This window comes from Microcebus murinus, chromosome 13 (genome assembly GCF_040939455.1).
Source record: "Microcebus murinus isolate Inina chromosome 13, M.murinus_Inina_mat1.0, whole genome shotgun sequence".
In the NCBI taxonomy this organism is placed as follows: domain Eukaryota; kingdom Metazoa; phylum Chordata; class Mammalia; order Primates; family Cheirogaleidae; genus Microcebus; species Microcebus murinus.
In genome coordinates, this window is record NC_134116.1 from 17,569,049 (window position 1) to 17,795,102 (window position 226,054).

Here is a 226,054-nt window from a genome sequence, read left to right on the forward strand (position 1 = left end):
CAAACAGGAAAGCAGTAGCTATCCACAGGGACAAAAGGACCATAACAAACGGATGCCCCAAGACCAAGAGTCACAGTGCAAACCTATTCTTACAAATGTTAAGACAGTTGTTTAGGATGAGAGCTCTCTAAAAATTTTTTATTTATTCCAAAAGGAGATTCAAAGGAATAAGGCCTTTTCATGGAAAGACCCAGAGGTAACTTCCCAGGTTTGATACCATGGATGCAAGTGGCATTCTCAAAGTGGTCACAAGAGACTCGGCCCCCCGATCCAAAACGTTCACTCCCAGGAATAGACTAAGAAGGCAAAGACCTTCATTGCTGCAGGCAGTTAAGGACAGTGTTTGTGTAAAGGGTGTCTCTAGTCTCCCATGAAACGTGGGACGCTTCCAGCCACAGATCTGCTAATCTGTGGCACTGCGCCAGCAATACTGGGACAGGCGTTTCCCAACCCTAATCCAAGCAACAAAAGCCCATGGACTGGGACGTCTTATAAGACACCCTCCTGTGGGAGCTGGCATTGTGGGACGCAAGGAATGTCAGGCTCCCAGCTCTCAGCCGGCTGCCAACACTCGCCCCTCCTCCCGCCCCCAGCCCGGCTGGCAGAGACCAGAGAGGATGTTCTCACTGTCACAAAGCCAAACTTTCAGGACACAGAACAAGATGAAAGGAGACTTCATCTAGGTTTTGTCTTAGGGACCTACAGCGGAGTTTACCTAAACAGATGGGGTGTGGTGAGAACTGGTACTCACCAGTGTGTGAGGTTGGCTCAGACAATGGGGACTTATGGCAGGTCCTCATGAGGACCTATGACAGTATTCTTGCCCCACAATTCCTCCTGATGACAAAGAAACAGGACACAGAGATGAAAGAAAACAGAGACCATCTCTGGGAGGGAAGGCATCAGAAAACAAGAACACTCATACCAAAAATAATAATACTAATAAAAATCACCAGCATTGTTCCACCCAAGAACCAGTCCATACAAATGATCTACTGCTGCTCAGCTGAATCTCAGAAGGAAGGAATAAGGAGCAATTTTTACCTTCCATTCTTTTTTTTTTTTTGAGACAGAGTCTCACTTTGTGCCCAGGCTAGAGTGAGTGCTGTGGCATAAGCCTAGCTCACAGCAACCTCAGACTCCTGGGCTCCAGCAATCCTCCTGCCTCAGCCTCCTGAGTAGCTGGGACTACAGGCATGCGCCACCATGCCTGGTTAATTTTTCCTATATATATTAGTTAGTCAATTAATTTCTTTCTATTTTTATAGTAGAGACAGGGTCTCGCTCAGGCTGGTTTTGAACTCCTAACCTCGAGCAATCCGTTCGCCTCAGCCTCCCAGAGTGCTAGGATTACAGGCTTGAGCCACCACGCCTGGCCTACCCTCCATTCTTGACCGGATACTACAGACAGTGATCTGGGAGAGCTGACCCTGGTAAAAAGTTCTTTTACATTTTCTTTTCTGGCCTCTTTTCAGTCATCCCAGGGTCTCACCTGCAGGCCCCGGAGCAAGTCAGGGGTCTCAGCTGCCCCACGTTGGGTGCCAGAAACTGTGGGGCTGGGAAAGTGGGACCCTCTCCTTCCCATCAGGAAGGTCACAGCCGCTCCTGTGGCTATGACAAGACAGGTTAATGGGAGGAAAACATAACAGATTTATTTAATCAGGTTTACGTGACATGGCACCTTCAGAAATGCAGACCTAAGACCCAGGGGAAACTGTTTTTATGCTTAGGTTTGATGAAGAGTGGACAGCCATGTAGAAATGTGGCTGGACACAAGGGCGTGCGCTGACGCAACACACTGGGATGGGGGGACCAGCGAGGCCCGGGTGTCCAGATCCTTCTTGGAGGCCTCTCCTCTCCATGTGGCATTCCTTCCTCCCGGGGCTGGGGCAGGACACTTCTGGAATGAGGGTCTTCAAGGGAGAAGGGAGAGGAGAGAAGGGAGAGAGTGACCTTTCTAGATTTTATGGCTTCCTTTAGGGGGGAGGTCTCTAGTTTCTCTGGCCTGCCTTGGGGAAGAGGAATTCTGGTTTCTGTGACTTGCTTTGGGGTAGAAGGAGAGGGCAGGAGACAAGAGGGCAGGAGAAGGACACAGAGAGACTCTGTTTCTGAGGCCTTTGGATCTCCTCCATCTCAAAGCGCTCAGCACACCAAAGCGCCAGACTTCGGCATGTCGTTCTCTGGGCCCCGGCACCAACTTCCTTTAGGGTTTGCAGTTGGCATTTGCAGTCAAATCCATCTAAGCTCAAAGTATGCTATACAGGTGCCATGCCGTTTGGCGAGGAGGTGGCCCTGCTCTATGTAGAGCGTTGAGGTTTGGGGACTATTGCCCCCCTGTGTCCTGAGCCACAGGGGGTACATAAGGACCGAGTCACAGGCCTGGGACTCTTAGGAGACTTTGCTAAGTTGTTAATTCAGAGGTGCTGCCTATCAAGATAAAGGCAAGTTCCCAATCTCAAAAGAATTAGGCAGGACTCACCTATTACTGCATTTTCCTCCTTCTCTGATCCTGTTCTTCCAGAAAAGTCAGGCAGAAGGCTGTGAGTTTGCTTCTGTGGAGGGCCATGGGCTGTTGAGTAGAAGGGAGAAAGAGAAGGATAAAGAATATTCTGCCTTCAAACTGGCCTCCAGGTTAAAATAGTTGTGTACAACAGGCCGTTGAACAGCCTACCACCTGGTTCTTTCAGATAACTTGACAAATATCAGAGTGATCAGACTCTCTCAGAAAATGCAATTTGAAAGTGTTTCTCTTGCAAAGAAAAAAAGGCCTGCGGTACATTATACGCTAAAGAAGCCGCTGGGTAGTGCTGTATTTGGGGTGGCCCTTCTCAAACTGCCATTATCACTACACCATCTGGTATTTTGTGTATATTTGTAACATGGTCAGGCTATTCTCTTTATATTATTTTCCACTTTATGCTCATTTCATGCTCTCATATTAGGACATAGAAATGACAAAGTAATTCCAGCTATAAGACACAGCTTGATATATAACTTCGGCACCTACTGGTTTTATAAGCATTTAAAAAATGGTAAGGAAATTTTAAGTCAACAAATACATAGGAAAGCAGGCCTGAAAGTATTTACACATTCTTATCACAGTGCATACAATATTAATATTCTAAAAATAATATGAATTTAAAGGACATTTCTGTATCTGCAACAGAGGGCGATTTCGTAAAATGTACAGTATTAATGTCTATGAAACTTTGCCTAGGTGCTCTAGTGCCCTCTTCTGGACATATTGTTGTACTGCAGCTCAGGATGAACGTTGGACTCCCTTGGCATTCCGGGGAAGCCTGTGGATTCCCTCCCAGAATAATGTTTTTACATGCACAGAATAAAATAAAGAGAATAATAAGGAAAATAGTTATATTGAAGTATAATTATGGCAACATCAAAACATTTTAAAAACAAATTTATAAGTTATTTATTACCTCATTAAATAAAAAGATCTAGCTTTGGGTCTATTATAATTTTCAAATAGTGATGAGCTTGAACAATGTTTTCAGATATCTGTAGTAACCATAATCTTGCATGAAAATACCTGAGATTTCTATTGGCGACACAGTTATAGACAGTGGGCCTATGAGTTTCCTAAGGCTACTGTAACGGGGTGGCTTAAAATAACAGAAATTTATTTTATCACAGTTCTGGAAGCTGAAGTCTGAACTCAAGGTGTCAGCAGTGCCATTTTTCCTCAGAAGCTTCCAGAGGAGGCTAGAAGCTAGCCTTCTGGCTAGTGGTGGCTCCAGGCATTCCTTGGCTTGAGGCTGCATCATTCCAATCTCTTGTCTTCCCACGATCAGCTTCTCTCTGTGTCTGCATGTCTCTTTTTATAAGGACACTAGCAATCAGATAATATAACAATATAATATAAACTATAATACAACACATATAAAATAATTCAGGACACCCCGAATTCTATCCATGGAACATAGATTCAGAACCTCTGGAGATGATTTCAAGTTCATGAGTATGTGTCATGTTCATACTTTGCTCCCAGGAGAACCTTAAGTGGTGTGAAGGATACGAAAGACACCCTTGACCAGGCGCGGTGAAAGTGACCTTATTTGGGAGGAAGGCCTTTGCAGATGTGATTAAGGCTCTTCAGATGAGGAGATGGGCCCTAACTGTCATCACAGTGTCCTTTTAAGAGAGAGGCAGAGAGAGATTCAATAGACTCAGAGGAGCAGCCAGGTGAAGACGAGGCTGAGGTCAGAGTGGCGCGGCCACAGCCCAGGCATTGGGAGTAGGCCACGAAGGATTCTCCCCTGGAACCCCGGGCAGAAGCAGAGCCCCAGGGAAACTGGTGTTGGCTTCTGGCCTCCAGAAGTATGAGAGAACACATTGCCGCTGTTCAAGACACCTGGTTTGTGACAATTTGCTGCATGGCTGCAGGAGAAGGAGCAGTGTGCCCCACGGCTTCTCAGAGCCCGAAGCCAGTGTGTGTGGGGGGTTAATGGGCCAAGAGGGGAGGCTTTCCTGTTCCCCCAGGGCAGGCAGGTGGCCCTGAGGTCATTGTGCACTCGATGCAGAAGGCCCTGGCGGTCACCCTGACTGACTCTCAAAGAGCTCTCTCTCCTTTCTTAGTGTCTCTCTCCCAGTCCCCATGTACGGCCCCCGTGGGCCTCTTCCCGAGCCCTCTCTGCCTCTCCAAGGCTCAGAGCCAAGTGCCATGCAAGAGAAGACTTAGGAAATTTTTAAAAAATTATTTTAAAATTGACAAAAGTTGTATATATTTATCATGTAGGACATGATGCTTTGAAATATGTATACTTTGTGGAATGGCTCAATTGAGCTAATTAACATATGCGTCACCTCACATCCTTATCTGTATTTGTGGTGAGGACACAAAATCTACTCTCAGCAATTTTCAAGAATACAGTTTTCAAGAATACAACACATAGTTATGAACTATAGTCACCATGTTGTAAATAGATCTCTTGATCTTTTCCTCTTCTCTAACTGAAATTTTGTATCGTTTGACCAACATTTCCCCAAACCCAGCGCCTGGGACCCCCATTCTACTTCCTGTTTCTGTGAGTTCTTTTCAGATTCCACGTAGAAGTGAGGTCATATGGTACTTGTCTTTCTGTGTCTGGCTTATTTCACTTAACATAATGTCCTCCAGGTTCATCCATGATGTCACAAATGCCAGGATTTCTTTTTTTTTTTTAAGGTTAAATATTAATAACATTCCATTGTGTGTATGTACCACATTTTCTTTATCCATTCATCCATTGAGGGACTTAGGTTGATTCGTGTCTGGGCTGTTGTGAATAGTGCTGCAATGAACATGGGAATGCCGACATCTCTTCAAGATACTGATTTCACTTCCTTTGGATTTATATCCAGTAGTGAGATTGTTAGGGACCGGCTTCCTGCACCCCGCCAGGCAGACGAACAAAGACACAAAGGATGCAATCACTCAAGAGGAGCTTTATTTTCTGGCTAGCCAGGGTCCAGGCCCTAGAGTGCCAGCGCAGTGGCCGCTCTTACAGGCAAGGACCCTGACCAAAGCTGGGGCTCCCCTTTTATCCCCCCTCCCTCTTGAACACCCGCGCTGCACAAGCTGATTGTGCGTGTTAGTCTTTAAAATGATTGGTGGACTGGTATCCCGCCAGCGGCAAAGGGGGCTTTCTCCCTTATCTGGCACCGTACCTATGCGTCCAGCTGCAAGCAAGCGATTCTCAGAAGCAGAAATATGCGTTTAGCCGATAGCTCTACCTTTGGGCCCCAAGCTAGCAGTTTCCAGGAGCCGATTACTCCTCCCCTGGGCCCATTTTCTGTTATCCGGGCTCGCACAAGTGAGCCAGCAGCTTTGGGGTGCAATCAGGCCCTTACAAGATTGCTGGATTATATCAGTTTTATTTTTAATGTTTTGAGGAACCTCCATATTGTTTTCCATAATGGCTGGGCTAATTTACATTCCCACCTCCCACCAAGAGTATGCAAGGGTTCCTTTTTATTCCACAACCTTACTAACACTTATCTTTTCAGTAATAGCCATTCTAACAGGTGTGAGGTGATAGCTCATTGTGCTTTTGATTTGCATTTCCCTTATGATGAGTGACACCAAACATCTTCCATATGCCTGTTGGCCATTTTTATGTATTCTTTTGAGAAATGTCTGTTCAGGTCCTTTGTCCATTTTCAAATCAGGTTATTTGTTTTCTTCCTATTAACTTGTTTGAGTCTCTTATATATATTGGATATTAGCCCCTATCAGATATATGGTTTGCACATATTTTTTCCCATTCTGTAGGGTGTCTTTTTACTCAGTTGATTGTGTTCTCTGTGCAGAAGCTTTTTAGTTTGATGAAATTTCATTTGTCTATTTTTACTTTTGTTGCCTGTGCTTTTGGCATCATGTCCAAGAAATCATTGCCTGACCACTGTCATGGAGCTTTTCCCCTATTTTTTTTCCTAGTACTCTTATAGTTTCCATGTCTTACGTTTAAGTGTTTAATCCATTTTGAGTTGATTTTTGTATATGGTGTGAGATAAGGGTCTGATTTCATTCTTCTGCATGTAGATATTTGGGGAACTTTAAAAAATAGAATATGAAAGGGCCAGCCAACTAGAAACACAATTATGATCATTATTAACTGGATAAAGTGATACCAATAGCTTTGTTATTTTAAAAAAATTATTTAATTTTATTAGAGATGGGGCCTCACTCTGTCATCCAGGCAAGAGTGCAGTGGTGTGATCATAGCTTACTACAGCTTCAAACTCCTGGGCTCAATAGCTTCATTCTTTACTGACAATCTAGACTAGTACTTATCAGACTGGGATCAATTAAAAATGCCTGGCAGAGTTCATGGAAGAAGGTGATGCCTTGTCACATGCCCCTTGAGAATTAAATTTAGTTAGGTTTTCATTTCGGCAATAATCCCCAAAAATGAATAGTTTTATTATGGGCCAACTGAGGGGTGCTCTCTAGTGAAGCCCCGGCCTCCTTGCAGGGCCTCCTTTTTGATGGTGTGACATACCTGGGGATCTCCTGCCCTTACAGTATTTTACTTTTAATGCAGTTTCTCAAACTCAAATCTCCTTTTTTTTTGATCCACAAGAAATGATTTTCTTTTAAAGAGGCCTGCACGGAGTGATTAAGACCCACACTACTCTAACCATGCCCCCGCGGGACAGTGGGTAAGCGGTTAAGAGCACGGGGGTGGGGGTCTGGGGTGAAGTCCTAGACCCATTTCCTCAGAATTGTGTGACTCTGGGTAGGTTACTCAACCCCTCTGAGCTGTAGCTTCCTGCTCTAAAAATGGCAATGTTGACGGTAATTACCCAATAGGGTTGTCATAAATATTTCATGAGATAAGGTTGTAAAGGACTTCCTTAGCACAGTGCCAGGATATATGGCTAATAGTATATTAACTTCGTGAGAAATAGCCAGCCACTAGAAAGTGCGGTGGTAACCACATCAACAACACTAGGGATAACTGACTCGCGCACCAAGGAAATACGGCGCCACGAGCCAGTCACCCTGTCGTGCTGCTCTTTCACCACGAGGGGGCGCTCATGAGCCGAAGCAGATTTACGAGAAGGCGTTTTCCTCTTTGGGGGTGCAGCGTTTGCACACAAAGGCAGCTGCTCTCCTGGGTGTCGCAGGGTCTACCCTCCTGGAGCCCCCAGTTTTGTTCACACTGGATTAGAAAGGCCAGACTCTCATCTGAAGCAACAATATTAAAAATAGCTGTAACTTAACTGCATACCTGCTGGGCCCTGAGCGAAGCTCTGTGTGTGTGTGTACATACATACACACATATGTACACACACCCATATAAATATATTCTAGGTATTTAGTATATTTCAGGGTGAAGGGCAGAGTATAAAAACTGAGAAGAAAATTTGCATAGAGAAGCAGATTTTCTTAGGACCAAAATATTTTTAAAAGTTAGACGGAGGCAAAAGAAATTGTGTAAGTCTCAGATTGGAGTGCTTCCCTCTCCCTTCCTTTATACACACGCGCACACACACTCACACATATTACACCCATATACAGACACACACCTACACACCCTCTGAATATTTCTGCAAGGCAGTGGAGCTCATCGGCACAGAGGTGGAGGGGCACAATTGTCACGGGGAGATTTCGGGACTCAAAAGGCACCCACCGTGTGACACGAAGCTGCAGCCGTAGGTAGGGGAACCGCCCACCAGAGCTGTGGCTTCGTTGACACTTCTGGTGTGAAAATTGTAGACACGCCCCCAAATCAGAAAAGGTGCCCTCTAGCCCTGCTGGGCTCCATACCCGTCTTATACTTGATCAAAACAATCTTTGCATTGCTATTTTCTAAAAATGCTTGGGGCCAGGTTGATTTGCCCAGCCTTGCAACCCACTTAACCCCCTGGCTGGGCGCCAACGGGGCAAAAGAGGGAATGGGGAGCCACCGGACTGCAAGGCGCCTGGGTGTCTGGCACAGACGGGCTGCCCTTAGATTTCCTCTGTGGAACCTTGATGCATGGAACAGACCCAGCTTATATTACTACATTTCTTTTTTTCCCTTTTAAAAAAATGTCGATAGATTTAGAGGGTACAAGTTGAATTCCATTATGTGTGTGCATTGTATAGTGGTGAAGTCTGTACATTGTACCCCTCCGGAAATTTTTCATCCACCCTCCCCAAGACTTCCCCCGTTTGAGTCTCCCATGTCCATTATAACAAGCGTGCCCATGTGTACCCATAGTTTAGCTCCCACTTACAAATGAGAACATGTGGCATTATTTTCCTAAAGCCAGTATTACTATATTTCTTCATCCAAATAGCAGAGTATAGAACAAGATGTCAAGAAATCCAGAGAAATTTTTTTCTCTGAATTATTTACCTGGGTGAAACAGCTACTCATTACCAACTGAGAAGCCTGAAGTATGCAGGCAGCTTTGTCAATTGTGTTTTTAATACAGGAGGAGATTTTCACTATCTGCAAGGCGGGAGCAGAGACAGGACCTGGCCTAGACAGGTACTTCACCTACTGAGAGAAAAGGCTATTACACGTAGCTCTGTTATAACGAAGATCTTTTTTTTCCTGGAGGCCTCAGAAGCTGAATGATCCAGCTGCTCTGGGGCAAGGAATGCTCAGGCAGTTGAGTAAAACAGAGTTGGGTCCACATATTAACCAATGATTATCTCTGGATGTTGGGATTGGCTATAATATTTATGTCCCGCTTTATGCTTTCATAAAGTCCCAGCTGAGACAGCTCCAGATGAGTGACGGGGACCAGGTGAGCCCAGGGAATCAGTCTATCAGCACGTTTCCATCCAGATCTCAGCGTGCGCGCAGCAGGATCTCGGTGTTGGGGACAAGAGGGGGGAAGGGAAGAAAGGGAGGGAACCTTTAGTATTTACTGTGCCCCAGGCACAGTCCATACCTACGTTACTCTCCTAATTCCCACAGAGGTCCAGCGAGGGGACTGTTACTATTACCCTCATCTCACAGAGGAGGAAACTGAAGCCCAGAAACAGAAGAAGCTTGGCTGGGTGACAGCAAAGCCTGTACCTCCTGATATCTCTGCCCTGCCCTGCCCGGCTCAGGCCCACGAAGAGTTAATGAACAAGGCAGGTGGTGTGGACAGCCGTGGGTGGTGTACCCCAACAGCAAGGATTCGGGTTCTAACCAGCATAAGTTCATAAGGCGTTCTGGCCATCAGTCATTCTTCTTTCTTTTTTTGTTTTTTTTGAGACAGAGTCTCACTTTGTTGCCCAGGCTAGAGTGAGTGCCGTGGCATCAGCCTAGCTCACAGCAACCTCAAACTCCTGGGCTCAAGCGATCCTCCTGCCTCAGCCTCCCAAGGACCTGGGACTACAGGCATGCGCCACCATGTCCAGCTAATTTTTTCTCTATATATATATTTTTAGTTGGTCAATTAATTTCTTTCTATTTTTAGTAGAGACAGGGTCTCACTCAGGCTGGTTTTGAAGTCCTGACCTCAAGCAATCCGCCTGCCTCGGCCTCCCAGAGTGCTAGGATTACAGGCGTGAGCCACCGCCCGGCCTCCATCAGTCATTCTTCTTTTGGAAATCAACAAATTGCCAGGTCTTTCTCCAGAGGCTGAGGGAGGTGGGACTTAGGGAAGTGGGGCCCAGCGGGGAGCAGTTCTTCACAGCAATGAAGGCAGAGCCAGCAGAGGGAGGGGACAGAGGGAGTTGGGGGTCTCTCTGCAAGTGTGGCCGGAGTCCTCTGAGGCATTCCCAGTTAATAAGTAAAATGCATTTAAAATTTAAAGACTGGCTGCCAAGGACCTTATGAAACTTCAAAGTTGGACTGACTTTTATTATTCTCTTTGTGCCATAAGGTCATTTCTAATAAGCCTGGTGAAAGACGAAGGCATGGCATGAGAGGGTTTTTTTTAAACATCAAAACCTCACGAACCTTCCTGCAGACACCAGCCATTTCACCTGACTCGGGGCCTGTGGTTCTCCGTAGGTCAAATCTACGTTAGCAAACATCTGCTTCTTGCAACCGGGCCTCCGACGACGTCAGTGAGCAGAGGTCGTGCTGCTGGGAAAGTCAAGCTCGGAGACCTGTTTTGTTTTTTTTAATTGAGTAAGCAGAAGGGCCAAACGAGTAACCAACCAGCCGTCCTTGAGTCACGAGGCCTTTCTGACCTATGAGTGTTTGGAGGTCGTCTCTGTTTATTTCTTCTTTGTGGTGAGAGAATGTGGGTGTCATTAATACCTCAGGGAGCCCACTGAAAAAGTTCATTGAGTGCAAATGGCTTGTAGGAGCTGCTGGGGCTGCCGTGACAAAGTAAGCAGACAGAGGGGGCTTGGACAACAGACGCGTGGCTCCCTCTCAGTCCTGGAGGCTGGGAGTCCCCGGTCAAAGTGTCAGAGGGGTTGGTTTCTTCTGAGGCTCCCTGGCCTCCCCTCTGTGGGTGTCTGTGTCTTCCTCTCCTCTGCTTAGAGGGACACTAGTCATAGTGGATTAGGGCCACACATATGACTTTGTTTACCTTTTTTTTTTTTTTTTGAGACAGAGTCTCACTCTGTTGCCCAGGCTAGAGTGCCATGGCATCAGCCTAGCTCACAGCAACCTCAAACTCCTGGGCTCAAGCGATCCTCCTGCCTCAGCCTCCCAAGTAGCTGGGACTACAGGCATGCGCCACCATCCCCGGCTGATTTTTTCTATATATTTTAGTTGTCCAGCTAATTTCTTTCTTTCTTTTTTTTTTTTTTTGGTAGAGACAGGGGGGAGGGGTCTTTCTCCTGCTCAGGCTGGTCTTGAACTTGTGAGCTCAAACGATCCACCTGCCTCAGTCGCCCAGGGTGCTAGATTACAGGCATGAACCACCACACCCGGCCAACTTTGTTTACCTTTAATCACCTCTTTAAAGGTCCTAACTCTGAATACAACCACCTTCTGAGGTACTGGGGGTTAGGTTTCAACATATAAATTTTGGGGAGACACAGTTCAGCCCATAACTTTGCTGGCAATAACAGAGGTGATGCTGTAGAAATATTCTCCCTTACTCCTCACTGAGCAGGGACCATCCCCACCCACCGGGAGCTGGAGGTTCCCAAGGGGGATGGTCCCCGCCCTCCACCCCCAGTCACCTGGGACTCATCCTTCCTGCTCAGATCACACTCTGAGGAAAGGGACCCCTAATTCCAGGCAGCACAGACACCTGCTAGGATCCTCCAGATCCGTATGACGACAGCTTGCGATCTTGGGAGGGAGCAGAATCACTCACACCTGAATAGCCCAGGTGTTGGCCACGACACCTGCTTGGTGCTGTGAAGCAGTTCTGTGTCTACTGGAATTGAGGGCGTTGGGGGCGGGGATCTTTCCAGGTCGCCTAGAATGCAGGACACCATGGCAATTTGGAGATAAAAATGCCACGAGCAGAGAGACAGAGCCACGGCCTGTCCTATCCCGCTGTCCCTATCAATATCGGAAGGATCCGGTTGCGTTTGTTCATCCACTTAACACATATTTGCAGGAGGCAAATTCGTGCCAGGCACAGGTGCTTGGGATTGGTTAGCAAACAGAACAGACAATAAGCCACGAGCTCCTGGAGCTTCCATTCCAATGGGGAGGGGGCGCAGAGCCTCCCTGCGACAGGGACCACAGTGTAGTGTCCTGGAGCCGGGAATCCCCGCGGGGCCCTGCAGGGGCTCCCGGGTGGTTTCCTGTTTCGGCCCCACAGCCAGGGGAAGTTTCTGCCGTTGCTGCTCTGAACTCTAAGCCGAGATGCGCACACTCTTGACGAGGGATTTTCTGGTTAAAGGAAAGTCCTGTGTCCTTCGGCACACTTTCGAAAGTGTGAAAAAGCCACTTCAAATGTCACTTCCCGTGAGAAACCCTGTCGGGCCCTCCAGGCCTGGGTGTGCTCCCGGCATGAATCACACGGCATTGCCTTGTCTCGCCCAGCTGCTCCCCATTCCCTGCGGACCCCCCAGCTGCGGTCTCTGCCCTGTTTGTCCCTGGACCTGCCCTAGGGCCACCGATGTCCAGCACAGAGACAGTGCTCGGCAAATGTTTGTTGGATTGAATGACAAAACTAAAGGCCCGTGGGACATCTGCACCCCGCCTTCAGCCTGTCATAAGGGTCCAGCACGGCCACGCTCCCCCCCACACACGCGGCAGGAGGGGTCTCTGATCACAGCACTTCGAAGCAGCAACGATCATAAACAATACTTTGAGATATTGGCAACGATTAAAGTGTGGAATGAGAATTTGTTACTTTTGCTGGCTAATCCTAAGTGATGTAGCCTCTGTTCATAACGCAAGGAACTGCTCGATTTCAATTAGAGGGTATTCAAAGTAGATGTAATATTTTCCTCTTTAAGTTCACGAACCCCTGGAGTTCTATTCACTGTTCTCTGGAGGGTCCACTCAAGCTCCATTTAGAGCCTCTGAACTAGACTGGTCCTCTCCCAGTTTAGCCTGTCATCTTTCAACCCCGGGTGACTCAGGTGTAAGGGGCTTCAGGTTACACCTTAGCCTTGGTGTAACCTCAAGTCAGGTGCCCTCAGCTCCTCCCCTCTGCCTGCCCAGAGTCCTCCCTCCTGAGACAGAACTGGGAACTTTCTACTGTTCCCCCAGGGACCCTGTGCACAAGCAACAGCAAGCAGGGAGTTGGTGGCACAGACCAGAGCAAGTGACCCACAGCCTGCGGAGTCTTCCCATTGTCCCCAGGGGCCCTCCTTGGCAGCCCGATACCCGTGTTTGTTTCTCTTCTTTTTCTTCTTTCTCCCTTCTCCCAAACACTGCCAGCCTCTCTGGCTTTCCGCCTTCCTCCTTCCCTCCCTCTCCTGCTCGCTGCACAGACAACCGGGCCCTGCCAGCTCCTCCCGTTCACAGCCTTGGGCAGCCAGCTCAGTCATTTCAAGCTATTTTTCAAAGCATTTCTTCCAGACACACCCAGAACTCTCCTCAAGGTTAATTGTGATGAATACAATTTTCTCCATCTTATTACAACAGGTCAATGGTTCTTTGAAGAATCTTGCTCCTTTGCAACTTTTCCCCACTGATGTGCCCTCTTTGGGGGCAAGGAACAGGATCCATATCTGTCACTATCTACTCTTGTTCCTCAATCATTGGCTACCTGTTTATTTGGGGCAATCCGGTGCAGCCCAGAGTCCCTGTGGGGTCCTTATCTCATCTGGACTCTGGGCTGGACACAAGTACTTCGTGACAAGTAGGTTTATCCAGCAAATGCAAGAACAAGTTATCATTACAGAATCTATCAATGTAATTCACTGTATGGAGCTGTAGTCATAGCAATAGACACCTAAAAAAAGCATTTGACAGAGTTGAATCTTGTTGATAAAACTCCTAGCAATGCAGGCACAGAAAGCCACATTTCTAACCTGGTAAGAGGGACCACAAAGACTTACCCAAACCATGGGTATAATTGTAAAACATAAGAGCAGGGATACCTGACATCACTGCTGCTCACCCACCTTGTAAGGTGAGTCCTGGCCAATATAGTAAAATAAGAAAAAAAAAAATGGCATGGATACTAAAGTGAGAAAAGACAAAATTGTCACTATGGCAGATGATGTGATGATATACCTAGAAAATCCAAGACATCAAATGAAAACCTAATGTGAGAGTTTGTTAGGTGGCTGGATACAAGATTAACATAAAAATCAATGGCTTTCACACCCTTTAGGATTGCTATTACAAAACAAAACAAAAACCAGAAAAGATGTGGAGAAATTGGAACCCTTGAACATTGTCGGTGGGAATGCAAAATGGTACAGCCACTGTGGAAAACAGTATGGTGGCTCCTCAGAAACTTAAACAGAGAATTACCATATGATCCAGCAATCCCACATCAAAAGAACTGAAAGCAAGGACTTGAAGAGATATTTGTATACATGTTTGTAGTGGCATTATTCATAACAGCCAAAGGTGGAAGCAACCCAAGTGTTCATTGACAGATAAATGGATAAGCAAAGTGTGGCATATACATAGAACAAAATATTATTCAAGGCCGGGCGCGGTGGCTCACGCCTGTAATCCTAGCACTCTGGGAGGCCGAGGCGGGCGGATTGCTCAAGGTCAGGAGTTCAAAACCAGCCTGAGCGAGACCCCGTCTCTACCATAAAAATAGAAAGAAATTAATTGGCCAACTAATATATATATATATAAAAATCAGCCGGGCATGGTGGCTTGTGCCTGTAGTCCCAGCTACTCGGGAGGCTGAGGCAGGAGGATCGCTTGAGGCCAGGAGTTTGAGGTTGCTGTGAGCTAGGCTGACGCCACCGCACTCACTCTAGCCTAGGCAAGAAAGCGAGACTCTGTCTCAAAAAAATATATATATATATTATTCAGCAAGCATTTAAAAAGAAAGAAATCTGGCTGGGCATGTGGCTTACACCTGTAATCCTAGCACTTTGGGAGGCCAAGGCCAGAGGATCACTGGAGCCCAGGAGTTTGAGGTTGCAGTGAGCTATGATGATGCCACTGCACTCTAGTCTGGGCAACAGAGCAAGACTCTATCTTTAAAAAGACAAGGTGGTGGGGAGGAAATCGTGTCATATGCTACAATGGGATGAACTTTCAGGACATTATACTAAGTGAAATAAGCCATTATGAAAGGACAAATACTGTATGATTCCACTTACATGAAATAACTAGAGCTGTCAAATTCATAGAGAAAGTAGAATGGTGGTTGCCAGGGACCAGGGGAGAAGGGAAATGAGGAGTTGTTTGATGAGTACAGTTTCCGTTTAGGAAGATGAAAAAGTTCTGGAGATGGCTGGTGGTGATGGTTACACAATTGTGTAAATGTACTTAGTGATATTTAATCATTTTAAAATGGTAAAATTTATGTCATGAGTATTTTACCACAATAAAAAAAGAAATCAATGTTTTTTTTTTTTTAAATCTACTACTTAGAAAATATAAGGGGAAAAGGAAGCTATTCACAAGAGTAATAAAGTCAATAATATAACCAAGAATGAAACCAGACTATAGCATTTTAGTGATTATAACAGACCCAGGAGCAAGCAAATAAATCAACAAAGCTGAATGCAGGGTCCAGAAATCTCAGCCATCCACTTCTAAGAATCAACTCTATTGAAAAAAAAAAATGGACATGTGCACCAATGTGTATATACAAGGAGGCTCATAGAAATATTTACAAGAACAAAAAATGTGAGATCAACGTTTTCATCAGTAGGTGAACGGTTAAATGAATAACGTTACAGCACATTTTGCAGTTGTCTAAGGAAGGAAGCAGAGCTGTGAGTTCTGACATGGAGTGATCTTGGTTATACATAGAAAAGCAAGTTCTGACAGACTTCCTCAAGCATTTATTTATAAACAAAACAAAACTGTATGTCGGTATATATACATATAGAGGTAAATGCATAGAAAAATATCTAGAAGTGTACACATCAAACCGTTATTGTGATTAGCTCTGAGGGACATTTTAAAACATGATTTCCTGTGAGAATGTTTTCTTGTAGTACTGTTACCCCCCAAATGCAAGGGTTCGTTCACTTGGCAGGTATCAGCCAAGTTGGGTATAAAAAGGGGGTTTTACTACTTGGTACAAGTAGGGAGCATCCTGGAGATAGTTCCCAAAGCAGCGTGTCCCAGAACAAGGGGGTCCGGCTAGTTTTCCAGTCACAGGATAACAAGGTGTGATCTGACAGGGTCTTTAGTTGGGTTGATGCTAGGGACCATAGTCTGACTGGATCCTGGGACGAGGTGACACAAGGGCTCAATATGACCGGGTCCCGGATCCTGCCATGCAATGTCCGCTTCTTAATTTAGTCCCCACTCCTCAGTCTAAGCACTTAGGTTCCGCCTGTGGTTGCACACTTGGTTCATCTGGGCACACCAGGTTACATGCCAATCTGGGGGTCCATGGCAACTGAAAAGCAGCTCACAATTTTGTTACATAAACGTTGGGTCAGATCAGTCTGGTGAGGTTACAGTGGTTGTCAATTATTTTCTTTTTAAATGAAATAAAAAGACCCAGGCTTCTTAGTGCTGTGACAAGCGGGCTTTGTCTATGTCTCCATCAGGGAAGGTGTGGTTGGTGGCTCAGGGCCTTGGGTGGGGCAGCACCATGGTGTTTGCTCCAGCCCTTCTCCATGGGATCCGTGTTGGGGCGAGGGACAATAGCTGTGACCTCCCAGGTGACCTTCTGGAACAGAAGTATGCATGGGGCTGTTGGGGGAGGACCAGAGATTCCACTCCTCAAAAATGAAGGCACAGGATCTCTCTCTTGGTACAGCCCAGTCAGTTACTGTGGGTGTCTTGTAAACATTTGGGGCAGTCGTCCCAGACTTTGACCTTGGCTGCACACTGGAATCTCACCTGCTAGGATTGAAAACTGTTAATGTTTAATCTGCTTGGGGAGATTCTCATTTATTTGTTCCAGGGGTGGCCCTGGCATTGGAATTCTTAAAAGTTCCCTGGGTGATGCTGTCGCATAGCCCTAAGGACATGTCTCCTGAATTCAGGCTCTTCTGTTGCTTCATCGCACATCCCAAACTGCTGTCCAGTCTAGCCACTCCCAACTCATGCGAATGATATTTGAAACCAATTAAGAGGATTTTTTTACATATTTGACCGTTTCTGCTCATCATTCTATCCTGTTGAGATCTTTTTGAACTTTTGCCATCCAGTGTGTTCGGGCTCGCACAGAACGCTTTCTGATGTAGTTCCCCATCTGCTTCGAGGCACCATCTCTCTGCCTCCAGTCACAGAAGCCTCGCCTGGGGCCAACCTCCCATTCTGCCCTGTCCTTGAAGGAAGAGATGGTTTCTGTATGACTAAAACTACTTTCCCCTTCTGTTGACGAAAAGGCCTGGGAATACTATTGGGCAATAAGAAGAAATGAACTACTGACACACGCATGCTACAAAATGAACCTTGAAAACATTATGCTCAGTGAAAGAAGCCAGACACCAAGGACTACATACTGGATGATTCCATGCACATGAAATGCCCCAAAGGGCAAATGTATAGAGAAGGTGGATCAGAGGTTGGCTGGGGCTGGGATGGAACAGGGAGTAACTCAAGTGGACACAAGGGATCTTTCTGGGGTGACTGGAAATGTTCTAGAATTGGATTGTGGTGATGGTGCACAACTCTACATTGACTAGAAATCCTTGAATCATACTTGGAAAGGGTGACTGCTATGTATGTAAATTATACTTCCATAAAGCGCACCAGTATGTAAATTATACCACCATAAAGCGCACCAGGCAGGCTAGGACTGGGCCCTCTGTCAGATATTCTTTGAGAATGTTAGAAAAGTGGGGTTGAATGCTGCTTGGGTGAAGGCGAAGGGTGCAGTTGATGGTCTCAAACAACTCAGCTTTGGTCCCCAAACTGCACATTCCGCTCAGCAGAACCAAAGCCCAGGGTCAGTAGGATCCCCACCCCTCATGTATTTACATTCGGGCTGGGTGTTCCTCTGCACCCATCACCTCGGCAGGGGCTCCTCACCTGGACAGGATGCTGCCTGAGGCGTCCACCTCCCCCACGGCTGCGCAGGCGAGGGCTGGCTGTGGAGCCTGTGACACTCGCTGCAGGGAGCCTGAGGCACACCACTCGCTGGCTCCCTGCTGCCTAGGAGAAGAAGGGGCGAGCACTAGAAGGAAGCCCGGGATCTCAGATCTCACTAAAGCAACTACTTGAAGGGATAGAACAGGGGAAAGCTCTGAAACCAGCTCCCGAGAGTGATGGGAAGGGAGGGAGCAGCTCCATCCCTGCTAACTGGCTCCCCCACCCTCCTCTTCTCCCTTCTCCCCTGCATGCCCCTTCTCTCCTCCCTTCCCTCCCTGCTGGTGACGGGCTGTGCACCCTCCCAGCAGACAGGGATTTTGGAAGGTGGGTGGACCGCAGGGAGCAGAACCAACTTGGACCTGCCTTCAGAGTTCGCATCGGGTTGGGGGAGACAGCTATTATCTTAGTAAACACACAAGCAAAACCTAACTGGAGGCACAGGAGGTGTGACATGTAACGGGGGTTCTAATTTGGGTGGGGTCCTTGGACCCCTCTCGGCCAAGGTGATAGTGAGGTGGATCCTTGGAGGTGTGAGGAGCCACCAAGTGAGGAGAAGAGACAGGGGCAGGGAGACGGCAGCGGAGCCACGAAGGGCCCCCCACGAGGGGTGCTCAGCGCTCCGTGAGGAGGGTGGGGGGCGAGGGGAACGGGGCGGGGGCCCTGGCCCCTTCCCCGCAGCGTCCACGGCCGTTGCTCCTGGTCCCACGGAAGCCGGACCCAGTGGAACGTGCGCTCCCGGTGGGACCGGTGGGCTCCGAGTGGGCAGGTGACGGTGGGCGGGGCGGCCGGGCTGTCACTCTCGGGCGCTGACCCGGCTCGGGCAGTCCCCGGCGTTGGCGGCGGGGCGCGGCCCGGGGCGCGTGGGCAGGCGAGGTCGCCTGCGGTGCCCGTGGGCGGACGTGGGACCGGCCCGAGGCCCGGGGTCCGAGCAGAGCCTGGGAAAGCTGGGGCCGGGCTGCGGCGGGATCGCGCGGGAACTGGGCCCTCCAGCCCCGCAGGTGTCGCCCGCCCCGCCCCGCCCCGCCCCCACCCGCTGCTATTTACGGCGCTGCCTCCCCGCGCCAGCCCCGAGACGCACGCGGAGAGCGGCTTCCGAGATGTCAAACCACAGGTCCTTTCCCCGCTCTGCTTTTCAGTCTCTAGGTTAGTGCAGTTCCTGGTTGACCCCAAGGCATGCAAGGTCAACCGGTGCCCTCGGTGTCGTGTCGCAGCGCGGGGGGGAAAGAGCTGCCGGTTCCGAGTCCCCTCTGCCGCCCGTGGGGACCAACTCGGCCGGGAGAGGAGACCCTCGGTCACCCATGAAGACTTGCAACCGCAGCCTGTCCGCGTGACGAGGTCAACAGCAAAGGCAGTGGGACGGGAGATGGGAACTGCCCTGCCCTGAATTCGAAGCCGGATGCCACGTTCTAGCTCGGGCTGTGTGTGGGAACTCCACCTGTCTCTGAGTGTGTCCCACTCTGTGAGTTAAGAGCTGGACTAGACCGGTGCTTTGCAAGCGTTTTTAACCCAGAGCACACACAGCTGAAACAAAAGTTCCATAAAACAGTATTTGTGCGTGTTGCCATTCTGTCTCACTGTCCATTCTATTTCATTAAAAAATTCTGATCATAACCCACTAAAATGATCTCACAACCCGCCATAAATGGTTAAAATGGTACATTTCGTTATGTATATTTTACCACAATAAAAATTGTTTTAATAAAACCAACTCATTGTGGGTTTCAACACAAAGGTGGAAAAAAAATGCTGGACTTACACATACTTAAGCTCTCCTCCAATTAATTTTAAAAAATTGTTCAATCACGGAGGAAAAGTACCTCTTTGACAAATCATTAAGTTTACATTTTATTTTCAGTTTTTGAAAAAATGTTTTCTCTCTTTCTCTTCCTTTGTCGTTTAAAAATGAACCAAGGGCAGTATCAACCAAAGATGAACCTGAGCTTACCCTGTGGCCCAGCAATCCCCGCTCTGGGCACGTCCCAGTGAAAATGAGTATGTAGGTTCACCAAATGCGAAGTTCTCTGTGTCTTGTGTCTTCAGAGCTGTTCCTAGCAGCACTATTTGTAATAACCTGGGTGAGATACAGCTCAGATGCTCATCAAGAGGAGAATGGATAAATAAGTGCTGCTGCATCCAAACAGGTGTCTGTTATATAGCGGTGAGAGCAAATGGACCATAATTGTTAACAATATGGACCAGTTGCACCCGTCGGGCCTCAGGGCCCCATATCCCCAAAATATAGCACCTTGGCAGTGGAGAAAACCACAGAAGCAAGAAGGTCACTCTCATCTTCCCCCTGCCTTTCTGTGTGACAGTGGCCATAAAGGAATCCTCTGGCCTACCTCCCCTGAAAGTAGTCATAAAACCCTCATTCCAGAGGGGTCCTGCCCTATACCCAAAGGCCAAGAAGAATCTGGACATGCCTTGCTGGGTTTCCCCATACTCACCCAGTTTATCACCACGAGATCATCACACGTTTTCTGTACAATCGCACTTCTACGCACCGTCTATTCTTCATCAAACCTAAGCAAAACAATACAGTTTTCCCTATAGTTTCGGGTCACATAAAACTTTGATTAAATACATTTGTCATGTTTTTCTGTTGTTAACCTGTCTTTCATTATAGAGATGTCAGCTGTGATCCTTTCTACAGCTGAGGAAAAGGTGTTACTTTTTCTCTCCTCAGTAATAATGTTAAGCAATAATGTTGCGCAATGATGTCGAGCAGAAGAAGCCAGAGTTGGAAGAACATGCCCTGAGTGACTCCATTTATTTAAAGTTCAAACCCAGGCAAGACTCATCTGTGTTGGCCTTGGGATAGAGACGGAAAGGACTTCTAGGTGCACAAAATGTTCTGCTTTTTGATTAGTGTGCTAGTTACATGGGTAGGTCTACTTTCTGAAAATTCATCATGTTCATAATTTGTGCCTGTCTTAGTCTGTTTTCAGTTGCTTATAACAATACTTGAAGCTGGGTAATTTATTTTATTTTATTTTATTTTATTTTATTTTATTTTATTTTATTTTGAGACAGAGTCTCACTCTGTTGCCTGGGCTAGAGTGCCAATGGCATCAGCCTAGCTCACAGCAACCTCAAACTCCTGGGCTCGAGCAATCCTCCTGCCTCAGCCTCCCGAGTAGCTGGGACTACAGGCATGTGCCACCATGCCCGGCTAATTTTTTCTATATATTTTTAGTTGGCCAATTAATTTCTTTCTAGTTTTAGTAGAGACAGGGTCTTGCTCTTGCTCAGGCTGATCTCAAACTCCTGACCTTGAGCGATCCACCCACCTCGGCCTCCCAGAGTGCTAGGATTACAGGCATGAGCCACCGCCTGGCCGAAACTGGGTCACCTATGAAGAAAAGGAATTTAATTCTTATGAAGGCTGGAAAGTCCAACATCGAGGGGCCACATCTAGTGAGAGTCTTCTTGCTGGTGGGGATTCTCTGCAGAGTCCCGAGGTGGCACCGAGCATCACATGGTGAGGGGTGAGTGTGCTAACACGCCTGCTTGGGTGGCTCTTCCTCTTCTTATAAAGCCACCAGTTTCATTCCCAAGACAACCCATTAATCCATGAATGGATTAATGCATTCAATCCAACCAGCTCTTTAAGGCCCCACCTCTCCATACTGCCACACTGGAGATGAAGTGTCAACGTGAGGTTTGGAGGGAACAGTCAAACCACGTTAGTGCTCTTTCCATAAATATTGTTGGGGCTCAGAACACGATTCTCCAGAATACACCCCTTGGCATATTGAGTAATTTATGCTGAAGGAAACTGAGAAAAGCAGAAGCAAGGTCACTTTCGGGTCTTCTCCCTCGTTTCTCCCCTAAAGCGTGTCCAGAAAGGAATTCTCCGACTTGCCTCCCCCGGAAGTAGGTGGTGAGACCCTCGTTCCGGAGCCAGCCTGCCCTGTGCCTGGAGGCCAAGAAGAACCTGGACAGACAGACTGCTCCTCTGCATCGAAACGGAGCTTGAAAATACATGGTTGTCCCTGTCTCTCTGGGGCTTTGTTTCCGAAGGCTCCAGTATCATGTAAAACTCAACATTAAATAAGTTTGTTGTGCTTTTCTCTTGTTAATCTGTCTTTAGTTATGAGGGTGTCTGTGTGAACTTTTTAATGGGTGAGGGAAAGATGTTTCTTTTTCTCCCCCGCAGTATGTTACACTTCAATAAAAAAAACTTGCCAAAAGAGCAACTACGGGTTAAGGAGACACTCGCAGGGGAAAAGAGCATCTTTCCTCATCCTTTCCTGGGCTCATGGCTGAGGCTCCTGTAACAAAAGACGATTAACAAGGGAAAAGCGTGCAAATGCGGTTAATATAAGTTTGTGTGACACAGGAATCTTCATAAGGAAATGAAGACCCAGAGAAACAAGGAAACCTGTGTATTTTTGTGCTTGGTTTGATGCGGAGTGGATGGTCTGGAGCAACATGATTGGAGCATAAAGGGTCTGATCTGAGAGCAATAAACGGGGGGAACTTAGCAAGGCCTGTTCGCTCACGTTCCTCTCTGTGTCCCTGTGTCTTCAGAGACAAGGCTGTTCCTTTCCTCTGGGTACAGGGAGGGCACCTCTCAAATGGGGGTTTTATGATCTGCTTCAGGGGTGAAGGGACGAGGAGAAGGTGAGAGTGACCTTCCTGCTTCGGCTGTTTTCCAAATGCCAAGGCGCTGTATTTTGGGGTAGCGTGGCCTGAACCCCGTCATACGCTCCTCTGGGCTTGACCCCTGGCAGTGGGAAAACTTTACAGAGAAGGGTGGGTGTGTTCATCCCATATGCCTGGTGACTGAGTCGGGTGCCGAGTGAGCCCTGGGGAAGGACAGTGTCCCCTTCCTGCTGGAGGAGCGTGGGCCTCACGGAGAGTCTGGCCCGGCGGTGACCATTGCATCTGATTTCACCAATTCTGCACCTTTCAGGGCTGTGGGCGCAGCATCTGCAGTGGCACCTCGCAGCGGGATGGCGGGCCAGGCGGGACCAGGGCTGGGCCGGGCCCTGGGCGCTCCCCAGCTGCTGTTCTGACTAAGTCTCTCCTTGGGGCCTTTTCTTGTGAAATTTTCGCCAGCTGTCCTCATGGCCTGAACCCCACCTCTGGCATTTCCCTCGAATTCTTGCTTAATGATGGGTATGTCGTCTTGTCCCCACAGCCCAAAGCCAGGGTGGGTTTTTCTCTGGGATCGTCAGCCGGCGCCCGGCAGGTGCCTTGAACATGAGCGGTGCTTAAGTCCCAGTTACGACTGAAAGAGAGGGAGAAGACACGACTCAGTTAAACCGCAACTCTCTCTTGAAGGAAGAAAGAAAACGGTTGGCCGTAGCTATTCAGAGGCTGCCCCACGCTCTCCGCGTGCCGTGCGGACGGGGGAGGCGTCCACGTCTTCTTTTTCTTGAAGAGCATTCGCGAGGTCTTGGGCTGCTCCGGGTTTCGGTGATGTTGGGAGCCACGTGGGTGACGGCGGTGACTCCTTTCCCCCGCTGGGCCTCAGCTTCCTCATCTGCAACACGGGAGGGCTGGACAGGCGCCTTGGGCCACTTCCTCTCTGCGGTGACTCCGGGAGACCAGGGGCAGACGAGAGGCTCGGATCCTCACGCCCAGCTGTCGTCAGCATGGAGGCACCGCGGGGTGCTGGTGACTTGGGGGTCTCCCGACTTCCTCCTTGTAGGCCGTGGGTGTGTCTTAGACCTCATCATATCATGTCCCTCCTGCTGGGCTAGCACAGGTCACGAAGCAGACGTTGATGGACCTGGCAGGAGGGTGGCTCCGGATGAGGTGGGCAGACAGGCCGGTAGGAGGGGTGGAAGGCGGGTGTGGGGCAGCAGCCATCCCTGCTCCTGCTTTCCGTGCTCAGTCCCCAGGCACCTCCCAGACCGCGCCCTGCGCCGGCCCTGGGAGACGGAGATGAGTGAGACCCTGTCACTTCCCCAAATGGCTCCTACGCTGACAGACCCTGGTCACGTACAGTGCACACTACCACAGAGAAGTGTAAGGAATCTAAATTAGGTGGGGGGGGGGGGGCGGCCAGGAAGACTGCCTGGAGGAGGGCTGAGTCCAGAGTAAGGGGGAGGTAAGCAGAGCTGATCGGGCTTCACAGGAAGATGCATTCCAGGCAGAGAGAGCGGCAAGCGCCGGGTCATGGAATTAGGGTCTCGTCCTAAAGAAGACTTAGGGCTATTGAAGGATTTTAGGTAGCAAATAACACGAGCAGATGTGCATTGAGCAGACTCAGTTTGCAATGCTTGGTGCAATGTAGAATGAAAGCTTGGTGGGAGAGTCAAGATTGGGGACACTGGGAAGCCAGAAGCCAGGGCTATCCCTCTGGACTAAGGCCACAGGCACAGACTGCAGCAGGGAGATGGATGGGAACACAAAACCGAGGTGACGAAGGGGCAGGGGGAATGAAGCACTGAGGGGGAAGAGGGAGGTGGGGATAGGACAGGTTAGTCCAGGAGGTGCAGAGGGCTCTGGGAGAGGGAGGGAGGATGCCACAGCCGGGGTTGAACGTGCTGATCTGATCCCAGCATGTCCAGCGAGACCCGTGTCCTGGGCTGGAGAGAGACACCATTGGTAGTGTGGCCACTGGCTGGTGTTCCAGTGTCTGCCCAGCACGTGGCAGGATTCCACCTCTTGCAGTTGGGTGTGGCCACGTGGCTTGTGTTGGTCAATGAAATATGAGAGAAAGTGTCGTGGACACTTCTGGAGGGCAGATAAAGATCTAGTTCACCACTGTCTCTCTCCATCTGCTTCGGTCGCTGGAAATGTTTGGCAAATTGTCTCATCCTCATGCTTGATCTCTGGGGAGCCTCCCTGACTGCCCAGGCCCTGGAAGAGTCTCCTCCTGTGTGTCCCTGAGCACCCCAAAGTCACTGTCTGTGCTGCGTGCCTGTCTCTCCACAGAGGTCTCACCTGCCTGCTCACCACAAGGAAGGGCTTGTCGCTGGCTGGTTCTGAAAGCTCAGCACAGCACAGACACTTGGAGAGTGTTCAATGGGTGAGCGAATAAGGATGCTAGTCATGTGCTCAGAAGTCCTATCAATGATTAAATGGGGAAAAAAGAGAAACAAATACATCAGTGCCCACATCCCATCCCCTTCCCCCTCATCATTAAAAAAGAAAGAAAGAAAACACAAAAGCTAGGAAAACCTTTCCTAGCCTTGCAGGACAGCGGCTCTGCCCTGACCCCACCATGTCCCCGTGCTGCTCTGCTCCCGCGCGGGGCCAGAGAAGCTCACGGAACACAGACGAGCAAGCCACACAGATGAGATAGAGCTGCCGTCTCTGCTTTTCTGGGGCTGGCAGAGATCCGGTCAGAAATCAGTGCCTTGTGAAGCTGCTGCAGGTGCAACAGCCTGGGGTGGGCCGGGCTCAGACATTGCCAGCTGCGTACACCGTCAGCACAAGTGGGGGCTCCACCTGGCCCCAGGACCAGCGGCACAGAGCCTTCGTGCCTTTCAGATCTGGGAGAGAGACTATTTCTTGGCCACCTGCCTACCTGTAGCCCCAGCTGCTACCTCGTTGTAATTGAACCCATCAGAAGAACCTGGATCTTTGATGGTCTTGGTGGTCTTGGATGAATCACTTAACTTCTCTGAGCCTCATTTTACTCATCTATAAAATGGGGACATTAATGCCTCCTTGTGGAGGAAGTGAGTGCAAGTAAGTATAGGTAGGAGTGTGTGACACAGAGCAGGTCCTCAGTTACGGCGGCATTATTGTTACTGTCATTGCTACCGGTTTCTTGGGCCTGAGTGACGAGGGAACCTTTGGGCGCTGCTGACACTTTTTCAGGGCCAAGGGGAAGATGGCAGAAGGACCGAGACGATGGAGGCTTCTGAAGCCACCAGGAGAGGAGTCAGCACTGTCAGTGGGTCAGGAAGTCACACGCTGGCCAAATCCCAGTGTTTGGGGAACAGTATTTGCCTTGTCACCGTGAGGCCAGTCCTGTGGGGAGGGGCACTGGGGGCCGCCGATGCCCGGGGAGCCCTGAAGTGCAGGAGAGTTTCAGGCAGCCAAGCCTCCCGTTCTGTCTGATGGATAAGCTGGGAGCCTTTGGGAAACATCTTGTGCCTCAGTTTCCCCATTTGTAAGACAAAAATTTTAAACTAGGTCAATGATCCTTCACATTCTCTTGTGCCACAGACACCTCAGCTGAAACCTGTGGACCCCCTCCCAGAGTAATGGCTTTTAAATGCACAAAGTAAAACACAAAAGACAACCAGAAAACCTCTCCTATTGCGGTTATTAAAATGTCAAAAAGCAGATTTTTGCCATAACATTCTATTTGCTTCTTTATCCACTGCTGACATGTCTAATAACTATAATTTCTAACAACTATATGTCACTGACTAGATGTCACATGTCTAATGACCATAATTTCAAAGTGGCGACCAGCGTGAGTAACACGCGCACCTGTGTCACCTGCGATGGGCTGTGAAGAGGTTTGTGGTTTCCAACAGCGTCAAAGTCACGGGGACTCTCCGCACCACTGTGGCCGGCTGCCCTCGCCCTTCCGTAATTGAGATGTCGCGTTTTGGTTGGAGCCCAGTGGAAAGAAAGGTGGCATTGTTTTCCCATCCCCCCCACCCCCACGGTCTGGCGACTCTCTCCGATCCCTTCCACCCCTGCAGCCCACCCCATCTACACGAACCTGCTGCAGTTCCTACCCCTGCAGAACTCACCACCCGGGTGAAACAAACCGTCTCTGCACAGAACAAGTAGAGAATAACCCAAGACAACAGGCGACGGGCACAGGATGAGGGACACAACGGAGTGGCCGGGGGAGCTCTGAGCTTGGGGCAGGGGCTTGCTCTGCCGACGTTGGCTCAGCCCGTGGGGGCTGCGGCCTCATCTAAGTGACACAGTTACTGACGGCGACTTGTTGTGGGTCAGGGCAGATGTCCAGCCATCTCGTGGGTAGGGATCCACCTGTGCACACGCCAGTCGCTTGCACGCACGGGGACTTGGGGACTCGGAGTGCATGGCCGGCTCAGCGAGTACGTATTGAATGACTCAGGGATGAGCATGGTGTGGGAGGAGCCTCTATAATTACTTGCCCTTTGGAGGCCTTCTAGATCTCCCCTGTTAACAGGAGAATCCTAAATGTCTCAAGGACATGCAGGACATTTCTTCTGGGGCTTGTGGTCTGCGGGTAACCAGGCTCTCCTGGGAATGGCGTCAGCTCTTCCTTCTGGGGGCGGCAGGAGGGGAAGTTCATGGTAAAGTTCATGGTAAGACAGGGCTTTTTATCTAAGTTATCTCCAACAGACCTGGAGTTTTGGGGGCCCAATTTACATACAGGAAAAATTGAGTCCCGTAGCCCGTGTCAGCGGGAGCCCAGGTGGGCGAGGGTGGTGACCACATTCCGGCTGGGGAAGCCCGATGACCGTGGGACGACATGCCAGAGACACAGGGCACTGTGGGCGGGTGTTTCCACCGGGCTGGACAGCGGGTGCTGACTGAAGTGGGGCTCAGAGAAAGTCTCAGGAAAAACAGGCACATTTGCCCTTCCAATGACGGCCACTTAGCGATGGATGGCATGGTCTTAGCCAAAGGACGTGTCTGATGCCTCATTTACCAGCAGGCGGGTGCGGTAGGGACAACCATTCTCTGGGGAGTGAAGGAGGAAAAGAGCAGTGGCCAGGGGTGGCCTCAGCCCCCGGCCCGTCTCTGCTGGGGGCCAGCCGGGTTTAACCTCGGGAGCGGGCACGGAGCAGGAGCGCCGCCTGTCTGGGCTGCAACGCGCCTCTCAGGCTCCGTTAAGTCACCTTGTGCAGATTACACAACCCGGGAGACTCAGGGCCAGGGCAAGTCTCCCCTCCACCTCCGTGCAGGGAGCTGAGCACGTCTAGGTCCCCAGGTGGCACTTCATGCTTCGCCCAGCTCAGCGCACCCAGCTGGAGAAAGAATGGTGGCCACTTTTGAATGTCCTACTCCGGTGGGGGCTTGGCTGTCACATCCCTGGTCTGAGTCCCGGCCTGTGGGGGGCCCAGAAATGGAGCTGGCAGGAAACTGGCCTCCTGGAGTGGCTCTCCCGCTCCTCCCCTCAGTGGGGGCCGTGGGGGCTGCCACATATGGGCAGCCTGTGTCGGGGAGATCACCTCGGCTGATACCCCGGGGTGTGTTTGTTTTGAGCAGGTGGTAAAGGGAGGAAGAGCGTTAGTGCTGTGAACGATCCAGCTTCTGCAGGGGACAGCTGATGCTCAGCGCTGGGGCGCTGGAAGGCAGCTGGCTGCTCACAGGCCTCTTCCCTGGGGGAGCCTCTCGGGGCCTGGGGACAGCTCAGGTTGCAGCTGCCCTTGCCCTGCTGCTCTGCTCCTGCTGTGGGGTGGGGAGAGCCCCCAGGCTCCTCCAGGACCCCAGCCATTCCTGCCTGGGCAGAAGGACCAAAGCCAAGAGTCATCCTCCAGTCCCTGGGAGGACCGGGCTGGCATCGCGGGGTCATCTCCGGGGGAGCAAATTCCAGAAGCAAAGGGGTGGGCCATAGCAGCTGGGAGGGTGGGTGGCCCAGGTGCAAGGTGTGAGAGCTCAAGGGCCCAAGGGCTGGACCCTCTCCCAGCAGCTCCTGTCTGGGTCCTTGTGGCTGTCCAACCCACGCTGACCTCCCTAGACACACAGCCGCTGTGACAGCACCTGCCACTCCCTTCAGGTATGGATGTGACTTTTTTGTGGCTTCCGGCAGGGCACGATGTCCTAAGCATTTGCTTTGTGCCAACGACCAAGGAAGAGGCCTTGGGGGCCATCGTTTGCTGAGGACACAGAGGTGTGACCGGCATGTGCGTCACTGTGCTGCCAGTCCCAAGCGCTCAGCAAGTGCCAAGGGGGAGGGGCTCACAGTTGCTGCAGAGGCCGGGGCCCTTAGCTGGGCCCCGAGGGTGCAGTGTGCGGCAGTGCAGGGCTGCCAGGCGCCATGGGCCGAGGAGGCCAGCGACGTGCAGAGCGAGCCCCAAGCTCGGCGTTCCCGAGGCCCCGGTAGAGCTGAGGCTGGGAGGTGATTCGTTCTGGAATTCAGGAAGGGGGACTATTGTCAAGGGCTGGGGGTGCTTTAGGTGCCAATCCCATCCCTTTGCCGGTGAGTCCTGAACAAATTGAGAAACAGACAAGCAACTTTCTAACAGGTGCCTGATAGTGGCTCTGTGACCGGCCAAGTTGGTTCTAGAAGGTGCGTTGACCTGGGCTGGAACCCTACTGAGCTAACCTTGTCCCTTGAGGCCGTTCTCCTCGCTCTGCTCAGCCCTGAAGCCCCTTCCCCACAGTCCCCAGCCTTGCTCGGCCACCACGTTGTTCAGGGGAGGAAGGGAAGAGAAGAGCCTCTGTCTGGGTTCGGAGCTGGTGCAACTCTCTTCCTCGGAAGAGCTTCCCCCAAAGGGCGGTCACTTTCACGGGCTCCAAGTTCACATCTGCACATCTGTCTGTGTGTGTGTGTGTGTGTGTGTGAGAGAGAGAGAGAGAGAGAGAGAGAGAGAGAGAGAGAGAGAGAGAGAGAGAGAAATTGAGAGAGAGAGAGATTGAAGTGTGGGGCCGGCCCAGATGGAGGATCGAGCCGGCCCGTGCCCACCTTCCTTCACCCGCCCCTTCCATCTGCAGGCTGGGCCAGTGGTGGGAGCAGCCACTTCTGTCAGCAAGGCCCTAAGACATCAAAGCATTAGGACATGGCAACTAGGCTTGTTGTGGTGGCTCACACCTGTAATCCCAGCACTTTTGAGAGGCCAAGGTGGAAGGATCATTTGAGGCCAGGAGTTCGAGACCAGCCTGAGCAACACAGTGAGATCCTGCCTCTCCAAAAAAATTTGAAAAATAACCAGGCATGGTGGCACTCCCAGCTACTCAGGAGACTGAGGTGGTAGGATTGCTTGAGCCCAGGAGTTCAAGGCTGCAGTAAGCTATGATTGAGCCACTGCACTCCAGCTTGGGTGACAGAGTGTGACCCTGTCTCTAACAACAACAACAACAACAACAAAATACAGAAAATAAAAGACATGGTTAATACATGAGGCTTCTGTCTTGCTGGCCAGGACGCTTTCCTTTGGTGCCTCACGCTGCCACGTAAGAAGCCTAAATACTCAGAGGCAGCCACTCGGGGAGGAAGCCGTGAGCACGTGCTCCAGTCACCAGCCCCAGCCGAGGTTCCAGCTGGCCGTTGGAATCAAGCACCACACGTGTGGGTGAAATCCACACTTCCAGATGATTCCAACCTCCAGCCCCTGCTCTGGGGTAACCCCGGCTGTCAGTTCCTCCCTGCTGAGGCCCCTGCTGAGGCAAAGCCATTCCCACTTGCCCTCTTCCATATCCGGACCCACGGAATCCACACACATAATCAAATAAGTTTTAAGTTGCTACATTTTGGGGTAATTTGTTACACAGCAATAGTAATGGAAATAGTATGTTCTACTTCAACAAAAAGCTCGCTTTTTAAAAGAGGGATGGTTTTCCTGTGCATGTTGCCTCAGCAACGTTATTAATTATTACCATTGCAGAATGTAACCCCAAAACACTTTTGTGTTTTGTCTCCCCTCGGGCCTGTGTGAGATGGCGTCTGGCTCAGCTGGCCCAAGCAGCCCCCCACAACACCAGCTCCCGCCCCCCACACCTCCTGAGGCCCTCCTGGTCTGCAACGCCCTGGGGAACAGCCTCGCCCTTTGCCTCACCTGTCAAAGGGGCAGGGAGATGCACTAAACGGATGTCTACCTGGTCCACCTGGCTGCGTCCCACCTGCTGTTCACCTTGGCCTTGCCTGCAAGCATCGTCTACTATGCGCTGGACTCCAGCTGGCCTTTCGGGGAGGGCGTCTGCCGGCTGACGGCGCTCAGGTTCATGGTCTGCGCCCACCGGGGCCCCCAGCCCCGCAGCGCTGGCCAAGCATGGCTGGTCTGCGCCCCGTCTGGCCCCTGGCGCTGCTGCAGACGGCGCCCTTGCTCTGGGCCCCCAAGGCCATGGCCACGGCGGGCAGGGTGACCTGCATAGAGCACATCAGCGTCCAGCACATCCGTGCGCTGCCCCTTGTGGGCCTGTGCCATGAGCTTCTGTGGCCTGTGGGGACCATACTGTTTTGCTACGTGCAGGTCAGCCTGAAGCTGTGCCGGCCGGCCCGGGAAAACCCTCTGACGGGCGGGAAAGGTCGTCACTGGAAGGCCTGCCTGCTGGCGGTGCTGGTGGCCGTGTGGCCCCTACCAGCTCAGCCTCATCAGCGCATGGCGAGAGAGAGATGCTCCGCCGGCCGTCCTGCCCGAGCAGAGGGCTTTCGAGCTGTCCCTTAAGGTTGAGCTGTCCCTCATGAACATGAACTGTGGTACTGACCCCGTCATTTACTTCCTCGAGTCCACGTGTTACAGGAAATGGCTCCTCAGCATTTTAAAACCCAGAGTCGCCTCTTCCTCCTCCTCCCAGGAAGAGCTTCCTCGGAAACGCCAAGTATCAACCAGGCCAGGATCTGTGTCCGCGGTGGAGAATGCGGTCTAGTGTGTCACCTGCCTCGCGACTGTATCAGGGAGGGGCCGGCGTGGGGCGCCTGAAGCTTGCACAGTCGGGGATGCGGGCTCTCCAAGGACAAGCGTACAGACTGGGGAACACACAGCTAGTCACAGGGGCTCGGGAGGGCCGGGGGAGCCAGGGCTTTGTTGGCGTCGTTACCAAGCACCTCTGATGTTTCATGACAAATTGCAGCGGTGCTCCTCGGCCTCGGAAGGGGCATGTGGTGTTTTTTTTCTAGGAAAAGAATATTTTCCGGTGACTGCAGACAAGCCTGAAAGAATTGGCTGAACACTAGACCAACAATTTAGAGTGTTTCAAATTTGGGGAGGCGAAATGTTGTCTCTCTCTCTCTCTGCCCAAATAACTTGTGAATTCTTAGAGTTAACATTGGCTAAAATGCCAGGGTTTCTCTGAAAAGGTCAGACACGTGGGGAGTGCGCACACAGAACTAGTGCCCTGATACCCCTGGAGAGGCCATGACAGTGGCGGGAAGGGCCGTCGTGTGGCCCCTGGAGTAGCTGGGACTACAGGCTCTAGCCACCACATCTGGCTAATGTTTTCTATTTTTAGTAGAGACGTGGTCTCGCTCTTGCTCAGGCTGATCTCGAACTCCTGACCTTGAGTAATCCTCCCACCTCGGCCTCCCAGAGTGCTGGAACTTCTTGAGACTGAAGCAATTTATGGAGCATTTTCACTTGGTGATTTTGTGTTTTGTGAAATAACATGTGTGCCTCCCCCATGAAAGAGCAGGAGGGCACCCTGGCCGGTGCCGATATCTTTCTCAGCCACTTGCCCCAACCCTCCAGCGGGGCGTCCTTTTCTCTGGACATCCCTCACTCTTCCCTCTGACTTCCCTGTCCACTGTCCACAGTGACCTCCTTCTGGTCCTGGTCCCAGTCCTGATGGTCTGCTTCTTGCATCTCGAAATTTCTGGCTGCATTTAGGACACTTGATTCTCTGCAGGGTAAAATTCCACAGTACATGTTTGGTCTTTGTCCCTGGCCATGGCATAGAGCTCCTAAACCCTTGGGAATCTCTGTGCGACAGGGGGAGAGGAGCAGCTATTGGTATTCATCATAAGCCCTTCCAGCCACACCTGAGTTTATGCCAACGAGGTGACTCTTGCCAGGACCTTGGAGGAGGACCCAGCCCTGTGATGAGAGGGTTAGGACTTTTGGCCCGGCTCCCTGACTTCTGGGGAGGGGTGATGGGCTGAGGACAGAGTTCGGTCACTGGTGGCCAATGATTTGATCAGTCATGCCTCCATGACGGAATCCCCACGAGAACCCTAAATGATGTAGTTCCAAAGGCTTCTGGATCGGTGACATCTATGTGCCTGGGGGACGGCACACCCCAAACTCCATGGGGACAGAAGCCCCTGTGATCGGGACCCTTCCAGACCTGCCTGCCTCTTCATCTTGTTGTTCCTCTGCATCCTTTATGATGTCCCTTATACAAATTGGACACAGGAAGTAAAGTGTTCTCTGAGCTCTGTGAGCTGTGACAGCAAATCATCAGACCCCCTAGAGGGGGGATGATGGGAACCCTCGGTGTGTAGCCACTTAGGACAGAAGTCGTGGGCAACCGGGGGACCCGTCTGAGTGGGGACAGTTAGACCCCCAACCCTGTGGAGTCTGTGTAACTCTCAGTAGTTAGTGTGGGAATTGAATTAAATTACAGGACGCCCAGTAATGTCCAAAACAGAATTGGTTGTTGGTGTATAGAAAACACAGTCTTTTCCGTTTACATCCCGACAGCTAGACTGCAAGTTCTAAAGGGAGCGTCTGTGGCCGCTGCCTCTTCTTGACCCCCGTGGGCAGCTCGCACTTCTCAGGCAGGGAGTTGCTGCTCCGGCTGACCCCGTTGGTTCGAACAGATGGGGCCGGTTTCTCCCATGAAGTCGGATTTGCCGCATCCTATGGAAAACCCTCAGGAGCTCGCACTGAGGTCTGGGCACCCTTCTCTGCCATTCTGCCTCTGGTCTCTGGCTTCACTGGGCTCAGAGTGAGAGAGGACACGCAGCCTCAAAGTCACCTACAAGACCCCATGGCCGTCATGGGTCCCTGTGGTCGGACAGGTCCTAGCCTTGAACTGCGATGAGCAGAGCCCACTGGGGCGGCGCTTCCAGCTTGGAGGTGAGGGGTGGAAGGTTCAAAGAATTTGGAACCCTGCTTTGGGGGCCCTGTGAATTCAAGTGTGAAGGAGCTCAGCTGGAAGGTCCCTGTGGCGGCCACGTTGAGCAAATCTTACAGGTGCCCAACAGTTGGTCTCCACACCTGGCCGGGGTGAAAGGCCAAGCTCACGCTCCTAACACACGGGCACTAACCGAGCACTTGCGAAGGGCAGGGAGGCACGAGGAGGGGTCGGGGCGGCCAGCAGTGATGGTGAGGAGGAGGGGCCCAGAGGCTGCCGTCCCAGCCAGGGCCACCAGCAGGGCCACCAGCTCTGGCTGCCTCGGGATGTTACAGACCCTTCTGGGCCAACCTCTCCAGAGGTTCTCACAGACCCCAGCACCTAAGCTGCTGGGCTGTGCGTTCTGAGGTGAGGAAGCAGGAAGGAGGGGGACGTATCCGGATGGCATCAGGGAACAACACGGGAGCAGGAAGGAGGCCTGAGAGCCGAGGTCTGGCAGGAAGAGAGGGCACAGCCCAGGCTTAGGGGGAGGAGGGGCGGGGGGAGGGGGAAGGAAGGGGGGTTCGGCTTTCCTGTCAGGCCTGCAGGGAGGGCAGGCAGGTCCAGGACGCCCACCCGTCAGGCAGGCTCTGAGCGAGGACATGGGGCTCAGGGGGCCGGGAGGGACATCCGGCTCACTGGGGACTCGCACCCACGCCCGTGCCTCACTTTCCTTATCTGCGAAAGGAAACAACTTTATCTGTACAGGGGACCATCACGCTGACCTCATGGAATTATTGTGGTGATGCCGTGAAGCACCGTGTGTGGCACGAATCATTTATAACTACAGAAAAAACAGGCCACGGCCACGGATGCTTCCAGGGAGCTGCCCCCCTCACACCATGGGAGATCCGTACGCTGGTTTTATTACTAGGGCCAAAAGGTGCCAAAGCTCAGGCCACACCCAGGGCTGGGGCAGTGGTTCTCACAGTGCGGTCTGGGGGCTTGTGAGGAGCAGGGACTTTGGGGCCCTCCCAGGCCTGCTCAGCCAGCCGGCCGGGGCTCTGGCAAGGCCTCTGCACGACCCTGCTCCTGCTTAGGTTTGAGAGCCACTGGCGGAGGCTGACTCCATCAGAGTCTCTAGGAGCGGGATTCCGGCACAGGCATCTTTGGAAGCTCCTCACAGATTCCCGCAGAGAGCCGAGGCCTGCGGGGCCAGCAGTGGGGCTGGGGTGGAGGTCTGAGAAGGTCTCGGGGAGGCTGAGGTGTGCAGAGGGGGTGCTGGCTGGGTTGGGGCCTGAGGGCCGCGTCTCTCTGCCGGAAGCCGGAGGGTTTGGGGGAGTCACTGGGGAGCAGGGAGAGAGGCTGGAACCAGTTGGCAGAAATGGCAAAGAGGCGAATTGTAGCTTCTCCTCGAATGAGGTGGCTGTGCCCCCTCCTGCTGTCACCCCTAAATCTTCCCTGTAAGTTCACAGCCCTGGAGAGGGGCTCAGTGCCCGGCCCCATCACGGAAGGGGCTGGTCGGTGCGGGTGGGGCGGGGTGGCCCTGGGCAGGTCCCGGGCCCCTGGCTGTGCTCGCACAGGGCTGGCTGCTGCTGCTGGGCCGGGTCAGCAGGAGGGGTCTCCCAGTCACTCTGGGTGGACTTCAAGGCCTGAGTGGACATGGAAGGAGGGAAGAGCTGGACACCAGTGAGGTTTGGGTTTTGTGGACTTTGGCCAGGTGTGTGTGGGGTTCCGCTTCAACTGTGGGAGGGAGCAGGGTTGAGACAGAGGAGGTGAAGGCAGATGAGGAGGAGCCAGGAGAGATGTCGTGGAGAGGAGGAGGTCACAGACTCATGCCCGGACTCACCCCAACCTCCCGCCGGGGCTCCACCAGCCCAGTGGACCTCGGACCAGAACGCTGCCACTCCAGCCCTGCCCGGCAGGCTGGTCGCCCAGATTCAGACCCTCCCGCCCGGGCCATCATCGGTGCCTCCACCGCAGACGAGGTTCCTGATCCTGACACTCTTTGAGATTAGGAGGTGAGGTCAACCAGCCCTGTTCTAAGGACCAACCGAGGTCTGCAGCCATAGAAGATCTGAGTAGAAGATTCCGAGGGCAGGATGCACCAAAGCAACAATTGCAGCAGACGATATTAAACAGGCAGGGAGACTTTATCCGGGGCTGTTGCAACAAGGCAGAGGGGCCGGAACTCAGCGGGAACTCACTTCTGCAGAAGCAGGTGGAGGGTCTCTCAGTGCTGCGAGTAAGCCAGTGGGAATGTCCTGGATGATGGGAGGGAAGGCCGAGTCCATCTGTGTTTGCCAACTGGCGAAATGAACTTCCCATATCTTTATGACATGAGGTAGTTCTGCAACGTGGAGCCAGGTGCCTGCCCTGCTGCAGGGGCTGGGATTTTGGGGTGCTGCCTTCCGTGCTGAGTACATTTCAAAGGGGTGGCTCCCAGGTGCTTGAGAAGGACACCCCTATTTTGTACAACTGGCAGGAAGCTGGGAGAAGATTTAGGTCTCCAAATGGCAAAGAAAGAATTAAAATTGCAGGTTTCCCAAAGGAAATGTGTTAAGAAAAGGGGGGGTGTCCATTCTACTAAGTGAAGTATCTCAAGAATGGAAAAACCAGCACCATATGTACTCACCAGCAAATTGGTATTAAGGGATCAACACCTAAGTGGACATATAGGAGTAACATTTATCGGGTGTCGGGAGAGTGGGAGGGGGGAGAAGGGAGGAGGGGATGGGTGTATACAACCGAACGAGTAAGATGTGCAACATTTGGGGGGTGGATACGCTTGAAGCTCTTACTCAAAGGGGCAGGGGAGCATGGGCAATATATGTAACCTTAACACTTGTACTCCCATAATACACTAAAATAAAAAAAAAAGGGGGGGGAGAGTGTCAAATGTTTATGGCAGCACAATTCACTATTGCAAGATCATGGAAACAACCCAAGTGTCCTTCAATTCATGAGTGGATAATTAAAATTTGGTATATGCTCACAATGGAATACTACTTAATTGTAAGAAATGACAGTGAGCTAGCACTGTTTATGCTATCCTGCGTTAAGCTTAAGCCCGTTATCCAAAGTGAGGCGACACAAGATCAAGAAAACTGGCTCCACATCTACTCACCATCAAATTGGTACTGACTGATTAAAACTATGGCGCTCAAATGGTGATAGTGCCCACCAGGGTTTGGGGGAGGGGGAGATACACATCCTAGGGTCGTGGTGAACATGGGGTGGGGAAGGGAATACCTCTAACCCTTCCAAGGGAAAGGCAAAGATATACAATGTAACCCAAAGGTCAAAAAAAGGGAAAAAAAACCCTTTTATCGGGTGGTGGGCAGATGGGAGAGGGGAGGAGGGGAAGGATATATACTTACAAAATAGATGCGATGTGCACCACCTGGGGGTAGGACACCCTTGATGTTTTGGTAAGGCGAGGGTGGGGGAGGAATGGCAGGGGCAACATATGTAACCCTAACAATATTTGTACCCCCATAATATGATGAAATAAAAGGAAAAATAAAATAAAAGAAAGAAAGAAAGAAAAGAGGGGTGAGGGCCGAGAGTCAGGGCTACGCCTGTCTGAAGCTTCGTCCAGCTGAGGGGAACGTTTGGCTGAACTGAGCCCGTCAGGACGTCCCGATGCCCCTGTCTGTGGAGCCCCTGCTACGTGCCGGGTGGTGCGGTTCCGCTGCTGCGGCTGGGGACAGCACCCCCGTTTACTGAGCGCTTTCGATGTTCCAGGCCCCTTGCTAAGCCACTCACAGGAACACCTTTCTGTGCGTCTCGTGTGTGGGCACCGCTATTATCGCCACTCAACAGGTGATGAAACTGAGACAGCAAGGTCACCCCGTGAGGAGACAGCAGAGCCGGGCAGCGTGACCAGGGTCAGCCCACTCACTGCCCCCTGGTTTCCACAGAGCTCGCTCACCTTGGGCCTGTGTCATTCGGGGTGCGCCCTTGGAAAGTTTCTCGGCTGTCATGTGCACACGCAGGCACCTCCTGGGCTGTGGTAAGAAGCAGAGTCTACTCCAGTCCGTCTGGGAGGGGGCCTGAGAGTCTGCATTTGTAACCCGAGACAGGGGTGCCGACGCCGCTGGCCCCTGGCCCGGAGCCAGGCTGTGGGAAACACGAAGGCCAGGTGCGGCAGGCTCGAGTCCTTCTTGGCGTCATCGCCACCTTTGGGCCTTGACTTTGGCTGTATATTGGACCCATCTGGGGAACTTTCTAAAATCCCAACGCCTGCCTAGGCCGAATCCTAGCGGTTCGGATGTAATTGGCCTGTGGTGTGGCCAGGGCGTGGGGATTTCCCAAAGGTCCCCAGTGATTCTGATGTGCAGCACATGTTGAGAAACTTAACGCTAAAAGAAGGAGGAGATCTGAGATATTTTCTAGAGAAAATAATGGCTGGAGTGCAGTGGTGTCATCATGGCTCACTGCAACCTCCAACTCCTGGGCTCAAGTGCTCCTCCTGCCTCAGCCTCCCGAGTAGTTGGGACTACAGGCGTGTGCCAGGACACCTGGTTAATTTTTCTATTTTTAGTAGAGATGGGGTCTCGCTGTGTTGCTCAGGCTGGTCTTGAACTCCTGACCTCCTGTGATCTTCCTGCTTAGGCCTCCCAAAGTGTTGGGATTACAGGCCTGAGCCACCATACCTGGGCTTGAGAGACATTTTGAAGGTGAAATCAAGAGTTGTGGGGTTTTATAGGAAAACTAAAGTGAGGGATTATACCCAGCACTGGATAGTGACCACGTTAATAACACTGGCAAAGCTCTCTGGAAACCCCGGGCAGGATTTCCATGTTGCAGGCTTGCAGCAGGATTGATTCTTCTTCTCGAAACCTCAGTCTTTGTTCTTAAGGCCTAAATTAACTGATGGGATGAAGGCCCCCTTTCCCACTTATGGAGAGTCCTCTACTCAAAGGCTACTGATCTAAATGTCACCCTCATCTAAAGAACACCCTCACCATGACGTCTACACTGGTGCCTGACCAAACAACTGGGCACCACAGCCCAGGCACGTTGGCATATAAAATTCCTCATCACAGATGACTTCAAGGTCAGCCGTCTACGGGAACATGGACAGAAATAGGAATTATCAGCAGGGAAGTGGGTTCGGGCAGACTGTCACTGAGCTTGGTTTTGGAGGCTGGGCAGTCGGGAAGATTAACGAGAACAGTGTGGCGTGGGGTGGTGAGTTTTCCTTTGCTCACTTCAAACATTCATCGTGTCTCACCTAATCACTCAAATTAACTAGTTATCTGCATGCTTCCTTGAAAAATTACTTTTTAATGAGATCGTTTTTGTTTGTAGATCATAGTAACCTAAGAGTAGGATCGGCACAGAGTAACTAAAACTGGTCATTCGTTTATGAAAAACACACCCCTCTTTCCAGCCACCCTCTGCTCTGAGTCTCTTCTGGTCCCGGACCAACCTCCAAGCCCCTGCACTGCCTCGGGCCCACTGCAAAAGTGAGGCTTGGAAGAGGAGTAAGAGAGGGTGTTTTGAACATTACCTGGTTTGAAAAAAGTTTAACTGCATGGTTTGCTTTTCAGGCCCAATAAAAATAATCCCACGTCCAAATGGAGGCATCAAAATGATCACTTCTAAGGGTCTGCTCATCCTGCCTGTGCGAGCTCAGTGCAGAGAAAGGTGGAGGCCAAGGGGGGCCCCCGAGGGGCAGGGCCCCCCAGCAATGAGCCCTGAATCCCATTCCCTGGGGTGCACAATGGTGTCTGACCAGCAGAGGTACCCGGGGTTTTGCTTGGCTGGAGGGTCGCGTCATGACGTCTAAGAATTTTAATGACTTGATATTTTAAGGAGGAAGAACAGAGAGTTTCATAAATCAAGTTCACAGTCACACAGATGTTCCTACAGGCTCTTGGCTTTCTTCAGAAAGCTCGTTTCCACCGAGAGTCGCCGTTTCCTGGACACTGCTGGAAACCACGGGTAACCACTGTCCAGCTTTCACCACAGTTATCTTTCTCACTTCACCAGGTGACTGCATGTGGGACAGGCACAGAGACCAAGAAGTTCCTCTGGCGTGTGATGGCCGTGGGCAGCCAGGCTGGGGGACAGGCACCCTCAGGCACCCCATGTGCATGGGTCAGGTCACGCCAATACCTCCTGACCTGGACACCCTGGTTCCTCTGTGATTGTTGAAATCTGGAAAGTTCCACTTCCTAATGCCAAAGGCCTACCACACCTTCAGGGGCTCAGATCCCTTGATCACATGGTGCCCTAGCATATGCCCTGTTGCCTCTTGTAGCCCTGCGAGGGGACAAGCACCAGGGGTGGGTGGTCCTAGGGGAACGAGGAGCCCTGTGCGTGTGCGTGTTCGTGTGTGTGTGTGTGTTTGCCGGTGCCTGACACGATTCCCGTTGGTAGGTCGCACATAAGGTGTAAAATGCTTGAAACTGATGAGGCAGGACATGGCGTCCCAGCCCCACTGGTCAGCTCAGTCCCACGTGCACAGGGCTGCTCCCCCTGAAACAGGCGGTAGCTCAGAGACAGGACACACGCGGAAAGGGCGGTCCAGGGACACTCCTTGTCTCCAGTAACTTACAATTTTGTCTCTAGGCCAATCCTCACCCTCCACACGCATGCCTACCTTCTCCAGGTGTGGTCCTGGGTGCAGGGGATATGGCGGGAGTCAGGCAGGCACCCTCTGTAGCCTTGTGGCTCACGTGCACCAGTGAGGGACACACAGAATTATAATCAGACAGTCACGACGTACCGTGCAATGGTGTAAGTGCCTAGTGGCGACCGACTGACGTAGGAGAAGAGGTTAGGGAAAATCTAGGGTGGGTCCCCTCCCAGTGTGGGGCTGGGTGGCTGGATTGATGGTGTCATTTCCTGAGATAGGAAATACAGGTCAGATGCAGTCTGGGGGTGGAAGGAGTGGGCTTGGTGCCCCTGGGACAGGCGTGTGGAGGTGTCCAGTGTAACGCAGGACACATGAGACTGGATGCCTAGAAGAGGGATTGGGGGTACAGATGGGAGAGCCCTGAGGTGATGGCTTTCCTGGGGAGAGGTGAGGGAGGCTGTTTGGAGATGAAGGCTTTAAGGCAGGTTGTTACTCACAGTTCCCAAGAGGAGGGGTCATGCCACCCCACACGGCCACCAGGGGGCGCCAGGGCCCGGCCGAATGGGGGCCTTTGCTGTGGTTTCTGTGGGAGAGAACCAGCTGGGCCGGGCGCAGGCCTGCGGTTGGCTAGTTTGGGTCATCTCGGCAGGTCTGGCACACGGGGGCTGCCCCCGATCATCTGGGACCTGGCCCTGGGTGACTTTTCCTATCTGGAGGAATTGGCTAAAACCCTGGGGTTGAGCGGCGGTCTCTCCAAGGTCAGCATGGCCCCAAGATGGCAACGCATTGGAGCACAGAAGATAGGAAGGCCTGGATCACACAGGTGCCTGGGTGGGACCCTTGAGTCCCACCAACATTTAAGCGGCAGGAAGAGGCTGAGAAACCCCCGCCAGGAGAGGCTGAGGAGTGGCAGGACACCCAGGACAGGCTCTGCTGCGACAGCCACGGGGGCCGAGGGCGTGGCCAGCAGCCCCAAGTGGGCAAAGGGGTCATCGAGGACCAGGGCCAGGCGCCAGGCGCCAGGGAGCCAGGAGGCCAGGGACAGCAAGGGTCAGAACTCGTTTCTCGAAATTCGTCTTTAAAGAGGAATCAGAGGGGAGGCTGGAGCGGGGCCTTTGCTTGTTTGTTTCACTAGGAGAAACTGTGACGGTTTAGAGCCCGAAGGGAAGGGTGAGTGAAGAGGGCGGAGGTGAGGATTGGGAAGAGGACGGAGGCAGGTCTCTCGTGAGCACCCCTTTTAAAAACGAACATTTTTTCAGGGGGAGGACAGCAGGAGGCGTGTGTGCCCAGCACCCCTGTCCTACCTGACGCTTCCCCAGTGAGGTGGGAGCGTTTCCTAAGGCCACACAGCGCAGCTGCACAGTGACAATATTTTGAAATCTTTAGTATTCATTTTCAAAGTCACATCATGGGTTGGCTGTTCAATAGTATTAAGACTGTGTGGGCTGGGCGCCGTGGCTCACGCCTGTAATCCTAGCACTTTGGGAGGTCCAGGCAGGAGGATCATCTCCTGCTCAGCCCGGAGAAGCCTTGTCAGCAGGGGCACTACACAGTGTGGGCAAGACAGAAGCCAGACTGAAGAGAGTTCCCCACGGCCTGGGCCGAGTGGGATTCTGGGGTTTCTCTCCAGTTTCACTGACTGTGGGTCACATAATACATTTGCTGTTTCTTTCATTTTGCAGTGGCCAGAGACCCTGGGGGGTCTGGGTCTGGCCATTCAGGGACAGCCTCCCAGGGTCCCTAAGGTCCTTCTGCGTTTGGGTGGGGACCAGAGTGGATCTGCAGGTAAGCAGATGTGCTGGCCTTGGCCTGGGTAGAGTTCTATTGAAGATCTCTCTCCCTCACTCCTCCCCTAGCGACCTGGGTTTCTCTTTCTCCCCTCCCACTCCAAGCCTACTCAAACTCCCAGGTTAGCTCAGATAGAACATTCTAGAAAAGTCACAGAACCACTGGCTTCTCTTGAAGTTGTAGGCTGGCCTGAGAACACCACGAGGGACCTGTGTGCTCCAGCTATTAATAGGTTTTTGGGACTAATTCTTATCTAAGCCTTTGGGACCTCTGACATCCCTGAGACAGAGCAGGGACCCCTCTTAGGGCCCTGCCAGGCACCGGCATCCCCAAGCATGGAAATAATGGAAACATCTTGAGTCTCTTCAAGGGAAACTGCAGTACCTAGCTCGCCTTGAAACAGTGAGTGAGCAACCTGATGGGCAGAAGACGGCAGTAACTTAAATCAATTGTCTCCCAAGCAAGCCGGAGTCATAGGTGTTTTGGTTCCCTACAGAAACTAGAAGATAACATCTTAACATATGCTCTGGAATTGTATTTCAGAAACCCAGACCCCCACCTGATGGAAAATGCCAACCACTATCATGTAGGCCTCAGATAGGAGGAACTGAGGACTGAACTCTGACCACCATTCTTTGTTCTAAATTTCTTCCCAACGGCCTGGAGAGTCCTGCCCACAGGCCAAACCTTAACATGCCTTTCTGCTGACCTCAAGTTTTTAGGCCAGGCCTGGCTTCCATAACCAACTGCTAACCAAAGAATCTCTTAATCTACCTTTGACCTCTAAGCCCCTGCTTCAATATATCCCACCTTTTTGGGTCAAACCAATGTATAACCTCCACACACTAATTTATGATTTTGCCTGTAACTTCTGCTTTCCTGAAATATACCCCTGAATTAAAAAACCCTGGCTTCTAAGCCACTGGGGAGTTCGGGTCTTAAGCATTAGCTGCTGGCTGTCCTTGCTTGGTTCCATGCAATAAATGCCTTTCTCTCTCTTGCTGCAAATCCTGGGGCCAGTGCTTGGCTTTGCGGAGCTGGGCAAGCGAGCCCCAGTTCAGTTCAGTGTCATTCCTTCTGGGCAGAGGCTCGGCAGACCACAGTACTGCAGCCAAAGCCTTGTTTCTGGCCCATATAGATCCCTTGTGTCTTCCTCTTGTTTGGAGACCTTCATCCACACTCCCCGAGTTCCCAAGCATACCTGGGCCCCTCCTCCTTCCTTCTCTAGTAAGAAGCTGGAAACTCTAAGCCATGAGCTTATTCCTCTTCACTCCTATTTCACCCTCATCTTCTCCTTCCTCTAGTTCTAGAAGACTGAATTGTTAACCCCTCTTCTGGACCCCTTTCCGGGCCTGGGTCTCAGGCTGTCCTGGGCACTGCTCTTCCTCCCACCCCTGCTTCCTCGGTGGGCCTCATGTTCCAGCTCTTGTCCCCTCGAGCCCCACAGCACCCACGCCGGCCTCCTGCGCACCCTCCCGCATCTCCCGCTCCGCGCTGCCTTTCTCCACCTGATGCTGCAATTCCACAAGCTTCCACAGTTAGCCCTCCTCTCTCCTCCGTCCACATTCCCAGTCATCCGACTTTCTCTGTTATCACATAGCAGGGCCCCCAACCTGGCTGTCTGACCCCTGCGTCTGTTCAGTGATTTGCAATACCTAGTGACACCTCCCCTACCACCCCTGTCTGCCTGACATCCCAACTGTATTAGTGGCCCCATCAAAATCCAGCCATTAGGGTTGTTTCTCCGCGAGACAGGGCTGTATCAAGCAGGTTAGTAAATTCGTAGAATTGTGGCAGTTTTTCTCACATGTAAGATTTGAGTTTCAGAAACGAAATTTTAGTCTGAGCCAGAAAGCCGATTTTTGTCTTTTTGGCCCATTCCTTTATGAAAACACACTGTCAGTTAGGGGAACCGTGAAGAAAATAACCTTCTTCTGATTCTTACAAGTTAAATATCACAAACTGTCTGGTTAAGATAAAACTCAAGTTTATAGTTTTAGATACTTCCTTTTCCATTCAAGAACAATTGTAGGAACATAAACTCAGTGACCCAGAAAACATTCTAAGTGACAGTGGAATGCATTCATAATTTTGTGCTCAATTTCCCTAAAACTTTTAGCTTTCTAATCCCAAACTCAGCCTAGGTTTATGAATCAGGACTTTGAAGGCAGGTTTTCCTTAGTTTCAGAAGGAGGGTTCGCTATAGACAATTTTTCCATCTTTTCTCATTTCACAACCCAGAATTCCGCTTGCTTGAAAATTAAGTCCAATCTGTTACCGCTTGCACAAAATCAAAAGCCTGAAAGATCTTTTCTGAACCTTAGGAAACCAAACCAAATGGCTCACTGATGCCCTCCTCTGGCACGAGTCACCACGCACGGGCCTCGGTCTGGGGTGGCCTCCGTCCAGGGTGCTGTCAGCCTCAAACAGTTCCTGCGTCTTGACAGGTGTGACTGTTCTCAGACACTCCAAAGTCCTGCGGTGGATGGCTGCAGCTGCGTCAGTGTTTGCAGGAAGCATGACTGGGTCAGCGATGGGAACGCCAGCAAGGCAAGGGACACGTGGCGGGAGCGAGGGCATACTGTGTGTGACACGGTCCAGAGGGTGGTTATGAAAGCAGAGAAGGGTGGAAAATCTCGGGCCACCAATGGGAAGGTGAGGACTTGGCAGCTGTGAGGAACTGGGAAAGAGGCTGCAAGGACTCAGACAACACCTGTGGGTGTCTCCCAGCTTTGCCACTATTTAGGGCCTCCATCCTCTCCTCTCTACACTGCAGGACTGAACCAGAGGGTCACTAAGCTTCCTGTGGGCAGGACAAAGATCTACGAAACATAACCACACTCAGGAGGGAATCCTGATTAGCAAACAAACAAGAACTGCTGGGCTTAATAATTCTGAATGGAGGCCTGTAATTACTAACAGGGCATTTGCCCCGCGCCCCTCCCGTGAGAACTTTCCCTCTGGTTTGGTTGTACCTTGCTGGGTGCTGTCTGAAGGTGAGAAGAAAGACAGGAGATGGTGTCTTTTTTGGATACAAGTTGTTCTGTGCCTGTCTTTGCACAGGGGAGTACTGAGGGTGGATTTCCACTTGCCTCATGGCCTAGACACCCTGGACACCCATGTCCTCAAGCAGCAGGCTCTTAGGCTGTCTTGACTGTGCCTTGCTCAGTGAATGAGGTTGGGGACGTCTGTGCTACTGTCAACTCTTCCTGTGACCTGACCCGGGACAACTCAGATTCAAGTAGGGGCCTGTGCTTGGGACCAGCTGGGCTCCCGGAAAGTCACACCAACCCCCCTTGCCAGCAGCCCGATGGCCCTCACCAGCCTAAGAACAGGGCCTCAGTGAAGCCAAGGTTCCAGGGTTTTGCATGTGATGCCACTGACCTGGGGTGTTCCGTGGGCGGTCCCACTTACAGGAACAAAAGTGCTTCACTCACTTCAAAAAAAAAGCACTCAAGTCTTCTGAAGAACGATGAGCAGTATGGCAAAAAAAATTTTTTTGTGGTAAATATACAGTCTAGAACAAAAATTTTGTTCAGATTAAGTCCAGTGAAAAATACCAAAAAGTAAAACACATTAAAAACTTTATTAAGTATCGCACATCTAAATCTGCATCAATTTGATACACTGCTGCTCATTTTGCAGAACATAACAGTCGCACAATTTCCTCACATCCTAACAGTCAACTTGCTTCGGATCTTCTCGTGCTCATGGTGGTCCACCCACCCTCCGTGGTCTGCTCTGCCTCCTCCATGTGGGGTCAAGCAAGGCCCAGGGCTCGGGGAGAAGCTGCTGCCAGAGGGACTGGCTGTGAGTCCTGCAGCGTGGACGGGGCGAGCAAGGGACTGTCGCTCTTCTAGGGCTGAGCCCACACTGTGCTCCGTAGCCAGCCGCATGGCTCCAGAAGCATGCTGCTCCTTCTCGTTGTCCCATTTCACCTCTCCCTGAGTGGCTAACTGGATATTCTGAGCAAATTAACCTCAGTTAATTTTCATGGAGAATTCCAGAACCTCAAATCAGTACTTGATTATCATTTTTCAATAGGTGTGGGGAGAAGGAACTGGGACAAGTGCCCTGGGCCAGAGCAGCCTGGAGTGGGAGTTAGCTCCCTGTTCCTGCCTCAGCCCCTGAAGTGTGGACACTGACCAGCCACTGGGATTGGAAAACACGTTTGAGGAAAAGAAAGAGATGAACAAAGTCCACCAAGAATGATCTGACATGTCCTTTCCGAAGTAACATCCTGCTCCCCCCGTCTTGATGATGATGACCAGGTGGTGCGCAGGACGGCGCGTGGCAGTAAGGAGACTGCCACAGCAGCAATGCCCCGTCGGGAGTGCCGCTCCACCGCTGGCAGGAATCTGCAATTGTAATGCATTCTCAACACATTAGGAATGAGTGGTGATCCTCCAAACTAGGGAAAATGCCCAATAAAAAAATAAAGATAGAAAATACATGCTAATTTAAAGGCAAACTTATTTTGATACTATAACAGTAACGATCTTGGAGTGAAGGGCAGGGGTGGACCACCCTCTCCCCATGAGCACATCAGTGCCGGAGGTGCCTGGTCCTCCAGGCTGATTTGGTGGCAGGGCCATGCCCCTGTCATTCAGCAGCTGGGCTGGTCCCAGTGTTGGCCTCAGACCATCAGTGCTGCAGCAGGAAGTTGGTGGCCACGTTGAGGTCATTATTTGAAGCTCTCAGGGCTTCCAAAGCATCACCTCTGGAAAACCCCATCTCCATGAGCCGGGCAACCTGCAAGCAGACAGAGCAGACACCTAAGAAGGCTGACGACATTGCCGTTTACCCGCCGGGTAAGACTGTATTTTATCTGACTTTTGTGGCAAAGGTCAAACTTATTAGAAAACAAACACTCCCCCCTCCTTAGTTTTCATTTCAGTGTGAAATGTGATGTTTAACAATTATCACAGGTGCAAATTTTCAACACTTACTGTATGTAACCGATACGTATGCACTATCTCATGCAATCTTTATTTTTTTTTGAGACAGAGTCTCACTTTGTTGCCCAGACTAGAGTGAGTGCCATGGTGTCAGCCTAGCTCACAGCAACCTCAACCTCCTGGGCTCAAGCAATCCTTCTGCCTCAGCCTCCCAAGTAGCTGGGACTACAGGCATGCACCACCATGCCCGGCTAATGTTTTTTCCTCTATATATTTGTTGACCAATTAATTTCTATTTTATAGTAGAGACGGGGTCTCGCTCTTGCTCAGGCTGGTTTAGAACTCCTGACCTTGAGCGATCCGCCCGCCTCAGCCTCCCAGAGTGCTAGGATTACAGGTGTGAGCCATTGCGCCCGGCCCGCAACCTTTATTTTATAGACAAGGAAATAAGGCTGCTGCAGGTCAAGTGACCTGTTGGGACCAGGGCTCAGAGCAGACAGCACAAGGAGCCCGGAGCTTGCGGCCGGGCCACACTCCTTAGTCAAGTCTGATTCCCGAGGAAACTCAGGAAAGTCCTGTTTCCATGTGCACATGCACAGCTGCACTCTGCAAGTCTTACGCCCGAGGGTGACAGTGCACTTTCAGCCCTTGGCATCACACAGCCGGGACATGTGCTCCGACCCTTCTGACAGCTGCTGCGTTCGCTGAGCACCGTCGCAGCCCGGGCTTCTGCAGCAGGTACAGCCAGGTGCAAAGGGGCTAAGCCTGGGCTAGCAGCCCAGGGAGGCAGGGAAAGCCACCAGGGCTAGGGAGAGGCACGCTTACATTTTTTGGACCACAAATCCTGATTCTGTGAATAGAGAGGTTTCCTGTAATTCTTTGTACCGGCACTGTCCAATGGTGAAATAGGCAGTGTTACTGAAGTGTGTTTGTACCTATTTTCCTGATTAAGACTGTATTATAAAAATATTTACGGTTCTAGGCCAGCCACAGGAATCTATTTTTTCTGCTTATATTAAAATATACTGTACTTACAATAACATAGTAGAAGATGATACTCTTGTAAATGTTGAGATTTTCAGCAATGTGAGCACCAAAGAGGCTTTTATAGGCTGACCTGAAGACCTAGTCATGGTTTCTAATTTTTCTTTCTGATAGAAAGCAAAGTACTTGGTGCTACGTGGTGGAAAGAGAAGAGGCCCAATACTGCCTCTCTTCAGGGGACCCCACGGGGTGCGTGGGAGTGGGGGTGAGACGTGGCGATGCCTGGTGTGGGGGCAGCCATGGGCGGGGCCTAGGTGATTAAGAAAGGTGCAGAGCGAAGTGACCAGAGGCTGGACACTCAGACCCCTCCTTCCCCAAAGAGCCTTAGGGAAGAGTTGAGAGGAAACAGGGACATGGAGGGAACACTTCTCAGAAGCTGAGTTCCAGCCAGTGTTTTTTCACACAGAGGACAACATCCATCTCGTTAATGGATTAAGACTAGGATTAAAAATTGCACCTAGTAAGGGTGTTCCTTCTGGAAACTTCCATTTCAGCTCTCAGTACGTGATTGCACGCAGTGGGCTCACTGTGGCTGTGATCAGAAAGCGCCGACAGGTGCCCTCTAACGGACCAGCCTGCACCCTGGGAAGGGCTGCTCCTGGGGGAGCAAGAGGGAGGCGGTGGCCCAGCACGTGTGACCTACGGTGCCCACAGGTGACTCACACTCAGCTGCCCTGGGCTGACGGGCAGCACGGAGAGAACGCAGACACCTTCCAGTTTCTTTTCCCACCCAGGCAAGACCCACATTTCTAGAACACCAGTCGCAGCTGAGCTCTCTGTCCTCACTGCCAGGTGGGTGCGGGGCACGAGGGCTGCTCTGCCGTCCAGACGGAAAGTCACTCCTCACACGGAGCCTGGTCTGCCTCTCATGAGCTGCCACCCGGGGTGGCGTGGGTCCTAATTTTGAACTAGGTGAAAGCAACCCTAGCCCCCTTTCCTAGGTGAAGCACTCTGAGGGTGACGGCCACTCCCCCACCTCCTCGATTCATTTGCTTCTCTGGGCCAATGCCGTGTGTGTGTGTGTGTGTGTGTGTGTGTGTGTGTGTGTGCGTGCCCACGTGCGCCATCTCAAAACAACGGTGCCCAGGACCGAGTGCAGCACCAAGCGCTTGGTCTGACCAGCTCGAGGGGCAGGGAGGCAGTGACCCCCCCCCCCCCAATCTCAACCCTTAGCTTTGACGATCACAGGGGAGCAAGATTTACTGGGTGCACACGTTGTGTGGACAAGCGTGTGCACGCTCCTGTGTAGTGCGCTGTGTCATCCTGGTGTGGCCAGTCAAGCAGGGATCTGCTAAAGCACTCAGGAATTCTCACAAAAAGTGCTCTCAAGCCAGGTTTCTTAAATCCTACCTTGATTTTTCTATAGGACTATACACATCCCTGCTAAATTCCATCTGTTTTCTAGCCAATCAAAACGAATTATTCAATTTTAATTTTGTTGTCTACTATGTTAATCATCTCCCTCAAACTTTTATCATGACCAAATTTGATTAACAAATCTCTACGACTTCATTTAAGTTAGTATTGATGAAAAGGTCAAACAGGCCAGATCAAAGATAGAGCCAGGAACTCACGAGAGGCCTCCCTCCATGTTCAAGTGGTCACTCAACAGTTCGACCAGTTTCAAACCCCATTCATATCATCATTCTACATGTCAACAACACATTACACATAACTATACATAAACAACACATCTCTTAAGGGGATGAGATGTTGTCAAATGTCTTGGTGACATCCTGTGTCAACAGGATTAGTTTGGTGTCCTTATACCACAGCAATCTTGTGATCGTTTGCAAGTCATCTGTTGGGTAATCTGTCTGGGCTTCTGCCAGACATGAAACAGCAATTCTGCCATTCGATTCTCAGAATTCACATTCCTCCTCTCCGTAGGAGCACTCTGCAGGGAGTGTTACTCCCCTGCTTTCTTGAGCTCCCGTCAGGCCTTGTAGGGAGAGGGGCTGGGGCACAGGGTTGGACACGTGTCAGGAGGAAGGAAAAACCTGTCTGACGTAGGCAGTGTCTCCATTCTTCGGTTGAAGCAACCTTTTATTATGTTTATTCCATCGTTGCCATTTACGGAACACTGGCATTGGGGGAGATGACTTAGGACATCAGGAGTTGGTGGTTTTACCCTCCTGTCTGTTATCCACCACCGTGATGCCATGGCCGATCTCAATGACTTTAAACGGATGGAAAAGGCCACCTTTACTATCACCTTTCTGTCGCCTTTAGTACTACAAGCCCAGCTGAGGACTGGCTGTGTCTTTGCACCTAGCCAGCAGGAACAAACCTATCTGCTGTCCACATTTGGCAACTTGAGGATTTCATAAATCATGACTCAAAATCTGGAGCTGATGGAGCGTGAATCTAGGCTAGGTGGGAGTGTCAGGCCACAGCCTGAGGTTTCCTTCCATGGGCTATGAATTTGGTTTGGAATCCAGAAGACGCGGATTGATGGGCCACCCACCAAAGCCAGCGAGGCTGAGCAGTGACTTGGACCGTATGCCCCTGGGGTGGGACCAGTCCTTCAGGTCTGGGATGGCTGGGCTATGTCCTAAGTCACATAAGCGATGTCCTGGCGTGAGAACGAACGCTTTCTCTGGGTGTGAGACTTCCTTTCCAGTTCATTCTGTCTCAGTCTTGATCAAGCACACATGCCTCGGCGCTGGTTTTGACAGTCGAGCCCAGCTTTTCACAGGTCCTGGCAGATGGGTGTCTGCTGCTACAGGCTCGCAGCAGCTGGCTCTTCGCCCTCTGAGGGTCACCTACCACGCCTGTTTGTTTGCCAAAGCTTCAGAGTTTATGTACTTTTGGGGGGTGAGAAGGTAAGTGTGATTAGAGAATTTTCACTGCTGACTGACTTGGCATTTTTACCAGATTAAAAAAAATTACTAAGTAGCAATGGTGTTATGCTAGCACAGTTCTTCTTTGAAAAAAAGAACAATTACGCTAGGAAAGGGTGTCTGAGTTTCCTCCAGCATCCAAAACAAAACACCCATGGACACACGGAACTGAATGCTTGGGCTGGGGCAGGAGGTTGATAACCGGCCAGTGAATAGGAAGAGGGAAGGGACGCGGCACCCACAGCCCTACAAGTAGGCCGAGTGTCCCCTGCTGTCCTTTCTTCAGGAAGTTTCAGTGGTTCACAGTTAAGATGATAAGAACTGGAGCAAAACCCAGCAACACAGACAACACATGGCTGCAGCTCTCTTTGGTGGACACTAAACTTTGATATTTATCTGCCCAGAGAGGCCCAACTCACCCAACCCCAGTGAATTTCGCTACTGTCTCTCGAGTGAAAGGCTTATTAGTATGTGAAGCATCAACCTCTGTGCTCAAGTGGCAGAAAGATAAAATCGAGGCTTGCATACACCTGTAGTCAGACAAGCAAAATACAGGTTCAACATCCCAATCCAAAATCCTTCAAAATCTGAAACTTTCTGAGTGCTGATGTGACACCACAAGTGGAAAATTCCACACCTGACCATCTGTGACAGGTGGCAGTCAAATGCAGATGTACTACACACAGATTACTCGGTGTCTCCAAGGGAAAAAAGACCCTCTCAGCCCCTTTTAATTGCAATATATTCTTTCCAGGAACACCCAGATTCCCCTGTGCAAACCCAGCAGGGTGACAAAATGGCACGTGTGCAGGCCGCACACAACAGGTATGCTCACGTGCTACTGTAGGTTCCCCAAGGTGCCCCACACAGGGCCAAGACCTATGTGCACCACTCGCTGTTTTGCTTATTCTCTGCTCTGTGGTATACAGATACTGTTGAAAATGTCAAAAATGCCAGCAGATCTCTCTATGGGTAACAGTGATAAGAAAAAGAGGAAGCATCTATGTTTCTCCATCACACAGAAACCCACGTGGCTGGAGATCCTGGGCAACAACGCAAGCGTGAAACGTCTTATCCAAGACTGTGGTGTTGCCATGGCCACAACACGAGACCTGAAGAAACAGAAGGATAAACTGTTGACATTCTATGCTGAAGGTGATGAACAGAAGTTAATGACAAATAGGAAAACACTGCATAGAGTTAAAAATGAAGATTCGCTGGATCTGTCAGTGTCGCCGTGAACACGTGACACTGAATGGCAGGCTGATCATGAAACAAGCAAAGATCTGTCATGATAAACTGAAAATCGAAGGGAACTGGGAATATTCAACAGGCTGGTTGCAGGAATTTAAGAAAAAAACCATGGCATTAAATTTGTAAAGATGTGTAGTGATGAAGCATCCGCTGATCACAAAGCAGCAGAGAAGTTCATTGAGAGTATACCAAGCTCATCACTGATGAAAATCTGATGCCGGGACAAGTCTATGATGCTGACGACACATCACTGTTTTGGTGTCATCGCCCCAGAAATGACTGGCTACTGCATCCTGCACAGGAACGAAGGACGCCAAGGCCAAGATGACTGCTGGGACGTGCTCATGCAGCAGGCATGCGCGAGTGTGAGCAAAAGCTTGTGTCCTCGCTGCTTTCAAGGAGCAGATTTCTTACCGCTCCATTATTTTGCTAGCAAAAGGCGGATCACCAGGACATCTTTCCCGAGTGCAGGCATTTTGTGCCAGCGGCTTGTGCTCGCCACAGGGAGGCAGGACTGGAAGACAACTGCAAGATTTTGTTGCTTCTTGACAACTGTTCTGCTCATCTCCAGTTGAGATTCTCATCAAAAATATTGTTTATACCATGTACTTTCCCCCAGTGTGACTTCATTAATTCAGCGGTGTTACCAGGGTATTCTTAGATCAATGAAGAGTAAAGATAAAAACGTTTACTTGAACGGCACGCTAGCAGCAGTGAGCGGAGGTGTGGGTGTGGAAGGGTTTCAGAAGGAGTTAGCGTGAAGGATGCCACATGTGCTGTTGCCAAGCTGGGAACACAGTGACTAAACACACAGTCACGTACGTCTGGTACAACCCGCTGCCTTGGGCTGTGTTCAGTGGTGGTGATGAACGCGGTAGTGACTTTGAAGGATTCTGTATGTCAAGTGAGAATAGAATGATATCTGACTTTTTTACATAGGCAAAAAAACCACTGTCAGAGTGCAGCAGTAAACTGGAACAAGTGCATATCGAAGAAGCTTTTCACATCGATAATGAGGCGCCAGTTGTTCATTCATTGATCGATGGTGAAAAGGCTGAAACGGATTTTGAAATATTTGGATTTTGAAATATTTGCATATATATAGTGAGATATCTTGGGGATGGGACCCAAGTCTAAACACAGAATTCATTTATGTTTCATACACACCTTATACACATGGCCTGAAGGTAGTTTGATACATTATTATAAATAATATTGTGCATGAAACAAAGTTTGTGTACAATAAAGCCTCAGAGAGCTGTAGGAAAGCGCCTATGGGCAACATGGTGAAAATGTGTGATGGGCTTACTGAAGGACTAGAGTGGTCAGTGTGCATTCACATAGTGGAACAAGAACTCATGTCAGTTTATAAAATCTAAGAGAGACTTCTAAGACAAGGAACACTGTTAATGAGGCAGACAACTCTGGAGGAATCATTTTAAAAAGGCATCTAACAGAATGCCTCCTCATCCCTGAGAACCTACCTCCTGATCCCTCAACTGCTTCTGAGGTTTCTTCTCACCTAAGGAAAAAATATAATGCACAGTAGCCTCTTAATCAAAACACAACATTGTGGGTGGAGACTGAGCACCTGCAATCCTTTCTTGTTGCTATTGTCTAACAGCTGAGACAGGTACGCAGGCGATGCTACGGGCTGCTTAGTTACCCCAAACACATTTTTTCACTGTATTAATGGTGTATCATATTTTTTACTGTTAAGTACTTTACATGTGAATAAGTTTAAGAATATGATTGCTGTTGATAACACAGGAATCACGGTGACGCCAAACAACCACAGAATGGGTGGCTGAGGTAGTGACATCTTTGCTTTATGAGGCTTTAGTGTACACAAACTTTGTTCCATGCTCAAAATTATTTATAATAGTGTATAAAACTACCTTCAGGCTATGTGTATAAGGTGTGTATGAAACATAAATGAATTTTGTGTTTAGACTTGGGTTCCATCCCCAAGATATTTCACTATGTATATGCAAATATTTCAAAATCCAAACAAATCCACAATTCGAAACACTTTTAGTCCCAAGCATTTCGGATAAGGGATACTCAGTCTGTATAGACAGAAAACCAGAAGTTCATGTTTCCTTAAAACAAAGATTCAGGGGAGGCTGGCAGCCCCCTCAGTCTGAATGCAGTGCAGGAGAACCAGCCCAGCCATCGGGGGCAGAGCCTGGAGTCAGCCCCGTGTGACCTTAGGCAGGGACCAAAGCTCCGGCTCTCAGTTTTTGCAGTTTTTGGGCAAAGGGGCATGCATGAGAGAGGCCCAGGACAGTGGCTGGCATACAACGGGTGGTCAATAAACACCACCTCTTATGGTAGTCATCATCCCACGGTAGAGCAACTGGGCCAGGGGTGTGACCATCCCTCCCTCTGAACTCCTCAGGCCTCAGTTCGCAGACGTTACAATGTGACAAAACCATCCCTAGCTTTTGCTTTCCGCATTCCCTTTAATATGCTTCTGCTTTACCAGCTGTATATCCTTCGCTGGTCAAGAATGCTAAGTCTTTAAAGACACACACAGGCTCAGCGCCGGCTGGAGAAGGCTCACTGTGAAAGTGGGTATGTTCAGCTATGTATCTGGGGGGCGAAAAGGACCAACAAGCATCTGGAGGACAAGATGGGAAAGCTGGGAAAACACAGAACTCTGCAAAAGAACATGCTCCAGCAGGTACTTTTTCTGATTTGAGCAGAGCTAACATTAGAGTGAGGCACGCTTTGTGTCTTGATAGTGCTGGGTTGCCTGTGTTTGCAGTCGTCTGGAAAATTTTAAAAAATGCCCCTTAGGAACTTCCTAAAAAGTCTTTCAACATTCCCTCTCCATTTCAGAGCACACTAAGTATCTTCCTCCTCCTGCTCGGGCATCACAGGAAGTTTCTGCCTAAAAATCCTCACCAGAAAACATCAGATTAAAGTGTAGTTTGGTTCCTAGCCCCCAAATCTAAATGATCCTTTCCTCTAACTTCATTTAGAAACCAGCTATAGTTGGGTTAATCTCCAAACAGGGTGCTACATGTTCGTGTCTTCCACATCTCCTTATTCACAGACACTAAAGTTCCCCAAATGCAACATCCAAGGCCTGACTTCTGCAACTGAAAACTTGACTTCCCAGAGGTAAGGATCAAAGACAATGTGATTTAAAGGCTGCCAAGAAGCCACTGGTACTACAGCAACAGTAAATTCTAGCTCTGCCTGCTCTCTGGGATGAAAACCCCCTTCTGACACGTTGAGGGTGCCCCGCCGGAGCAAAGCACGACACTGTCAGCTGCTTGGCGTCAGTGGCCCTTGCAGGCCCCGGAGTGACACAGCCCGACCAGACAGGGGAAGAAGGCAGGAAGGAACCACAAGAGCACTGTCACTGTCACCTGACAATGTTCCACAAGAGAGCAATGAAGAATATATTTTTCCTACGACATGCTTTTCAAAGACAGACTGCACTGAATGAGGAAGAAACCCTCCAGAGATGGAGAAGGATCTATACCCGTTTTCCTTTCCTTTAAAAATTTTTTTTATTTTTATGCATTTTCTGTGATTGAGATATGTGTTCCTAATATCTCAAGATAATTCTTACTCAAGAAAATGAGCAGTTTAACACCTCTTTGACACCAGCAAAATGGGGCGTTCGTTCCAATAAGATCTCTAACAACTCCCCTCAGTGGGCTACACCTCTGCCTGGCTTGTTTCAATACAACTGTGGTTTTCTCTAACTTCCCTTTAGCTAAGGGTGTCAAAAACAAATGGTTTTTTTGGTTCTTACTTCCCAAATTCTGACAGTTGCAGAGAGCAATGCCCACCTGAAGGCGGCCCCCACCCAATGCTGACCTCAAGCTGTGTGCAGGGTGGCACGCACACCCCGCTGAGAAGCCAGGCGTGCTGCCCCTGCGCTCGCGTCATAACCAGCACCTGTCCCTGTTGACACCAGCTGCCCCTCCCTCACACTGCAAGCTCCCTGTGGGGCAGTCCGGTTTCTCCTTCCCTGTCATCTGACATCTCTCTTCCTTCTCTGAACTGCTGAATCCCCTTCTCACACCTATTAGCTGAATGGCAGTTCCTAATTATTTTATGTCCCCGTCTGGGCTCTGGGCTGCCTGTGGCTCGGCATCTTTGCAGTTCTGCTGCATGGTCAGGGTCTGGTTCATAGCAGGTCCTCAATGAGGTCTGCATGAGCTCCTTTGCATACATCTTTTAGGGTACTCAGAAGAATGAGGCACCCACAAAAGTTGGCTGGTTATTCCACTGTCACCCAGTGTTTCACTGTAACAAATCTAACTTTGGTAGCTTATTAGAAAACTCAATTCTAATCTAGTAGAGTTAGCAATGGAAAGATCTGACGTAGAACCACTCCCTCTTTTATTAAATTTCAGAATATTATGGGAGTACAAACATTTTGGTTCCGTAAATTGCTTTTGTATCGTTTAAGTCAAAGTTGTAAGTGTGCCCATCCCCCACATAGTGTGCATTGTGCATGTTAGGTATGAATTTACCCATCCCCTCCTCCCCCTCCCACCTGCTTGATTTCTGGTGAATGCTATTTCCACTATGTGCACATAAGTGTTGATCGATTAGTTCCAATTTAATGGTGAGTGTGGTGTTTGTTTTTCCACTCCTATGATACTTTACTTAGAAGAATGGTCTTCAGTTTCATCCAGGATAATACAAGAGGTGCTAGATCATTATTGTTTTTGGTGGCTGAGTAATACTTCATGGTATGCATATACCACATTTTATTAATCAACTCATGTATTGATGGGCACTTAGGTTGTTTCCACATCTTTGCAATTGTGAATTGTGCTGTTATAAACATTCGAGTACAGCTGTCTTTTTTATAGAATATCTTTTTTTCCTTTGGGTAAATATCCAATAGTGGGATTGCTGGATCAAATGGTAACTTTTAGCTCTTTGAGGTATCTCTATACTACTTTCCAGAGAGGTTGTATGAGTTTGCAGTCCCATCAGCAATGCATGAGTGTTCTTATCTCTCTGCATCCACGCCAACATTTGTTGTTTGGGTACTTTTTGATATAAGTCATTGTCACTGGAGTTAAGCGATATCTTATTGTGGTTTTGATTTGCATTTCCCTGATGATTAGAGATATTGAGCATTTTTTCATATGTTTGTTGACCATTAGTCTATCTTCTTTTGAACAGTTTCTGTTCACGTATTTGCCCACTTTTCAATGGGGTTGTTTGATATTTTATTGCTGATTTGCTTGAGTTCTTTACAGATTCTTGTTATCAGCCCTTTATTGGATGTACAGCATGCAAATATTTTCTCCCATTCTCTAAGTTACCTATTCGCTCTACTGACTGTTTCCTTGGCTGTGCATTTTCAAGTAAAAACAATAGTTCTAAAAGGGAAGTTCACTGGCCACACCTTCATCTTCAGCCCTTTTCTAACCAGTGCTAGAATACCTGTGTATGCCAGGCTCAATGAGGGATGGGGAAAAACCCAGGCCTGGTCTCAGCCCTCAGGGAGCTCACCATCCACAGGGAAACCTGACCTCGCATGAGGCACTAAACCAACACTCAGCGTGCTGCAATGACAACATTTCAATGCAGAAGTAGGTGTGCCTTGAAACAAATATTAGCGAGGGACAGCTTTGAGAAGGTGCGTATTTTGGAGTTTAGGTGTGTTTTTTTGGAGATGGTGGTAAGGCCTGAGATGAGAAGAGAGGAGAGAACCTCATTAAGATTTGGATTCTCTAATACTAAATACATTTTGGTATTTATCAGTTAAGATTGGAAGTTTCTTGTAGGTTTAAAGCCATTCTCTCTCTACTTGGGTTAATGAAAATCTCAGAGGATGTAAACGGAATCCACATGATGTGTGTCATGTGCGCTAAACAAAAATTATGGGAGCCACTGTTTTGGACTGAGCTCCTGCACTAGGCCCCAACAGACCAGACCAAACCAAAATGCAGTCACTTGTGCTAAATGCCTCATTATCCAACTGAACCTTTAAGGAAGCAAACAGATCTCCGAACAAGCAGCCAACAGGAGATTCCGGTCTTCCTGAGTCAGCGTAAGTAGTCCCCTCTGCTTTAACCCTTAAAAAAAGCAATCTGAAGTACCTTGATGTTAACCAATTAGTTATGTTTCTATTGCTCAGTTTCCTTGTTCCCACCTTACAAACCCCACTGTTCTGCTACTGCTCAGTAGGAGCTCTCATTCCATTTTCTAGAATGGAAATCAGGGAGATTGCCCTGATTCATACATTGTGAATAAAAACCAATTAGTTCTATCACCAAATTTGCTGTAACTGTGGCTGTTGACATGTGTTATAAAAGTGTTATTCATGTGCTAAGCAGTAACATCTCTTGTCTGGGCCAGAGTCTTCTAAGCACTCAGCTGCGCCGTGTTTCCTGGGCAGGGATGGAGGAAATCACATCTGTGCTTACGATTCTAATCCCCCGCTTCCTCCATGTCTAGCCGTCCTCCAGGGAAACGTGGTGATGCCGTTTCCTGCATAAGATCCTTCATGGTTCCTCAGTGCCTAGAGCATAACAGAGGAAGTCCACCCAGCTTACGTCAGGCCTGTCTGGCCTCCTTCCCCCTCAGTTTCTAGAATACCCAGGCAGTGCTCCTGGCCTGCCAGTCTCCTCCACTCTAGTGTGCCTGCCTGTGGCTTCCCACCTCCCATGTCCTCGTCCCCAGACCCCTTCTCTGCAATGTCATCCTGCTGACAGCCCTTTCTCAGCTTCAGCAGCACCTGAACACCTCCACAGGGCTGTTCCCCTGCCTGTCTCCCTGCCCGAGGCTTGGGACTCCTCGCGGGCAGGACACTCTGCCTCATCTATCTCAGTATTTCTAGAACCTAGCAGTGTTTGGCCCCATACAGAACAGGCAGCTGGTAGTTGTTGGCTGACTAACAGGAAGGAAAGACATGAATGGGAGAGAGGAAGTGGAAATTTGTTCATCTTCCTTTTGTTAAGTCCTAGCTTTGGTTTAGTTTTATTTAACTTCCTTGTCTGATGTCACCTGAATGGCTATTTTCTAAGCTTGAGGGGGGTTCAAAAGAGAGACACTTCATTAATTCCCCCCACCCCTTTGGTTTTAAAAAAATCTGAAGAATACATGACAAAAATGTCATTTGTTAATTCGGAGTATGGGTATAGTATAAAAATACCTTGTTAAAAAAAGAGAGAGAGAAATAGATAATTTTTTTTTTTTGAGACAGAGTCTCACTTTGTTGTCCAGGCTAGAGTGAGTGCCGTGGCGTCAGCCTAGCTCACAGCAACCTCAAACTCCTGGGCTCGAGTGATCCTTCTGCCTCAGCCTCCCGAGTAGCTGGGACTACAGGCATGCGCCACTATGCCCGGCTAATTTTTTTTATATATATATATCAGTTGGCCAATTAATTCCTTTCTGTTTATAGTAGAGACGGGGTCTCGCTCTTGCTCAGGCTGGTTTTGAACTCCTGACCTTGAGCAATCCGCCCGCCTCGGCCTCCCAAGAGCTAGGATTACAGGCGTGAGCCACAGCGCCCAGCCAAAAATAGATAATTTTTATGACAGTAGATATTTGAGCACATTTGATTACTAAAAAGGATTTATTGAGTGGGCCCTGGTTTTGGCATGTTCTTCTTTCTCACTGATACATAAACAGTTTATTATTCCTCTTCCTCTTCCACCTTTTTCTGGGCAACTCTGGCAGGACCCTTCGTCCCTTGAGACCTGGTGATACTTGCTCGTCCTTCCCTGGCAGCTTCCTTGCCTTGCTGTCTGTGGTAAGGCTGCTTCTGTCACTTGTCACCCCACAGCTCCCCTGGCTTGCCTGCTGTGTCTCCAACAGTGATGCCAGGGTCTGTGGATTTCTGAACACCAGGGTGGAATTGTGAACAACCTGAAAGAATCCAAATGGTTGTCTTTGGGGGACATTAGGGTCCTTCTTGCCTCCCGGAGCTGGTCCATCATCCTTTATTTCCCCACCAGAGCACCTCGGTCATTTCATCAAATTTAGACTTCTCTTTCCCAGATACTGTCTTCTCCCTCTCAGAGCACTTCTTGGAAAGTCCTGCAAAACTGACAGTGACCTCTGGTTTTTTTCTTATGTTCCTCCCCACACGTCTGCACGAAGAAGGCACAAGCAGACATTCTGCCCTTTGGTTTCCAGGGTCGCCTTCAGCTGTCCTGTTGTGGGTTCGATAGTCCAGGCAGTGCTCTCTGGCCCTGTGCGAGCTGCCTCCGCCACAACCTCCTTTTCAGCACGTTCTTAAAAGGGGCTGGCTAAGAAGGCATCGCCAAGGAGTGATGAACTGGGAAAGGTGCTGCAGGTCTACTTACCAAACAAAAGGAATGGATTTTGAAGAACTAAACATCCAGAATCTTAATGACAGAAAAAGTAGAAAAGGTGGCAAAATTTTTTTCTATGGCTGTATTTTAAATTATTGGATTTATTAAAGGATGCACACTCTCAGAATATTTTGTTTTCAAAGTACATGCTATGCATTTCCCATCTACTAGGTTTTCTTGAAGAACTGTCACTAAAATTCCTAATGTGTTTGTTTACAGCAGAAAAAAATCATTTCTATTTTTCTTGATTTAGAAAATTACTAAGCTTATTAATGCATTAAATTATATGACTCTGATATTTAAATGAAGAAAATACAAACATTTAATTGAAAAATTAAAGCTAAAAAGGTTTTGTTAATTTTAAGTTATTTTAACATGTTATTAACAAGCAATATTTTATATAGTGGCTGGCACTGACAAACTAACCAAGGGATCACAAATTAACACATAAATGTCTAAACTTTTTAAAAACATCTTGAGGGCAAGAACAATACCTTTTTTAATCTTTTATAATCTCTATAGCACCTACCACAAGAAATACCAAGAACCTGCAGAATAAATAATGCCAGTGAGAACCTTGTGTCTTTAATGCAATGATGTCTGTAACAGTCATTTTTGGGATAATCAAGGAACACAAAAAATAAGATTTGGAAAATCAACAAATAAGAAAGTATATGTTAAAAACAACCTCTCAATCCTAGCACTCTGGGAGGCCAAGGCGGGCAGATTGCTCGAGGTCAGGAGTTTGAAAGCAGCCTGAGCAAGAGCAAGACCCCATCTCTACTATAAATAGAAAGAAATTAATTGGCCAACTAATATATATAGAAAAAATCAGCCGGGCATGGTGGCGCATGCCTGTAGTCCCAGCTACTTGGCAGGATGAGGCAGTAGGATTGCTTGAGCCCAGGAGTTTGAGGTTGCTGTGAGCTAGGCTGACGCCATGGCACTCACTCTAGCCTGGGCAACAAAGCAAGACTCTGTCTCTAAAAAAAAAGAAAATAAAAAACCTCTCATGTATTTAAAACTTCTCATAACACAGAACAAGGAAGAATTAAATGCTGTTTTAAACTGATAGCAATAACATGTTAACCTCACTGAGTCATTCTGGGAGAATCAAGGAAAAATGATTCATTTAAACAAAAAAACCTTAAAGACTTCAATCACACACATTCTTCTCGTGCTCCTTTTTTTGACACTTTCTTTTTTCAAAGTGCCAAACTAAGAATTATCTCACCTTTAAATACCTCATATCCTTAACGGCTGCCCTGTGAGGAATGTGACTCACTGTCATATCAAACAGTAGTATAACAGAATTTTGATATCTCTTTTCACCTGAATTTGAGAGTAGTATCTTGTTTTTTTAACTTGTTAATATAAAGATTTTACAAATGCTGAGTTATTGGGCTTTATTTTCTTATCCACAGGGCTAACATCTGTCTGGAATTCTCTACCGGAGGTGGAAGAGAATGACTGTGGCTGCAGAACCCACCTGTCAACCCTAAGGGTTGCTGAAATGATCAGTCTGAGTCAAGAAGCTACAAGAGGGAGGGGCTGGATCAACTAATCCAGCATATTCAGTTGGTTTCTCTGAAAAACACTTTTTGTGGCCTAACCAGAGGTGGCAGTGGGCACCCCGCCCAGGGGCACCTTCTGAGGTCCAGAAAAAGTCAGGACTCAGTTTTGCTGCAGAGGTTGGGTACCCTGGGTCTGACTGGAGTTGTTTACACTGGGGACAAGGGAGGGGGAGGTGATGGCCTGGATGGTGTGACCAACTGTGAAATGCTGACCTGGACTTGTTTTGTTTGCTGAGAAGAAAATAACACAGGCAGAAAGAAATTTCAATGTGTTATTATGGCAATGCTCTAAACCTTTACAGAGTTTTAAAAAACTTTCTAATTTGAAATAATTTAAAACTTAGAAAAGTTTCAAGAATAGGACCAAGAACCCCTGCTTCCTCTTCACCCAGATTCACCAACTGTTATTTTGCTGTGGTTGCATTCTTTGTACACCTACACACACACACACATGCAAACACACATGCATATGCACACACATGTTCACATGTATTGTCCTGAGCCATTTAAGAGTGGCTACACATAATGTCACTTTTCTCCTTAATGCTTCAGTGTATATTTACTTAGAGCAAGAATATTCTCTTTCTTAACCACAGTCAGCATATACCAAATCCTGGAAATTTAAAATAATTAATACTAATGTCTAATCTACAGTCCAATTTCATTAATTGATCCTAAAATGGCCTTTCACTAAAAAAATTTGTTTCCAGTGCAGAATCCAGTCCAGGATTACCTACTACATTAGGTAGTATGCCTCCCTTGTCTCCTTTAATCCGGAAGTTTGTGACACTGGTATTTTTGAAGAATACAGGTCAGGTATCCTATAGAACAGTGGTTTCCAACCCCCAGTCTACAGCCTGGTCTGTGGCCTATTAGGAACTGGGCCACGTTTCACTGCCTGAGGTCCCGCCATCCCCTGTGGAAAAGCTGTCTTTCATGACACTTAGGAACTGGGCTGCACAGCAGCAAGAGAGTGGCGGGTGACCAAGTGAAGCGTCACCTGTATTTATAGCCGCTCCCATCGCTCACATCACCGTCTGAGCTATGCCTTCCTCCCCCCACATCTGTGGAAAAACTGTCTTCTATGAAACTGTCCCTGGTGCCAAAAAGGTTGGGGACCGATGCTATAGAATGTCCCTCAAATTGGGTCTGTCAGATTTTCCTTCACGATCAAAGTTATGCACGTTGACTGTAACACACAACTGATGTATCTTTTTCAGGATATAAACACAATGACTCTTTGTTCCATTATCCGTTAATTTTGATAAGCTGGTTAGGTGGTATCCAATATCTCCTCTGCACAGTTACTATTTTCCTTTTGTATCAATAAGTAACTTGTGGGGAGATAATCTGAAAGTACAGATGCTCCCCAACTTAGGACGGGGTTACCTTATGTTACATCACAATAAATGCACTGGAAGTTGAAAACAGTGTAAGTCGAAAATGCACTTAATGCTCTTAACCTACAGAACATTACAGCTTAACCTAGCCTACCTTATGCGTGCTCAGAATACTTACATTAGCCTTCAGTTGGGCAAATCATCTAACACAAATCTGATTTTATAATAGAGTATTGAATATCTCATGTAATTTATTAAATACTGTACTGAAAGTAAGAAACAGAAGGGCTTGCTGCAGCTGCCCAGCACCGCAAGAGCATCATGGCCACCTTCTGTTAGCCCGGGAAAAGATCAAAATTAAAAATTCTAAGTATGGCTTCTCCTGAATGCGTATTGCTTTTTCACCATTGTAAAGTTGAAAGTTAAACTGCCATAAGTTGTGACGTCAGTATATAAATAGCTTAGTCTTTTTTTTTTTTTTTTTTTTTGAGGCAGAGTCTTGTGCTGTTGTCCAGGCTACAGTGCAGTGGCGTCATCGTAGCTCACTGCAACCTCCAACTTCTGGGCTCAAGCAATCCCGATTCTTGCCTCAGCCTCTCGAGTAGTTGGGACTACAGGCATATGCCACAATGCCCGGCTAATTTTTCTTAAATGGCTTAGTCTTCATATATTGATGATAATTCCCTGAATTGATTTCTACTATGATGGCTGCAAAATTGTAATTTTCCAATGCCACCATTCTTTGTATATTTATTACTTGACATTCTACTTAGGAAAAGTACTTCTTTCCCCCCATGCCTGTGTTATATAAATATCTACCACCCAATATTAGTATCATCTTGCATTCCTCCACCCCATGAGCCATATTATGCTACTGTCCTCATTTGTTTTGATGCTCAAAGCTGATGTCCCAGATGTGGCCAGTGGGACCCCTTAGCTGGCTCCAGAGTCATTCTGACATGCCCCACCAACTGCTATGCATTTCCTTATTTCCTGGCACAAGATGTTCCAGAGTTATCTTGTACATTCCCTACTGTGGGCCTGGGATCCACCATTTCTCTAAAGAGACCTGGTTCCATTCAGCGGGGAAAAGTGTTTAGAAACCAGATCTGGGGACTAGGTGGGCTCATTGCTACTGGGATGCCACTTGGCCTTTGAGCCCTTCCAGTCAGGGTGAGGTTTGTGTGCACACACACAGACTCGTCAAATCACGAGTTTATACTGATACCAATACTTCGTTTCCAACCCCAAAGAGTTCCTCTTTGCCTTCCCTGGTTCCAAATTTGTATTTTCCTTCTTCTGCAGTAAGATCAACAAATTTCCTCATTTGCTCAAACCTATAATACACACAACATAATTTTGGAATTGGTGTACTCATACCATTATGAAAAATAAACCTACAAAGAACAGTTCAAGATTTGTTTGCAGTTCTTTTTCTTCTTCTACTTTAGACTGAAAGTATATTATGTTTAAAAGTTACTGAAATTACTTTCCTCTCCTTCAATGTGACTATATCATTCCTTTGAAATATAGTTGGATCATCTGCTTGTTTCTTTTCAGTTTTACATTTGTCCCTGTCCTTGTTGATTTGCTTTTTGAATATGTAAAACATTAATATGATTCAAAGCCACGCAAAAGTCAAACCACATCAGAGGTGTACTCAGAGAAGTGCCACCTCCTCCTCATCCTTCCACCTCCTTCCCTGCCACCCTTTGTAGGGAACCGACTTCATTATTTCTCACACAGTATATATAAAGTATAAGAGATTTTAAAATAAGTTCCCAATACATTCTGTTTTCAAATCATGTCTTCTTCAAACTCATAAGACCCACAGCAGCCAATAAAAGCCTAAAGTCTCTACCACTGGTAGCAGCTGAACTGCTATTGAAATCTTTGCATTTACATGCTTGATTACAAGTCTGTTGACAAAACCGCTGGCAGTTTGAGGCATGGATTTAGGATAAGCCCTAATCAGGTGTTACTGATTACCTGCTCCTCAGAAACCTCTAGAGGAGGGGAGGCTGCTTGTTCAGACCGCCGACCATCCTGGTAGTTTATATTTCGTCTCTGACGTAAAGGAGGGAAAAGACGATTCCAATTGATCATTCCTCCCTAGAAAGAGATCAACACACGATTATCAGACACAGAAGGAGCAGAAGCATCATGATGCCTGGAAGAGCTTTCTCTCGGTGCAGTCACATCTGCAGACTGGGAAGTGAATTGTCACATTGATCTGTTCTAGGCAAGCAATTCAAAGTATCCTGAAGTATTATAACAGCCTGCAATCCACAGGATAAAATTGGCAGCCTGTGGTAGGTGCACAGGAGAAAAGAAGGTAACAGGCAGTGTAAATGTTGTTTGTGCAATTTGGCTCTGGAAGGCAGTGGGAGGCACATTCGGACATTCCTAATCTCAGCCCCGCTGTTCCCACTGACACTGCCCAGCTCCAGTTGACCCGTAGGAGCTGCGTTTTGCAGGGTGTGACAAGAAGGAAGCTACTGGAGAGGAAGCTAATTCACTGCAGGCAACCAGAATGCTGGAGTTTTCCTCAGCAGCTCTTTAAAATGCTCCTTCCCCTCCCTCCTCTCCTCTTCTCGCCTTCTTCTTTTATTTAAGTGAATTCTGAGTGTGCATAGTGGAGGGAGACTGTAGGCTGTGATAAAACCTAGGTTCACTGATAGGTTAGAGAATGCAAAGGGAAATCTTACCAACAGGGCAAAAAGTTCCGAAGTCAGGATTGGCAGCCATCCTCCTGAGGGTGGCTCTATGGATACTGAAGACTGATGGCTACGCCACTCCTTACTCAGTCTATGTTAACCATGTGAAAAAAGATGCATCACATGATGCTCTTAACAGAATCTATGTTTTGTTTTAGCTTTGTGCCAATCTTTGAATGTATTAATTTAAATCTCTATTTTTAGATTTCTAGTTCTGAAAAAATGATAGACTAAGATAACCTAAAAATTGTCCTAAAGATTTAACAATGCTAGATAAAATATTTTAAAATATCTTACATGCATAGCTGAACATAAGAAAAGAAAAGGAGGCCCCAGGGTGCCAGGAACAAGTGGGCTGGGAAGCAGAGCAGTGAGCGAGTGAGCTGCCAAGGGTGGGCTGAAGGGTGAACCCAGGTCCTGCTAACCCAGAACCACTTGGCTTTTTTCAACTATTTGGGTTGACGCCTTGGGTTTGAAAGAGGTAGTAATTTTGAGCTCAATTATCTGCCTAAAGATATAACTTTCAAATGGCAGCACCCTCGGTGAAAGAGAAGTTGAGAAAAATCAAACCGAAAGAAAGTCTATCTTCCCCAGGGAGGGACCAGGAATCTTGGTCCTGCCCGAGAATTGAGAATTGCAGGCAAATTTGGGGTTCAAATTATACTACATATGTGGCCTTAGAACCCATCAAAAAATTACATCAAAATTGGTTCTGGGATGGAGATGGATATATCTAAGGAGCCAGGCAAAAGCAAATGCAAAATTACCCTGGAGAGATACTCTCTTACCCTGGCATTATGTGGGATTTATAGATAAAGTTCCCATAGGGAAAGACCTAGAATCCAAAATTATAAAATCAATGAGGAAACAACCCATCATAAGCAAGAGTCAGCATGCAGAGCAAATAGTATGACTACATCCCCAAGGATGTAAGTACAGAATATGAAAATGATTTTAAACTTTAAAAAGACTAAGATATTAAAAGATGACTTAAAAAAAAGAAAAGAATAAGGTATTATAGGAAAAAAACAGGTAGATTTGAAAAAAGTTAGGGAAATCAAAGCCACTCCCACTTTCCTCCCCCCAAAAGACAAATCTACAATATAGACATAGACAAGTTTGATGTAAAGAGAGAGAAAAAGAAATAACAGAGAAAAACTAACCAAAGAAAGCTAATATTGCTATAGTCATGTCAAATAAATAGGCCTCAAGGGCAAAAAGACATTAGGGATAAAATTGCTAGAATATAGCAACATATTTACATAAAACATGATAGCATTAAAGTATAGAAAGCAAAAGTTATTAGAATTACAAGAGAAGTGGAAACATCCAGACACATATTTAATTTTCGGTATATAACTCAGTAATTGACAGATCAAGAAGACAAAAAATGATATAGAAAATAAATAGCAAGTTTGTCTAAATGGACATATATAAAGACACTGCACATGATATTGAGAATATACATTCCTTTCCATTTTACACGAGACATTTACAAAAAGTGACTGTGCACTAGGTCCTATATGAAATGTCTACAAATACTGAAACAAACATTATGCAGATTTCTGTTACTTTAAACAATTTGCCTAACTTGTGCTAATAACACACTAATTACTACAGTTTAGTAGAGAAATCTTTTCCTATTATACTCCTTCAAAATACTCATGCTTAGTTTGGGGCCTAACTTCAATAAGTCTAGTCCCACCAAAATACATATGCATGCACACACTTTTGAATTTTGAGTATACAGCAGTTAGGAATTGGTTTAGCTCCAAATTACAGATAATACAAAATATTAATAACAGAAACTTAAAACAGGGTAGAAGATGGTGCCTTTCTCATGCAGACGTCTAGACGCAGGCTGGTGGGACAGTGTTCTGAAGGCCTCAGCCCTCGGCTCCTCTGTCCTGCTGCTGCTCCTCAGCACAGGGCTTCCACCTTGTCCTCCAAGAAGGGTGCCCTGCCTAAAAGACTCTTCCTGGAAGTCCCGCATGCCTTTCTGCTTACATGCCACCGGCAGAACCCAGTCTTTGCGGTGGGAAGTTGAGAAATGTAGTAGCTGTGTGTCATAAGGGGAAGAAAATAAACCCAATTTTTAAAGCAAAGGGAAATTGGATATGGGAGTCAGCCAGCCGTCTCTGCTACACACTAGAACTGGCAACGTGTAGAGAGATCATAATACTGCATCTCACAAGGCTCAGTTCAGGAATGTGCTACATCTTTCCATTTATTCAGAGATCTTGCAGATTTTATATTAGATTTAATTCCTAAGTACCTTAAAGTTCTTAGTGCTGTTTGTAAATAGTAATTTTTTGTACTTGTATTTTCTAAACGATTTCAGTAGAGGGAATGTTACTGAGACTTTTTTCATTTTATGATTTCTTATTCGTTTTCATGCTTTGTAGACACTCTTGGATTTTCTAGGTAGATGGTCATCATCTGCAATAATGACAGTTTTGTTTTTCCCATTCATCCTTACGTGGGGTTTTTGTTTTGGTTTGGTTTTTGTTCTCATTATGCTATGACTGGTGTTGAATGAAAGAACTGGTAATAGGCATTCCTATCTGTTTATGAATGGGTACTGAATTTTATCAAATTGTTTTCATATCTATTGAGGTGAGCATTTGGGTTTTTCTCTTTTAATCTGCTAATGCATGGATTATTTTATAATATTTTATAAGATTCCTGAGATAAATCCTAATGTAGTACATCATACTAGATGTTTATTTTTTAAATACTGTTGAGTTTAAATTTCCTAATATTTTATTTAGGATTATTATATCTATCCATCAGTGAAAAACAAATTGTTCTGTAAGTTTTCTTTCTCATCATGGCCTTGCCTACTTTTGGAAACATTATATGAGCCTCAAAAAACTAGATGGGAAGCTCTCCTTCATTTTCTGTTCTCTAGAAAAGTTTGTAAAAGATAGAAGTCTTTAAAGATTTCACAGACTTCACCTATAGATTTTTGGCAGGTAGATTTCAAAGTACTGTTTTGATTAAAGTATAACATATACACAGAAAAGAACACATTATATAATAGCCATACGAATGCACTTTTGTGTTTTATTTACTTTGTTCAACATTGTATTTGAGAGATTCATTCATATTTGTTACATGTAATTATAGTTCATTCACTCTGATTTATGGTTCTTACATCATTATATGAATATGCTATAATTTATCCATTCTATAACTAGTAGGCTTTTGGGTAGTTCTAGTTTTTGACTATTACAAATAATGCTATTGAGAACATTCCAGTCTGTGTCTTGTGGTGGACATGTGTTTGCCTTTCTGTTGTCCAAGAGTGGAACTGCTGGGCTCAGCTTTAGTAGTTGTTTTGGAACAATTTTCAAAAGTGTTTACCAATTTCTATTTCTTCTTAAGTTTTACTAAGTTATATTTTTCTAGACAATTGTCTATTTTACCAAAGTTATGTGTATGAATAATGTAGTCTTATGATTTTTAAAAATCTGCCATTAGATATCTTGTATTATTCCTAGTATTATTTGTGCTTCTTTCTTTTTTCTCATCAAGGTTGCCAGGTTCACCTATTTGACTTTTTACCAGCCAATATGGGGTTTTATTGATTCCTTCCATTGTGTCTTTGTTTCCACTTTGTTCATCTGTTTATTTAGAGACAGGGCCTTGCTCTGTGGCCCATGCTGGAGTGTATGGCATCATCATAGTTCACTGAAACCTCAAACTCCTGGGCTCAAGCGATCCTCTCACCTTGGCCTCCAAAAGTGTTAGGATCACAGGCATGAGCCACTGCGCCCAGCCTGTTTTCCACTTTATTAACATTTGCTCTCAACTTTCATTCTTTCTCATTTCTTTAGATTGTTATTACTTTCTCTAACTTCCTAAATTGAGTATGCTTCACTCTTTAATTTTCGGTCTCGTTTTCTTTAAGCTTGATATTTTAAAATTACGTCAACTGCTTAAATTATGTTCCACAAGCTTTGATGGTAATAGTTTTATTTTATTCACTCTTAGATATCTTTTAATTTCCATTATGATTTCTTTCCTTGATACCCAAATGTGTGAATTTTTGTTTTGTTTTAGTTATCATTTTGATACTGATTTCTTTTTTTTTTTTTTTTTTTTTTTTGAGACAGAGTCTCACTTTGTTGTCCAGGCTAGAGTGAGTGCCGTGGCGTCAGCCTAGCTCACAGCAACCTCAAACTCCTGGGCTCAAGCGATCCTCCTGCCTCAGCCTCCCGAGTAGCTGGGACTACAGGCATGCGCCACCATGCCCGGCTTATTTTTATATATATATATATATCAGTTGGCCAATTAATTTCTTTCTATTTATAGTAGAGACGGGGTCTCGCTCTTGCTCAGGCTGGTTTTGAACTCCTGACCTTGAGCAATCCGCCCGCCTCGGCCTCCCAAGAGCTAGGATTACAGGCGTGAGCCACAGCGCCCGGCCATGATACTGATTTCTAATTTAATTACACGATGATCAGAGGAGTCATTACAAGTCAGTGGGAAAAAGACAGACCATTAAATAAACAGTACTGAGACAACTGGTTATAGAGAAAGGAAAAGATAAAATTAGACCTTTATTTCACACCACACATAAAAATAACTCAACAGATTAAAGATTTAAATGTGGAAAAGCTAAACTGTTAAAACTTTTAGAAGAAATAAGAATATTTTTATGTCAGAGATAGGAAAGGATTTTTAAAACAAAAATATAAAAAGCATAAATCATTATGAAAAAGATGGCTAAAAATTACATTACCAGTAAGAACTTTTGTATTAAAAATTTAATTGTTGTTGATTAAAAAACCCAAAAATTAGAAGACAAACTACAGATTAAGGGAAAATGTCACATCATATATAACCAACAAAGAACAGTATTCAGAATATATAAAGAACACTAATAAATCAATGAGAAAAAATAAAGGACTCAAGAGAAAAGTAGATAATGTGTATGAATAGGCAATTTACAGAAGAGAAACCCTGAGCTCATAAACATATAAAAGGATGTTGAATCTCACTAGTATTAGGGAAATGCAAATGAAAGCAACAATAAGTTATTATACACCCATAAGATCGGCAAAAATAAAAAGCCTAACAATACCAAGTGTGGGGATGATATGAAGGAAATGGGAACTCTATAAATTCTTGATGTGAGTATAAATTGGCACATGCTTTTTGGAGAGCAACTTGTCAAAATCTAGTGAACTCATTCTAGTCTACGACCCAGCAACTTCATCTCCATGGAGTCACAAGTGCTGAAAGAGCTGTGTATGAGGATGTTCTGGGAACACTGATTATAACATTAAGAAAATGTAAAAAATTCAATTGTTCCAAGCAGGGAAATAATAAGTAGTTCTATCATATAAAAAACTATTACATGAACAGCTGGAATAAATAAACTAGGTCTACATGGGTAAATCTCAAAAATACAATGTTGAATGAATAAAGTTGTATAAGAATATGCATATGTAATACCATGTATATAAATTTTAAGAATACTCAGACCAACAGTATACTATTTTAACTTTTTCATGGGTCTATAACAGTGGTGACTTAGCCCTCCAGGGATATCTGGCAATAAATGGAGACAGTTTGCTTGTCATGTGAGGGGGGTGGGGATCAGGATGATGGTGCTACTAGCATCTAGTGGGTAGAGGCCAGGGCAGCCCCTCCTATGAAAGAATGGCCTGGATCATAACGTCAATAGTGTCTAGGTTAAGAAACTCTGATATATATATATATATATCATATGGAGTAAAGATACAAAAACATACATACGCATTATACACAACACACCAGCTACCAACAGCAGGAAGGGGACGAGCTTTTAGCTGCATCCTTTACATTTCATTTCTTAAAAGAGAGTGAGAGTGAAAGAGTGGGCAAAGCAAAACAAAACCCCAATCTCTCTACTCCTGTGATGGTGAAAAAGTGCTTAAAAAGCAGAAAGTTACAGGAGCTCTAGGTTCTAGGATGTTTTGACACTAATCTGCTCTTTATGTACGGTTACACATGAGCCTCTACAAACAGGAAACGTTTCCTTCACCTTGGCTTCTTCAAAAGCAATAACCACATATTTTAAAAAGGAAGAAGGAAACAGCTTGCATTTTGAACAGACATTTAATGAAATATTTATTATTAGTTTGTAAAGAGATTTTCAAATGAACTAAAAATTCTTGTGAAAATAAATAAATAAATTATGAATTTTCCAACTGAGGAGCAGTAACAGTTTCTACGTTTTATGCAGCAGAAGTTACATGGAACAGAAGCCCATGTTCTACAGGTTTGGGAGGTTTCTTAAAGGGATGGTCAGGCAGCGGCTACATGAGAGGAGCCACAAGAGCTCACTGGGGTTTTCCTTGGGCATTCGCAGCTCTCACGGCATAGTACGGGCCAGGCATGGGGCTCTCCACTGCCATTTTATTAATTTAAACATATTTACTAACTCATTAACAATCACAAACCTATTACTTGCTAACATAAAATATTTTTATAACAAGTAACCATGTGTTCCAAAACAGAAGAAGAATTAAGGTGAAGAGTGGCATTGTTTTCCCTATTTGCAAAACTCTTTAGTGTCTGACTTAATAGGAGACAGCTGGGGTCTGCATCTGCTTCTGCACTTAACTCTGTTCTAGTACTTTGACTTTTGAAGTATACGAAGAAAATCCAGCCACACACAGATACATAGTTAGAAAAATAAGAGAGAGTACATTAAGAGCCTTTCAGGTAACTGTAGAGAGCCTTCTTTGATGCCACTCAACAAGTCCCTACTGCTCTCAGGACACAATTGAAATTTCTTCCCGTAGCTCAGGCGTCCTCAAACTACGGCCCACGGGCCACATGCGGGCCGCCTAGCACATTTATCTGGCCCTCTGGGTGTTTTTGCCACCGCTGCCTGTCCTGCTTAGCAGCCGACTCGTCCCGGGCCTACAGTGTGCACTCTCCGACTGTCTGAGGAACAGTGAACTGGTCCCCTGTTTAAAAAGTTTGAGGATCCCTGCTATAGTTTCTCAGCCTCCTGTCTGCCATTCAAGTTGCCTTTCTCATTACCCACCTTACATTCCCCACCACCTTTGGGGAGCCTGTGCTCCTCCCCGAGCCTGGGGTTAGATGCTACTCTACATGCTCTGATATATCCCACTGTCCCTTACCAGAGTGGCCCTCAGCACATCCTATTTCAACAGCATGGAGACTGGCATGACTCATCCTGTTGGAGACCCATCCTAGTGTATGACCTGGCATATGTAGGAACTCAAGAAATAGCTGCTGAATGGATAAATGGATGGTCACAGACACAGTGAAGCATACTGCTGAGTCTTATGTGGTTCTCCTAGCAAAGACCTCGTGGTTAGTTGGAATATGAAGACTCAGGTGGCAGGAGTCTTGCAAAACACATGACTGATGCATACAATCTTCGTGGACATGGCAAAACCCCCCTCCCCAACATAAGAACCAGGAGTTACAAAGAGCCAGTGCTAGGAGATTGTGAAACCACAGTGGCAACTCCTCATATAAAACGGCTACTGGTAATTGTGCTGTTCCCAAGTGCTCTGAGGAAGCTGCAACTTTTGGTGGAAGTATGAACATGCTTAGGTTAGCTTTATTCATTTGCCTTCTATGTGCAGTGCACTGTCCTAGGGCCAGGTGAAAAGAGCTGTGACACAGAGAAATGACTAATTTCCCACGGCCCTCAAAGAGTTTAGTTGAACTGACAAAACAAAAGCACATGAGAAACTAAACAAGAGGCACTTAGACTGAGTGAGAGGCATCTTACTAGACACAGAACCATAGTTATGTGTCATTTAATGACGGGGATACATTATGAGAAGTGTGTCCTGCTGAGATTTCGTCCTTGTGCAAACATCATACAGAATGTTCCTATGCAAACCTAGATGGTGTTGTCTAATACACATCCAGGCTGTAAACCTGCACAGCCTATTGCTCCTAGGCTATAAACCTGCACAGCCTGTATCTGCACTGAATACTGTAGGCAACTGTAACACAGTGCGAATCTAAACATATCTAAACACAGAAAAGGTAGAGTAAAAATAGAGCACTAGAATCTTACGGGACCACTGCTATATGTGTGGTCCAATGTTGACAAAAATGTCATTATATGTTACGTGACTATAATAGTAAGTGCAACTAACATAGAGGAAAGAGATATTACTGTAGGCTGCTGTCATCAGCAAAAGCTTTGTTACAAAACTGGGAAAAAACAAAACAAAAATCCAAACAAAGCTCACTATCACCACCACACAAACTAGCAATATATTCATCATTTAGGTAAGAGATGGGAGGGTAATACCGGGCTCAGAATGAACTCTATTGCATATTTGAAAAACTTGATTCATTGTTAATGCCTTAAAAATGTGAACCTTAGACAAACTCAGATGACTGAATCTAACTATGTGATGTACCTTTGTACTAAATGCTATAAAAATGGTATGTTGTACCGTTCTGCACTGCTTAGCAGCACTCTTAGCAGGTATTGGAGAAAACAACAAACTAGAGGGAACGTAGATGATCGCTTGAACAAAATTCTAGGCTAGTTTTATAGTGCTCAGTTTCACTTTTTATTTGTGGTTTATTGTACTGATCAGTTTTGGGGGCTAAGATACCTCAAATTGTACCACTCTTCTCAGCACAATAGAAGGCAGTTTCCCCAGTAGTAAGATCAGGAGATACATTACAACCTGTTGCTCAATTTTGAGAGCCCTTTGGCTTGGGAGATGTAAGTTTCCGATGATATGGCTGTCATCAGCCGTATCACTTCTTCCTCTTTGTGGCTCTAGTCTGCTGGAGTTCCAAAGGCCACAGGCGGTGTTCTAGGGACTGACTGGGGGTGGCAGTGAGGAGAGGTGGGTATGAAGACGTCTACAGCATATATTCAGGAAGCTATGCGAGAGCCTAATATGTGACACAACAGTCCCTGCAGGGGACACTTCAATTGGCATATAAGTCAACAGACATATGTCCAGGGTCTTGTTTAACGACATTTCTCTTGAGAGGGCTGACCCCTAACACAGTGATTTCATGTCTCCTGAGACATGGGTGCAGTTTTAACAATAGGTTAAATTAGTTTCAGCATCAGCTGCAAACTCAAGACACACGTGCATTTTCCCTTTGTTTCAACAAAGTATGGCATCTGGTAAATTCCGTCTGGGAGCCACAGCGGTGCTGGGACAGCAGTCTGGAGGAAGAGCAGTGGGATTCAAGGGTGGCTTGGCCACTCACCTTGGCAGCAGGATCTGGGCGAGGGATGCTGCCCCTGCCCTCCCGGCTCTGTTGGCGCAGACTGGGGTGACTGTCACAGGAGGCTGCGAGGAGGGAGCGTGGCACCGGGGTTGCTGCCGGCTGAGTAATCTGTCCAGTGTCCTGGCTTTTGTTTGCTTTTTAAAGAGCTGACTGACCAACCTCACTCCCCGAACGGGGATCCTTTCCTCCAGGGACATCAGGATCAAAGATGTCCTAACTCTTTTTTTTTTTTTGGGGGGGGGGGTGTGGTTTTCATTTTGATAGAGAATGAGAATGCTCAATCCTTTTCCGGAGGAGGAGGAGGTGGTGCAGGGGTGGTGTGGGGGCTCCGGCGTAGGAAGAGCACGCCGAGGCCTTGTTTTACAGCTTCTCTACTCTCTATTCAATTCCCAAGCTCGTGAACTCTGAACACAAGTTAGAGTAAGGACGGCACGGGTAAGGGCGTGAGACAGCCACACTGAAGAAATGTGAAAGAGCATCTTTCAGTATATAGATTACCGATTCCTGCATAAATCTTTTGCTTCCCTCTTCCTTCATTCGTTCCTTCGTCTGCCAAGTTTGTGGTCACTTTTTTTTCCTTCCTAATTGTGGTTCTACACAAAAATCATTAAATAAAAGTCAAAATTAAAATTTGTTCTGATGCTTGCTACCAGTAAATGTTTTGACAGAACAGGTGAAACTCTTTATTAAAAATGAGATTGGGGATTACTCAAGATTTCCCCTCCTTTTACGTTTCCTCCCTCAGAGAGTTCACCTATTTTTATGTCTTCAGAGACTGCCTCTCATTCCCGTACTCGTCCTCAGCAGGTGCCGTGCCAGGGCAGGCTTCAGGCTCGTGTCAGGCTGGCACTGCCCAGAACCCTGTGGTGCTTTTGGACTCAGCTTTCTCCTCTCTATCAAATCCAGCCAACTCTCAAGGACCTTTCATTCCTTTCAATGGGGTCTGCCGTTTAGGTCCTTGTTGCACTCTGAGATTATGCCAACAGCTTCTTGGATGACATGACTGCCACTACCACTTCCCAATCCAACCTGCACACCATGGCACATGAATCTGCATTGTAAGCCCTCTCACAATGCCACCGCCGCAACCAAAAATCTTAAGGCATCATGTCTAAATTATTCTGTCCTGTTTTGAAGCAAAACCAGGCTCGTCCTAAATTACTTCTCACCTCCCCTCAGCATGCTCTTTCTACTCTCTGTGTCCTCCACTGATGGCAGCTATGTCTGCTCACATTGTCCCTGTCACTAAAACGCCCTTTCCAGTTCCCTTTGACTGTGTATATGGGGCCCAGCTCATTACATATCTGTAGTTGGCGTCTTTGTCTACAATCCAAACCCTTCCTGCTCTCCTGTCTGCTGAACGTCCACAGAACTCAGTTATACTACCATTTCCAGACAGAATAAAACACTGAGTCTGGGTCCTCATCCGTAAATGGAAAGCTAGACTAGATGATCCTTATGCTAGTTATTAATTGCCTCTTCCTAATCAGTCAACTAAAGAGTATCCTGAAAGCCAAGCAGTCCTCTCTCAAAAAGAGATCATCACTGCTCCAGCAGGAGCCTGAGGGCCACGTGCCAGAGCGGATGCAGGCGGGGCCCTGGGCTGACGCCCATATGACCGTCTCCACCGTATACTCTCCTATACTCTCACGAATGCCACCTGTGTTGAACGCAAGTCTCCAACAAGACGTGAGCGCCATGGGCAGCCGCCCTCCCAGAACCATAGCAGCTGACCATGTCCACATGAGGGGGGCAGATGCAGAGGAGTGAAGTGGAATGAAGTGGGGTGCAGCCACCTCCCCGATCCTAAGCCCATACCCGGCCCACCTCCCCTGTGAACGGGCACAGCGTGCCTGTGTATACTTCTCTATCGCTTACATACATGATCTTACCAAATCTCGGTATGGTTGGTCTGCACTCTAATGTGCCTGCGTATACCTCTCTATCACTTACATACATGATCTTACCAAATCTCAGTATGGCTGTTCTGCGCTCTAATCTTGGATGGGAGCTCATGACTCACGACTCTGGAAATTCCTGGCCCTGGCTGATTTATTCACAAAACCATGTCTGTCACCCACAGCACAGGGCTGCGGGCTCTGAACTCTGGGGGGCAGAGGATGGGGTGGGTTCCATGAAATCCAAGCCTTCTCCAGATGAGCAGAAGAATTTTTCCTGAGATGCTCATGGGTACCCCAGTGGTTTGTTTGGCACTGCAAGCATTCTTTGGTTTTGAAGTCCCATAGAGATAGCTTTTGTGGGAGAAAAACTGCACAAAATGATTATAAGAATGATTTTTCTAATATAACCCAGTTAAACATTATGCTGCTTCATAGTATATTTCTAAACTCATTCATGGTTTTAAAAAGGAACCAAAAAGTGATAAAAGGAAAAAACGAGCAAAATTATTAGCATTACCTATAACTTTTATATCTCAAAAATGCCAAGTAACTCAACCATCATGAGATTCTACCACATTCTTCTTTCTCATGAAGACACCAAGGCAGATGGAAAATAGAAATGATTTTCTCAAGGTCACTTAATGAGTCAATCTTGGAGAAGGATTAGAATTTAGACTGATCCTATCTTTCTGTTCTGAATTTCACCAAAAAGGTCAGTATGATTGACTACAGAAGCACCAAAAACATAACAGTAATTTCTGCAAGGAGGTGGAGATTGAGATAAACAGCTTAGTTTTAACTTCACTTGAAAATTTTCACTTAATTTGCAGATTTTTATCAACTAAGCACCAGTAACTCACTCCACATTTGATACTATACACTTATAAACTCATGAAACAAGAAAAGTCATAAAAAAACCCTGCCTCTAACTGATTAGATTGCTTTGTTGACAAAGAAGCACCCCAACTTGACAAGAATGGCTTTCAAATCAAACTGCCTAAAAAGTGAAAGAGCATAACTAAAAAGGAAAAGTGCCGAGAAGTGTGGCACGTGCTGTCTCTGAGTTGCTGTCTCTGAGGGTGCTTTGGTTCATCTAAGCTTGGGACACATGCGAATGCTGGCTGGACTTCTCTGCAACACAGGGGCACCCCCCCACCCCCAGAGGTGGAGAAACATACGGAGTTCTCAGGTGGCACTTCCTCCAGACACTATTTCTCAACTCTCCCTGTCTTGGCCAGGCGCTTCTCCCAGAACAGCGCTCATGGCGTTTTACTGCCCTGTAACTGCCTCTTCCCCTCTGAGCTCAGGGAGAGGGAGGATCGTGCTGCCTAGTTCACTGGGGGACAACCCAGAGCCTGGCCTGCACACGGTGGGCATTGAGTGTATCCCATGGAATAGATGTAATGAAAATGGGAGTGTTGGTGAGGCCAAGAGCAACTGGAAGCTTACTCAGGAGCTCTCCAGACGAAGGGGCAGTGACAGAAACCGGTTCAGCTGGATGGCACTGACACGCATGCTGTGACGGGGGGAACCTCGGAAACAAGATGCTAAGCGAGGAAAGCCAGTCATAAAGACCGGCTGGTGTACGTTTCCATTTATATGAAATGTCCAGAACAGGCAAATCTATAGAGACAGAAAGTAGATTAGTGTTTGCCTAGGGCTGGGCAGATGGGAGGATTGGGGAGTGACTGCTTAATGGGTACAGAGTTCCTTTTCAGGGTGGCAAGAAGGTTCTAAAATTGATTGTAGTGATATTTGCACAATTTTGTGCATATATTAAAAATCATTCATCTGTATACTTTAACTGGGCGACTTATATGGTATGTGAATTCTATCTCGATAGAGTTGTTGAAGATTTAAAAAAATCTCAAGGACCTGAGAGCGCTTCTAAGACACCAAAAATATTTTATTCAATTAAAAATATGACAGAATAACGACAGAAACTCTCGTGATTTACAGGCAGATTTGACTCATGATAGCACCTAACAACTGTTGCTGGGAGTGGATAAAGAGAGAAACAATTTTCACAGCCACAAGACGTTGCTAAGGGAGGGTGTCTAGCTAACTCACTTCAATCAAACACCGCGAACAAAGCTGAACAGCACGTGTGAATAACAGAGAGATGCTCTAGGCTCAGCATCCTCTTTCTTTGCAGGTGATGATCAAGCAGGAGACAATGGACAGCCTGATGATATGAACAGGTATTGAAAAAAGGAGCACCGATGACTCCATCGCTTTGTTGGCAAATGTCCCACGAGGCTTATACCAAGCATGATTCATTCACAGTGGGCTTTACCTTAATTCTGCTTCCAAAATAAATGGAAATTTTACAGAAATACCTTATGGAAAGTCTTATCCCCCCGTTTATGTTGTGGCATTATCAGCATCAGCCAACAGAGAAAATGGTGGTTCACACAAATAATATATGACCAAAACTCAGACAGAATTCAGATTTCCCAGAAAAAAAGTTGCTTGAAAGCTGCTGACTACATAATCTTCTAAAGAAGAGCCTGGAAAATTTTTTTCTGTAAAGGGCCAGATATTAAATGTTTTAGGCTTTGAAGACCAAGAGGTAAAATCAAATCAAGGATATTATGTAGATACTTATACAACCACTTAAAATGTAGAAACCATTCTCTGCATCTCTAGGACTAGTGCAAAAACTAGTGGTTTGGGCCATGAGCCACATCCTACTGACCCTTGTGCTAAAGGTTACAAGCTTTTAAGAGTAATAACTACCAGGTTAGCTCCCAAATCAGAACTATCTCTCAAACTACCTGAGGGCCACAAACGGATGCCCAATGCTATGATAATAACTAACATTTAATAGATCCTTCTGGCATGGAATTTTATATAATTTTTTATCCTCATAACAATGGTATTATATAGATTACATAATCAATCCCAGATTGATCTCCCTGTCAACCTGGGATTCCCTAACTGCAAACCCCTTGTTCTTGTCATTACATGCTACTTTATATTTCGTGTGCATTTCTTTAGAAAAACAATAAACAGATCTTTCAATCAATCAGCCAGGACATGCAGACAAATCCTCACAGTGGTATTGGGAGCTGAAGGAGCCAAAACTCTTCCCAGAAAGAAGACACCACACACACTCTGAGGATTCTGGATTATTTTTTAACCTACTCTTTCCATCATCCCGACCAGGCAGTTCCCCTTGACGTAATAATGGTAAGAGTAATGGGCAGGGAGTCTGGAAACCTGGAGCTAGTTCCAGCTTTGCTACTCTTAAGTCATATTTATAGGTTTTTCTGAGGTCAAAATAGGACCCCAGCTACTTTAAAATGATGTGCTGTACTTTTTATAAACCACTCTCCCACGATACATTATTAGTTGATTATAAATAAAGTTTACGTCTTGGGGGAGAAAAAAGAAAAACAATGAACCGTTTTTTTTCATTTCTACTCTCACATACTACTCAACACAACACTCGACACCAGATATGTTGGGGGATTTTCTCCAGCAGACACCGACTGGGTGTCCTACAACTTAACTCCACTCTCACTATCTACCTGGAGGTAGCACCAGATCCCACAGATTGATCCCAGTCCTACAAGACTGCCACCCACTTCAGATGCCATGACAAGCCCCAGGTTGTGACTTGTGCTTCTGACAAAGTGGCTATAAAATAGGGTTCCCACACTCCCATTCTTGGAGTAATTTGCTAGGACCACTCGCAGAACTCAGAGAAACATTTTACTTATGTTTTCCCATTTATTAGAAAGACTATCACAAAGGATACAGATGAACAGACACATGGAGAGATATATACGGCAAGGTATGGGGGAGGGTGCCGCAGAGCTCCCATGTGCCCTCTGGACACCTCCACATAGCCAGCCATCTAGCAGCTCTCTGAGCCCTGTCCTTTTGGGTTTTTATGGCGGCTTCATTACATAGGCATGACTGATCACATCACTGGGCAGCGGTAATCAACTCAACCTTCAGCCCCTCTCCTCTCCACAGAGGCTCGGGGGTGGGTGGGGCTGAAAGTGCCAACCCTCTCATCACACAGTTGGTTCCCCTGGAAGCCAGACCTCATCCCAAGGCCTCCCAGGGTCCCCCAGCCTTCTCTGTAGCATAAAAGGTGTTTATTTATCACTGTGGAGATTCCAGGGGATTTAGGTCCTGCCTGCTAAGAACCAGAGGCAGAGAACAGATATTTATTTTATTATAGCACATAGGATTTCTTCCATTATGGCCAACAAAATGAGGGAAACAGGCAATGAGAAACTGTGGAGATTCGTGTAGCACCTCCACTGTTCAGATGTTTGTGGTTTTCTTTCTTTTTCTTTTCTTTTTTCTTTTTCTTTTTTTTTTTTTTTTGAGAGACAGGGTTTTGCTCTGCTGCCTGGGCTGGAGTACAGTGGCATTATCATAGCTCACTGCAGCCTTAAACTCCCAGGCTCAAACAATCCTCTAGCCCTAGTCCCCTTAGTAGTTGGGGCTACAGGCACTAACCACCATGCTCAGCTAATTTTTTTAGTTTCTGTACAGATGGGATCTTGTTCTTGCTCAGGCTGGTCTCGAACTCCTACCCTCAAGTGATCCTCCCACCTCAGCCTCCCAGAATGCTAGGACTACAGGTGTGAGCCACTGTGCCCCACCAGATGTTTGTTATTATAGGAGAGTCCAATGATTGCTCTGGAGGTTTGAATGCAGAGAGGCTCTGCAAGGCTTGACTTGGTCAATTACTATGATTCATTAAGCAACCTCCATCTCATCACCACAAACAATATCCTGAATCCATAGAGAATCTTTGTCATCTCCCAGCTGGTCATCTTCCTCTAATATCACCTTTTCAATCAACATTCATATTACAGCCACAGCAATCTTTTTTAAAAACAAATCTTACTTTCCTGGTTAAAAGGACTCAACGACCTCCCACAAAAACATTCTTAGTTTAGTCTAAGCGTCCCTATGTCCTGGCTGCTGCTCTCTTCCCAGCCTCGTTATTCCCTGCCTCTGCCTTACGGCAACTGCGATCTTAGGCAAATGCATTCCTTGCTGTCTCACAGCTGTTCTGAGCACCTGTGCCTTTTCTCACGAGGTCCCCTGTGACTGAAATGCCTACCCAGTGTTGGCTTTTTTCAGAATCCCCTAAAACCTTTGCTGAACCCCTTGGGGAGACCTGGCCACCACCACATTCTGGCCTCAGGGCTGCACTCCCACAGAAACCCAGCGCTTAGCATGACCTCGGCCATCCTCCCCTGGCTGGCCAAAAACGTCTTGCAGGCCCAGGTGGTGTCTCAGTTACTCTCCCAGGGCGGCACACTACATTTGAGCCAAAAAAGACAAGAATAAGTAAAACAGTTCTTGCCCCTCAAGAGTTCACATAACTACTGAGGATGAATAAAACACAAATGCATGAAAAGTTATGTAATGGCCCTGACAGTGGAAAAACGATCCACAGCTGCAAGTAGCAAAATGACTCTGAGATGTCACCCGCTTTGAAGCTGGCAACTCTGCTGGCGGAGAGGAGTGAGTCAGAGGGCAAGGACTGCTGAGAGCAGAGTTAACGTGCATCTAACGCGTTGTTCCCACATGAATGTACAGAAGAAGGGGGCACTATGGGTGTGGAGGGAGACGAGGAAGGGGACACACAGAGGACAGTGATATTCTATGCCACAGGCCCACAAGGCGCTCACAGAGGCTCTGGATGGTAACTACTAGTGGAAGTGCCCAGAAAGATCTGTAAGAGGGGAAGGCTCATCTGGCAACGGTATCACACTACTGAGCTTGGTGACGAATGTGGGACAACTGCACCCTGACCCTGTCAGCACTTGGGTCTCGAGCTCCAATGTAGCAAGGTCCACAGAGCTGCCACACGGTCACTGTCCTTCAGAGCTACAGAGTCTGTACATACCCACAGTGGATTATAAGTGCTTTTGGTAGGTAAGGTCATATTTACTTTAAGGCAGTAAAAGTTACTTTTCAGAGTGCAGGCGTGATGACCGATGGCCCAGAACAAGGCCAGCTGACTGGAAGAGAAGTGATGTTTATCTTCCCCCATCCCTAGCTCACGTGCTTCTCCATCGTTACCAAGTGAGCCCGCCAGCCCACCTTGCCACTGAAGCTCCTTTCAAAAATGAACTTGTGGCTGGGCATGGGGCTCATGCCTGTAATCCCAGCACTCCGGGAGGCCGAGACAGGAGGATCACTTGAGCTCAGGAGTTAGAGACCAACCTGAGCAAGAGTGAGACCCCATCTCTTCAAAAAATAGGACTTGTATATGGGCTGTAGAAAGGAGATAGGGGTAAAAAGCAGGCTGGGGCCTTGTGTTTTAACCAGCTTGAAAGCTACAGAGAGGCACTGAGGGATTAGAGTAGGAGCGACACGGTCAGATGTGTGTTTTCACATATGGAGGAGATCACTGGTGGAGGCTGACTTGTGGGGTGCAGTGGGGGGAGGCAGGCAGTTGGCGACAGAGATAGCAGGGAAGAGGTTGCTACAGAAATCCAGCAAACGACGGGGGCAGCCTGACTCTGGGAGTGGGGATCAATGATGGGCTCACACCGGGGAAAGACTCTACGGGACTTAACGAGGGGAGGACACTCGGGGTAGGGAGGCATAAGTGGGAGATGTCTAGGGTAAAGCCAGAGGCTTGGGCCTTTGGGTAAATGATGGAGCTTTTCATCAAAGTAGGGAGTGAGAAGAAGCAAATTTAGCAGAGAAATGGCATGTTTCAAGAGCCTGTGGCACCCAGTTTAGGTCAGAGCCCTGAGAGAGGGCAGTCCATGGAACTAAAGCCAGGAGCCAAGAGCGACACAGTGGTGGAGCCAGGGACTGGGGAGGTCCCCGCTGAGCGCCGGGGTGAGCACCTCAGCAGGCGCAGGGCTGAGCCTCAGGAAACCCTCTATTTAGGGATAATAGAGAAGGAGGGGTAAAGAGATGGGCATCCTCCCTGCCTAGGCATCCCTCCACCTGCGAGTTGGAGTTTCAAAATCACCTTTTATTTTTCTCCTCCTCTATTGGCCCTCTACTGGTCTCCCCTTTCTCCTATCTGTCTACATGGTGAAATAAAGCAAAGTTTTCTCAGATAAATGTCCTACATTTGTTACTGAATAAACCACTTTTCACAGCTTCCGATGTCCAAACCAAAATCTGCTGCTGGGTTTAAAAATACCTCCCTCCACTATCAGTTGCTGTATCAGTTCCCATTTCTCGCCACATCTCCTCCCACCTTTCAATCAAACAGGGCTCCTGGAGGCCTTTCCCTTCCAGTGTCTCATTATCACCTCCATCATCGCCTCCACGCTTCCCTACTGGAGTGACCTGCCCAGTGCCTTCTACCCACTCAAGTCCTGCCCATCCATGGGACCGTCTTCTGCAGCGCCAGTCCATGCTCATGGCTCCCCTCGGATTCTTACTGCCATGGGTTCTTTAGTGGATATTTCATAGTTCTTAGACACTCATCTATTTCAAGTGTACTTGCCTGAGCCCCCCAAACTCACCAAGGGAAATCACACGTTCTTTACTTCTCTTGTGCCCACAGAGCACAGGCAGGGCTGGTGGGGAGCGGCCAGGCAGCTGCCGGACGGTGAGATGAACAGAAGCAGAGCTGGACAGAAATGGGCAAGAGCAATCAAAAGAACAAATCGAAGCGGGACTTGAGTGTTATTTCGGAATGCTTGAGATTAAAAACTGCAGACAGATCATTTTGAATGTATAGTAATGTATACATTTACTATACATTTTGAATGTATAGTAATTATTAACTGAATGATTTTCTGACCACATAAACTCCAAGTTCTACGAAAAATATCTGAAAACTAACAGTTTTTAAACAAATATTAGATTTATTTTAAATGTAGTAATACAATATGAGGTTGCCTACAATAAAAGATATAGGGGCATTAAAACAAACAAATATTTTTGAAACAGACAGAAGAAGATAGAAGCAAAAGTTCTAACTCTGGGTTAGAACTTTGATTAAACATGAAGGCACTGAGTTTCCTGCCGGCTAATGATAAAAGGTGGAAAGAAATCACCAAGGACTCTCAGTGGGGAGGGGCATGACGTAGGGATCAGGAGCAGAGGCCCTGGAGTCAGACACAGCTGGGTCCCAACCCTGGTACCCATCAGCAGCTGCGTGTCCCCAGGCAAGGAAGTGTTCCTCTGAGCCTCAGGGGTCATGAAGGAAAACCTGCATCTCTCAAGGCTGACACCAGCAAAAAGTGTGAGATAACATAGGCAAAGTACTTAGTATATTGACTGGCACAAAACAGGATCGTGGTCTTCTTACTGATAAAGAGTGAAACACAGTAACTCAGCAAGAGACAGGACCTAAGCTCCATCAAGAAGAGGACTGGGCCATCTTTTCCATAGTGGCATCCACAGCATATAAGCACTAAGTATTTACTTGTTGAAAATGAGGGAATATAAACTTCCCCTCATGTAAATTCCAATATACCTGTACCATATATAGTTCTCATGCATGCACGCAAACACAGTAGATAATTTCTTCAGTGGTGGTTTAATGGAAGAGTTCTCTATGTGGTGATTTATCATATGCATATGAATAAAACCTAAAGACAAATGATTTAACAGAGCCTAGTGAAGACATTTAGCAGGAGGCTAAGCCAATGAGATTTAGGTATATAAATGTCTGGATACTAAGAGAGAATCCAGTAAGCTTAGGAATAAATAAGTAAAATGCCCCCTGCTACCCAGCAGACCACTTAACATAAAGGCTCCGGAAAGAGCTGTGGGACTGGTGTCCTGCTCTGGACTCCAGACTATACGTGGGAAACCAACCTATGAAAATGGAGGAGTTTGGTGAGACATGGGGACAGCCACAAATAAGGTTTGTGTCATTTCACAGGTGCCTGGCAGGAATGCACACTCCAGGCAGGAAAGCAGGGCTTTGGGTCTGTTTTATTCACTGTGCAACATGGCAGACCCTGTAGTGCTCCAAGTATCTGGGATGGGGGAAGACACGGTTTATAGCAAGCCACAAAAGGAGAACCACAAGGCAGGTCCCTAGGGTCCCTGAGCAAGGGCACGCACACACAGCCGAGAATTAGACACTTGCACAAAACTGAGGCTGGAACAAGGAGTGCCCATCCATGTGCTAGAAAAGGAGTGTGTAGTCTGCAGTGGAGACCCATCAAGTTATCAGGCCAAGTGGGCCCAAAAGAAACCCATGGTCAGAGGGACATGGGCATGTGGGATCAGCGCTGGCAGGGCCAGAGGGCACAGGTGAGCCGCCGCAGCAGGCACGCCAGACCACCCTGCTGGTCTCTGCCGTACCACAACCTCTCCTCGCTCACACCCATGTGAGGGTGGGCCCCTCATGACCAAGTGACAGAGGGGGAAACAGTTAAATGTGGTTCATGGATAGGCTGGCTTGGGAGACAAGTGACAGCTGAAGGACCATGGCTGTACTATGGCTCTACCCTGGGTAACCCTGAAAGCTGGTGATGAGGGGACCCCCAATGGGCAGAGCTGGGTGGTGCACTCCGCTGTCAACTCTGTGGAAAGAGAAGTGGCCAGAGGCAATAACACGTATAGACTCCCTGGGCATGGCAGGTGCCTTGGCTGGTCGGTCAGGGAACTGGGAGGATGGGGACAAGGAGACCGAAGCAGGAGATGAGTGGACACAGACAGGAATACGCATCGAGTATTTAGGGAGGAAATTAATGTTAAATGAGGTCATAAGGGTGGGACTTATCCAACAGGACAGGTGTCCAGATAAGAAGAGGCACCAGGAGCACGCACGTAGAGGAAAGGCCACGTGAGGACACGGTGAGAAGGCAGCCATCTGCAAGGCAAAGAGGGAGGCCTCACTAGAAACCAAACCTGCTGGCATCTTCATCTTGAATTTCCGGCATTTAAAACCATGAGAAAGTAAGTTTCTATTGTTTAAGCCACCAGCCTATGGTGGTTTCTTATGGCAGCTCTAGCAAACTAAGGCAGGCAGCAGTTCATCTTAACTGGAATCGACACATACTCCAGTTATAGGTCTCTCTGCCTCTTTTGTTAGCCAGCACCACTGTTTGAGGGCTTACAGAATGCTTGATTTATTGACTGGGTTCCCAAATAACATCACATCAGACCAAAAGACCCCCTTACAGCAAAGGGGGAACAGCAGTGGCAAGACCATAGGGCATATGGATCATCACACACACCACAAGACCCAGGAGCTGCTGGCCTGCCAGACCAATCACAGACAGGTGAGGGTGCAGGTGAAATACCAGCTTGGAGACAACATCCTGCAAGGATGGCACTCAATGCTCTAGGTCACAGTTTAGCCCTAAATCAACAGCCATTATGTGGGTGCTGTGTCCCTACAGGTAGAGCACAGGGGCCTTGACAATAAGTGACCCTGATTACCTTCCCTCCTGGCAACCTACCTGGGCAACTGGGCTTCCTGTCCCTGCAACTCTAGGTTTCACAAGAGCATGGCTCACAGGTGGGGACACTTCCACCAGGAGACACAGCAAGAATCCCATTACATTTTAAGTAACAGCTGTTCCCTGGTCACTGTGGGCTTCTTAGTGCAGAAGACTAGCAGCCAAGAGTGGAGCCATGATCCTGGCAGCAGTAATCAGCCCCAGCCCTCAGGAACAAGCAAAACTACTGGCAAAACAAGGGGCAAGGAAGAATGCGTCTGTCATCCAGGATATCCACTGGGCTATCTCTTGGTGTTCCCTTGCCCAATTTTCATGGCGAATGGACACATGTGGCAGACACAACCCAAGAAGGGTCTGGAGACCAGAGACTGAGACCACAAGGGATGACGGTCTGCAGCACTTTAGCAAGTAAGCCTTCCAGATGACAGTGCAGGGACTCCAGGGCGGACAGCAGAGGAAGGAGAAGATGGTCTTGAGACCAGTGTCAGCAGAAGGGGTGTAGTTCATCCTGCTAACCATCTTCTTGAAGGTTTCTCCCTTCAAGGCAGAGAGTCCCACTGGAGCCCTGGAGGAGCTGCCCTGAGGACGCAGTAAAACAAGAAGCCCCCAGCAGCACAGGGCCAGAGCGTGGATGCTCTAACGCTGCCTAGATCCTCCCCCCCTTCAGGACGGAAGAGCCCAGTCTTCCAGCTGCTAGGGGAGTTGGCACCTGAGGTTGTAAACTGAGGCTCTCTTGGTGGATAGCATGCATCTGGGAGAGCCGATCATGCAGCTGGGAGAGCTGATCTGCTCGGGTTCTGCCACCTGCCCCCAACGGCTGGCTGTGAGAGGTTTAATACTTTAGCCCCCTGCCCCCAATTTGGGACAACTCACAAGGGCTCTTGCAGCCACAGCACTCTGTAAGATGAGCTGAAGCCTCTGTTGTGACTGCAGTTCAACTTCTGCCTCTGTCCAGTCTTGTTTTCTTCACCAGCCCTGCCCCAAAGATGCTGATGCTGACAGTGTTCTGTAATAAACTCCATGCATGACAATCTTCCTGGGGAAGCCAACCTGAGACACCCAGCTTCTCTGGTGTGCTCATGAGCACAGATCCATAGCCCTCTAATGGGGAACCTATTCCCAGGTATTCCCCAGGTACCTCAGGTAACACCTTTCCCCCACATCTGCTCTTCTGATATTGGTGAGATAGAACTACCATCCACCTGTCCTGTTATCTTAGCCAGAAACCTCAGAGTCATGCCCTGCTTTTTTCTCTCCCTCACAAGCTCTGCCCCTTCTACTTGGAAAATATTTACACTCCCCACTTCTCAGTTTCCTGACACTGATCATTTTGAGTTCTCATACCTTCCCTTCCTCCTTCAGTTTCCCTGCAGGATCCGCCTCCTGCTAAATACAAGGCTACATCTATAGTCTATGTTCATCTTGGATGTAGTCCTCTTCCGACAGAACTCACCTAGTTCCCTGCCTCCTGCTCCCATCCCTGCACAGGTGATCCCATCACCTGCACCCCCAGCTTCCACCTCTCTGAGAGACATGCCCGTCCCGTCCTCTATCTTCAAATACATACCATACATCTTCATGGTATGTTCTGGACTCACCTCAAATTCAAACACATCTTTAGGAAACAACTGTTGCTTCTTTCTCTTGTAGACTCCACTCCATTCCTCTCTGGGACCCGTGTCTCCAATGGGACACTAACTACTTCAGACTGGATTCCACTTTTCCAAACCACTGTGAGACCTGTGGACCTAACTCTCGCACCCAATGCTGGTAGGAGACAGGGAGATGGCACGAGAGAGTAGCACCATCTCCTCCTACCCCAGAGGGTAAAGAAGATGGATGCAAGAAATGAAGAGCCCAGTGCTCTGGATCACAGAAGTGTCCAAGAAAGATCGGGCCTGAGGTTTCAGCCTGACATACAGTAACCCTCTTTCTCTTGCCTCCCTTCAAAGACAAGTTGTTTGGATCAGATTGTTTGGATACAATAGTATCTGTAGATAAATGTGCAATGGTTCCTGATTATTGGTAACAAGGTTAAGAAAACACAGTATTTATTTGATTTGCTCTTTGGTTGTTCTTTTGAAAATTTTCTTATCTTCGTATTGTCTTCATTTGAATTAAGGAAAATCAAGATGTTTTACATTTGTTCTTCATTCCACAGCACATAATTAGCATTTTAACAGGAAGACACTGTGGCTTTTACAAGATTATAAAAACAGATAAATAGCCCATCTTGTTAACTAGGTTGGTGTTTCTCTAAGAAATAATGCTTATCTAATATAAGTGGAACAAGAATGTCCAGTTTGACCAATCTTTCAGCTGCAGTTTATTTTTGCAACTTTTTAAAAAACTAACAATAGCCACTAACAGAGACTTACATTCTATTTGGAAACATGTCAACATCCACATCGTAATGCACAAGAATAAAATGTAGGCTCTACCACACACGCAATCAGAGGGGAAAGTTTACCTGGGCCAAGGAATATTTTTAAATTTGTAGTGATTGTTATCAGCTTTACCTGTGGCTGCCTTTGCTGCCTCCCCTGTGCAAACTGAGAGAACATCAGCTGCCGGTCGAGCAGCTCCATCCTCTGCTGTCTCTGGATGTCCACCGTGGCTCCCATCCCAATCCTGGCTTCACTGGTGGGTTCTGAAGATGAGAAGATGGGCTCCAGCGTCCAGGAAAAGAACTTTGCCATCCAGCTGGGGACGCAGAGCACCTGATGAACTTGGAACATTTTGCTATCATAGCACAAACCGGAAATCTAAAAGAAAAGAGTCCAACTGGGTTGTTTAAATGGAATACCATTTTAAAGAATATATTTAACACAAAAATCAACAGCCACAAAACATTTCAGATGTTTTTTTTTTAAATTTACTTTTAGTAGTGCTAGATGATAACCAAAAATCTCTACCAAATTGCAGAATACTAAGCAGTACAAATCAAGAAAAAACTAATATAATCAGTAAACAAATTTGTGCTTTTATTGAATTAGAAGAGCTAGCAAAATAGTGATCATTTAACTCTCAAAAGTACTGGTAAAATATTTTAAAAACATTGTCTTCATCTTGTAAAAAAGCCATAAAAGATCTGATTATCAAAACACTTTCACACTGTACTAACTCTGTGGTTACCCTTATTGGCAGATGGCCATTGGAGAGAGAAAATAGCAGAAGATGACTGTGATGTTTAATCTGATCCAATCACATAATACATTTATTAGAAAAGATAATCTAAAATCTTATTTTTAATTAACATAGTATTTAATCAATTTTTCAAGTATTGATTTTTCTAGATTTTTAAATTCCTCACCAATATTAGTTAGCAATTAACAATTCCATTTACAAATCAATCACCTTTAAGGTCATTTATATGGTAAGAGATGTCTCAAGAGTCTCCATGGTTTTCTAGGTAAAAATGACTATGGCTATTCCTTTGTAAAAAAACTTTATGTGAATTTGGAAGAGAAGTTATTCATACCAAATTATAGTATATTTGACAACTTTCTATCTAATATGAGAAAAGTACATGCCAATGTATTATTAATAAAATTTAAATTAATTAATTAGGGAAACATTTCTTGAGAATCTGCTACACACCAGGCACTGTTCTAGGCACTTAGAATACAGCAGAGAACAAGTTAAGTGAGGCCCCGCTCTTACAGAGGTTACAGTGGTCAATATGGAGAACACACAGTAAACAAGCCTACAGGTAAAACAGCTTCAGACAAGTTCTGTGAAGGAAAGAAAATAAATCTGGAACTCAAGGAGAAAGTAAAGCAGAGAGAAGGATTTGGGAGCCACTGGATATTCTATGGCATTTAAGGCAATGGGACTAGACAAGATAATATGGGGGTGGGAAGAGAGAACAAGACTAAGCATTGAACTCAGTAGCACACTAGTATTTTGTAGATGGATGGAACAGGAGATGCCAATAAAGAAATCTGAGAGGGACCTGCCAGTGAACAGAAGGGAAATTTGGAGAGTTTAGTACCGTGTTTCTCCGAAAATAAGACAGGGTCTTATATTTATTTTTCCTCAAGAAGACACCCTAAGGCTTATTTTCAGGGGATGTGTTATTTTTTTAAGTACGGTACAACAATCTACATTTATTCAAATATAGTTAAGTCGTCTTCTTCCGGAACATCATGATAATTCTCCAAACCCCGAATTCTATCCTGAATTTCTTGTGACTCTATTTCCTTTAGAACTATTGGCCCCAATCTCTCATGTCGAGCAATAGAGCTCTCATGGGGCAGATGAGAAGGGCTGCTGTCTTCTTTACTGCTCCTCGACAAAACGCATGGGTTGTGCAGATACGTTGTGTAGCCACGCCCATCACTAGGTCTTATTTTCGGGGTTGGGCTTCTATTATGCAAATGCTTAGAAATCCTGCTAGGGCTTATTTTATGAGTAGGTCTGATTTTCGGGAAAACACGGTAGCACTGAAGCTAAGAGTAGAGAGTTTTAACATGGGAATTGTCAACTATGTCTAATGCAGCTAACAGTTCGGTAAGCTAGAACTGGCCACTCAATGTGGCAAACAAAGGCATTTGATGAACAAGGCATTTATAAGAACAGTTTTGGTGCAAAAGAAGGCTGTAGTTGGCTGAGAGTGAATTGTGTAAGACTTAGTTTCAAATAATTTCCGTGCCCCTTCTCTCAAAATAGAACAAAACAACAAAGAAAATGAAAACAGAAAAATCTCCATGGTCAGTAAAAAGAGAAAGCATCTGTAATCCTGAACCACACTAACAAAATGGAAAGCATATTGAGTAATCCTAAATTGCTCAGCATATAAGCAGTGTAAATTCAAATGCCTGCAGAGGGTCGCGTGGGACTCTGACAGGTTCAAGGATTGAAGGCACCAAGCAGTGTGGAAGGCAGCAGCGAAGCAGGTTACTTAAGTCTGTGTGAGAAGCATCCGATTCCTCCCACACCCAGCACAGCCGCCTACCCGCCCTCTCCCCGCCACAGCGCACAGGTCTGAGCTCTGCTGGGCATGCACCATGAGGGTCCATGTGGGTGGGGAAGGCCTGGGGCTCTGCACAGGGCAATCAACACAGATCGGAGCCATGAGTGTATGTCTTATGGTGGGTTCCAGAAGTGGATGACAGAGGGAATAATGGGAGAAAGGAGATATTTAGTGACAACAGCTGAGAGTTTTCTAGAATTAATAAAGAATATAAATCCTCAGATTGAAAATGCAAGAGTCCTTAAAAGGGTACTAAAACGAAACTGATGCCTAGATTCACTGTAGTGAAACAAAAGAAAGAAATCCTTAAAAACAACCAGAGATAAAACACAGACTGTCATAAAGGAAAAAAAATTAACTAGCAGGTAACAGCAATAAAAACTGCAAGATACTTGGGAATAAATCCAATTAAAAATGTATAAGGCCTTGAAAGAGAAAATCAAAAAGGTATAATAAGGGATATTTTTTAGGAAATCAACCCTAGTAAAAATTACAGATAACACATCTATGACCAGGAAGACACAAAATTGTTAAGATAACCAATTTTCATCAAATGAAATACATAAATTCAATATAATACAAAATAAAATCTTAACAGGGTGTTTTGTTGTAACATAAATGTAAATCCTAAAAATTCACATGGAATATTTAAGGTTTAGATTTTAAAATTATCATGTCGGGAGAAAGAAGCCAGACACAAAAGATTACAAACATTATTGTTCAATTTCTGTGGATGGATAAATCTAAACCATACAGTAAAACAATAAAGCAAAGCATAAAGATGATGACCACGTGTGTCAGGAGGGGTCTCAGGAGCAGGATGGGAGGGAGAGAGGAGGAAAGGGGCGCCGTGGGCTGTGGGGCTGGCCAATCGCGGTCTCTACCTGTGTGGTGGTTTTATCGTTGTGTTTACATTGATCTGTACAGCGTCATCACAGTTATGGTTTATGCATATTTTGGTATATGTTATATATCACAATAAAAAGAGCTAAAAAATAATGACATAAAGGATCCAGAGTAGCCAAGGTAATTTTAAAGACACAGTGTGCCACAAGTTACCACAAGTGAAGTGAAAAGATAAGAACAAGACTGGTAGAACATACTTAGAATTCATACAAAGAAACCCTGGACATTTATAAGAAAGACAATCAACCCAATCTAAGAAGCAAAAGAAAAGGAGATTTCAGAAGAGGAAATTGAAATGGCTAAAAAATTGATGAAAAGATGTTTATTCTCTTGTTTTTAGGGAACTGAAATCTAAAAATGAGCAATGTGAAGCACAATAACAATTGGCACAGATTTAAGAATCTGAGCTCATCCAGTTCTGGTGAGGATGAGGGGAACTGAGAACTCTCACACAGTCCTAAGGGTGGGTAAAGTTAACAAACCTTCTGGGAAGCAATTTGATAATATCTAGTAGAGCTGAAGCGTGCTTTCAGGAATATTCAATCACAGAGCTGTACGCAGTAATGAGGAAAGAGAAACAATGTATCTTCAGTAGAGGAACAGCTAAAGAGTGGGTTATTCATACAACAGAATACATGCACATCTAGTTCATTTGAAAGGCCATACAGTTCAAATGAACTCCATGTACATATATTAATGTATTTAGGGTTGAATGAAAAATATACATGACATTTTACATATTTAATATACATATGATATTTTATTCACCTTTTTGCAAAATTTCAAAACACAAAATAATAGCTTATACTATTTATAAACTATTTATGGACACATCCATCTGTAGTAAGAATCATGAAAAGTACCTTCTTTTGCAGCAGGGCTATGAGGAATGGGAGCTCTGAGGGGTAGTATTATCTGTAGCAATTTTTTTTTAAACAAAGAGAGCTATATGAAGTAAATATAGCAGTAATAATAAAAAAGGCAATGAACTGGAGGCAAGAAAGTAGAAATCCCTTTTCTGAAGATCTAGTAGGAAGGAAAACAGAAAATGGGGTATATACAGCATAGTAATACTGATTTAACTAAAGATGGGAAAATGTTATTATAAATAACAAAATATGAAAAATATAGATCAAATTAGAGCTGTGAGATTTGAATTAAGTAAAAAAAATTAAACACTTTATTTTTTAGTCTTAAAATATCCAACTGCAATTGTGGATTTGTCCATTTCTCCCATTAGCTCTACTTTAACTTCATGTATTTGGAAGCTGTTCGTGTATGCGGAAGATGTTTTTAGGCACACATGCAATTACAATGGACCCTTTCATCATAACAAAGTACCCTGATGTGCTTTCAGAAATGCTCATAGAAATGTCTATTTTGTCTGATATGAATATGGTCATTTCTGCTTTCTTACGCTGTTTCCATGATATATCTTCTTTGTCCTTTTACTTTTAATCTTTTTTGTGTGTTTGTATTTAAAATGTGTCTTACACATAGCTTTTTAGCAGTTTCTTGCCTTTAAATCAGCCTTACAATCTCTGTTTTGACTAGAGTATTTAGCCATTCACACGTTAATGTATTTGTCTTGATATAGTTGGATTTTGCTATTTGTTTTCTATTTGTTTTATCTGTATTTTTATTCTTTGTTTCTCCTTTCCTATGTTCTTTTGTGTTAATCAAATATTATTTAGTATTTCATTTTAATTCTTTTAATTTTTTAGCTACATTTCATTGCATTTTTTCCCTCAAGTTTACCCTCAGGATTACAATATACACTTTTAACTTACCACAATGTGCTTAGAATTATTACTGAATTACTTCAAGTAAAATATGGGAACCTTGTAAGAGTATACAGTAAGTCTTCATTTAATGTTGTAAATAGCTTCTTGGAAACTGCAGATTTTAGTGAAACAACATTTTGTTTTTTTTAAGTCAACATTATAATGAAATGACACCGAATGAAATGATGTTATTTGAAGGTTATTTTGCTTTAAGTCCTAGTTTCCAAGAACTTATTAACAATGTTAAGTGGGGACTTACTGTAGTTGTATGTAACACCTCTCCCACCCACTGTGCTACTTCTGTCTTACATATTACACTTATATACTGTATAAACTCAATAATACAGCATTGGTTTTCATTTTAAAAATAACTTATTTTAAAGAATATAATGAAAATGCAGATCTTTGCCTATATTTATTGAAGAGTTCACAATTTAGCAGGGGCTCTTAATTTTATGGGGGGAGACAAAGATTCCCCAAAGAAACTGATGAAGGTTAAAGATCTTCATTCTCATGTCCATGTCTGTCCCTGCCCCCACAATCGCGTATACACTTATCAAATTGTGTATTCAATTTCATCAGGACAATCCAATGAAGAATTAGGATGTCCTACCCAGTAATAAACAAATACACGACCACAAATTCTGGCAGGGAAATAGGGTTTTTGTGCTCATTTGCTTACATTTCCATCCCATCTACTTAAATGAAAACTCTGAGAGGGAAAGATTTTGGTTGGTTTTAATCACTACTTGGCCTCTGTAACTAAAAGGCTACCTGGTACATAGTAGGTACTCTTTAAGTACCTGCTGGAGGAATGGTGAATACATGAATGCTCCACAAAAATAAATACATGACCTCAGATCATCTTAAGGGAAATTGGAAAGTTGCAAGTAGACACATTCTTTTCAGTCCTAAGTTTATACTTTCCCATATGACAAAAAGGTGAAGAATTCACTTGTCCATGCCCCTGGCACACCAGCATGACCTCAAGTTGCTAAATAAAGCACTACTGCCAAATGTTTTAGATACTCGCAAAGGATAAAAACATAAAGAGGTTAAAAGTTTAGTTTCCTATTGATAATGACACCACCCTATTTATGACAAGATGAGATAAAAATTATTGCATTACATTTCAACTAATCACTACCAAAAGCTTTGAGACAGTATTGCTTATTATACTACCTTACATTTACACATTACTTTTAACTTTAATTTTCATTCTCTCGTAAACTTTACTTGTACTGGGTTTTCTGAGAGAGTTTTCTTGAAACCCACAGACCTTGCGAAAAAACAGACTTTAAAAAAAGACCACATGCTTGGATTTGCTTCTCAGCAGGCCAGGGGACTCTAAGAAGGGGGTCCGGCAGGGTTCAGTGCCAGGGAAGCCAAAGGTCAATGGAGGGGCCACTGTCAGGAAGACAGCAGTAGCAGGGGCTCCGGCAGGCAAGGAGTCCATCCAGGCTGACCAAATAAAGCAAAAAGGAACAGATGGTGTGTACTCGGGAAGACGAGCTAGAGGAATTGGAGCACTTGGGTAGCATGAATCAGGAACACTGGCTAGGAAAAGGGACAGAGATCAGACAAACAGAGAATGTCCGGCCCATGTCCAGCTGAAAGCCATGGCTCTGGGTTAGAGGTAGGAACTCTCCATAAGCCAACAGTGGAAGCTATTACCTCAAAAGTCTGAGAATGAAACAACAGGAAGTCATTTTCTTTTAGGCCCCCAATAAACGTGGACATTAATTAAACACTTATACATAGTTTTCAGATTATTAGTCCTTTTAGAAAGGGAATTACAAAATAACGCTCATTAGGCAAATAAAGAATTTAATTTGTTGGGTGGAAAATATGCAAAACACTCTTGATCATAGAGAGTAAATTTCAACTGTCCTCTGGTCTTGTTTAGTATTAGCCTGAAACCACAGCAGGCAGACGTGAGAAACCATGACCTGGCAGTGATACCCAGGTGTTGATCTCTTTCTCCAGCCAACTGTGACTGAACAAAAACCCACAGCCAAGCTGCACTGCCCGGGTCCCTGTGAGCGACGGTATCCACGTCCAAGAAACCTACCATCTAATGGGCAATAGAGAAACACTAGTGGTGCTTTCCCAGGGGAATGACACTGCCTTTGCATGACAGTGGTGAGCCAAGGGAACAGACATCCCCTTGCACCTGGGCCTCGGCACAAAACTTCATATGTACTAAGGTCCACTGAGGCCTCATTTATTCATTCAACAAATATTTACTGAAAGCTAATACGTGCCAGGCTGTGTTTTTTTTTTTTTTTTTTTTTCTTACTTCATTTCATTATTAAACGTGAATAGGCTGTGTTTTTAACATTGGAACACAGTAGGGAGCAAAATGGAAAAATCCCTGCTATAATTGATCTTATTTCTATTTTTCTATTCCTTCTTTTGCACTGAAAATGCTAAAGAAAGAATGAAGGAACTTTGTAAATTCTCTAATTTATTACCCAGAGAATCTGTATGCAAATTAGGGATACTGAAAGTTATTTCTGCCATTTATGACAAAACTTGAAAAGATTGTTCGTTTCATGACAGACAAAACCATGTGCCCTTGGCAGTTACTGTAAGAGTCTTGCTGTGTTACTCTTTAAGTGCAGAAATGATTCAGATTGAACTCTCTATAGCTCTCTTTGCTCTTTCATATGAGGGAAGAAGAAGGATATTAACCTAAAAGATATCAAAGTGTTCAATTAAAACATTGGATATCCTTTTGATTCTTGGGAAATTGAACTGGAACAGAGACAAAATTAATTTGATCAGAGATTATTTCTCACAAATTGTTTGAGAAAGCTGCTCTAAGCTTTTCCTTTTAGAAAATCATGCATCAGGGAGATTAGGTCAACTCTGCAAAGTAGAAAACTTGAAACTACAGTGCCTAAAATACAACAGTTTATTTCTTCATCATGTTAAAAAAGCTCCAACTATATATATATATATATTTATTTTTGAGACACTTGACCTTGCTTTGCTGCCCCAGGTAGAGTGTGGTGGCACCATCATAGGTCACTGCAACCTCAAACTCCTGGGCTCAAGCCATCCTCTTGCCTCAGCCTCCTGAGTAGCTGGGACTACAGATGTGTACCACCATGCCTGGCTAATTTTTCTAATATTTTAGTAGAGATGGGGTCTTACTCTTGCTCAGGCTAGTCTCCAACTCCTGAGCTCAAACAATCCTCCCACCTTGGCCTCCCGGAATGCTAGGATTACAGATGTGAGCCACTTTGCCCAGCCAAAAAGCTCCAACTATCTTAATTGTATTCCAGGCAGCAAGAAAAAATAAAAACAAAAAGGACAAAATGCTACTTTAAGGAGCCTTCCCAGAAGTCTCACCAATATGTATGTTTATAGCTTACTGGCCAGGATGCCAGTACTTAGTCAAATGGTCACACCTAGATGCAAAGGAGACTGGGCAATGTGATCTTTCAGTTGGAGCCACTGCTGTCCCAAATAAAATGATGCTTCTGTTTTAAGAAAAAAGTACATTAGGAGGCAGCTAGAGTCTTTAGCACATGGAGAAAGCTTATATATAAACAAATACCTTCTAATCCTCTTTTAACAAGGAGACTATCCACCTATAAAGTTATGTCTATTTTTTATAAACTGATTCAACAAACTAAAAATTAAGGGGAAAATGGGCTTATGATGATTGTTTCTCACACTGGACTAAAAATAAACTGAAAGTGAATGTGAAGACCTAGAAAGATTTGTGGATTTACAGATATAGACTCAATGGTGAGAAATTCAATGCTTTCAATCTAACATCAACAAGAAGGCAAGAATGTCCATTTACCACTTTTATTTAACATTGTACTAGAGGTCTTAGCTAGTGTAGTAAGGCAAGAAAAATAAAAGGCACAGATTGGAAAAATAGTAAAACATAAAAACATATAAAACTTATTTCCTGATGACATGATCATGTATAGAAAACCCTAAGGAATCTACAGAAAAGTTACCAGAAATAATATACAAATTCAGCAAAGTGCAGGTTATAAGAACAATATACAGATACCAACTGTATTTCTATATGCTAGCAATAAACAATTGGGAAAAAGTATAAAAACTCCATTTATAATAGCATCAAAACCCAGAATTACTTAGGAATACATTTAATGAACGTACATTTAACATACTTTTCAAAGTACAAGGTCTGTACTTTGAAAATTTAAAAATTACAAGGAGGAATTCAAGAAGAGCTAAATAAATATAGATACACATAATGTTCATGAATTGGAAGATTCAATATTGTTAAAATGGTTGCATTTGCTGTTGATTACTAACCAACAAATTACCTAAAACTCAGTGGTTTTAAACAACAGGCATTTATTATCTACACAGTTTCTGTGGGTCAAGAATGTGGGAGTAGCTTAGTTGAGTGGTTATGGCTCAAGGTCTCCCATGAGGCTGCAGTCAAGCTGTCAGCCTACCTGTACTCATCTGAAGACTTGTCTGGGGCTGGAGGATGACCTTCCAAGGTGGCTCAAATACACACCTGGCATGTTAGTGCTGATTGGCAGGAAGCCAGAATTGTTGGTCATGGGGAACTCTTCATAGCCCTGCTTCAGTGTCCTCATGACATGGTATATGGCATCCCCAAGAGCAAATTACCCAAGAGGGAGCAAGATTGAAGCAACTCTGTCTTTTATGACCTGCCCTTGGGAGTCACATTCCATCATTTTTGCCACATTCTACTCATTGTAAGTTTGTCACTAAGTACAGCCCATACTCTAGGGGAGGGGAAATAAGTTCATCTCTTAAAGTATAAAAGAATTTGTGGACATATTTTAAAACTATCACAATGGCAATTCTTCCCAAGTTTATCTACAGTTTCAATGCAATCCCAAGCAAAACCTTAACTTTTCCCCTACTTTTCTAAAGAAATTACAAACTAATCTTATAATGCATATTAAAAGTCAATGTTCCTAAAATAAGTAAATCAGTTTTGAAAAAGAGGAACAAAGCTGGAACACTTATACTGCCTGATTTCAAGACCAACCATAAAGCTGTAGTGCTCAAGACAGTGTAGTATTGACACAAGATAGACATACAGATAACTGGGATAGAAAAGAGAGTCGATAAATGGACCCACAGTGGTCAACTGCATTTTGACAATGGTGCCAAGGTAATACAACGGAGAAGAGTCTTTTCAATAACTGGTGATGGAACAACTGGATATCTGTGTTGGAAAAACATCTCAACCCTCACCTCATAAGGATTACACTCAACCTGGATCACAGACCAAAATTTAGCAAAAACTACTAAATTCTAGAAGAAAATACAGGAGAAAATCTTTGTGACATTGGATTAGCAAAGATTTCTTAAATAAGACATCCAAAGCACAAGCTATTTTAAAAATTGGTAATAATGAATTAATCAAGATTTTAAAATTTTGCTCTTTGAAAGACATCGTTAAAGAACAGACAGGCAAGGCCAGGCGCAGTGGCTCATGCCTGTAATCCTAGCACTGCAGGAACCCAAGGCAGGAGGATAGCTTTAGGTCAGAAGTTTGAGATCAGCCTGAGCAAGAGCGAGACCCTGTATCTACTAAAAAAATAGAAAGAAATTAGCTGGACAACTTAAAAAACATATGGAAAAAATTAGCCAGGCATGGTGATGTGTACCTATAATCCCAGCTACTAGGGAGACTGAGGCAGAAGGATCGCCTGAGCCCAGGAGTTTGAGGTTGCTGTGAGCTAGGCTGACGCCACAGCACTCTAGCCCGGGCAACAGAGTGAAATTCTGTCTCAAAGAAAAGAAAAAAAGAACACACAGGCAAGCCACATATTGGGATAAAATGTTTACAAAACATGCCCAACAAAGGGCTTATATTTAGAATATATCAAGAATTCTTTTAACTCAATTAGAAGTCAAATAACCCAATGAAAACAAATGGTAAAAAATTTGCACAGATACCTCACAAAAGATAGGCAAATGGCCACTAAGCACATGAAAAGATGCTCAATATCACTAATCACTGGAGAAATACAAATTAAAACTACAAGATACCACCACACATCCACTAGAGTGCCTAAAGGCAAAACGACTGACAATACCAAATGTTGACAAGAATGTGGAGCATTTGGAACTTCTATGCATTGATGGTGGAAATGAAAAATGCAAGAACAATATACAAAGTGGTATAGCCACTTTGTAAAATAATGTACATACACACTTATTACATGACCCAGAGATTCCACTCCAAAAGAAGTGAAAACATGTCTACACACAAATGTGTACACAGATGTTCACAGTAGCATTATTCATAATAATGCAAATCTGGAAGCAACACAAATGTCCATCAACTAACTGGTGAATGAATAAACAAATTGTGGTGCAGCTATACTATAGATTCATACTTACATAAGAAATATAATATTAATAAATGAATCTCAAAAGAAATTCATAGATGAATCTCAAAAAATCTTGTTAAATGAAAGAAAACACAGAAGACTTCATAGTATATGATACCAAGTATATGAAATTCTAGAAAAGGCAAAAGTATAATGAGATGAAGATCAGTGGTAACCTGAGGCTGGCAGTTGAAAGTGGGGATAGGAGAGCAAAAGGACATACCTGAAGAAAGTTTTCAAGGTGATGAGACTGTTTTCTATCTTGATTGTGGTAGTGGGCACACAACTATATTCAACTACCAAAGTTCAACAAATTGTACACTTAAAATTTAATTCCATTGTATGTAAATAACATCTTAATAAAACAACAAAAAAAGAATTTTTCATAAAAGTGAATGTGATGATCTAGAAAGATCTAAATATATGTAGACACAAATTTTCTTTTAAATTTTATAAGAGGTGGGATTTTAGCAGAATAAAAACAATTTTTTAACAAAAAACTTCTGATACCTTAAAAACATTCCAAGTTATCCACACAAACTAATATAAAACTTTTGATAACATGCTATGCTGTTGTATATAAATAATGAATAAATTCAAAACAACATGTATTGATTTTACCACAGACCTTTCCCAGAGGTTATCATCAAGATAGAAGAGATATATCAACACCCTCAGCCCCAAAGAGAAAGGAACACTGAATAGTTCTGTTTAAAAAAAAAAGAAAAGACAGTTTAAAGAGATAATCAAAACTGATTGAAGACATTCAGTCTTGTCATAGGAAGACAATGTGAAGGCCCATGGGAAAACGCTCTGTGCTGCAACTGACAGGACCATCTACCGGTAATCTCTACAAGTAAAAACACGTGTTTCTTGGTCACCTCTTCCTTATCTCTATTTTTTCTTCCTTTAATCAGCATCACTAATAATCAGCCTAATATATTTTAAATTATCATTTAAGTTTTCTCTAAACCATTCTTTACTTAAGATTCTTGTACATGACAATGCAAGAAATGCAAGACGATGAGCATGTTGAAGATGAGCTTTGAGTTGCACTTTTAACCAAGCATAGAGAAAGGACCAGTTAAATATCTTGATGATCTTAGAGGAGAAAGCATAGCTACAGGCCAGATTCTTCCTATCAGAAAGAAAAGAAAGACTGCCAATGAGATAAAATTCTTGAATATTTTTTCAGCCCACAGAATTCATAACGAAGGCTGCAGAAAGTTGCTGATTATGAGTTTCGGTGCTTCTGGGAACTTTGAAAACAACTTCATATCCAAGATTGCCCTTGGGAATCATGTCTCCATTGATGATAAATGGGGCCTTATCTTAGTGGTATGGTTAAGGGGAGATCTGTGAACAGCTCATGTAAGCTTCTTGTGGTTGGAACAGACATGGAGAGGCTTGAAATGCACGGTGGAAGGCACTGGACTCACTGGTCCTAGAGCAGAACTCTTGCCTTTGTCTGGCTGTATCACATGGCAGTCACACAATCAGAACCTCAGCCTCCCTGTGTTTAAAATGGGAAGCCCAGGTACTCTACCACTAGGGAGAGCATGTCCAAAACCTACTAAGGTAGTATGCTTTGAAAACATCCTGATAATCACATGGTTTTATAGTGTGTTATTCGGTATTTATTCTTTTGATTATACTGAATTTTAAAACTCAACTATTATTTACAGAATGTATATCAAATGTTAAACATTGTACTAGGCACTGGAGATTATAAAGAATACTACATAATTCCTACAAACTGGAAGACAAAGTCCCTTACAGTTCAATGGTAAAAACAAAAAAACAAAGAACTAATAACCTGATTTTAAAAATGGGCTAAGGAGTAGAATAGACATTTCTCCAAAGACAACATACCAACAACCAACAAGTATATGAAAAAATGCTCCACATCACTAATCATCAGGGAAATGCAAATCAAAACCACAATGAGATATCACCTCACACCTGTTAGGATGGCTATTATCAAAAAAAAAAGAAAAGAAAAGGAAAGGAAAGAAAAAAAAACCCCAAAAGATAAGTACTGGTGAGGCTCTGGATAAACTGGAACCCTTGTGAACTGTTGGGGGAAATGCAAATGGTACAATAGCTATGGAAAATGGCATGGAGGTTCCTTAAAATGTTAAAAATAGAACTATCATATGACCTAGTAATCCCACTATTAGGTATACATCCAAAAGAACGGAATCAGGATGTCAAAGAGATATTCACACTCCCATGTTCACTGCAGCATTATTCACAATAGTCAAGATGTGAAAACAATCTAGTGTCCATTGAGAGATAACTGGATGAAGATAATGGGTTACATGCACACAGTGGAATACTATTCAACCTTAAAAAGGAAGGAAATTCTGCAATATGCAACAGCATGGATTAGCACCTTACACTAAGTGAAACAAGCCATCACAGAAAGACAAATATTGCATGATTCCACTTATATGAGGTATCTAAGTTAGTCAAACTCAGAGAATTAGAGAGTGGAGTGGTGGTTGCCAAGGGCTGGGGGGAGCGGGAAAAGGGGAATTACTAATCAACTGGCATAAAGTTTCAGTCAAGATGAATAAGATGTAGAGATCTGCAGTGTAACACTGTACCTATCGTAAACAATAACATATTGTACACTGAAAATTTTGTTAAGAGTGTAGATCTTGTTAAGTATTCTCACTATGAGAAATGAGCCCTTGGGAATTTTGTCATTGTGCGAACATCACAGAGTGTACTTACAATAAACCTAGATGGTATATTTTCATTCATATGTATATTTTTTAATATGGAAAACCAAATGTGCCAGCACCATTCCTGAACATCAATCATTCCCCTACTTTGATCTGCAATGCCAATATCAAATGCCACATATCAGGTTTCTACATATGCTCCATTATAATCCATGGAGCCACCATCATATATGTAGTCCATCGTTTACCGAAACATTGTAGTGCATGACTATACTTAATTTCTGTGTCTCAGTTTCTTCATCTACAAAATAGAATAGTTCCTAGTTCATCAGGTTTCTTATGAGAACTAATTAATATAATATTTGTAAAGTGCTTAGAAAAGAGCTCTATTAGTTTTTCTCTAGGTTATACTATGGGAACAAATTATCCCGAATTTCAGTACCTTATAACAAAGATTTACTTGTTCATGTTACATGTTGGCTATGGCTTGCTCCATGGGTCTATTTCATTCTGCGTTCTTAAGGAGCATCCTCTCTCTTTGACCTGTGTTTTCCTCACAGCAAAGGGGACATGGCAATGGTGGAACCACACAATGGTTCTCCAAGCTTCTGGTTGGATAAAGCATTTGTCACTTTTGCTCATATTTCAATGGCTAATATAAGTCACAGAACAAACCCTGAAGTCAACAGGCCACATGGAGCCCTTTATAGGGAGAGGCCAAGTAGAGAGGGGCAGAAAATATTTTAAACAAATGTATATGAACAAAAATATTATAACAAATAATATTATCTACCACAAGTGTCTGGTACACAGTAAATACCACGTGTGTGCTAAAGAAAAATAAGAGATTGCACAGTGGCACAGAATCCTGAGAATGGATGAGATGTCTGGGAACAAACATTCAGTGTCGAAGTATATGGTACACAGGGGTGAGAGTGGTATGTGAGGAGAGCAAATTTCAAAAGGCTTTGAAAGAAAGTTAGGTTTTTACCTATGGGTAGAAGATACATTGCAATAATAAAAAAATTTTTACAGCTATTTTAAATAAATTTTATGGGGCACTTCTGTCTGCCAGCTTTATTGAAGCATTGGCATAATTTCATTTATTCTGCATGGAGAATTTAAAAATCACATGTCTACTAGTCACTGCCTCCCTGTGTAATACCTGTCAGCCTGGGACTGAGATGCAATTGCCATAACAAGGAAGAATATATGGAAGGTTTCTTCCAGGTGGCTCAGGCTCCCTGAGGTCAGGATAGGGGAAGGTGGCATAGAACGGGAGGGAGGAAAGAGAGAAGAAGAGAGAGGGTATGGATGGATCGCTTCAAGTGTGATTGTGAGTGTGTGTGATGTACAACAGACTACAAGGACTTAATTCAGTGCTGGCTTCACACTTGCTATTTTAATTATAAAAGGGTGAAAGCACCCTCCCAGTATGGATGTTTCCTAAGGACCTGCTGGCTGTCTTCTATTATATTATACTTCTACATGTGGTCCTTTCACAAGTCTCACCACCCTCATGGCTTTAGTCAATCTCAATTTCTCTTTGCAGCTTCTGTCCTCATTTTCAATGCACTGCTAGAAAATAATCTAAATTGCTAAAATTTAACTGGAAGTCTTGAGCATCAGATGAATTATCTGACCTGCTACCCTCTACCCCTCTTTGGTAAATCTGGAGAAGAAATCTAAGGGGAGAAAGGTTTACATAGGAAAAAGGGCAGCAGGGAGAGAAGGGGAAGAGGTGCACAAGCAGGGAGAGGCACAGGGGACCCCACACACCATCATCATTCACCAGGGAGCAGGCCAGGGCCTGAAAACACACTTCAAGGAGTTTACGCTTCCACAGAAGATTATGTTATTTCCATTTCTTCATAGTTACTATAAGAGAGTGCTTTAGTTTTTCGTCTTTAAAAATATTGTGGGGGGGGGGGGGAAAGAAAGGCAAATCAGAGCCCACAAATAAACTGTCCCAGCTCCTTACAGATGACTCATTTTCCCTTCCCCTTCTATGATTTACAAACTCTCATAAGACTTCTATAATCTTGCACCATCGCTAAGTGTTTTTTGTTCAAAAAGCATTAAAGATCCCACTGCTTACAGACAACAATCCAAACTCAGACCACATTCAAAGTCCTAAATAATCTGTTGTCAATCTAAATTCAAACCTTATTATTGAGTGGAACAGATTTTTTTTCACACTAAGGTTGTCTGATCGCAAGATAATCACAGTCTTACACATGGTAGGGAACAAGTAACAGCTGCAGGAAATGGGTACTGTGAAGGGCTGTGTTGAAGGGAGAAGCCTGGAGCCTGAGGCCTGTCTATTAATTCACTCTCAAAACAGCTTAAAAGAGGACCAAATAATGATAAATGTGTGAAGTATAAAAGTAGAAAATTGGCAAAAGCAGGCTCTTTCTATTTTAATCATGCCGGAATCAGATCAGGCCTGAGACCTCAGCTTCTGAGAATTAGGGTACATCCCAGTGGTAATGACTCATTATTATGATTCATAAAACTGCAGAAAATGAAGAAGTACTAGGATATAGATGCCTCCATGGCTCTCTGCAGAACCACAAAAAAAGAATTTAAATAAAGTTCAATAAGTGAGCAATGCTTTCTTTAAGGAAAAGAAAGTACTGATGTGTAAAAAGACTACTGGAATTGTGAATATTTAAAGAGTGGCCTAAATTTTTGAAGGTCTCTCATAAGACATTAAGAACAGTTGAGCACAGTGGTGCTAATATGATGGAAGCAGGTATTTACTTGCATTTCATGCTAAAACTTTTGATGTACTCCTTAAACTGAAATATTGTAGCCAACTGAAACATGTGAGTTGGCTACAAAAACCAAGCTTTCCACTGACAATTTTGCAACTTTTCATAAAGTCATTTTTTTAAATATTAAATGTTTTTATTAAAAATCAGTGCTGTCAAAGGAGGGACAAGGCAACAAAAAAACACATTTATCAAAAGTACATGCGAGTAATCTCAAAGCAATCTTCAAGCACAACTGAATGTCCCTCACCTTTGTTGGGCAGAAGCTGGATTCTCTGCTGGATCATGGACATGAAGAATGATAGCTGTTCTAGACAAATTAACTTATTGCTCCTGGTAAGCTAAAAACTATGTTTTCCCTCAACTCAGAAAAATAATTTAGTCCTCATTCTTTTCTGTGATCATCACTGAAGACAGAAAGTGGGCTCTAAGCTAGTAAAATACTCTTGTGATGTAAGTTATCAACCTCTGCCTTTAAACAGTGGAATATTTCAAAATTACTCAGAGACATCCATAATTAAGCAAGAATGAGGGACAAAAGAAGAGATAAAAACCAGCTTAACCAAAGTAAATCAACCAATAACTAACTAAATAAAATAAACTCAATCCAAAGTTGGCAGCTTTCCAGAAAAGCATGAGTAAAGTTTTGGTTTCTATGACAGCAGATAATAAATGACTTGTGTCTTACACAAGTTATCTTTGTGAAAAGAGCTCTTTCTCTTAAAAAAAAAATTAATTGTCAGATTGAAATAAAATTCCTTAACACAAGTAGTAATTAGGTGAACAATTGGTTTCAATTCTAAAAGGTGAAATTTCATCAATAAGTTTTGTAACATTCCCCCAAAACACTGAATATCCATGTATGCATTTCTTTGGGGTAGTAAGAATTTTATTTATTTTTTTGGTATTTTATTTAATTTAGCATAAAAACAAACAAACAAAAAAGGGGAGTCACTTGATCTATACAGAAAGAGAAGTCATGTTGCACAAGAGACATCTGGAATAGGCATACTGTGGCTTTGTGAATCTCAGACTTGGATCCTACAGTCAATGGTGTGTATTATTCACAAATAATTTTGATATCATCCTTATCTAAAGTATACCATATAATACTAAATATTTCATAATAAAAATGTAGATTTTCTAGACAAAGTCAGAAAGAAAATATTAAGTTTGAAACAAGCACCAACATTTACAGTATAGTAAGTATGAAGACTATGACTACCATTGATATTATTTTAAATAAACATGGTTAGTGTCATTCAATTAGAAGATTTATCAGATTTTTGAACGTGGTAGGAGGTCAATAACTTTGGCTTAATCAATACTGTAAAAGGCGAAAAATTCAGCTGGCTCAGAGATGTTTATTATTAGGAGGATTCTTTAAAATTCTTTTTTTTTTTTTTTTTTGAGACAGAGTCTCGGTCTGTCTCCCAGGGTGGACTGCTGTGGTGTCAGCCTAGCTCACACCAACCTCAAACTCCTGGGCTCAAGCGATCCTCCTGCCTCAGACTCCTGAGTAGTTGGGACTACAGGTGTGCACCACTATACCTGGCTAATTTTTTCTATTTTTTGTAGAGACAGAGTCTCGCTCTTGCTCAGGCTGGTCTCGAACTTCCAACCTCAAGTGATCCTCCCGCCTTGGCCTCCCAGAGTGCTAGGATTACAGGTGTGAGCTACCATGCTCGGCCAGTAGGGATCTTTAAAATTCTAAATTATCCTGTAATTATATTCCGAACACAGTGCAATTCTATTCACTCTTCTGAAAGAAGGGATTTTTATGGTAAAAATTCTCATTTAAACTTCTAGTTCCTTTTAAAAAGTTAAAACAAGCACCTACTACCTGTTAAACATGTGTACTAAAAAAGACTATGACCATAATATCATATTTTAGATTTTAAAAAGACTACAAAGAGGTGAAAAATGCCACCAATTCTAGAGCACTGAAGTATCACGAAATGAAACTTTCTGAGGTAATAGCAAGCACTTAATTTAAAACCAGGAGTCTAAAAACAGAATCAATAAAGAAAATGGAATGTTTTAAAATAAATGAGTCACATAATGAGTTACTAAAGAAGGGTATGAATATTGAGAGCAATTCAATTACTATTGAATTAATAGTAAACCAACACAAAGAAATAGCATACAATAAGGTACTTTAATATTTGAATGCTTTAGGAAAGTATTTTAAAAAGGACTCAAAACCATCACTGCTAAGTGAAATAAAATATACCATGGAAGAAATAGTAAATTTTCATACAGCTGTCATTTGTCATAGATAACAATGAGCTCCCTAGTTGTTGTCCTCAGGCTGGTTAAGCTACCCTCAATCAAGCTGGCAGTTCAAGTGGGGACCAGCCTACCAGAGAGAACCTGGCAACTGTACCCCAGGCTGACCCCAGGATGTCCCTGAGCTACCACAAGTCTTAAGAATACCAGACGAATGGCCAGATACTTTGAAGGCCTCACAGTAGGGTTCAGTTCTGTAGTACCAAAGCAAATCAGGTATTTGGATAGGTAAGAAAATAGAGAGGGGAAGACAAAGTGACTTTGAGCCCCAGAACCATTTGGCCAGAAGCACATCAGCTGTGGTGAATTAAGGCTCAAGTTCTATATGAAAAGAATGAACACAGAAAAGGAATAAAATAGCTTAAAGGAAGGAGAGAGGTAAACACACATAAAGAATGACACATTGGCCCAAAACACCCGTTATTCACCTAAGAAACAAGGATAACTTACTTGAAATGTCTGCAGTGGAATGCATAGTTGTTTCCAGAGAGTTTCCCTTTGATGCTATACATATTACTATGAATCCATTCTGCAATTTTCTTAGTCTTTTCCAAGAAAGAAATTAAAACTATACTCTATACACACTAGTTATGAATTTATTTTTCTACATCTGGAGGTTCAAATTTAAGTCAGGGATGAAGAATAAAGCTCAACTTTATGCTCTAAATTTCTTTTTCAATACTTCATAAAGGGTTTAAGATAAATGCTTATGGTTAAAATAAAATAGCACAGGGAGGAACGAGATGAAAAAATTCCAGCACAGAACGAGGACTCCCCAAATGCTTTGGTTCATTCCTTCTGCAGCGATGAGTCTTCTGTCAGGTCCAATGCACCTGACTTTCCAGTTAGCCCTATTTTTTCCCTTGCATGATAATGTCTCCTTAAAACACAAGCAGAACCTCCCCTTATTTTTAGTAACTCCAACTTCTTCATTTTTGATCATTTTTTTCTTACTATGAATTAGACTACTAATGTCATTTAAAAGCAACACTGACAAAAAATTCAGTTTAAACTTTTATCAATATTACCTTGAAAACTGAGATAACTGGCCTCCTTTGTCTTAATTTTCCATGTGATTGCCCCTTTTTAATCACTAAGGAAAGTAGCACTGAGCCAGACCTGACATGGTTAAAACAATGTTGGAGACAGTTGAATATGATCCCCAATCTAAATATGACTTTTTCCCTAATGTTTTTTCAGAAGAGAGTGGGAATTGGGAGCAAGGAAAAATCACACTTACAAGTCCACTTATGGCTACAATCCAGATGTAGGAACCAGAGGTGAAAAGCTATAAAAGAAAAAAAAAAAAGGCAACTAAAAATGAAATTCAACTGCCAGTCATAGCATACTTACTTTTACATAACTATAGTCATGACCATTTATATTAAGTATTAAATATATATGCCATAATATAGATAAGCAAATAAAAATTAATAACAATTCTATTATTTAAAAGAAAACATTACTATTATTATTATTTTTTTTTTTTTTAAATCAAGACCTCAGACTTTGTATAGCTTAAAACAGATTGGTTTGACCTGGCCCACTTCCAAACAAAGAAAAGTAAGTGAAAAATTCAAGCATATTCTTATTTATAAATGGGCATCAACTGACTTAAACAAAGTAAAATACTACACATTAAAAAATTATTAGAATTAACAATATAGAAAATATGTGGTCACCATCCCATGCTTGGTGTTAGGTATGATATTTATTTACATAATTTTCTCATTTTAACTTCTTATCATTGTTACTCTAAATTTAGATGGGAAGAATTCTGTCAGCCAATAGGTCCATGTCCAATGCCTACCCTTCTTAAATACTGATATGCTCATTATAGCTCACCCAAGGAAGAGCAAACTAAGGAACGATAACAAAGTTAATGAATGGCAAAAGTAGTTATAGATCTCATGAAATCTTTTTCAAATTATTTATATCTGAGAATTGTGCTCAGGGTTTTAAAAAAAACAAAACATAAGGCATTTCAAAGTGTCCCTGGTGTCCCTGCAGGGAAGAAATGATTTGTGGCCTATTGATTGGGAGTTTAAGTACTTCTGAGGCAGAGGAAGAAGTGGGACATTCAGGCAGATACCCAGGTTCACGGTAGATGCTGTGCTAGATGAAAATCTCAAAGTTCTGCACACTTACCAAGGATACACAGAAAGAAGACAGACATAGAGATTAAGAGTTGACAACATACAGATAAAAAAGAGGCTGGCCAGCTTTAGTCCTAAGCTCATCTAGAAATGAGCACTGGCTGCAACTTTAAATTTGATCCTCTGATCTAGCGTGGATGCTTGTTTAGCATAAATGACTCACAATAACAAGGATGAGAATGGTGTAGACAAATATTTTGCTGTAGTTTTTTTTTTGTAAAAAAAAAAAAAAAAAAAGAATAATAAACTAGCTAACACTTTCTATGTGCCCAGCATTGCCCTCAAGGCTTTTCATGCACTGAACTCACTGAATCCTCCTCACCTGACTAGGGAAGTTTACTTGATTTTACCAAGAGAAAACCTAGCAGTTAAGTAATCTGCCGGGGTCAACAGCTAGGAGGTGGGGCTGGGAGTGTATCCAGGCAGTCTGGCTCCACAGCCCACGCTCCCCACTCCTCTATGTCTTATACACAAGTAAAAAGAGCATATCATTTTGCAAGTTAAAAAAAAAATGATTTCCTCTGCACTCCTAAGCCCCTTATCTTATCTTGTTTGGCCCCAATTGCGTCTGCTTTAGTTCTGACAGTGTGTGTTTTCTCACCACTGGGCTCCCTGGGGACAGGTGCCAAGTCTCATACTGCATTTCATCCTCCATAGCCCCAGCACAGCACATGACAGGACTGGCTCTCAAGCCATTTGATATGTCAGTGACTCTTAACAAGCATTTTGACTTTCTGATTATCATTAAAGTCATTAACTCATTAATTCATTCACTCAACAATGTGCTTGGCTTCCAGTAGCTGTGGTGGGGAGGGAAAAAGGCCCAGGAACCTGCGAAGGCCCAGAGGGGAAGGGGGCAGGAGAGGATGGACGTTTCAGGAGTGAGGAGCTCAGCCATACTCGTGGGTATGGCAGGGAGGGAGCTGGGCAGGGCAGGGAGTTGGTACTGGACAGGCAAGAAGAACCCCGGCTGCCTTCTGCTGAGGACTTGAGTTTTCAAGAAGCCAGTGAGGCTTCTCCACCTCTACTTTCTGATATCAACTTGTATCTTACAAAGTTATTGGAAATATTATGAAAATATTAGAAATTTATATTATTGTGAAAAAATACTTGTGGTAGTTGCATCCGCATTTCTGCCTTTGGTGTGGCTAACAGGACACTTCCACTGTGAGCCACATGATACTGCTGAAATAGCACTAAACACACGGGCTGCCGTGACGGAGGCTATGCCACGCCTCTGTCCAACTAGGACCCTTTTTCTCTAAGAGATGAAACATGCTACTCATTTTGCTTTATGGGAAAAAATAAAAAAGCAACAAAAAATACATCCACAATCTCAGAAAAATAACTGGTGGTAGCTATGGAAACACAAATTATTAATTAATAATTGAAGCCAATTGATTTAGCTCTTTTAATCTGTTCAGATTGCACTGAACACTTAATACTATTACCTCTACTCCTTAAAATACCCCTGTAAGGTAGATAGTATCACCACTGTACAGATGGGGACACGGGGGCTCAGAAAAGGTAAGTGACAAAGCCAATAATTATCAGACCAAGTCATCAAACCAAAGTCCATGTGGCTCCAAAGACTTTCTACAATGCCACGCTGAGTTCCTACTCCATAATTAATAAAACAATGCTTTTCATCTGCAAAGATTCTACCTAACTTTAGAGTTGGAAGGAACTACAGTCAACATGAGGCTCAGAGGGGTTCCATGACTTCCCTGACTTGACCCAAGTCTCATGGCTAGCCAGAGCCACAGTAGGACTAGAACTTGGGTCTCCTGAGCCAGGTCCAAGATGATCTCCTGCCATTCCACACTGCCTCTGACATAAGACTTTAAAAAGTTAAATCTGCTACAGCAAATCCAAATCACAAGAACTACAGAAACGGACCATTTGGCTATACAAATATTAGGTGGCATAAGGGGGCGTGTAACGAAATGGCGGTTGACAGATGAAAAACAGATTTCATGAGAAACGGTCATAAAAAGTAGTAAGGAAACACCCGCCCCAGATGAGCCATTGATAGTACCTGACAGCAGACTGGAGCAGTGAGAGGAAATGCTAAAGGTTAAAAGGGGAGGGAGGAGGGCATTTTGAAGTGACACTAGTATCCGGTTTGCTATGTGTGGGATAAAGAATGTTATAAGTATTAATCGGTGGATCAAAAGGCCAGGCTACACATGGTAGCACAGGAAGCCGTAGAAATAAAACTACATCAAAAGCTGTGAGAGTAAAAGAAAAGTGACAAGTAGTATAAGGAGAAAACTGAAAATCGTGTGTGTATTCTACCACAGGGCCTAGAACTCAGCAGGGAGCAATCAATATCCACTGAATATTGCTGAAGATAACTTAAGTCAGACAGTAAGTCTCTAATGGGCTTCATAGCAAACCATGTAGCAAATGGTGATACTACTATCAAGTCCACACAGACACAGAAATAATAAAGTTGGAAATGCTTCTCAAAAACCCCCAAAGCTCAGGATGGTAAAGCATACTGAGTTTCTTCTCCTGAGATTCATTTGTGATACGGTATTCAATAAATTAATTTCATGTTGATTTTCCACCTTCTACCTTTTGATTGTTTCCACTTCATACTATGATTTTTTTAAAGTACTTACATGCAATTGTATAATAAAATGAAAATATTTTCCACTGATACAAATTACAGTGAAAGCTCTTATCAGATTTCTAAAGACTATGAAAGTGTATTCTAGTACCTTCTATACCTTGATGCTCTTGTTCTGTAACACTTCCTTTGAACATTTGATATAGATCATAAGCCAAACTTATGGGGAAAAAAACCCCATTGTTTTCAAGGAGATCAAATGAGAAAAAGACCAAAAAAAAAAAAAAAAAAAAAAAAAAAAGATCTGGTTAAAGAAATGTGAACATAAAAATGCATACTGTACCTGTAGTCCCAATATATAAATCAATGTCTTGTTTGTGATGGACAACGGGCCCAGAATTTGTGCCACTTGGACTCTTGGTATGGAGCAGTAAAATGGTACAAACAGAGCAAACACAGGTGCCAGGCTATGCAAACAAATAAAAAAAAGATCACTCTAGTATAAACAATGAATTTAAAATACCAATGGCAGATGTATATTTGAAGTAACACTGTTTATAATTTTACTTCAGTTTGAAAGCATGGTCTTAGATACACAAGAGTTGGTTTCCAAACATGCATCATGGCCAAAATAATTTATACTTACATAAAACACTTTATGAAAACTTTAATTACCCTATCCTATGAACCCTCCCCAAACCACTGCAAAGTGGTTTAGCATCTATTAATTAATTGTGAGGCACTGTGAGAAAATTTAAAGTGGATGCCACATTTTCTTCCCATGTATGACTAAAACTCTAGTGAAAGAGACTAGATAAACCAAAAGCAAGAAACATTAGAATTCTTCATGGTCAAATCCAAAAAGCCTCATCTCAGGCCTTGTCCAGTGATGTGTTCCCATAGCACTGACACTGTTCACCTCCTGCCCTCCCTCCCTCAGATTCCTCCCTCCTTTTGTCTGAAACCTGTTTTTCACTGGTTTACCAATGATTCCTCACACTACTCTCCTGCCCTCTCCAGAGTTCCATTCATTATAGTTTGTTCTTGCTCCAGTCTCTGCCTGTTAATACAATCCCAACCCATTCTATGGCTTTAACTAAGAAAATGAAGTGAGTCCTAAAACTGCCTGCCCACCCCCCAACCTGGCTCTGAAATTCAATTTGACATCTTTCACCTGACAGGTCCAAAAGTCACATGTGTCTTGCTACTTAAAGTCTTGCTTCTCTCTAATCTATCTCTAAACATATTCTCCTCCCAAAACACAATGCTGATCGTATTACTTGCTTGCTCAAAACCCTTCCTTTCACAGGCTGCCAGGATCCAAAGATGGATAGCACAGCAAAGCTCTGCAGTTCTTTCTTATTACTGCAGATTCCCACAACTGCTCTCTCTCTGTCTCCCGCACCTGGTCCATCACACACAAAACTCCCTCTCTTGCACACGTACACACATGTGCACACACACACGGCTGCTCTTTGGGCATGTCAGGGTCCTTCAAGTATACACTAACACAGGCTATTCTTTTGACCTAAAACGTCCTTTCCACTTTCCTGCTTAAGAAACCCATTTTGTATGACACTGCTCAGCTCTTCTCAGAAGACTTCTTGGACTCCTCCTGGTGGTTGGTAGCTGTCCTCTTGCTTGCAAAGCTACGCCAGTTCCACTGTTTCAGTGAATCAATGAATCAACTTGGCTCTGACCAGGTCAAGGTGGGATGCTCAGCACAGGAACTGTACCTGCACCTATGAGTAAGAAGCAGTCCCTAACCTCAAGGAACTCATTTCAGGATTGCAAACTCACATTCCTACAGGGGCTAGGCAGGGAACATGAATGATCACAGGGGTTTGGGCATATACTTGCACCCATTTTTCATTAAACACTTGGCTTAATTACTCAGTCTATCTTTTATTTTCCCATTTTTTTAAGGAATGGCATCGGTATAAAGAATTATTTCATTACGATAAAAAAAAATGTAAGAACTGTTTTTCACTTCTAACAAAGAGACATCTTTGCTGCCATTATCAGGGAAACACAGGACTCTCCTGGCCTCTTGTGCATTTTCTCATCCTTGATGGAGACTATGTTATAAAAAACATCATTCATTGCCCTCTCAATTCTACTATTAAAAACAAAACAAAACGAACACACACACACACACAGAGCAAATGTGATCAACTGCAGCCACATCAATAGGTATTGACAAGAATGCAGCAAATGCCAGAACAGGGAAAACCCCAACCAGTAAAGGTCTAAGTGCAGGCACTGGGGTTACAGAGATGCATAAGATACACCTGGCCGGCCATCTAGTGAGGAGGACGGCAGGGTCAGGGTAGCAGAGGGACATACACAGCAGGCTCTTAACATACTCATCAGTCTTGAATTCCACCCTCCTCTGGCCACCCCCCCAGGCTGAGCACACCCCAGGGCAGGGAAGAAATTGTAGCCCTGGTTCTCCCAGCACAGGGTTTGGCACAGCTTAGGAGCTCGTTAAATCCAGGACAATGAAATAATCCTTATTCTTGAACAATTGGATGACCCTATTTTAATTAACTATACAGGGTTTTCAAAAATCTCCCACTAGATTATTAATTATGAGAGAAAGCACCATATTTTATTGAGCTTTGACCCTCCCTAGTGCCTATTTAGCAGACTCTTACACATAATCCAATTCAATATTTGTTGGATTAAAAAAAATTTAACAAAGTAATTTCTAAATACTACACAAAAGAACTGCTTCTGTCCAATTCTAAACCTAATTAAAACAAGTGTGCCTTCTTTTCATTGAAAAGTACAAGTTAATCACCCCTGGACTTAAGATCCTTGACTCCCCTCCTTAGAGTAAAGGCCAAGGTCATGACAAAGACCTACGAGGCCCTGCATCCTGTGCCTCTCCCAGCTCTGCTCTGTGGAGCAGCACCTTCTCAGAGAAGCCCCCTGACCACCACACTTCCAACTACAACCCCCCACAACCCCACCCACTCTACATCCTCTATTCCTTTCCTATCTTTCCCCATAGCACATACAGCCTTCTAATCTACTGCATGATTTATTTATTTATCATCTATTTCCCTGACTAGAATGGAAGTTTCACAGGACAGGGACTGTGGTCTGGTTTTTTTTTTTTTTTTTTTTTTTTTGCTGCTTTATCCCCACAGTCTAGTATTGTTCCTGGTACACAGTAGGTGCTCAATAAATATTTGCAGGAAAAATGAATTTTCCTTCAAAACAGTAAAATCATACAGCAGAATTTGCCTTTTCTTTTAAAAAAATAAAACAACAAAAACTCCTTTCTTTGTTAATGGATTTAAAACATATGGTTTTGGCTGAGCACAGTGGCTCATGCCTATAATCCTAGCAGTTTGAGAGGCTGAGATGGGAGGATCACTTCAGGCCAGGAGTTTGAGATCTGTCTCATTAAAAAAATAGAAAATTTAGCCAGGTGTGGTGGTGTGTGCCTGTGGTCCCAGCTAGCTGCTTGGGAGGCTGAGGCAGGAGGACCACTTGAGCCCAGGAGTTTGAGGTTACAGTGAGCTGTGATGACACCATCACACTCTATCCCGGGCAACAGAACGAGACCCTGTCTCAAAAGAAAAAAATATATATATAAGGTTTTATATATATGCTCAAAATATCTCCTATTGGTCTCTTGGTAATAACAAAATCCTACTGGGGCTAGCCAATTGTACTGGAGCTTTCACCACAGAACATGTCCTTTGAGGTACTTAATTCATAGTTATTCCATTTATATCTGGCAATAAAGTGTAAATAATATTGTTATAATTAAATAACCTGAAGTAGAGTTCTTGTTTGAGGTTCTATTTCAATGTAAACTAAAAACGACTGATAGGAATTTTAGTGACCACAGTTTACATCTTGTATGCCAATAGAAGAAGTTTAAAAATTCCTTAAAAGTTATGAATCACTGTATAATTTTAAATGATGACTAAATACTAGACCACATACACGTATAATATTAACACAAAAGCACATAGTTCAGATCAGAATTATATGGGTTGTTCTGTAGAAATTTTCCATTGCTATTTCTATACACATAGACTTCACAAAATACCATAATGTTATTAGTCATTGACCAGTTTTTCTCTTTTCCTTATTTTATGAAAACATCTGTTCTTCATATTGCCAATAATACTTCAGTTTGACCTTTTTCATATTGTGAATAACTAACTTCTGGAAGCCCTCTCTGGCTTAAGCATATGAGGCTAGAAGTACAGAAAAAGAGGAAATAGATTTTAAAGAATTCATTCATCCTTTAACTAATATTGCTAATATTTACTGAGCAGCTACCATTATATAGACATGATGGTACTTGATAGAACAAATGAAACAGAGACCCAGTTCAAGTTGCAAATGTCCATTTCACCTCTTTTACAGAAAAGGACATCAACTCCACTTTTATAATGCAATCACAGCTCAAGAAACCAAGGTAACTTTCAACGATGATAAAAGTAAGGTTTGTGAACTCATGAAATTATCTCACATGCAGCTTTAATAACATCTCACAGGACAATTACCCTGTCGCCTCTTCTTCATATGCTTAACCACTAATACCAAAAACAACAAAAAACAAAAAGGATAGACCCAGTTTGCAAGATGAATTACTTTAACTAGTTGAATCCTTCACTATATAAGAATGTTTCACTTAATAATAACTACTTCAAAAATTAAAAGCTAAAAAACTCCATGAGGACGAGGATGGCCTTTCAACAAATCAAAAAATTTCTCAGCAATGTCTTAAGTATTCTGTAGTCCAAGTTTTAAATGAACTAGTTCTGGAGTACTACGTCATTTTTATTCACTAAGTCACAAAATCTCTCTATTATCCCCTCATAGAATTTTTGTACTAGGAATGATTTTGGAGAACAGTGAGTTCAATGCCTTTATTTTATAGACAGTGAAGTGGAGGCCCAAAGAATTCAGCTGACTTATTCTTTCTTCTGTTTAACGATGTTCCTCTGTAGACCCTATGCACTTTAGAGATTAGGGGAACCTAATGACACCACTGGGAGGGCAAAGCCACTCGGCTATTTTTATAGAATCCTGGGGTGGAAAGGCCTCTGAGGTCATAGCATTACAAATTCCCACCAAGTGATTTTCAGCAGTCCCCAACCTTTTTGGCACCAGAGACCAGTTTCACGGAAGACAAATTTTCCACGGACTGGGCTGGGGTTGGGGGAGGTGGTTTGGGGATGATTCAAGTGCATTACATTTATTGTGCACTTTATTTCTATTATTATTACATTGTAATATATAATAATTATATAACTCACCATAATGCAGAAAGTAATGCCACCACTGATCTGACAGGAGGCGGAGCTCAGGTGGTGATGCCAGTGATGGGGAGCAGCTGTAAACAGAGATGAAGCTTCTTCACTAGCTCACCTGCTGCTTACCTGCTACCCTACGGCCTGGTTCCTAAATAAACAGTACTGGTCCAAGGCCTGGAGGTTGGGGACCACAGCTCTACATCATCCCTCAAAATCATCATTCAGTTTACAGAAGCATCCAAATAAGAAATGGCATTTTCCACTTTTTTTTTATGATTCCACCTTTTAGGAAGGACTCTCACCTTTTGATCTGAAAGCTATCTCAGGTAACTTCCTCTTACAGGCCCCTCTTCTAGTCTCTGGAGTCAGGAAGACTGACATAAGCAATTCAAACTATTTTCTATGAGACAGTTTCCAAATGTATGAGAATAATGATCGTATCCCTGCAAAGCCTAAACATTCCCACCTTATTCAATCATTTCTCTTCAGACCTGCTACCCAGGCTCCCACCACCCCAGCCACAATCTAAGTCATCTACACCCTTCATAAAATGCAGCATCCACAACTGGCAGAGAATGGCCAGATCAGTCCTGGGTAAATGTAAACAACACACCTACCTTGGTCTGAGCACTATATTTCCAGTAATTTAGCCTCCAAAGAAACTGCATTTTGATAGCCATGTTACACTGTTGGTTTAAATGGAGCCCAATGGACACTATAGGGTGGCAGAGTAGGTCTCTTTCATCTGGCACATGATAGGCTGCATTTTACCTACAATGTGCCTCACTTTGACATTTTCCTTGTTACTCATGTGTCCACGCAGTCACTGATTCAGCTGGCCTCTTGTCTGGAAACTACTAATCCTGTCCACAGCTAAAATTGTGTTGTTCTCCCACTCACCACAGAAACCTGTTTCTTTCGCATGAGCTGTTGATAAGACAAAGTATGGGCAAACCACTCCCTGATACCAAGTTTCCAGGTAGTCAAGAACAGTCAAAGTTGACATTTTTGTCCTTAAAACATTTAAAAACCCATACTGTTACACAGAATATCAATATAAAACCATCAGTAACTATGAAACTTTTTTTTTTTTGGTTAAGGTTTATTGCTAAGGTTTCTTTCAAAGAATTTTTTGATAAACTTTTATAGAAAAGTTTATAAAGTTCCATAGATGTCTATAATTCATAAATTCCAAGGGGCTTTTGGATAGTTGTTTTTTTTAAAAAATACAAATCACTCTAAAAAATTTTCACTTCCCATTTAAAAAAAAAAGTACACTCACATAACGAGGCTAACTGATCATTATATGCTCAGTCACAGGGTGACAGGAAAAAAAAGTCACCACCATAAAAGGATGTCTGCCTAGTCTCTCTTAAAACAACATGCCACGGTTAACTTAGTTCAGTCTGGGCAAAAACTGACTGCTACTACACGGAGACCTGAATAAGTCACTGAAATGTAAGTACCAGATATTTTGCTTTTTCAACAACGTCTTCTGAGTTAACAAATTCTTTGAAGGCCTAAGTTTTAAGGTAAAAGGCAAAAGAAAAGAATCTATTTAATAACCAGCTACCAACAATTCTAACAAAATTATGTTAATAATATAGTTTAGATTCTCTGGTGACTGGCAGTTCTAATTAGCTTTTATTAAGCTAGGTGAAAGCAATGGGTCATGCCAGAAACATCTTTGCCAAAAAACAGGGCTTACTTTGTTTACTTCTATGTGAACTTGCAATGACAAAAAGATAGTTATCAAGTACAAATCAGCAAATATTGTCAATACTTCAGGATACTTTAATATGAAGGAAAAGGAACTGAATTATTTTCAAATGGAGTATTCCTGCACAAATGTATTATATATAAAATTTAACAAGTTATTCAACACAATTTAAAAGAGTCCTTACATTTTAATATTTGATCACATATCTATGTATACAATGTTTTTGCTGTACTTAAGATTATTTCTTAGGATAGAATCCTGGTAGTAAAATTCCTGGGGCAAAGGGTATACTTTTTAAAGCCTTAGATATAAAATGGTACTTTTGGTTTACAAAAACATTTTACCTATTTACTCTCCTACCAGCAAATAGTAACAATCTGGGCTTTACTGTCAGCCAATATGGATGTTTTAATTCTAAACATAAACTATTAATTAGATAAGTGAAAAAAAATCTCGACTGTTTGGTTTATAGTTATTTGATGATCAGCAGGCCAAACATATCTACATATATTTTTCTAGAACTTCTACATGCCTGGAAAAAAAAATCACAATGAATTACATGCAGTGATTTGCCAATGTTCATGTCCAGGTAGGGAACAGAGGTAACAGAAACTCTTGGCAAAATATAAGCTGTGAAGAGTCTTCTTCTAAGGAGGGTGTGAGTTGTTTTGTTTTTTTTTTTTTTGTGAGAGTTTCGGGTTTTTGGGTCACTCTAAGTACATTATATAGTGCAATGGATGAGAGCAAGGACTCTGGAATCAGGCTCAAACCTAGGATCCATTATTTATAAGCTGTGTGTCCTCCTCCAAGTTACCTAATTATCTTCAATTGCTTCATTTGTAAACTAGGGAGTAACAGTACTGTCATGTCCCTACAACACTGCCTCTCATAGTAAATGCTAAAAAAGCCATCATTTTTCTCCCATGTCTTTGCCCATTAAAAGACCAAAAGATGAGCATAACAAAGTTTACTCGCCCTACCATATCTGTGAGACTTATTTTTCTTGAACTTATCTACATGCAGATCTTTATTTTATAGGGCATTTTACATAAAGACTGAGTCTATGAATGACCATACATCTTGCTATGCTTATTATTAGGACTCCATATTTGTTAGTAGTTTAGTGTATGTTTTCTCTCTGGGGGCTCATCGTACTTTTTGGACATAAAACTGCAAAGCGCATACTGCTCCAAAAAGCATTCTCACTCGCATGCTCATGTATTATGTGGGTGGCTGTGGTGATAATCCCTTTTATAAGTTGCTTTCATCTCGCTTCCCAGAGCTTATTAATACTGTGACCAGTCGTTTAATGGAATAAACATTAACTCAGGTCACTATATGACTTTTATCCATTTATTCCATGGATATTTACTAGATATCTATTGTAGGGTGATTCTGCAACACTTCATGGGATAAAATGATGGAGGAGATTAAGTCATCATCTTTAAGTTTACATTTATAAAAGAGCTTACCACCTAATACAGTAGTTTACAAGGGATCCTTCTCTCTCTGCTAGGTTAAGGCCTGCTGGAGTTGTTAAAAGGCCCTGAGTGTGGCATGTGCTAAGGACATGTAGTATCCTCCAGTCTGGGTAGTTTATTAGCTTCCTGAGAAGTCTGTAAAATATTGGGCATCAATACAAAATGAGATAATGCATGTGAAAATCCTCTGAAAACTGTGGCAGTAATACAGATTCTTATGGTATTTTGGAAGCCCAAAGAGAAAAATAAAAATATTTTGTTAAATATCTGTAAATACCTAAAAGTATTTGTAAAAGTAATGTAAAACTAAATTAATGGGTACAATGAACATTATTCGGGTGACAGGCACACCAAAAGCCCTGATTTAAGCATTATACAAGGTACTCTCCTCTTCACCCTTGTTCAGACAGGTATGAGTTAGTATGTGTTAAAGTTGTGAGATGTCTTCCCATTTTATGTTCTATCCAGAACACCAGATCACATTGGAAACAGGAACTAGGGATGGCATGTATTGTACTGAGTGTGATTTCTGTCTGGGTTTGAATCCTGTCACTTAACAGCTGTGTCTTTAGGCAGCTCACTTAAGTGCTCTGTGCCTCAGTTTCACCATCGGTAAAGGAACTTCTGGATGTTTTGTGAGGATTTAATGAGTGAATATGTGTAGTAAGCCCAGGGCAGTATCTGGAACACAGTTTGTGCTTAGTAATATTGGTTTTTATTACTCATTAGGGTCTTACTGTAGTCTAATAAAGAACCTTTCACTGAGGATCAAGAAAGCTGGGATTTTGCTATTCTTTAACCAGTGGGTATTTATTAAATATCAATCATGGGTTGGTCTGAGATAGAAGAAATTAACATCACCACACATCTCCACTCACAAGAGGCTTGCGGGAGGCAGCAAAAAGATCACCACTGCAGACACTATTACAGAGCACAGTGCTCTAGCAAGGCCACCCCACACTGCCTTGTGGGGTAGGGGTCCAGGATGGTGGAAATCAGGAAGGCTTCCAGGACACTTGGAACTCAGTCTTGAAGGAAAGGAGGAGTGGAGGACACAGGACAGGGGAAGGGGCACCAGACAGAGGGAAGAGTGCTGTTGGCACAGAACTGTGAGGGAATATGGGACATGCAAAGATTGCAAGTTATTCAATATGGCTGGAGCCAGCACACAATCAGAGCAAGGCCAGGCTGAAGAGGGAGCAGGGTCTAGTCATGAAGAAAACTAAGTCATGGTCTGCCCAGGATTCCATGGCCTCATGTGAAGGGCCTGGAGACAGGCAGCTCTAGTGGCTCCAGAGAAACGGGCGGGTGGCTGAAGGCAGGCAGAGGACAGCACACAGATAGGCAGAGGGACAGACAAGGATGTGTGGGGCAGAGCAGAGGCCCCGTGCAGAAAGGGGCCAGGAGGCTGAGGTGCAGGCACTGCTAGTTAACTCCAGGGAGCAGATGAGGGAGGACATGGAGTCCTTTCTGGAGGACTGGAGCCTGACATCTCCATGACCCTTGCCTTGGCACCCTCAAGGAGACCCTGAGCAAATGACCTAATGGATCTGGAATTCAGTTTATGCATAAATTAAGGATATTTAATGTTCTTGCCTAACTTCCATGAAATAGTAGAGAAAAAAACAAAACTTCAAACTCCTTCGAACTTAAAGGTAAAAAGGTACATATTATTTCTAGAAACATTTTGTACTCAGAAGGGAAATATCGTAAAGACAGAGCTTCACTATAAACAACCTTTTGGTAGCATGCAGTTATCCCACGTATAGGATCCTACAAATCACACCACATGGAAACATAGAGTATCTTTCTTATAGTGAAATGAGCACTACAGTGGGATTCTTTAGTTTCTTCCAGTTTCCTAAACATTATGTCATCTTCATCTTCAATGACTTCCATACCTTCCTAGTCAGTATTAAAGCCGCCAAAAGCCACACAAGGAATAAATGATCGGTGAAAGAAAAATAGGTAAAATATGTGAAACCCCAAATGTACAAGTGGGTGTTTGGCCAAAGAACTCCACGCTCAGGAAACTTCCACTTTCCCTCATTTCCAATGGATGTGCTCGTGAAGTTGAAAGAAGTTGGTCTTCACGGAGTGCATACTGGGTTCAGGACACCACATGAGGCACAAAGAGGAAACTACAGACTGGTACACACTGTTTTGTTCTGTCTTGAAAAAGTTCTCTGTCCTTTGCTCTGTAAATGGCCTTCTGCAGACACACTGTGAGATGGCCTGAAGTGGGTATGACAAGGGGGGACCAGCCGGGTCACAGGGCTAAGGGCTCCTTGGGAAGGCTGTCCACCGAGCCCCTCACTTTGCCACACTCCCATGGACCAGAGAAAGCGAGCTCCCCAGGAGGCAGGGGAGGTCCCGTCAAATAGACTGACCACAGTCAACTCTCCTCTGAATATCATTACTCTGCTATGTGTGATTTTTGGGAAGGATATAGGGATCATTGCCTCAATTCTTCTAAAAAATGAATCATGGAAATAGACATAGCTACCAAGTTAGGGCTCAAAGCTGGCTGGGGAAAAAATCACCTTAAGGTGTAAAAAGAAGCACTTAATAAGGTTATAGGGCGTGTGCTGACTATCCAGGTAGTCAGTTAGCAGAGTGCTGGAAGGGGCAGTGAAGTGACAGGAGGCCATGACTGTGCTGGTCATAGCTCCATAACCAGGAATTCATGTTTCCCACCTGTCCGTTTTACAGGCAAAGGGCACACACAACAGCTCAGGTGATGGTTGTTTAGCTAAAAGGAGGTGAGAAAATTGTTGGCTGAGTGCTCAGATCCAGCATGTGTGACACTGGACGAAACTCAGGTGTCCCTGTTTGAACAGCAATAGGAGGCTTTTTCAAATAACTAAGAAACACTTATAAAACTAGGTAAGCAGAAGAAGTAAAGAATGATTTCTTTCTTCCACGGAGCATGTTCATTCTCAAGAGAACTGAAACAGCCTTAGCATACAGTCCTGATACATCTGTGCTTGTCTTATTTCCTCAGCAGAACCACATGCTAGTGACTCCAATTAGCCTGGAACCTTGATCTTCCCCCTCCTTTCCCAATGATTTTATTTTTCCCTATTCCAGAAATTTCTCCTTGATCTTAACTTTTCCTCAAGAAAAAAAAACAAAGGACAGTGTAGCAACAGAAATCAGAGAAAGAACTGGATCACATAACACTTATCATTTAACAATATACAAATGTAATTAATATCTTGGAGGATCTGCTGGTTGTTTCTGAAAGTGTGCTCCTGGAATTTCCTCTTCGGTACACTCACTGTGGGCACTTTGAGTCAGATCGTCTCTCTGTAGAAGCTGGGTCAAGGGCAGATTTGACCCTACAGAGAAGCCACCTCCAAATGGTATCATTTCAGCATGACTTGACCCATTCAAGTCATTGCACAAGCCTGAATTTAAACAGAATTCCTAGAAAGTTAGCCCCTTTTCACTTAAGGTGTTGATGATTGTAAAAATAAATAAGTATTCTGGGGTAAAGGTGACATTTCAGGAATTGTACAGCAAAAATCGAACGCTGTTAATCTGGCACTAGCTAAGTCCTTGAGTAAGTGAAGGCTCTATACTGTTTCTGTCATGAATAAAAGCTAAGAAAACACTTTAATTATCCAGTAAAGTAAATTAGGATCACAGAAGGCATATGTACCCTGTGGAAAAAAACAGAAATGCCTCCAAGTTGGTATCCAAGGTAAATATTTCCTGAGTACAAATTACATTAAAGCTTAGACAATTTTCTTAAATAGCAATAAATGAGTTTTTTAGAGGCCTTTTATTTTTTTTCCTTTTGTGGCTAGAAGGAACCTGTCAGTTCATGTCAACATGTCCGGTTATGCAAAAATGAGATGATAATATCTTAAGAAATGTTAGCAACTCTATTAGCAATGAAATAAATTCTAGAGAAAAACACACATAGACCCACTTCCAAAAACATAAGTAAAAATACTTTGGAAGATATTTTGCTGAGGAAGAAACTTAATGTTTTACATGTTAGGATAACAGTAACATTAAAAGGATCAAAAAGCATAGACACAAAACAGGGATTGTCTCCTCTGTGTACCAGTAGAAACAAGAGAATGGTATAGATGGTTTCCAGGGTGGCTGCCATGTGGTTAATTTTCAGGAAGAATGGTGTTTTGAAGGCCAATAGTGCCCGTTCCTCAGGTGCAACCTGAATAAGGATTCACCCTTCATGCAACCCAGTCGCTATCTGTGCTCTCAGGGCAAAGGCTACCCGTCCTGACTCCTGCCCCTCAGTGTGTAGAGATGAAGTATAGCTTAGGGAACACTAATCTCATTTCATTAAAAAGTTATAATTCTTTAGCCAGAATGGTGGCGCATGCCTGTAGTCCCAGCTACTTGAGAGGCTGAGACAGGAGGATCGCTCTAGCCCAGGAGTCTGAGGTTGCTGTGAGCTATGACAACGCACTGCATTCCAGCCCATGCAGCAGAGCGAGATTCTGTCACCAAAAAAGGAAAAAGTTAATTCTGATATTAGTGTTCTAAGAAAAAAGATTTAGAACACAGATTTCTTTGGGCTTTTCCCTGGGCAAAACAATGACAAGTGACAGTATTTTTAAGTTTAACTCTGTGTGTGTGTGTATCTCCTAAATAACAAGTCAGAAGCTGCTGCTTAATAATAATACTTAAAATATCTTCCATAATTTAAAGTTATACCTAAAAAATGATTAAAAGAGGAATTTATAATCCAAAGGCTGATATAGGTGTACTATAACGCAAAGAACTAGAAGAATCCTGGTATGTATGAGAAAAAACACAGTAAAGAATTGTGAGAGAACACGTCACTCAGATAACTGCACATTCCCAACATTATACATTTATCCTTCACTTCTAGACCCTCTAATATAAAAATATATCACTTCTGTAGTCTCAGAATCTAGCACATGGAGGCATTAAGAACAATTTTTGCTGAATAAAAGAATGGAGTTAATTCAAGTGTCAGGAAAGTAATTCATAAGATGACTGAAGGAGGGTATAAAGTAATATCTCTGAGAAAGAGTATCATAAGTTGGGATTGGTTAAGAATGGAGTAACAATACTCAAGTACATGAAAGGATTTTCTCCTCAATTTGGAGATCATAAAATTGGCTAAAACTACAGCATTAGAACATTACAGCATTAATAACACTGGACAGATATAAGCAAGAGCTAAAGTGACATACTAGAGTTATCTAGTGGAATCAACCTTCAAGAGGTTACTAAATATCCAAAATGAGCATATTTCAAAACAACCTCGAGTTCCTTTACCTAAGATCATCTCCGAGTCACCCCAGTTACATGTCCACATTCTGCAAGTGCCCTTCTTTGGCCAACTCCAGCACAACGGTGGTCAGTAAGAGGGCCTCTCAACAGGCCTCCCCTCAGGGTACTATGATGTGTGGCCACGGGTGGCTTCCCACTTGGGAAGGCACCTCTCCTGGAAGTGGGCAGCCCCTGCTCTTGGGAAGAGTTGCCCCTCTGCTCTGGAGCAGCTGGGCCATGGTGTGCCTGTGCTGTCTATATTTAATGGCCCTTAAGGCCTGGACCACTTTGAAACCACAAACTCTCAGTGCTTCAAGGGCAGCATGAAACAGCTGCTCCTGCAAAGGACTTAACAGAGGAGCAGACCTGATACTGGGTCATCACAAAGAAGGATCCAGCATAATCTTTAACCTCTCAGACCCTCAGTTTCCTCACCTGGAAAGTAGGTAGGGGATAGCAAGTCTTGGGCTGCTGTGAGACTTCTATATGACTGATTTAAAGGTAGGCACCCAATAAGTTAATGCATAAACCTGAATTAAGAACACTGAAGAGCAACCTTTGAAAAGTATGTTAGATGACAAGGTTTTTGCAAGAAGAGCTGAATTAAAATTCTTTTCCACAGACTTAAAAAATTTTTACTATTTATTCATTTCAGTCAATTCATGTTCAGTATTAAAAATTTAGGATAGGCCGTGCATGGTGGCTCATACCTATAATCCTAGCACTCTGGGAGGCTGAGGCAGGAGGATTGCTTGAACTCAGGCATTCAAGACAACCCTAAGCAAGAATGAGACACCCATCTCACTAAAAATAGAAAAATGAGCCCAGTGCAGTGGCATGTACCTGTAGTTCCAGCTACTGAGGAGGCTGAGACAGGAGGATTGAGCCCAGAAGTTTGAGATTGCAGTGAGCTATGATGATACCACTGCACTCTTTAACCTACTTTAACAGAGTGGGACCCTATCACCAAAACAAAAAACAAACAAAAAAATTAGGACATATGAATAAAGCCCCCAAATCACTTATACAATATTATGTTTTGGCATATATATTCATGCAGGCATCTTTCTGTGTGTGTGTGTATATATATGTGTGTGTGCGTGTATTTGCTTTTTCCCCCAAAAAAGTGGCAAGTTATATAATCTGCTTTCCCTACTTAACATAATTCCCTGTCAAGGAATAAACATCTGTGTTTCCATTTTCGGTGGCTGCATTAAATTCCACTGTATGGCTCAATCATAAAATATTTAAACTATCTCCTAATGAGATATGGGAACGGTTTGCAATCAACACTATAATTATATAGTTAATACTGTGTTCAACATTCTTAAACTATTCTGAAACCCTGGCCATTTCTGGCTCTACTGAATGTGGTATCTCATTCAGTGAAGCAGTCAGACATGTATTTATAAACTGGCACCTTCTTCACTGAGTCTTACATTCGTGTCACTTTCCTAATCTCTACAATAATAATTATTCATATGGAAGATTCTCAGACTCCACAGTAAAGTTTTTTTTTAACTGCCATGTATTGTAAAGGCAATTCCCATGAAATTGCTTTGAAATACTCCTCAAAACATACGTTGATATATTTTTCAGAAAAAAAGAAACATGTTCACAGAGATTAGAAAAATATTAATAAAAGAATTTCTTGATGCCAGTTCCTAAACTGCAACCCTTGCCTGGAATTTTCACCTCTCCACTAGACTTGTGTCTAGTCTCACTTCCTGAAAAGCTGCTTCTCACATGAAGCCTTTCCCAACCAAATGGAAAAAATGTTTTCTTATATTCCACAATGTAATCTTCATGATTTCCTATTAAGAACCACTCCATTTTTTCCCTGCACAAAATATGAAATTTATATTTATTGTCTTTTGTTTTCTATTTCATTAATTCCTGCAATTATCTTTATTATTTCTATTTTCTTTGGACAAATTGTTCTTTTCTAGCTTCTTGAGCTATATATTTAACTTACTTATTTTCAATCTTTTTTTAAGAAATGCTTTCAAGGCTTTGCATCTACCGCAGATTAATGCCTCAACTATATCCTACAGTTTTTGTGGATAGTATTATATTTTTGTTGTTTAGTTCTAAGCATTTCAAAATTTTCACTGTGATTTCTTCTTTAACCCATGAGTTCCTTAGAAACATATTTTTTAGTTTCCAAATTTATCCTTTGTCTTTTCATCACTGATTTCTAATTTGCTGCACTGTAGTCAATGTGGTCTGCTGAATAATGATTTTCTGACTTCTCTAATGACCTACCATGTGGTCAAATTTGCAGATATGCTCGTATGCCTTCAGCACAAATTCTGTTAGCTTTCAAATCATGATGTGTAAATCTTCTAAGTCTTTAATCTCTTTGTCTGGTATATTCCAATAGAAATGTATATGATCTCAATGGTTGTGGATTTGCCAGTTTCTCTTTCAAATGTTGTCAAGTTTTGCTGTTACCTGCATATTTAATCATCATTTTTGTGCTCTTTGTGTACTGTTCTTTAACTTTTATAGTGACCGTCTTTATTCCTATTAATATTGAATTTGCCTTGAATTCTATTTTTTCTGATATCAACATTGCTATTCTTATCTTTTTATTGGTCAGAATTTGTCTGGTATATGTTTTTCCATTTCTTTTCAACCTATCTGAATCACTTTGGGTTATATCTAAGCAGCATAAAGAAGGATTTTTTTAAAAATTTAAACTGCTTGGGACCAGCCTGGTCAATAGAGCGAGACCTCGTCTCTACAAACAATCTTTTTTAAAAATTAGTTGGGTGTGGTGGTGCATGCCTGTAGTCCTAGCTACTGCAGTCCCAGCTACTTTGAAAGCTGAGGTGGGAGGAGCACTTGAGCTCCAGGGTTTGGGGCTGCAGTAAGCTATAACTGCATCACTGCACTCCAGCCTGACCAACAGAGTGAGACCCCATCTCTTAAAAAAAAAAAAATCTAAACTGACAGTCTCTTTTAATTCACAAGTTCAACCCATTTAAGTTTGTTGTGACACATTCCTACCCTCTTATTTGTGTTTCCTACTTACCATCCTAATTCTTTGTTTTTTCTCATAGTCTCCTTTCTGGTCTTCCCTTGAGTAATAAAATGTTCTATTTCAATCTCTGCTATCTTTTACTTTAGGTTGTATTTCCAAACCGTAATGGCTAACATCTAAACACCGTATGTAATGTACACCTCTAACAGAAGTATATTCCCCTGATAACCTTAGTGCCTGTGACCATCACTGACTTAAGGTTATTAGAATAAAGTTACAGAGACCCAATGCATTTAACACAGTAGATAGAGAAGTAGATTTGTAGACAGTGCTTTTTGTCATGGTAAAGATAGTCTTTTTCCTTTAATATAGAGCAGCAGCATCACATCTGTTGAAAATTTCCCTTAATTTTGGTGACGTCTAGATGAGATTTATGCACAGACAGTTCTATGAGAGAAATTATTTTTCATCTAAAAATAACCATTCAGGATTTATTGTTCTTCCTGCTTTTATCAAAGTTCCCACTCACATATGGAGCTTTGCTGTAGTAGTTTTCAATTTTTCAATTTAGGACTTGAAATTTCTGTCTTAACATTATCCATAACAAGAAAAGAACTGGAAAGGATCCAAGTGTTCATGAAGGCAGTAGGTAGGCAAATCATGTATGAACACACTGGAATACTGTAGAACACCTATCAAATGTCTACATAAAATCTATACATGACAAATATAAAGATTACACTAATATGAAGATGTTAAGTGACTAAATCAGGGCACAAAATACCATGTGTGTGATGCTTGCTACTATATGCAAACATATGAATATAAACTGCAAGCATCCATAGAGTACCAACAGAGTTTAGAAATTTAAAAATTTGCCTTGAAGTAGCTTAAGTCTTTTTTCTCTCATTTTCTTTTTTATCCTTTTGTCATTTTAGTCATGGTTGTCGTGGTCGTCTTCTTCTCTTTTTTAAAAGAAAACCTAACTTTCAGTTCCTAACATGGCCTAAGCTTATTTCTCATACATTTAGGTTAACACAAATCAGATCACTTGTGGTAAGTTCATATTTCACTACATAAATGTATGACTGATTTCATTTCCTGGCAGTGATATACACTTGGCCAAAAAAAAAAAAAAAAAAAAAAAAAAAAAAAAAAGTCCAACTGAAATTCAATTTAAAAGTAAAGTTTAGCGCCCATATGAAATGTGGGGTGCTTTACATAATTTTATTCTTAACCAGACAATGATTCAGAAAAGGAAAGGGAATTTCTGCCTAAAAAGTTATTACATTCTTTTTTCACAAAAAATGCAATTGCCCTACTTAGATGGTTAGATTTCCTTTGCTGGGGCTTTGCCGAAGCCACCAAATCATGACAGTAAAACCATACATTTTATTCTCTGTTCTTCCTGTTATCACTTGTGCAACTATATTATATATTATAGATTTTTAAAAATTATATAAATCTTATAACTAGAAATTATGTGTCTCTCATGAGACACTTTATATTGCTTTGAGTTAAATGTGCTTTTTCTTTAACTGATGGGTAATGAAACTGGCTGAATATGCTTTTAATTAAATGGCCTTTTTGGTTTTTTTCTAGAGTGCCTGACCACCACCAATGGATATAAAAATGGCTGACAATTTTACTACACCCTCTACAACCACCCAGGGCGATGACTGTGATCTCTACGCACACCACAACACAGCAAGGATATTAATGCCTCTGCATTACAGCCTTGTCTTCATCATTGGGCTTGTGGGAAACTTGTTGGCCTTGGTTGTCATTGTTCAAAACAGGAAAAAAATCAACTCTACCACCCTCTATTCAACAAATTTGGTGATTTCCGATATACTTTTTACCACTGCGTTGCCTACGCGGATAGCCTACTATGCCATGGGTTTTGACTGGAAAATCGGTGATGCTTTGTGCAGGATAACTGCTCTGGTGTTTTACATCAACACGTATGCAGGTGTGAACTTTATGACCTGCCTGAGCATTGATCGCTTCTTTGCTGTGGTGCACCCTCTACGATACAACAAGATGAAAAGGATTGAACACGCAAAGGGCGTGTGCATATTTGTCTGGATTCTAGTATTTGCACAGACACTCCCACTCCTCATCAACCCTATGTCAAAACAGGAGGCTGAACGGATTACATGCATGGAATATCCAAACTTTGAAGGAACAAAATCTCTTCCCTGGATTCTGCTTGGTGCATGTTTCATAGGATATGTGATTCCACTGTTAATCATTCTCATCTGCTACTCTCAAATCTGCTGCAAACTCTTTAAAACTGCCAAACAAAACCCACTAGCTGAGAAGTCTGGTGTAAACAAAAAGGCTCTCAACACAATTATTTTTATCATTGTTGTGTTTGTTCTCTGTTTCACACCTTACCATGTTGCAATTATTCAACATATGATTAAAAAGCTTCGCTTTCCTGACGTGGTATGCAGCCAAAGACATTCATTCCAGATTTCTCTGCACTTTACAGTATGCCTGATGAACTTCAATTGCTGCATGGACCCTTTTATATATTTCTTTGCATGTAAAGGGTATAAGAGAAAGGTTATGAAGATGCTGAAACGTCAAGTCAGTGTATCAATTTCCAGTGCTGTGAAGTCAGCCCCTGAAGAAAACTCACGTGAAATGACAGAAACACAGATGATGATACATTCCAAGTCTTTAAATGGAAAGTAAAAAGTATAAATCTATCTTGGATTTATAGCAAAGTAAACTGAATGACAAATTTTGTAGGACTTTTCTTATAAGGCAAAATGATTGTTCAACTTGAATTAAGATTCTTTTAAATCCCTTTTATTGGGCACTTTCCACCTCCAACTTGGAAATAAGCTCAAGAGAACAATATAAAGCAAAGTTCTATTTGTAAGTGAAATAATATGTCATAGGGAGACTATCTTAATAACTCTCAATGTAAAAAGCAAAATTTTATTTTAATAAAAAACTTAATCATTAATATTTCCTGCCAATAGTTTGGCAAAAGAAAAAAGACTGATTAGATTGTATATTGCCAGTGTAAAAATGTTAATATTGTAACATATCTTTTTTGTAACATATTTCTTAAATCAATGTTTCTTTCACTCTTCCATTTTATCCTTTTGGTAACACCAATTTTTTGTTTTGTTCTGAGTCATAAAACTGTTTCAGAGAACTCTTTTGGAATAAAGACCAGGATGCTACAAAATTATGAGTATGTTGTTACTCAATGTTGTCAACTACCAGCAGGAGTTACAGGGAGAATATAATTAGCAATAGATAGATCTGATAGATTAGCAATGTTATAAATGATGATGACTGAGGCAATGAAAGCATCGAGCTTTCTCCCTAAGAGCCAGCATAGTCTTTCAGGGCCACTGCTTATGAACATCACGGGGACTATATATGGAGGTATCTCACTGGACGGAGGGTTTACTTGCTAAATTCTTCCTGGGAATAAAAACATGCATATATGCTCGTTTTCTTTGGATCGCTAGGGCATCATTTTCTCTTTTTCCCTTCAAGTTGGTAGCACCCTGTATCTGTATTTCAATAGTCTGTGTCGGGGGTGCTCAAACTACGGCCCATGGGCCACATGCAGCCCGAGGAGGAGGACATTTATCCGGCCCACCGGGTGTTTTTGCCGCCGCTGCCTGTCCTGCTTAGCAGCTGACTTGTCCTGGGCCCACAGTGTGCATGTGTGGAATGTGCGCCGCACTCTCCAATGGTCTTCCAATGGTCTGAGGGACAGTGAACTGGCGGCCCCCTGTTTAAAAAGTTTGAGGACCCCTGGTCTGTGTTCTCAGAAACTTTTTGGGGGATGTGGGGGGTGATTAGCAGGGAGGGATATAATTGGTACTTGCCTAAATAAGATATGGAACAAAATGCAAAATTACAAACTTAGGAGTCCTCAGGATTCTTTACAACATTGTATACTTGCTCAAATGAGTAGCTTAGTATGAGTAGCTTACCTTTATAAGCAGTCAACCTGTCTGCCAGCTCAAATTTGTTTTACTCCCAAAACTACCCCAGTACAGAATTTCCGTTGGCAATGATACTAATTTTGGTAATGGGAGACAAAGAAATAAAATGATATATCACTGAGTCCTATTTTGAATTTTTCTTAGACTTTATGCCCTGGATTTATTTTCTTTTAAATTCTTATCTTACTCATTTTCAACTTTCACCCTGTAAGAAAATTAATCATAATAGTTGATTCAACATCATTTACTTGTTTTTGTAACACCTTATAGAGACAGGTGAGACCACATAGATGAAAGCCAGAATCTAATGCCTTTCCTTCACTCTATCTACAAACTTTTCCAGGTGAAGGAGAAGAAAGAACAAAACACTAAATTTTATGCAAGGTGGCACTTGGGCAGTCATTTGAGTTGAATTTCTAAAGAAAAACCATTGTGAAGGCTACTAAATGAAAACCAGAAACAAAGCTTTCTTAATTTCAGAGCCTCTTCATGGTGCCCTAGTTCTATGACTAGCTTGGAGCACGGGCTCTTTATGGGATGTGTGAGCCAACATGCTGCCTCATAGCAGATGAGTCTTCTCTGTGTGAATGGGGTCAACTCTAAGGATCCTTCGAACAAGAAAGTAAATACTCATAGCATTTGATAAAGGGTTAACATTCTTTCATCTGTTCAGTTTTCTGCCTCTTCCTTCTACTATATTACAAATCCACAGAAATGATTTTATCTAGCCATCAGTAGCCATACTGCCTAAAACGTAAACTCTAAATCTATCTCTAATATTTTTTTTAAAAACTCTCTACTCCAGTCAAACTCATCAAATCATTCTCCTTCAAAGGCCTCTGCTGTGCATTTCACTGACTATTCAGTGATAGTACAGAATAGTAAATGTCAGGTGTTAGAAATGGCAGCAGGTATATTTGGAGATCTCAATAATTTACAAAATAGTCTATGTTATACAATGTCTTCCCTTTCACAAAACAGGATGAGCAGGCAGTATCACCTGCAGTTTGTAAAGAAACCTAAGTTCATAATAGGCACCTGGTAAATTAACAGCATCATCAGGAATGTAACCCTAACTTGGTATCCTAGCCATAATGAACACAGAACTGAATCATGTGGACCCTGAAAAAGTATTGGAAGGTTTAACTGCTTTATTATATGCTAACAGGCCATATAATCCTTAAGTAGGACAAATAACCCAACAACAGGTCAGTTATAAACTCAGCCAGGCTGTAAACACCATGAGGATGAGGACCTCATCTGTTACATACACAACACCTGGCACACAGCCTGGCACATAGCAGGTTCTCAAATATCCATTTAACTGAACAGCACATGCTTTGTACTGTTACTAACAAAATTCTAAACCCCTACTATCTGTGAAGTTTTTAAATTCTCAGTGAAATAAAAAATACCCTAAATGCTTAACTACATATGCTAGAACACATGAGTAACTGAAGACAGGTATGTAATGTAGACTATATGCTCTTGAAGACCCTACAATTTAGACATTCTGAAGGAGAGAGCTAATTAGTTAACAAGCCCATTTAACAGAAATACAGAAATAATTCTGTATTTCAAGAGGCAAGCACAGTGGGTCCTCCAAGTCACTATAAGGGGGCATGCAATTTTAAAAGCGGAAGCACTGATCTTAAACTAGCCCTTAAAATTGTCTATTTTGGTGACTTTTCAACCCATTATAACTTGTTATTCTCTACAAAGCTAAAAATATTTGTTCATTGACTATTTGGGTGAAGAACAAGAAAATGAAAAGAATGGAGATTAAAAGTGACCCAGTGACAAGGCCCATTCTTTTTAACTCAGGGCAGACTACACAACTAGACTCCTTCCTGTAGACTACTGTCAATGGAAAATTTACATTGAACTCAGAAAACTGCTTAAAAGACAATTCCCCAAATCTACTCAATTAAAGCCTTAATGATGACCGGGTGGGGTGGCCCACGCCTGTAATCCTAGCACTCTGAGAGGCCGAGGTGGGAGGATCGCTCGAGGTCAGGAGTTCGAAACCAGCCTGAGCAAGAACGAGACCATGTCTCTACTAAAAATAGAAAGAAATTAACTGGCCAACTAAAAATATATAGAAAAAATTAGCCAGGCACGGTGGCGCATGCCTGTAGTCCCAGCTACTTGGGAGACTGAGGCAGGAGGATCCCCTGAGCCCAGGAGTTTGAGCTTGCTGTGAGCTAGGTTGACACCACGGCCTGCTAGCCTGGACAACAGAGTGAGACTCTGTTTCAAAATAAAAAGGCTTAATGAGCTAAAAATGAACATGCTTGATCATTTACTACATGCTACTTTCCAAGCACTGCACAGGCATTATTATCCTCCAATCCTCATTATCTTAAGAAAGGGTACGATTGTCATATTATCATCCCCATTTTGCAGATGAGGAAACTAGAGCACCAAGGCCACAAGGAAGGCTAGAGCTGGGATTGAAATTCAAACCATTCAGATGCCACCACTTACTCAAACCTGCTCAGGGCTGGCTCCGTTCTTCCCTTACCCATGGCCACCTCTGCCTCAGACAACTCCCCCAAAACACATGTGAACTTCAGCTCATCATCTTTCTCTGTTCGGTGCACCCTAATTTCTCTACAAACTCTACTTGTATTCCCTGTCACTCATACCTAGCCATCCTCTCCTAATCCATGGCATTTGGATGGTGAACAAATCTGTGCTTGGGTTTTTTCCTCTTGCACACTCTCTTGCCCACCTTTTCTTTGTCCAATTTCATCATCCTAGTCTAGACCTTGGCCATGGCACACCTAAATGACTACAACCTCTTTCCCTATGAGGCCCTTAACTAGAGTCGGAAACTTTACCCTTCCTTTAGGATACTGATACTGTACCAGAAGTCAGCAGATTAAAGTTATAACAACAATAATAAATACTTGCTAACAATTACATAGCATAGTGGTCTATGTGCTACAAACAAGAAACACACATATTAAGTCACTGACTGTAATTTCAGGCTTAATTTGTAGCTGTAACACAAGCTAGGCTATTCTGATTAATACAGTGTTTAACCTACTTGGAATAAAAAGACCAATACACAGAATGTAAGAAAAGAAAAATGCATACACTATCCAGTTCTCTCGGCAAACAAACATAATCTTCCTTAATCCCACTTTCATGGTGTCATTTCATGCTCAAGGATTGAGAATAGTTCCCGGTGATCTACCACATCAAGTCCAAGTTCCTCTCCCACACTTTCAGGTCCCTCCAGCCTAATTTCCCTCCATTGCCCAACATGGAGGGAAATTGCTCAAGTTCATCTGGTTGGTTTTATCTCTGTCCCACAGATAAAACAAGTATTTGGTTCTCATGGGCTGGATTATTTTGCTTCCTCTGCTATTGTTTACATTTACATCTAATCATGTCTCCTCCTATTCTTCTTTGGCATTAAAAGCTGCCACCTTCCTTTCCTAAAGCTTATTTGGCTGTTATAGTCTATGCCACATGGTTTTAACTTAGGTGTATAGTTATTACCTAACAAAGGAAGAAAAGAAACACACTGGCCTGGAGACCTGTGGCCTGGCTCTGGTCAGATGGCTAGGGAGCTCTATCTCACTTTGTCCACTCTTTGAGTCTTTCTAGACTAGACTTCAATTTTCTTGTCCATAAAATAAGTGTTAGATAACATGTAAGCTCTTTGCCAGCCATCATACTGCCTCGGGTCTATCATCTCATTGCATTATTTTCGTATCCCTCAAGTGAAACAAACTCTACCAGGGCTGAGATATTGGTTTTTACTTCTTTCTATTCTGGGTGGCTCTGAGAACAGCATCTTGAACGTAGACAATGCTCCAACAAACGTATATTGACTACAGGTCATCAAATATTAGTCAAGGATACTATGATTTGTATTATTAAAGTCTGCTGAGTAAGAGGTTGATATTACTGCATGTTATAACTTGTTAGGTAGCAATAGATAACTAATACATGCTTGGTATTAAAATATTAATCATGGAAAATGCATTAAATTGGAAACCAGAATGGCATTTAAATCAGGCAAGATTTTTTTTTCCAAAAAGAGAGTTTTCTGCTATAAGTATAGGAGGAGCACCACTAGTTTTTCCACTTCCTTCTGCATACAAAAAAGCAATGTATGACTACTTATACTTCTTTATCTCTGAAAATACGTATTCAAACTTAGAATTTTCTGCAAACTTAGAAATTTCTGCAACACTGTAGTTGTTAGAAACTGTTTAAGGGGATAACATACATGGGAAATACAATATATGACTTAAGTTTTTGTTTCAATAGTTTATTTTCCTCACAATTTAATGCATTCCTTCTCATAGTTAATGCTTTTTAGATGTCTTGTTTACTTAACTAAACTGCAAGCCACTCATGGGCAGGAGCCACGTTACTTTTTGTCCCATGCGACACCTACCGTAATAGACACAAAACAAGAGCTCAAATACCTTTTTGATTGGCTTTTATCAGTTTTCTCAGACAGTGAGAACATTTATTTCTGGTTTCTGTGTCTTTTAAGAATAATTTTTCCCAGGCAAGTTTTGAGAAGGAAAAAAGTGTGTCAGAATGAAACTACTCAGAGGCTATAAAAGGTCTGATACCTAATCTTAAAAAAGTAACATTTTGATGCATTCTTAACGCTTGAGTTCCACAATTTCCCCTGCGAGTTCTATAGTGAAATGTCTGCTTTTTTTTTTCTGCATAGTGAAAACATATAGGGTTATTGCCTATATTAAGGTGTAAAGAGATAAATGCAAACTATATTATGTTTTAGCCTATCATATATTTCCAGAGAGTAATAAAGGTATTTGCGAGGGCCATTTCATGTATTATTGCTTATTTTTTCCCATTGAAAGGTGAGGGCAAGGAAAAGGTCATGAAGTTGAATGTTATTGGTCTTGTTAAAGGAATAGCAGTTAAGAGGAAGACATCATCAAAACAGACCAACAGACCTGACACCCACATGACAAGAAATCAAAGCAGTCCTGATTTTTAGTCCCAATAATATCTTACAAACTTTACCTGAAACCTGGAACCTGCCTGTGCTACCTACACCCATGCACTCAGGCCTTGGGATAGATCCCAAGAGGGACTGGCAAATCTGAGGTAGGCTGTGGCTATGCAGAGTTTAGGAACCAAATGGTAAAATGAAAAATGGGGGAAAAAGTATCCTATTAAGGATCCAGTTGCCAAATTATTTGAAGTTTGTGTGGCTGACAAAATGATTGTAAGGTACATGGTACATGGTAGTCATTATATACCATTCTTTTGGTGTTGGTATATATTTGAAATTTTCTGTGATAAATTTTCTAAATGGTAAGTACAGTCCCTAGCACATTCTCATACTCTTTGTTATATCAGGAGGTAGAAACAGAAATTCAGGGACAGATTCAGAAAGAACTGAGACACAAGTCTCAATCTCTAATCAGTTAACTGCAGTAACCCAAATCATAGAAGGGACACACAGTGGCCACGTTCTAAGGTCACATATGAGGGAAGTCTCAACAGACCTTCAAGCCCTAGTGAGAGACAACTGGTGGGGACAAAGTCACCAGCAAAGAACCAGTTATATCAGGAACCCACATGAAAAGATCAGAAAGGTTTCATAAATCCACACAAGTACACACATAATTCTCTTTGAGGAACTTGACCCCCTAACACAAAGGACCACAATGAAAAACCATGTCCCAGTTCAAATCTAAATGTTTCAGATTTGGGTATATTGCTTTGTATATATACATTTGAAGTCAAATATAAAAGTTACATTCTTTTGATTATCAGTTCTGTCAACCAAGGTTCAGTTATAGATAATAGAAACCTCTTAAGCTATTTTGGGCAGAAAAAGATTTAGTACATAGAATTCAGTGCTTATAAAGTTGTCGAAAGGTCTAAAAGGGCAGACCCAGGCCATGCCTTTAGGAATAGACTCCTAGAACAACATAAGAACTGGTCTCCCAGGAGAACTGCTTCCTTTGCCACACTGAGGATGCTGGGAAATCAGGAAGCCAACCTCCAGGGTCAAACCAATCCAGCAGAGTCTAGGGATCAGGAAGTTGGGACTGTGAACTCCAGAGCCCTGCTGGGTCTGTAGAACTGCACCAGCAAAATGGGCATCTCATCTGTCACTGTCCCAGCTCACATTGGATGCAAAGCCACATAAGTTGTTCTGACTGGTGCAGCCTAAATCATATCCAGAACTCTGGATGCAAGGGAGTTTAAGAAATAGAGCATTCAGCTTTCTACCGTATGCTTTACGGTAAAGGACACTAGAAGGCACTGGAGCAAGCCCATCTAATGCGTCCACCAAACCATTCTAATAAAGTACTGAAATACTCTACCAAAGGGAGGAAGGAGTGTCTAATCAGAAGCAGCAACAGCTGCAGGTGCTGTTGCTTAAGAGATACCACAAGCAAATAAAACAAAACCAAATGTAAAAGGACATTTCCAAAGATAATAGGAGAAATGTCAATATGGTAGTTTTGGCAATATATATTATTAATGAATTAGAAATAATTTTGTTAGGTAAGGTAATATTATAGTTATGTAAGAAACATAATTTTTTAGAACTTACTGAAATATGAGATAAAATATTATGATAGCTGGAAATTGCTTCAAAATGCTTCAACTAAAAATACTGGCGAATAGAGAAGGAAAGATGGCAAGAATGTAATTACTGAATCCGGGCAACAGGGCTCATTTCATTATTCTCTCTGCTATGTGACTGAAATTTTTTGTAATAAAAATCTTTAAAAGGTTACACCAAGAGAAGTATGGAATATATAAATATTCATCTACTGCTTCACCTTCAAAAACTTTAATTTTGCCACAGCATTAAAATAAGTTATAAGGACTAGCACACAGAAAAAAAAAAAATAAATAAGTACCATCTTCTATATGTACCAGCTTACTTCCTTCCTTCAAAAATGCCAAGGTCACACACTGAGGAACATCCCAGATTAAAGAGTAAAGGGACATAACTAAATGCAAGATGTAATCCTAGCTTGGCCCATGGAAGAGAAGTTTTTTTTCCTTTTTGCTATAAAGGACATTATTTGGACAATTCCCAAATACGAATAAAGTAATACATAACTAACATATTTAGGAGTAAAGGGACATTATGCCTAAAAGTTGTTTTCAAATGATTCCATGTGTATGTAGAGAGAAAATACCATGTGTATGTAGAGAGAAAATGTAGCAATGTAGAAAATATAGAAAGCAAATGTAGAAAATGTAAATAACTGAGGCATCTCAGTTTAGGGTACAAGGGTTCTTTGTCCTATTCTTACAACTTTTCTATAAGCCTGAACTATATTAAAATTTCAAAAAAAGTATAAAACGTAAGAGCAGCATTTCAGCACTACTGAAGAGAAACAGCACAGTTTCTTCAATTTATTAAAATAAAAGTAATAGCTTAACAAGTGGAGTGCTTCTTCAGATCCTATTCTCAAGGGCATTTCCCCCTCGATCTGAAACTTTTCTGCAGCATGTGTTTATATTGTACTTCTCATTTTAGCAGCAAAATTTGAAAACAATAACAGTTGTCTCTGGAGTCTAACATTTATGTCTACAAATATTTGCATCATTGCAGTTGAAAATACACACAGGGCCAGGTACAGCATCACATGCCTGGAGTCCCAGCTACTTGGGAGGCTCAGGCAGGAGGATCCCTTGAGCCCAAGAGGTCAAGGCTGCAGTGGGATACGGTCGTGCCACTGCACTCCAGCCTAGGTGACAGACAAGACCTTGTCTCCAAAAAAATAAAAAATAAAAATATATATACATAGGAGGCCTCAGTTCAGTAAGTTTATACACTCAAATTACTTTCTAGTATAGTGACTAGATGATCACTTACTAGACTTTTTTATCTTAAAAAATAAAAAAGAAAGTGGCATTAGGCATATTGCATAGAGGGAAGCATCTGAGCTAAAAGTCAGATTGGCATGAATTTCCATCCAGGATGGCCACTTAAACAGCTGCCACCCAGTGACTAAGTCCGCAGACCCTCAGCTTTTCCACATAGAACAAAGCAACACCCACACTAACTTTGCGAAACTGTTGTGGGTATTAATTTAAATCAGGAACGTACATAAAATAAGACTCTATGGTACAAAATAGTTCACTATATATTTAAGATTTCTTAAGCTAAAGGGTAAATTCTGCTGTCAGAAAAAAGAAAATTCCAAATGGAACATATATTACTTGATATTTTTTCTCCATGTTGTTACTGACATTAACGAACATATCCTTGGTCTAGTTATTTGTATATACAACCAATAGTAAGTTCTTCTATGAGCCAGGTGCTACTCTATACATTCAGATAGTAACTGAAAACTACATAGACCAAGTTGCCCTCTGAATCTCATGTCCTAGAAGCCAATATTTAGCATTATGTAAGTAAATAATATAATTTTAGGGGAGAGGAGAATTTTGAGTGTTGATTCTAGTTTTAGTGCATCCAAGACTGGTTCTTTGCCCTCCCAAATATTCTCTGAGCTACTATAATAATACATTCCCTTTCTGCTGAATCAGCCACAGTTCATTCTATTACTTCAACTAACAATACAGCCAAAACAGACATGACTATGCTCTTATAACTGACAAAGCTTTTTTCTCTGAGTTCAGATAACAAAAGCACATTAGATGTTTCAGAACTCAACATATATAATATATATAATACAGAAAAATTCAACTCTAAGATGTGTATGAGATTATTCTTATGTGTTGTATATTTTGCTATAGTTACCAAGATGTGGTTAGCATTTTTAACTTTTTTCTTAGAATAATACAACGATCTGAATCTAAAATCTTTTATAACGTGCAACTTACCAATGACAAACAAGAACAGGAAGTGAATCTTGAATACAACCAAACTTCAGGTTCCCTTTACTATTAAATTATCTACTTTGCTGTCACCTGAATCTGACTTAACCAACATTAAACTTCCCATCATTCCATCCTAACAGTTATTAACATTTTTATTTCCGTTTGACCAAAGCTATTTCCTATTTGTCTAGAAATTTTTATATACTTAAATATTGTAAGTCCTAAGAGGGAGACAACTAAAATAAAGGAATTGAGTAGCAAAGCAACTTAGAAAAGCAGAAATGAAAACAGATGTTAAACTTCTTTGAAACAAATTTTTACTTACAGCCTCAACCAAAGCTATTTCAGTCAACTACTAGAAATATTCTCAACAAGCTTCATAGGTCATGGGCTCCTTAAGGGTGTGGGCTAACGCTTTCCAAGGTTCTATGTACCACCCAACACCACGCATGTTATGATCCTTCATCAAGGGCGATTTTGCCCCTAAGTGTCATTTGACAATATCTGGAGGCATTTTTAGTTGTCATTACTGGGGGATGAGGGTTTTGCTACTGGCATTTACTGGGCTGAGGACAGGGACACTGCTAACCATCCTAAAATGCACAGGACAGCCCCCCACGACAAAGGATTATGTGGCCAAAATGTCAAAAGTACGGAGGCTGAGAGAACTCTACTTCAGGTCAAGTATGTCACTGACAAATTGAAATAAGAAATCAATGAGGCTACATGTAGCCTTCTGGTGATAGCTTACAGACTCTTTTAAAAACAGGATATATTAAACCTGTCCCCTAAAAGGACACTCTGGCCTTTGAGACTGTCACTTCTGAAATCTCTGCAGTGTTAAAAGCGTGAGTCTCCTTTCATAATTAGCCAGCAATCTCTAAGTGTAACTGTGCATGCCACTTTGATTCGGAGACACAGGCTTCCATGTTACGAATACCCCAACTAAACGGATTGATCAGCAATCTCATTTCCTAATCATTCCTCAGGCAATGTCAAATGCATAAATGAGGCAAGAAAAGCCACTTCCTCTAGTAACACATCTCCTAACATCATGATTTTTCAGTTTACAGAAAATGGTGCTGAAGGTTTCTGAGCCTGTTTCTACAAAAATTGATAGGGCTCCCACATTTCCAGGGTACTTCCGAGCACTGAGAGTGGCACATCAATGGGCATACCCACAGAGTGCCGGGACAGGTGTGGTGAGTGCTCACTCACTGCTAAGGTGTAACACGGTGCCATGCACAATGCTAGACACGTGGTATCCAACATCCAAATACTGAACTGAATTTAAAGTCTGAGGACTTTCTGGTTGAGAGATATCGTGAAAATGTAAGAATAAATGGAATATATGTTTCTTTCCAGGTAAGATCCTAGAGATGATTTTATAAATTCACAACATTTCAATCCTTTAAAAATATCATTGAACCCAAATTTGAAATTCATTTTTTGTATTTTTCTCATAAGTAGTAGATTTGAGAAAGCCTACAAAGGAAGAGAGGGAGAGAAGGATAGAAAGAAAAAAGGGTATTAGTGTTAGTGCAAAAAAATAACTGAAGCAACTAGCATGTGGCAGACCAATCACAGATCTCTGGTATGAAAGAACACTCTTTCCACTACTCCATTCTGAGAGAGCAATAAAAGAGAGTAAGATCTTACTCTTTTAAACATATCAAGTTGAGAAAGTGGTCAATTAGGTAAATAATTACAATCCCAAATAGTAAATGTTCTATATAACATGCAAGTGCAAGGTCACCTGTGAGCACAACGGAAGGAGTGGTTAATTGTAGCTGGGGCAGGGCTTCATGAGGCAGAGACGTCCAAGGGAAGCCTTGAAGTTATCCTTGTTTGCTTGGCAGAAGTTTGCCAAGCGAAGAGGAGAAAGGGTTCTGTAACTAGAACTGGCCGCATGAATGAATCCAGACAGATCTGAAATGGCACACGAGTGACAGGCAGTGGTGAGTAATGCAAGGTAGCTGGTGTGCCAAGTACCAGAAGGAATGGCAGGAAATGAGGCTGGGATGGTTGGCTGGAGCTTAACTCTGAGGTGCCTCACTAATAAGTTAAACTTTAAAAAAACAGCATGAGGAAGCCATAGGAGGATTCTCAAGGTGTAAAAAAATAAGAGCAGGGCTCCTTTGGAGCTAAAATTAGTGGATTGGGGTGGTGCAAATGATGGTACTGAGATAGTGACTGGGAGAATAGTAAAAATAGGCTACTGCAATAGTCCAAACAAAAGGAGATAAAATGGAAAAGACCAATTACTTTTCATTCACTTATTTACTCTAAAAATCCATCTACCATCCATCCAACATATGTGCCTACTACATGGGAGCCTCTACACTAACCAAGTGTTATCAGCTGAAGGTTTGTGTTTCCCACAAATTCCTATGTTGAAATCCTAACCCCCAATGTGATGGCATTAGGAGGCGGGGCCTTTGGAAAGTGATTAGATCACAAGGGTGGAGTCTTCATGAATAGGATTAGTGCTCTTATAAAAGTGACTCCAGAGAACGCTCTCATGCCTTCTGCCATGTGAGGACACAGTGAGGACATCTATGAACCAGGAAGTGGGCCTTCACCAACACCAATTGCCAGTGCCCAGATCTTATACTTCCCAGCCTCCGGAACAGTGAAGAATAAATTTCTGTTGCTTATATGCCACCCAGTCTAAGGTATTTCGTTATAGTGGCCTAAACAGACTAAGACACTGAGACAAATATGGTCTTCGGCTTGCAAATAGTTTGTATTCTAGTGAAGGTGGCAGATAGCAAACCATTTGTTACATCTTATTTAATTTCTATGGTGATAAGTGCTTTGAGAAAGAAAAATGTTCTAAGACAGTATATCACAGGAGACTGTGACCTAGTCTGAGGGTGGAAGTGGTCAAGGAAAGCTTCTGCAAGAAGTGGCCTTTAAGCTTTACCTGAAACCCTGGAATGGTGGCTATTTATTATCTCACACCTGTCACTCTAAATAAAAATTCTGAGAAACTTACTTTTCATTAGTCAGCTTTACTCTGTGCAATCACATTCAAGTATTTATTTACTAAAAACCCTGATACAATGAACCGAACCAGTGGGTAATGTTGGGAGGGAAAGAGGAGTGGGGCTAAGTGGAAAAGGGGCAGAGGAAGAGGAAGGGGTAAAGAGGTAGGAGAGGTAGAGAAGGGAAGACAAACAGAGCCCCAAGTCCAAAGGCTTCAACCACACAACAGTAGACTTATACTGAGCGACTCACTGAGGATAGAAAGTCTAAACACCTGTTGTGATCAATACTCAGAAACACAATCCTCTGGAAACTGATAAACAAGATGAACCATAAGTCTGCCAACTTCTACTGCTTTATCTTGACTTGGAGGCACTGTGGTTTTAACGACGAGTAATCTAAGTTAAAATCCCAACTCTGTCAACCGAGTTACATGTTTCTCAGCAGATTTCTAAGTCTAAGAATCAGTTTTCTTACCAGTAAAATAGATAAAAACCACACCAACTTAACAAAAAAAATTAAAAAATAAAGGGATTAAAGGAGAGAAGATATCTAAAATATTATTAGTTCAACTTTTCTATTCTATTATTCTAAACACATTAATGTGATCACTTCAAATTTGGAGGTTCTAGTGGTTCCATCTTTATTTTGAGAAACATCACTTCACTTGTAAAGACACTGTTCTTCTTTCAGTGATGATGATTACTTCTACGTTGAATATTTGGCCCAAGTTCAAACCAGAGAGACAAATAATTTAGAAAGCTAACTGTCGCTTATTGCTAACATTGCCCACAATACCCACTTCCCTCAAAAATATTCCAACGGTTGGCATTCAAGATGACCACAGACAATTGTAGGTGTGCTGCTATTCTCTAATCGTGGCCCAATTCCTTTTAGCACAGGGGTCCTCAAACTTTTTAAACAGGGAGACAGTGCACTGCCCCTCAGACTGTTGGAGGGCCGGACTATAGTTTAAAAAAAACTATGGACAAATTCCTATGTACACTGCATATATCTTATTTTGAAGTAAAAAAACAAATGGGCAAAAACACCCGCATGTGGCCCGAGGGCCGTAATTTGAGGACTCCTGCTTAGCACATTGGCGATAGTAAACACCACTACTTGGTACCAACTGTGTTACCACATGTAAAACTGTAGCCCACTAAAAGCCAAACACAAGGCTAGAAAATTTAAGAACGAACTACATAAAATATCTATGGTTCTTTTAAATAGGGCTAAAACCAAATTAGTCCACAGAATAATTTGGTAGCCCCCTAATAGTTGTTTCTTAGCCCCCTGAATTTGAAAATTTAGATAAAGATCTATGTCAAACATGTAATCTGTTCATTAATAGGAAAGATCCCTTTATGGTGAGACTATCAAGATATTTATCCTGCTGGAAGCTGGGTATTTGCAGAAATGAGAAGAACATTAAGTTGTTAAAGACAGCTTGTGAGATCACACAAGCTCCCTCCAGCTCTCTTTACAACCCCACCCCCAGTTATAGGGAACAGTGCATAATGAATAAGCCTTGAAGAGATGCTAGTGGCGGGTGGGACTGGAGATGAGAGAAAACCGACTGCAATACTAAGAGACCCAGGTAATATGCTCATGAAGTAAGACAATACAGAATAGTGATCATAAAGTCTAGTTGGAGTAAAAAAGTACTATTTGAGAATGACATAATGTAAAATGACCTTAATAAAATTTTTGAATAATTGTAGAGGTAACCTAATATAATCAATGGAGAAAAAATAATTTGATTTGATAATTGCAAGTATTCTTAAAACACACACAACTGAGCTTGGTGGCTCAAGCCTATAATATCAGCTATTCACGAGGCTGAGGCAGAAGGATCACTTGAGGCCAGGAGTTTGAGGTTGTAGTGAGCTATGATCATGCCACTGCACTCCTGCCTGGGTGACACAGTAAGATGCTGTCTCTTAAAAACAAATAAAGTAAATAAATAAAATGATTTTTTTAAAGGCACAAACCCACAAAGATAAAGAAGAGTTGATGATCATAAAATTTTTTCTAATAGGAAAACAGAAGCACAGTACAATGGTAACTAACTTGGCAAATCTGAGCAAGCCAGATACTGAACCAGCAATGGTGAAATCTAAGAAGCAACCTGATTAACATTCAAATTTCCCAAGGGCTGCAGTATCAGGATTTTCTGACACCAGTAAGAGATAGTCAGAGCACCGATCTCCTCCCAACACTCTATCCACCTGTAGTCTGACTGTGGTGTAATACAAAAATATACCTGGCACAGAGCTCTTAAAACTTTTGGCATTTCCTGAGTGATCGAAGTACATTTTCTTATTGCTGCTTTCAACCACATCTGAACTTACACTACTTGGGTTACTTAGGGTAGGGACCCTACAGCCTCGGATGGAGCTGGTCACCAGAAAGACCAAGTGATTAGATGGTTGGAACTTCCAGCTTCACACAATGAATTCCAGGAAGGGGTATGGAAGGCTAGAGACTGAGCTCTATGGAAACTCTTGAACAATGAGATTCAGAGAGCTTCTGGGTTGGTGAATACAAGGCAGTGCTGGGAGGGTCACGTGCCCGGAGGGCATGGGTGCTCCATGCACTCCCCCCCCCATAACGTGATCTATGCATCTTTTCCATTTGGATGTTCTTGAGTTGTATCCTTTGTAATAAATGAATAAACGTAAGTAAAGTACTTTTCTGAGTTTTGTGAATTGTTCTAGCAAATTATCCAACCTGGGGGGGAGCCCCAATTTATACCTGGTCAGTAAGAAGTACAGGTGGCCTGGGAATTGTGGTATCTGAGGGGAGGACTGGCATCTGAGGTAGGGACAGTCTTGTGAGGCTGAGTTCTTTGACTTGTGTGATGTGACACTAACTCCAGGTACAGTGTTGGAATTTAACTGAATTGCTGGACATCCAGCTGGTGTTTGAAGAACTGGAGAACTGGTTGCTGGTATTGGAAAACACCCTTCATTGCCTCTCCCCTTCCTGGCATATGACTGGAGGGTTATTATTGGAAGTGGTAAAATGGATGGTCTTGAGATTGGGGGACAGGGAGGAAATAAGACTTTCATGCACAGTTGAGAGTGCAAATATGACACTAAAACCCAACATTTATACACTCAGCGAAAGTTTATATACTAAATGTTCAGGCCCCCAGGCTTATACCCTAAAGGCATTAGACTGGAGAGTATGATCTGGGGAATCTGACCAAACCATAGCAGGGTGAGGGAGACATTACAGACCCTGACATTGGCATTCCCAGTGAAACATCCCAGCCCCGGACTCTATAGTGAAGCCCATGGTCATCAGCCCCTCACACAGGGACCTGAATCAGCTTTTTAAAAAGCTGGATCTTAAATATAAACAGATAGTCAAAGGCTTAGAGATATTTAAGGGAAACTCCTAATCAAAGGCAGAAAACAAGGAGGTAAAAGGAACTATGCAGAGAAATAAAGGCCTGAGGGGAGAGGGGAGAAACTATTCAGGAAAAATCAATATTCAGAAAAATTTTAAAAGAGCTATTAAAAATTAAAAATAGGATAACAGAAATATTTTTTGAGAAACCAAAGCAACAAACCAATAGATGGCAAGGTCAATCTCATTAGTCATCAAGGAAATGTGAACTAAAACCATAATAACACATCACTATACATCCACTAGAATGAATGAAATTAAAAGGACTGCTAATGCTCTCGGATCACCCACCCTGGGGGAACTTGCTGTTGTGTTAGGAGGATGCTCAAGCAGCTCTACAGGGAGGAACTGAGGCTTCCTGCCAACAACCGTGTGAGTGAACATTTGAAAGCGGGTCTTCCAGTCCCAGTAAAGCCTTCACATGGCTGTGGTCCCTCACATTCTGACTACAACCATATGAGAGCCTCCAGGCCAGAATCACCCAGCTAAGCTGCTCCTGAATTCCTGACCCACAGGAAAACTGGCAATATCTTCTAAAGCTAAACATATGTATACCCTGTGATTCAGCTTTTAATTCCTCAGTCGGTATATATATCCAACAGCAGTGTGCACATATATGCAGCAAAAGACATGTTCAAGGATATTCACAGCAATAGTATTTGTAATAGCCCCAAATTCTAAACACTTCCAATGCCCATTAACAGTAGAATGGATAAACAGTGGTATATTCACACCACCACTACAGCTATGTGCAGCCACACGGATGAAACTGAGCATAATATTGAAAGAAAGATGCTAGACACAGAAAAATCTACATTTCCACTTATACAAAGTTTAAAAACAGAACTAAACCAGGGTGTTAAAAGTCAATATAGACTTGGGAGGAAGGAGTAACTGAGAAGCAGCAAGAGCGGGTCTTTTATTTTTCACCTGGATGGTGTTTAGAAGGGAGTCACTTTGTAAAAGTTCAGTGAGCTCTGGGCTCATGATACATACATTTTCCCATATACATGATTTACTTCAATAAAAGTTTATTTAAAATGTTAACTAGAAGAGTTGGAGTAAGCAAATCTCCTAGCAAGGAGAGGAAAAACAAAGACAAAGAAAACAGGAGGGAAAAAAAAAAGATTAAAACTAGACCTGTCCAGGAGGCTAAACATCTAGATAACAGGATTTCCAGAAAAAGAAAGCCAAGAAAATTGCAGGGGAGATGATCAAAATAATTCAGGAAAAGTTCAAAAAGAGAAATATCAGTCTCCTGATTGGCAAGGCCCACACCAACGGTACAACCCAAACAGATGAAAACAGAGTCACTCCAAAGCATCTCATCACAAACTATCACAAAGCATTAATAAGCAGACCCAATAAATTATCAACAGCCATACTATAAGGTCTGTATTAGAGACAAGAGATAGCATTCTCTCACCCATTTTCTTGCTTTAAATCCTTCCTCTTCTTCACTACATACAAATTACCATATAAAAAAGCTGCTGCTTCTCAATACTGCTTACTTCTAAGCATTTAAAAGTGAATCCTCCATTAGCCTCAGAAACCTCAGCAAACAGGAGGGTAACAAAGGTTCTGTGGTGACTGTGGGTTCTCTACCCTGGGGCTCATTTCCCCTCTTACCTGGTCTGACATTTCCAGCAGGTTAATACCCCTCAGGGGAGCATGAGTTCAGAGGCCCAAATCACTAGACAACCTTACAACACAATCACAATGAAAGAGAAACAAACTGAACGGTATTACTAACGAAAGTGAAAATTTTAGAACAGATGAACCCCAAGTTATAAAATGTATTAATAGCTATACTAATAAAGGAAATAACAGAAAAGTTTTAAAATATGAACTTAGACTATGTGGGAGTATTAAGTATGAAAAACACAACAAATAGGAAAAACAGCAGGATAAATACAAGTGAAGAACAAATTAGCAAGCCAGAAATACAATAGACGACAACAGTATTTTCTCAGAGTCAGAATAAAAGGCTGAATGGGTAGGGAGGGAGGGGGTGAAGAGAACATATTTAAAGAAATGATAAGTCATTTAACAAATACAAAAAATATTTCAACGAAAAGTCTCTTAGCAAAACAGTTTAGATAAATATAATCTATACCTAAACACATTCTGGTGAGATGGTAAGACAAGAAATCCTATAAAAGCTTCCAAAGGCAAAGAATAAACAAACTACAAAGAAACAAGAATCATAGCACTCTGGGAGGCCAAGGCAGGCAGATTGCTCGAGGTCAGGAGTTGAAAACCAGCCTGAGCAAGAGCGAGACCCCGTCTCTACTATAAATACAAAGAAATTAATTGGCCAACTAATATATATAGAAAAAATTAGCCAGGCATGGTGGCGCATGCCTGTAGTCCCAGCTACTTGGGAGGCTGAGGCAGGAGGATCGCTTGAGTCCAGGAATTTGAGGTTGCTGTGCACTAGGCTGACGCCACAGCACTCGCTCTAGCCTGGGCAACAAAGCGAGACTGTCTCAAAAAAAAGAAACAAGAATCAGATCAACATCACATTTCTCAAAAGATACAGAGAATTCAACAGGATAATGGAGTAACACCATGAAAATACTGATGAAAAAGAACTTCAACCTGGAATTTTTATCTACCAAAATTACTGCTTAAAATTGATGACAAACAAAAATTACCTTCAGGTATACCAGGACTCAGAGCTTTGCCATACACAGAGACTCAAGATGGAGATCCATCTTGAGTTCTGGAATTCCATCAAAAGTTCTGGAGATCCGTTGCACAACAGTGTGAATATAGTTAACACTACTTAAGTGTACACTTAAAAATGGTTAAGATGGTAAATATTAGGTTAGTAACTTACAGATAACAGTGTTACTGTTTTTGTTTGTTTATCTGAACAGCCAGGGTCTTGCTGTCACCTAGGCTGGAGTGCAGTGGCATGATCATAGCTCATTCCAGTCTCAAATTCCTGGGTTCAAGTGATCCTCCCATCTCAGCCTCCCACGTAGCTAGGATTACAGGCATGAGCCACCATGCGTGGCTAATTTTTAAATTTTTTGTAGAGACAGGGTTTCACTATGTTGCTCAGGCTGGTCTCAAATTCCTGGCCTCGAGGGATCTTCCCACCTTGACCTCCCAAAGTGTAGAACTGTGGGCATGAGCCACTGTGCGCCTGGCTTTTTTTTTAACCACAATTAAAAATAATTAAAAAAAAAAGCAATAGGAAATCATATTTGTGTTTTAAGCATGGGCATGATTTGATTATATCTGAATTATAAAATGGTTACTTTTGCTGCTTTAACCAACTGATGGATGTAATGAAATACATGATATATGCTAATAGACTTCTTTATATTAAACTATATCAGCATTCTTAGAGCAAGCCCTACATGAAAATAAATCAATTGTATTTCTATGTACAGGTTGTGTATCCCTTATCCAAAATGTTTAGGACCAGAAGTGTTTCAGGTTTCAATTTTTTTTTCAGATTTTGGAATATTTGCATTATACTTACCAGTTGAACATGTCTAACCTGAAAATCCCAAATCCAAAATGCTCCAATGAGCATCAAGTCAGCGCTCAAACAGCTTCTGATTTAGGATTTTTGGATTAGAAATACTCAACCTGTACTAGCAAGCAACCACTGGAAATTTTTAAAGATTTGAATATCACTTGCCATACCACCAAAAACCATAAAATACTTAGGTATGAATGTAACAAAATATGTGCAAAATTTATATGCTGAAGACTATAAAACACTGATGACATTTTTTAGAAGGCCTAAATAAATGGAAACATGCCATGTTTATGGTTTAGAACACTCAATATTGTTTAAATGTCAATTTTCCTTGAGCTGATCAACACAGTCAATGCAATCCCAATGAATTCCCATCAGGCTTTTTTTGGTGGAAATTAGAAAACTGATTCTAAAATTCATAATGAAAAGCAAAAGAACTAGATTAGCCAAAGTAATTTTGAAAAACAAAAAAGTCTGAAGGCTCCCAGTACCTTTTTTCAAGACTTAGAATAGTCAAACAAGGTAGTGTGCTACTGAGAAAAAACTAAACGTCTCAATGAGACTGACTGGACTGTCCAGAAATAGATCTGTATGTACATGGCCAAGTGATTTTTGACAAAGGTTTCAAGGCAATTCTATTAAAAAAGATGCTATTTTCAATAACAGACCAGAATAACTGGTTATCCACATACAAACAAATGATCCCCAGTGTATACTTTGCACCATATACAAAAATTAACTCAAAAAGGATCATATACCTAAATGTAAAACCTAAAATTATAAAACTTCTAGAAGAATAAAATCTTTATAACCTTGGGTTAGGCAAAGATTTCTTAAACAGCACATAATAAATATGAGCTATAAAAAAAGCCTGATAATTTAGATTTTCTCAAAATGTATAACTATGCTCTTCAAAGGTCACTGTTAAGAAAATGGAAAAACAAGCCAGACTAGGAGAAAATATTTGCAAAATACACATCTGATAAAGAACTGATGTCCAGAATATAAAGAACTCTCAAAGCTCAACAAGAAAAAACAATCCAATTAAAAACAGGAAAAGAGTAAGAGAATTGAAAGATGAACAAATAGCAAATATGCACATGAAGAGATGGTCAACACATCACTAGTCATTAGAGAAATGCAAATAAAAAAGACTGAGTACCACTAACACCAATTAGAATGAACAAAAACATTTTTAATTGATAATACAACATAATCCTGAGGATGCAGAATAACTGGAATACTGCTGATCAGAATGCAAAATGTTACAGACACTTCCGAGAACACCTTGGTAATTTCTTAAAAAGTTAAACATACACTTACTATGCCACTTAGAAAAACTAACAGAATCAAGAAGCAGGAGAGTTCAATACGGCTGTCAAATGTGAGATCAACTTACAAAAACCAATAGTATTTCAACAGTACTTTAGCAATAAGATACTACATTTAGGAAACATAATAAATAAATATCATTCACCATTAAAAAACTATATGGTATCTAGAAACACAAAAGACATATATAAGAAAATTTTAAAATCTAATATACATACATACATACATAGAGATATATTTCATGCTCTTGGGTGGGAAAACTGATCACAAAGGTATCAATTCTTCCCCAAATCAATTTATAAATCTCAAATTTCAGCTGTATTTTTAAAAGTAATTAACTCACTCTAAAATTTATATGGAAGAATAATAGGGCATGAATAGTTAGGCTAATCTTGAAAGAGATGAACAATAAAAGAGTAATCTGTTCTACTAGATATTAATACATACTACAAAGCAAAATAGTTAAAAAATATTAACACATGAACAGATAAATGGACCATGGAATAGGGAGTGAAGAAGCAGACACACATATACATAATGTATACACATACATACACACACACACACTGCTATGGATTGAATTTTGTCTCTCCTTTCACCACTAAATTCATACATTGAAACCTTAACTCCCAATGTGATAGTATTTGGAGGTGGACTTTGGAGAGGTAATTAATTTTAGATGAGGTCATGAGGGTGGGCCCCCATAATAGGATTGGTGTCCTTATAATAACAGAAAGAGAAATCTGAGCATGTGAGCTCACTCTCGCTCTCTCTCTCAGTCATGTGAGGACACAGTGAGAGGTGGCCATTTGCAAGGTAGGAAGTGGGCCCTTGCCAGAACTTGACCTTGCTGGCATCCTGATCTTAGACTTTCTGCCTCCAAAACTGTAACAAAATACATTTCTATTGTATAAGCCACCCAGTCTATGGTATTTTGTTATGGTACCCTGAGCTAAGACACTCTCATTTCTATGCCCCCACATTTCTGCTCCTGAGTTTATATGCCAAAAGGAGTTTATCACAGTTTATCACATAAGAGTGAGTAAGGATACAGATAAAACAAGGTGGCCATGAATTGATCACTGTTGAAGCTTGATGATGTTGAAACATGAGGCTCATTATAGCAATCTCTCCACTCTTCACGTGCTGAAAAGTTTCGGTAACAAACCCAGATATCAGAAACAAAGATAGAAATCAAAACACAGGCTGCTTCAGTGACCCACAAGGGACTTGACCTAGATACAAGCTCCTGGAGCTGTGGGCTGAGATTTTTTAGGCCCACCAGAGATAGAAGATGGCCTCAAGCTGCTCAAGGAGGGAGTGCTGGGACTGAACCCAGACCATCAAAGTTCTGTGTCTTTTACAGACAAGGCTAAAAATATTCCATTCTCAGTCTGCTGAAGCTGCAAAGAAACTTAGCTTACATTAATAGGCTTGGGAAAGAAAAAGAACAAACAGTCCTAGTACAAAATTAAACTCTAAGGCCTATACCATACCTGACTTTGTGGCCTAGATTTACCTCTACTTAACTGGTATGAAAGCTCTAAGGTAAGAAAATTACATAAAAGCTAATCCAGGACAAAAAAATAAAAAAAATCCCTCAGGACCCAGCGGCGGTAAACACAAAGTTACTCTTTAGAGATACTTCATTAGCTAGGGCACATGGGGACTCCAACAGCAAACAAAATCCACCGAAAATGAATTCAGAATAAAAAATTATACATCACAAGAGACAACAGATTACCCAGAGGGAGAATCTGATAATCTGAGAAGTAAAAGTAAAAAACAATTTGAAAACTATAAATAAGTATGAATAAAATGATCATTGTTTTCTAAAGAAAGGGAATCATAAAGATAAACTAGCATAGGCCAACATGCCTCCATCTCCCAATTAACCATGCAATGGCTCTCCAACATCCTCTAAGTAAAGACCAAAGTTAGCACAATGGCCTCTACGGCCCACGACTGCTCTTACCTGCCCAGCCTCATGTCCTCCTGCCCCCATCCTCTGCTCTAGCCACCCAGCTGCCTGAGGTCATACCTCCAATGGACTGAGGGGTGGCCCAGGCAGCACCTTCTTCTGGAACACTTTCCCCGAGATCAACACATGGCTCATTCCTTGGCTCCTTCAGGTCTCTGTTCAAAGGTTACCTGATCTCAGAAGCCCTTCCTACAACCCTCCTCACACCTTGGCAGTCCCTGCCCTAGTTTGTTTTTGTACAACATAAATCATCATCTAACATGCTATATTTTATACTTTTTTATGTTGTTTACTGCCTTTCACCCTCAATTATAATGTAAAGTTGATGAGACAAAGATTTTGTCTGTTTTGATCAGTGCAAGATCCTTAGTCCCCAGAACAGTACCTATCATAAAAGCAGGTACTCAGTAAATATTTGATGAGGAAAAAAGTGAATAAAAACAGAGATGGGGAAATAAGGGAGCTGATCGCTCCTATAAAATATGAGGTAGAATTCTCATTCATTCATGCATGCATGCATGCATGCTCAAACATTTACTAAGCAGCTACTCTCAACAAGGAAGTGTCATAGTATTCCTTTCCTTGCTTTGCAAATTTTATTCTTCTCCTAAAACATGATTAAAACTGACTTTTCAATGAACAATTTGCCATAAAACATTAGTACATTTTCTAAGTTATTAAAAGTGCACAGTGTAGTAAAAATCACCTTTTACAGTTCAGCTTCCTGTTCCTTATTTTTATCCTTCCTTAGAACTCATGTGCATATGCACTACATCAACCATCAATTTCTATACAGCTATGTTTCTGAGTACAAACTCTCTTTCCCTGCTTACTCACTTTCTGGGTTTTGAAAATTTTCTACTTATTGTTGATACCAATATACTCATGGATAATGATATAGAAAATACAAAAAGTAAATATTAAAATCTAACACTTAGTCTGTGCCCAAGAATTAGCTAAAGTACATTATTTGGGAAGACAATAGCTGATGTTTTTAACATGGAATTACAATATCCACCTCTGCTAAACTCCAATTGTTTTCTTATTAATGTTTACATACATGTGCATTCTGGTGAAACAGAGCTTGGGGCTTATATAAGACTTCAAAGAGACACAAAGTGTCAAACAATATTATTATATCCCCTTGATAAAAATCTCTGCTTGGGATTCTCTTTAGTTAGTCTAATAATTTTCAGATAATGGTGAGTACTTTTTTCCTTAAGGTTACTCTTAGGGCCAAGTAACTCACCACCTCACCCTACATATGTAAAATTTGTAATTGTGCTGTGTTGAGCCCATGGACAATCAGAAGTTAAAATTATTCTTAGTATTACATCACAGGAGTTTCACAATTTTTATACCATTGGTGTTGAAATACTTTATTATGTACTTTAGGAAAAAATAAACACATACGTAATACCAGTTTTTAATTCTAACTACAGTATACATATTGCTAAAATAGTCACAAGGTAACCTTAAAGGTGTTTGTATAAACTATAATACCATTCTCTTATTTATTTCATTACAGAAACATTTCACCATTTGAGCCCCATTTAATAACTTTTAGAGGAAGGTTAGTTTTTAATCAAGTTCTACCTAACACTGCCATCTTGTGGTATGGAATGTGACTGCAGACAAAGCCTATTAAACTGCTGGTCATGCTCTTCAGAAAGAGCAAAACAGCTGTTAACAAAGCTTATGTAGACCACATCAAAGTTCTGAAAGAATTGTTAGTAATATACTAAAAATATATTTTATTTTATAAATGCTTCAAATATGTCACCCCACCAACTCACTATTCAGCTCTTAATGGTGTCAGCATTTTCTCCTTCTGTTCTACTTTAAGTATATATAAAGAATTTCTGGAAGCATATACTTCAAATAAAAATACTCTTTGCTTATAAGAAAGCAAATAAATCATGTGGATTATACAGAAAAAATATCAAACTGCTTTGCTTTACAAATAGCTTACTGCACTAATGTAATAACTCTACGTTGCAATGAATTACGTCCTGGAAGAAGTTCTGCTCTACTAGTTCCAGGCTGCACAGAACTTCCTGGGAAACACTGTCCCATTGCTGGACTCCGATTAATTTCTCTAGTTCTCTAAGCCTACCTGTGACTCTCACAACAAAAAAGAAGCCAGAGTCAGAAATACTCATGGTTTAAAGGGATGTCACAGGTACTCTGTGTTACCTACCAATGAGTGGATTTCCTGCAACATCCCTGCCTAGTGCTTTCCTAGCCACTGCCTGAGTATCTTCTGGTCAAATTCAGCACCTCCCAAGGGAGTTCACTTCATCTGGAGACGGGGAGTGTTGCAAAGTTACTCCTTATACTAAGCCAAAAGCTATATCCTTGTATCCTCTCCCTGTGGTCTTAATTTGCCCTAGACCATGCCCCCTGCCCTCGTGTTTAACTCCTTTCACTAGGCAGCCGTTTCAATAGCTGAAGACAGTTCTCTTGCCCCAGCTTCTCCTCTCCAGGATGAGTACTATCTGTCCTCCATCCATTTCTCCCATGGCAGGTCTGCATGCCCACCCCATCCTGACACCAATCAGGACCACCAGAGACACGCCTATTTCCCTGTAATCCCACAAATGGCATCTGTGGGCACATCAGTGTCAACTGGTAGTCACACCATGAAGCCATTTCACAAGCCAAACAACTCTGCCATTTAGTTCTTCTACAGGTAATTTTTTTTTAGACTCAAGAGAAAGACCTCCAAGGCAACTGAGAAAAGGTAATTCCTTATTCGGCTTGTCCCTTAATCCCCCCATGCCAGCTGAAAATAAGAACAATGGCACCAACTTCAAGGGTACATGTTGGGAAAGGCAGAGCTGCCCGACCAGTTCAAGCCCTTAATGACTTTTTAAGACAGAGCCTATCCACCAGGATGATCACAAAAGAGAACTAGACATCTGTGTTCTTTGAGCCACTGTGTTTGCAGTTTCTTTGTTACAGGAGCTTAGACTCTGCCGTTACTAAAATATCCTCCCAGCTTCTGTAATTTGCAAATTTGATGAGCAAACACATGATATTTTTGTATTAATCACTGATAAAAATATTAATCAGAACAGAGCAGGGAATGAGAATGCTATAAGAAGGTAAATGTTGACTGGAAGAAAATGGCAGAGTAGAGGTGACCTCCTGGCTCTCTCTGCTCCTACATACAAGTGGATGGCTCCCCCACCCAAGAATAGTGTTGTAAAACTGCAAAGAAACAGTGTGGGACACTCAACCCAGAAAAAACAAAACAAAACAAAAAGGTGAATGGGAAATACGATCACAAAGTCTAGAGACTGTGAGATAAACAACAGAGAATAGAGCGTGGGATGGCTACTCCTGCCTGGCCATCAAGTGCAGGGGTATCTGACCCACAGGAGGAGACTCTACTCTCTCACTGACCTTCACACCCACTCAGACAGGGACGCACCTGAAGTTGGTGCAAAGTTGTGGCAAGGGACAGCAAGCTCTGTGGAGAGGGGACAATAGCAGGAAACATTTTTAACTCCCGGGTGCTCTGTGCTAGGACTGGACTGGGCAGGGGAGGGACCGGTCTGAGTGATCACTTCCTGCAACCACGGGAAGGAGTTCGTAGACAGGCAACTCACCTCTGGAGGTCAGCGGGGCCAGAACAAAGGAGGTGAATGCTGAAAAGGGGGCTCTGCCCCTGGAGACTGCTGACGATTAGCCCAACTCAAAGCAGGACAGAAAGAGTAAGACCCCCTACCAGACCGTCGTGAAATTGCACGACTGTGATGCATAAGGCACAGTAGGTGTCCTGTTGATTCAGCCCACTGAACTGGCATCTGTGGACTTTGGAGTGGTAGCCCCTAGCGTTAGCTCTCCGTGGATGGGCAGCCGCCAGTTTAGGAGTCCATTCTGCTGTGTGCTATGGTTTTGGGGAGCAACCCTCCCTCAGCCTGGGAACTTTTGGGCTGGGCATGGTGGGCTAGCCGGGCCTGTGTTGGTGGGTGAATCTTGAGTGCTTCCCCACAATGCTCATTCCCCAGCGGTAGGAGGCTGCCATCTGTGGGATTCCCTGATGCTGGGGCGCTGGGCAGTCTTGGGCAAGACCCCTTCCCTAGCGCAGAGACTTTAGTGCCAGGGATGGCGGGCTCTGCCCCTGGAGGTGGGGAGAAATGAGAAAAGCCGCTTTCCCTGTGCTACTGGTGTGAATCTGTGGGGCCTTAGTGCTGAACAATAATTGAGAGCCCATTGATTCGGCCCACCAGACCAGCTTAGGTCATCTAATAAGAACATAACTCTAGGGCTTGCTATTTGCATCCAGGTGGCTGCCAACAGTGAGATTTGTGGAAAGGGAAGAAAAATCCTGACCAGAGGCTCCAGCAGGTGCACCAATTGACCCCTCCCATCAGGAGCAGCCTCCCAAGCACGGTGGAAGAACCCTAAATAACATACTAGTGGCTCCTTCTAGGATCAAGCAACCATAGAAGCACACACATCCAGGTTTGCAGGCATCAGCTGTGATCTGCCTTGCCCTTACCCCCACTTTAAAGGAGGATAGGTAACACGTAACCCTCGGGAGTGGCAAGACCATTCCTAATGATGAGGCATTCATATTCCCCATCGGGGAACCAGAGACATCAGATTACCTTGATAACTGGCTCTTCCATGCAATCTACAACCAATGACAGAAAGGGTAACCCCATAGCTTAACACAGTGCCCTCCATCTCATGGTATTACAGAGCAGTGGAGTTATACACACAAGTGCAATCTACCACCTGGGAGCTTAAGCTGAGGGACCAAACTCACTAATCTCCACTGGCAAGAGGTAAGGACAACTGGTCAGAGATATAGTCCAACTTGCTAAAACACCTCTAAGGCAATACAAAACTAGCATGCCTCTTCCCACCACCTTCAAGGAACATCCCTTGGGGATGTGAAGTTAGGGGCAAAAACCAGGCCTAGCACTCCCAGTTCTTGACTAAGTAGCCTGATGAGAAAGAACACAGGAAACATGAAAGATCAGAGACAAAAGTCATCCCCCAAAGAAATCATTAGATCCTTAACAATGGATACGAGTTTAAATTGTTAACAGAGGAAGAACTGCAAATATAAATTGTAAGAAAACTCAATGGAATTGAAGAGAAAATAACCTAACACAAAGAAGCCATGAGAACAATATAGGAAATGAATGAAAAATTCTCTAAATAAACTGAAATATTATGAAAGAACAAAACAAATACTGGAAATGAAAGAGGCATTCAAGGAACTTCAAAACACAGTGGAAAGCCTTAAGAATAGAATGGATCATGCAGAGGAAAGAATCTTAGAGCTTGAAGATAATGTCTATGTGCTAAACAAATCAGATGAAGAAAAAGAATACAGAAGAGACAAGAAAAAAACATACAAGAAATGTAAGGTTATGTAAAGAAACCAAATATAGAATTATAGGCATTCCAGAGAGACAAAAAGAAAATACACAAGGACTGGAAAATCTATTTCTTGGAATAGTGGAGGTAAATATGCCTAGCCTGGCCACAAATCTAGATATCCAGATACAAGAAGCACACAGAATTCCTGGGAGACTAAAGATGAAAAGGCAATCACCACGTCACATAATTATTAGACTGACCAAAGTAAACACAAAAGAGGCGATCTTCAACCAGTAAGACAAAAACAGCAGATAACCTACAAAAGAAAACCTATCAGACTAACTGCAGGCTTCTCAGCTGAAACCCTACAAGCCAGAAAGGATTGTGGACCCATCCTCAATCTTCTAAAACAGAATAATGGCCAAGCCAGAACTCTCCTGGCAAAACTAAGCTTCAGGCCGGGCGGGGTGGCTCACGCCTGTAATCCTAGCTCTTGGGAGGCCGAGGCGGGCGGATTGCTCAAGGTCAGGAGTTCAAAACCAGCCTGAGCAAGAGCGAGACCCCGTCTCTACTATAAATAGAAAGAAATTAATTGGCCAACTGATATATATATAAAAAAAATTAGCCGGGCATGGTGGCGCATGCCTGTAGCCCCAGCTACTCGGGAGGCTGAGGCAGAAGGATTGCTCGAGCCCAGGAGTTTGAGGTTGCTGTGAGCCAGGCTGACGCCACGGCACTCACTCTAGCCTGGACAACAAAGCGAGACTCTGTCTCAAAAAAAAAAAAAAAAACTAAGCTTCATCTATGACAGAGAAATAAAGACTGTCCCAGACAAGCAATCACTGATGGAATCTGTGAAGATCAGACCTGCCCTGCAGGAAGTACTCAGACCTGCATTATACACTGAACAGCGTAATAGACACTCACCAAAGTAAAATCACTCAAGAGTTAAAGTCTAGAACTTGGATTCCACAATGCCTCAAAAGGTAAAACAAAACAATAAGGACTTACTCAACAACATGAACAGAAATCTACCCCAAATATCTATCCTCTCAATATATGTGAATGGCTTAAACTGCCCTCTGAAGAGACATAGCCTGGCTGAGTGGATAAAAAATTATAAGCCAAGTATTTGTTGTCTCCAGGAAATGCATCTAACCCATAAAGATGCTTTCAGACTCAAGGTCAAGGGATGGAAAACAAAATTCCAGGCAAACAGAAGCAAAAAGAAAGCGGGGGGTAGCGATTCTTCTTTCAGATAACCACAAACTTTAAAATAGCCAAAATAAAGACAAAGATGGTCACTATATAATGGTGAAAGGAAAAATCCAACAAGAAGACTTAACAATTCTTAATATTTATGCACTCAATATAGGAGCACCCAGATACATAAAGCAAACTTGGTTTGATCTAAATAGCATGATAAACAGTAATGCCATAGTAGCTGGGTATTTCAACATGCCACTGACTGAATCGGACAGATCCTCCAAACAGAAAATAAGCAAAGAAACAATGGACTTAAACAGAGCTCTAGAACAAATGGGTCTAACAGACATCTACTGAACATTCCATCCAAATAAAGCCAAATATACATTATTCTCATCAGCTCATGGAACTTTCTCCAAAATCAATCACATCCTAGGCCACAAATCAGACCTCAACAAATTTAAAAAAACAGCAATGGTACCATGTATCTTCTCAGACCATAGTGGTATAAAATTAGAGATCAATTCCAACAGAAACACTCACCACTTCACAAAGCCACGGAAATTAAACAATCTATTGCTGAAAGACTAGTGGGTCAAGGAGGAGATCCAGATGTAAATCAAAAGACTCTTCAAACCAAATGATAACAGGGACACAAGTTATCAAAATCTGTGGGATACGGCAAAAGCATTCCTAAGAGGAAAACTAATAGCATTGAAGGCTCAAATCCAAAAGAAAGTAAGTTCACAAATCAACAAACTAATAAATCATCTCAAAGAACTGGAAAAGGAAGAGCAAATTCTAAACATAGCAGAAGAAAAGAAATAATTAAGATCAGAGCAGAACTAAATGGAATTGAGAACAAAAGAACTATACAGAAGATCAATAAAACCAAAAGTTGGTTTTTCAAAAAGATAAACAAAACTGATAGCCCTTTTGCTAGATTGGCAAGAACTAGAAAGGAAAGGACTTTAATAAACTCAATCAAAAATGAAAATGGAGAGGTCACTATAGATATCACGGAAATGCAAAACATTATCTTTGAATACTATAAAAATCTATATTCCCCAAAACTACAAAATGTAGAGGAAATGGACAAATTCTTGGAAACACACAACCTCCCTAAGCTCAATCAGGAGCATATAGAATTCCTGAACAGACCAATATCAAGCACAGAAATTGGAGCAGTAATTAAAAATCTTCTAAAAAAAAAGTCCTAGACTAGATGGTTTCACCTCTGAATTTTACCAAACCTATAAAGAAGAACTAACGCTTATACTGCAGAAATTATTCCAAAACGTTGAGAAGGATGTAAGCTCCTCAATTCATTCTACAAAGCCGATTATAACCTTGATACCAAAGCCAGGAAAGACACAACAAAAAAAGCAAACTACAGATCAGTATCCCTCATGAATATAGATGCAAAAATCCTCAACAAAATCTTAGCAAATCAAATTCAACAGCACATCAAAAAAATAATTCATCATAAGCAGGTGGGCTTTATCTCAGAGATGCAAGGCTTGTTCAACATACACAAATCTATAAGTGTAATTCACCACACAAAAAAGCAAGAACAAAGACCATATGATTCTCTCAATAGATGCAGAAAAAGCATTTGACAAAATCAAGCACACTTTTATGATAAAAACTCTTAACAAAATAGGCATAGATGGGACATTCCTTAAAATTATTAAGGCCATATATGAGAAACCCACAGCCAATATCACAATGAATGGGGAAAAATTGAAAGCATTCCCATTTAGAACAGGAACCAGACAAGGTTGCCCACTATCTCTACTTCTATTCAACATAGTGCTGGAAGTCCTTGCCAGAGCAATCAGACAAAAGAGAGGAATTAAGAGTGTCCAAATGGGGGCAGAAGAGGTCAAACTCTCATTCTTTGCTGATGATATGCTATTATATCTAGAAAATCCCATGGATTCAACCAAGAAACTCATATAATTGATAAATGAATTCAGTGAAGCCTCAGGATACAAAATTAATGCACACAAATCAGTGCCATTCATATACACCAATAACAGTCAAGCCAAAAATCAAAGATGCAACAATAGCACGGAAGAAAATTAAATATTTAGGAATATGCTTAATGAAGGAGGTGAGAGATTTATAGGGAGAACTACAGAAGACTGAGAAAAAAAATTGTAGAAGATGTAAACAGATGGAAATTCCTATTGTGCTCATGGATTGGTAGAATCAATATTGCTAAAATGTCCGTGCTACCTAAAGTGATCAACAGAATTAATGCAATCCCTATCAAAATACCATCATCATTCTTTACAGATTTAGAAAAAATAATTCTATGCTTCATCTGGAACCAGAGAAGACCTCGTATAGCCAAAACAATCTTAGGCAAAAAGAACAAATTGGGGGGCATCAGTCTTCCAGACTTCAAACTTTACTAAAAGGCTATAGTAACCAAAACAGCATGGTACTCACACAAAAACAGAGATATAGACCTTTGGAATAGGATAGAGATCCCAGATATAAAAACATCCTCATATTGTCATCTAATTGTCATCAAAACAGATAAATATATACACTGGGGAAAAGAATCTCTATTCAGTAAATGGTGCTGAGAAAACTGGATATCCACATGCAGAAGACTGAAACTGGATCCCCACCTCTCACCTCTCACAAAAATCAACTCACGATGGGTAACAGACTTAAACCTAAGGCATGAAATCTTAAGAATTCTAGAAGAAAATGTTGGGAAGACTCTTTCAGACATTGGCTTAGGCAAAATGTTTACGAAGAAGACCCCCAAAGCAATCACAACAGCAATAAAAATAAACAAGTGGGACCTGATCAAATTAAAAAGCTTCTGTACCGCCAAGGAAACTATCATTAGAGTGAATAGACAACCACAGAATAGGAGAAAATATTTGCTTTCTACACATCCGATAAACAGCTGATAACAAGAATCTATATAGAACTTAAGAAAATCAATAAGAAAAAAATCAAACAACTCCATCAATAAATGGGCAAAGGACATGAACAGAAATTTTTCAAAAGAAGACAGACTAATAGCTAGCAAACATATAAAAAGTGCTGAACATCTCTAATCATTTGGGAAATGCAAATCAAAACTATAATGAGATATCACCTAACTCCAGTGAGAATAGGCCTTATCAAAAAGTCCCAAAACAACAAATGCTGGCATGGATGTGGAAAGTTAGGAACATTCTTACACTGCTGGTGGAACTGCAAATTAGTACAACCCCTAATGTGGAAAGTAATTTGGAGATACCTCAAAGGGCTAAAAATAGAAATACCATTTGATCCAGCAATACCACTATTAAGCATTTACCCAAAACAAAAAAAGACATTCTATAATAAAGACATCTGCACTCAAATGTATATAGCAACACGATTCACAACTGCAAAGATGTAGAAACAACCAAAGTGCCCATCAATACATGAGTGGATTAATAAAATGTGGTATCCCATGGAGTACTACTCAACTACAAAAAACAATAGTGAACTAGCACCTCTTATATTACCCTACATAGAGATTGAGCCCATCCTTTGAAGTGAGGTATCACAAGGATGGAAAAACATGCACCACATGTATTCACCATTAAATTGGTACTAACTTTTCAACACTAAGGTAAGCACATGTTAGTAATACTCACTGGATGCTGGTCAGATAGGGGGGTGGATGGGAGGGTAACCCACAACAATGGAAGTGCAGCGAACTGTATGGGGGAAGGACATGCTTGTAACCCTGGCTTGGGCAAGGCAAACACATTACATGTAACCAAAATGTTTGTACCCTGATAATATCCTAAACTTTAAAAAATAATAACAAAATAAAAAAATATAAAACTTCTTACTGAATCCTAAAAGAAGACAAGTAAAAATACATTATGGTTAAAAAAAAAAAAAAAGTCAGCTATACAATATGTGTATTATCCCAGGTTGAACAAAGTACATAAAACAAACAAAAAAAAGGTAAATATTATTCTTGTTGTTCTTTCATTTTCTTTTTATTGTAATATTAACAATAAAGGCAGATAGGCTTCAAAGCAAAAGAAAGCAGCACTAGCAAGTGGAAAGCTCTGAAATGAGCTAATTCTGGAACAGAGCTTGTTTCTTCCTGCCCTATTTTACACCCTCCTGGATGAAGCAAGGGTGTTGAGGACTACAGAGTAATGCTGCTTCAAATTAAGTCATGGGGAAAGGTCCTGAAACGAACCACTGATTTTACTCAGGAAAACCTACCATACCCTTACCACTTAAAAATCTTTTTAAAAGCTTTTAAATTCATTCTTATCATCAGAATATGATAAATGGGTGGACCTAAAACTATGTCCGAAAACTGTGCATCAAAGGACACAATCAACAGAGTAAGAGAAAATATTTGCAAATCATATATCTGATAAGGGGTTAATATCTAGAATATATAAAGAACTCCTACAACTCAACTAAAAAATGGGCAAAGGACTAGAATAGACATTTCTCCAAACAAGACATACAAATGGCCAAAAAGCATATGAAGAGATGCTCAGCATTACAAATAATCAGGGAAATGGAAATCAAAACCATACTGGGAAGGAAATGAGAGGGAGAGAGGGAGAGGAAAGAGAAAGAAAGAAAATAACAAGTGTGGGCCAGGATAGGAAAAATTGGAACACTTGTGCGCCGCTGGTGGGAAGGTAAAATGGTACAGTCACTAAGAAAAATAATATGGCAGGCCCTCAAAAAATTAAAAATAGAAATACCACATGATCCTGAAATTTCATTTCTGGAGATACACCCAAAAGAACTGAAAGCAGGGTCTCAAAGAAATATTTGTACACTTATGATCAAAGCAGCATCATTCACAACAGCCAAAAGGTGGAAACAATCCAAGTGTTCATTGACAGATGAATAGATAAATAAACTGTTGTATAGCCACACAATACAATATTATTCAGCCTTAAAAAGGAAGGAAATTCTGACACACACTACAACACAGATGAACCTTGTGGACATTATGCTAAGTGAAATAAGCCAATCACAAAAAGACAAATACTGTATGATTCCACTTATGTGAGGTACCTAGAGTAGTCAAATTTATAGTGATGGTGAATAGATTGGGGGTCGTCAGGGATAAGGGAAGGGGCAATGGAGAGTTATTGTTTAATGGGGTCAGAGTTTCAATTTAAGAAGATGAAGTTCTAGAGATTGGCTTCACAACAATGTGAATGGACCTGACACTACTAAACTATATACTTAAAATGATTAAGATGATAAATTTTACATTATATATATATGTAAACATGCCAAATTTGTTCCAAGGCCACCTTGATGTTCAATATCTTAATATCAATATCAGACACAAATAATATTAAAAATGGAATCTTCTCAAGACCCTAGCCCAGGAATACATAGAAAAGATAGGATGCTTCCAATGAAGGCAGAAACAGTATACACGCCAAATAGTTCTAGAGGAATGAGGACATGTCTATTTATATAATACTATATAATACAGAAATATTCATAACTTAACATTAAAATATTTTATAACCTTCCACCAATTAACAGCTCCTTAAAATTTTTATTTTTATTTCAACAAGACTTCAAATCAGGTAAAAGAGAAGAGCTCCAAGACCCTCTGATCATCTGTAGGTGGCAGTAACAGCACAGTATTTCTGTCAAAGCAGCCTTGAAATAGCAATCAGCACGGAAAACGGGAGAACACACACAAGAAATCTACAACTATTTCATGCTCAATTAACTATGTAAGTACTCCTACAGTAAATAAATTGCAATTAACTTCTCTGATACAATCCTTTCACCTTAAGGCCTCTACACAGACAATCCCAATCTACCTATTTCTTTTTTTTCTCCTTCTTTTATTGGATATGTCTTTGTGATCATATGTACCTAGAAACATTAGTCATTCATTTGTTGATACATGGCACAATTTCTTACATAAAAACATAAGCACTAGTCAACAATAAGCCTATTGAGGGTCTGCTGTGTGAAGCACTACATAAAAAGTACACTGAAATGTCCGAAGATGTGTGCGCCAGGTCCTTTTTCACAAGACAAAATGAAGAGAAGACGATGACAAGGGATGACAGTGGCCACAAAAGAGAGATGTGTAACAGATGCCTCGAACTCCAACTCTAAAACCTATGATTACTGACCCTAAGTTAAAGTTAGAAGTACAAACCCTACACCAGAGGAGGGAGGAAGTAACCCAAAAGTTTGTGCCGCTCCCTCCAAAGCAGCACACCAGTAGCTGCCTGGTGGGTGTCTCGGGGTGCTCCTACCCACCTACTTCTTTCCCTTTCTGTTTAAGATTCTCTTGAGACTGTGTGGCTTGCTAGGGCAAGAGGCTGTAGGAGTCAAAAATCATGAACATCTCATAAAGCATATCCATACTAAAAGTTTTAACAATAAGATGATAACCTGCTGCAAAAATTCAACTGAATTGGGTGCTAGATTTATTTTATAAGCATAACTGGGAGTATTCTGGTAAATAGCTCTTCTAAGTAACCCAGCTCAATGCAGTTTTATTACCAAGGGGGAAAAAACACGCACAACAGTTTTGTTGTCCTCTGTAGGCTGACTATAATGTCTGCAAGAGATTGACTTAAAAATAAATTTAAAATAAAGTAAAAACACACACACTAAAGAACACTAAAAGATGAACAATGAAAGGAAGGCAAAGGCTAGGAACTAATGTGACCCCCCATCAGGGCACTGGGTGCTTTGAGTTTAGAGTAGCTCCCAACCCCCAGCAGACACATTCTTGGCTTTCCAACCTGAGATGAGGTTTTATGAAATGAATCCCAGACACATTCAGGTTCCCATGCAGAGATCCCCAGCTCCTAACCTGCCGGCTTTCATCTGTAGTCCAGCAGCTATTCAGAAGGACACCAAAGGTAAAACACTCACTGCAACGGGAAGAGTTGGGGAGAGGCATCCCTTCAAATTATACAAGGCCAGAAGTGGAGGAGAGAAGAGAAGGAGAGAAGGCCTGCAGAGGAGGCCTTGCCCAACTTCCCCTTTCCTCCATCAGAGAAATTTGCTAATGTGTTTAAAACACAGTCTGGCCTCCTACAGCCCTCCAGGCCCAGTCTCAAGACAGGGAAAATTTAAATATACCAAAGAAAAAAAGGGGGACATTTCAGATAAGAGAGACCAAGATAACTAGTATACGAAGTCCATAGCAAGCACTTATAAAGATGCCTCGAGCTATGAGGCAATTCACAGATAAGAACCTAGACTCAAGGTGGTAAAAAATATATATTATCCATAGAAACAGCTTATAAGATGTAGAAACGCACTCAAACTCAGTTTTTGCCAACTTTAGAGCTTAAGCTTTCTTTAAAAAGCCTTTTTGAATATGGGCTGGGCACACACCTGTAGTCCCAGCTATTTCGAGGCTGAGGTGGGAGGATCACTTGAGTCCAAGAGTTCACAGCCTGCCTGGGCAACACAGCAAGTCTCAGTTTCTTTTAAAAAAAGAGACAGAAATAAAACATGCATACAGAAAAGTGCAGCATGCTGGAAAATCTACTTGCTTCTTTTCCCTTCTCCAGTCTGCTCTCTGTCCCAGTGGCTGATGGGGACAGATTCCGTTAGCACAGAGCATCCTGCTAACGGGAGGGAGCCTCACAGGAGTCTGAGGTCAGGGTATTTATTACCCTGGTTCCTTCATGCAAGGGAACCCCAGGTTACTGTCTCTCAACAGAAAATCACTACTCTGCTCAAGGCAGCCAACTCCACAAGGGTCTCTCCTTCCAGTATCTAGTAACCTCTCCCTCCCTGTACCTCCCTATCTTGGCCTAAGGATGGAGAGGAACAAAGCAATAGTGCCAGGGTCCTGCTGTGCAGATGAGGGGCTTCCTCACTATTACATGCTCCCACACTCCACCAAAAGGTTTTACCACCTAAGAACAAACTCCTAAACATTTTCTTTTCACTTGGCCTGCTCGAGATGTCGTCACGCTACTCACAATGGCACACAACTGAAAACTTATGAATTGTTTATTTCTGCAATTTTCCATTTAATATTTTTGGACCGTGGTTGACTGAGGATAACTGAAACCTGGGAAAGCGAAACCACAGATAAAGGGCAACTAAAAGAAACCACAGACAAAGGGCAACTATTGTATACTCATCTCCACAGGCACCTCCTGAACTGTGAGATAAGAATTTGCAGTAGGAGGTCAGGTACATCACAATAACCATGGAGTTCTACTCAGTCAGTTGCCTTGATGACTTTGATCTCTTGGTTCCCTTAGTGAAATGTCACATTTCAAACTCTTGGCCTGGGCCCTATAGGACTTCAGTGGCTCCAGGACTGATTTCACTGCCATGTTTTCTTGGTGACAGAATCTTTAATATCTTTAGGGAATTCTACTTTCATTTTTGCTGATTTAGATCTATTTTAACTAGAATTATCTCTCACTTATCTATGGTTATATTCAGGTTCAATTTGTTTGCTGTGAGGTAAGTGTCTGAATGTCTATATGTCTATAAAACTTTAAAACTGCACAAAAATTGTGAAATAACAGGAATTTGGGAATACTAAATTTATAATACAATTTAGGAAACCAAACGAAAAGGAGGTTTACAACTTGGCTGTAAGATTATAGCTGTAAATTGTTGAAACTTAAAAAAAAACAAACACATTGAGCCAAATAGCTTCTCAGTCTACTTTATTCAGAAACTTCTATTCAACATATCTCCCTGACATCCACCCCCAGGGAAGAGCAGTCAGTTTAGACACAAGTTTGAGAAACAGAGGGGGAGGGGACAAAGGTTGCACAATATCAAAGATGGAGAATGTCAGGGCCAAATGATAAGATTCTCTCCCTAGTTCAGAGCTCTGTTTACCTCACAGCCTCTGCCTGGGCACTGGCTTTTACCAACCTCTCAGGCTTGGTGTGCTGACTGTCCCGTGTTGGGACACACAAACAGTAACAACAGCGTTGCCTGCTCACTGGGAAGCAGGAAGGATAAGCCACCCTCATGCTAGCTATGGTAAAGGAACTATGTTAAGAACAGAAAATATTTCATCTGTGGCACAGACAAATCTATAATATAGGAGCATGTTTTATAATGGGGATTTGCTGTATGAATGTATTACCTACATCATTTCTAATAATTTAAAAACTGGCTTGCCTGAATTATATCATACTCACCCAAAAAACGAGTTCTAGTGCTAAAATCAAAATTCACTTAGGGCTTTTAACATCTAAACCAAAACCCAAAACTGGAGCTAAAACAGATTATTTCATAAAGCAAAAGGAACCCTGCAGTCTCTGGGAATATGTGAAATCCCTCTTTTGCAAGGAGAAAAATTTCTCTTTCACTGATAGTCCAAAGTAAGTTAGGAAATTAAAGCTGCATGAATGGCCCTTTAATAAGTTCCTCTGTTTGAACAGAACATTCATTAGGTGCAAGTATTTAAAAAGCAAACTAGATACTATAAAAGTTTAATCCTTGTCCCACTGTTTGTTTGCTGTCAAATGGTTTGGGGCAATTCTCTCCACTATAATTCTCTTTCAACATAGCATTGCTGGGAAGAGCCAGGAACACAGAGAATGGTGTCAAATGCTGCCGAGTCATGGGGAAGGCCACTGCCCTCGGGCCCTTGCCTAAGACTCCACATCTCACAGCTGGTCAAAGTGTCCCTGCTGCTGACTCTGGGCTCATTCATATGTCCATGCCTCCCCCAAACCCTCCATTTCTTCACCTCCTTGTTCAGTCATCCATGCAACCAATATTAGATGCCTCTTATACACATAGAACACACGCCAACTCTCAAGGAACACAATTTAGTGGAGAATAGCGGGCAAATTAATATACAATCAACAATGCAGACATGTGCCACCATGGGGGTTAAGTACCGAGTGCTAAAGGACCTTACAGGGCTGAGCAGCCCAACTTTGGAGGGCAGAGAAAATTTCTTGGAAAAGGCAGCATCAGGGACAAATAGCAGCTGGCAAAGGAATGTTACAGTGGGTGGAACAGCATGAGAATGGCAGGAAGAGTTAATATGAAAGGTCCCAGAGGACTGAAATAGACAGCAAGATGGGCAAAGAGGGAGACCTGATCCTAACATGAAGCCAGGTCTATGGGGTCCTAATCTGCCCTGATGCCTCTCTCTGACAGACTGGCAATTCAGAAATAAGAATGCCCCTGTGTACAGTAAAGGACTCAAATCTTAATGAGAGAATTCTTCTAGATACATGCCATCACTGTATCTTGTTGACTTTAACAGCATGAGGGAAGCTAATCCATATCTAACTTTAGAAAACTTGTCACAAGCTATGTGAAATACCGCAATCAGGTCTGCAGACAAAGACATTTCTTTTTCTTTCTTTCTTTTTTTTTTTGAGACAGAGTCTCTCTTTGTTGCCCAGGCTAGAGTGAGTGCTATGGTGTCAGCTTAGCTCACAGCAACCTCAATCTCCTGGGCTCAAGCAATCCTGCTGCCTCAGCCTCCCGAGTAGCTGGGACTACAGGCATGCACCACCATGCCTGGCTAATTTTTGTATACATATTTTTAGTTAGTCAATTAATTTCTTTCTATTTTTAGTAGAGATGGGGTCTTGCTCTTGCTCAGGCTGATTTCAAACTCCTGACCTTGAGTGATCCGCCCGCCTCGGCCTCCCAGAGTGCTAGGATTACAGACGTGAGCCACTGCACCCGGCCATAAAGAGGTTTCTATCCAACTGAAATACCAAACTCCTGTGTGGTGTATGAAATATAGCTCCATGTATAAAAAATTCATTAATGTAATTCAGCAATGAAGAAATTATGTCTAGTGAATAAATCAATGTAATGACTTCATAAGAAGTTACTGCAGTAAGTATCTAGGGACAAAGAGAAGGACATTGCACAGCTGAAGAAGCCGGACATGGCCGTCACCCTGAGTTCATAGGCAAGTCACTGGTCCTCTCTGGCCTTCCATTTCCTCATCCCCACAAGAAATAGTTGCTATAGTTATTTACAATGCTTCTAAAACCCATCATTCTGGCAGATTATCACAATCAAAAGTATTTTATCACCAAAGGCAAAGATCTAAATAACTTTTTTCCCCAGCATATTATGGGGGTACAAATGTTAAGGTTACATATATTGCCCTTTCTCCCCCTTCCCCCTCCCATCTGCCTGACACTCAATAAATGTTATTCCTATATGTCCACTTTGGTGGTGATCAGTTAATACCAATTTGCTGGTGACCACACATGGTGCTTGTTTTTCCATTCTTAGGATACTTCACTTAGTAGAATGGGTTCCAGCTCTATCCAGGAAAATACAAGGGTGCTATATCACCATTGTTTCTTATAGCTAAATAGTATTCCATGGTATACATATACCACATTTTATTCTAAATAACTTTCATAAGTCACAGACTTGCTATAGTTTTGTCTGAGAAAAAAAAAGTATGGGTCCTCAAACTGTCTTAAATTCAAAAAACAAGTATAGTTAAGTTTATATACCTTTAAAAAACTGACAAACCATGCATAACCAAATATAAAGATAATTAAAATTTTAGGACAAGCAAATGAGATGATTTTTTTTTCAAGAAAAGAGAAAGTAAAAAAAATATAACTAGGCAGGCAATGATTCAGGTTTGCTCACTTCCCTTTCTGTTAGTTTCATTTCCCTTTTTAGGTTAAAACACTCCTAATATGTAAATTAGTTCACTAAAGACTTCCAGAGTCCTTTCTGCTAAGATGTGCAGGAATATTTATGCAAAAGAAATTATTTCTAGACTTTTATGTAATAGAAAAGAGGTCTTATAAAAAAAAAAAACGAGCAAACTAAAGTGGGTAAATGTGTACGGCAAAGCAGAAGCAAATAATCGAGGATCCTAATTTTAAACATTTGGAAATATTTAGATAGTAAAAAATGGATATTATTTGATTTTAGGAACTTGATCATAAAGAGTTATATTCTGTTTAGGAGTACCAACTAAGTGCCAGGTACTATGTTAAACACTTAGGATTATTCTGGTTTAGGGTCTTTACAATCCTATCAGATGGTATTATCTCTATTTAACTGTATAGAAACTAAGTAGGAACAAAATCAGAGTGGTTAACTAGACAAAGTCACACAGCTTAGAAAGGAAAGAAGCTAGACTTTAAACCCCATTCTATCCTATGTCAAATCTCCTTCTATTTCCAGATATGCATATTTTAAGCATCAAAGTAAATGTATCAAAAATATACTGCCCTTTTTATATGATTCTCTTAAATATATGCCATCATCTCAAGGGGACCTTATGCTAAGTATGATTTCATAAACAAATCATTTGTAAAAGAGAAAAACCACATCCAGGGTAAAGTCATAAGGTGAAAAAAATCTATCTCAGAGAGAACTTCCTGAAAGAGCAAAGCAGTGACTGCAGCCGACGAAGTACCAACTCCCATACCAAGCTTTCTAGTTGAAACAACTTTTAAAACAACAAAAGCTCTGAAAACAAAAGAAATATAGCATCTCTTAAACACATCGTTTCCAGAAAGAGATATTTTAACAGAAACAACTCAAAGATATCTTTTTTACAGCACCGGGTGTACTGAAAAATGTTCGTCTCTAATACAGCCTTTTGATGGACAGGAGGTAAGCAGCATTTAACTAACTTTATCGTAGATTGTTATCAGAAGTCATGCTTTACTTAACTAACTTTCAAAATCATTTTAATAACACATTTCTGAAACTATGTTAGTGAGGGATCTTGCAATAGGTTCTGTAATCACCTTTCCACATTATTAATATAGTTTTGCATTTATTTTCAATAAATAGTAAATGTAATTTTTTTAATTTAAGGGAAAACAGTGATATGAGAAATCACAGGTATATTTAGGTATCTTCATCATATGGTTTCAATTACATTGTTTCATGAAATATACTTAATGGTTTTTAAGAAAAGAAAAGCTACAGATAATCTCTAAAGAACCTCTAAAGCATTTAAAAAGCTGACTTGAAAGCCAATCACTTTTCAATATTTATCCAAAAATTTCTCTGTGTTTGCAGAGCACAACCTATACTGTAATGCCTTCAAAACACAAGCATCATTGTACTGCATTTTTTTCAAACTTAAGCAAATTAATACAAGTATTGGTGACAAAAAAGCTACATAAAAAGAGTTGAGCACAGTGAAGGAAGTTATGTGACAAAGTTAGAGGATGATGATGGGAGAAGGGAGCCTATGGCAATATTAAAAGAGAAAAAAAACCCACAAAATTTTATTTATATTATAATTACCACTATTTAAAAATTCATTCAGGGTTAAAAATAAGATTTAAGCCTCCAAAATTATTCTCCTTCATATGAAACTAGAGATGTAATTTTTCTATGTAGTACTTCCTCATTTGATAGAAATTAATACTCTACTCACACCAATATTTAGAAAATTTAACACAGGGTTTTAAATATCTAGAATTCTACTTCAAAATCATATTTAACCTAAATATTTAAAAAGCCAGTTTAGGAAGGAAGGAAGGAGAAAAACAAAAATTCTGTCTTGTGCTTGTCCACAGCAATTGCTCAAATTAATTCTTAATCATCAACAATGCCACTGACCAGACTGCAGATCTCCCCCACAGTTTTCAGTAAAGAGAGATTCAGGGCTGAATGTGAGACAGCCCCACTCTGGGAAGTGACATTTTTGAAGAAAACTTTTCATCTACCTCCATATCTCAAGGGATGCCACAAGGTTCCATCTTGTTGCAGCAAGTCTATTTTTAAAGTTTCTGTCATTGGTGCTGCATCATGGGTGAGAGAAGTTTCACACTGGGGTCAATGATACTTACAGTCACAACTAATCTCCTTTCCATTTGGAATGGACAGATTTTGCTGGTCATGGGAATTTGTTAGTTGATACATACACATCAAGTTACTGAATGACTTCTTATTAATTAATATCTACTTGTCTCAGATATTCCTTCTTTAAATTTAATTTAAAAATGTAAATAATATTTAAGCTTCTGTATCTAGGTAGAGTGAGGATATGAAAGTTACTACTGGCAATAGCTTATTTTCAAAGTGTTGCTTTCTGTGTAGCATTGCAGCAGAGCAGCTGGAATCAACTTCTAGGACACTGGTAAACAAGACCTGAAGATGCAGGGTCAGGGGCTCCCAACTATGCCTTAGAAAAATAGCTCATCTGTGTTCTAAGAGTCAAGTTCTTGATCTGCAGGCCATGGCACAAAACATTGCTGTTTGTAGACCTGTGACAATTTAAAGAGAACATAAGGTAATACTATGAAGAAGTGTTTGCCACTTTTAAAAAGTAGGCTTAATAGCCAAACATGCAAGTCTTCATTGGCAAACTAGAGAAAAGCTGCTGTAGGTCATCTCTGCAGAGGTTCCTCCCTTTATTTATCCATCGATTCAGTAAACAATTACTGATTGAGTACTACTACATGGTCACTAGGCTGTGGTGGGGATACAGCTGTAAAAAAGGAAAAGTTCCTACTCTCTCTCAAATGAGAATTACTGTGAATATTCAGTAATTAACCAGTTGTATGGTTCCTTTATTAGTTTTCTATATCTATTTCTATATTTTGTATATTAAAATTATATTTAATGAGTAGAAATACATTATTTGGACATTACTAATCTGGGTTACAAAATATTTAAACAGAATGAAGATAAAAAGTGGCAAACAATTTTATAATAGTAACAATTCGGAATGGCCTTTCCCCAATTAGTCAAATCAAATCAAAGAAAGAATGTTTATTACAGAAACAACTGCTACCCAATTTCACACGATAGGGAAAAATCATAAAGAAACAGTTATTATTTGGGGAAGAAGGGAAGTGAGCAGGGAGAGAGAAAATGAATGAACTTGCCAGTACATTTTGACACCCAGGACCATTTTAATAGATTAGTACAAATTAGTAATCATCCCTAAGGAATGTATTCCTTAAAAAATACTAATACACATATATGGAGTCTACGACATAAAATGCTCTCTGATAACCATGTTGAGTTTAAGAATGTTAGCACTTATTTTTCAACCAAGGGTTTTATTCCTTTTGTTTTTTTTTTAACTATTTTTACAGTTTCTAAGTATCATGCTGCCTCCTGACAAGCTATAAGATGACCACCCTAAACAGTCAAGATCAACCTGTGCCTTCCAACAACTCACATCCAGAAGAATACAAAATTGCGGCCCTTGTCTTTTATAGCTGTATCTTCGTAATTGGATTATTTGTTAATGTCACTGCATTATGGGTTTTCAGTTGTACCACCAAGAAGAGGACCACTGTAACCATCTATATGATGAATGTGGCATTACTGGACTTAATATTTATAATGAGTTTACCTTTTCGAATGTTTTATTACGCAAAAGGTGAATGGCCATTTGGAGAATACGTCTGTCAGATTCTTGGAGCTCTCACAGTATTTTATCCAAGTATTGCTCTATGGCTTCTTGCTTTTATTAGTGCTGACAGATACATGGCCATCGTACAGCCAAAGTATGCCAAAGAACTTAAAAAGACATGCAAAGCCGTGCTGGCATGTGTGGGAGTCTGGATAATGACCCTGACAACCACCATCCCTCTGCTACTACTCTATGAAGACCCAGATAAAGCCTCCTCCCCCGCCACCTGCCTAAAGATTTCTGACATCATCCACCTGAAAGCTGTTAACATGCTGAACTTCACTCGACTGATATTTTTTTTCTTGGTTCCTTTGTTCATTATGATTGGATGCTACTTGGTCATTATTCACAGTCTCCTTCATGGTAGGACATCTAAACTGAAACCAAAAGTCAAGGAGAAGTCTATAAGGATCATCATCACACTCCTGGTGCAGGTGCTCATCTGCTTTATGCCTTTCCACATCTGTTTTGTTTTCCTGATGCTGGCCGGGGAAGAGAATAGTTATAACCCCTGGGGAGCCTTTACCACCTTCCTCATGAACCTCAGCACATGTCTGGATGTGATTCTCTACTACATTGTTTCAAAACAATTTCAGGCTCGAGTCATTAGTGTCATGCTATACCGCAATTACCTTCGGAGTGTGCGCAGAAAGAGTTTCCGATCTGCTAGTTTACGGTCACTAAGCAACATAAATAGTGAAATGTTATGAATATTAGAAAGTTTTTTTTCCTTCAGTCTTTTTAAAATTCACTTTACTAACTACTCTACGGTGAGCAGATAGTCTGTATAATATTATCAAGTATGTTTTCTCCTGAAAAAAAAAAAATAAACTTTATAAGCTTTTTTGTGGGATCTTATTATAGTAACAATATTCTGAGTATTCTAATAAGTTCATTATTTTTATTTTTAAAATTAGTGTAAAACATGTTTGTGAAATATTTGGAGAAAAACACCCAATTTGTGTTTCATAGATAATTGACTTAACTTTTTTGGATTTATTTCTATGTGTAAGTGACTCACATATGTTAATCGAGTCAATAGGAGGGAAAAGTCCAGTCACTGTACAAAATACTTTGATTAAATTATTTTATACCTAGATACTCCCTTAGGTTTAACTTGCACTTATAATTTGAGTTCTAAATCCAGCATTTTATGTTCTAAATACCCAGCTTCCAGGATTCCTACATAAGAAACTATGTTTAATTCATTACTGTTATTTGCTGCAAAGCAAAATAAATAGAAGCAAGAATCCAAAGGGCCTGTTGAGGCCATACTCACCAGCCCTCCCCTCCCTGAATTCATTCTTTTGAAAACAGACTAGAGTCATTCAACAAACACTGAGAGTCTATTATGCAGGAAGCTCTACTTAAGACTAATGATGGAATCCTAACTTGAGATCCTATTTTTACCCAATAATCCAAGTTCATGCCTATTACATGAGGTTTCTACTATATGGTGAAATATCATTCTCCAATACAAATACTTTGCTCTTCTTATATGATTAAATATCCCATTACAAAAGAGGTTAAATCATTTTTTTCCAGGCCATATTTTCATAATATACTTGTAAATAGCACTGGTCAGGGACCTTGGATTCTTATCCTAGACTTGCCATTTAATTTCTAATAGAGTAACAAATCAAGTAACTCCTTCATCTAAAAGAAAAGAAATTGAACCATAATCTATAAATTCCCTATTATTCTTAATATTATGGAAGTAAAATAAATGATTCAACTATAACTTCCTCTCTGCTAAATCACCTTTATTACTCTCAACATGATCATCTCCTAATAGGACTTAGAACCAAATATATGTATTGGTTATAAATGGATTTCTAGAATTAACATGTATAAATTCACATTATTTTAAAAGAGGAAAAAAGCAAAAAACACAAAGGAGACTAATCATAAAATAGCATTTTTGCCTAAAAGTTCCCTTATGATCTTCTAGTCCAATTCTTCTGTTTGAAATATAAAGAAACTGAGATATAAAGAGGTATGTGACTTGCTCAGCTGAAGAACCAGAACTAAAAACCAAATTCAGTTCTCCTTTTATGTCAAACACCAATTTGTCAATAATAGAAAACAAACATGTTAACAAGAATGTAAACATTCTCAGAACTACATCAGGTAAAGGAGTCAAGATGCTACTGAGATGCAGTTTCTCAACAAAGAGAAAAACACTTAAAGTTTTTAGTTTGAATAGTTGAGTAAGGTACTTTACATCTTTAACAAATAACTATTTCTAAAACGAGAAATAACGTCTATATTTGATACATAGATTTATGATACACATAAATACAGTCAGAGCCTACTCTCAACTGTACAGATGAATCTACTCTTAAACTTATTAGATGGTAAGTTCTCTACAATAGCTTTTCTTGATAAGAAGAGTTTAGTCTAAGAGTACAACAAAAGACTGTTGACACAAAATCAACAAAATGAAATTAAGTCATGGTTTTCATAATAAAAATATAATCTAAATTATCTAATTTAATTGTAGATAGTTAAAAAGTTAAAAATAATTTAGCATTATAATCAAAAACATTTTAACAAGATATGTACAATTTCAATATCCCATTGTATTCTGCAGGGGTTTGATTCTGGAGCACAATGTGAAGAAATCTACACATAAATACTAACAATTAAAAAATAATAGATTTATGACAGATGTGTGACAGGCATATCTTATTAGAAATGCTTAAAACACATAACTTTTAATAATGAAGTTATCTTTAACTTTCAAAACCTAATGGCTACATTTTCTGAATGTAAATACTCATGAGCATCTATCATATGTCAGGTACAATTTCTATGCAAAGCACTAGAAAAAGACATGAATAGGACTATGGTTCAGTGGCCTTCCCTTACAGTCTGATTGGGGATACACAGTAAACAAGATTAACCCTTCAACATTATTAGTGTAAGGCAATAAGTACATAAAGTGAAACTTCGTTCTCCCTCAAAGAGCTAGCAGGCAGCATAGAAAGCACAAATAATGACCATGAAATGTATTAATAATAAATACTAACAGGAATATTAACAAATTTGTTATAGTGCATATAGAAGGGCCAAAGAGTAAGAGGGAGCAGAAAGCAAGCCAAATAGGCATGAGAATACAAATACATAACATGTTAAGAAAGGTGAATGACTGATGGGTGGTGGTCAGATGACGAGGGCTTTGAAGGGAAAAAAGAGCCAGGTCTGGTGGTAGTCCTTGTAATCTCAGTTATTGGGAGGCTGAGGTGGGAGGGATTGCTCAAGCCCAGGAGTTCATGGCCAGCCTGGGCAACATAGTGAATTTCCAGATCATTTATAGATAGATAGATAGACAATAAAGGGAAAGAACACTAACACATGGAAGGGGTATGTGCTCACTGCTAGGAGCTTAGGAAACAGAACTTAAGAGAAATAACTTGCTCAAGATTTCATATAACTACTGAGTAGAAGAGCTGTTATCTCAAATCTGGTCAGTCTGATGACAAAGACCATGCCATTCCCACTATTCCCAGACTGCCTTGATGGCATCTTGGAGAAGTCTGATCTTTATTCTGATGGAAATGAGAATTTTAAGGTTTTTAAAAGGAGAACTGTCATGGTCAAGCCTATATTTTAGAAAGATAACTTCTCACAGATTGCATGGAATGCTTTGGAATTGATAGGGAGACTACTTACGAGAATCACTGTAAAAAAAAACTAGGCAAGAAAAGATTAGATTGGGATAATGATAGCAGAAGTAGAGAAGAAAAGATGAATGAATGAGTTACTCAGGATTTCAAGTTCATACCAGTTTCATTACCCAGTGCCCTTCCCCATTGACAAGAAAAGGGAAAGATTTTGAGCTTGGATGACTGAGTAGATAGAAATGACATTAAGTTAAAAATCAGGAGTACAGAGGAGAAGAGGAAGAGAGTAGAGAGAGAGGAGAACAGAGTAGATGAGACCTTCCAAACATAAGGAATTTTCTTTGAGTCTAGAAATCATTAGGAAATAAGACTCTAGAAAGATCAGGAGAGAGTAGTATGGATTGCAAACAGAGCTGGGAAACAACAGATGCAAGCTGTGGTTCAAGTCATGACAGCCCAAAGAAACCACTTGAGAAAAAGGCTGCACATAGTAACTAAGGTCAAAAAGGACCAGCAGAGAACAGTGTGCTGAGACTCAAGAGCAGGCTGTTTCATGAAATAAGGAGAGGCCAAAAGCCTTTAATGGGCCACTGAAAGTAAACAGGATGATCAATGTAGAAATTAGGTGGTTACTGGTGACCTTTACAAGAGAAGTCTCAATAGTGGTGGGGTTAAATAAAAGAGAGAGAGAGAGAGAGAGAGAGAATTAAATGGGAAGTAAGAACTGCAGAATGTGCAGATAAATTTGGCATTGATGGGAAAGAAAAAGATAAAAAGATGTCATATTAAAAACAATGTGGGAGGAAGATCAAGATGGCAGACGAGAAACACCGCCAGAAAGAGTGTCTCTGCAGAAAAGACAGACTCTAGCAGAAATTAGAAAAAAGAAGCAAGAAGGCGAGCATACAGCAGATGAGGGCCAGAAAGAGGGGTACCTGAGACCCCGGGAGACTCCAAGGGAGGAGGCTGTGGAGGAGAACTGGAAGCTGAGACCGCCGGAGCAGCCCGGAGACCAGCGGGAAGGGTAGGTGGATAAACCACCATTCACCTCCCCTGCATTTGGGACTGCTGGTGGGCTCCACAGTGGGTGGAGAGACCTGCGGACACCAGCTCAGAGAGGGCCTCCGCCAGATAGCGTTGAGCCTGTAGCGGACGCAGCACCAGACTCCCAACTCGGGGCACCTCCGTGTGCACAGACCCGAGCCGCGCAGCAGGCGCCATATTGCCTCCTTCTCCCCTCCTCGGACCCTACCTGCAGCTGCCCAGAGAGACAATACAGCCACCAGCCGGAGGCACCTCCAGGGAACGGGACCTTCCCTTTTGGGACCCTACAGCTGACTAAGGGGAACTCGGACTGTGAGCTCCCTACCCGCCAGCCCTCCCAGGTGCTGCTGCCACGGTGTTCCCAGGAGAACGGTGCCAACTCAGAGGCTGAGAGACACAGACACAGCTTGGGCTCCCTGTGGGTGAATTGGGACCGGAACTCCTCTCCCTGGTGGGGATACAGTTTGAACTCTGGGACCCAGAGGTCAGACCTGCAGACCAGATCCCGTGCACCGAGGTCTAGCATTGCCCGGGGCACAGAAGGGATATTTGTGAACAGCCTGCTGAGGGGTGTGTGCCTCCAGGGGCAGATCAGCGTCCTAGAGGGCAACCCTCCCACCAAAGGGAGGCCTTGCACCCAGCCCAGGCAGCATTTCTGCGCAGGGAACCTCCCCGCCGGCATCACAATCCAGGGAGGCCTGGTGACGTGTGGTCTGGCTTGCTGGCAGAGGCCCAGGAGTACCTGCGGAGTTGGGGAGGGTGGAAAGAAGCGAGGCCTGCTCCAGACTGGAGGTCTCAGACAGCCCCACCCCCACAAGCAGACTTTCTGGCTGAGCGGGACCATTCCAGCCCCGCCCTGACAGCTTTTCCTGGAAGCAGAGAACAGAACTTTGACCCCTGCTAACGGCATTGGGCATTGGTGGTGCCTGAGGGCAGGCTTACCCAACCCAGCTCCGCCCAGAACAAGAGCTGATAACAGGACACAAAAACAACAGCATAGCCTGTTCCTCCAGGCAAGCGCCACCTACTGACAGGGACGGCATCCTGCAGAGCCTTTTCATGGCACCCACTGACTCATTATACAGGGAGTGGTCGAATCTCACCCACAGATACCACCTAACGGCTCAGAAACTAAACAAGGGGTATGAATATCCAAACAAAAACCTAAAGGAAAGAAACAACAACTGATCACCATGGGAAGAAATCAGCGAAGGAACTCAGGAAATATGAAGAACCAAACGGAAAACACACCCCCAAAGAGGAGCACCAGCCCCCTAGAAACGGACACCAACCCAAATCAGGCAACCAAAATGACAGAAGAGGAATTTCGTATGTGGATCATAAGAACACTCACCGAGCTGCAACAACAACTCAACAACCAACACAAAGAAACCACAAAAAGCCTCCAGGACCTAGAACAAAAGTTCACTAAAGAAATAGACACAATGAAGAAAAGTGTAACCGAACTCCTGGAAATGAAGAATCAATTCAGGGAACTACAAAATACAGTGGAAAGTCTCAAGAACAGGGTAGATCAAACAGAATAAAGAATCTCAGAGCTTGAAGATAACACCCTCCAACTAAATAAAACCATCACAGAGATAGAGCAGAGAAACAAGAGAAAAGAGCAAAGCCTACAAGAGATATGGGATTATGTGAAGAAACCTAATGTGAGGGTCATAGGGTTACCAGAAGGGGAAGAGGACAATACCCAAGGGTTGGACAAGCTATTTGAAGATATAATAGAGGAAAATTTCCCAGGCCTTGCTCAAAATCTCCATATACAATTTCAAGAAGCTCAGAGGACCCCTGGGAGATTCAATGCAAACAGGAAGACGTCACGACATGCAGTCATCAGACTGACCAAAATATCAATTAAAGAGGCCCTTCTAAGAGCTGTAAGATGAAAGAAGCAAGTGACATACGAGGGAAAGCCAATTCGAATAACACCAGACTTCTCTAATAAGACTTTACTGGGGCCCCATTTTCACTCTTCTGAAACAAAACAATGCCCACCCCAGAATCTTTTCCCCTGCAAAACTAAGCTTCATATATGAAGGAGAAATAAAGACATTCTCAGACAAGCAAAGTCTCAGAGAATTCACCAAGACAAGACCAGCCCTACAAGAAGTACTCAAAACAGTGTTACGCAGGGAACACCATGATAAAAACTCATGAATATAAAAACAACCAAAACCCAAAGATTAAAGGCCAGATAATACAATGGCTCAAGAGAGAAATCAAAGCAACAACATCCAACTCAACAGAATGAACAGTAATCTACCTTACCTATCAATAAATGTGAATGGCTTAAACTCTCCACTCAAGAGACATAGACTGGCTGAATGGATAAGAAAATACAGGCCTACTATATGCTGTCTTCAGGAAACACATCTAACCTGCAAGGATGCATATAGACTAAAAGTAAAAGGGTAGAGATCAGTATTCTAGGCAAGTGGAAGCCAAAAGAAGGCTGGCATGGCAGTTCTAATTTCAGACGATTTAGTTTTTAAACCAACAAAAGTAGTGAAAGACAAAGAGGGTCATTATATAATGGTGAAGGGCACACTTCAACAAGAAGAGATAACAATTTTAAATATATATGCACCCAACTTAGGTGCACCCAGTTTCATAAAGCAAACCTTACTGGATCTAAGCAAATGGATTAATAGCAACTCCATAATCACCGGAGACTTCAACACCCCACTGACGGCACAAGACAGATCCTCCAAACAGAAAATTAATAAAGAAATAATGGACTTAAACAAAACCTTGGAACAACTGGGTTTGACTGACATCTACAGGACATTCTACCCAAAATCCACTGAATATACGTTCTTCTCATCAGCTCACGGGACATTCTCTAAGATTGACCATATCCTAGGACACAAAGTAAATCTCAAGAAATTTAGTCGGCCGGGCGCGGTGGCTCACGCCTGTAATCCTAGCTCTCTGGGAGGCCGAGGCGGGCGGATTGCTCGAGGTCAGGAGTTCGAAACCAGCCTGAGCAAGAGCGAGATCCCGTCTCTACTATAAATAGAAAGAAATTAATTGGCCAACTAATATATATATATACAAAAAATTAGCCAGGCATGGTGGCGAATGCCTGTAGTCCCAGCTACTTGGGAGGCTGAGGCAGTAGGATTGCTTGAGCCAGGAGTTTGAGGTTGCTGTGAGCTAGACTGACACCACGGCACTCACTCTAGCCTGGGCAACAAAGTGAGACTCTGTCTCAAAAAAAAAAAAAAAAAAAAAAAGAAATTTAAAAAAATAGAAATCATACCATGTACCTTCTCAGATCACAGTGGAATAAAAGTAGAAATCAACCCTAACAGAAACTCACATTTCTACACAAAAACGTGGAAATTAAACAACCTCCTACTAAATGATTACTTCATAAATGAAGAAATCAAGATGGAAATAAAAAAATTCTATACTCCTACACTGCTGGTGGGACTGCAAATTAGTTCAACCTCTGTGGAAAGCAATAGGGAGATACCTTAAAGCGATACAAGTGAATCTACCATTTGATCCAGCAATCCCATTGCTGGGCATCTACCCAAAGGTCCAATGACACTCTACAAAAAAGACACCTGCACTCAAATGTTTATAGGAGCACAATTCATAATTGCAAGGCTGTGGAAACAGCCCAAGTGCCCATCAATCCAAGAATGGATTAATAAAATGTGGTATATGTATACCATGGAGTACTATTCAGCTCTAAGAAACAATGGTGATATAGCATATCTTATATTTTCCTGGTTAGAGCTGGAACCCATACTATTAAGTGAAGTTTCCCAAGAATGGAAAAACAAGCACCACATATACTTACCAGCAAATTGGTATTAACTGAACAGCACCTAAGTGGTCACATAGGTACTGCAGTAATAGGGTATTGGGCAGGGGGGAGGGGGGCGGGTATATACATATATAATGAGTGAGATGTGCACCATCTGGGAGATGGTCATGCTGGAGACTCAGACTTGTGGGGGGCGGGGGAATGGGCATTTATTGAAACCTTAAAATCTGTACCCCCATAATATGCCGAGAAAAAAACCCAAAAAACAAAAAAAAAATGTTGCTGGGTGTGGTGACTCACACCTGTAATCCTAGCACTTTAGGAGCCTGAGATGGGGAGAATCACTTGAGTCCAGGAGTTTGAGACTGGCCGGGTCAATAGTAAGAACCCATGTCTACAAAAAATTTTTAAAAAATTTAGCCAGGCATAGAGGTGTGCATCTATAGTCCCAGCTTCTCAGGAGTCTGAGGCAGGAGGATTGCTTGAGCCCTGGAGTTTGAGGTTACAGTGAGCTATGATGACATCACTGTATTCTAGCCCTGGCAAAACAGCGAGACCCTGAAAAACAACAAAAAAACCCAAAAAACATTGCTAGTTGTAAAGCGCACTGATTTAAAAAAGAGAATAGTTTCTATTTGTTCTGTTGATTATTTCCTTGGTTGTGCAGAAGCTTTATAATTTAATCAAGTCCCAGGTATTTATTTTTGTTGTTGCTGTGATTGACACTGGGGTCTTCCTCATAAATTCTTTGCTTAGGCTGATATCTAGACAAGTTTTTCCAATATTTCTTGTAGAATTCTTATGGTTTCATGCTTTACATTTAAGTCCTTTACCCACCTTGATTTAATTTTGTGAGTGGGGAGAGGTATGGATCCTGTTTCATTCTTCTGCATATGGCTATCCAGTTTTCCCAGCACCACTTATTGAATAGGAATTCTTTTCCCCAGTGTATACTGTTGTCTGCTTTGTCAAAGATCAGTTGCTGTATATGGATGGTTTTCTATCTGGGTTTTCTGTTTTGTTCCACTGGTCTATGTCTCTATTTTTGTGCTAACATCATGCTGTTTTAGTTACTACAGCCTTGCAGTATAGCTTGAGGTCTCATAACGTGATGCCTCCAGATTTGTTTTTTTTGCTTAAGATTGCTTTGGTTATTTGGGCTCTTTTCTTGTGCCAAAGGAAGTATAGAATTATTTTTTCTAGATCTGTGAAATATGACATTGGTATTTTGATGGGGATGGCACTGAATCTGTAAATCACTTTGGGTAGTATGAAAATTTGATGTTGATTCTACTGATCCATGAGCATTGATATTTCTTTGCATTTTTTGTATCATCTGCAATTTCTTTCCTTAGTGTTTCATAGTTCTCTTTGTAGAGATCTTTCACCTCCTTGGTTAAGGATATTCCTAGGTATTTTATTTCCTTTAGTAATAATTGTGAATGGTATTGAGTATCTGATTTGACTCTCAGCTTGACTGTCATTAGTGTATAGGAATGCTACTGATTTGTGTACACTGATTTTGTGGCCTGAGACTTTGTCAAATTTGTTTATCAACTCCAAGAGTCTCTTGGTGGAATCTTTGGGATTTTCTAGATGTAAGATCATATTGTCTGCAAACAGCCATGGTTTGACCTCTTCTTTCCCGATTTAGATACCCTTAATCTACCTACAGAATGGGAGAAAATATTTGCAAGCTATACATCCTATAAAGGGCAAATAAAAGAATCTACAAAGAACTCATGCAAATGAGCAAGCAACAAACAACCCCATTAAAAAGTAAGCAAAAGATATGAACAGAAGCTTCATATAGATATAAGATCATATTGTCTGCAAAAGACAATAGATATAAGATCATATTGTCTACAAAAAGCCATAGTTTGACCTCTTATTTCCTGATTTAGATACCCTTAATCTATCTACAGAATGGGAGAAAATATTTGCAAGCTATACATCCTATAAAGGACAAATAACCAGAATCTACAAAGAAGTCATGCAAATAAGTAAGCAACAAACAACCCCATTAAAAAGTAAGCAAAAGACATGAACAGAAGCTTCTCAAAAGAAGATAGGCAAATGACCAATAAACATATGAAAAAATGCTCAGTGTCACTAATCATCAGGGACATGCAAATTAAAACCACAATCCGATATCACCTTACCCCAGTCAGAATGGCTTTTATTAAAAATTCCAAAAACAACAGATGCAGGCATGGATGCAGAGAGAAAGGAACGCTTACACACTATTGGTGGGACTACAAATTAATACAACCTCTATGGAAAACAGTTTGGAGATTCCTCAAAGAATTAAGTCATCCAACCAGTTGATCTAACAATCCCACTACTGGGTATTTACCCAAAGGAAAAGAAATGGTTTTATCAAAAAGACACTTGCATTTGAATGTTTAATGCAGCACAATTCACAATTGCAAAGATGCCCATCAATTCATGAATGGATTAACAAAATGTGGTATATGTATATCATGGAATCCTACTCAGCCACGAAGAAGGATGACTTAATGCCTTTTGCAACAACTTGGACAGAACTGGAGACCATTATCCTAAGTGAAGTATCTAAAGAATGAAAAAACAAACACCACATATAATCACTATTAAATTGTAACTAACTGTGAAGAAGAAGTAGATTAAAAATAAATAAATAAATCTTAACTGATGAGCACACATGTGCATAGAGGGAAGTAAAACTTAATGGAAACCAAGCGGGGGTGAGGTAGGGAGTGAGGATGACAGCAAAAAACTACCTAATGGGTACAGTGTACATTATCTGGGTGACAGGCACACTTTTAACTCTGATTCAAGCATTACAAAAATGATTCATGTAACCAAAAACATTTGTAACCCTATAATACTTTGAAACTTAAGTAAAAATTTGTATCAACCCAACAATAAAAAAAAAAGAGAGAGAGAATAGTTTCTTCTCTTTCTTCAGTTTTTGAAGCTTTGCTTTCATCAATAAAATATACATTTACAAAATACAAAGTCTACTTGTTGAAGATTTATGTTCCAAGAAGTCATATTTGAGAAAGCATCAAGATTTTAAAAAGTCATACTGCATACTATAATGTTCTGTGACGTAAGGAAGAGAAATATATTCTTGTTCAGGAGATGCCTGAATTAACATTCATATTGTCTTTCAAAAGAGATACTCTAACTTTTGAATTTATTCAAGTTTGCAACTCTCACTACAAACTGAGATTTAAATAGTTAAATGACTTCCTTCTCTTAAGAATAAGTAAAAATACTCCTATCAACTTCAAAATTGAATCAATCTTCTTTTTATATACCAGGTATTAGGAATCCATAATGAAATAATTGAAGATTCTGCTGTCATTCAACTCTATGTGCATCAGAGTATCATAAGATGAAAGGACAATATAAATAAGAATTAAAGTTATGTTACTGTCCATCCCCAAAAGTTATTCAAACACAAACACACATGACCCACACATACCTTCCATAACTCAGTAGGCCTTACAGTGAACCAGAAAGTACTGGCCCGGATGAGAAATGTTTTGGGAAAAACCGATAATGTAGCAACGCTGCTTCTTTTCTCAATTAATGTGGAATCATACCTGATGGCTATACTATGTATTTTCCACAATAATAGAATAGTCCACTTAAACTTCTCAGTGTAATTACAGTTACCACCTGCGACACTCAACAAAAACTGCATGATCGTTATGACACAGAACTTTACTTATCTCCATTCAAATATTATTCAAAATCATACATTATTAAAACTGCTAAAGGTTGACATTCATGGATGTTCAGGCCACTTATAATACAGTAAATCTCACAAAGGACAGCTACACTGTAAACATGAACAATGTAAGTGTGAAAGCTATCAGAACACCAATTATATTTTTTAAATAGAGATCCAAAGTGAATTTGAATCAAGATACATACAATAGCCTAATCGTTCTCAAAAACACATTTAAAGTTAAAACAAGACTGGAAGTTAGTCCACACAGAATTTTAAATATCCAGTATCTGTATTTCACATTATCTCATATCCCAAATATAGTCCCAGATACTTAATTGAGAGACACTTTTAAGGTCATTTATATATGCTAATAAATCTGTTCCTAATACTAGTTATTTGATACACTAATAAATAGTTATTGGTTGTTTTTTTTAAAAAAAGATCAACACCACAATATGAAACTATAAACACTCAGAGTGAGGTTGGCCATTATAGATTGTCTACAAAGTTATCACCTATACATTGACTTTGTTTTATGTTTGGTGGACATATACAAGCAGTATCACCTTTAAAAAAAAAACAAAACACCTTAACAGAAGCTTAACTTCAAATAAATTTGTTTCCTAATTTAATTAAATTTATATTTTTTCTGTTCAATTAGATCATAAAATTGCACAAATTTCACTACAAAAACATTTAAAACTAATTCTATCTTTAAGGACAGAATAGAAAAATTTATTAAAAATTCTCTAAAACATGGAATTTCAAAGCTAAAAAAAACTTGATTCTGTTTAAAGAACATAATGAAAATATCGGCATACATTGGCTTTTTCCATATAAAATCAATTTTACTATATATAAAAGTTTAAAATAGTCTTACTGAGTTTTGTGCATAAAAACACTTTAAATAGGATTTAAATATTTCTAAATGAAGTCAATCTTTAACAGTTACTTACAATCCAGAAGGCAAATTACTGGCTGCAGTGATTCCGAATGAATACTGCATCACTTCAACAAGGATAAAGTCAAACAAGGCTGACAAAACCCAGGAACCCAGCAAAAAGGACTAAAAAAAAAAGCAGGGAAAAAAATTATAGAGATGAGTCTCCTAAAAATAAACTAACATCTACTCAGTTAGAACCAGCTCATGTATATACATATTTTAAAAGTTATTTGTTTCTATTAAAACAGACTTTTCAAAATTAAGGAGTAAATCCATATTGTTCATATGCATTTAACTTCCATAATTTCTAAGTATGTTAAAGAAATAATATTTATAGCAAGATATATTTTTAACAAGTAATATACAAATGACTAAGCAAAATAAGTGATTATAATTTTACTAAAGTGAAAGTCCTAATTAAAATTTTTATTATCTATTCACACCTAATATTATCTATTATTATTTTGTTATGCTAATGGATTAAATTTAAAAATTTCCTTTGGTTATGTGCATGCTTCAAATCATATACAGGATCATATAAATAAAAAAATAATTATAAATAATAACACCATGTTTAACAAAATAAAACCTAATTAACAAACTTTTTTCTATAACCTCAGTAGCAAAAGCAGAATACATAAAGACTTACTGCAAATTTTCTGCTTCCATATCTTCTTTCAAATATCCTAAAATTATAAATAAGCAGACTACTGCAGAAAGTATCTTTCAAATCAAGGCAAATTATTCTTCCACATATCAACCTCCAAATCTAGATGGGGATTTAAAAAAGAACAATAAATAAGAGTAAGATTTGTTCAGGTCTCTTCCTTAGCAAATTTATTATGTTCACTTTATATTGCCTATTTTTAATACTCTAAGCAAAAGCATAATGAACACACAAAAGGAAAACTAAAAGGTGTGTTCACTAAGAAATGAGCTCAACTTTCTCATATTAAAAAGTCCTTCCAACAATGGCACAAAGGGTACTTAAAATAGTTTTGCTTACTATAAGAAAATACACTCTCATTAAAATAACAGAAAACTTCTTGTAAAAAATTTTAGGACTATTTTTAGTGAGATAAAAAATTATATACATAAGCTGGAATGAAAAGCTAATAAATGTTCATTTTTATGCTACTGAATAAAACAGCTGTAACTGAAAAACAATTTAGGTATAAACTCAAAAATATATATTTCTGAGTAATTTTAATGATCAACCTACTTCATGGCAACTATGTACAAGGTAATTTATGGCAATTGCTGCTACATATGTCTAGGTTTGAAATATTAATTTATTTAAATCATTATTTTACCCATGTTTGGTTGGGTGAAAAACATATACGGAAATGCACAACGAATAAAGAGCTACTCAAAGGTCTATTGTGAGTCTTCTTAAACATTTTTCAGATTTTTAAAGATAATCTTAATGACATTTGCAAAACATTCTGATCTTTCCCCTTTACAATTACCTTATGAGATAGGTAAAACATATTAATCCTATCTTTTCTATGTATTTTTGTGCAGTAAAATAGACATAAGATAAACTTTACTATTTTACTATTTTAAGTGTACAACTCAGAGGTATTAAAGAACATTGACAATGTTGTACAAGCATCACCACTATCCATTTCCAGAATTTTTTCATTATCCTGGACAGAAACTTTGTACCCATTAAACACTAACTTCCCATTTCCTTCACCCTCAGTCCCCAGTAAACACTATTCTACTTTATGTCTCTATGAATTTGCTTACTCTAGATACATTATATAAGTGGAATCACATAATATTTGTCTTTGTGTCTGGCTTATTTCACTTGCATAATGTTTTCAAGATTCATGCATGTAGCAATCTCATTTTCTTTTATGGCTGAATAATATTCCATGGTGTACATATACCATATTTTGTTTATCTATTTATCTGTAGATTGACATTTGAGTTGTTTCCACCTTTTGGCTATTGTGAATAATGCTGCTGTGAACATTGGTAATATTAACCCTAACTTAAGACAAGAAAAAAGAGGCACAGAGAAAGTATTTTATTTGTCTAAAGTGATACAACCTGTGCTCTTGTCATCAGCAATAATAACAAGTGAGAAAACTGACTATACTCAACTGTCTCTACTTTAAGCAAGACATCAAGCAGCATCTTCGTCATGAGTGTACTCCAAAATATGAGGGCACTGGACTGATTCAGGCATGGCCACTGGAGTTCATTTCCCCTACCAACCTAGCTGAACTGAGGTGGCTGCCTGCAAGCCTGTGTTGAGGCCACAGCTTGGTTCAGAGAAGCAGCACCATGATTAGTTAGGAATGATCAACATGGGCACACTTGTGTCTCACAGGTGGCATCTCCAAACTAACTCTCTTTCCTCCCTCAGAAATTCCATGACTGTGCAGCAGAGTCACGCTAAAACTTTAGGTTGCATTTACTACCATCGACATGATCAAACAATAAAGTATACACAAACCTAGGAAATTGTCAAGTACTTTACAAATGTAAGTAAATGATGATGACTATTATCTTTGCAGAATAGCAGATTCAAAAACAATGAAAGGCAGCCCCAAGTCCCCACATTTACTATTGAAATGAAAATGCTCAGGGACAAGTCCTGACAGCACTAGGAAAATGTGGGGATTAAGAAAATTAAGACTTTATGATTACTAAAATGTAACAAATTGCATTTATGGAACTCCATTTGGTTTTTGGTTTTTGTTTTTTCAGTTAATGACAAAACTGGTAGCTATAGTTTTAAATAATTTGTGTGTTATAACTATGCTCAAGGACACAAAGACCCAATAAAAGAATAAACAATGATTGTATTATAGCAAGTGAAATAATACAGAAGCTACACTATATTCTGACAGAAAGCAGTAATAGGGATAAAAAACTGAAAGCCCTTCATAAGGACTTGGTGAAGCCGATCTGAGCAATGGGGTTAATTACATCAATATCAAGAAAAGGTGCCAGTGCTCAAGAAATGGATTATTAAGCTTAAAATGGCTAATCAAGTGTTCAGCAAAGAAAGGGCGGCATGTCGTACACCAGAATTTATTTGCACTAACACTCCAACTCACTGACAAGACCCCAGCACCAGCATTTTCAATGACATTAGTCCAGAAACCTTGAAAGCCACAGAGTTCTGCTCTTTCCTGTACCAAAAACTCAAGAGAAATTTCCTACTTGGTTTAACCACCACTGTAGAAGTGATCATAAATTTACAATCTGTTATAGCTGAAAAAGCTGAGATCCTCTAATCAAATATTCAAACTAAGACAAGTTTTTGCAAACTGAGCATTTAAAAAAGATTTAACGGTCTTTTTAATTCCCTTAAAGTTATAAATGGCATTTCCATGAGTAAAAAGTGAAACTGAAAACAGATGTGCCTAATAGGGGGCAATACTGCAATTATTTCATTATAAATCTGGTTTGCTGAAAACATCAATAAACACAAACAGAAAATCTACTTATTAACAGAATATTAATAAACAGTATTTCTTACAAATTTAGGAGTTTCAAGGGACTAATAGCAGGAAGAAAAGGCAAATCTAGAAAAAAATCTGCCTTCTCTCTTCCCAGGGGCCAACGCTGCAGAGCTCACCTGGAAGTCATGCTTGACCGCGTGAAGGTCATACACAAAGAACTTCTGACAGTGAGGCAGGAGGAGGGCCAGCAGGAGGGACAGGGCACTGGGGACCAGCAGAAGGCTCTTCGACAGAGGTGCCTTGTCTGGAGGGAAAGAGGAACCCACTTTCAGAACGACTGTTCCTAGGACTTAAAAAACCACATGGGTGAAAAGCGGGAGAATTAACTTCTTTTAAATAAGAATGAAGACAAAGTCCAGAAAATCTGAAATTTAGTTTTACCTAACATATATTTTCAAAACATCTATCTGAAGAAGTGATCAAAGGATCAGGATCAGAGGACAACGGAAAACATGTGGGATTCACTGGCGGGGGCTTGTCAGTTGGCTCTTAAATAAGACTGAACCAAGTTTCTCGCCAGTGACTTCTATAGAATACCTTTCAGAAAATGGTTATCCAGCAGTGTAAAGACAGACAGAAGTATGTTTTCTATCAAATTGACCAGTTAGCTCTTGAGTGCATGAGATTCATATCCATAAAGACATTTGGTTTTTTAAATTTATTTTTATTGATACATACTACATATTACACACATATTACATGTACACATATTACATGTACATGTAATAATTTGATACATTCGTATAATCACATCAGGGTAGCTGGGATATCCATTACCTTAAATATCTATCTTTTCTTTATGCTAGAAACATTCTAATTATTCTCTTCTAGCTATTTTGAAATGTACAACTGATTAGTGTTAACTATAGTCACCCTACTGATCTACTGAACACCAGGTCTTATTTTTTCTAAGTATTAAATATACTTAGTATTAAATATTAATACTAAGTAATAAATATTAATACTAAGTAATATATATACAAATGTATGTTTATATATATTTATATACATTTGTACCCATTAATCAGGTCCTCTTCATTCCCCCCTCCCTCCCACCATTCCCAGCCTCTTGTAACCACCAATCTACTCTCTATCTTCATGAGATCCACTTTTTCAGCTCCCACTTACAAATGAGAACATGCAACATTTGTCTTTCAATGCTTGGCTTTTTCACTTAATATAACGATCTCTACTTCCATCCATGTTGCTGGAAATGACAGGATTCTTTTGTATGGATGAATAATATTCCATTGTGTGTGTGTATACACACATACACATTTTCTTTACACATTCATCCACTGATGGACACTTAAGTTGATTCCATATTTTGTCTAATGTGAATAGTGTTGGAATGAACATGGGAATGCAGATATCTCTTCAATATATTGATTTCCTTCATTTTGGATATATACTCAGTAGTGGGATTACTGGATCATATGGTAGTGCTATTTTTTGTTTTCTGAGGAGCCTCCATACTGCTCTTCATAGTGGCAGTATGGAGGCCACTATGAAGCATAACTGACATTGCCACCAAAAGCGTAAGAGGGTTCTCCTTTCTCTACATCCTCATCAACATCTGTTATCCCTTTTTGATAAAAGCCATTCTGATGGGGGTGAGATAATATCTCATTGTGGCTTTGATTTGCATTTCTCTGATGATCAGTGATGTTGAGCATTTTCCCTTATTCTTTTTGGTCATTGGTATGTCTTCTTTTGAGAAATGTCTATTCAGATTTTTTGCCCATTTTTAATTGAATGATTTCTTTTTATGCTATTGAGTTGTTTGAGCTCCTTACAAATTCTGGTTATTAATCCCTTATCAGATGGATAGATGACAAATATTTTCTCCTATTCTGTGGGTTGTCTCTCCACTTTGTTGATTGTTTCCTCTGGTGTGCAGAAGCTTTTTAGCTTGATGTAGTCCAATCTGTCAATTTTTGCTTTGGCTGCCTGTGCTTTTGAGGTCTCATACAAAAAATCTTTGCCCAGACCAATGGCCTGGAGTATTTCCCCGACATTTTCTTCTAGTATTTCCATAGTTTCAGGTCTTAGATCTAAGTCCTTTAATCCATTTTGATTTGACTTTTGTATAGGGTAAGAGGTAGGGGTCTAGTTTAACTCTATTGCATATGGTTATCTAGTTTTCTCAGCACCATTTATTGAAGAGACTGTCTTTTCCCCATTGTATGTTCTTGGCACCCTTGTCAAAAATGAGTTGGCTTTCAATGCATGAATTTATATCTGGGTCCTCCATTCAGTTCCACTGGTTTGTGCATCTGTTTTTATGCCAGTACCAAGCTAATTTGGTTACTATAACTTTGTAGTATATTTTGAAATCAGGTAGTATGATGCCTCCAGCTTTGTTCTTTTTGATCAGGATTACTTTGGCTATTTTGGGTCTTTTGTGGTTCCATATAAATTCTAGGATTGTTTTTTCTATTTCTGTCAGTAACACCATGGTATTTTGACAGGGATAAAACTGAATCTGTAAATTCCTTTAACAATATTAATTCTTTCAATCTATGAGCATGGAATATCCTTTCATTTTCTTGTGTCCTCTTCAATTTCCTTCATCAGTGTTTTATAGTTTTCCTTGTATAGATCATTCACATCTTTGGTTAAATTGATTCCTAGATATATTATATATATAAAAAAAAAACTCAAAAGAGGTTAGAAGTGTTACAGCTGTAAGCAGTAAACTTCTAAAATTTCCCACTATTAGTACAATTGGAGCTGATGTCAGTTTTCCAGGAGAGCCTGCCTTGTACCCAAAATACTCTTATTGCTCAATAATACTCTTATTGCTCATTGATCTACACTTATATGTAAGTATGACACAATTATACCATCAAGGATATTTGGGATATTTTAAAAATGGTATAAACCTCTTCTCTCTTCATTCTGATATGAGAGAAAGAAAAGAAGTAAATTATGTTTTCTTCCAGCTCTTCATTTTTATTCCCAACAGAGAAAATGTCAGCTTTCCCTACTTGGGAACATCTCTTCCAATTATGTCATTCAATCAAAACTACATTCTTGTGAGATATCTAGGTGGCCTCTCCCCTCCCTCCTGGTCTTCCTCAGTTCTACCTTTGTGTTTTCATGCCTTCCTTTCTCATAGACACTGAAAACAAGACCCTGCAGCTATGTGCTAAGCTAACCCATGGGGCAGGACAAGGGCTGAGGGTGGGGGAAGGCCTTGGAGCCCATAAGACATAGGTTTGAGCCTTTATTTTGACACTTACTCATGCTTGTCCTTGGATACAGAATCTGACCTAATTCTCAGGGCTATGTTAAGAAGAAGATGAGGTAAATAAGGCATGCAGAAATGGCTAGCACAATGCACAGCCCATAATGGGAGCTCAAAAAAACAAAGTGACTCTAAATCTAGGAAAACCGCTGAAATACCATGCTTTCCTTGGAAATAACTGCTTTATATTCATGTAGCGAATGACTACTATTGAGAATTCAAGTGATACCAGCAGGTTTGATTACAAAAGCATGGCTGAGATTTCCATAAAAGAATGAAACACTCAAGCTTAATCTAAACCTAAAATACTTTTTTTTCTCTTTAATGTCACTATTTTCTCCCATCCTTTTATTATGAAAAATTTTACACATAAAGAAAAGCACAGTTTTAACTTTCACTGATGATCTTTGGCTAAATCAAAACTTACACTGGGGGGTTACATAATGGTAACTTTAATAATACTATCATTACTTTTATACTTATTAGCTGGCATTCTTCATGTAAAAAATTTCTTGTGTTCTTTCTCCTTTTATTTGGGTATTACTTTATACTCATGGATTTTTACTTATTTAATATGTTACAATCAGTTACAGTTGTCATCTTCCTTCTTTTTTTTTTTTTTTATAATGCTCAAACTGTCACCGTGGGAGCCCTTGAACAACCTAAGCCCTTAAATAACCTTGACCCTGTACCTCCTGCTCTGGACACCCTACCTACCCATTCAGCTTTGAGCACTTCCTGGCTCTTAGGCTCATCTGTACTTTTTCTGTTCCAGACCTAGAATTTCTCTAAGGAGTCCTGTTAGAGACTGTTAGGAAATGGTCTTTAGAAACCAAATCTGGGCAGTAGATGTGCTCAGTGTAATTTTGGGTGTCATTGCTTCTATCTCTCTTGGCAGTCAGAGCTAGAAAACATTTTGTGAAATCACAATTCATGATGATATTTCCAATTCAAATCAAAAAATTTAACACTACAAGACTTTTTGTTAAGCTCTTTGCATTTTTGTCTTTTTTCTCATAAATATTAATATTTACCTGTTTGCTTTATCCTAGATTATACATAATTTTAATATTATAATATTAATATCATCACAAACAATTAACTGATTATTAAGTCCACTGAGCAAAGTTTAAGATATCTTTGTATCTTTGAAAGTGTTTTTTTCCCTTTTGTCTTTAGAAAATGTATATATATCTCCACTAAGGATGGACAGAGTTTTGTGTTAAAAAGCTACTTGAAATAATTTTCTCTGTGTCATTATGACACACAGATTTGTTTATTTCGGTTTACATTCAATGTTAGTGCTTGCTTTTTTTCCCCTTTTTAATTTTTTGAATATGTAAAATACTTACATTGTTCAAAACCCAAAACTAAGAAAAACAAAGGTTTTCTTTCACTTCAGTTTCTTACCCCCTCTATACCATTCCTCCTACCCCACCCAAGCAGATACATACATTTCTGTTAGTTTCTAGTTTATCTCCCAGTTTTCTTTTTGAAAAACTTAGTAACACATATTAACACATATAAATACACATGAAGACACAGTACAAAAATACATATACAGGCAGCTCCTCATTTCCACACAGCTCGGATATGTAAGACTTCAGTTACCATGATTTAGTAAAACATCACCAGTCTCCCAACAACATGGTTCAAATTTCAGTTATCACAGTATGTGAACTATGAATAACTGCATAAAGTACAAACTTTGCTGCTAGCTCTGCAGTACATAAATCACTATGTCAATAAGACGTGCACATGATCAGCGACCAATCAAGTTACTTCTTTCAAAGTCTGTCAGTAACTGGTCAATTCATGCACAGACAGCAAGGTCCTTGTCTCCCAGTGATAAATCCACATGACATTTTACAAAAATAGATCAAAAAAAGGAACTAGTCAATAAAGATAAAAGTACAGCAAAGAAATGCAAGGTAATGCTGGAAGTGAAATGTGACTCAAATGTAACAGGGTTATAGAAGACATAAAGAATCACAGGAATGCTAACACTGCCACCATTCAAGAGACTCCAGAGGTACAGCCAGAGAAACTTAGGGAAGCCAAACTTACCAACTGAAATAAGGAAAGTGGTTGTGGTAGATAAGATACTGACCCCCAAAGATGTCCACATCCTAATCCCCAGAACCTGTGATTATGTTAGGTTCCACGGCAAAGGAGAGTTAAGGTTGCAGATGGAATTGAGGCTGCTAATCAGATGTCCTTGAGATGAAGACATTATCCAGGATATCCAGCTAGATCCAATGTAATCGCAAGGGTCCTTATGAGTGAAAGCGGAGACAGGAGAGTGAGTTTCAGAGTGATACTACATAAGAGAGAGTCCACCAGTAACCCCTGGCTTTGAAGATGGAGCTGGGCTGGCCATGAACCAAGAAATGTGAGCAGCCTCAAAAAGCTGGAAAAGACAAGGAAACAGATTCCTCCAGAAGAAACGCAGCCCTACCTTGATCTTATTACATGGAGATCCACTTTGGACTTATGGCCTCCAGAACAGATAATAAATTTGTGTTGTTTTAAACCATCTAATTTGTGATAATTTGTTACAGCAGCAACAGAAGACTAAAACAATGACTGTGATGTCCCAGAGGAAGCGACGCAAAAATCTACACATTAAGGAAACTCTCAGAAATACTGGAAAGGTATATGGCAAGTCACAAGGTATAAAAAAGATACTCCCCATATCATAAGTTATACAAGAAGAAGGCAAATCCTATTCAAACTACTCTTTTTTTTTTTTTTTTTTGAGACAGAGTCTCACTCTATTGCCTGGGCTAGAGTGCTGTGGCATCAGCCTAGCTCACAGCAACCTCACACTCCAGGGCTTAAGCAATCCTTCTGCTTCAGCTTCCTGAGTAGCTGGGATTACAGGCATGCATCACCATGCCCAGCTAATTTCTTCTAGATATTTTTAGTTGGTTAATTAATTTCTTTCTATGTTTAGTAGAGATGGGGTCTCACTCTTGCTCAGGCTGGTCTTGAACTCCTGACCTTGAGTGATCCTCCGGCCTCGGCCTCCTAGGGTACTAGGATTACAGGCGTGAACCACTGTGCCCAGCCTCAAACTACTCTTGATAAGGTTTTTACAAAGAAATAAAACCTAATTCTCAATGTATCTAATGTCTCTATCTAATTACAGCATACTAAATGTTAGTTTTACTATTTTTTTGTGTCCCTATACATTTAGAACTAGATATTTAAGAGAATTTTTAATGTTTTAACAAAACATTATTTCAACAAAGATTTTTAAAGGTCACAGAACGATCCAAATTTTCCCCACTGATTATTAAAATAGCTTGGCCTGGTTTCAGCTTGCACATTTTTATGGTCCTACATTACCTTGCAAAGCAAAAACTACGTGTGTGTGTGTGTGTGTGTGTGTGCTCTGCTTTCCTAAAACAATGCTTCAAGTTGTCACTTTTCTATGACCTCCAAGCTCAAATGACAACTCCTAGGCCTTGTATCTCCAGACCTCCACATTCTGGGCCTCCTGACTCCCCAGCAAGACCTCTCACTATTCTGTTCTCACGATCCTTTGCTCCAACCAAACCATATACCTCATTACCTCCTGAACACAGTGGTTTCTGTTCCAGTGCTTTGGGAAAAATCTTTCCAGATTTAAACCCCCAAATATCATCAATATCTTCCTTAGGAGCAGATCTCAATCCTCCTTATCTAAATCTTACACAGCCTTCAAATTACAGCTCAGTTTCTACTTTCTTCCGTCAGCCTGAGCAAACCATTTCAACTTACAGGGCTTCTCCCTCACCCTGCACCCTTGTTCCCACACTCTACTGCCAACAGTCAGGGTTCTGTACAGTTCTGCCTTCCAACTTCCCTAAAGGTTCCTGAAGGGAGGCCACATGCCTTACTCTTCTCTAAACCCACCATCAAGCCGAGCACAGCCACGTGCACAGAGGAAATGCTCAGATCATCCACAGGCAAGACCACAGAAAGGTAGCACTGACGGGGACATTCTCAGGTTCTGTGAGGCACATGTTAATCTTATTCACAAGAAATTCCCTGGGGGCGAATTTACCAGTTACAGTTGATATTGTGGTTACTGTGTTTGTTCAAGCATATAAAAATAGCCCAACTATTTCCTCTCTGGTAGGGTCCTGCAAGCACCTAAACTGGAACCATTGGTAGAGTGGTTGCACACTCTCTTCCTGACCAGAATGCAATTAAGGCTCCACGGAATCTAAGACCTCACAGAGCTCCCCACCGCCCAGTCCCTCAGAAGCAGAAGAGAGCACCATGGCTATGAACTTGAGCAATCTAAATTCTATCTTGAACAATTTAAGCCTCAGTTTTCCTCATCTGTAAAATGGGGGTGAAAGCCCACCTTGAAAGTGTTCTGAGAAGAAAATGAAATAAAGAATGTAGGGAAAACTGTTCCTACCACCAGCACCTACTGCAATACCCCAGCAGAGTGGGCTTCCCTCATTAAAGGCAAACTCCCTATTATTCTGACAGGACCGAAGATGGAGCAGGGCTGATGCAGGTGCACCTTGAAGGGGCAGCTCAAATCACGTTTCCTTCTTTCAACTTGGGTTTCCACCAGTCCTTGTGCAAGGGCCCCATCATTCCTGTCTCTTCCTTGCCAGCTCCTGAGCAACTTAACATTGCTGGAGAAATCACACAGCTGAGCTTCAAGACTTCACTGTCAATGCATGGTCTCAGGGCTCAAACTGACCAGCTACTCCATTGACCAGCTACTCCATTGCTTTCTCTAGGAAGTCTGCTCTCCAACTCCCTATCTCATACCATCTCCTCCTCTCTCCTCAAACATCCCCACTTCACACTCCCAGCTTGGATACTTGTCACCAAATGAGTAAGTAAATGATTTGCTTCATATTCCCCAATCCCTCTCTAAATAGTAATAGCACCTACAATGTACCATGCATTTTTCTAGGCCCTGCAGTACAGCAGTAAATGATCGACAAAGTACCCTATCCTTTGTGGTGTTTACGGTCTAGACAGGAGAAAAAAGAAAATAAACAAAACAAGATATATATACACAATATGTCAGCTAGAAATAAATGTTACAGTAAAATTTAGGAGGCAAAGAAAGCCTGTGGCTGTGTTACCACCACATATTTCTTGTTCTCTTCCCAGACACACGGTAGGTAGGATTGCTACCCACCCCCCATCCCCAACTGAAGTTAGGTATGGCAAAGTGACTTGCTTTGGCTGAGCAAATGAAAGATGTCACTTTCAGGCAGGTACTTTAAGAGCCAGTGAATCATTCTTGCTCTTTACAATTGCCAGTGCACAAGATGGTGGCTACCCTATCCCCCAGAGCTGAAGACAATGTGGAACAGACCCCTCCTAGGTAACTTGCAATGGAGATGGAACAGGAACAAGAAGCAAACCGTGTTATTTTAGGCTCCTGATATCTCGGAGCTGTTTACTACTGTGGCATAACTGAGTCCATCCTGGCCACAGGGTAGAAAGGAGTGCTGGTGGTGAAGGCGGGATGCCATCTCATCTAGGGTGGTTAGGGAAGAACCTTCTGATAAGGTGAGATTGGCGCAGAGACATGAGGATGTGGTTGCAGTTATCCAGCGGAAGAGAGTTCCTGGCAGAGGAAAGTGCAAGTACCAATAGTTTGAGAAAGGAACATGCTCGATATGATTAAGACATGGTAAGAGGCCCGGTGAGGTGGCTCACGCCTATAATCCTAGCACTCCGGGAGGCCAAGGCAGGTGGACCTCCTCAAGGTCAGGAGTTCAAAACCAGCTCTGAGCAAGAGCAAGACCCTGCCTCAATTAAAAAAAAAAAAAATAGAAAGAAATTAATTGGCCAACTAAAAATATATAGAAAAAAAAAAAGAAGACATAGTAAGGCTGCCAATACAGCTAAAAGCAGAATGTGCACAAGACAAACAAGTGGGATATAGGGTAAAGAAGTGAGGGAGCAAATAGCGTAGGGCCCTCTAGGCCTCTAAAAGGACTTTAACCTCTCTTAAGTGTGACAGACACTTTGGGGCTTTAAGTAGACAAATAACATGATCCAACATGTTTTTAAATGATCGCTTTGGCTGCTAAATGGAGAAGAGGTCACAGGAAGGAAAGAGTAGAAGAGGGAACACCACTGAGGAGTCTGTAGGATAACACAGCCAAGACATGATGATGCTTGACCAGGGAGGTTTGGTTGAAGAGGATGAGGGACATCAGAATTGGGATATGGTGGTGAAGGTCCAAGAGGCAGGATTTGCTGACTGAGTGTAAAATATGGGCAAATGGAGACATCAAGATGGCACCAAGTCTTGTTCTGAGCAACTAGAAGAACCGTTGCCAGTTACTGAGATAGCCCTTACTGAGATGTCATACTGAGATTTTTGTGACAAATGTGAATCAACACACTGCCTCCTTCAGAGATGAAGTCCCTGAAAATATATGAAAAAATATCATGTGAACTAAACATGTGCTCTGCACAAAATATCACCTCATCCTCTGTCCTGAATTATTTTTCTCATAGCACTTAACAGCAGACTGAATAATGATTCATTAAATTCATCAAATCAGATTCAAACTGATTATATAATACACCTTATTTTCAGTGCCACTAAAAAAGAAACACTGCCAAATATAATTCTAAGATGTCAACAATTATAAGGCACACTTAAATTTTAAAAAATCATAGAACAAAGGCATTTTGGTATCAAGGGAATAAGTTTCTTTGTGTATTGTCAGCCCGCCACCTTCAGTCTCCATTAGAATGTAAGCTTCGTGGCTGGGCGCAGTGGCTCACGCCTGTAATCCTAGCACTCTGGGAGGCCGAGGTGGGCGGATCATTTGAGCTCAGGAGCTCGAGACCAGCCTGAGCAAGAGCGAGACCTGTCTCTACCAAAAATAGAAAGAAGTTAATTGGACAGCTAAAAATATATAGAAAAAATTAGCCGGGCATGGTGGCGCATGCCTGTAGTCCCAGCTACTTGGGAGGCTGAGGCAGAAGGATTGCTTGAGCCCAGGAGTTTGAGGTTGCTGTGAGCTAGGCTGGCTCCACGGCACTCTAGCCCAGGCAACAGAGTGAGACTCTGTCTCAAAAAAAAAAAAAAGGAATATAAGCTTTATAAGGCCAGCACCTTTGTCCAGTATGCTCACTATTGTAGTATCCCTTAGGCCTATAAGAGGACCTAGCTCATAAAATGCAGGCAAGAAGTGTTTGTTAAATGAAAGGTGACTGATGTATATAAAAGTTACTCAAATACTTACTAGTGAGAGCAGCCCAAGTGTCCATTGGCAGATGAATGGATAAAGGGGTAAGCAAAATGTGGTATATACATAAACCGAATTTAATCCAGTCTTAAAAAGGAAGGAAATTCTGACACACGCAACAACATGAATGAACACTGAGGACATTAGGCTAAGTGAAATAAGCCAGTCACAAAAAGACAAATATATGATTCCACTTACATGAGGTACCTACCTAGAGTAGTGAAACACATAGAAAGTAGAATGATGGTAGAGGCAGGAGTGAAGAAGGAATGAAAAGTTGTTTAATGGGTACAGTTTCAACTTTGAAGATGAAAAGAGTTCTGGAGATCAGTTGCACAATAATATGAATGTACTTAATACTACTGAAATGTACATTTAAAAATAGTTAATACTGTAAATTTTTTTTTTTTTTGAGACAGAGTCTCGCTTTGTTGTCCAGGCTAGAGTGAGTGCCGTGGCGTCAGCCTAGCTCACAGCAACCTCAAACTCCTGGGCTTGAGCGATCCTTCTGCCTCAGCCTCCCGAGTAGCTGGGACTACAGGCATGAGCCACCATGCCCGGCTAATTTTTTATATATATATATCAGTTGGCCAATTAATTTCTTTCTATTTATAGTAGAGACGGGGTCTCGCTCTTGCTCAGGCTGGTTTTGAACTCCTGACCTTGAGCAATCCGCCCGCCTCGGCCTCCCAAGAGCTAGGATTACAGGCGTGAGCCACCGCGCCCGGCCTAATACTGTAAATTTTATATTAGGTATATTTTACAATTAAAAATTAAAACTAAAAAATAAATAAGTACTTAATGAATTAATAACTGATCCTATTTATACAATCATTTAAATCCTGTCCAGGACTAAACAAACCCCTAAAAATATAGATCTGATAACTTAAATCTGATAACTCTGCCATTAAGTCCTCCTCTTAAGATGAACAAAAATCAGATCCCAAAAACCTATGTGAAAAGCAGTAAGACAATGCATAAATATGCAAGTACCACATCACAGGATAAATATACAGTGTTATTACAAACAGCAAAACTCACAGATCAACTCAAGATTCATGCATTTCACTACATAAAAAGTTTACCTAAAAAACTAACTTTAAACAATTATTAAATTCTACTTAATAACATACACACTTAAGTATTTAAGGAAAGTGTGACTAGAAAGAATAAGATGCATTGATCAAATAAATAGAGGAATGGATATTTAATCAAGGATACAGTAAAATGTTAATTGTAGAATCTAGGTGATGGGTATATAGGTGTTAACTGCACTACTCTTTCAACTTTCTGGCATGTTTGGAAATTTTTATAATTAAAACATGGGAGGGGCACAGTGAATCATAGAATTTGAGAGCTGAGAAAAGACTTCAAAATATATGAAGCAAAAATTGATAGAATTGAAATGAGAAACAGATAAATCCAAAAATACAGGTAGAGTCTTCAGCACACTTCTAACAGTAATGGATATCACTGTTACAGACTGAATGTGTCCCCTTAAAATTCACATGTTGAAGCCCTATGTGACTATATTTGGAGACAGAGGTAAGTAAGATTAAATGAGGTCACAAGGGTAGGCCCCTAATCCGATATGACTGATGCTCTTCTAAGAGGAGGAAGAGATACCAGGGATGCTTACACACACAGAGGAAAGACCATCGAGAGGACACAGTGAGAAGACAGCAGTCTGCAAACCAAGGAGAACGGCCTCAGGAGAAATCAAACCTGCTGACACCTTAATCTTGGACTTCTAGCTTCCAGAACTTGAAGAAAATTAATTTCTATTGCTTTAGGCACCCAATCTATAGTATTTTGTTATGGTGGCCCAAACTGACTACTATAATCAGTAAGGATAGAGAAGACCTGAAAAACACTATCAACCAGTTTGACCTGACATTTTTAGAACACTCCACCCAATAACAGCTAGTTACACATTTTTTCAAGTGCATATGGAACATTCATCAAAATAGACCATATTCTGGGCTGTAAAAGATAGCTCAACAAATTTAAAGGAACTAAAATCATGCAAAGTATGTTCCCTGACCACAACAAAATTAAATTAGAAACAACAGAAAGACAGAAAATCCCCCCAATATGTGAAAACTCAACAACACATTTTTAAATATGTGGGTCGAAGAGAAAGTTGCAAGGGAAATTAGAATATATTTAAAATAGAAAAATTAAAGTACAACCAAACAAAATTTGCGAGTTGCAACTAAAGCAGTGCTTAGAGGGAAATTTACAATAGTAAATGCTTACATTTGGAAAAGGTTTCAAATAATAATGTAGATTATAATCTTTGAAAAACTAGGAAAAGAAGAGCAAATTAAATCCTAAGAAAGCAGATGGAAAGAAATAATTATGAGCAAAAATCAATGAAATAGAAAAACCAAACTATAATGGAGAAAAATCAATAAAATTAAAAGCTGGTTCTTTTGAGAGGATCAGTAAAATTGATAAACTTCAAGCAGAACTGATCAGGCAAAAAAGAGAGAAGACACAATTTACCAATATCAAGAATGAAGGAGAGGACATCACTACAGATACCAGAGACACTAAAAGGATAATAAGAGGCTGCACAACAATATGAATGTATTTAATACTACTTAACTATGTACTTAAAAATAGTTAAATGCTACATTTTATATTACATATTTATCACAACTAAATTTAAAAAAAAGAATAAAAAGGGAATATTAGGAAATATTTTATGCCCATAAATTTAATAACTTAGCCCATACATAGACAAATTCCTTGGAAGACACAATCTACCAAAGCTCATCAAGAAGAAATAGATCATTTAAATAGTCCTACAGATATTACAAAATTGAATTCATAGTTAAAAGTCTTCCAACAACGAAAACTCCAAGCCTAATGGCTTCACTGGAGAGTTATAATAATTTAAGAGAAAAAGAATACCAATTCTACACAAATTCTTTTACAACATATAAAAGGAAGAAACACTTCCCAATTAAAGTTATGAAACCAACATCACACTGACACCAAAACCTGACAAAAATATTACAAGGAAAAAAAGACTGATAACCTTTATGAACATAGATACAAAATTCTCAACAAAACATTAGTAAGTCAAATCTAGCAATATATAAAAAGAATAATACATCATAACCAAATGAAGCTTATCCTGGATATACAAAGCAAATCAACCAATATAATTTGCTATATTAACAGACTAAAGAAAAACGTACTATGGAACCCTATTCTCATCCTGCCCAATTATCTGCTTATTCTATGAAACCAATTTTTTGTCAATTTATAAGGCTCAACTGGCCACTTATTGCTGTGCAGTTAATGATAGGCTATCCCTCTGATCTAATCTCAGCTACTACTACTACTAATACTAACCAACTAGTCACTACTAAACCAACCAGCATTTATTGAGCACTTACGAAATGCAAAGTACTAAGCACAGCGCTTTACATGCACTACCTTGCTCCTGATGCTCACAGCCACCACAGGGCCTATCCACCTGCTATTCCCACTACCCAAAATGCTCTTCCCACGTCCAGCTTATTCTCATCATTCAGTCCTCATTTCAAATAGCATGTGCTCAGAGTGGCCTTCCATCATGACTTTATTGCTCTTGAGTAAAACATTCTGCATTATTTATTTCATAGCATTTTTTCACTACTTGAAATTCTTCTTTATTTGTTTACTTCTTTGTCTCCTTCATCAGAATGTAAACTCTAAAGGCAGGGTCCTTGTTCATCTCACTCGCTGCTATATCCCCATACCCAGAACACCACTTGGCACATAGTGGCCCTTCAATAAGTATGTGATAAATGAATGAATTTTATGGTTTAATCCTCAAAATAACTCTATGAGGTAGACACTATCCTCCTCAAATTTATATATGAGAAAACTGTGACTTACAGAGTATGTCACCTATCCATAACCACAAAATATCTTAGCCTAGGATCTCCCAAGAATAAAGGACGAGACAAAGGCTTACACAGGCAGGTAGTTTATTTTGGAATGTAATCCCAGAGAGCAGGAGTTAAGGACATAGAGAGGGAAACAGGAAGGGAGAGTCCATACGAGGGTACATTGTCAAGTGGGTGATAACCATGAGTGACAGATGTTTGTGATGGGTACTGGATCCTGCAGGACTTTTCTAAAAAGCCTTGTAAATGTGTCTCAGAATTATCACCCAGGGAAGAAACAGGAAATGTATTTTTATACATTTTTTAGCTTCAGTCCTTAAGAGTCTAGGGTAGCCATAGAAAGAAAGCTCCAAGGGAGAAACAGAGAAGTAAGCGTAACCAAACCAGATCAGCTTACACCAACAAATGGGACTCTAGAAACAGAAGGAAAGGTAAGGCTGAGCACACAGAAACAGTGCACAAAAAGGTGTCCGATATAATGGCTAGAGAGTCAGAGGAACCAGGATTCGAACCTTGATAATCTGACTATAAACACAACTGTGTCCTATGCTGCATTTCACATAGCTCCACTGCCAAAGATATTTTCACCTTCATGGTGGATTTTCAGTGAAAGACACAGTCATAAACAGCACTAACAAAAATCAAATCTTTTAACAAAAGTAAAGGTAATTGTGAAAGGAGATACAAAAAGACTGCAGTCAGGGGAGGATGCAGCACAGAGTGGTGGGTACATATCAAATGCCAAACTTACCAAAAGTTTCAAGTACATATTAATATAAACCTTCTGATCTAAGAAATTTATTTCTAGGAACTTAGCCCAAAGTAACTATTAATATCACAGACATGCACAAAGATTTTGCTACAAAGATACTCATCATCACAGCACTGTTTATAATAATGAAAAGACCATAGGCAACATGAACATCCAATAGGAAAATGAGTAAATTATGTTCTATCCATAAAATGAAATAATATTCAACATTAAGAAATAGGCTACGGAAAATACTTCATACCTTGGAAAAAATGTTCCTAAATAGTAAGTACAAAATATTTCTAGTGGTATCATCATATAAAAAATACACAATACATAATTATATATAAAAATAATACATAAATACGTGGCTGTTTTAAAGTATCTATCGAAATATTAACAGTGGCAATCTCTACTCTGTTTATGAAAGATTTTAATTTTTTACAAAAATTTATTTTAATAATTTGAAAAAATAATTATTAAATAGTTATTAATTCAGGAAAAAGGTCAATATGGTATATCTTTATGCACTGAGATGGGACAAGTCACTAGTTATCTTCTGGCCTGTGAGCGGAGCCAGGAAGTGGTCCATACACACAGAAACCCAAGCAGTGATCAAACAGAAGGTTTAAAAAAATAGTCACTACTCTACAAGAGGTCTTTCCACTTTTGGAAATAGGGATGCTACAAATTTTGAGAATAAAAGACAATGCATTCATCTAAAAGTAAAAATGCAAAATATCTACGGCAAAGGTAATATAAAACACCATGGCCAGGAGCGGTGGCTCATGCCTATAATTCTAGCACCTTGGAAGGCAGGAGGATCACCTGAACCCAAGAGTCTGAGGTTACACTGAGCTGCACTCTAGCTCAGGCAACACAGAGAGACAACTGCCCCTCCCCCCCCAAACAAAAGATAATATTAAACACCAAAGTTTAATATTTCCTTTTGGGTCATTTACCTCCTCTTATTTCTCTTTGGTATGACCAAAGTACACAGCCATTTCTTTATGACAATGAATACCAACTAGGCTTAGGTGACTATGTATTATCCTAAAATAATAATCATAGTATATGTGGATTACTTTATGCCAGGCACTGTGCTAATAAAAGCACTTTCCATATAATACCATCTCAGTGAATTCTTACAGTAATCCTGACACAGGAATTATCTGAATGCTCTAGGTTAAGAAATAGACCAAGAAAGGTTAAATGACTTGCTGAAAGTTAAAGCTAGTTAGTAGAGGGACTGGGATTTGAACCTAGTTCTGCTTGACTGTAAAGAAACAACTTTTTTTCGAATATATAACAGGAAAATAACTTTATATGCTTACTTTTTTTATACTTAAAATGGATCTTTTTGGTTCATCAAAACATCAAACAGAATTACTACATGATCCAGCAATTTCACTCCTAGGAATATACCCAAGCAAACTGAAACAGGTATTAAACAAAAAGCTACATATAAAATGTCACAGCAGCATTATAACAATAGAAAAAAAGTGGAAACAATTCGATGTCCATCAACAGATGGATGAATAAACGAAATGTGATATATTCATACAATGGAATATTGTTCAGCCATAAAAGGAATGGATCCAGATACATGCTACAACATGGCTGAATCTCAAAAACATTACGCAAAGTGAAAAAAGACAGTCACAAAAAGCCACAGATTGCATGATTCCATTTATATGAAATGTCCAGAATTTAAAAATCCATAGAGATAGAAAGCAGATTAGCATTTGTCACGGACAGAAGGAGAAGAAAGAGAATGGGGAGTGACTGCTTAATGTGTACTGGGTTTCTTTTGACATGATGAAATGTTCTGGAATTGGAATATGGTCAGTATTAATTGTAAAACAATGTAAAATGTTTTGGAAACCAACAACTGCACATTTAAAAGTGGTTAAAATGGTGAATTTTATGTTATATGAACTTTACCTGAATAAAAATACATTATCTTTGGGGTATTAAAGACACTAACCACAGGTCTTGCAAAGCTCAGCCATGTGGGCTGCTGCAGAAGCACTCTAGCTGAAGGCAGACCGAAGGGGAGCCGCCCAGCAGCTCTGCCTGCTCGCACGAGGCAGGCGTGTAAAAATACACACGTCAAAAAGCCCTGTGTGGTTCACACCCTCTAAAGAAGGGGCCGCCATATCCTACCACAATACTGGTTTTCCCATTTCTGACTACTGAACTATTTGGTAAACTTCTCAAGGTTCCCACAAGAATGGAGTGATCTGTGTCTCATGAGGTAACTTTCTTAAAAGTTTTCCATCGGAAAAGGGCTAAGCCAAAAATAAAGGTGGAAATCCACAAAAGTGCAGGAAGCCATGCATTGCAAGGACACCTTCTGCTTCCACCATGATTTATTCTTCAGATCTCTGAGCTTCCTAGAAGAAAACTTAATGAAACTTTCTTCAGTGACCAAGTTAGGGAGGAATGAGTCCCTCCTGTGACCATCTCAACAAACCCTGACCGGGGATCAAAAGGTCTCAGATTTATTTTTGTTACACCTGTTTCCCTAGTATATTTGGAAGTAAAACGCTGACAGCCATCCATGAATCAGCTCCTGTCCCTAACACACCAGGGAGAATGCAGTGACACTGGATGCCTTCCACACTGACTGCTCCTCACGCAGGTCCCCAAGCAACTGGAGTGCCTCGCTCAAGACAGCAGCCAAGAAACACTTATTACTGCATAGATGGTTACAAAGTTTATCAGGAAAATAAACAAGAGAAAGTGCTAAGAAGTTTCCAGGAAAAAAAAAAAGGAGAATGACTTGCCCCCTGGATAAAAAATGTGCTCTACATCTAAAATATTTAGACAGTGTGAATTAGGGTTAGAAAAAAGAATGAGCAGTAAAATTTTAAAAAGAAAGTTGTAAAACAGCATAAAACATAGAGACTTGCATGCCAGAGAAAAAAGTGTCAAATCTGCAAGTCACCAACAATGGCATTAGACCCTGCCACTGTGCAGAGCACTAGTCGGGTTTATACTTCTTAGAGAAATTTTATACAAATATTAACCTTTTCATTAAATATAAAAAGCAGTAATTGTTAAATGCACCAGTTAGACAAGAAATACAATTATAATGAAATAATAATTTTAAAAGCCAAAAGGGATTCACAAAATTATGAATGAATATTACACAAAACTATGAGATAAATCATTCAACAGTAGAAACAACTCTGAAAAAAGTGAATTAGGAAGCTTGTAAAAAGTTTTGGACCCACATAATCAACTGTAAGAGAAGAGGAAAAATAATTTTTAAATGCGGAAATGTGTGGTTAGTGGCAAGAAAACGTCTTATAAATTCAAGTGCCTAAGGAGGCTGGGCAAGCAGGGAAATAGGGGAAGTCGATGGCGAGAAGGCAAGCACATGCTCAGTTGCTGTCACCTGCCAGCTCAGGCCTGATGCTGCCGGGTCGTCTACCTCGGAAGATAACAAATCTGGACTTTGGGCTGAAATACCAATTTTAAAATGGTGGCAAGTAACTCTCCTCTTCCTCTCCTCACCACCTCAGATAGCAAAGGAAACTCACCTGTATGGCCTGTTTCCAAGCATGGCCCACAGAAGCACCCATAAGATTGTGTCTATTGGTACAATGCTAAGTCACAAAATGGCAAAAAGTAATCAAGCTGAGTGTGAGAAAGTGCTGCAGTTGACAGCTGGGTGACAAGCCAAGGCTGGTTCCCTGTGTTCGAAGACCCAATGGATCAGAATCATCCAAAGGAGGCAGCAGCAAGGATGTCAGAGCTACACAGACAGGCTCTAGAACAGCCTTAAGGATGAACAGGAGGGCATACTTGCTTCAGCAGGTTTTTAATGTGGACTAATTTGGCCTGTTTTGGGAACAGATGGCAAACAAAACACACATCTGCAAGGTGGAGAGACCTGAGTCTGATTTTAAAGCTTCTGGTGATCCAACGGACCCCTCCCACTCCTAACTGGTACAACAGCATAAGAGAACCAAGCTGAAAATCCTTGGCAGTTTGAACTTCTACACGGCCTTTTCTATGTGGCCTAACGTGCTTGTGAGATGAGGTACTAGAAGCTGCTAACATCTCCAGCCACTGGTGTTGAGAAAACTGCCTAGTTGAAGGGGAAAAGCAGCCCCACTTAAACCCCAAACACTAAAATTAATCCTAAAAGGAGCCAAAAAAATAATAATAATAATGAAATAAAAAAGATAGCTAGATAAAATTCCCATTTGAGATAGCAGACTCAGGATATTGGTCTACTTTTCCTCCCTTGCAAAGTTTATCCTGAAATAAAAGAACCCTCAAAACACCAGAGAAATGTGTCCTTTCAAAGGAGTCCAGAAAACTAATCAATAAATACCAGGCCCTGAGGAGGAACATAGGTAATTATCAGAAGAAGTTACAGCATTTCTCAAAGTTCAGCCATTCCCACTACAGCACAATTTCTGCCATGCCCCAGTATTACCTATTCTATTATTTAATATTTTTAAGTCGCCTTACTACGACTTAACGTAAGAAACACATTTCAAAGGTAACTTCCTATCACTACAGTAAATGGAAAACAAGTGTCACATTGTCATCAGTAGGTGCTAACTATAAAAATAAACACACTAATAACAAAACAAAGTTATTAAATTCTAACTAAAACTGTTGCTGATGGAAAGGTCTGGGCAGGTCCCCTGTCTTCCTTGTTACAGTGGGAAACTAGCCACTATGAGAGGTCTTTCAGACTACTACCAAATCAAGATTGTCTCTCTGATTGATACAGTCAGGACTGACCAGACTGAAAAGGGAGTCATTGTCTTATTTCTGTTTCAACGGTATCTACACACACCAACTAGTCATCCCCAGGAGTGTAGGTGCCACCAACTAGGTGTGACAGCCAGGCCTCAAAACCCATCCCCAAACCCACTCTCTCACATACTTTCTCATAGCCATTCACTCTACCACCCTAGCTGGAAAGAAGGCTTGGCTCCCAAAATAAAACCCGAAAAACTCTCTCCAAAAGAGAGCAATGTGCTTACGGAGGACACTGAGGAGGTTGAAGGTCTGAGAAAAAGTAGGAGAGAGCTTTGGGTAACTTCAAACCTCCAAAGATCACAGCCTGGCGTGACAGGGAATAGAAAAGGATGGAAATAAGAAGGGCAGCTCTGCTGAGGAGTAAAATTCTCAGAAGGGCCAAGCCCACATAACTTCGACAGCTGCAGGGGGTTCTTGCAGTCCTCACCCACTGCCACCTGCTCTCCACCGCTGCATCTGTATGGAAACCAGCCTAGTCATTTGTCCTGCAAATTTGAACGGAGCCTACAGTCAGCCCTGCCATTTAAGGTTTGGGCCTCTTCAGGGAAAAGGTCTACCCACGAACAAAGAGAAAACCCCCACCAAGGTACTTAAGAATCCAGTCATTCAGTACTGCACAAGAATGGCCAAGTAAGGATACAGAGAGTTCTCCATCCATGTCCTTCTATGAAATACGTTTACTCCAGGAGGGATGCCAGGAAAAACAAAAACAAAGAAGATACCAAGAATGATGCAAGATTCAATAAATAGCAGTAGTGGAATGTAAACTTAAAGTAGTGAAAACATATCAAAGAGACTCTTTGAAGCAGCAGAGGTTTTCTAAGCTAGGGCTCTATTTCCTTCCATGACTCCAACCACAAGCCGTGATTCTGTAGTAAATATACAATCATAATAAAGTTAGTATAGTTATTGGTTTTAACTAGCTATATAAAATCAACCTATCGACAAAGCATGGAAGGCTTAATTACCAATACAGAACAGACTGTAAACACACCAGCATACATATAACACATAAATTAGCAAGTATAGAAGAGGTATACACGTTCCTGGACTAATTCCTTATTTTCACAGAATTCACATGCCAAAAACTGATACATCAAAAACTAAGCATTTTGTCCATTATTTAAAATTATTAATATAAACATAATCACTACAAGTGGTAACCAAACCAAAACTGAAAGACGAATGGCTAATAAACACAAAAGAGAAAGAAAGTTCACTTTCCCAGGCATTCAAGGAAATGCAAACATTATTTTTTAATCTCTCAGTTTACAAAAATTATTTTAAATCATCATGCTCAATTGTTATGAGAGTTTGCTGAAGAAGATACATTCCTCAACTGCTGAAAAGCATAAAATGATACATCCTTTCTAGAAGGATTTGGCAAAATAGATCAAAAACTTCAAGATACTCCCACTCTTTAACCCTGTAATTCCACATTTGGAATAATTTAAAAATTATTTAATAATTATTAAATTTAACAATTTTGTAAAATAATTTAGAAGAATGAGCACTAAATTATCAACAATGGTTATTTGGGTGGAGGAGTAATTATGTGGGCCTAGTACTTTGTACATTATGTATAATATTTGTGTAATTTTTTAGTTTTTTCAGCAAGCATATTTCAGTTTTATAAGGTAAAACAAAAATAATGTTAAAAGTCAGAGCTTTGAAGATTATTAATGACATGGGGTAAATTCATCTAAGAAGATTAAATGAATAAAGCAGAATACAAAACTGTGTCTAGCCCCAACTTTGCTTTTAAAAATGTTTATAAACATACACACATAGAGGAAAAAATTTACACAGCAGCAACATGTAAATAAGATCAAGTCCAGGTAGTATAACGAAATGGAATTTTATGTTTCTTCTTCTAACTTATCCCCCAATAAGTCTTAGAAACAGAGAGTTAATAGAGTTAAACAGATTTCTTTGTTGCAAGGCTGCTATGGGTCTTTGAAGTGTTAATTTGCACTGCCAATGTTAAACAATATAGCCAACAACATTGTTGACCTACTTGGCTAGAGAATCCTTTCCAAATATTAGTGCCAGGTGCTTTCCACTGTATCATGCTACACTGAAGGGACCAAATTGAGTGGGAAATGACTGAGAGCAATGGCAATATAACTTAAAAATTATCAGGGAAAACATCTGGGAAAAAGAATCATGATTTAAGAAAGGGTTACATTCCAATGTAATTATAATTCTCATCTATACTTATAATTTAAATAAGGGTTAAAACTTCAGGAGCCCTTCATAGGACCAGTGTTTCATGAAGCACATCACAAAAATGCTAAATTATTTATGAAATATGCTTTATCAAGTTTCACTTATTAAAATTCTATGGAAATGCATTTTTAAAGTAGCTTCATGTAAGGTAGGTTCTCCTTTCATTACTAAAACTGATATTAAGACAAGTTGAAAATGGGAAAACTTGGAGAAGGAATATAACTTGATGAGGGGTGGGGAGGAATAAAAAATAATTATAAGATAAAAATAAAAGAAAAATAATTATAGAGCACTAGCTACTACAAAAAGATCCTAATTAGGTCATAAAACATCTCTACTAAAAGCAAACTGGACCTTGGTTCTGATATGGGAAGAAAGAGGGAGACTTGTGGATTGAAGGCCATCAGAAGGAACACGCAGAGCACACGAATAGGCAGCTGCCACAGTCCCAAGGGGAGGGATGAAAAGCAACTTGCCAGAGCACAATAATATTGCGTCCCACAATACTGGGACACAGCTCTATTGCCAACCTGAGCTACTCCTTTCATCATGGGCCTATGAGAGATACCTATGAGAGATAAACTTCTTTCCAGCTGAGAAGCAGCAGTGTGCAACACAGAATATGGGGCCAGGGTGTCTGGGTTTAAATTCTAGTCCTGCTCCTCACTAGCTATGTGACCTTGGCAAAGTTACTAAAATGTGTGTCTCAACTTCCTCATTTGCAAATTGGGAATAATAACCATACCTATCTCACAGGGCTGTTCTGAGAATTAAATGAGTTAACTTATGTAAACTGCTTAGAACAGTGCCTAGCACATACTGTTTTATACTAATAACACACACTTATTAGTTATTGACTGGAAAAGTGTAAGAAAGTGCACAAATATGTAGAACTTTCATTTAAATTGTTTCTTTTTCCCAGATGTTCATCCTAAGGCTTACAAGATATATTGCTACTGCCAGTTTCCATTAAAGGGACTAAACTTATGTCAATTTAGTCCCCTTAATGTGGTGTGATACAGTAGAAAGCGTACAGGCTTTGAAAGCAGGCAAATCTGGGTCAAATCTCAGCTCTTCCATGTACAACTAGCTAGGTGATCTTGGACAAATTATTTTTTGAGCCTTAATATACTTATTTGTGGGAGCTGGGGGGAAGCATAACAATACCTGTCCTCCTAGGGGCTGCTGTGGAAATCAACATAATAACTTAAGTAAAGCAATCTTTTCTCCCTTTAAATGCTGGTAGAGTTTTAAATTGGTACCACCCTCTGAGTTGGAATTTGGCAATACGCACCAAAAGTTATAATACACTTTAACTTTCTTTTACTTCTAGGAATATCTGAAAATTAAGATGCTCATTATTACTATAATAGAAAAAAAAAAAGGAGAGGAGAAATAACCTAATTCTGTAAGAACATCATACTAGGGAAATGCTTATGACAAAGGAAAAAAAACAGAATACAAAAAGAATACATACATAGTCATTATGATTACATTTTAAAAGATTCTGTTGAGTGAAATAAAAGTTACAAAATAGTATTTAGTGATAAATTTATTTTTACTTATTCATTTGGTTATTCATTTTTGCAGTAAAAAACAGTATAAACTCTAAAATGTTAATAAATGCCATTTTATTTCTTCCTAGTGTTTTTCTGCATTTCAGAATTTTTGATGAACATATACTCATTTTATAACAACAAAAACAAGTTACTTCAAAACAAGAACATAAAAGTATAGGAGAAGATATAGAAAATTGACGAAATGCTAACCATGTTTTTTCTCTATTTTCCAAACTGTCTGTAGTGTCTTAATTTTACATTTTTTAAGGCATCCTCCCTTGAGCTTGTCCCTCCCTGGTTACTGCTTATCTTTTCTTCTTGGCTAAAATATGAATAAATAGTATATTACTTGGTAGTTTCAAGAATATAGTCCCAAAAAACTTAAGAAATGTGGGGAATAGTTTGTCCCTAAGAGTCAGGCTTTCAAGGCAGCTGTGCAGGGTTTGGGAAAGCCAAGTCTGGTTAGAGCAGAAGTGCATAAACTCTAAAGTCACCCTTAAAGAAGCCAGCCAAATGATTCTTGGCCAGCAAAACAGAAAACTAAAAGATGATAACATTAGGTGTTTCCAGAGACCAAAATGCAAGAGCTGCTGCCAAGGGAAGCTCCACACCAAGATGCAGAATTTACAAAGCAAATGAATGCAAAGCAGTCCCAGGACTCTCAGACTCCTCTCCGCCAGACCATCGATACAGAGTGCAAGTGGAATGTGAGAGTTCTCTCTTTTGAAGACAGGACACTGGGAGGAAGATTTGTGGAGTGAACCACTGGAGTGCAGAGCACAGCCATGCCCTCACAGCAAGCTGTGTGGGGTCTCTCAATGGCCCTATTCCATGAGTGAAATATGGGAGCCCTCAAGCTGGTACTAAAGAAAGCTGATGCAGCCTGAGCAGTAAATGAGGGGGAGAAGCCATGCTGACCACTGGGACCGACATGCAAGCCAGGGCTAGGGATATACACTTCCAGCTGAGCCAAGGTGGGCCACATGCAAGAGCCAGCAGAGGGATCATCTTTGGTTCAGTCCAGCAGTGCCCTCAAGCAGGCCAAAAGGATCCCAGCAAGAGGAAATTGTAGGTAGATCTAAGTTCCTAAGTACTGAGGAAGAGTCACCAAAATAAATCAATCAAAATACAGATGCACGGAGGTCAAGGGGGTAGCAGGTATGGGAGTCCGTAAGCATCTCTGAAGAACCCACTAAAGCCCTTGCAAGATGTGCCAGGCTCAGAGAGCCACAGAAGAACTAACTGAGGTCCTCATCATTCCTTCCTCTTCCTATTCCAGCCAATCTAGAACCTGGTGTGGTCAGACACAGGAAATGTGCAGGAAAGAGTGGAACACAAAGCAGCAGAAGCCAATCACACCCCATTCTGACAGCAGGTGGTTGCCAATTACAAGTCCTAACTGGGAGAAATTGGGAGGAAAAGTCTTAACTTTGAATGGAGACTGAAATGCTGGTTAATGTACTGAAAGGGATACTTTTAATTTCTAAATTGAGCCTATGTTTCAAGACTTCTATTACATAAGATCACCACTATGACTTGCATGTATGTGTGATCTTTTATTTACTACCAAATCCTGAGAGCCTAGGAGAATGGCTGGCCCACAGGACTGCTCATTAAGTATCTGCTGAATTCCATGAATCAGAGAGTGAAAGGAAAGTCATGAGGCCTTTTCATAAAGGCAAAAAGCTTCCCCAGCTTAGTACATTTTAAAGAGACACTGAGAGACAACATTAAACATTTACTTGATCATTTCCCACAAGTTATGTATTCAACACCTTGAATACATGTAAGGAAGAATATGTCAGTAAGAACAGGGTCTGTTCCTCCCTGAGAGCACAAAAAAAAAAGAGTGACAGTGGTAATGTTGTCCATTTCACCATTCTCCTGGGGACCGAATTCAGGTTCCTAAGGCAGGACCTAAGCTGAAATAAAGGTGGGTGATGCAGACCCTGAATCACCCCACCAGTCCTGATGGGTCGCCTGTCTCTACAGTGAATGACCATCCACACCACAGGCTGACACCAATGGACCTTGAGTTCATCAAACTTCTCTAACTGCATCTGACCCAAGGCTCCCAAACAAATGTTTGAGATCAAACAACCGTTCCACTCAGAGCAGCTTTAGTGGTGCGGAGGGGCGGGAGCAGACTGCAGCCAGCCTAGAACAGGTTGAGTACACTCCATGAGTACGCAAAGACAGAGGTGCCAGGTCTCTGACAGTCTGGATGAGACTGCAACTAGGGCAATAAACTACAGCTTCTATCTAGACTGGATATGAAGCAAGAGATGCAGAAATGGCATTACAAATCCAGATTTCTGATGCCCACATTAGCCTTTATGAATCTGACCCTCCAGGGATGGGACCCAGGAACGTATACATTCAGAATGTACATGGGTTGATTTTTTGCAGCCACGACACAGGCAGCATTTGGGAACCACAGCTCCATCACCAGGAGTAATCCTCCAAGTTCGCCCCACCGCAAAGAGAAGCACACCTGCCTTGGGCAATTTCACGACACACCTCTCAGGAACTGCTCCCTCCAGCCATATCAGCAAGCCCCTAATTCATTTCCTCTTGCCTCTCTACCAGGCCCCTACCAGACTCTGGCCCTCACAGCAGCCTTCTCCCTACTATTACACCTGACAAACTCTTACTCATCCCTCAAAAACCAGCTCAAATATCACTGACTTTGGGGAGTCTTCTTTAACAACTGTGCTTCTCCCCCCCACCAGCCCACCCCCTGCAAGAAACCCACAATTTGTTTAATTTCCTTTTTCCCTAATAGACAATGAACTCCTTGAGGGTGGGAATGATACCTGGAATATATTGGACATGCAATTAATGTTGGTTGAGTCCACTGTTACACACTGAATGCACTGTGAGGAGAATAAATAATGGGAACACTTATTAATAAATGGAACAAATAATTACATATATTACTCAACACAGAGCCAAGTGATAGCATTGTTCTATAAGCAAGGAATCTAAAATAAGTCATGAACACTGTTCCTATGCATTTTTACCCAGTCACAATGACATGACTGACCAGATAGCAATACATTTTCAAAGAAATGTCACAAATGCCCTCCCTATGATTTGCTGCTCAGGCTGCATCAGCTTTCTTTAGTACCCTGAAACCACCCTGCTGTGCCTGTTTTAGAGTCTTTGTGCTTGCTGTTGTTCCCTTTTCTTCAAAATGAAGATTTTTCAGCAAACTCTGACATGGCTGGCTCCTTCACACAATTTGGGTCTCAGCTCAAATGTCACCTTCCCAGATATCTTCCCTGACCATGCATGCTAAAGCAGTACTGTACCCTAACTTCAGTCGTTGCCATTACCCTCTTATTTTCTCAACATTTTATCACTATGTGAAATCGTACTGATTCATTAACCTACATGATGTTAGTCTCCTTTATTCTGTTGACCACTTTATTCTCTGGCCATGGATAGTGTGTGGCTTACATGAGTACTTAACAGACACTTGTTGAAATGAATGAATGGGAGAGAGAATGAGAGAGAAAAGTTTAACACTAAAACACCATTATGTACCAGTCACAAAATGTGGGAAATATGCAGGTGGTAGGAAATGGCAGGGATTTCTCCCTTGAAAGACACTGTTTATTCACCACCCACGGGGGCAAGGGCAGGCAGATCTACTATCTTTCTTCAGCATACTTAGGATCAGAACTTTGACTACAACTTCTTAAGGAAATCACTTCCCTCTCAGTGGGGAGCTTCACCAGTGAAAAATTTTAAAGCAAGATAAGTGCTAACACACAGACTTGCCAAATGATCTGTCCTGGAAAAACTGTGCCCAAACTCCACTGTAAGCACCGTAAACACTGGGGCAAGACTTGTTCATCGTTGCTTTTCCAGCACCTAACACAGTTCAAAGCCCACAGTAGATGCCCAAAATGTTTGTAAAATGAGCACACAAGACACAGCCTTCTGGCGAATGGTCATCTTATTAACTCTTACACTGTGGATACACTTATTTTAGAAACAGGCCAAGACAGCTGATGAGGGGGTCCCTGGCCTAGGGCTCTCCTGGGGCAGCAGTCTAGCTCCTAGAATTCAATACTGACCAACCTGTGCCATAGGTAATAAAGTATTACCTTCCCCAGAGTCACCCTGTATCAAATTTGAATACACTTTGCCAATCCAATCTAATGATTAATACAGCACAGCAATCAATTACAGATTTCTCTTGACTTTTTAATTTTTTATATGTATTTTGGTCAGCAATGATAGCTCAAAATGCTGAAACAACTAAAATTAAGAATTCTGCTAATTTCATACCCACTAGTGTATGGCTCACTGTGTGATCCCAGGAAAACCACACCATGTTCTTGAACTGTTAGTTTCATTGACAGTAAGAACGCCCTTCATTCAAAGGGTAGTTTCAGGAAGATTTATTAGCTAGTAGTTGTAATATACTCTGGGTCCAATACATGAAAGATGCCATAAATGAAGTTAATTATAAAACAAGGGAAATCATAAATATTGAACTCATTTCAAAACCTGAGAAGTGAGAAATATTTAAAATTATGCCCATACCTCTGATATTAACTCACTGCCAGACTAAGACATGTAGTCTCAGAAAAAGATTCACGATATTCCCAACAGATCTTTAATATGTGGAAATACTGGATGTTTCTATACTCTAGCAACGCAACGTTCACTTCACAAGTATAGAGATACGAAGTATCAACAGTGACAAGCAATTGCAAAATTATAACTGTTCAAATAGTTCACTGTTGCTGTATCAGTGCCTGATCTCAGTGCTGTTTGGTTAAGATACATCCTTATCGAGAGTCAACTAAACATACTCAATGTCAGTGAGGAAAAAGCTGTTTAAAAGGCTACATATACTTCTCCGCCCCCTACCCGTTGACACTCCAGGAAAAAATAGCAAAATCCAGCAGCAAACTGTGCACTCTCTCCAAACGACTTCCTGACTTCCCTCCACTTTAAAGCACTTTAATTAGTTTTTATTTATCTAAAATTCTTCAGGGAGACTGGAGAAGAAACACATCTAAGTAAAACTGAGGGCTCAGTTCTTAAAGCAGAGTTGAAATGTGCATGTGGCGGACAGTCAGTTCGGTCCTCAACACCCTAAATGAATGGGACAAGGTGACTGCGAAGGGGGCCGAGGCGTCCAGCGTCGCCTCCAACCGGACAACCTCTCCCTCCGGCAACCGGCATGGGGCCGGGCCACGAGAACGCAGGGAACCCAACCCACCTGGGGCTCACAGAGGTGGGCCGGGGCTGGGCGGGACTTAGCGCCCACTCGCCCCTCCAGGCGGCACCCGCTGTCCCCCAAGAGCAGGAACTACCAAGGTTCGGGAGCGGGGCTGGAGGGTCGGCCCCCCAACCTCCTGCAAACCCGAGGATCCCCGCTGCCCCAGCCTCCTCAAGGAGGTGCCCAGGGTGGCGTGTAGGTGGCGGCCAGGATGGCGGTGGCGGGTACTCACAAAGCCCACTGGAGCCGGTGCTGGTGAACATGGTCCCGCCGGGCCAGAAGCCCCCGCAGGGGCCAGGGGGAGGGAAGTGGAGATGGGGAGCCCTGCGACTGCGCAGGCGCACTCCCGGCGGGGCGGCGAGTCAGGAGCCCCGAGGCCTCTCCGGGGCCACCTGACGAGAGGCGCATGCGCGGCCGTGGCGCACCCTCTCGGTCAGCGTCCTCCCTTCCTGCCAGGGAAGGGAAGTGCGTCCGCGGGGGGAGGGACCTGCCTCTCCGGGGTTTTCAGACGGCTGAGGGAGCCGTTTGGGAAAAATAGTGGGCTGGCACGGGAGGAGCGGAGGTGTAACGCAGCCCAGTGCCGCCCCAGGCCTCGTGGAGCCGCGATGGCAGCGGATTCCTCTGGAACGCCGGCGCCGGGCACTCCTGGCGACCTCTAACCTCTCCCGCGACCGGACACCCCCGGCGCCTTCTGCGCACGCTCAGTTTTTCCGGGCAGTCCCGCGGGCTTGCTGCCTTGAGGGCTGTTGACGGCTGTGAGGGCGGAGTGGGAATTGTTTCTCCGATGCGGATGGCGGGGGAGCGGGAGCTGGACGTTCCTTTCCGTTGCAGAGAGCGGGGACGTCCAGCAGCCCCCTTGTTCCCACATGGGTCCCGCGCAGGATCCGGACAGCGAGAGCCAAGTGTCGTGGTCCCGGGAGGCCAGTGGCCGGGGTGGCGCGGCGACTTTGGCGGAGCCACTGTGCTTCCCTGACTAATGCTATGGCGTCTTTCCGGACTCAAGCCACGTAATTTTTTTTCCCTAGCAGAATGAAGTTACTCTTTGCTAAACTCTAGTCGCGATTTTGTAAATGAGTTTGAGCCTGAAAACTAATTTTATATTATGCAGTCGTTTAAAAAGTTTTTCAAAAGTTGATGTAGAAGTAGAGTAGGGCCAGGCACGGTGGCTCAGGCCTGTAATCCTAGCACTCTGGGAGGCCCAGGCGTGAGGATCGCTTTATCTCAGGAGTTAGAGACAAGCCTAAGCAAGAGTGAGACCTTGTCTGTACCAAAAATAAAAGAAAATTAGCCCGGAGTGGGGGCGTGGACCTGTAGTCCCAGCTACGTGGGAGGCTGAGACAGGAGGATCCCTTGAGTCCACGAGTTGGAGGTTGCAGTGAGCTATGATGATGCCACTGTACTCTACCCAGGGAGATGAATGTCTCAAAAAAAAAAAAAAGTAAAATAGTGGTTACCAGGGTGGGGAGAGGGGTTGGGGAAAGGCTGGTCAACAGATGCAAAGTTTCAGTTGGGAGGAATAAGTTCTGATGTCCTATTGTACGATGGGGTGACTATGATCAACGGTAATGTATACTTCAAAAGAGCTAGAAGAGAGGATTTTGAATGTTCTCACCACAAAAATGACAAATGTTTGAGGCGATATGCTAATTGCCCTGATTAGATCATTAAACAATGCATATGTGTCAAAATTTTACACTGTGCCCCATAAAGAAGTACGATTATCTGACCAAAAAACCCAAGAAAGTTTTTGAAGACTACATACCAAGAGGAAATTAACCACACTACATTGCTAAATGAAAAGGACAGACTACAGCATACTTTAAA

The 226,054-nt window shown here is 42.0% G+C and overlaps 3 protein-coding genes across 3 annotated transcripts; 2 read left to right on the forward strand and 1 right to left on the reverse strand.

Moving 5' to 3' along the window:
• Nucleotides 1–45,513: 45,513 nt before the first annotated feature.
• Nucleotides 45,514–224,652, reverse strand: UBAC2 (UBA domain containing 2). The gene is made up of 9 exons (XM_020290262.2): nucleotides 224,463–224,652; nucleotides 195,388–195,515; nucleotides 192,439–192,558; nucleotides 191,803–191,912; nucleotides 114,312–114,435; nucleotides 110,478–110,525; nucleotides 89,965–90,210; nucleotides 65,195–65,317; nucleotides 45,514–46,698 (listed from the first exon to the last, which is right to left on the reverse strand). The coding sequence occupies exons 1-9, from the start codon at nucleotides 224,491–224,493 to the stop codon at nucleotides 46,591–46,593; spliced, it is 1,038 nt and encodes a 345-aa protein (XP_020145851.1). The 5' UTR covers nucleotides 224,494–224,652; the 3' UTR covers nucleotides 45,514–46,590.
• On the forward strand, nucleotides 120,586–133,925 carry GPR183 (G protein-coupled receptor 183). Its single transcript, XM_012755885.3, has 2 exons — nucleotides 120,586–120,711; nucleotides 132,320–133,925. The coding sequence occupies exon 2, from the start codon at nucleotides 132,338–132,340 to the stop codon at nucleotides 133,418–133,420; it is 1,083 nt and encodes a 360-aa protein (XP_012611339.1). The 5' UTR covers nucleotides 120,586–120,711; nucleotides 132,320–132,337; the 3' UTR covers nucleotides 133,421–133,925.
• GPR18 (G protein-coupled receptor 18) lies at nucleotides 175,648–179,515 on the forward strand. Its single transcript, XM_012755887.3, has 2 exons — nucleotides 175,648–175,883; nucleotides 178,331–179,515. Exon 2 carries the CDS (start codon nucleotides 178,368–178,370, stop codon nucleotides 179,361–179,363), a length of 996 nt encoding a protein of 331 aa, XP_012611341.1. The 5' UTR covers nucleotides 175,648–175,883; nucleotides 178,331–178,367; the 3' UTR covers nucleotides 179,364–179,515.
• Nucleotides 224,653–226,054: the final 1,402 nt, after the last annotated feature.

Excerpts from the sequence above, each read along its gene's own strand:
- GPR183 (XM_012755885.3), top strand. The coding sequence starts at position 132,338 with ATGGATATAAAAATGGCTGACAATTTTACTACACCCTCTACAACCACC.
- GPR18 (XM_012755887.3), top strand. The coding sequence starts at position 178,368 with ATGACCACCCTAAACAGTCAAGATCAACCTGTGCCTTCCAACAACTCA.
- UBAC2 (XM_020290262.2), bottom strand. The coding sequence starts at position 224,493 with ATGTTCACCAGCACCGGCTCCAGTGGGCTTT. Across the intron at positions 191,913-192,438 it reads ATGGAAGCAGAAAATTTGCA|TCCTTTTTGCTGGGTTCCTG; the intron begins GTAAGTCTTTAT and ends TTTTTTTTTTAG. Across the intron at positions 46,699-65,194 it reads TAGAGGTTTCTGAGGAGCAG|GTTGCCCGGCTCATGGAGAT; the intron begins GTAATCAGTAAC and ends GTCTGCTTGCAG.